This window comes from Amia ocellicauda, chromosome 1, assembly GCF_036373705.1.
Source record: "Amia ocellicauda isolate fAmiCal2 chromosome 1, fAmiCal2.hap1, whole genome shotgun sequence".
NCBI classification, from domain to species: domain Eukaryota; kingdom Metazoa; phylum Chordata; class Actinopteri; order Amiiformes; family Amiidae; genus Amia; species Amia ocellicauda.
Genome location: NC_089850.1, coordinates 43,218,567 through 43,506,924, shown reverse-complemented (window position 1 = coordinate 43,506,924; position 288,358 = coordinate 43,218,567). Strand labels below are relative to the sequence as shown.

The 288,358-nt window shown below is 36.3% G+C and overlaps 3 protein-coding genes across 9 annotated transcripts; 2 read left to right on the top strand and 1 right to left on the bottom strand.

Moving 5' to 3' along the window:
• Positions 1-49,518: 49,518 nt before the first annotated feature.
• plcb1 (phospholipase C beta 1) lies at positions 49,519-222,272 on the bottom strand. Of its 6 annotated transcripts, XM_066705856.1 has the most exons (34): positions 221,925-222,270; positions 217,672-217,749; positions 174,512-174,580; positions 115,527-115,667; positions 112,200-112,279; positions 110,933-110,986; positions 110,204-110,279; positions 107,404-107,504; positions 106,486-106,652; positions 101,171-101,317; positions 98,290-98,447; positions 95,929-96,011; positions 94,023-94,107; positions 92,765-92,942; positions 92,038-92,124; positions 90,657-90,727; positions 89,528-89,624; positions 88,964-89,048; positions 85,638-85,762; positions 85,278-85,435; positions 84,794-84,958; positions 83,531-83,630; positions 83,336-83,440; positions 82,954-83,063; positions 79,235-79,367; positions 78,417-78,485; positions 77,940-78,159; positions 75,030-75,210; positions 74,400-74,476; positions 73,839-73,928; positions 72,836-72,893; positions 72,144-72,230; positions 71,563-71,587; positions 52,485-52,629 (listed from the first exon to the last, which is right to left on the bottom strand). In XM_066705856.1, exons 1-34 carry the CDS (start codon positions 222,021-222,023, stop codon positions 52,613-52,615), a joined length of 3,576 nt encoding a protein of 1,191 aa, XP_066561953.1. In that variant the 5' UTR covers positions 222,024-222,270; the 3' UTR covers positions 52,485-52,612. The 6 variants fall into 6 exon arrangements, 5 of the variants coding, with proteins under 5 accessions (XP_066561921.1, XP_066561929.1, XP_066561937.1 ...); XM_066705824.1 differs by lacking the exon at positions 71,563-71,587 and having other exon boundaries at positions 49,519-52,629; positions 221,925-222,268; XM_066705832.1 differs by lacking the exon at positions 71,563-71,587 and having other exon boundaries at positions 49,519-52,629; positions 85,278-85,432; positions 221,925-222,268.
• A 4,602-nt stretch (positions 222,273-226,874) lies between these two features.
• Positions 226,875-241,898, top strand: tmx4 (thioredoxin-related transmembrane protein 4). Of its 2 annotated transcripts, XM_066705812.1 has the most exons (9): positions 226,875-227,083; positions 230,055-230,170; positions 235,159-235,204; positions 236,676-236,804; positions 237,390-237,435; positions 237,821-237,922; positions 238,496-238,559; positions 240,073-240,129; positions 241,031-241,898. In XM_066705812.1, the coding sequence occupies exons 1-9, from the start codon at positions 226,899-226,901 to the stop codon at positions 241,282-241,284; spliced, it is 999 nt and encodes a 332-aa protein (XP_066561909.1). In that variant the 5' UTR covers positions 226,875-226,898; the 3' UTR covers positions 241,285-241,898. The 2 variants fall into 2 exon arrangements, with proteins under 2 accessions (XP_066561909.1, XP_066561917.1); XM_066705820.1 differs by lacking the exon at positions 240,073-240,129.
• Positions 241,899-249,119: 7,221 nt separating this feature from the next.
• On the top strand, positions 249,120-258,949 carry hao1 (hydroxyacid oxidase (glycolate oxidase) 1). Its single transcript, XM_066705800.1, has 8 exons — positions 249,120-249,429; positions 250,438-250,589; positions 251,597-251,852; positions 254,349-254,524; positions 256,466-256,557; positions 256,911-257,069; positions 257,490-257,559; positions 258,781-258,949. The coding sequence occupies exons 1-8, from the start codon at positions 249,293-249,295 to the stop codon at positions 258,846-258,848; spliced, it is 1,110 nt and encodes a 369-aa protein (XP_066561897.1). The 5' UTR covers positions 249,120-249,292; the 3' UTR covers positions 258,849-258,949.
• The last annotated feature ends 29,409 nt before the right edge of the window (positions 258,950-288,358 follow it).

Sequence of the window (288,358 nt, the reverse complement as noted above, 5' to 3'; positions counted from 1 at the left end):
CAATTAATCTTTCCATTAATGAAATTGGAGGTTATAAGTCCTTCTGCTACACAGTACCTTTTGATAAAAATGTGTAATTAAAAAAACAGATATTCAGACATAAGACCACCTTCTTACATGTATCCAAATAAACTCTGTCCAAGTTCTATATTCAATTCCAAACTGTGTTTAAATGTAAAAACTTAGAACCTATGTAAGAATAAGATGTGAAACAGGCCTGTTCACAGAAATGCCCACTTTTTAATTTCAACATGGCAGGTTATTTATGATGATGTCAAACACAAAAAGCCAGTACAATATCTATGTTATCTATCCATATATTCAAAGTTTAAAAAATTGGTTGTGACTTGCCTAGGAATCAATTTACTTATGTTGCTATATATATATATATATATATATATATATATATATATATATAATCCTATAGATCTGCTACTGCATACATATTGTAGTCACACAAAAAAAGCTACTGTAGTTAGTAAAGCAAGATAACCAATAACCAAACAAAACTCTATTGAGGTATATTACGGTGAGAATAAATTTCACTTGGTGTCATAAATGTAGTGTGCTGTAGTTGGCAGGCAGAAGCACAATAAAACAATCATGTTATGAAATAAATACCATGTAAGCACATCCTCTGGGACACAGCTGGTAACACATGGGGATGTTTTCTTTACAAATGCGCAGGCATAATATTTTACTTTTGTATCACATCAGATTTTCAGAGAGTGGAGCACACACTTGCTGTTGATTGTTTTTTTGGGAAGAAATCCATCAAAAGAATTTCACCACACCAATCATAATGAAAGTCTCGAATCATCTATCCAAGACTAAAATTCAAAAATTGAATCGAAGTATTCGATTGTTAGAATAATCGTTGATATATATATATATATATATATATATATATATATATATATGGTTCAGTACCCTACAATCCAATAAATACTTTCTACCTACTGTTTTATTATTTTTTTATTTACCACACTCTTTTTATGAAGCAGAGAAATTAACATTTATAAGGCACATTCTCTGGGGGGGAAAATATCCGCTGTATCCCTGAAAGCCTCTTTGAAACCCTACCTCCAACCACAAGGTTTATTAGTGTATAACCTCTGGGGCTTCCCTCTGTACTGGGAATCACTGGCTATTTTTTCCCATTTTAAATTGATTTGAAACATGATTGCCTAGCAACCAGTTTGTTGCCTGCCTCCCCTGCCTGAATAAGTTAATGATTAGAGAATTAGTGAGCGACACAGTATAGTGGCATAAAGGTCTTAACACATGCACACTGAATAAAATAAAATATCTTTAGAAACATATTAGGAAACACATTAAACATAACAGAACAGACTTGGTTACCTTGAGTGAAAGCCTGCATTTCAGCAAGTTTCTATCATAGATAAAAACACAAAAAAGCAATGATCGAGTATTACATTAGATGGAAAGTATCTATAAATGCAAATCACATGACTCTGATTTTGATCTTTATGAAATGACAAAATCAATACAGTCAGTGACAATATTATTTGCCTATAAACTGTAAATTGTGATTGAAGATGATATTCTGTAAGTACATAAGAAAGTTTACAAACGAGAGAAGGTCATTCGACCCATCATGCTCATTTGGCGTCCATTAATAACTAAGTGATTCAAGGATCCTATCCAGTCTATTTTTGTTCCCAAATGTTCAGCTTCAAACACATCGTTGGGTAGTTTGTTCCAGATTGTGATGACTCTCTGTGTTATTACTATTATTATTTTATTGGCAGATGCCGTTATCCAGGGCAACTTACAAAAAAAAAAAAAAAAACTTGTTTTTATTTGTTATTAATGTTTTAATATGATGGTGTGTGAGGTAACTGGTAGTTTAACTTTGAACATTTCTCTGATTGGATCAATAACGCTGATGATTGAAACCCAAGGGCTCATGTGTATTTTAATCTGTCTGTGACAGCAACAACCAATACCATACATCCTTTCAATAAGAAAATAATGCAGTCCATAATGGTCATAATCAGAAATATCTGCATTTATCTTGGGAGACTCGTGTCCTTTCTTCATTACCAACTAAAGAGAAACTAAACAAGCCGTAGTAAACAAGGACATAAGAAGACCACAACATGACCTCCATTGTGCAGCTGTGCGGGAGAATGTATGGGGTGCTGAGAAGGTCACTGTTTCCCCTTCTAAAATGGAAGTTATCCAGATATTCCAGTATGATAAGAAGGGATGCTTTGAAAGAATTAAATGTGATGCCAAATACGGTTCAAAGCTTTCCACAGATATACGCACATCTGTGCCTTTAGTGAAACATGGAATGATTCTTCTTATCTGGGAAAATATAGGTTTACATTGATAGAAAAATTAAAATAATAAAAAGGTCCAATGCTTTGATTTGGAGTTATGCATTTCAAAATTACAATGTGCAGCTTGAGAAACGTACCCCCCAAATTCATTTCCACTGAGACGGAAACAAAAACAACAAGGCCACTACTAGCCAACTGTTAATAAAGTGAAGGTAACCAGGGTTTATTATTTTATAAAACACCAGTGAGTCATTCTCTTTTTTACATGTTTGATACTGAAAAGAGGAGATCCTTAATTCCAGCTGAATCAGGATAAGAGTAACCTCTCAAGCTGAACCTGCTTTACAGCAAACTACATCTGATAAGTGACGCAAAGACCTCCTGAATTTAAAGATCATAGATAAATTATTTCTGTCTCTACCGTAACCCTTTGGCCTCCACCAGTACTTTTCACAGTGGTTGTTTTCATGAAACAGAGTGACAGCACAGGAGGATGTCTTCAGCTTTATACTTTAATCACACAAGCTCTCTCTGTTCCAGTAGTGGACGTACAAAACTAGAGATCTTAGAGGCTTAGGTGATCAGGTTCCTGAATTACTTTGCTTCATGAAGCCTTCTCTTCACTAAGCACCAATGGCAGCCCAGAGGGAGCAGCCTAATTTTCTGACTCTGATCATACATTTCTGGAGTATTTTTACACATTATGCTGCCGAACTATCTGTAAGACGTTCAACACAGACAAGCCGTATAGATGCATTTGATTTATAAATATGTTGTTTGATGTTGCTGTAAAATAATTTTGCTGCAGTTTTTATTACAAATTATGAAATATTTAACTATTTATTTTATATAAAAGACATCCAGACATTTAAAAGACATTTAGATAAACATCCAAGTCCTAAAATTGAATGCAATGGAGTACTTTTATTTCACTTTTAAAACAAAAAAGTCAACAGACAAAATTAATCCACTGTTCAGAACTGTTCCACGAGTTACCACTGAACACGGTTTCTTAAATTCTTAACATGTATCTAATACCATTATTACTAGTCACTTTACTACTTAGTAGCCTACGTGTAGTTTAGTAGTGGTAAATTACATTTAAAAAGCTGCTCTGTGTTGTTAGTATTCGACAGAGTTTGGATTTGCTATGTGCGAAGTTCGATGTCAACGAATTCAGATTCGAAATTCATTTATATTAAGTAAACATGAATTTAAGAAAATATGTATGTAAAGTTATGTATCATTTCACATACTTTTCGTCCATCAGTGGTTTTTGACTCACTAAAGAAAGTGAGTTAGAGATGATAGGAGAACAGCTTCCAGAGGAGAATTTCCACTTTCCTTTCAGATTCGTCATATTGTTACTGCATGAATTATTTAAGTTAGCCTTTACAGAAGACATTTCTCCATATTTATAGAAGATATTTTACAGTTTTCTTATGTGAATAACAAGCTTGTCTAGAGTAAGCAGACAGCGTTTTAGCTTTTGAGTGGCAGTAAAACCTTCGTGAAGGCTGATGGCTGCTTCCCATGGTTACACTGCATAATGCAAGTTATTCCATTACTGATTACAAGACTGATTACAAGTGCAAAATTACTCAGCTGAGGAAAAAAAATATGACTCTTATTGCCCTTGAATATACACTCACCTAAAGGATTATTAGGAACACCTGTTCAATTTCTCATTAATGCAATTATCTATCCAACCAATCACATGGCAGTTGCTTCAATTCATTTAGGGGTGTGGTCCTGGTCAAGACAATCTCCTGAACTCCAAACTGAATGTCTGAATGGGAAAGAAAGGTGATTTAAGCAATTTTGAGCGTGGCATGGTTGTTGGTGCCAGACGGGCCGGTCTGAGTATTTCACAATCTGCTCAGTTACTGGGATTTTCACGCACAACCATTTCTAGGGTTTACAAAGAATGGTGTGAAAAGGGAAAAACATCCAGTATGCGGCAGTCCTGTGGGCGAAAATGCCTTGTTGATGCTAGAGGTCAGAGGAGAATGGGCCGACTGATTCAAGCTGATAGAAGAGCAACTTTGACTGAAATCGTTACAACCGAGGTATGCAGCAAAGCATTTGTGAAGCCACAACACGTACAACCTTGAGGTGGATGGGCTACAACAGCAGAAGACCCCACCGGGTACCACTCATCTCCACTACAAATAGGAAAAAGAGGCTACAATTTGCACAAGCTCACCAAAATTGGACAGTTGAAGACTGGAAAAATGTTGCCTGGTCTGATGAGTCTCGATTTCTGTTGAGACATTCAGATGGTAGAGTCAGAATTTGGCGTAAACAGAATGAGAACATGGATCCATCATGCCTTGTTACCACTGTGCAGGCTGGTGGTGGTGGTGTAATGGTGTGGGGGATGTTTTCTTGGCACACTTTAGGCCCCTTAGTGCCAATTGGGCATCGTTTAAATGCCACGGCCTACCTGAGCATTGTTTCTGACCATGTCCATCCCTTTATGACCACCATGTACCCATTCTCTGATGGCTACTTCCAGCAGGATAATGCACCATGTCACAAAGGTCGAATCATTTCAAATTGGTTTCTTGAACATGACAATTAGTTCACTGTACTAAAATGGCCCCCACAGTCACCAGATCTTAACCCAATAGAGCATCTTTGGGATGTGGTGGAACGGGAGCTTCATGCCCTGGATGTGCATCCCACAAATCTCCATCAACTGCAAGATGCTATCCTATCAATATGGACCAACATTTCTAAAGAATGCTTTCAGCACCTTGTTGAATCAATGCCACGTAGAATTAAGGCAGTTCTGAAGGCGAAAGGGGGTCAAACACAGTATTAGTATGGTGTTCCTAATAATCCTTTAGGTGAGTGTAAGTCACAAAGATGAGACCCCTTCCAGATGAACTTTTGACTCTAAACAAAACATTTTCAGATACAATACAAATACTATCCCTATCTGGCATTAAAATATATAGTAGAGCTGCTGAGGGATCATGCCATGCTTGAATGGTTGTGCAGATTGTACATTTCTGGGTAATTTAAGGTCCATTATCAATAAATGGCAGACTTCATTTGCAACAATGCTTTATCAAGGGAGCCCAGTGGGTCAAACATTCAGTAACTATTTTATTAGTAAAAAGGGCACAAGTAAAGATTCAATCTTCTTTTGACACAGTGTATCCCTGCACAGGGCTCACAAAATTTCAAAATCTCTGGTAGCCCTTCGGGCAGGCACTCTTCAGATTTTGGTAGCCCGAAATTAATTTTACTAGCCCAAATAAAAAACTTTTTTTTTTTAATGTAGAAAATTGGTTAGGAGTCCAAACATCAATCAAAAACTTTTTCAAAACACAAATATCAACAATCAGATTTAAAATAATCAAATTAGAATCATCAATACAAATGTGCATCTGGTTCTAACTGAACTGAAATTTCTATTAATCTATCATGTAAGTGTCTGCTTGGTGCTGAGTCATTTACCTTTTGAAAACATGAGGTAAAGGGAATGAATGTGATTTATTTGTATTTCTACTGAACCATTTATCTAGCACCAACACACCCATTTTGGTGAAACCCTCTACTTTCCTGCTGTGGTACCATGGGGTCTCTGTGACCCCACCCCAATGTCAATGTAACTTTCTTCATGGTACCAGTGCAGGGTTAAATTAAGTGGCAGTGTATGGGTCCAATTACAGTGGTTCACGGACACTTTTGCCTTAAAGAAGTGGAGCGACCAAAATATTCGGTGCCGCCTGGCGGAACAAATAGCTCCTGCAGTGCAACGCCAGACACATGAGCATCAGCACGGGCGTGTTTAAGTTACCGGTAGAAGGGGCATAAAAACAAGGGAGAACAAGATAATGTTTGACATGAGGTCTTAAGTAGAAGTATTTTTGCATACATTGGGGATATTGATGTTTGGTCATGTACGACTGATTTAATAGTGAGTTATAATCGTAAGAGACAGTGATATTAACGCTGCTCAGAATCGCGACATAAACCAGAGCGCGCAGCTCTGCTGTTTAATCCATTAAGCTCGAATAAAAGCCTGACAACGCTAAATGTGTTCATTGTCTGATGGAATAATTCACATATTAAAGTGTGGCAATAAATTCAAAATAATAATAATAATACCAGAGGTTTCTGAGGCAAGTAAATGGCTCTCTAATTATGTTATGCTATTTATATAGCAGAATATATGGTAGTGTGTGTGTCGCACATGGATTCAGACATTCTGACACGCAAAGTGACGCATTTACGTGAAAGTGGGGCTTCGTTTTTTATTCATTTATTTGTCTTAAAACAAGAGCTCCAGCGCGGAGATTCAGGACAAATTGCACCTCGTGTTCCTGGGCCCCCAATACGCGGCCCGCGAGTCGACCCGGTCTGTCCCCCTCCGCGCTCTTACCAGGGAAAACACCGTTAGCACCAAACCCCCCCCTTTTACCGGAGAAAACAACGTCCCCGCCCCCCACCCCCCCCCCCCGCACTTAACTCTTCGTGCCGACTTTTAGCAAAGACGGAAATCGGCCCGAGGACAGACTTCACTGCGCGCCGCTGCGCAGTCGATACACGGCTTGAAGCTCAACTTCACTGCGGACAAATCTGCATGATCAAAAGCTTCCGCACTCGTATTGTTCCTTAAAATAACAAGTCAAGAGAGTGAATAACGTGAATCAAGGGAGGAATTTGATTATACTATTTCAGAGAGCCCGTCGAACAGGCCAGTGATGCATTTTGGTAGCCCGACTGGAAAACACTATAGCCCCGGGACGTCGGGCTAGCGATTTTGCGAGCCCTGCTGCATTGTTTCACTATATGATTGCATATTGCACACTCCCGAAAGCACCACAAGCATATGCTACTGTCCATTGTAGGACCTTAGGCATCCTGGGCCCAGCCTAGTAAATTCTTTCACGTGAAAAGTTATGGATAAAATGTAATTAATATCCCTTTTTAAGAATAAATATCCTTTAAAATACATCAGTTCGTCCTTTCTACCACAGCTACAGACTACTTCCCACTTGCCATTTTGAGACACCATGTTGCACTCCCTTTGTAAATAATATGAAAATGAACTGGGGCAAATTAAACATACTTGCTTTCATGGTGCTTTGCTGACATGTGAAAGTCATCAGTGAAATTCCATTAAGAATTTTCCAGTTAGTTCAAGAAAAATAGTGTTCCAGGTGTTTCATCGAGTTGTTTAATCAAAGTTCCTGTTGGATGTTCCATAACAAATATTAATAATCAAATATACTGCATAAATGGCATATGTATGGTGACAACAACTAGGTTTTTATTTGAGTGCTCCTTATATGAGGTGTAACGAATTGGGGATGAGAAACTGTTCCATGGGAGCAATATTTTCTCTAGCTTTCGAATCTGCCTTAACATACTTTAATTGTGTAATGAGTTTAATGTGAATAGTACATTGTTTCATTTTCATTTTATAACAGTACATTCACTCATACACAGTCTGGCACATTTTGTTTGGAGGTATTAACATTTATTTTCTTACAACAGCCTACTTATGATACATCTGTTATACTTGATGTGGGTAATCCTTTTGTCAACTTGGTGCTGTTCAGAATCAATCTTCTCTCTTTCTGTCAGTTTTTTCTAGCCATCAACATTGACGTTGTCAACAACACATGTTGTATGCATTATTCTGCTGTTTATAAAACAGCTAAATGTGACATTTTCCTTTTAAATTACTGTATTCTATATTGAAGAAGTTAAACATGAGACAGATCATAATTTGAAATTAACTACATGTGGTATTTCTCATCTAGTCAGATGAATACATGACTTAAAGAGTCTTTTTAGTATTCTAATCAAATTATACTTTAAAATAAAGATGTCTAAGATCTTTTTGAAGCATTTTGTTTTCATGCATAATTTGTCACACACTAGGAAATGCCATAATGGTATTCTAATGCAGTACTTAACAGCAATACTGTTCAAGAATAACAAAATACAATAATTTAAAATAACATGTAAATCCAAAATATTATAAAACACTACAGTGACTGACAAACAGTAGATTATGTCTTAATACTTAGTATTGATCACTTTTGTTTCAAATGCCAGTTCCCATCCATGCCTATGAAACTCAGACTGCTTAAATTACATATGCCATATGATTAAAACAATGCACTCTATATGTAAAAGTGTAACCTTCAGGACCATTAAACCTTCTTCTGTTGGTCAACTTCCAACACTCTGGTTAGGTAGCTAAAATAAAACCCAAAGAAATATTCAAAGAAGCAGGGATATCATATGCAGTGCTGGATTATTTCGCTGCTGCCTTTCTGCTTTATGCCAATGCATGATAGGGGGGAAGTGACTCAACTAAGCCCACCAAAATCTAAGTTTGACATGTTTTCTTATAAATATGTGAATTTCTTCTCAATAAAGTGGGTATTAAATCAAAGATGAATCTCTCATCTAAACACTTGTGGTAGATTTTGTCATAAATTGACTAACTTATTTAATTGCAAAAGTGAAAAGTCCAGAGTGGGCTTATCAGGTACATATGTACCCTTTAAGCCCACATGTGTCCCAAATAAGACCACTAGAGATTTAACAGTAAATACTTCACATTGTATTGATTTAAGCACTTAATGTTTTATAGATGATTGAATTCAGACCTCAAATAACCAACCTAACCAATTAAAATTGTATTTTTATATTATCTGAGATTAATTTCCATCACATGGAATTGTTGCACTTGTAGAGGCAGTTTGCTCTGCTGGTGTGCTGGTTGTTGGGGTTGGGGTTGGGGTTGGGGCCGGGGCTGTTGGGGCTATGGAAATCTGCACAGTTGCTTCAGAAAAAGGAGCATGATTTGTGAACAATTGTCTGTCCACCCAGCTCTGGCTCACAGTGAATATTCCAGTGCTCTCAAAGTCACCGATTATGTTTTCTGGCTTGAGAGCTGTGGAAAGCACATCAAGTTTCGCGGGGATTTCCTCCTTTCAAATTTTGACCCCCTGCTAATACTGAATGGCAGTGCAGTTCTTTCCTCCATTCCCTTTTGACTAGGGATGCACCGATCGGTATCAGGCCGTTATGGAAAAAAATTACTATATCGGCTATTGTCCGATTTCTTTAAAATGGCTGATATTTCTGACTGATATTTCTGTCTGATGGTGCGGCTTTTATTGCATCTAACTAAGCATCCGATTTGTTCTATTCTACTCATGTACTTTTAACAAAATATGAATGACGCACACGAACTGTAATGCAGCCCCCCCAGACCTGCTCTCATTCAATAGGCCAATAAATAATAGGAAATATCGGTATCGGCCAATCTTGTTATATGAATATCGGATATTCAGAATTTTCATATTGGTGCATCCCTACTTTTGACTTCACCAAACACTGTCTTGTCCAGTGGCTGGAGGATGTGAGTGAGGTGAGATGGGAGCCGAAGAAGCACAACCCCATTTTCTCTGGCCTTGGTCGCAAGTGCCAGGGAAATATCTGAGGCATAACTGTCAAAAATTAAAACTCCTAGCAATCCCATGTCACAGATCTTCGTCAAACACAGCTTCTCAAAATATTGTCCATCCGTGATCTGCACAAAATTCACAGCAAGCTTCCATCATGTTATTGCAGTCCCTATAATTTTTTCTCTGCCTACCAATTTTGTCCCCATAATGAAAATAAGGTAAGTAGTTAAGTTCATGAATTAAAAGGATGTATTCTGAGTAATATTAATTCATTTAAGGCTTTTTTAATATGAGGTACTTGCTTCTGGGCTTAGTGGACTTATTAAGAACAACAGTGGTCCATAGGAAATTAACCTCAATATATTGTTATATAGAGTTAATGTATACATGTAATATCTTTATATTAAATAAAATACATTATTCTTTACAACTAGGACCATGTTTATTATTGTTGGTAGAACAAATTAAATCATTATTCTGCTTTCAAGCGAAGGGCACTGTTCCTTTTAAGCCCATATGACAAAAACAATTCAATTTTAATAATTATAATAATTGACAGAACATTAAGTATTGTCATCAACAGTTTTTCTCAATTTTAGTTTTCTACTGCATCTATCTGTGTGACCATCATTCTGACAGTGTCCCGCGGTAGCTCCGGAAACTCATGAAATCTATATTTTCAAATACAAAATACTGCTTTTAAATACCAAGCAAATTCCTCAAATAAGGTTTCATTTGATTTATTAATCTCTTAATTTTATAATATTCACCAAGTTTGGTCACCAAATTCCAGAAAAATTGCTTCTTGGGAGGGCCCCTCATAAAGCAATGTTTTGGGGTGACTTCTAAAAATGCTGTTGCACAGTGTACATAACTCAAGAACGAAAAATGTGATTGGCTCCAAATAAAAAATAACATGACAGTAATAACTTTTTGCATTTGCTCTGAAACATATCATCCTTCTAATATTTCCTGTCTTTGGTATTTCAAAATAAAAGTGCAAGTGGGCTTATATGGTATGTGGGCTTATTCTGTTATTTGAAACATGTGAGACGTGCAATATGATGGCTGAATATATCTAAATCTTCTTTCAATTCAAGTTGGGCATTCCACAGGAAACACAGATACTCCAGGAATTTTATTTATTTGCATCTTGTATTTGGAGGCCTGTTAATTGTAACATTACGTGCTGTCTACTAGTTTGACACAAAATGTAATTAATTTGTTTTCAGTTGATTGAATTTCATGTTTTCTCATTCAAAAATTAGATTAAATGACAGAAACCAAACATCTGGTTTAATTGTATGTACTTCTGCAGCCCAAGCTGTCTTATAACAAAAGCAAACAGGTTTCTGTAAATACATCAACATCAAACAATGTATTTAAAAAAATATATAATCCCATTTAAGAGAAGTATACATAAACCATAGTACTCTGTCCTTCCATCCATCTACCCATCCATCCATTCATCCACCGGTCCAAACAAAAACATAGAACTGAATAGTTATTTCACTCCAATTAACCTATTACTCCTTGTAAATGTACATACATTCCCCTAAAAGGGAACAGATTGAATACAGCACTAGAATTCACTGAGACGCCAACCTTAAAAACAGAATTTAATAATTTCTGGTTCCTTCAGTTCCTTTGCAGATCTCTGTATTTCCAGACACACTATTGGAAGCACACACTTGTGGTCATGGGTTATTCTGACAGAATACATTGCTCAAATAGAAAAAAAGGGACACTTGAGGAGGAAACATTATCTTCCTCATGGTAAGTGATGTGCTAGCATTCAACATGAATTTAAACTCTGTGATTTGAATACACTTTGTCTATGTTTACTTGATTGATTTTACAACTGTATATTTTAGTTTTAGGCAAATACTTCACCACTTTATATTACTATCCACAGCTATTTGTAGTAATTCACGCAAAATATAGAATCAAACTAATCATCCTACGAAGGTGAAAACATCCATTAGGGATGGGCAGGAGGTCTCTAGTGCCGAAGTACTCGAGAAGGAGGTTAGTATTTGTAAAGATATAGCTTTTTTTTTTTTTTACAATTTTACAATTTCATAAGCTTCATAAAATAAACCTAAAAAATCAATGTGGTGTAGTGAGACAGAAGCCACAAGCTGCAATGACACATCCATAGTAAGCTCCCACATCACAAGCGATGCTGCGCTCAACACACTCTTTGGGTATTGCCGATTCTGATGCTGATATTTCGCCAAGTCACACATCCCACCTGATCAAAACCCACTGCAGTGGTGGAAAATCAATTAAAGAAAGTCTCTGCATTTGCCTCTCCCCTGAGCATGTAGTAATGCTAATTTTAAATATATATATATATATATATATATATATATATATATTGATTGCTAGCACAATATTTAGGGTATGTTAACTTAAAAAACTTACTTTTTGCTCAGATTTCAGTTGAAATTACCTACGTTAACTTTTGACAGTTTCATTAAAAATAATTTCATTGTGCAATAGGCTAAATGTAGCCTGGTTACTTAGGAGGACACTAAGTGATGCTCCGTACTGATGTGTAATACATTGTTTTAAAATTGCACTTGTTTTCGTTGTTCACTGTATGAGATGGCAAACCTTAGCCATGACAATCTGTGATGGTTAATAAGACTTACATCCTGGCTGGTGTTTGGATAATTTGCATGAATATGTATGCATTAAATATTCTATCAAGTACTTGAGTACTCCGTAACTATTATGCAAGTATTCAAATTGTGAAATCATTCCAAACATCCAGCACTACTATCCACCGTATTGAATGCTACATTTGTATATTATAACATGTTAAAAGCTTATGAAAGAGTTCTGCACCAAAGTCAAAGCAAAAGTTTGGGAATCGGCACCCTGTTCAGAATGTACTAGGTTGAACAATGCATATTTCCTCAAACAAGGAGAATCTGCTTTTTCCCAGTGAGACCTATATCCTGCTGCCATTTAACGAGCAAGAAAGAAATGAGGTCTGGGGGTCTCTGTCTAATTTCGTACTGACAAGATCTACATATTGCACCATCTGCCTTAGAACTGCCTAATTAGTAAATTCCATTAGTAGAATGGGAATAGGGTCTAGGGCACTATTATAAAGACCTATACTGCAGCTTATCTGATTACTATCTTTGTATAAGTGACCAAAATACACTTTAACTACCCTGGAATAAGGTCTCAGTTCTCAAATCAACAAAGAAGTACTCCCCATAAAATATGGAGAGAGAAAAATTGGATAATGAAGTTACTCATTGTTTTTGTTGTGTTTTTTGTTGTTATTACAATTTTTAAAGTAGACAAAAATCTGATGACAAACGTGATAAAAGTATGTTTTAATAATTTAACTTTAGATATCCAACCATGCATATGTTCTATAGGGGTTAGACGGTATGTGCATCCTAATATAAATAATACCAGTGTGTCTGGGTCCGTGTGTGCAGGCCTGTAAGAAATTGCCATGTCAACTTTAAGAACACATTTCAAGTTTAAATGCATCTTAAAATTAAGTTAATACAGAGATGTAAGTTCCTTCTTGTCTATCGTATTATATTATAAATGCTCTATCTCATTATCTCACATGAAATGTATTGCTTTTTCTTTCGTATACCAACTCGTCTGGATAAAAATGAAAGTACAGCCTCCCGAAACAAGGATCAGCTGCTTTGTTCTTGTTTGTTGTCACAGATTAAATAAGCATCTTTCTTCAACTTTACAAGACAAATGAGGGGAATATCAAAAAGGTCTTTACATTCCTAATGTGTATTAAGTCATCTGATCTTTCAGAGCAGTCATGTGTTACAGTAATCAGAAGGAAACTTAACCCTGCCTGAGGGACTGGGTTTGTTGACTTTGCTTTGCTTGTTCTACAACGCTTCTTTTGCACCAGTGTACAGTCCTGGACGAGCAGCAAGCAGAACTGAATAATCAGCTGGAAATCGGTCATCTTCAGCTGAACACAGCTTTTCAAGTTACTAGGTTTGACCTCAATAAGACCACCAGAGTACTCACACATTAACCTTTACAAAAATACTGAAACCATTAGATTTAATTTAAATGTTTTTCCTGTATTGTGTCTTTTTGTGTTGTTTGTAAGGCTCTGGGAATTATATATATATATATATATATATATATATTCTGATTTATTATTTGAAAAGGTCAAACTGTTCATTATAGGGCAAACGTCAACAGTTTAATTAGAACCATATTTTTATTCACAAGCACATTTCTCATAATGGATTGTAAAATGTGAAAAAGGTGATCAGATTCCGGTGGGAAAGTCAGAATTAGAAAGAAGTTAATAATAAAAGTGCTTTGCAACGTCACATTTTTAGACCATGGGTTTAGTCTAAAAATAGTGATTAGATTTTCTCCTATTAACTGTATTACATTGCATCTATAATTAATAAGTCATTCTATCATACTTCAAAGCTCAGAAAAAGCATATTATCATAAACAGCACTGATGTGAAACCAGGTACCTTCAATTACAAATACGTCATTCAAGTTTAAAGACAGAATAATTATACAATCACCTATTTTCACTGGCTTCTATACAATACAATTTCAAAGGAGACTTAAGTTGAAATATCTGCTGCAGTTAGTAGCAGTCTGCTGATTATTTTCTTAACAAACATCAGCCCAGCTAAAGCAGCTGGCCAACACTTCACCTGTAGGTTGTTTGGGGGGCTGATTCAGACTCTGACCCTGTACTGATGTGAGCCATATTTACTCACCCTCAGCTACTCATATTTTAAGGTAGCACTCTATCAATAATAATATTTGTAAAATACTATAACTAATAACTTGTAATAACTATAATAATAATAATACAAATAATGATGATGATGGTAATAATAATTTAGTATACCCTTGTGACTGCATCACTGCACTGTTTTATAACCACTTGTCCTTGAAAACATATCTAAACTTGACTGATCCATCTTCTGCAGCTACAAGACTGAAGTTTAAGAGTTAATGTATGACTGTGTGATGAGTGTATAGTTTGCAGGCAGCTGCTGGTAATAGCCATACAAAGTATTTAAGTTTGCAAAATCTGAAACCAGAACATCCGGCAAATATCTATATATAACCTTAATTATAAAGCCGCAAAAAAATAATTCTGTGTGATAATTATACAACACACTGGTAAATTAAATTGAACTCTCATTGATAGGATGTATATTTAAGGATAATAACTGAAAACATTATTATTATTTTGAAGTTAAGCAGCTCTTTTTAAAATAACAATCCATCTCCTGAAATGTGGGGACTTTACTTTGGTATCTATTCAGCATACATGCCATGTGCATTTCTTATCTTAAACAACAGATTTCCATAAAAACAAGATAAGCATGCAGGTCTCATACTCATACTATTACATTGTCATCTTCACAATTCAACTACCAAAATAGTTTTATAATAGCCATACATTTTTGTTTACAGTTCACATTGTTCATTCGTTATATTTATTACTGCTATTCCAAGGCCTAAATATGACATCATCATCATGATGCAGTCGGGCACTTCGAAATTAGGACATTTCACTGATTGATACTTTGTGAGCCAAGACATTTTCAGATACAACAGAGGAAAGTGTTAACTTATAACCTCATTTTTATACAAATTTCTAACTGCTTTTCTTTTTTATTTGTTTACATCTTGAACCACAAAATAGCCATCATAAAATAATAATATGATGTGATGATGTGTGGGGGGGTTTGGGGTGTCTGGCACTAAAGCTCCTGAAGAAACAACTTGCCGTTTCTGCCCATGTGAGTGGTCATGATTGCATTTGTGTTTTCAGTGGATTTTACTGGTCTATTGGGACATGCTTCGATTGTGTTTACAGAATACTGCTGTAGCGCTGAAATTGCTCATTTGTTTATATATGTAAGCTGCAAAGAGGCACACAAATATGCATCTGATGTGATTTGTTGGTAGATTAAAGAGAGAATTGCTTTGGAAAAGAGGAGAGTGTTGGATGTGGAAATTATAGAATATTATTGATATTTTAAAGAAAACAAAATGTATCAGATTTGTGTTCTTTCTCCTCCACTAGCAATATCACTGTTCACTGGCAATGTTCACTATTAGATATCTTATAACAGACTGAGATAACCACTAAACTGTAATAATAATTAATGCATCATTTCAATGCATATTTAACAATTATCCTAGTCAGTTTTATTCCAGCTTGGTCAATTCTTCTATGGCTGGTGTCCTCTTCAAATTAGCATTTCTCAAAAGTTAATCTAAAGTGTTCTTCATTTTCCAGACATATTAACTGGTGCTAAAATGGAGATCCACTTGGCAGTTTCTATGACATTGACATAAAAGCATTTGCTGGCCTTTACGTGGTTCTGGAAGAAATTAGCAGATATCATATTGAATACTAAAAAGAAGCTTCAAAACCCTTTGTCAAAATAATTTTGAGGTAACAGCTTTTAAACTGCTAATTGAGTCTAGCTGTGCAATCAGAGCGATAATGTGAATTTGAATTGTTGATGTGTCCACGACTGTATGCAAATAATAGACAATGTTTTCTAAGGAAAGAATCTAATACATATAAAGTGTGTTCGCAAAATAAATATTAGTTTTGTTTTTTTAATTGAACAATGTATTTAATTATTAAATAATACAGATGTAAAATGAATGTTATCATTTCTCAAATTGCATATGTAAGACAGATAGACAGATAGATCTATATGGAATAAGAATAACTTTTCTGTTCATACTGTACTTGTAATTCAGCAGTTGATTCTCCTGAGCTCTTCAGCACTCCTGTAGTTTTGCACTTTATATAAGTATGCTTCATTATGGTCCTGCATACTTATGCATTGTTATTGCTTACTGTGATCTCTCATATGTCCCCTCCCATTAGCTCATACTTGTTATGACCTCACTGTATCATGTCCAAAGCTGTTAGCTCTTGACCTGTGATGTAGGCTTTGTATTTTATATTGTATATACTCTTGACTGTACAAAACATTAGGAACACCAGTTGCACCCCATTTTGACTTCAGAACAGCCTCAATTAATCCAGTCATGGACTCTACAAGGTGTAGAAAGCACTTTGCAGGGATGTTGGCCCATGTTGACTCCAATGCTTCAATACAGTTGTGTCAAGTTGGCTGGTAGTAGATCTCTACTATGAACTGCTCATCCCATCTCATCCCTTGTGTATTTCCCATTTACCCTCTGAAAGGCACACATACACAATCTAAATCGTGTCAAGGCTTAAAAATCCTTCTTTAACCTGTCCCCTCCCCTTCATCTACACTGATTGAAGTGGATTTAACAGGTTACATCAATAAGGGATCATCACTTTAACCTGGATTCACCTCTTCAGTCTATTTCATGCAAAGTGCAGGTGTTCCTAATGTTTTGTTTTTATGTTTAAATTGTACTTCTATTATGCTTAATTTTAGTTTTATATTGTATTACTACACTTTTATATTGCTCATGAAACCTGGACAAGGGCGTCTGACAATAAATACATTATAATTATAATAATGTAACACGCTGTCCATTCTGTGTATCACCATGGGACAAGGACAATGTGTTAGTTGGGACTAGGATTATAAATTAAGCAATATTATGCCATATAATAATTATATTTCTAGATGATTCTCAAAACTCAGTACAAACATGACATCTCCCTTATATGAAACATTATTTTTGTGCCAATCACAATAACATTTTCTGGCTTCAAGTAAATGCTGTGTTGTGTTAGAATAATAAACATAAATATTTTTATTGTGTACTTACCACACCAACATGGATTACTTTTTGGACATTTTCTCAACAGAACATAAACCTTTATTCCTAAAAAAGGAAGAGACAGAGAACAAGAAAGTGATTGATTATTAATTGTTTGTTTTGTTTTATATTCCCTGACGAGATGTTTGTTAAGGCAGGCAGTTTGTGATACAACTGAAATGTCTTTAGTGTGTGGTGGAGGCCACCGTGTCTCCTATTTGGTATTTAAAATGTACAGCAGGTCCTGCTTCAACCTTTAGCCTTATTCTTGCCAAGGAAAACATACATGAAATTCCATCATTTTCAGACACCAGCTAAAAAAAGGCTCCCATACATGACTTGCTCAACAAATACACCCTTACAAAAACATCTAAGGGTCTGAAGTCTAGTTTTTTTACTGTAATTTATAAAAATATTCTTTCAGAAGAAATATCATGCTCAAAAACACAGAATGTTTCATTAGGCTTCATTTTAAAGCAGATCATAAATTATGTTTTACAGAGAAACAGTTTTCTAGCTATAGAATACATCTGAAAACAAACATATCCATTTAAGAAACACAACTGTTGTGTTCTAAATCAAATGCAAAATTAAAATGAAAAGATAAAGTAATACTGTTGCATACTATAAGGTGATACATAAAAATAAAATAGAAGATAAGAATATTAATAAACGTTGAATCTAAAAAATACCTAAGACATATTAAGTGCCACAATAGCTATGTTCTATGATGAAAAATAATTAACATATTAGAGACTGCTTTAACCGACAGTACAATCTCATTATATGTGGCATTATTATTTGGGCTAAGCACTAAAGGACATAAAATTAGCACCATGTAATTAGCATTATAGCTCTTTCTCACATTTGTCTAAGGTCTCTGTTCCAAACACAGACAGACAGATCAGGCTTGAATCCTTCACCATTACGTTCTCATTCAACAGCTGAAGTGTTCACTACTGCTGCCTGCTGCTTGAACAAGGTGTCCTCAATTGAAGCTCACTCGACATCAGTGAGGTAAAGGGGAGAATGAGTTCCCTGACTTCACAGTTACTTCCTCTTCAATTCAAAAATGTCCCCACACACATTGTGTTGAAAAATACATTAATCCAGTGACTTGTGCAAGTGGAAAAGGATTAGTCCCAAATTTCCAGTCAGCCTTTTCAAAGTGTCTCATTGATTAGATTTGTGTTTTAATTTACAGTTCTTTACTTAATAAATAACTAAATAAACTAAATAAATAAAGGCACTGACTATCACATCTGAAATCTATATTTTCTTGTTAAAAAAGGAGAATTATCATTCAGCAATAAGTGGTGATGAAATGTGCAATGTTTTTTATTTAAGAATCATAATGGTCGTCACTAAAATATTCTAATGTCAAAACAGAATGAGCACAACATATTGAAAAACATCTGAATTTAATTTAATGAACAGTCTAACTGACACCAGTTGACGTGATATTAGGTTGACTCCTAAGTCTGTACACAGAGCACAAAGAACAGTGTGGGTACCAAATGCCATATTTTTTACCGAAACTTGTAGGCTATTAGTCAACATAGTGTAACCTTAAGACAAATGTTTTTAGATGTCAGGTGCCTTTTCATAATAAGAACCAACTGATCATATTGTCAACGCTATTAAAATTACTTTTTCATATCCACATGTAATTTCTCCCTTTCTGTTTGATGGAAGATAATAGATCTGTTGAATCTTATAAATGTGTCTTTGCAAATATATTTAAATATATCAAAAACATATTGGACACTTGCCTTCTATCTAGAAACAATGTCATTCTCGTTCTAAACATACAGGTGTTAAAGGCAAGCTGGAGAAAGAATACTCTACTGTTTCTATCCTTTTTCCTGTAAGGATTTTTGCCTTCACTTTTTGATCTGCATCCTCTTGAGTTGCATACCTATAACTATGTTTATTAACAGAAGATTCACAGCATTGGATCACATTAAGGAATGACAGTTTGGTGTCATCTCATTATTCTTATTTTTACTGTATTTTTTATAAACATTCAAAAGATTTGAGAGGGAGAACAAATCCATAGTAATCTGTTTCACATAAACAATATCAAATGAAGGTAACAACATTTCTAAAGCCATCTATCTGAAATATATTTCATTCTGTCATAACTTCCATTTAGACTTTTAAGTATGAGCTTCATAAATAAGTGGATAAGAATATGTAATGTTTCACTAAACCTTTTACAAATGCACCCAAATCAACTTTACAATTATTGAGAATAGGGGACATCTGAAATCAAGGCAACCAAGGACTTTTCAAAGAGTAGTGCATGTGCAGAATACAAATTTTCCATTGGATCAAATCCACCCTTGTGTCATAAATTGGCTTCAGCTAATCTTTTCTCGAATTCAGTCACAAAGTAGTCTTCTGGGCATGTGTGTAAATATATAAAATACAAATGCATGTCTTCCAAAGCAATTTAGCAAACTTAGTATAATCAGTGGCAGTGTGGAGGAGTAATCAGAGATGTGTCTAATGTTCTAGGGATTATGTATTCAACTCCATGATGTGGATACTGCAATTTTATCCTTGAGGTAAGTACTTTACATCAACTGCTCCAGTCAATGCATTGTTTAAAATACAGTGGGGAGCTAGTGTCCCATCCAGGGGATGTCTCTTATCTTAGTTTACTGAAACATGAGCCACTTATACTCACAAAGGACTTTAACCTTCAATGTAAAATTTTGTTTTGCCATCTACACACTACTCACCGCAAATTCCTAAGCAGTGGGTGTTCCGTTAAGAGCACATTTGAAAGGACACATATCAGCCCTTTCAGCAGGATGGGTGGAATTTTTAAGTCCTAATTACCCATGATCACCTGTGCTACAGAACATTCAAATGAATCGCATGTCTCTGAGAATAAGATGGACAACTAAGACTGTCTGACATGACAGCACAGCTGGCATTCCAGATGTGAACCACTTCAGAACATTCTAAAATAATAACTAGGGAAATAGATATGGTACACAAGGAAAGGAATACCAAGCAGACACTTAATCTGAGCTGAAATAACCAAAAGACTACATATGCCACAACAATGTTAAAATGTAAATTTTTCAATACAATTCTAAATTGGGAAAATATGGAATAATATATCTGGTATTGACATAGCTTTTAAAAGCTGTTTACCAACTGCACATATATCCCATTCTATTCGTGTTGCAAGAAAATCAGACTGTGGCCTCATAGTGTTTGTTCTTTTGATCTCATTAGGGTTAATAACCTGTGCTCTCCCTCCTCTAAATAAGACTCTTGAGATCACAGTTGAGTGATTCGTGCCTATTAAGCATCTTCTAGACATCTGTATTTTCTCTCCCATCTCCACATGCACTGTATACAGCCAAAATCATTCTGAAGTACACAACCCACAGTGAAAATGAGCATGCACGAACTTCTTAATGTATTTATGATATATGATATAACAGGAATAACCTAACCTGAGGAACTGCATTCCAACATTTGAAGTCAGACATTGGAACACATTGCAGTTGTTGCAAGTGTTTGCATCCACTTTATATCAAAACTTAATGGAAGAACATACCAAAGGCACATCAATTAGGCTATATCTTTGGAATTTCAAGACATAAATTCAATGTTTTCGTTTTTAATGACAAACTAAAAACAAGCTGAATACAACTAAAGGAGCATGTAATATTCCTGAGTTTCTGACAATTCCTGAGAATATTCCTGATATTCTGAGTTTTTTCAATGTTTTATGTTATTTCAAAACTTGCTAAATGGGTATGATGTGCAAATCATCGTACCACTTTTCTTAATATTCATAAAATGCCATAAATTAAATCCTTTAATTTATATTAAATGTATATTTCAGATTATAAAAGAGAAAACACAGGACCTATCTGAATATCATGTTACTGTATTTGATTCAGGGAAAAAAAGGTGTAGGAATAACTACTGGTAGGGTTATGCAGATTTAATCCATTCCAGAGAAAAAAAATTCTGTATGATGTTTCATCCAACAGGGATTCATGAAAAAAAAAAAAAAAAAATCTGACAATGTAACGGCTTCATCTAAAAGGCTCTGTATTCAGTTCAAAACAGCTATCATCAAAATCCAAAATTAAGATTACATTTTTTTATAATAGGTATTATACTTATTCATATTTGGAGCTCAGTTATACGTGTTATAAAGTCTATGCCCAACAGGTAATGTCTTTCCATTTTAAGGTCCAGATTCTTGCTTTAATACACACTAAAATATTGTTTCTTGTTCTATGCATGTGCTTCTGAAAAGACATTTCCACGATCACATTTCCTTTTACTTCAAAGACTAAAAAACATTAATGTACTACTTGAAGAGGAAACAACATTAGAATGTAAACGTGGAAGGCTTCTTTTTAAATATATAGGTATTATATTAACTTCTTGTTAATATAATCTTTCCTATTTCCACGCTGTATTTTACTAGTGTTGCTTAGTGTTCAAAACATTTCCAAGTATCCAGAGCTTTTTCGTTGTGTTTTATCCTTGTCCTCATTCAAACAATCTCAAACAGTCATTTGGATTTTTGACCATAATCATACACTTCAAGTCTGTGTATTTCCATTAGAATAAAATATGCAATTAGATTTATACATTTAACATATAACACAAAAATAGTACATAGTAATGTACAAATAGTGTACTCTTATTTGAATAACTGAGCTTCTTTGCTTATCCATTTAATATGGTCAGTTGCTTGATAGAATTCAGTTCTCGCTGCATACTGGTGTACAGAGAATGTAACATGGTAACTGTTCCTGTTCTATACTGATGTGGACAGGAGGAAGGCAGTAAACACTATAAAAACATAAACACATGTAATCCCATGGATATCTGTAATTTTAGGTTAAAGCATGAGATTTCTAGATTCTGATGATCTTAAAGATCAACAAGCTAAGCTGTTACCCTGTTATCCTCAAACATGAAACAACAACACAATTATTCAATTCAAATAAAAGTACCCGACCTGAGATTAGTTAATGGTATCAAGTTCAGTTTTTGAAATACCAAACTTGTTCTGCTTTATATTTTTCATTGTAGCTGCTGTTTTTTAACGGTTTTATGCAGTGAAACAAAAATGTATGACTCAAAAATACATGCAAACCTACATATGTCCTGAACGAGACCAGTGGTAAGAAATACTGTTCAATACTTATAAATATGTGTGTGTGTGTGTGTGTGTGTGTGTGTGTGTGTGTGTGTGTGTATAACTACAAACGGTAACAATGCTTTTTTAACAATATGTATTATTTATAGATCAAAATACAACACAACATGTACTCTGTAAATAAGTAAGAGTATATTATACTACAACATATAACATATAGGCTATTACAGCATGTTCATGTAACAGTATACTGCTGCTGTTATCTAATAAATATATGTACACTGTATACAAATTATTACAGCACACGTATGGACACTGGCAATCTTGAAATGCATTTTGTTTTCAACTAGGTAATTTAATGTTCATGCAATTTAAACTATATTTTCACAATTGTTCATATTTCTCCATACAAAATACTATGGTAATTAATATTCACAACCAGGACTGTTATATATATATAGTTTAATTTGATTTTGTTCAGCAATCATGTCTAATTGCTGGTTACATCAAACGTTACATTTCGTATAATAAACCATGCAAGTGATGGCAATGCAGCATTATGCAGACAGGTGAACTGTCTGAAACAATAAAGTAACACATTGCACCAGAACAGATCAGTAATCATATTTTTTTAAAAACAATGATTACAAGGTAAAGGTGAAGATAGAAATGACTAGAAAGTCACACGCAGTCATCTAATAGAATATTAATTAGTATGCATGCATGCAAGGGTTTAATATTTAATATCAAGTGTGTCTTTCTCTTGCAGTGTTGTACCGTCTCTTTCGCTACATTATGACAATATTGACAGCGCAATCGTTAATTGAGTGTTTAATTCCCCACAGCGACCCTACTGTAGGGCAATGGGTAACTGCTATGTTATGTGAGCTGGAGTTAGTTTATCATTAACAACAGGCCTGTGCTGAAAGACCATGCAAGTATTCATTCAAAAGCACCATATGAATCACAGTTACACAACTGCTATCAGACTTCGAAAATACAAGATATATATTCTTGCGGGCACGATAAGTTTAAGATAGCAATATATATATATATATATATATATATATATATATATATATATATAATTCGTCACAGTCCTGTACTGAACTAAGCAGAATATATAGCCTGTGCATACATAAATATATAGATATCGAACTACACAGAAGGTTGACCGACTACAACTTGTCCGGACACGACGAAGGAAAACCCAGATACAGTGCAAACTTGTAAACATGTTAGTGGAAAATAGTACCTTTATCAATGTAAACCCACTTCATATTTAAATTAAACATAGCTATATTTTAACAAAAACATAATCGTGGTCTTCTTATTACCATCTTCACAACCAAGGATCCTCCCAATTTAAAGCACCGGCTGTCCCGTTTGCTGTAATAAATACTTTGCATTAATATTATTAATAATAATATTGTCTTATTGCAGCGGTTTCAAATCGCCATGCCCTACAACCACAACACGTTTTCTACCTGCATTATTATATGTCCTGAAAAAGAGGTTTTATCCAGACCCCTACCTGTCACTTACAAAAAAAATCGCCTGCTGACTGGTTTCTGTGCAGATCTGAAGGTCCCTGAGCTTTTTCTTCTCTTTGCACTGGCCCTTTTTCAGCCCGAGTCACGCACCGACCGTCCGGGACTGCAGCAGGACCAGCTACTGAAAACAAGGGAATGAATTATTTTTCTTACATCAGCTGGGAGTCGTGGGCGGATTAAATCCGGTCTACAATAATAATGGTTGCTGTGGCAGCGCAGGGGATTTTCTCTCTCTCTCTCTCTCTCTCTCTTGATTCCAGTTGATCTGCTTGCTCTCTCTCTCTCTCTCTCTCTCTCTCTCTCTCTCTCTCTCTCTCTCTCTCTCCAGTGGCGGCCGGCTGGACGAGCGGATGAGAGCGAGGCGCCCGCGCGTGAGTGACAGGCTGTCAACACGCTCCCTCGCGCTGCTCTTCCTTCCCGCCGCCGAGGAAGAGGAGCGCCGCGCGCCGCTGCCAATGAAGGGCTGTAGCGCCCGGCACGTGCTGTGCCCCCAGTAGCTCCATACACTGGCACCGCGGTGCACCCAGTTCATGTGCATGCACACATCTATTGTATTGCCAGTCTGTGCGTTACTTTCCTTCTGTGCGTTACATAATCATCTAAACACGCAGCATGGCAAGATTGCCACACGCAGTATTTGTACCACATACACCTACATATATTTATTTCAGGTATTCTAGTAAATAAATACAAATTGTACAATTACCTTCAAATAACGCATTGCACGTATTGAATATTAAATAACTATTTTGTAAAATTCAGTAATCTGTTTTATTAGGGGTTATGTATAGATATGTGTGTGTGTGTATATATATATGTATATATATATATATGTATATATATATATGTATATGTATATATATGTATATATATGTATATGTATATATACATATATATATGTATATATATATATGTATATGTATGTATATGTATATATATATATGTATATATATGTATATATATATATATGTATATATATATATACATTGATCAGCCATAACATTATGACCACCTGCCTAATATTGTGTAGGTCCCAAAACAGCCCTGACCCGTCGAGGCATGGACTCCACTAGACCTCTGAAAGTGTGCTGTGGTATCTGGCACCAAGACGTTAGCAGCAGATCCTTTAAGTCCTGTAAGTTGCGAGGTGGGGCCTCCATGAATCGGACTTGTTTGTCCAGCACATCCCACAGATGCTCGATTGGACTGAGATCTGGGGAATTTGGAGGCCAAGTCAACACCTTGAACTTGTGATTCATCAGACCAGGCCACCTTCTTCCATTGCTCCGTGGTCCAGTTCTGATGCTCACGTGCCCATTGTAGGCGCTTTCAGCAGTGGACAGGGGTCAGCATGGTCATCCTGACTGGTCTGCGGCTACGCAGTCCCATACGCAACAAACTGCGATGCACTGTGTGTTCTGACACCTTTCTATCAGAACCAGCATTAACTTTTACAGCAATTTGAGCTACAGTAGCTCGTCTGTTGGATCGGACCACACGGGCCAGCCTTCGCTCCCCATGTGCATCAATGAGCCTTGGCCGCCCATGACCCTGTTACCGGTTCACTGCTTTTCCTTCCTTGGACCACTTTTGATAGGTACTGACCACTGCAGACCGGGAACACCCCACAAGAGCTGCAGTTTTGGAGATGCTCTGACCCAGTTGTCTAGCCATCACAATTTGGCCCTTGTCAAAGTCACTCAGATCCTTACGCTTGACCATTTTTCCTGCTTCTAACACATCAACTTTGAGGACAAAATGTTCACTTGCTGCCTAATATATCCCACCCACTGACAGGTGCCACGGTAATGAGATTATCAGTGTTATTCACTTCACCTGTCAGTGGTCATAATGTTATGGCTGATCGGTGTATATATATAATTTAAAGAAAACATGTTTGCTCAGTTTCAATGACAGATAACAGTGAAATAGTTTAACACTTAGACCATACTTTAGACCATACAGCAAATACAACTGTAGTCTCAATTTCAGTTGAGCTAAACTGATATTTAAAAGGCAAATCTTTGGCAGATCATTTCATTTCAGAAATTGTATTCTGTTGGTGCAATATGCCTATATGCAGACACAAAGGCTGCCAAATTAATGCTTTGGAACATCTTATGACAAACATCACACAGTACTGTCATTAAACAAAACAGCATGGGTGAAATCTACATTATGTTAAAAAAAAGCAATCTGTAAACATATTTCAAAGCCTCTGCAAATGAGTGGGAGATATTCTACAAGAATTGTATCCTTCTGTCCTAAATAGACCTGAATAGATTGTGGCAGCAGAATTCAAATCAGTGCCCAAGCACAATACTTTACTCCACACCTAGCACTTCAGTAAAAATAATAATTGTGTAAATACTATTCTAAATATTTACACCGCTATATAATCTACCCTGATTACCTCACTGCTCATCTGCTCTTACCATATGTAACAATGCTGAGAGGGTATATATTTATCTATTTATCTATTAACAAAATTTGTACATATTGAAACATAGCATAAATATATTGAAATAACATAACGCAGATCATTTATAGTATACAGCTCTGGAAAAAATTAAGAGACCACTGCAAAATGATCAGTTTCTCTGGTTTTACTATGTATAGGTATGTGTTTGGGTAAAATGAACATTTTTGTTTCATTCTATAAACTACTGACAACATTTCTCCCAAATTCCAGCAAAAAATATGAATGGAATGGAATGGCTGCCATACATGTAGAGATGCTGATTTAAGAAAATATTGCAGTGGTCTCTTAATTTTTTCCAGAGCTGTATGTCAGTGATACATTTATTTTGAAGTATGATTTTATTTTTATTTTTTGTATGAATATAGTTCGAAAAAATATATATTTAACCTGCTATAAAGCTTCACACTAAACTAATCACAAAATAATATTCATTCATGTCTGGCGAGATTCCTCGCAAAACTAGTTTTGGAAACCTGTGGTTAAACAATTACTACATTGGAACAAAGGGGCTTGGAAGTACATGAAAACTTGAATAATCCATTTAGACAGGAAAGGGTATAATAAGAAAACAAAAATCCATACAGGTAAGTTGGGATCTGATAACAATATACATTATTTTATATGTCCTGCTTCAAAAACCCTTGAACAAATATACTGCTTTTCAGAACCCAGAATGTGCACAGTCCTTTTGTATACATCATGTGAAGATTGTAATCTGATATTCCTATAACCAAGAAAGCCACGATATCCTTAAACCTGGGCTGCTCTATTCTGTTCTTGTGTCAGTTTCCCCAGGAAACTGTGTCTCATTGGAATGGGGACCAAACTGCAAGTACCTTCACGTTCAAGTCAAAAGGAACCAAGGTCACTGTTAATATCTTATACTTAGAATGTATTTGCATCTCTCATGACAGTGCTTCATTAAAGTGTTGCATATTTTGAATAAATGTGTGTCTGCAGTGTATCATTGTACGCAAAGGTTAAAGCCATTAATGTCAAGCACTTGTGCACACATGACACACCTGCAACTCTACAATAATCTTTCTTGTTTGCTTTCTTTTAATGGGGTTATGCCCAAAAACATCAGTACAAAGCTGACAAAGATGTATTACATGTATGATAAAATGTCTAGTTTTCATGTTGATACTACTTATGGGCTAGTGCTCAAGAGTGAAACAGAATATTGTTTTGTTTTTTGTTTTTTCTAGTGAGTGAGAAAAAAGATCAAGAGGCAACAATTAGTCTGTGGTGAGGTTGGGGATAGCCTGAGTGATACAGAAACTTTATAAATGGAAGATTATGAAACACAGTCAGCTGTGGTTCACTATGAATGTACCTTTAAGGTTCTACATATTAAATTATTTGTGTGAGCAGCTATCAGGAAGTAGCTACCTTGGAAAATAAAACCCACCTATTTGATATATTTAAGCAGTAGAACCTATTCCTAGGTTCATATGTATTACTTTTTTTATTGTGAGTATCTCCTTCCATTTATTTATCTCTCATCACGCCTTTTTTCTGAAACAGGATATCAGTGGGAGAACGAGGCCTACTGACAGAAAACAGTCCCCCAGGGGGTGAAAACACTAAGCCTTCATGGGTTTTAGCTAGATTGTTCCGTAAATCGATCTATACTGTTTATAGTGACTGTGTGCATATATATGTATGTATGCATGTATATATATATATATATATATATATATATATATATATATATATATATATATATGTATATACAGTACTGTGCAAAAGTTTCATGCAGGTGTGAAAGAATGCTGTAAAGTAAGAATGCTTTCAAAAATAGACATGTTAATAGATTATATTTATCAATGAACTAAATGCAAAGTGAGTGAATAGAAGAAAAATCTACATCAAATCTACCCCAACTCCATTTAAAGAAATGCAGCCCCAAACTTGCAAGGAACCTCCACTACGCTTCACTGTTGCCTGCAGACATTCATTCATGTACCACTCTCCAGCCCTTCGGCGAAAAACTGCCTTCTGCTACAGCCAAATATTTCAGATTTTGACTCAGTCCAGAGCACCTGCTGCCATTTTTCTGCACCCCAGTTCCTGCGTTTTCGTGCACAGTTGAGACGCTTGGCCTTGTTGCCACGTCGGAGGTATGGCTTTTTGTCCGCAAGTCTTCCATGAAGGCCACTTCTGACCAGACTTCTCTGGACAGTAGATAGGTGTACCAGGGTCCCACTGTTTTCTGCCATTTCTGAGCTGATGGCATTGCTGGACATCTTCCGATTGCGAAGGGAAGTAAGCATGATGTGTCTTTCATCTGCTGCAGTAAGTTTCCTTGGCCGACCACTGCGTCTACGGTCCTCAACGTTGCCCGTTTCTTTGTGCTTCTTCAAAAGAGCTTGGACAGCACATCTGGAAACCCCTGTCTGCCTTGAAATGTCTGCCTGGTAGAGACCTTGCTGATGCAGTAGAACTACCTTGTGTCTTGTTGCTGTGCTCAGTCTTGCCATGGTGTTTGACTTTTGACAGTAAACTGTCTTCAGCAACCTCACCCTGTTAGCTGAGTTTGGCTGTTCCTCACCCAGTTTTATTCCTCCTGCACAGCTGTTTCTGTTTCAGTTAATGATTGTGTTTCAACCTACTTATTGAATTGATGATCATTAGCACCTGTTTGGTATAATTGTTTAATCATACACCTGACTATATGCCTACACAATTCCTGACTTTGTGCAAGTGTACCTAGAAGAATTGATGCTGTTTTGAAGGCAAAAGGTGGTCACACCAAATATGGATTTGATTTAGATTTCTCTTCTGTTCACTTACTTTGCATTTAGTTAATTGATAAGTATGATCTATTTTTGAAAGCATTCTTACTTTACAGCATTTTTTCACACCTGCCTAAAACTTTTGCACAGTACAGTATATCAACAAAGGCTGATGTTGATAAAGAGGATAATTATATATATATATATATATACAGCTTAGATTGCTTCTTTTTCACTTTTCATCTGTTTTGATCCATTTGATGTAGATGTAGCTATAGATATAGATATGAAGTTAAAATGTTTGAAAATATCAGAATATTAAACTTGTCTGATTGAAATGTCTTAATTTGTGTAGTTGTTCTTGTTCTTGTTCTTGTTCTTCTTTTATAAGTATAATGATTATAAGTAATGATTAATTAGTACTTTATTATGAAGTAATACATGTCTTATTGCCCTGCTTAAATAGTTCATAAACAAAACAAAATCAAAACAAAAGCCCTTGGGAATCCTGAGTTCCAGTGAAACTGCAGGAGATGCTCACTAGCATACCATCAGTCGATTCTCTGGTCTCCTTGCATCACAACAGTGTCCATTTAGTTGATATGTGGAAATGTGAATTAGCATGAATGGTTTACTTATGATTCCTCTTGAATTGAACATTTACCATGTTCACAGTTGGCAGCTGAATGCTTAATGTCTTGGGGATTTTCCACTGAAGTCAGTGTCTCATATGCATAATTTCAAAGTTTGCACATTCTCATGAACTTGATTTTCACACTCTCTATAGTGATAATGTGATTTGACTGTCTTATTTTAGACCTTTACTCTTGTCTGTGTGTACTATCAACAGTAAACACATTCTTCTTTATTCTTCTTTATATATTTCACACTCACACTTTAAGTAATAATATTGTATTCTAGCTTTACAGTACATAGGTTAAGAGACATCAACATCAAATATTTACAAAATGTATTAGACTTTAACACACTAAACTACAAAAATTGTACCGTAAAGCATTCTCTTTTCAACAAATGGATAACGTCTCAAAAACTCCCTCCATTCAACATGAGACATTAATTCACGCTTAGAGGTTTAGGGTTTGTCACACTCTGTATTGGAAAGGATCCGTGCAATAGCCTCTAAGAACCACCTTTCTGTGCTGTGGCAAATAAGTGGAATTAGTACATAATCCAGAGATAGCAAGGAATGAAAGATGTTCCCAACAGTTTGGAGCAAAAGCCAAATTTCCCTAGCTTTCTACACATTATATAAAATGAATGCATGCAAAGGGTCTGTGCACATGTATGCATAAAGACCATTTACATATGTACTTCGTGTGCCCTGATGTACTATTCCCTGCAATTTTACTTTACATATTTTTGTTTAATTGTTATTGGTTACGAAACAATGTTATAAGATGTAGCTTGAATAGATCTGGTGCCATTATATTGCAGTTTATTTAAGACTCAGAGGAGATGAAGTGAGAAGTGCATGTAGAAATTTCCAGATTTAGTAATAACAGGTGTGTGTGTATGCGTGTGTGTGTGTGTGAGAGAGAGAGAGAGAGAGAGAGAGAGAGAGAGAGAGAGAGAGAGAGAGAGAGAAAGAGAAAGAGTGTTATAACACCAGAAAGACAATTAAGTTACAGGCATAGAAAGCAGGTATAACCTCAAGCAGAGGTAAGATTATAGACTATCAAACCCTGTCTAGATTAATTAGAAGTTCACCAAATCACTAACATAGTTTACTTTGCACCAGATATCATAGTTATTGTATATATATATATATATATATATATATATATATAGTGCTTATAATATTACTTTTACTCAAATAAAGGCAATTCTGTCCCTTTACAGCAACAAAATGGCACTTCACGGTCACTGCAGTCAACAAGTATTTTTTGTTGACATATCTATAGGACAGAAACAAATATTACAAAACATACAGGTATTTTAAATAAGGGAGAGCAACCGGTTTCTTTGTAAGAATGATGGATATTTGCTGTGGATGCCTGTAATTTGAAGCAGAATAAAAAGAGAACATATACATTTTAAAATACATACTCCTGGGGCTCAACTGGCAAAAAAGAGAGAGAGCCTAGTAGTAGTAGACACAGGTAATTGTCTATTACAAATCAGTATACAAAGCGGAAAAATAATTGCTTGTTGTATATGTATCCCAAAAATAGCAACACGATAATAATTTCATATTAATGGCAACTGTGACTATACTTAATGCCCAGTCTTTATAGCATCATATGTTGCATTTACTTCCGAGATTCATTTGATTTATTTATCTCACTTTTTTCTGAAGAATGAAAAAAATAAAAAAATAAAGTCAAGTAACTGCATGAAAACACACATATATAAAAGAATATACATATATATATATATATATATATATATATGAAACTAGGCTACAAGACAGTATTGCAGCCATCTCCCAGATAAATCCCAGATATACCATATGGAGATATACCAGATTTAGAAATGTTTTTACAACCAATAGGTAGAGAATAATAACACTTTACTAAGACTTGCAAGAAGAGTGACAGAGAAAGAAATGTAATATAAAAATGTATACACTTAATTTAAACAATAGTGTTTGTAGTAATAAAGTGTATGTTGAGAATAGAATACAGTATGTATACATATGCTTCCATTAATAAAGCAGAATGGTAAAACAAAAAACACTTTTGATGCAGCATTCTAGACTGCTGGAGAAATAAGAACTTTACAAAAAGTTAAGAAGAAAAAATCTAATATTTGAGTGAGTACAAAAATAGATAGATAGAATGCAATATAGACAGAAAGATGGATCAGATTCCATAGCACTAAATGTTTCATGATAACTTCTTTTTAGCAATGGATCCAAAATGCAAAGGAAGAAATACTGAAATGTTCTGGATTTTTCGACTGTAAAATGAGTACACTCCATGTGACAGCTCTGTCTCTGCGGTAAAAGCAATGCAAGTGTCAAATGAATGGTTTAGATAAAACTATATATAGATCACAGAGGTACCTGTATGCTTATATCTTTTTCTCCCCTCTGCTACGATCTAGGTCAATGCAATGATAATTTTAAAAGACTGTCATATCCATACACAGTTCTTTCTCCGAAAATAAATACATGACAAAACAAACATACAAAACCAAATATCAATAACAAATCATAAAAGGCAGGATGCATAATAGTATTTACAGACTCTGCATGATCATGTTTTCCTCTCAAATGTAATAGAACACATTGACTTTAGTTTTTGTGTGGGTAGAACAATCCGTGACTTAACTAACTGTTTAGGTATTACTAATAACAGAACTTCGCTTTACTGAAACCTGTATTCCAAAAAATCTGTCTACTATTCCTGTCCTACCTATTGTTTCTGTTGACTTTTACTTAGCGGTTTAGGGTTTGGCACACATGGCTTTAGACTGGGTGTTAGTAGCCGTCTGCAATGCAACATTTCTGTACTGTGGCTAGCACTTGGCATTCTGATCGCTTGTACTTCTAAGCACAGGACTTCTAGTCACTATAACCTAATTTGTTTGTGATTTTAATCTTTCTTGTTTCTGCTTCTATATTTTTTCTTTCTCCAAATACTTTATTACATTTATCCATTTCAGGGCAAATGTTTAATTAAACATATTTATTACATACATGTCATGATTCATATGGCACATATAGGGTGGCAACTGGGAAAAAAAAAACAGTAGTACAATCTTTCAAATTACACTGACTTGATGATCAAGCAGTGTGTGGTCTATGTGGATATCCAAAATATTGTACCAAGACTTGAGACATAAGTAAACAGTCAGCATGCAATTCCAGTCACATGATAAACACATGATTGTTAACTATCTTCAGAGGAGGTAAGGGCTGGAGGGAATCTTTATCTGCAGACAGACCACTGAGAGCAGGAGGCTGGTTTATAAGACATTTGAAAGGGGGCATCTATAGCCAGCCATTATATTCTAGGTAGGAGCCAAACCATATTCATATTCATTGATATTCATGAATTTCAGTTTAAAAACAGGTGATTTTCCATGCTGTGCCAGTCTGTTATTGTTGCAGCTCAGCTCTTAATTGTGTAATTCAACTAATGCTTGGCTGAATTATTCTGCAACAGATATCATAGGCTTACTATAGGCCTATTTACATACCTATAGTTATTGTTTTGCAAAACATAGTTAATACAAATTATAAGATTGGCTATACTCTTAAAAGGGCAATTCTCTCCCTTTAGAGTAGAAAATGGCGATTCACAGTCACTTCCTCTAACAAACATAAAAAAAAAAATGCTGACATATCTCTGGAAACAAATATTGCAATTCCAGGCAATTCCAGTCACATGATCAACACACATTGTTAACTACAAGAGTTGGCAGAGGCCAGAGGGAATCCTTATCTGCAGAGAGTCAACATAATTGAACCACTTTTCACTTTTTGTTGATTTTAAGAGACCCATGAACCCTGTTACATTGTAGCTCACCAAGGCCAGAGCTGGGCACCACTGGTCTGATATATTCAATAAGCTGTTATTGCTATAACTATATTCATTTATATTTAATTAATATACATATACCGTATATCTTATTAACAATATAAAAATGTGAAAGGTGTGTATTTTCACAATGAACTAAATGCAAGTCAATGTTTTTCAACGTCTCTCTAAAGAAGTCAAATATACAAATGATAAATTAATGTCCTGCTGAAACCACTCGACCTTGAGGACTTGATACGAAACTATTTGTAATAGTCTCTCTTCGACAGGTTGAGTTAAGTTTACATAGGTCTCTACTAAGGTTTGTAATCTGACAGCATTTTACATGTCAATTGATGGGCTATTAGTCAAATCTGGAACATCAAACGTTTAATTCCTTGATAAAGAATATTTAATGGATCCTTGTTTTCTCCACACATTATAATTTTTTATTATTGTATACTTAGATTTTTCTGAAAATAGTTTTTACAGCATTTGCTTGCAAAACTGATACGTTTTATAAATCCATGTGCTGTTTTTAAAACCGCAGATGTAGTGCTGTAGATAATAATATTGAGAAGTCTGAAAAATGCCAGTAATATAGTATAATATAAGCTACTGTGAACTTGTGTAGCTAGACACTAGTACAAACCTATATATGTGTATCTGGGATTTGGCATCCCAGAAAATAAAAAGGCATTTTTATACCCATAATCTTTTTTTATTGAATGCATAGAAAATGTATCAGTCCTTAAGTTAGTAATCATTATTATTATTATTATTATTATTATTATTATTATTATTATTATTATTATTATTATTATTTCACTTGTGATATAAATATCTAGAAGGAAATTTCCATTGGTCACAGAAGAAAAGCAATCTGACAGTTTATCTACTGTGATGGCAGCGTCGGGCTCTTCTAACTATATCTGTAGAATGATCCCCTGTGCAGACTGATACATGCACACATATCCTGGGTTTTCCTGGAGTGGAAATCAAGAGTAAATCCTTATGCCCTCAGAGGCATGTTTAATTGCAGCAAAACTAAACAATATGTCATAGACCCTGCGATTAGTCTTGTGATAAATTGCAGAGTAATACACTTTCATCTACAGTACTTTTCTGTAATAATGCTGGCACTTTCAAGCCCTCACTTATGGATGGAAAGTAGTTGAACTCACTGTGTTGATTTATGAGATGATAGCAGATGAGCATCACTAGCTTGGTATTAATTTGGTCTTACCTGGGAGGCTAAACCTTAGCTCTTTATGGAAACAATTGTATTTTTTATTTATTTTTTTCTATGATCAAGTGGCTGTTTTTCAATTAATATGCCACATACACTGTTATCCAGTGTGACACAGCAAGAGCTTACAAGAGGCCCCCCCAACTGAATGCTAGGCTGAGTGCTTATTGCAGTATGCAATTGAAAGAGAAGTGTGTGCTTGTAATAAAAGGTACTAAATGATCAAATTATAGTTTGAAATGGATGAGAACAGAGGTGCACAACCTTTTCACTGAAAATTGCAGCTAGCCTTTACTTTGTCATACGGGTCTTAGCCATATCAATTTTCTAATTCATCAGGAATAAAAGGTTGAGCCATAAAATGTGGAAAATGCATAGGCTGACTACTGGAGCTCGGAGCCTGCAGATTCGAATTCAGATTTGAATTGATGACCCTTGATGACACACATGTATTTGGGATATACAGTGAGGGAAAAAAGTTCTTTGATCCCCTGCTGATTTTGTACGTTTTCCCACTGACAAAGAAATGATCAGTCTATAATTTTAATGGTGGGTGTATTTTAACAGTGAGAGACAGAACAACAGCATAAAAATCCAGAAAAACGCATTTCAAAAAAGTTATAAATTGATTTGCATGTTAATGAGGGAAATAAGTATTTGATCCCCTATCAATCAGCAAGATTTCTGACTCCCAGGTGTCTTTTATACAGGTAACGAGCTGAGATTAGGAGCACTCTCTTAAAGGGAGTGCTCCTAATCTCAGCTCGTTACCTGTATAAAAGACACCTGTCCACAGAAGCAATCAATCAATCAGATTCCAAACTCTCCACCATGGCCAAGACCAAAGAGCTGTCCAAGGATGTCAGGGACAAGATTGTAGACCTACACAAGGCTGGAATGGGCTACAAGACCATCGCCAAGCAGCTTGTTGAGAAGGTGACAACAGTTGGTGCGATTATTCGCAAATTGAAGAAACACAAAATAACTGTCAGTCTCCCTCGGTCTGGGGCTCCATGCAAGATCTCACCTCGTGGAGTTTCAATGATCATGAGAACGGTGAGGAATCAGCCCAGAACTACACGGGAGGATCTTGTTAATGATCTCAAGGCAGCTAGGACCATTGTCACCAAGAAAACAATTGGTAACACACTACGCCGTGAAGGACTGAAATCCTGCAGCGCCCGCAAGGTCCTCCTGCTCAAAAAAGCACATGTACAGGTCCGTCTGAAGTTTGCCAATGAACATCTGAATGATTCAGAGGAGAACTGGGTGAAAGTGTTGTGGTCAGATGAGACCAAAATCGAGCTCTTTGGCATCAACTCAACTCACCGTGTTTGGAGGAGGAGGAATGACCCCAAGAACACCATCCCCACTGTCAAACATGGAGGTGGAAACATTATGCTTTGGGGGTGTTTTTCTGCTAAGGGGACAGGACAACTGCACCACATCAAAGGGAAGAACCTCCTTCCCTCAGCCAGGGCATTGAAAATGGGTCGTGGATGGGTATTCCAGCATGACAATGACCCAAAACACACAGCCAAGGCAACAAAGGAGTGGCTCAAGAAGAAGCACATTAAGGTCCTGGAGTGGCCTAGCCAGTCTCCAGACCTTAATCCCATAGAAAATCTGTGGAGGGAGCTGAAGGTTCGAGTTGCCAAACGTCGGCCTCGAAACCTTAATGACTTGGAGAGGATCTGCAAAGAGGAGTGGGACAAAATCCCTCCTGAGATGTGTTCAAACCTGGTGGCCAACTACAAGAAACGTCTGACCTCTGTGATTGCCAACAAGGGTTTTGCCACCAAGTACTAAGTCGAAGGGGTCAAATACTTATTTCCCTCATTAACATGCAAATCAATTTATAACTTTTTTGAAATGCGTTTTTCTGGATTTTTATGTTGTTATTCTGTCTCTCACTGTTAAAATACACCTACCATTAAAATTATAGACTGATCATTTCTTTGTCAGTGGGCAAACATAGAAAATCAGCAGGGGATCAAATACTTTTTTCCCCCACTGTATTGATGGATTCTGTCATAGCTATCAGCTTTGTCTAACCCCAGTCCACAGTTAAGGTGGTTGTGTATTCTACAGTTATAGCTTTCCTGTCTTCTGTGAACAATCACAATCTTTAAGTCTCATCATAGACATTTCTAGATTAGCAAGACTTTGTGTGGAAAGTAAACTCTAAGATCCAGTGCCCTATGGTCCCATTTCTATGGATGGTTTATCACATGAAGTGCTGCTGTGTCTGCACATTTGGGGTGTTGGTGGGCGGGGATTTAAAGGTTAGCTGTATAGCCAAAATAAACAACCCCTGTCACCTACCATTTAGAGCACTTTGTACTGGTGATTTTAATCAATCTATATCATATCTTAATATGGGGTCAGGGTAATACTATTCCTATTACTACTACTACTGATAACAATCATAATATCAATAAGAAGAAAACTAAATTATAGGACTGACTCAAGTTTTCTTAGTAATCAGCTTGGCTGTGAGAAGTTACATCCTTGCATTAGTTGTTCTTTACCTTACTTACAATCTGCATGTTCTTCTTGACAATGCCAAATCCATTATGCCACTGACTATTCTCATTGTTTCCCTTTTAAATCCCATTGGATGGCTTCACTTGGGTAATTACCTTATTCAACTCTACTGCTTTTCTAGCCATTCATTTCAAGTTTCATGTAGTTCCAAGGTTTTCCTTTTTTTCTGGTAGATTCAGGTCAAGGCTTACAAGGGCGTTCATTTATTCTTGAACAAAGCACCTCTCTGCCAGTGTGCTCTGGATTAATATCATTCTGAAGATATATGATCCCTGTAAAACTTAATAGCTCAGAGGTAAGGATAATCTCCATAGACAACATGATGATTGAACTAACTTCACATTGGCATCCCTCCACTATGTTTACAATTGCACTTTCTATGCATTTTGGTGTAGGAATGATATGTTAGTTATAACCATACAATACTGGTAAAACCATACATTATATCTTCAGAGTTAAAGTACTTAGATTACGTTGTAATGCAACATACAAATTGAAATACATTTTAATTTGCCAAATACAATCAGCAGCTTAAGGAGTTACTAAAAAATAAATAAACCATATATGCTTTTCTCTAAGTGGGCCATTTTCCCCACACATTCATACCATTTAAAAATATGTCCTGTTTAGTTTACCATAAATAAACACTTACGTGCCTTAAAATAACAACATAATGTGGCATAAATTACAATGTGTACTGTAATATATTTAAACAATGTTTGTGTTTGCAAGAAATACAGAAATACAGTTTCCAAAACCATAGCCCTGTTTCATCAGGTGTATGTTAACAAGCATCCCTAAGGAATCATCAGAGTACGGCTCATGCCCTACAGATTGACTTCTAGCCAGCCACTGGTGTGTGTGTCAGATCAAATGCTTTGTAAGAGACTCCATGGGGATTGTCTGAGGGTAAGACAACCTGCTGAAGGTCAGCATTTTGGCACACAACACTGCAGGGTCACACTGGACATTGCTTATGAAAAAGAAATTGGGCGGTTTGTCACTGGAAACCAGTATTGTTTGCAGGACATGAGAGAAGATTCCATTAATCTATGTGTGATGTGTCTAGGGTGTGGAGATACCTGTTATACTGACTTTAACATTATTCCATTCACATTTTTGAGTGGAGGCTTTATAACGACCATATGTTACTGCCACCAGGGACTATTTCATTGTAGTGCAGGAAAATGTTTTTCCTTCCTATTGGAATGGTCTGCAAGGTGACAACAATAGATGGGTCTACACTGCCATTTCAGTTCCGCATCAAATGCATCTGTAGCTTTTGATCCTGCTCAGAAATGGCAATGTAAACACTCAGTGATCAGATCAATTGTACCTCTCAGGGAGATGATACAGATCTGGATCAAATGCATCGGTAGCATTTGATCCTGGCAGTGAGGAGGATCAATAATTGTATTTTTATTTAAAATGCTTTGGTTGTGAAACAATATGAGAGTGCGCTGGTATTACTTGTAATAGTTTTTGATATAGCTCTGTTTTACTAATTTAATATATACATATAATGAAGTTTGGATATCCGTGCTAGTGCCCAAATGAAGCCCCCATGGATTTCTCAAAGTTGATCCTAATCAAATGGAAGTGTAGATGTGACACCTCTGATCTTGATCAAATGTACCGATGCAGTGAAAAAGTGCCTACTGAATCCCATAGAGCATATATGGGTTCTCTAAATGGGGTTCTCAATAGGCAACACCCTCCAATGATGATACCTGAGCTGACACAAACATTCATTTCAGAGTGGCAGACGATGCCATAGGACACCATTAGACAATGCTGAAATCGCCAGCAGTGTAAACAGTGTGTCAATGGCAGAGAAGGACAGAATAATATGACACATGTATGTATCAGTAAGTAAGGATGGATTCAGATTGGTAACAAACAAATTCCTCTAAACACATCTTGCATAGTATTAGAAATTGCTTATACACCTTGGAAATGTGACATTATTAATTTTTTCATATTAGCTCTAGGACATGTGCCAAGTGAATTAGTGGTGTGATCACTATTGGACTGCCTGCATAAGATTCTTGCTGTCACACACGACAAATGTGAGGCTTTGACTGAGGGCTGCCTTAAAGAGTGAGAGATCAAGAGCACAATGCCTGACACCAATTCCTTTCCAGCACACACACACAAAAAGATGACAATGACGAACTGTGAAACCGAGTCATGCAAAGTATAATACAGAAGCACTGCATTGATGGAAGTTTGATTTGAGCCTTTGTCATCTTTTAATTTAGGTGGTGAATAATAATAATAATAATAATAATAATAATAATAATAATAATAATAATAATAATAATAATAATAATAATAATAAAATGTTTCTGAGAGTGTCATGTATCAAATTAGATAGCCAATGTTTACTGAAGCAATTACAGAGAGTAAGAGAATGATTAACATTCAATGCAGGATAAAAATGGCATATGACATCACCCTCTAGTGGCAGATTTAAAACAGGCCCCAGGGGAAAGTAAAGTGTAAAATAAGAACCCAATCACACAATAAAACACAGGTTTTGAGATACTAATCTTCAGGGTATAACTCAGAGGAGCCATTTCAATATCTCTTAAATAGTGAGTTACATTGGTACCGGTATGAGCTTATGTCATTTCATTAATAGGGTGTAATAATTTGTTTTAGGTAGTGTTATATTTAATGGAAAAAATATATACTGTATTCTACCACATTCAACATAAATTTCAAACAACAATTTCTTACCATAAGAAACTAGGGATGCATGTAGTTTAGGTTGATATCTTATTGCTGCAATTCAATTGTCTTGTGCCTTACCAAAAGCGGCAACAGATGGAAAGTTAATGGTGTTTGACTACACCATAGTGACCAAACTGACTCCCCTCCTAATACACCAGCAGAGAGATGTGCTGAATCTGGGTCAAACGACACAGTAAAAAATGAATCACATCCCTATACTAATAGGTCAACTCTCCAAAGACCCTGACTCAAAGCTTATAAATATTGTAACGCGCACGGCCTTGGCGCCTGTCCACAGTGCACATCGCTCACCCTCACGGCCTCGTCAGCAGGGCTGGACCTTGTGCTGAAGTGGCTGGAGTGAGGGAGGTTGGGGTTCAATTACAGGTGCTGTCTACCAACCCCCCCACCAGCATCACAACTTAGATACAGGCACTTTATTAATAATTCAATGTAATACACAGAACACCAAATAATGTATTTGTCTTTGTTACACTACATTACAATATTATAACCCTTTTGTGTTTAATAACGGACTCTGCGTGTGTGTATATTAGCAGCAGTCTTTGTAAGTTCAAAGCTGGATAAAATCCTCTCCAATATGTTTCCATTTGTTTTCGCTCTCTCTCTCTATATGGACAGTTTAATTCTTCAGCCTCTTTAAATAAAGTCAATTCAGATTTTCCCTATGATGGATATTTGAAAGGCCCCAGATAAGTGTTGAATTGAATGGGCTCAGCTGAAGAGGTTCCACTGTGTGTCAATCTTCTCAATCACAGGGAGGTAATTACAGCACCAAATCTCTCACAGAGATAAAGTATTTATTGTTAAGGGAGGTGTTTTCCAATCCAGAGAGTGCAGATGTCATATTTCCCAGACATCTTGAAGCATTACTTTTTATTAAGCTCTAAAACTCTGTTTGTCATGGAATGGGTTGTAAAATCTCATTATGAGCTTTTGCAATGGTAAGTTTTTCCTTACTAAATTAGTTACATAAACTGACTGTATACTGCTGTACACTCTGAGTGTAAAGAATAACTTTATATACTTTTATTATTGGAAGTTAATTGGAGAATAAAATAAGCTTTCTTGCAGTACATGCTTATCCAGGTTGCATATCTAATACATGCTCTATAAATCCCTGGTTGATTACAGTTTATATGGATGGTGCTATATTGTAAATAACTACTGAAACACAAACTATTTGTAATTCATGGGGGAATTCGAATAATCAAACTACTTGGTTTACACTCATAAGCATGACATTTCAATAATTGCAATGGTCCATTTTCTGGATGTTTATGCTAAATTGCTTATATTTGCCATGCCCATGACCTGTACACTTTCAATGACTGATAATAACATTCAGGATTATCTAAATTGCATGAGTCCATATTGCAGTGGGGTAAGAATAATGGAAACGTCAAACATACAAGTTACCTTGATATATATTTGATATTAACTCACTAAGCAACTGTGTGTTACATCATTTATAATTATACTGGAATTATGGAAATTTATTTTTAGGGGATATTTCTATATTTTTAGTGCTTTGTCATTTTCAATTAAAGACAACGTATATATACAAGAGCTTCTATTTCCTGTCTACTTGCTAATATTACATATCCTTTCCCATTCAAATCCCCCTGCCACTGGTTATACTGCTTCCAGCTGCCCAGTTTCTTTCACATAATGTTAGCGTCATTCCTGTTTCTAGAGGCACTTACCTTTCCAATGCTGAAACATCTGAATTTGTTGGTCTATTAAATTTTCCTGTGGAGTCTTCTAGCATCTCCTGATGCACGTATATACAGAACTTATATTCCGATTAATAAGCACAATATGATTATTGCAATGACGAAAGCTACACAGATCTTCCAACACATTTAGTGCTCTTGAATGGTTGAAAAAAGGACATTTGTTACTAATGCACAGCTTTGAAAATAAAGCATGCCATTAAAATGTCTTCACGTGTCTCTTCAGCTTCAAGCTCTGTTTCAAATAAGTTTTAACTTAATTACAGCCAACATGCTTATTAATAAAGCCTTTCATTTTTATTTTTTTTTAAGATTGTATATTTCTCTGTGAAATAGTTTTTTAAACTACAGGTATCTTAGCTAATTCAGAAACAGACTGGTCCAGGCAGATTAGCAGTAAAGCAACTGAACTGATCTAACACTATCAGCAAAGTGTTTTATGTTCATACAGTATTCAAATTATGGACAGCTTTAAGATAACGTCTTAGTATCTGAAAGAAAGCATTACTTTTCTGTATTAAGATGTTATTGTACTTCACTATCGCAATATATTTTCAGCCCAGAAAAATCACTTTGATTAATCATCCATGTTTTATCTGTATTTCATATTATTTGTCAAATTAGCCAATATATGTGGTTAATTGCAGTATTAATCCTTCTTCATCAAACAACCTGCCAAACAGGTTCATTAGCAGCCAATGTTCAATTTAAGACAAGCAGAGAAACCAGTTTGCTATTGTCAGATAACACTGCATGGTTTCCAAAATATGTGCAATGAAATGTAAGAGGAAGCGCAAGTACTGTGTAGTGTTAAGAAGCAAAAATGACATATGCCAAAAATTCTACACCTGTTGTTTATGTAGCATATGTGCCAGAGATTGTGACTGATTTCTCCAAGTAAGTGAGGAAACTGCACTGTCAAAATTTGTTACATTTAGAGTCCAGGATGGGGATGTCATTATTGCTCATAGTACACAATGGCCCTGTTGCACTCTCCTCAATCTGTAGCCGGGTGTCAGACAGCAGTCCTGGGGGAGCGCAGTCCTGCTGGTTTTCTTTGCAACAGGAACTCTCTATAATTTGATTAATGTCATTATTTTCTTAGATAGGCTAATCTAAGACTTCCACATTTTAGTTTTACAGCTGATAACTGTAATATGTTGATTATTTAAAGTATTGTATTGAAGAACATTTCAGAGTCTGGAAAGAAGTATTCAATTAATCCAGTTAATCATTTAATTAGACCACTTAAGGAGCCAAGAGCTGGACTGTTGGCTAGCAGATACTAGTGGAATATCCCATTCTCAATACTCTGAATATACACTGAAAATTCAGGTCTGGAATTTTCCATTTCATATTCCGAATATGCTGTTTACACAGAGAAATATGCAGCATTATGAATCCTAGTGGGATATTAGTGGCCATGGAAACACAGTGATTGTTTTAAGATATGGGTCATAATGTAATCCCTTTTAATGATGTTGATGGTGTCCCTCACCTGTTTCAATGCTTTCCTCAAACCAATAAATATTTTTGCTTTGTCTCCTCCAAAAAAGAGTTTTCACTGCCTCAGATAAGCCCTTTGAGTTTTCCAGTCTTAATAAGAAACAAGAACTTTACACAGAACTTGGAAATGCATTATAGCTGTTTTCTTTTTTTTTTATCTTCAAAATCCATTGGTAAAATATGTATTTTTAGATGTGCTACTTTCTGAAATATAATTAGTGATCAGATCTCTAGAGTAGAAAACTATCTGATGACTAGTTTTCTTCTGAGTGGTAGTTTTAGTTACTACATTTACCACTGAGTTACACAGTAAGCTGCATGTTTAACAAACAAAAAGCGGACCATTGCTTTTTTGAAGGGGGGTTGTTGTTGGTGGTGGTGGTGGGGCATCTCTTATACACTCAAATTAAACTGTAAAATCTATTCCACTTTGAGTCAAAGAGGTATGTAATTAGATTTCATGCCTACATCCAGTTGATAAAATAATACACCCTACTCTAACTCCTACATACCTATTATATAACAAAAACACACATATACATGCTTACATACCTACCTACATACATCAACATCCCAATCTCATACACTGGACCAACAATCAAATAAAAAGACGACTATGGTAGGTGTTATTATAAATGTTGTTTGAAATTCAAAACTGAATCAGCAGTCTGAAACTTCAAGCTGTCAGTAGATTCACCTCTTAAATATTAGCTGGTATCATATTATAAAATAAGACAAATAATAACATAAACACATCCCAAGTCTTATGAGGTGCAGGGTAACAAAATATATATGTTCAGAAAAATACTGTGTCAATTTAATATGCAGCAAACATTTCAACATTTCAATCTGCAAAATTTACATTTATTTTGCAGAGTTTGTTGGATTAACAAATGGCTATATATTCAAATAATTAATTAGTACAATATAACTTATTTGTTATTCTGATTGGCTGTATGGTTTTTCATTCCTTACTCAGTGTCATTCCCATGAGCCCATGGATGCACTTTGTTTCCTGTCAGTCTAATGGTGAGACACAGAGATCCATGATCATTAGTGGAAAGAGAAAACTTCATTATTTTGAACATTGACATTGTATATTTCTTCTTGAATCTTAAATCCTTAATGTAAAGCTGCCTTTTTTCCATGTATGCATTACTACAGGGGTGTCTGACTCCAATACTGGGGGGCCAGGGTATCTTCAGGTTTATATTCCAGCCCAGCTTTTGGCTCCTTAAGTGGTCTAATTAAATGATTAACTGGATAAATGTAACACTTCTTTCCAGCCTCTGAAATGTTCTGCAGGTACATTATCAGCTGTAAAACTAAAATGTGTAAGTCTTAGATTAGCCAACCTGAGAAAATAATGACATTCATTGAATAACTGAGACCTCCCGCTGGAACAAAATCCAGCAGACACTGCAGCTCCCCAGGACTGGAGTCTGACACCCCCGTATTATGGTGTCTTTTCAATATGCATGAGAAGCATAGTTTTATACCATGTTAATGAGTTCCAACAACCTAAGTGCTTTATAGTTTTATAAATACATGGGGGGGAAATGAAAGCAAATAGGAAAAACATGAAAACAAAACAATGAATTTAAAGCAGGCTATTTAAGTAACAGAAAAGCAACACATACAGAAAAGTCATTGATGAAACAGAAGCTAAAATTACCTTCAAATGCATGGTTGGAACAGCAGTGCCAATTAGATACTATCTATATCAAGGCACAAGATAAAAACAGCACTCCAACCTCTTTCTACAATCATAAAATATTTTCCTCACATCACAGTATGGTAGTTGGGGAAAGCCATCTCCTGTAGAGAATGAAAATGTGAAGAATCATGCCTGATTTGTGAATATATAAAAAGGGGCTCATGATGCCTGGAATACATTAGACGCTGTAGGAACCAGAAAGAATTACTTAATTAGCGATACATTATGCTTCCTAGGGATGGAAGCAAAGCATACCATGTATCCGACCATGATCAAACCCTGTCTGCAAATTGTAATGGTGATTTATAAGTCACATCACAATGTTTTTTTGAAGCCACGTAACACCTTGAAACAAATCCCAATCTACAAGTCACAATCTATTTTGTCAATATGTTGGAGAAACATGTTGTGAAGCCTTGGAAGCCAAAGCCAAAATGAACTGTGATTGGAACCAACGTTAGCTGAACCAGAACTGATGGAATAAGTTATATTTTCCCTTTGCCTGTTAGAAGCCTTACAGCTTCATGTTGTTGTAATTGCAACAAGTCAGCTGTGCCTGAGGGAAAGCTGAATTATTCATAAACAGTATAACAGTACATCTATCAACGTTGGCTTATGGTGTGGTGTGAAACGTTACGTTCATTCAAGTAAAATGTGTTATATCCACTTTGCTGAAGTGCTTTAACTTGTCTTAGAGGTGGGAGTCTAAAAGTCTCCCAGCAAAGAGGAATCCTATCACAGAGCAGACCAAAAGTAGTCTAATTAAAACAATTTCAACTGCAGGAATAAGTGCAGATACAATAATGAACCAAGGCCGAGAGCAGCTTACTGCAAGTTAGAAAAAGCATTCAAGGTTGAGTGCCATATGTTCCAAATTCAGGTTTGCTGCAGTTTTGCAGACTTCGATTTGTTGTGAAAAACCACTAAAGATGAAGTCACATGCCTATTAGAATGGTGGTGCTATAGCAACATGTTTTTTAGTCTGACTGCAATTTTCCTCTATTGTGGATGCTTTCACCAAGACTGTGAATATAAGCAACTGTACAGACAGATCAAACTCTCTAGGACTGTAAATGTGACAGACATGCAGGAGATTACAGAGGAGAAGCTCCTCCAGCTCAAAAGACAGCATGTAAATTTTGTGAAAGGTGGCTGAAGGATGTCCCATGGCTGTCGGGTATATTTTACAAATCTAAAAAGTAAAGTCTGAAGTTATGCTTAATGTTAAAGACAACTACGAAGGCAGTAGACTGAGCTCATATAGAATACTGAATAGAGAACAGATACATGTATAGTAAAGTCATCATAAGCAAAAGCAAGTAAAGTCTGAGTATCGGAAACAAAACCCTTAATACAAACAAGGCAATAGGACTCAGGGCCCTTTCTGATGAGCTACCATTTTTTCCACCTTGAATTGTGCAGTATTTCCCCAAATGCTATATCCCAACTATTCTGACATTTCAATCAATCAATCAATTTATATTTAGACACTGATGGCATTATAGGTAATGATGACTAGAAAAACAGATACAAAAAACTAATCTTCAGACATGATTTAAAGGCTGAGACAGAGGAGGCATCTCTTACATAGGCTGGAAGATCATTACACAGTTTCGGGGCCCTATAACCAAATCCTCTGCCACTTGCGGTTTTCTTGTGTATTTTTGGGACCACCAGGTAACCTGAATTATTTGGATCTGAAATATAATTGATAAGAAGATCTTTTAAATAGGGAGGTGCCAGTCCCTTTAGTGATTTGAATGCTAATGAAACAAATTCCTGATTATTCACTTAGTTAAATGAATCCAAGGTGTACTGAGTAAGACTACACGTGTCAGCTATAATATATGGATACGTTTCCAGTGATTTTGCTGTTGATAGGTGATAGTTGGAGGGATGAACTGTGAATGCTCTACCTGCTTATTGGTTAGTGCAGCTATTGCCTTTGTGAAAGTGTGGGTTATTCTGATGCATCTCTATTATATTGTAATAGTAGGCACTTCTAGCAGATTATAAACTTGGTTTAGTAGATAGGCGCGGGTCTGTGCAGTAGATGGTGGCTAAGCCCATCTAAGCCCCCACCACGGCTTGATGTACGGGCCCTCTGGCAGTAAGAGAAGTCATCAGCGGAGGCTTCCACTAGTGTCATCTGGTCTTAGCCAGGTTTCAGTTAAGGGAAGTATATCTATGTGCATGTCAGTTACAGTGTCATTTATTCAGGCTGCTTTGCTAGATTGTGAGCGGATGTTTAAGACTGCAATCCTAATCATGGTGGGTGCAGTGTGAGCAGGTAATTGAGGTTGTTTAGTTTTAATTTTTATTAAGTTAATGAAGAAAGGTGCCCTAGAGGAAGGGATATGTCCAAGCCTAGGAAGAAGAATTGTTTGTGGTAATTATTATTTCAGATCTGTGTAATGTATTGGATGCCCCCAGGCAGGGATCTAGGATCAGGGTATGATTGTGCTGGAAGTCAGGCAGACTGCTGTGTAGGACTGCTACGCTACGGCCTGGCAAGTGCTCTGGAGAGTCAAGTTTGGTTAGCTGTGGATCCAGCTGGCCTGACATTAGAGCTGCACCTCATACAGACCAGTTTCTTAATCTTCTCAATTTTGATGATAACATTGTCTACATAAGCAGCTACATTGCCTTAGGTGTTTGGAGTATCTGGTCCATTATTTTCTGAGCAGTAGTATAGAGCAGTATACAAGAGTCCACAAGATGGTCTTATCTTTAACTTCTTTATACAGCTTTACACTGCAAGGTTGAACCTGAGCCATCTGAGGTCCAACCTCTGTGCATACCTCCTAATTACAACATGCAGTAAGAAATCTTTACAACCTCACCTGGGTGTCCAATGATATCTTGCTGAATAATGTTGTTCCCTGGCACACGAATAAACACGTCCCCATTTTGACAGATTAATTCATAGACTTATTTCTGGATTCCCAATAGGGAGTAACCTATCTGCACCACAGCCATTTCCCATAATACACTCTGAAAACCGTGTGCCAGGCTTTCAGTTAGGTTTACAGATGATGTACTCTTGTTCCAGGTTGGAATGGGTTTTTCGAGCTTCACCTGTAAGAAGCTTCCAGTCACTCAGTCCATTGGGCAGGAGGCCGGTCCTCTCATTCTCATCTCCCTCTGGATCTACTGGTTTCATCACAGATCTGGTGCTGCTACTGCTGCACTTGGGTGGCTTCCTGCTTTCATCAAATTGTCCATGCCTTCCATGTTTACAAGCAATTAATACCATATGATTTAAAAAGTAAGTAATGCCTGTTCTTTCCTTTGTTTATTTAGATCCCAAAGGTCTACACTTATTTCTCCAACTGAACACATGACTCCCTTATAGCTGGATAATTATGTCCTTTATATCCCCTGGGATCACTTTCAGATGCACCTAAACATGCAACAACAGTCACCTCAATTAACCCCTTGTTGAATCTCCCCCTGCATACGTACAAGAAAATGCAGTTGCTATTGTTTTCCTCAGAGGTCTTTGAATCATCTTACTTTACTGAACTAAAGTAATCTTTCTGATAGAGCAGTAGATCAGGTATAGACTTTGTAAAATAAGTTACCTAAAATATGAGTGAATTCTGCCAGACAGATTATGATAACTACGCAAATCAAGTGGTGGGTAACCCATTCACTACTGTTTTGTGGTTAAAAGCCATGTACAGTAAATGAGCACTTAAAATGATATCAATATAGAACTCTTCCTTTGTGTTTTGGAAATGCAGCTTCATTATTTTATTTTTCCTCATGCATTTTGAAGTGTCACTCAAAACAGGCAATGTTCTGTGTTCATTTCATTTTTATTATTACTTTCCTTTGGAGTAATGATGAAAGCACATAAAAGTACACTGGAAGAATCATCATGCCACAAAATTGCATAGAATCCTTTTTTTTTCCTTTTAGTCTTTTACAAAAAGGTTAATCAATACATTTTTGAACAATTCTATAATTAAAGACCAAATATGAATACAGTGTCCTTAGATCATATTATATAATGAGCATTGAATGTCAATCACAAAGTAAGACAACACTCAGACATCCCAATACAATTTACAGAGGAACATTTATTTTTAAGAAACACAAGCAAGGTCCCTTTAAACCTTTTTGTCTTCTTTTTTCTGTCATGTAATCATATATTGACAACTCAAAAACTTGATACATTTAATATAGTTAATGGAGATTGTGAAATATATTGACACCCCCAAAAAATTAAATAAAAATGTCCGGCATCTCATGAGATAAATCCTTCTAAAATACTGCTCATATCAAGCTGAACTCAGTAGTGTAAAGGTATTAAAAGTGCACTTACAATCTATTTAAATACAGATAGCTCAATATAATACAATGGCGATGTACACAGTAATGCAATTCACACATTCAACATCTAACAAGGCAAATACATTAAAGGCACAGGACTTTCACATCAGAGAGACCTTTCTAAGTTTCTAAATGTATTTTCATCAAATAAATTCTTTAAATGTAATTCAAGTAATATTAAAATGAATAAAAAGATATATTTTTTTCTTTTTCTTTACTGCAGTGGTTTAAATAAATTGGAAATGCAATAAAAAGCCAACGACTAGTTTAACTGCAGAGCCTGGCACTGTACAGATTTTTCTTTTTTAAAAAAGTGAAAAAAAGCAAACATTCCAACTTTTTAAATGGCTCCCATTTGATAATGCTGCAAAGATGCTACTGTGACTTTCACTGCAATTTAACTATATTTTACATGTGATCTGTTAACTGCAAAGCTGTAACTTTCTAAAAAATACTGTTTAAGATATATATTTTTAATTTTTTTAATATATATTTTTTTTACAAAATGCAGCATTGTACGTGTTTTGGATATCTGTTTAAGAAGTTAAACAAAACAAAAACAGCATTGTGCAAAACAAATAAGGAATTTTAGAAGATCAATTTAAGGCCTTTTTTCAAACAAGATGAATGGGTAATAAGTAAACTGAATTATCTTTTGAAAGAATAAGCATACATATTCAAATTTGCTTTTTATATGTTGTTTAAATCCAGAAATAATCAAATGGGGCCTATGAATTTTATGAATGTGGGCAATCTTTACTCAGAATATTAAACTAAGAATATTTTGGTTTATAGTGGTTTGTAGTAAATCTAAAAATTGAAATGATTTTGTTTGAATGAGGGATCTATAAAGTAAATCGAGTGACTATACAAACACAATCGTGGTGTTCTATTCAAAAGCTTGTTTTTCATATGCGTTATTTTGATATCTGGTTTTAGGGGGTCACTTCTATAATGTATGATCGTAAGTGCAAACACAATTGGTCGTATAACCAAAAATATAAGAAGTCTTCGACCAGGGTTTACTGGTTTTACATTTCCAGTTCCAGCATTGCTTTTCAATGGTCGGGATTCTCCCCTTCTCAAAATACACAATTATTAATGTAAAGTGCGTAGCTGTCAAGAAAACTTAAAACATTAGAACTTTTATAGACAAGACATGTTCTAAGCTGGTCTGAATGGGAATTATCCAGTATTTATCTATGTGCTATCCTCAATTTATTAGGTGCCACAATTTCTTGCCCAGCAGCAATATTCATCACACAATGGATTTCCTTGTGATTAACTGTTCTTTTTAGCTGTATGTAAAATACACAGAATTAATTTGATTTTCCATCTTTTCTAAAGTTTAGGAGTTTTCTGTCAGTTTAGGTACATATTAATATGTGAGGAGCTGTTGAAAGGGTTCCTAGAAATGCAATCATAAGCTTGGATATTGTGGTACTGAAATGCTCTGATTTCTGGACACGAGTCCCTGGTTACAGTTTTGCCACTTTTCTTTTGTCATTTATGTTGAAACTGCATTTTAACTGCTTCTAGAAAAGTTAAAAACGATCAGATACAATATGATTTAAATCAAATGGAGATTCTACATTAAAGTGATTTCAGTTTCACTTCCGTGTCACAATCCCTATTTCTTTTAAATGAAAAGACTAAAGACTTTTTTCCCAATCTACACCTACATCTATCAATGTAACTTCACATTGTTCACTATATAGCTAACATTTACAAGTGTACAACCACGTAAATATACTACTTTATAGACTCATGCATCCCTGAAACTTTTGTAATTAACCAAATTGTCCATAGCTGAACTGATTACTGGCATGGTTATGCAAACAAAAGTATTTCTTCCTAAAAATCATATTTGCCAGATATTAAAAAAGCAAGGAAAAAACATACATAAAACATGTCCATAAACCTCTTAACTATTATATAAAGCAAAAAACGAGAAATATAATCAGCAGCAACAAATATCTCTATCTGTCTTAGAACAAAATTAGAACAGCAAGCCACCAGTGCTTGGAGACATAAGCAAATTATCCCTGCTACTTCAGTGCAAATATACAGTGTATATGCCTCTTGTGAGTTGTGTTACAACTAGAAAAGGACTTGATATCTGTGATTATATCTGCAGTGTATTATCAGGAAGTTTAGTTTGCTTTGCCTTGCACTTTAAGAAATGTTCACGAACATTACACCTTGCTTCACCAGTAAAACACTATTTAACATTCAGACATTGTTTATGATTACTGATGTATTAAAATAATAATAATAATAATAATAATAATAATAATAATAATAAAAGTGTTAGCATGTGTCTAAAGCCAAAACACTGGCACCATGACCCATAATACAATAAGAATAATAAAAAGAAATGGACCACACTAATACACTTATAGAAGTAAATTGAAAGAAAAAAGTTCCTTCCCAAGAGGTGATTCAAGTTCAGTTTTGTTTCCTGCATTCAAAACGTAATCAATAGAAGCCCTAATTTTTTTTACAAGCAGGGCACGAGTGACTGACGCTTGAACAAAAAAATTCAATAAAACAACAAAACAAATAAAAATAAATAAAATAATAAAATAAATTAGGTAGCCTACAGCACAGCACAAATGCCTAGAGTGGTGTGTCAAAGACTTTTTCTGGGCTTTCCTCTTCTATATCCTCCTCAGATTGGTGGGTCTTGTGGTTGAGTTTTCCACTGTCAGAAGCCATGGAAAAAGAGACGGTACAGTGGTCTCCGTTCCCTTTGGTTGCCTCCTGCACGAACTCCTGGATCTCCACTGGAAGTCTTCTGAATTTGTCTTGGTACTCCTGGTCAAGCTCGCTTTGCAGCTGCAACCAAAACAAGCAATGTTGTTACGCCAGTATTGTTTCCACCAACAATTCTCGATTGGTTGGTTGACACAGTCCGTCAACACCATGGAACCTTATTACAAAGTATATTATGTCCAAAGTATATTATCACAACAAGAGGCAAGGACTTCACGTAAACCACCACCTGCAAACATCTATCATGCATTCATTCAAAGGCTTAACTCTAACTGTTATGGTTTATGATTATATTTCTAATATTCTGTGGGAACATACAAATAATAAGGTTTGAACAAGACAAAGGTGGGTGTCAGATTTCATACTCCATCAATAACTATAAAGGAAAAAGATACTGTCCACCACTGAACACAATGTCTGCTTTCAATCAAAGCAATGAACCCTGGCCTGGACCAAATGATAACATCAACCCATCCACCAGACTATTTTTAGGTAGTACTCTATGGCAGGTTTGCCTTAAATAGAAGAAGCAGATAAAGACCGCTTTTATTAAAGTCTGATGCTGAACTTCAGTGAAGCTTTGAACCAAATTAGTAGATTTTACTAACTGTCAGAGCTAAAGGACTGAGTAAACCTAAATGAAGGCCACTTAGCCTAACCAGGCATCCGCTAAATTGCAGTTTCTATAGTCCAATGAAGCAAATCAATTGTAATTGAATTTCTCTGCCTAACACCTATAAAGTGCAGGTCTCAGTATGAGCCACCAAGCAGGGATTCCTGCAGGTGATTGCTTTCATATATTTAGTAAAACTGACATTACATACATGCCTTCATATTTTCCTTCTGACAAACTGCCATTTAAATACACATACCTGCTGTTTTGAGTTAGCAGTAATTATTTTAACTGTCATTGTTGTTGGTTCCCAAGTACAAAACAATACTGTAACCACAAACAAAAGCTGGTTTGTATGGATGAGGAACATACTACCTTACTGCAAGTGCAGCCTGTAAGATACTTGCTGTTTTAGCATTTCTAAAACTCATGGAACCTGACAAATATTCCAAGCTTGAAATTGACTTGGTGAGTTGTAGAGCCAGACGCCTATAATTCATAAATGTTTGGATCACTCTAGTGGGACAGGACAATATTGTGTGAGACTGGCCCTATTGAGACTTTAAGCTTTGAGGGAAGCAAACTCTGAACTTAAAGTCCATATGGCAAGTTATGAACTTTTTAAAAGGAAACAGAATTCTGGAATACAGGGAAGAAGACACAAAGTCACTTTCTATTTCGAGAGTATAAGACATACAGAAGTATGTGACAGCAGACAGTAATCCTTGGTGGTAAGACAGAAATATGTAACCCCTTAGAACAGCATGTTCTGTAAATGTCTTGTATTTGTTGTCCCCGTTCACCACTGCTTTTTATAGACAAGTCAAAGAGATTTTTTTCAAGCACTGACTTCCTTCATGATTAAAAATTATGTAATTGTATTAATTCTGATCCAATAATTGCTTTAATGCTAATTTCACTGTTTAACTACAAGATTCTATCTCGGGGGAATACTGTAATTAAGGAAAAGCACAAAAAATGAATTATATCAGAGACAGAAGAGCTCAAAAGCGTGAATATTAGAGAGAAAAAAAAAACATGACCACATGTAATTTCATGTCTTACAATTGTTGTCATTATGTCATTTAAGGACACTACCTGCAAAGTGTACGCATAGGCGTAGGTTTAGGAATGTTGGAGAATGTTACATTGTCTCACTAATATTGTATCCCTGGCTCAACAGGCGTAGGGGACACGTTCCCCCAATTCTGAAACCAAACCTACGCCACTGAGTGTACATTACAAACTTAAACCTGTTTTTTTTTAATAAGTAGTATAAAATGGCTTCAACCAAGGTCATCCCTGATTCTCATGCAAATCACCTGGTAGCCACCTACTAATCACAAATTGAAAACTGTGTTTGAAAGAGCTGTCATGGGGTATTGGAATAGTACTTTGTGATATGTGGATGTATTCACGATCTGGAATCCACGTTTCATGTTTTTTGTCACAATAACATGAAACACTCCAGTCCTGTAGAAGTGACACAGGTAGCTTTCCAAAATGCTGCGGTGTTACTGAATTACTGTTACTGTTACTGAAGGCCAATCCCATGTGTTGTTGTAAATATAACATGCATTTGAATAAGCCGCAACGCATGCCTTGTCAAGGGCGAAATAGACCTATTAGTTTGTCCAGTAAGTGGAAAGAAATTGAAAAAAACAAACTTATTTTTTTCTTTATTTCAGTAAACAGAACTATACCGGCTTCTGTTAAAGAGCTTCTATGAGAAGAACATAACCATGAACGATAATGTACACAGGATGTTACAATGTAATGTACTACTAAGTGCCTAATCATTTATCTCTAATCTAGCCGAACACGATGGAATAGATGATTCAATAAGATGCATTATGTTGGATAAAATTCAATTATTATTACTTGGACAAATTGTTAATTTAGGAAGCTCGGCTAATCAAAAGGAATCTGAGACATATTGTACAAGAAAGTAGCCTGCATGGGACTAGACTCAGATTTTAAAGGTATTGTACATTTAAGCATTCTGTTATACTGGATTACATCAACAATGTATTCAATGTATGTACGGTGTCGTGGTTAAAAAAGGACTTTGTGAATACTTATTTCAATATATATATGTACACTCACCTAAAGGATTATTAGGAACACCATACTCATACTGTGTTTGACCCCCTTTCGCCTTCAGAACTGCCTTAATTCTACGTGGCATTGATTCAACAAGGTGCTGAAAGCATTCTTTAGAAATGTTGGCCCATATTGATAGGATAGCATCTTGCAGTTGATGGAGATTTGTGGGATGCACATCCAGGGCACGAAGCTCCCGTTCCACCACATCCCAAAGATGCTCTATTGGGTTGAGATCTGGTGACTGTGGGGGCCAGTTTATTACAGTGAACTCATTGTCATGTTCAAGAAACCAATTTGAAATGATTCAACCTTTGTGACATGGTGCATTATCCTGCTGGAAGTAGCCATCAGAGGATGGGTACATGGTGGTCATAAAGGGATGGACATGGTCAGAAACAATGCTCAGGTAGGCCGTGTCATTTAAACGATGCCCAATTGGCACTAAGGGGCCTAAAGTGTGCCAAGAAAACATCCCCCACACCATTACACCACCACCACCAGCCTGCACAGTGGTAACAAGGCATGATGGATCCATGTTCTCATTCTGTTTACGCCAAATTCTGACTCTACCATCTGAATGTCTCAACAGAAATCGAGACTCATCAGACCAGGCAACATTTTTCCAGTCTTCAACTGTCCAATTTTGGTGAGCTTGTGCAAATTGTAGCCTCTTTTTCCTATTTGTAGTGGAGATGAGTGGTACCCAGTGGGGTCTTCTGCTGTTGTAGCCCATCCGCCTCAAGGTTGTACGTGTTGTGGCTTCACAAATGCTTTGCTGCATACCTCGGTTGTAACGAGTGGTTATTTCAGTCAAAGTTGCTCTTCTATCAGCTTCAATCAGTCGGCCCATTCTCCTCTGACCTCTAGCATCAACAAGGCATTTTCGCCCACAGGACTGCCGCATACTGGATGTTTTTCCCTTTTCACACCATTCTTTGTAAACCCTAGAAATGGTTGTGCGTGAAAATCCCAGTAACTGAGCAGATTGTGAAATACTCAGACCGGCCCGTCTGGCACCAACAACCATGCCACGCTCAAAATTGCTTAAATCACCTTTCTTTCCCATTCAGACATTCAGTTTGGAGTTCAGGAGATTGTCTTGACCAGGACCACACCCCTAAATGCATTGAAGCAACTGCCATGTGATTGGTTGGTTAGATAATTGCATTAATGAGAAATTGAACAGGTGTTCCTAATAATCCTTTAGGTGAGTGTATATAGCACATATTGACTTTTTTCTAGTTTCCATTTTTGATTGTGTTGATCATAATAAAATGATTGTATCCTGTTTGTAAATGTTTACATGATTAAAAGAATACAACAATACTCCACCACAAACACCCCAAGCAGGAACTAAAGACAGCTGCAGTACAGGCCTGGCAGAGCATCACCAGGGAAGAATCCCAGCATCTGGTGATGTCTATGGGTTCCAGACTTCAGGTAGTCATTGACTGCAAAGGATTTGCCACCAAGTATTGAAACTCACAATTTAATTCATGATTATGTTAGTTTAAAATTGGGGAGACCACATATAAAAATGGGTGTAATTCCTACACTGTTCACCCAGTTTGGATGTAACTACCTTCAAATTAAAGATGAAAGTCTACACACATCTTGATTTTTACCTTTTAAATCCATTGTGGTGGTGTACAGAGCCAAAATGATGACAACTTTGTCGCTGTCCACATATTTATGGACCTAACTGTAATTTCAGATTCAGGGGTAAAGACGCAGAGTCCCTCTTAAGCAACAGAGACGTGGCCTGCCTTAATCCATACAGAAATTAGCTCTTAGCATCTATAAATGTTCTAATTTGGGGACATTAAGTGGTATTAATATATTCACAATTTCTGCCTAAAATACATAGCATAGGTTTTCAACGATCTGCAGGGACCACAGAAATATCTATCAGCCCTAGAGACTGAAGCTTACACAATCAAGGACTAAAATGGTTTTAGGAGTCTTAGGGTATAAACAATTGAAAGGAAAAATATTATAATAATAGTTTGCTTTTTACCACAAAGCCCTGAGAAGTTCTGCCTGAACTCTGTGCTATGGAGATCATAAAGAGCACGTCAGTCAGTGCTGAGTATTAAAACAACATTTCTTGGGGGAAAAAAAGCTACCCCAAGAACTCAAAGAGTATAGCAATGGCTACAGCACTCCAGCCATTCAATGAAATATTTCCAGGCAGTAGCAGTTTCTGTCGACTCACAGTGATGCTGCTATCCACGATGCGTCCCTGTATTCCAATTAGAATGCACTAATTGGATTACTGATACAACTTCAATGTTTTCCTCAGGCTATGATTTTTTTTTTGCCACATCAAAGGAGGGTGAGCCTCACGTAGGCCGCACATATTATTTAAAGGAAGCTGATAAGGGATAGACCGAAACCTCAGCCACAATGTTTTGAGTGTGAGATTCCAGGTTGATAGCTATAGAGACAAAAATAAGTATTCCGGTTCTCATATCCAGCTCTTTCACTGGCATCCACAGAGAATTTGGGCACCATCATAGATCTTCTTATGAGAAGGGTTCAAAGGTTTCCAGGCATGTGTTGTAAAAATAAATACATTATCCTTTATTCAAAATCTAGATTTTGTATGTCTCATTAAAGAGATGTTGGTGGCTAATGTCACACATAAATACAGCACTAAGTGATTGAGAACACTGATTCAATATTAAACGCTGTTCACTCTATAACTGAATGTGTTTTGTTGTGTATTAACCTTTTTCAGTTAATTATAATTATTTCTGTTCCATAATTAATGAACTTGTGAATTTAATTAACTTTGTGTTCTGCAAAATGTTCCTGAAGTTAAACTCTATTTTAACAAGTTTTAACTGGTATAGTATTAGAAGTACCTTCTGTCTAAAATGTTGACCTCCTGCAAAAATTGATTTGGCCTCTTATATATGTTACTGGATCTCCTAAATAATCTCTTAGAGGTCTATTCTCAGTAATAAGTTATTTATATCCCTGGCAAGCTCTAAAAGAGAGAGATTAATAAGCCAAAACCAACATTTTTATGTTTATTAAATTTGCACATATGCCATTACAAAGTTGGAATATTTGCAAGGACATCTTTGCCAGAATCAAAAAAGGTAACCCTGAAGAACTTCACACATCTGTAAAGTGTAATACTGTTTCCTTTACACATTTGAGATGGCTGTATTACTACAAGAGTGTACTTTAAAAGGGAAATGGATTGCCATTGTGTTACATCATTTCATCACTGAAAGGTCTACACATACATACATATTTAATCATTCATTCTACTTGTAATTTAGTCATTCATTCTCCTGTAAGATACAACTTATACAACGTTTTGTCATACACTGGCCTTTGCAGTACTTGCACGTGTATTGTTTATTTTGATATCCCTTAACACTTTGAATTAACATCTTGTCTGCACTTATCAGCTTCTTCATTCTAGTAAGACCTTATATATTGTTTACTGTATATCTCATATACACTTGTGTAAACTGTGAATTTGTTAAATGTATTATGCCTTGAATTGCACTGTGTTTTTGCACTTTGTATTGTGCTTATATTTTGTAAGTCGCCCTGGACAAGGGCGTCTGCTAAGAAATTATTAATAATAATAATATTGTAGTGACTCGCCAAACTGACAATTGGGGGGTGGGGCAGTTTGTGTGTTGTGTTTATGACTTTTAACAGATAGATAGTCCCGCACGGGATCACTGGGGGTGCTGTAATTGGAGGAGCCAGTGACTAAATAGGGGTGCCCAGGTCCCATGCGTGAGATTCAGGGACAAAGAGAAGGAGATTAAGTTCAGGCAGAGAGACTGAGTTCGGATAGTAAAGAGCAGAGCAGTCCTGAACTTGTTAATGAGAAGACTGTGTTGTGTAAGCGAATGCAGAGTGCTGACCAAGAGTAGTCGTTTCAGGAATAATAAACCATGTATTCGAAAGTGGTATACATGTCCCTGCTACCTTTCTTTCTTTTATTTTCTTGTCTGGATCATTAAAATACATAAGATATATAACGTAAATGCATTTCTTTCAAGAGAGCGACAATATGTACAATGGCCATGTTGGTACTGCTTAGAACTGGTTAAGATTTTACAATGAATGGTGCCTGGAAAATTTCCGGTTGGAAATCATAATTCTCAATGCTATTTACCAAGGAAAAAGCTTTTTGATTTGATTAGCACATCATAAGTGACAAGTACAAATAAATGCATTCCTCCTAAATTGATTACTGACTGAAAAAAATGTTTTTTAAAGGACTTTGTACTGGTTACAAATTATTTGTAGAACTTCCCTCTCGTTTCAATCTTGTTGAATACTAACTTACATAATTTAGGAATAAATGGATATTTGGCTACAGTGAACTACTAACTCCTTTTATTGCAGGAAGCTGCATTTGCATTGTCCTGATATTGAATGTTATGTTAATTATTTTGTGCAGGACCACTATCAGCATGTTTACTGTATGTACACAGTACATACATATATAACTATTTCACTTCAAGTAATTTCAGCAACTTTGCCAAAAAACAAAACAAAACAAAATATTTAATATGCATTAGGTAGCTTTAAATCAGAAATCTGTAGCGATTTTTGATAACACTAGTTTGCTGAAAACAAGATAGACCTGACAACATTTCTGACAGAAGTGTGATAGGAATGAGTCCTTGCAGTGCACTTCTGGGAGCAGACAAGTAGAAGGTGTTATCATGTGCAAATAAGCATGCCTCTCACACTATGTACACAGCCTATTTACTTAAAGGCAGTAAGCTGCTACACAGAGAGATCAGACTGCTGGAAAATGGAGCCAGCTGTTTATCAGATCAAAAGGGATCTGTTTTTCTTAATAAGGAATATTCTTTAATCCCCAACCTAACAGGGAAGTGCATGTTCTCAAACTCTAGTGTCTAGCATTACTTCTAATTTTACACTTTTAAAGTCCTCACATATGCAGGTAACCCTCACGTGGTCTCTGCTCAGTGGACCAATACTGTTACCAAGGGCACCTTGGTAGAGTTATATTTTCATCCAGCTGACATTGATTCATGTTGCCAGATGGCTAAGGACAAAATGCGATTGCTCAACACAATGTGTGACCTACTTACAAGGCTAACAATCTGCTGCCTAGCTCCAAGTACAGCATAAAGCCTTTGATTAAAATTTTAATTTTGCCTCTTCAATGGAGTGCTCGTGGCGTGTGGAGGATGCCTGCTGAACACAACTGTTCTGGGGGGCTGAAGCGCTGTGAGCCCTGACACCTCCACAAGGAGGGACTGCCATGGAGGTATGACAAGCGTGACACCTCTTTATCACCTGATGGGACTGAACATCTGAAGTAATTAAAAGTTACTCTGACATCGGAGGCTAAGCAGCCAAAGACACCGACATTCGGCCTTGAGACAACCACCCATCAAGTCTAAACACCGGCGAGAATGTCAAAGTTTTTCTGTCACTTTGCAGGTTTGTTAACCTTGTACATCCAAGCCTAAAAAATCTCCTTGTCAATTTTGAAATGGAAATGCATTATGTTTTCTGAAAAGTAAATGCACTATTTTAAATGTTTAAAACAATTAATGTTGTTAACTTAAAAAAAAAATAGAAGCATGATAATCCCTATGGACACGAAGTGCCAATAATGAATGATTAACAGGATTGAACACAAATACTTTCATTTCAGCATGACACCATATCCTAGTGCTTTTAATTAGTAATTTTTATTTTACCATTGATAAGATAAATGCATGAAGTAATGTTTACCATCTAGAACATTTATGACTTTGATGAAACAAAAACCTATTCATATAAATTGTCCTAGATAATCCTTTGATAGCTGAACTTTGAAAAAGCTTCTAAGGAATGATTATTTTGTTCACTGTTGTGTTTGTTCTATTACACTGCTATTTCGCTTTTTCTTTTCCAGATACATTTTTCATTTGTAGATCTGATTTTAGTTTTTCATTGTCATTCATTATGTCAGTAATGAGTGTTTAGAGCTATTATTTCACAGTTAAATGTTGGTGTGTGTAAAAACTACTGTGTCAATTCAGACCTGACAGTGTTACACTGTTCTACATATTGGCATTGATAAGTGTATCGAATGGCATATTCAATGTTCTAGAAGCACTTCTTTTAGACATTTGAAAATCAGGACGAGCTGCTTTTTAAAATATATCTTGCATGTTTAGCATCTGTCAAGTGACTGGATAAAATATTCAGTGTACCTTAAAGCATCAGAAAAATAAACTGATTATCTTATTCAACATCTGTCCTAATTTGAACTGCTAGCAAGGGAAGTACAACTTCTGGGAATCATATGATATTTACAGACACTTCATCCTTATCAAACTAGGTAAGTCCACAGTTTAACAATTCATTTTAAAGGACTTTCTTCTAGATCAGTCTTTTCTCACCATTTTCTTCATGTAACAGTAAAGTGAAGTTTAAAGGTCCGACACTGCTAAGTGCTAACCCTGGTTAGAACAAATCCAGGACTGTCTGCAGAGAAAGTGCTCAGATGAAGCACGATTCCATCACACCGTGCCCCCTTTCCCCCCTTCCCCTTCCCACTTCCTTTCTGACAGCCTTACTTTCACCCACCTGCCAATCTAACAAGTAAATCACAGTACTTGAGCAGAAGGAGGAATCACAAACAATTAGTAACTGGGCATTGTTTATATAAGTACATTTTTCTGATGCATTAACTTTGTATTTAAATATTTCTTTATTGGCCTATAATAGACTACAGTGCACATGTAAAGGGCTGCTGAAAGCTCGCACAGGTCTGTAGGAGTATAGCTTTTCTCCGAATCAAAATGTATTAATTTAAATTGTACAGTAGCACACAATGACAGGCAGGGATCCAGCAGCAAATTTAAAGAGATGAGACAGTTATCTAATAATGGTGACAAGTATAGTTCTCTGCTTGATTGCCTGTGATTATAGGGTGCAAACCCATACCCTTTTTTTACTTAAAAGAAGCTTATGCTAATTTTAAAACCATTAATATTTTTTTAGCAAAAGGATGTTAACAAAAATGTTAAATGGCCCAGGTTTTGAAAATATCCTAAAGTGAAAAAAAAAACATTTCATTTTTGTTAATTGTATTTTTTTTTTCTCCTACAGAATCTCCTGAAAGCAATGTGATAAAACTAATAACAGGTTGAATTATTAAGAAAATGCACCACTGTGTCTTACTCCTGGGGCGCACAGCTTTTCAAATGCATGAGTCACCAGTGCGGTGCTGATAAACAGCATCAGCAAACGAAAAAAAACAACAGTTTTAAAACACAAAACATCACTACAGATAATGGACCTGTTTCAAAATTGCTAAGTGTATTAGAAAAGCAGTTTAGTTGTGGTTGAAGTGCTTTTGGTGATGTACTGAACCTGAAACAAGTCATAATAATAATAATACTAATACTAATAAAGGTTATGAAGCCGCACATTTGAATGACCCTGTCAAACACTTATCTACACCAGTGTGTCAGAGGCAGTGCTAGGGTACATGAAAAGACCACACTGAAGACAATTTGATTAAACTCTAATAGTGTACTCTTTGCTGCCTATGGACTTTTGGCTAGCCTGCAGAGCAGTTCATTTAAAGTGTCTCCCTGTACTGGGACTGGGACCAAAAACAATAAGCAGCATGGTGATTTCCATCCATTTATACAAATAACAAGCCCACTTTAATATTCATCTTGTGCACAGGCGTGCGGTGGTGTCTCTAAATGAACATTCTCAGATTGCGAAGAGAGATTCTCGTTGCCATGGCTACTGCATACCATTCCTATTGGCTGTGGCACTTGATTACAGCCATTATCTTATGCAGTTGTTACCCAGCTCAGAGATGCAACCATTTTCTGCTGCTGAGCAGAGCACAGTAGGTTATCTTTCCCTCGTGCACTTTCATTCTCTGCTCTTGGTGAATGAAGAATGAAAACTGACCTTTTGAGCTAGGCTAGACCACATTACCAACTCTGCAGTGATATCATGTTTCACATTGAAAGAAAGAGAGAGAGAAAACAAGCCATATGACTTATTTGTAAATGCGAGGGCAGACTTGTTGAATGAATAAGCAGACAGAGCGACTCCATGTCTCATACATACTGGGCAGGCAGGGAACAGTCCACAGACAGGAGGTGGACTCGCAGACTTTGATTCGTCGTTAGGAATGGAAAAAGTCCAATGTATGACTAACAATGGGAATTAATAGCTAGTAAAACTCCTTAACACCCGATTCAATTCCTTTCACTGTGCTACTACTGCTACTACTATGACTTCTACTGATCCTTTAAAATATGAATACAAAAATGAATCATTGGAAAATGACATTTCAGATCTGGGAACCGGAATCTCATGTATAATTTTGTTTTAATTATATTCCTTTGTGAGTTCATCATTTATTTATCAGGTAATAAGTAATCTAATTTTAAAATTAATAAGAAAGGGAAACATCATTTCTGTTTTCAGATGAAACCTTTATATGCATCTGTTAATTTCTGGCAATACATTTTTTGATAAGGCCACGATTTATGGTTTTTCAGTCAGTGTAGTTACAAGGTTAAGAAAGTCTAAGAAGCATCAAAGCAATGTATGAACATTTCAGTTCCAAAATAAATGTAAAAAAACAATAAAAAGAAAATGATGGACTGTGTCATTGTATAAATGAACCCTGTACTTAATGAGATGCTTCTTAATGGATTCATAGAGAATTAAAAAGTCACTTAGAAAGACAGAAGCAAGTGTCAACTATCTTGATTGACCTGTTATAGCACTCAAGAACACAAAAACGCCTATAAGGTGACTTTGAAAGGCATTCAATAATGCCACTATAGACCTAAATGGTCCTCAATTAATGGTGCATTTTATATATAGTAAAACCCAAGTTATTCCCCCCTCTCTCTACTGGTCTAATTTAAGCAAGGTATCTGTGAAGATTCAGGACTATAGCTGAGGGAATCTCACAGATTTTATGGAAATGTTATGCCCAGCAACCAGATTTTAGGAAACTTAAAAACGTTGTTCTTACAAAATGTCAGGATGCCCAAAGTAAAATGCAAACAAACAAACTAAATACATTAACTGGTACAACCCAGGAATTTTCCATCCATCCATTATCAATATCCGTCCCAGTACAGGGTCACAGTGTGCCGAAGCCCAACCTGCAGGCATAAGGCAGGGCACACCTGGGATGGCACGCCAGACCATAGCACCACAGGACTAACATACACCTGCCACCACACTCACACAGCTACATGGAAATTTAGAGCAGCCAGCCAGCCTAAGCAGCAAGTCGTTTGGATGTGAAAGAAAACCGGAGTAAATTCACTTTGCAATTCCATATTTGGAAATGATTAATTGGTTTCTGCACAAAAATCCTGATTTAAGAGGGGATGTTGTGTTGTTGTTTTTTCACACCAGCCTGGGTGAGTTACTAAACCATGTTCAAATCAAAGTGGACATTGGATGTGCCTGTTAGCACTGTTCTGTCACTTCTGTTGCAACACACTGAGGTGTGGCGTTGTGAGATGGGGTGTTTCTGGTTCTCACCTCACTGGATGTCATCCTGACACTTTTCGTTTGCATGGTACTGTAGTAAGAAGGTGCCATTTAGCCAGGGGACAAAATAATGGGTGCACGCCACTTATCACAGACTCCAGCAGAGGATGTTAATGACTGTATCCTGATCCAAAGCTCCTACAAAAGCTATAGAGAACATCTTCAAAACACACAAATAATAATAATACAGTGTTCTGAGCAATCAAGATCTCTTTTCAAAGCTTGTGTACCATAATTATAGTGTTCAGTGTTATAGCAGGGCGATTTGATGTATATTTATGTCTTTCAGCGGTGAAGGATTCTGAACTTGCTCAGCTATACAGTATGTCAATTAGTAGTGAGCATTAGTACAAATCAAAAAGTCATCGTAGGGTAGCACAATATGGAATACTATCGAAATAGTCTTATCAAGGATTATACAGCATGGATGCGGAGCTTCCCATCACCTGAGTGGCTGTGATCAGGCCCATGTGGTTTGAAGTTCAAAGCTAGTGTAGCAAGAGAAGCTTGGAAAAATTTATCTTTTTCAATTTCTGCAATTTAATTCTGCGTTTCAAGACATGTTCTAGCATTTTAATGTGTCCTAAAAGCTTCATAGCAATCCTTATATTAAAACACATAGTGACTGAAACAAATTACTGGTTAAGAAGTCTTCACATCACATAAGAGGTTAACAGGTGATGTTTATGTGCAGCATGCATAGGATCTGAGCGGACTTGCAATACCCCAATGCTAGCCACAGTAGATTTCATATTAAAATGATGAATATCTTTAACATTGAGAAAATAATTAAACATTAACAATAACTATTTATACGTATTGTTTTAAGGTGAAGTGTGTTTGAAAACAATGACATTTAAAAATGAATTTGCACGTTCTCTCTGAAATTCAAGAGTGCTTAAGTATTTTGCAAAAAGTGATCTAACATGATACTTACACTTATGTTGTAAGTCGCCCTGGATAAGGGCGTCTGCCAAGAAATAAAAATAAAAATAATAATAATAATAATAATAATAATAATAATAATACTCCCTGAATACAACTACTAATAGAAAAATACATCAAAAGTACTTCTGACCATGAGTATCAGCACCTTTAAAGACAATTCTAAATGGATAGACAAAGTTACTAATACTAAATAAAGATTAATACGTGTAACGCTTGCAATTTAAACATGTTTTAAATAGATGTTTTCATTATTTATGTTATATAAGCCTTCAGATATTTTGTGAACTTTTTTGTGAACTTATAAATGAATGAGAGTGTGATCAAGATCGCCCAGTTGCACTATTAATCAGTAAATGTTGGCCCAGCCACTGTGCCCTAGAGAAGTAAGTTTAACTGAATCACTCTTAATATATACAGTATAAATACTGTGGCACGTCAAGTATATTTATGTATCTCTGTGGAAACAGTGATTTGATAAAAGCGACCAGCTGTTTTTCATACACACTCTCGGGCACTGCCAAGACTCATTTGATGAACAGCGTATGCAGACAGACAGACACAAAGAGGGGCTGGATAAAATAAACAATGCTTTCCCTGTGAACCGTTCAAAGAAACATTAGTGTTGTTCAATCAAATAATTTGTGCACCGTCAATCGTTCATGGTAGTAAAACAAAATGATCTTCTTGCAGCTCTTGTTTCTCACGACAATGTCAAGAATGGTCACATTCTCACTGGATTCAATAAAAAAAATAACCCACAAGAAACAACCTACTAATGCTCTCCCAGGTCCTATTTTTTAAAGACAACTTCGAAGATGTCTAAAACCCTCTTAATGTTTTGTTGCAAGGTTTACTAAGCACTGCTGCAGTAGGATACATACAAACATCTAAATAAATTAAACTGGCTGTAGGTATACATCCACACAGCTGTGATTTGTAATATATGTAACACTAGAGGGACTGTAAATGCAAATTCTTGAGAAAAGATTGAGTGTGAAGAGAAGCGCTGCAAAATTCAGAGCTATGATATTCTAGCGGGTTCTCCCGTCAGTGGACATTTTTAAAATTTAATCCAGTCCAAAGTCTCAAATAAATATTCATCACATCTTCAGCTGCAACTTTAATTACATGATTTATCCAATTCACTTGGTAACCTAGTAAGATAGCAGTTTCTGTGGAAACTATATTACATGCCATGGAATCCTATTAAACACCAAGTTTCATATCGTGAAAAAGACTGTTGGGTTGTTGACTTCAACTGGGATCTTATTTTCATTGCTTTGTAATTTATATTCAATCAATAGGCTCTCAATGAAAGTGTAATGTGTATATATATATATATATATATATATATATATTACTGTACATACTGTACTTCTGGATACTACACATTCATTTTGTTCATATGAGTCAAAAGAAAAAAAGTACATTTTTTAGTTGTAGTTGCACGCGACAGATCCTCCAGCTGAAATAAGCTGCCCTCCACAGTGAATAGTATATTTTAGTATGTGGGAGGCCCTTTTTATTTTTCACAGCCTACATGGTTGTGTGCATACACAAGAGACAATAATTTAATACATTACTCACTAAGAGGGCATGCCTTATGACATAGTATTGGCTTTGTTTCTCACTGTAGTATTTTGAAGTATGTTCTCATCAAAACACATTTGCAGAACACTGCCAATAAACAGCTGTGGAGGATGCACGACCTGATGAACTCAATTACACCAGTTAAGTTTCCAATGTCCAGTCTTTAAGTGACGTGCTAAAGATGATCACTTCCTGCTCAAATGTTTTTTCACATTATCTCGTAAGACTGACAAAACTAAAGACGTCCACCTGCTGCTCTGAGAAGATGCCGTTTTTTTCAGGCTTTTATGCATGTATCGCTGATCTAAACTTGGTGTTTTGTTAGAGTTTTCCCGATTATTGAACTCATCATTACTACTTCTAATTACACCTGTCTATCTATCTATCTTATCCACAGCATTCTTTCCAGGCAGTGCTAAATTTGTTATATTATTATATATTGAATGTGAATGTTGTAAAGAAAAAGCTACTTCTTTCTACCTAGTATCTATTCAGGTCACTATTAAGAAAAACAAAACAAAATCAAACACTATATACTTTCAGTTTTAAACCATTTAGGTAAAAAACACAAATTGTGTACTTGGAAATACAGTATTTTTGGAATATGGACTTTTTCATTAAAAGGTCCATATTTTCAGATTCTCTCTACATCCCTGCTGTCCTGTGACCTTCTGCTATCTCACCTGAAGCTGCTTCCCTCCCCCAAACATCCCTGCTGCTTCCACTGTGTCACAGAGTGGAAGACACCATTATATATATATATATATATATATATACACTCACCTAAAGGATTATTAGGAACACCATACTAAATACTGTGTTTGACCCCCTTTCGCCTTCAGAACTGCCTTAATTCTACGTGGCATTGATTCAACAAGGTGCTGAAAGCATTCTTTAGAAATGTTGGCCCATATTGATAGGATAGCATCTTGCAGTTGATGGAGATTTGTGGGATGCACATCCAGGGCACGAAGCTCCCGTTCCACCACATCCCAAAGATGCTCTATTGGGTTGAGATCTGGTGACTGTGGGGGCCAGTTTAGTACAGTGAACTCATTGTCATGTTCAAGAAACCAATTTGAAATGATTCGACCTTTGTGACATGGTGCATTATCCTGCTGGAAGTAGCCATCAGAGGATGGGTACATGGTGGTCATAAAGGGATGGACATGGTCAGAAACAATGCTCAGGTAGGCCGTGGCATTTAAACGATGCCCAATTGGCACTAAGGGGCCTAAAGTGTGCCAAGAAAACATCCCCCACACCATTACACCACCACCACCAGCCTGCACAGTGGTAACAAGGCATGATGGATCCATGTTCTCATTCTGTTTACGCCAAATTCTGACTCTACCATCTGAATGTCTCAACAGAAATCAAGACTCATCAGACCAGGCAACATTTTTCCAGTCTTCAACTGTCCAATTTTGGTGAGCTTGTGCAAATTGTAGCCTCTTTTTCCTATTTGTAGTGGAGATGAGTGGTACCCGGTGGGGTCTTCTGCTGTTGTAGCCCATCCGCCTCAAGGTTGTATGTGTTGTGGCTTCACAAATGCTTTGCTGCATACCTCGGTTGTAACGAGTGGTTATTTCAGTCAAAGTTGCTCTTCTATCAGCTTGAATCAGTCGGCCCATTCTCCTCTGACCTCTAGCATCAACAAGGCATTTTCGCCCACAGGACTGCCGCATACTGGATGTTTTTCCCTTTTCACACCATTCTTTGTAAACCCTAGAAATGGTTGTGCGTGAAAATCCCAGTAACTGAGCAGATTGTGAAATACTCAGACCGGCCCGTCTGGCACCAACAACCATGCCACGCTCAAAATTGCTTAAATCACCTTTCTTTCCCATTCAGACATTCAGTTTGGAGTTCAGGAGATTGTCTTGACCAGGACCACACCCCTAAATGCATTGAAGCAACTGCCATGTGATTGGTTGATTAGATAATTGCATTAATGAGAAATTGAACAGGTGTTCCTAATAATCCTTTAGGTGAGTGTATATATATATATATATAACACAATGTATAATATTAAACACAAACTTTATTTTACTTTATTATCATTTTCAAAACACCACTCGCAACATTAAATTGTGTTTCATGAGGGACCTCTAGTGGTTGAATTTGACACTACAGTAATCTGTTAAAAATCATGCTAATGCTAATTTGTAACTTCTTATTTAGTATATTTATTTTTTATGCATTCATTGTCTTTATTTTTAATTTGTAATCGGGCACAGAATGAACATGTCCTTGACATTTGCATGTTTCTAAAGCACTCTGTTTCAAAATTCCTGAACAAAATTACAGTGGTGGGCCATGAAACACAATAAAAAACATTCTCAAAGACTAATGTTATGTTTAACAAAATGCCACAGTCATCCTGAAAGCCACTATTCGCTTGTATTTAATGGCATGAACTGTCAACAAAATATATATATATATATATATATATATATATATTGTACATTAAGCTAAGCCCCTATGACCTAGATAAGGAAAAACTCATTACTGAGTCCACTGTGCAATAAACAAAGACCTATAATGTGTTTCTGTGAGAGGAAAGTGATCTACTTGCTTCTGTAGGCTTCAGTGACAGAAGAAACAGGCAGCTGGAGGGGACAGATGGAAGGACACATTTCTGACTGAGTATCTCTTTATGAAGATTATTTAATTTAAAAAAAGGATACTTTCCCAGGAATTCCCTGCTGAGATACAGTTCCATTGCTGCGATCTGATGAGGACCTGCTGATTTTAGGCCTGGGAACTGATAGGAAACTGAGCACGGCCAAAACATAAATCATGACTGCACTGGGCCATGACTTGACTCATCTCAGCGGACATGTTTTTAATATAAAGTAGGCGTATCATCTGTGGCTTGTATCTCTCTCAAAACACTTCCCCTTTACTTGTGATTAACTGTGTCAACCTTGATTATACAGATCAATAAAAAAATGAAAAAGTCACTTATAGTACAAGTAAAGTAAAAGTGGTTCAAATGTGGTTTCTTTCTACGTATGTACATCTATAGGAAACATTGCAGACCCTTTGGAGTGGATCAGAAGACTTGTTCTTCTTGAAAAAGCAGGACTGTGTGATGTTACTTTGGATCAGATCAAATAACAAATCTGACCCCCCCTTAGCAATTGCAAATTTTAAATCAATACTTAATGGCAGGTTTGCATTAGTGAGAATGGACACTGCCACAAAAATGTTTCCTTATAATAGTGTATATATGTTTCATTACAAAATTACAACCACAAAAATAGCAGGTATGGGAGCAGAATAGCAGCGGAAGGGGGGACCTGCACCAATTTCTTTGTAGTTGTTTGAAGGAAAACAAGTGATGAAAGCATTCTGCATTTTCAAATGTAAGTTAGCATACATTCAAATTGAATGCTATTATACAAGCAGCTCTGTTAACCTCTCGCCATTTTTCCATTTCAATATATTCGATCACATGCATTTTTACAATATTGCTCACTCTAAATAACTACAATTTCTAAAATACCTTCTCGAAAATCAAAAGTTCAAAACAATACAGTGTTCTAGAGAGGGGCAGAAAGTTACGCTTTGCATTTATGCAGCATTCTCCATGCTAAACACTTCAAACAGTCAGGGTGATACCCTAGAAGAATAGATGCTTAAGTGCGTGTTTCCCACCGGTTTCCCCATTGCTTTAGACATGTTTATTTCCTGTTTGGTCTGTTGTTTTAATTAGGTAGTGCAAAAAAGAGACATTGACTTTTGTCTCAGGTTTAACAAGATATATTGTTTAACTTCATAGGCCGAGACGCTTTTAGGTACTGCAATTGGAGGAAACTGGGGTAAACATATGGAAGCCATGAGATCAGTCACAACACATCTTTGCTGATGGCTGTGGAGAGGTCATTTCAAATTGCAAGGGGATACAAACATGGTATTTCAAGCAGACATATCCACCAACAAAAACAGACTGCACACAAAGAGAAAAGGAAGTTCCTTTCTACAAAGCGGTTTCACTAGAAACAAAAAAATGAATGGTGTTGAACTTTTGTGTTAAGCCAATTAGGGTTATGTTTGAACAGTGATCAGCACTGGGCGGCACATCCACTTGATGTATTTTTGAAGAAGCAGAGCTGACTTGTTTCAGCTCTTAATATTAATAAAAGGGTCAGTTAAAGCTCAGATGCATTATAGCTTACCTTCTTCATCTGAGGAACTCCCATCCTATAATAATAATAACAATCACACAATGTCCTCATGATCATGACGCTCCTGTGGCACATGCAGTGCAAACATTTTAGTGTGGAGAGAAACACAGTACATATGCAAAGACAGCACTCATGTACAACTCTCTCTTAGCCTCACAAAATGAACATACACATCTCAAAACGTATTCTACTTTCACTGAAACAAAGGGATTTGTGTATTTGGTGCTATGACCCATCTAATTTCATGAATCATTAATTGGTTATCCATTGGATGTCACCAAAGATGCCTAAGGGACAGGCACCTTATTGTATCATCCAGCCACTTGGATAATAATTCCCAAATTGTGAATTTGTCTGATACTCAGAATGCAGATCCATCACTTGTGAATCATAATAGCTCAGCCAACATTGTAGTTCGAGTTCTTGTTCAAATACCTAATCAAATAAATTATTACCTAAGTCCAACAAAAATCGAAATAGATTAAATCTGTTACATTTCTTTTAAAATGGGGGGTTTAGCGGGGAGACACAAAGACAAAACCAAACCATAACAAGAACAGCGATAACAATACCTTAGGTTTCTCATCCAAGATCTGCTGGCGAATATCCTTGTGTTTCTCTATGAGTTTTTCTTGTCTTTTACTTTGAGCATCTTCTAACTAAAGGAAGAAGAAGAGAAAATACACTGACCTACTAGAGAATTTAAAAATGACAAGTTATGGACTGGAAACTGATTGGGAAAAGGCATGCTTTAATCTGGTTAAGGACAATCTGTTTCTCAGTCTGAGTATGTTTTGTTTTTCCCGTCATAAAGAAATGTAGATTATGGGACTAATTGGGATGGAATTGATTACAACAGATAGCAGCCTACAACCAAATCACATCATTATTATCATCATTAAAATAATCAGGCCATTGTGGATTTTTAAAATTAAGATACATATGTCACATTATGTATTCATGCATTTATTTATTTCTAGGTGGTTGAACACACCTCATCTCAAAAGAGTTCAGTTACAACTGAAAACTTCACAGTTTACACTAGGCTGATTCAGTGTTCATCAAAAACTGAAAATATATCAGTGATAAGTAGAGTATGAGGAACAATATAAATGAATAGCTGAATAACACTGATGCAAATAAAGGGTGTGAATTATTTCGACTGTATAAATCTTTAGGCAGCATTTATTTAATCTATGGGCCTGAGCTAGTGTTAACATGCATCAAGATAACATCTGCCAAAGCATTCATCTCAAGCACTCACACGTTTGATGTACTGCACCACTTCATTGACGTAGGATCTGTTGATTTCTAATTTTTCTCTGAAAGAAACAGTTTTCAGAACAATTTGAGTGCTTTGATTAGCATTGGACTGGGATTAAATGAAGACTTTGACCCACTCGTGAATACAAAAATACTAATCTAGTAATAATATTAGCTGCGGCTTCATTTTGAGGAAGATGCTACTTTCCTTTAGTCATGAATGTGAATGCTATGATAAAGTTTTGATTTAATCAAAAGGGTGTGAAAGGCACTATAATAAATTAAAGTGTTATCACTTTTGTGTCGGTTTGTGTCTATAAAGCCTCGCTTAACTGTTATTGTAGGCTTATTATACATCGCCACCTAGTGGAGATAACTCCAATTGCTGAAAATAACAGAAAAGGTGCATCAACTGGAGGTCGTCAATGGTTTGTGAATACTACTTGATCTGTATTGCTGTTCATGCCATAGCAAGTCTGTTTACTTTTCTTTCAAATGTTACAATTTTACTTTACTTCCAAAAATACATCAATATTTTTGGAGGAACCTCTATTCATTATTAAGTAATTGCCTTTTTGATGTTCTAAGCTGTTGTATCTTGTAAGGCAAGGTGCTTTCTATTAGTTTTAGAATACAAATACATATGCCCATTCTACTGTGATCCTACCCAATATCAGCAAGAGAGTAAATATAGAAATATTTGTAGATTCCAATCAATGATGTTTGTCAAAGCCCTGTGTAAATATTGACAACAGGGCCTGCATACTCAAGCATTCATTAGACTTTAACTCACACCTGTCATTTCAGGATGCACTTGACTGAACTTCAGTTTCCATACATATACTGTAAGGATGGTTTACAGTGTCTGGCTACTCTGAGAAGTGGCTGACTGTGGAAAAATAAGTTAACTGAGTAATTAATAAAATATGCTTTTTCTTGTTTTTTACCAAGGAAACTTTTAAGAGAATATTTTATTTGGAATACATTAAAAATGCTCAACTTACTCTTCTGTTAGATTTTTCTCTCTCGATTTGGCCTCATTGATCTTCTCCTGTCTTTTTTTGTCCATTTTCTTCTTCAAGTCTTTCTTTTCTCTGAAAAAAAGAAAATGAGCAACATAAAAACCCAGCCCCAACCAAACAATAATGAAAATGTATCAGATAATAAATGAACAAAACACATTTTAAACCTACTTTACATACGTATATTTGACTGTTGTTTAATTTTGCTACCCTAAGCTGGACAAAATATTATTTTCTACCCATCAACAACAACAAAAAATGTCTAGATGGTGGGTTTGCCACAAGCAGAAGACAAGGATCCTCTGTCAAACAAGAAAACTAAAAGCTGACATCACGTATTGTAATTTGTGATTGGGTCAAAATGTTGGGAGCCGAATGGATTTATTCACTCTATTCACTCCCAGCACAAAATGATCCAGGCACTTTGTGAAGTACCACAGTGATTGATATATGATTTTGTAAAAAGAAAAGTACCAATTAAAAAGGTGACCATACACTGTACATCGATCTATATGTATGTAATTTCAAAGATTTATTACATACTTTTCACAAATCTCTTTTAATTTCTTCATTTGGTTGTTCTGGCATTCCTCAGCTACCACTGTCAGTTTCTCCACTAGCTGTAAAACAAGGAAAAACAAAGCTGATGAGAGAAACCTGATGTAGCCAACGTGTAATAAAAATTTAAAGTTTTTTTCCCCTGTCAATACTCCCTTCCATTAAATACATTTTTCAGCTGACTTGTTTATTTCAATACTCATGAGAACGCTGATAAGTGCAAGGCATGTTTAATTATTTGTGCTCTCTTACTTGACTGAGCCTGTATTGCACTAAATGAATGGTTAATGCACAAAAACAAGGCACTGAGCTGACAATCTGATTGTTGATCTCTGACTACATTAAAAAGTGTTGCTTACACAGTTGTGAAAGGTGAAATAATGTTTTTGCTTGAACCAGGTATTGATAGTAGGAATGCAAACACTATAAAACAATGTCACTATTATCTGACATTTTCTTCTGCAACAGTTACTTAAATAAATCATATAATACTCACACGACCTGGAGCAAAGTATTTTTGATTATCTAATGGGACGAAATACATACTTTGTGTTTTTAACTTAACCCCTTAGCTAGTGTGTGAACAGTGTAAAGGTTCTGTGGAGTGAAACTCACCTGTTTAATGTGCTCCCGTTTCTGGTATTTCTCACTGTAATATTGCTCCTGTCTGAGGTTGAGGAGCTGCTGTTGCTGCTGCTCCTTCAGCTCTGCTAATTTCTGGCTGCTCTCCAGATCCAAAGCAGACAATTCTTGTTCGATTGACGACGGATTGTGATCTGGACTGGATGATGTGCCCCTGAAATGGAGATATTACATTACTTGAGGTGTGGTTCTGTGATCCCTGCTAAAACAAACACACACACACACACACACACACACACACACACACACGTCCCCAACTCTTATTGATATTCCGTAGCAATGTATTCTGTGCATGTATCTTTCGTTGATTTATTTCCTTCTAATTAGTTTGACTATATAGTGGTAATTTCACTACCCCCCTGTGCAAAGAATAGTTTGTATATTGAGAGTGTTGGACCGCCAGGGATGATAAAATTAAGTGAATATGAGACAAAACACGCAACATAAGTCAGATGGCCCTGTGCGCATCCCCAAAGCATCAAGCAGTCTATGATCATTGACACTAATCTCTTCATTTATATTCCCTGCCACAGTCAGGCTACTGCAGTACACTCTGTGCTTGGGAAATGTGTATTATTTTTGTACACAACAAGTCCTTCCTTCTATTGTTGTAGCAGATATAAATTAAACCAGAAATAAATAAGCTGACCAGGAATTTTCAACTGTATCCAAGACAAAGTAGATAACATAAAAAAGATAAAATTACATGAAATTAATATTTGTTCATTTACATTACATTCAAATCTGAAATGAAGAGAATGCAAAGTACAGTCCATGCAGAGATATAAATTAGTTAAATTTACCTTCGGGTCAATAGTGTAACAATCTCATCCTTAAATATGAGTCAGTGAATTGTGCCATCACACATTTTGTAACCCCAAAGATGACCTCATTGAATTTATTTAAATTTGATATTACCCATTCTCACTTTTATAGGCCTTTCATAACTAAAATTATGTCATAACCAATAATATTGTCTATATTAGTTCAGTATCTCACCTGCTTTGAGTTTGATTCCTGAGTTAATCAAGTTTCGTATCATTTTGCAGAGGAGGGACAATAGAGTTTTATTAATCACTCATAAAGAGCAGTCACAGATGTGTGCATGCAGAGACATATCACAATTAGATACTAGGTCAGTAATGGAAACCTAAACAACAGATCCCATTACATTAGATTTCAATCTCTTGATCACAAATGGTTGTGACCTGAACTGTTTCTTCTCTTCAAGATGGTTACTTGATGTTTCTTATCTTGGTTCTGCTTTGATCAATTGTCCTTTAGCACAGCAGATAACAAAATGGCATCGTTGTTGTGTTAATGTGTACTAATATATGTTCAAATTCTACTCTGTTTCAGTTGTATTCCTTATGTTAGTTGGTACAGACTATAACGGCTGCACTTTTCTTAAAAGAAGAACTAATGTTTTCCATGCAAAAATGAAATAACTTCACTACAATATAAAAAGGTATTCTAGCAGTATCAGACAGCTGTACCAGAAAAAAAAAATCTTTAGTGTATTGAGCTCATTAGGCAAGTACTTTTAGATGTTTCAGTAAAGATTTGTCTTCAGGGTGTTTCTGGTTCAAGCTCAAATCAGGTTAAATTGATAGTACCGTCTGGGGTTCAGTGAGTGAATCAGTGATGTGACTAATCGCACCACATAGAAATTTATTGAAAGAGCAGACAGAGAAGACCCAGCCTAAACTCAAATATATAAGATCTTCTCTGTTAGAAATTCACTTTGCACCAGATATTTATTGTCACTGTTCAAAAGATTAATATTGCAAAATAGTCAAATCTAATAGCTGTATGGTTTTAACTTCTATATTAATAATTATGGGGCCAAAGAGATCACACACTATGGAAGGTGTGTGCCTGCGCTCTCTTCACAGCAGAGAGTGTTATGACCAGAAAACTGGTCATCTGAGATAGGGTGTTTTAGATTAGATTACATTTCGCCATGACTTGATGTGTCCTTATTAATGACTTCCCGAGGCAGATCAATGACAATAAGATATTTTTGGAGAGCAGCTAACACTTTAAGATGGGCAACATCAATTCACCTCCAGATCTACACAGATCTAAATAATGAATTACTCACTCAGCTTATGTTAGATGGAAGAAGTAACTGGTCTCCACCCTCCTCCAATGGCAGAGCAAAGCTACCATATTCCAAAACATCTTTTCCCCAATCCCCCTCCTCTACAACATCCAATTTCCTATCTTTTCTATGGTCAGATGTCTAAGATCACTGACTAGCTTAGCATTGAAACACCAATATATTTTTTTTCAGTGAGCTGTGTAAACACTGTTTTCCCTTTATACTTACCTTGGCATTGTATAGAGCACACAATACTTGAAAACCTGATGCTAGAATCTGAATGTGTAATATTGTATTACTGCCCTTTAAATGTCATTCATGATGTCATATAATATGATCAACCTTAAAGTTCTCAGTATACAGACACACGTATAATACATGGATGCCAACTCTGCATAGTGTTGCACTTATATCTCATTCACTCAAAAACCCCAGTCATACATGTGATGTGAAAGAGAGTTTAAAAGGCGTAAAACAGATGCTAAGGCCTGGACCAGATCAAAATTTGCATCTTCCAATCCCAATATCCTAAACCAGAAAACAATTATAGTTTTTTGGTTTGAAAGAGGATCTGTCCTTCTAACCCTGGATAAGGACGTCTGCCAATAAATAAATAATAATAGCTAATGCAATCCATGAAGTAGTGTTCTTTAATTGGATTTGGTCCAGTCCTCAGTTTAGATATTTTGTAGACATGGCTCAAAAAGACATTCAATAAGGGAGAACAGTTTGTAAACACAAGCACATGAAGAGAAGTAATTCACTGTCATGGAACCTACCTTTTCTTACCATCTCTCTTTGCAGATTTTTGTAGCACGGCCCTTCTCCGTAAGTACTCATTCTGAAACTCATTATATTTGGCCGTGTGCTCTTTTATCATGTCCGTCGTTTTCTTGTGATGTTTCTTTACGAGCTCCTTCATTTCTTTGTAATGCTTTCTCTGTTCCCTTACAAATGCTTTTTGTTGTTTCAGCTCCTCAATGGTCTGTGCTTCCATCTCTGCAATTACACAGAACAGGGTTACTGTGTATGAAGGCCGTTACTGCTTTACAAAAACCTGGCACAGTCACAGTCCAGGGCTGTTGTTGTTTGATATTTATTGCCGGCTTGCTTTGAAGGTATGGAGAAGAAAAGTTTTTTGACTATGAGGCCCGGAATACTTCACAACTATTTTCTCCTATTATAGCAAGGTTGGATCAAGCATTTGATTTAACATGGATGTCAAAAACCTGTACACCTGGAAAACATCTACTTACCACTGAGGACACTCTGGATGACATCTTCGGTCTTTACTGCTGGTTTCACCGAACCTAAAATAGACATCCCTTTTTTATAGTCAGGGCAGAAAAATTGCTTTATTTAAATTATTGACATGCATTAACTCTATGTTTTTTGATTATACTCAAATGCATACTGGATAAAAATGACAATAATGATAATAATAATACATGTTTATATTCACCTACCAATAGATGCCAATCAAATGAATAAACTATTAATAACATGTTTACAAATTGTCTTGATTTCAGTACAAATCAAATACAATTATCTGCAGCAAATATTTTGTTATGAAGGACTAAAAACAACTATGTGGGTCATATCAAGCTGATATGTAAGGGGTCAATGTCATATAAAGTTAAGCTTGAGGACAATGAACGCTGTTCTTATATGAACTGTCCCTCTCAAAACAGTGTGCAACTACAGAGAACATCAAGGTTAAAGTGTTACAATATGATAATCACATTCAGGGTCACAACTTTTTTGCTGCTTAAAATTTGAAAAAAAATAAAAATAAACCATAATTCAAGATGAGATGACATACATTATTTTTTATAAAGTTATTTAACTTGTCTTAATATTTGTTTAAACTTCTTCTGTTAAATCAGTCTTGTTGTGCATTGTGATCAATCCACTATGCCACACAATGCTTCTACTGCTATTACTGCCACCAATAACAATCACTCAACAAACTTTATGAGTTCTCATGAATGCCACTCCACAATGTTTTCACCTGATTAAGGCAGTGAAACAAAGAAAACAAACATTGGTACTTGTTGAAGTGTTCAAGACCTACCAGTCTGTGGCGGAGGATGCACAATCTGAGATGGTTGTTTGGGGGCGATGCACGTTGCGTGATTTACACCATTCTCTGCTGGTGCCGGCTTGGGCTCAGCGCTGGGCTCTGAAGGGGCATCGCCAGGTTCAACCTGAAAAAAGACATCATACTCAACGACGAACAAGAGCTTAGTTTCTTATATTATTACCATTGTTTTTCCTCTCCTGCATGTTTTTTTAACAATTAAAATTTGAATAAATAAATACAAATTATAAAAAGCAACACAAGGGCAATATAATACATACTACATGATAAGATTATTTAGAAGCCATGTCTTCCAACAGAAAGATAGATTTAGAAACCCAGTTTTAATGTTTATTAAAAGCAACGTAAGTTATGTGGAAGTGGTTGGTGTACTATCCCAATAGCACACTGAAAGGAAAATGCACAAAATATATTCCTAGTGAAGTTATTAAAATCAAATAAATTATACATTTTGGAAGAATGAGTTGATACAGTCTATTCTCATGACTGTGTTCATAAGTTCTGAAATACCGTAGTTTAGGAGTATTCTTACATACACTTGAACACTTTAAATGGAAGAATACATATAAACTTAACTTAACATCTAGTCAAGACACACCCAGTACATTATACAGCCAAAAATCCGTTGACAAAAACCATACATTTAACTTTTTCGTATTGTACAATATGCAAGTACCGCATGTAAACAATAGGAAGAAAAAAAAAGACAAAATAGCACAGAAAGGAAAGGCAAACTCTCAGTACCTCCAGCCTGCTGCGGACTGTGTAAACGTAACTGTGGTATCCAATTCTCCTAAGCATTGTTCAGCATGCTCAAGCTCTGCCTGCTGTCTGCTGTCTCTCAAGTTTAAGTATGCGGTGCCTTTCTGTCCATGTGAGTTTCCTCCCTCCCACCCTCAGAGTCTGAGGACAGAACCACCAGCTCCTAAAGTGTTCAGCATCAGTTTCACTCTCAACAGGTTTCCCAGGCAGCTCCGCTCCCCAGACAGCCAAAAATGCTCCAACGGCAGTTGCCATGACGTCTGATTTGAGTGGTTCTTGATTTGCTCCCCTGCTTGCATCTTGCTTCACTCTTTGATGATAATTACATCCACACAGTGCAGCTGTGAAGCTCTTTTTTTCCCCATACTGCTCCACCCTTGAAACGTATGACATATCACTTCAACTGTGTGGCTATTAATGGTTGGGGCAGCATTACTGTGTTTCCCAGATTATGCTGTTACATTATGGATTATCATGGAAGGTTGTTGTGCTTTTTGTCCTGTGCAATCATTCCAGATCAATGCAGTGAACTGGTGCAGTTCACCTGTTGGATTTAAGACTACAACTTATCAAAACCGAAAAACAAGCTAAACTGTATCCAGTACTCAATAATACCAAAAACAAAACATGCTGTTACTTGTGGTATGTAAATCAAGCACTCCAGGGTAACACTACTCTCACCGGTTCACATTTGCTGGAGGAAGAAGTAGTGATTCTCAATTGCTGTACCACAATTTCGAGCCACAGAACCCCTGCCAAATCTGTTGAAAATCCAATTTTTATAGACAACTTTAAATGCTGTCAATAACAAGTTGATACGAAACAGGTGTCCAATACAAGGAGGTGTCTGGAGTTTGTTAGGGAAATTATTGTGGGTTTCACGATGGTCATCCATATGACTTTTGTTAATGTTTCTCAATGCAGAATAAAAAGCAATAGATGTTTTGACAAATACAATGTTGGGTATAAAAATTGGTCCTGAAGCAGATTTGGTAGGCCTTTTATAACTAGTAACCAGTGAGAGTGCTTTTTGTAGAGTGCCACCTGATTTAAAGACCAACTGAATAGTATTTCTATATAAAAACATACTATAAACCAAACACAGTCTATTTCCTGGTTGGTGTTTAGATTGTGCAGTGTGCTTTTCCGTAATCGTTATCTACTTCAGTGCTGAGAAATATCTGAGAAGATTTTCCTTTCTCACTGCTTGAACTCTGTTCGCATTATGTTACTTGCAGGGAGCAGAGCACAGTCACAACACCACCCCATCTCAGCTCCATCTCCCTCTCTATCCATACACAGAAGTGCGTGATCTGCTTCTCAAATGCAGAAAATCAATCTGTCTGTCTATTCGTCTAGGAGCAGAGGGAGAGAGAGCTTCACGTAGGGGCAGAGTGATGTTGTGTCAAGCCATCCCAGGCACTTATAAGTGCTGATGTTTTTTTATTTAATAACCATTTAAAGCAGGGTTCCCTAATCTTTCAGCTGTCAGGGCCACATCACTCAGTGCTGCTCTTATGATTGGCTGGAGCAGGTCAATTATTAAAAATAATACATACATTTTGGTACAGAACTAAGAATTTTCACAATAGGAGAAAAATAGTTTAAGGTGTGTCATTCATTGAAATTATAGTAGCAATTGTATTATATCTGACGGCTGTGTATTCCAGCGGAGCGCCGCCGATCTGTGTTTTCCCTCTCCGCAATGCACTTGCCAGCTGAAAGCCATCAGTGCCTGTGGTATCTGTATGTCAGGTGAAAGGTGTCTGCTTTCATGTCTCATGACTCTTTGATAATTTTTCAGACACACTCTACTCTACTAATAAATGTCCTATTTTCTCCCAAAAGTACAAAATGAAATGGACTGAGTGAATTACAGCGCAGCCAGCTCACAGGGCTGAGGTACGTTACGTATTCTTATACAGCAGCATTGGAACTGGAAAAAGTGCTTCTGATTCAGATCTGCTCTGTCAGGGTAAATGGGCTCACAGGATGGAAACTAAAAATTATGCAAGCAACACCCAAAAAAACAAGTATGCAACTGATTTTCTGAAAAATGGAGAATGAAACTGACTGAGTGAATTATTGCACAGTGGACCAGATCTGAATCAGATCAAGTCACCTGAAACTGGCTGCAGTCCCTGCAGTCCCAGTGTAGTTTCTTAATCCAAAGCTAAGGTCCAGTGCAGCTCAGTGCATTGTAACAAGCACAGCATCTGTATGATTTAAAGTAGAGCTCCTGAACACACTAATAAGAAAATGCTTATAATAATTCAAAGGCACAATTAATTGACCTTTAATATCAAGATAACTAGTATACTTGATTTCTATTATTATTATTATTATTATTATTATTATTAGGTACCACATACACTTTGGAAGTATGTCCATATTTTGGGCCTCGTTTATTTTGCTTAAGTTTGGTATTTACCTGAACTCTCTCTTGAGAGTTGTTTGTCATGCACTAACTACAGACCCCGCCTAAGGAGGCCAGTCAGCCAGTTAAGTTGTCAAAGTGTTTAATTAATGTTTTGGGAAATGCATTAAGACTGCTGCATAAAAAAATGCTTTCTAATCATAAGCACTAAAAGTATTATCAGTTACTAACAACTGAACAATATATGCAAGCAGAATATCCAATATACTGTTTATGTATTTTGATTGTATTTGTTCAGTATTCATTCAATTATACATTTGCCTGGAAATCTGTGTAGGAAAGAAGAAACACTTCTTAAACTGCTCAATATAATAGCAGATATGATTTGCATTCCCAAGATATGATTGTATCTAATAGAAACAAAAACAATTATTGAAATATGAAATACATAAATGAAAAATGCATTTGTCTGACCTAATCAGAATGTTGCTGTAGCATCAGACTTGGTGAAATTATAATCTAATTAAGAAATCAACACCCAAGAATGTCTTACCTCTTTGTTAATTTCCTCTTCTTCTTCAAGTGTCAGAGCCACTAGCTGCCTGGCTCTCTGCTCCATTAGGTTGACATATCTGATAGGGTTGGACAGGGCCTCGATCACATCTGTAAAATAACACTCAATTAGAAACATGACTGTAAAGGATTAGTAAGTGGATTAATTTCTATAGTATACTAAAAATCTATTTGCAAATTGGAGGCAGTTGTACTATACATTAAGAATAGACAGCATGGTTAACTATACCAATTATGATCATTGTGCAATTTTAACAAAATTATATTTCAGAAAAGCTTAAGCTGGAAGGAAAACCGATCCGTCAAATTGTTATTCAGTTAGTAGTTTGATGTTTTGGAGTTTTGAAAGAAGAACAATTTACCAGCAAAGGTATCAGGCACATAATCCTTCACTTCGATGTACACAAAAACAGCAGGCAGAGTAAGAGGCTGGTTCTTTTCATTTCTCAGGCCAATGTAGTGGTACCCTGAAAAGAGAAAGGTTGGCATTTTATGATCCAGCAGTTCCTGTGACAGGAATGTTTTAAGTCACACAGGACACATGCTGGGACTCTTACCTGGTCGGATAGCAGAGACAGGGATAATTCTGTGGCCTATAAATTTACCACCTTCTTCAAACACTGCTATTCTCAGGGATGCCAACGAGGGCAGAACTACCTACAAAATACAGGGGTGTCTGAGTCAGATACAGATTAAATATATCACTATATATACACTTTGCATTACCAAGGAGCTGCCTATGATGTTGAATGTGCAGGCAGAGAGGAAAGCATGGTGGGAGTGACCCCTGTAGGACAGCAGTGGAAGTGCACCTACATGATGCATGAAGACAAAAGCACAGATACCAGCCTCATAGGAGAGAACCTTTGAAAACCATTTTCTCTTATTATATATATATTTACTTTATACATAGTATAGGGACAAGTTACACAAATGCATGTTTTGTCTTAGACTAACATTTAGCCACCAACAATGGATGCTACTAAGCTGTACTTGTCCTCAGAGCAGGAAGCTGGCTTCAGTGAAATGGAAGAGGTGAACTTTGACAGTTACAAGCATGTACATAAATTATGTTTATAGTTGCCATGGTTTCAAAAAAAGGCACACAGCAGGGTAAACAATCTCAAAAGATGAAACCAATCAAATACAGTTATTATAACTGAGAAAGACTGGCATTTGAAAGAGTAGCTTTAACATGTCTGATCTATTGCCATTTCAGAGCTTTTGACAACAGAGCTCCTTGCTACTGATATTAATTTTAATACAATGACATTCTTGACTGGTGTGGAGTGTGAACACTAGATGGACTCAGCTAATTCGATGTAGGGTTGTTGACCTTAGTATGAGAACAATAAAAAAAATGGATGCCACTCCTTTTTTCGTATTTTGCTACTACTTGCTCATATACAGCAAAGAATAACTGTGTTTCAATCTCTTTCCAAAAAAAGATAAATACAAAAGCCAGAATATGGGGGGAGGGGTTAATAATTAATCTTACATAAAAGCACATATGGTAAAGGATATGAAGAATACTTGAAATCAGTGTTGTTCATTTATGCAGCTCAGATACTCAGATGTAAAAGCCCTTCATAGCCATAGTGAAGCTATCACTGTTTGGGTTTTGTACTGGGGACTACTCCACTTAAGCTCAATAACACAATACAACTGCTATTTTAAGTGTAGAGACATACAGTCTGTTAAGATAAAAGCAATTTGTTCAACTTGATTAAAAATAAGGGCAATCTCATAAGATTCTGGAAAAATTGGTCATTTAGAAAATCATGATTTAGACACTTTCAAAATTAAACTGCTTTATTTACCTTTTTAAACACTATAGGGTCCTCCTCCCAAATAGGATTGACAGCATTTCCTTGTGAGGTCTTTGTCTTGAAAGCTTTCCTTCTTGTATCGACAGGAAGTCCAAACATGTCGATTTCTGCGTAAGTCCCAACTTTCTTATCTGATAGAAACTGGCCCGATATTATCTAAAAAAAACAAAAAAGAAAAAAAGTCAGAACTATATAGGCTATATCTATGTGTTTAAGTATAAGGAAACAGATAGATATTTAAAACATATTAGCAAATTGTATTTTATAACATTATAAATAACAATAATAATTAAAAAAATATATATGACACATGGGAGATTATCCACTGTAAATCTTCAGAATTTCAGAATAGTATTTTTTACTGCGAACATTTGGATGGATTCGTTTTTCTGTGTCTCCAAATGTCAGTGTTGACCTCAAACACCTGGAATCTGGTACAACTGGCAGTCAGGAGGTCAGAGGCTGGGAGACTCACCTTGACTGACAAGGTGTTTGCTACGATTCCATCCACAGTGCTCTCTGTGAAAGGGTCAAAGTGCTTGTCTGGACGCCTCATGAATTCAGGTTTGAGCCGATAGCCACTCTTGCCGTTATATTCATACATCCCAAGGTTTAACTGCATTGAGAGGTCTGCTCCAATATGAAAGACACAATAAAAACTATTCAAAACAACGTCAAAGTCAGCTTAAAAAGTGAAACCAGAAAGCCACCAGGGGGTGAAACAAAGAGACAGATTGCTTGACTTCAAAGCTTTATCCCAATGGTACTGTGCCAGGGGTGTAGTGTTTCCATTACTTTGATTTCTGATAGCTAAACAACATATGTATCATCTTACCTATAGTTTGGAAGTTTAATGCTACCAGTTGACATCCTGCATTCCAGAAGACTTGAGGCATGTAGTTAGAAGAGTCGACTCTGGTGCCCTTGGGATAGATGCGGCTGAGCTGTAACTTGTTGTACCTGGAGGGAAGTTGTTAAGAAAAGGAACCAACCAAATATATGTTGTTGTTGTTTTTTAGTTTCTTGTTTACAAAATTTACTGAAAATTTGAATGCCTTTGTGGAAGATCTATTGTCTACTTTTGTTTTCAGAGCAAACGATCAATATTGGAGACAACAGTATCAGAAGCCTTCAAACAGGGTTATTTAATATTCTACAGTACTGTGCAAAAGTTTTAGGCAGGTGTGAAAAAATGCTGTAAAGTAAGAATGCTGTCAAAAATAGACGTTAATAGATTATATTTATCAATTAACTAAATGCAAAGTGGGTGAACAGAAGAAAAATCTAAATCAAATCCATATTTGGTGTGACCACCCTTTGCCTTCAAAACAGCATCAATTCTTCTAGGTACACTTGCACAAAGTCAGAGTCAGAATAAACAATTATACCAAATAGGTGCTAATGATCATCAATTCAATATGTAGGTTGAAACACAATCATTAACTGAAACAGAAACAGCTGTGTAGGAGGAATAAAACTGGGTGAGGAACAGCCAAACTCAGCTAACAAGGTGAGGCTGCTGAAGACAGTTTACTGTCAAAAGTCAAACACCATGGCACGACTGAGCACAGCAACAAGATAGTTATACTGCATCAGTAAGGTCTCTGACAGCCAGAAATTTATTTTGAGACGGCCGAAAGGTGACCTAAATGTGAATATGAACGCGCCGGGCCCTGGGCCAGGTGGAAAGCGTCAGTGTGTGATGCAACTCAAGCCACGCCCTCAGAGACTCGAGTGTTTGATTCAAAGGAGACGCCACTTCTCGCCAATGGAGATGTAAATACAGGCACCAAAAAAGCCAAACAAGACAAACAGTATTTTCTCTGTATTGTTTGAATGTTATATCGATCTATAGCCCTAAATGTACTGATACATTTCACTAGCTCACATCTTTATATATATATATATATATATACAACCCCAATTCCGAAAAAGTTGGGACAGTATGGAAAACGCTAATAAAAACAAAGACGAGTGATTTGTAAATGTACTTTGTACTTTTAAACAAAAAACGTATAAAGACAAGGTATTTGATGTTTTACCTAATCAACTGCATAGTATTTTGAAGGTAAACGTTTATTTTGAAATTGATGCATGCAACACGTTCAAAAAAGTTGGGACTGGGGCAATTTAGTACTAATAGTGATGTGACAAGTTGAAATAAGAAGGTGATGTGAAACAGGTGAGGTAATCGTGTAATCATAGTATATAAGCAGCCTCCAAAAATGCCCAAGAGCAAGGATGGGTCGAGGCTCGCCAATCTGCCAACAGATGCATCTGCGAATAATCCAAAACTTTGAGAACAACATTCCCCAAAGACAAATCGGTAGGATTTTGAGCATTTCACCTTCTGCAGTGCAATACAATTAAAAGATTAAAGAAATCCGGTCAAATCTCGGTGCGTAAAGGGCAAGGCCGAAAACCACTTCTGAATGCGCGTGATCTCCGATCCCTTAGACGTCACTGTCTTAAAAACCATCATGAGTCTGTAATGGATATCCTGACATGGGCTCGGGAATACTTTGGTAAACCTTTGTCAGTCAGCACCATTCGCCGCTGCATCCACAGATGCAATTTAAGGCTTTACTATGCAAAACAGAAGCCAGACATCAACACTGTCCAGAAGCGCCGCCGACTTCTTTGGGCTCAGTCTCATCTGACATGGACAGTAGTACAGTGGAATCTTGTTTTGTGGTCCGACGAGTCAACATTTCAAATAGTTTTTGGACAAAACAGCCGTCGTGTTCTCCGGGCCAAAGAGGAAAAGGACCATCCAAGCTGTTATCAGCGTCAGGTCCAAAAGCCAGCGTCTGTCATTGGGGTGTGTCAGTGCCCATGGCATGGGTAACTTGCACATTTGTGAGGGCACCATTAATGCAGAAAGATATGTACACATTTTGGAGCAACATATGCTGCCATTCAGACGTCGTCTTTTCCAGGGACGTCCCTGCATTTTCCAGCAGGACAACGCCAAACCACATTCTGCCCGGATTACAAGTGCATGGTTGCATAGGCAGAGAGTGCGGGTGCTAGCATGGCCTGCCTGCAGTCCTGACCTGTCTCCTAATGAGAATGTGTGGCGCATTATGAAGTGCAAAATAAGGCAACGAAAGCCCTGTACAGTTGTGCAGCTGAAGAAATGCATAATGGATGAATGGGGGAAAATTCTGCTTGCTAAACTTAACCAACTGGTGTCTTCAGTGCCCAAACGCTTAATAAGTGTTATTAAAGGAAAAGGTGATGTAACACAGTGGTAAACAGTAGACTGTCCCAACTGTCCCAGTGTGTTGTTGTCATCAGATTTGAAATGAGTGTATATTTTCAGAAATAAATTAAATTCACAAAGTAAAACATCAAATAATGTGTTAATAATGTGCTTTTAATATAGTACAGGGTGAATTGAATTTTCAAATGATATATATATTTTTTTTTGCATTTTTCATATTGTCCCAACTTTTTGGTAATTGGGGTTGTATATATAAAACAGTATAGGCTAAGTAATGCGTTATAATGTAAACAGTTCAACTGCTCAGTCAATTAAAATAAAAGTGTGTGTAGCTGGTAAACTTGCTATTGTTTTTTTCGTCTACTAATTATGATTGAAGTCAAATTTAACAGTATGCAATTTTCAGGTGTAAATTGCATTGTGAAATTGTGAACGGGACCATGTAACTTTATTCACTTATCCCAATTTTGAATTAAAAGATATACATTTAACCGAAGCAGGTTTCCATTCAAATCAATGCATTTTAAAACGAGACCAGCTGTTTACTATGCAATCCAAAATGCAATTATATTGACTTTAAAAATGACAACAAACGCAGTGGATTCCAGAGAAAAAGTTGCATGTTTTTCCGAGGAAATACTGAGCAGAAGCTTGGATTGCATGGGACAGATTGACCTGCAATCAAAGAGACAGACACTTTTGAAGTACTACTACTGTAATATATTATATGTATGTGTGTGTGTGTATGTAATACACATTTTTAGATTATAAATCTCAATAGGCTCTTTATAACTAATGCATACATTAAATCTATCATTAGTGTTTTATTTTTGTCATCAGTGTATTTTCTGATTAAATGCTGAGAGTTTCACTGCAGAAGAAATATGGGGCTACATTTCCCTGCACTCAACTCCATCTTCATTACAAAAGGATACTCCACAAACTCAACAGGTGACTTGGTCAGCTGCTCTAGGGCTTTTGTCTCCACAAATGATGACATTTCAAAACTTCTGTTAATTTCTGAAAAAACAGTATATGTATTTAAACTTGGTGATACACAAAAACACAATTAAAAATAATGTATAAATACATTAATGTTTTCTCTTTTAAAGATTTATCTTTTAATTTAAATGATCTAAATACGGAGGAACAGTACGCCATAAGTTTAATCAATCACTAAATTAAGGTTCTCAAAATGCATTGAACCACCTTCTGTCACAATATTTGTTGTAAAATATTACAGAAAATCATTCAGTTAAGAATAATTAGTGTGAATCAATATGTTGTGGTGGAGAAGACATTTTTATGCAGCAAGTTATCCGGCATTAAATGAATATATATAACAAAAACAAATATTTTCTAAAAGAACTAAAGGTACGTTTGGGATAATAAATGTGTGAATTTTACAGTTGTGTGACAAATAAAGACACAAATAAATTGGTAAAAGTATGAGGCCAAAAAGCTAAATGTGGCATTTCCGATTGTGTGAAAGTCCTTACTTTTGGAACCTTCGAAACTGTCAAACTTCACGGGCTGTATGTAGTTTACGAGGTTTGACATTTCTTCAGTGGCAAAAGCCTCACTTCCCGCAGTCCCCTGCAGATATCAAGCAAAACAGATCAACATCTAGTGCATTCATCAGCATTGTATTGGAACTCTGGCTTCCCCTTAACGCCCACGTAACAGCAAGATGTCATTCTAAAACAATTCACTAGGGGGCACACTTGCTCTTTACAATAACAAGAATGTGTGGGAGAAAACATATATATATATATATATATATATATATATATATATATTTTTTATATATGTCGATTTTCTGTCTCTCCCCCTGACTCCTTACCTTTTCTAATATATCTGCTTTTAAGGTATTGACTAATTTGGCATACAACACCTTCATATCTGGACAATCATTTTACGAGGTTATACAGACCATACACATTCATAAAAACTGTCCAGTCCTGAATAGGTAAGCATTTGGTATAATGCATTTTGTACACTACCATATAAAGCAGGTCTTTTTCCTATCCAATGATCTAAGGAAACCTGACATTTTCAAATTCAGTAAATCGAAGAAGCCAGATTGAAAATTTCTGTGTACTGTATGAAATGAGGCATTCATTTAAATAGGTTCTGACAGTTGGTGCCAGGTACAATAAGACTGCAAATTGAAATCAGATTTAGCATTCAACAGGCAGAATCTCTAAACAGCTATTTAACATTTCACCTCACATTAATGTAAACCATTGATTACTTTTTTCTCAGAAATTAATACAATTTTAGCCAAACAACTGTCAATTAATATATTAAATATTCTGAAATTACTTTCAAATTAAATAATTTAAATCAGACTGAAAAAAAACAATCAAACACAAAGCATAAATCTGTTGCAGTGTGCTTTTGTAAGGAAACGTAACAAAGCCGTCAAACCCCAGAAGACTATAGTTGTGAAGTTTATGCAGCATAAGAATGATAGATTACAACAGTCTATGAAAAAAAAATATATATGTTGCCAATAGTAAAGGATTGAAAAAACTGTAATGGTTTCACAGCTAAAACTAAAAAGTGCATCATTACTGTAGCTAAGCAAAGTCTTTATATCCAGACCTCCATTCACTACCGACTGACCTCATCCATGGAGGACTTTTTACAGTCATCGTCATCATCGTCATCATCTTCGCTCTCAGCCTCCACCTCTCCTGGAAATCAAACACACACGTTCAACACAGCTCTGCGCAGGAGACGCCCAGTTAGCAGCTTTCACATTGACTATGACATAGTAAATTAACAATACTATTATCAACAAACTAAATACTAAATACTATTGGACTAAAGTAAAGACTGGATTTCTCTATTTTCACATCGTATTACAGGACTCTGCTCTACCACACACGTGTATATATAGTTTTTCTCTATTACTGTGAGATAATCTATACAATTCCATCTGTTCTGTTAGGATATCAATGAACACTTACAATGGGCATCCTAGAGGAAACTATATAACTAAAACAGTTGCTGTACTACAGCGTGTTCTCTCTGCTCGCTTCTACAGTGTCCATATTAGGACAGTTCTCAGGGGTCAGTTGTCAGCTTTCCCTTGGTTTTTTGGTCGGTTTGCCATAGGTCAATACTGTTACTATCAGTCAGCAGTTCTATCAGATTTCTATCAAGTATCATTCATATTTGTAGTTAGTCATAATGTATTTATATTATTGTTTATGTTTTCTTGGTATTTTGTCAAAATATTCCATATAATTTGCTGTGAGTAGGAAAAAGTGTTGATTTTTATTAATTTAAATATTTTAATTTTTTATATAGCTACATTTCCTGTTAAGTGCCTGTAGTACTGTTTCTAATAGCTTATGTCTGGCACAATATCCTCACAGGGCTCCAGTTTAATGAGGGTGTATTGAAATCATTCCCTTCACATAATAGTGGATTCACTGTACGGTGATATATATCGCTAATGGCTTTCAATCTGCTGAAAACATCGTGCCGTGTAGTGGTTGGTATTCATGGCAACAAAAATACAAATATAAAATGACCGACCCTTTGAAGTATTTCATAGAAACATTTTTATGCAAAGGTCCTTTACCTTTGCTGACAAAACACATTATTTTACTTAGTTTAGACTAATGTTGCGTCACCTACATGGATAAAAATAATATCGTTTTATTTTCTGTTTAATTGGGTAGACATTCAATAAACACTGATTACAGATGAACACCTGCAATATGTCAATATGTTATTTTTTCAATATATATTTTTCTCATCAGCCAGGGTCCAGACAGGGTTTGGTTGACATTGGTGTGCAGAGGCAAATGTCCTATCATGAAGATGCTGGAGTGAAACTAAGATCTGAACTGCCAGCCAAAATACAAATGTTTTGATTCATAAACAGAGTTGATAAATCTTTAGAGTACAAAAAGCACTGTAATTGAAAAACAAACCTTATATAACCTTATATTATATATATTATTGAAAAGTACAAATAAGAATTGTTTCTTACCTATTGATTTTCTTCCATGTGGTTTCAGATCATTTCCATCTTGAGTTGACTGCTGTGCTACTTCTGGGATTTCAGGGTTGTTGGATCCTGCAATTCAAAAGAAATAATGAGACTCTGTTCACTTTTTAATGTATTAAACACTTTCCTATCGAAAAATCATTCAAGTTGACGAGACTGGCGTGGTTTATTTTGTGTTGCTTGTATGTTTTTTTGTCTTACAACAAGTATTACAATGAATAAACAAGCAGCTTCTGCAAAACTTCTTGATAAAAGGTCTTTTCAGGTCAGAAGGTTTAAAGGTTATTTCAATGGAAATATCACAACATATTTCTTCTTTTTCTCAATTGTTTTCAGATCACGTGTCGTTTGTTTACCTTGTCACATTCTGGAGCTCACATGAATTATATGCAAATACCTCCATCTGTAGTGGCACTTTGCCTGTAGTCTAGGGTGCAATGCGTGTCAATCAGATAAGGATATCTCTTCTGCTAATACACACATCAAGTAAAATACCACCAACAACTTAATGCTAATACGCTCTGTTTGGAGTTTATATTCTAAAACCAACCACGTGGAATTCTTCATTCAGATCGACATACTAGCCTGAATTGTTCCTTCTACACAAACCTAGATAACAAGTGCTTTCTTTGTTGTTCATTATTAACCTAGCGTGATATTTAAGTGAAATTGCAATTTTAGGTGTAAATCTCTGACTGACAATTCTTACCTGCGCTTGGAGATGAGGGTTCAAATACACTAGAGGTGTCACTGTATGTGTTCGAGGCTTGCTCAGAAAGTTTCTTTTTAGCACTTCCATCGGAGGACTTGTGGGATTTCTTTTTGTTTTTGATGAGAATTTTGCCCATTAGCTCCAGCGGACTTGGCAGAGGAACACCTGCTTCAAGCTGTTCCAGAAAAACAAGGGGGTGGGGGACAAGCAACTTAATTTAACAGAGGCAAGATCTGGTGTGAGGCTGAATTTCACAAACAGGCATCCCTTTGCGTCATTCTCTTTAGCTAAATAATGTTGGTTATATCAGAACTTCTTTGTAATTCTGTATTGTCACCGTCACATTGAAACATTGCCCAGTGCACTTTGTTTTACAACATTAGGAAGAAAACGAGAACAGTATTTCAGAGTGAAGAAAAAGCAAACAAAGATAAAAACTGATACAAATTTATTTACTAATCTGAGCTTACACTTTACAATTGTGTCCAGGAAGCACAAATTGGTAAACAGTACACACAAATGAATTAATGTGCATTCATGTGCCAGATTGGAACGATAACCTAACTCGTTATTTTTTGCAAATGGTTTTAAAAATATGATTATAGCTACCTTGTGCAACTAAATTGAATTAATGTATTTTGTAATTGTGTTTTATAAACCACATGAAATTCAGTTGGTGCTGTGTTTAGACTCTGGGTGTACCTAGTACGTAAGAACACACATAACAACTTTGGTATCATGCAATGACCATGTTCCCTGAAGTATAACAACAGAACCTTTACAAAGCAGTTGGTGAAGTAATCTGAAAAAAAGGCAGAGTAGCTATCTTCCAAAGCAAACAATGAAGGTTTTTCAGTATGGAAACTCTAGCAAGGAAGATAAATGCTTGCCAAGAAACAGCATTTAGATGAGTGGGAATTTCAACTTGCGAACAAACGTTTATTTCATTTAGGCACTGAAGCGTACACTTTCATGATCTGCATTGATGAATGCAATATTTAAATATTGCAATGGCTTTTCCCATGCAATATAATGTATGACTTTAACAACTGTAGTTTAAAGGTCAAGTCACTAATGGCCTAAAATAGAATGCTAATAGAATGTCAGCACTTTACTAAAAGCCTCAGAAACAGCTGCCTTTATAGGTTGGTTAATAAACAAAAAAGCATTGATGACTGAAAAATCCGCTGTTTTATTTTAAGTTTTTTTGCAGGACGGGCATGGTTTTTACATCACTGTAGCTCTGTTCACTTACAGGATACTTCTCTAGTGGTTCCGTTAGCAAGGCGTCACCGAATATTGCTTTACAATATTCTGCCATCTTCGCTTGTTGCTTTGGACTGTAATGAGAGAAGATTATAAATTGAACAATCATGTTCTGGAATATAAGAAGCCATATACACCGATCAGCCATAACATTATGACCACCTGCTTAATATTGTGTAGGTCCCCCTTTGCCACCAAAACAGCCCTGAACTGTCGAGGCATGGACTCCACTAGACCTCTGAAGGTGTGCTGTGGTATCTGGCACCAAGACGTTAGTAGCAGATCCTTTAAGTCCTGTAAGTTGTGAGGTGGGGCCTCCATGGATCGGACTTGTTTGTCCAGCACATCCCACAGATGCTCGACTGGATTGAGATCTGGGGAATTTGGAGGCCAAGTCAACACCTTGAACTCATGATTCATCAGACCAGGCCACCTTCTTCCATTGCTCCGTGGTCCAGTTCTGATTCTCACGTTCCCATTGTAGGCACTTTCGGCAGTGGACAGGGGTCAGCATGGGCACCGTGACTGGTCTGCGGCTACGCAGCCCCATACGCAACAAAATGCGATGCACTGTGTGTTCTGACACCTTTCTATCAGAACCAGCATTCACTTCTTCAGCAATTTGAGCTACAGTAGCTCGTCTGTTGGATCGGACCACACAGGCCAGCCTTCACTCTCCACGTGCATCAATGAGCCTTGGCCGCCTGTGACCCTGTCGCTGGTTCACCGCTTTTCCTTCTTTGGACCACTTTTGATAGGTACTGACCACTGCAGACTGGGAACACCCCACAAGAGCTGCAGTTTTGGAGATGCTCTGACCCAGTCATCTAGCCATCACAATTTGGCCCTTGTCAAAGTCACTCAGATCCTTACGCTTGCCCATTTTTCCTGCTTCTAACACATCAACTTTGAGGATAAAATGTTCACTTGCTGCCTAATATATCCCACCCACTGACAGGTGCCATGATAACGATATTATCAGTATATATATAATATAATATAATATAATATAATATATAATATATATTTAATGGTTGACCAAGATATTCTGCCAACAGATTGTGATCATCAGTCTTGTCATGAGACACAGAAACACTTTGATCATGTTTATGCACTCTACTAATCAGTCACTGCATGTCAATTTTCTCTTGTAGGTGCTGGGCCAGTCATGAATAGAAGCTTTATTAAGGTAATGAATTCCATGACATGACAGGTCCTCTACCATCTCTACCACGTTCTAGATGATGATGTGACTTGAAACATTCTGCACATTCAACCCTCTCTGTCAGTATAATCAAGTTTCGTCAGTGAAGAGGACTAATGGCCAATCAGTATTAGTCCATCTTACATGATCCTTCTCATCAGGAAGTTGTTGGGATGTCGGGAGTACACAAATGATGAGAAAAAAACTACCTCTAAGCCCTGTTACACCTCTAAGTTATCAGTTGGGTAGTTCTCACACAACATGACTCAACTTAAAAATACCAATGTTCCTGAGCAAGTGTAATGCATTTATTTATTTTACCAGATAACAAATACTTTTTTGAAGCCATTCTAGGCCATACTAAAGTAATTATACCTCTGAATGGAATTATTGTTTTGCAATGAATACTGAAATTATATATTTTTCCAGTGCAGATGCTATGTAACTAGAGTGTAGATCTATCTGTATTTGAACCTGTATTTTACCTTAACTGGCTGCATCTGTATGCTACTTTTGTTACTGGAACACGATTAATACTGCAAACAAATGATGCATTATATAATCCAGTATAATCTTTCCACTTGTCGTTGCCATAGTTACACCAGTTTATACCCTGGAGTGTCTTGCTACTACAAAGCAACAGGTTAAGAGTGCTTTAACAGAGAAAGCACAGAACACTGCATTTACTTACGAATCCACATGGTTTTCAAAAGACAAAATAACCGGAAAGGGTGAAGTCTTGAACGCACACTCAGCAATCGCCTCAATGACTTCCTATGAAATAAAGAAAAACTAAATGTTATTAGCTCCTTCAAACTTGTTTTGTGGTTAATTTCTCAATTACAAATGTGCTCATATAAATCACATACATTTGCTGAGATGAATGTTAGTGCTTAAATATTCAGAACAGCAAACAGTTAATACTCAGTTCAGTAATACACAGATCAGAACCACAGATGAACGGTATTAATTTAATTAGATCAGAATGTGCACATAACATTTTTAATATAATCATTAATTTAATGTATTTCTAACAGCAAACCAAATGATTCATTATACAAACAAAGTAATACAAATATGGTATCAAAATGTATTATGGATATGGTCACCCTCACGAAAATTAACGACTTCACTAACAAAAGAACAAACAAAAGAAACATAAAACCTGAAAACTAAAACTGAACACAAAATAAAAAAACGAAGGTAAAAAGGCAATACAATAAGTACATTTTCAATAATAATTTGTGAAAACCTGTATTGTATTTTTGTTGCTGTTATGGAAGGTTAGGCCTAAAAAGGTAAAGACTCTCTTGGATATATCCAAATTCGTCCCTTATTTTGAAAAATATGACTGATTTGTTTATGAATCGATTTTTAAAAAGTAACAGTGCACTTGATGGCATGGTGTGTATTAACATTTATCCAGTCTCAAGAAATCTCTGCTTGGGTTTGGAATTTTATTATTGATGGTTTTCACAAAATACCTATTTTTAGCAAAGGCTGACCACTTCCAAATTTGCTAGAACATTTCAGGCCATAAAACCATGGCCATTGAACACTATGTGACAGCTAAAAGCCTGTCAGTTTAATGGATGATGGTCACATGGGTTTAATCACAGAGAATCACTGAAAACATTAAATAAAAGATGGTCCCCTTTATACAGTTATGGGAAAAAAGAGAAATTAAAATGTTCTACTAATACAGTTGCTGTGAACTGACACTTGTACATTGTAAGTTGGTTGTTTGAGATCCAATTGGAACTGTAAATGTACTATTTGATACTGAAGATTGCAGGGAATTAATGAATGAATAATAATAAATAGCAGTTATGTATTAGTGTTTTTTAGAAAAAGCACAGCTACGACCTCTATTCACTGTGCAAAATAGAGTAGTGTCAATTCAGGACAACTAACAATCCAATTAACATGGATAATAATGCAACATGTATATTAGCCTTTTGAGGTGAGTAATCTGATCTAATGTTGCTTCATGAAATGGGTAAAGGCAGCTCGGCTAGGCTATCCAAGGCAAATAACTTCCAATTTGCTCTGCCACTTAATGATACACAACAGGCCCGAGTCAACCCACGCACCAACCTCTTAATGAGGCTTCTAACAGACTGCATTTAATATTGTTCTCCATTGCAGACAACTGGTTACAAATAGGATATTGCTACCTACAGGTATTTTACCTAGTTCGATATTCAATACATTTTTGCTCCAGTTTTCTGAGAGCTGATTTTCATTGCAGGGAAAGAGGAAGCTGTGGATATCTGAACACATATTTGAATACAACTGAATGGTTTCCTGTTCAATAATTGTTTTGTTTTTGTTTCTCTTGTTGTAGCCCTGCTAGGCAGATATGAGTAAAGGAGACTGGAGGTAAATGAATGTCCCTCATTCCCTCTCCAGAGCCAGCTACTCTTCTTCCTTTGAACCTAACTGGCATTTGCTCGTAATCTATTGAGCTCTTGGGGACTGAGTTCAGCTGAATTGATTTCTACCCTCGTGTCAGAAGATGTAAGTTCTACATCGGTGTTATTACATGGACGCTTCAGGCTCTATTGGGATTGGAGTGAGAATTTCTAGAACTTCTTGATATTAAAAACTATCAAAATACAATCACACATGATACGGTATCTATCAGCTTGTGCGTTCAGTGAACCCCAGACAGTCTAACCCTTGGCCCGCTGAACAACAAGCATTATAAATCCACTGTGCCTTCCAATACTGACACATTAGCTGACAGACGCGGAATAAATAGACTCTCACTGAGGTCTCAGAATAATGGGATTTCAAAATAAAGAGAAATGTTTTGAGAGCTGATTGAAACGCAAATGGCTGGCTGATTGGAAATTGCGATGTCACTTATCTTCAGTCAATGATTGAGGGAAAGGTTGTGCCAATCTACAATGGTGTTTGTCATCAAGTTATAAAAGGTTATGGGTTTAATATTTTTCAGCTTTGCTTCTTTCTAATTCTTCCAGGTGCTCTACTTGCCTATTATAATCCCATGCCCTGCCAGCACTTTAGATAGTGCTTTTGCATTTACCTTGAAGGATATCTCTGTTGTCATGGTGAATCCATGTGTAATAACAGGCTCCTCTTCTGCTGTCCGTCCCTTCCAGCAGTCCAGCTCCACACAGCGGCAGCCTGACAGGAGCACTTGTCTGTACATCTCAACAGAGGAGTTACCAGCCAGCTGCCCAGCTGGGAGACAACAATGTGAGCAATGAGGACAGGGCACTTAGAAGGAAAAATCACATGCAGAACAGAAACAGTGGGCTTAGGCTTTATAGTTTTAAAATACATAGCTGATCGTCTGCTGGTTAGAAATAGAACGTAGGATCTGAAAGCAAAGAACCACACATACGTAAAAAGCAGAAAATGTAATTAGAGACAGCCATAATTATATCAGTTTCTTCAAACTACAGGTATAATGGGTATTTCTATGCTCAGACAAACAAAAATGAAAAAGTTAAGTCTTTTCAGAGCTCTATTTGTATGGGGTTCTGAGACAGCAGTAATTAAAAAAATACTTTTGAAAAGCTTTGGTTATCAAAAATGTCCAAATTACACTATGGAAGGAATAGAACTAGATTAAGTAACACATGAGAAAGACCTAGGAGTCTATGTGGACTCCTCACTTTCTCCATCCAAACAATGTGGGGAAGCAATAAAAAAAGGCAAACAGGATGTTAGGGTATATTGTCAAAAGTGTAGAATTGAGAACAAGGGCAGTGATGTTCAGACTGTACAATGCACTAGTTAGAGCTCATCTGGATACTGTGGACAGTTCTGGGCTCCACACTTCAAGAAAGATATCGCTGCTCTAGAGGCAGTTCAGAGGAGAGCAACCAGACTTATTCCAGGACTGAAGGGAAAGTCCTACTGAGAGACTGAGGAACTGAACCTTTTCACCCTAGAACAGAGGAGACTAGGTGGGGACTTGATTCAAGTCTTCAAAATCATGATAGGCCTCGACCACATCAAACCAGAGGAGCTTTTCCAGATCAGCAGGGACACACGCACCCGGGGACACAAATGGAAATTGGATTCAAGGCATTCAAAACAGGAGACACTTCTTCACACAGAGAGTTGTCACAATCTGGAACAAACTCCCCAGCGATGTGGTTGAAGCTGAAAATTTGGGAACATTTAAAAATAGACTGGATAGGATCCTTGGATCACTCAGTTATCAATGGACACCAAACGAGAATGATGGGTCAAATGGCCTCCTCTCGTTTGTTAACTTTCTTATGTTCTTATCACTGCTTTAAGCCTTTAGTTTATTTTCAGTAGCTAGTGACAAAGTGAATTTTATTTAGAGGATGGTTAGAGTTCCTTTTATTCCATTAAATATATTTCCATTAAATTATTCATGCATTCCTGAAGTTGTCTCTTGAACATAATTGAAAAGTCATTTTATGATTCAAAAGTTTTATCAGCTAAGGTTTTGTGATCAACTTTTTCATAACTATTTAAATGCAAGGAGCACTCAACATTATATGAAGACTTGATCTTTTTTTCTCTTCTCTTAATTGCAATTGAGTTAATCAACCAACAAATTAATTTTATTTACCACAGCTGCACACTTTAGTGTATACATTGAAGCACTGTACCTATTTTGTGGTTTTACATTCGACAATTAATTCAGAAGCATATATATATTATTAAACATTGTTATGAAAGTATATTAAATTACTACAACGTTTTCAAGGTGTATACTCATTTTACTGGTCACAATTTTTTTGCCATGGGTATCAGTATTGGAATTGTATAATTCACCAGCAGCTTTCAGTGTTGTCCTCATAGTGAATAATGTCCAACACATCTTCAAGAAGTTAATACTCTGCCATAGGTACAATATCAAACCATTTGTACATTTCCTTAAAAAAAAAAGACTCCAGTTAATTTCAGCATACCCAGCAGCCACATACACATCTTCTTTAACAGTTCCATCAATCTTTACCTCAAGGTACAGCCATTGATTTTGCACAAACGACGACAGTAGAACAACACAGAAAGAGGTTTAATTTGCTAGCATTTCTCACACCAACCAAGAAGACATGATTATGTTATGATTGTTATGTAAACTAGCCAACCAGACACAGGTGGACCAGACAATGATGTAAAACAACACAACTCAATGTATCTCATCTGAAGGAATGATATCAAATGAATACCACTACTATGGCTAGATGTAAAATTTTAGCCACATGATAAAATAATAATAATAATAATAATAATAATAATAATAATAATAATAATAATAAATGAGTAATAATAGTTTTGCTCGCACTTTGACTATATACTGACAATCCTCCCAGTTACCTCAAGGGGAAGGCTTATTTTTCAGTGAAAATGAAAGTATTTAAAGGCAGGTGTCAAAAACTGAAAATGAAATGTCATCCATGACTGGCCTTCTTCCCAGAAATGAGAGATTTTTGACATATTCAATTTCTCCACAAACCACTGCAATAGAGCCTCCATGTGCTGAAACACCTGTGTTTGTTAGCCTCCATTCTCTCCTACATTGTTTTATTGGGCACAGTGGGGCTCACTCACAATATCGGCAAAGCAGGTCAGTGCAGACACATTATACGATCATACTTAATGAAAGAAAATTGAAGCTTTTATGCTGTTTTCCCGTCCTCATTTATTTTCAACAAGAAAGGGGAATTATGATTAATTTTTCACAACGACAGTGTTATTCTTGTTTAAGCTAACAGTTAATTTGAACAGCATGATATATAAAGTATTGCAAGCCCAACGTACTTTACTCAATTTTCTTGGTCTAATCATTTTATTTTGATGTTTTTCCACAAGAACATCTTTGTTTAGGTAATCTGTAAATCTTAATCAACAACACAACACTACTCTGGTTAAACTCCACTGACAAAAATCAACATAGAGGTTCGACGGACTCTCACCTGAGAGGTAAGTGTTGTGCGAGGAGTTGATGAAGTAGTGTGATAAAGGCAGGGTCATGTCTTCGCTCTGGTCCAGTTTTTCAGGAGGAATAACTCCATTTTCTTCACTGCTTAAATACCGTGTAAAACCTTCTACTGATATCTGCCCTGAAATGACAGAAAACAAGCAGGATTTGATGTGGAATAAAGAAAAACAGGATTCCTGTCGGCTGTCAAACATTTAACCCCAACCTTAACCCCCCGTCTCACCTCGGCTCAATCAACTGGAAACTTTATCGTTTTCTCTAGGGTGAATCAATGTTTAAAAAGGGCTGAAAATAATGAATTGACCAATAAATGTGGTATAATTAACAATATGTTCTTAACTGAACTAACCACATTGTTTAAATTAAAGGGTGTGAACACTTTTAAATATATATAAATATAAATATATATATATATATATATATATATATATATTTGAGACACACATAATTATTATTATTTATTTATTAGAAGACATCCTTACCAAGAGCCACACTTATCTAAATAAAATATTCCAGAGTCAGATATTGTAAACTCTATATCTATAATACTGAAGTATAATTTCCTGGTTTAACACACAGTTTATTTTTCACTAAACTACATTTATATTTGTATATTCCACCAAATAAACATCAAACATCAAGAATAACTGGTTGAGAGTACTTATTTTTGCCTCATTCTAAAGAAAGTAACAATGGCATTACACTCTGTTCAGCCGTCAAATGGTAACTGCTAGATCATTACATTTTTAACAGGCGTTGCAGTCACCGTGACAGAAGAGATTCCTCTACTGACAAATTCCCATTCCCATTTGATTAATGGACTACTATTCTCTAAAGACTTTCAAACTTAATTAACTATAGACGTGGTTGCTTCTTCTTTGTAATCCATGAGATGTAACAATATAGGATGTAACAAGAATATTTCTATTCACCTCTGTCACATTTACTTCCAGGTACATCAGGTCACAAAAGACATAATAGTACTGCTGTTACAGACTAAGGTTACAACTAGCTGATCAGTCAACTCAGTTCTGGTAAATCAAGTGCAGAGATCGATAAACAAGTTGTCAAAGAGTTATCGATGTAGAATATAAGATTGAGACAGCAGAGGGAGCTTAATGAAACCAGAGTGTAAGTACACACTACATCATATGCTCTTTTTTTCTATCTACGCCTTTCAAAGTAGCACTTGGAGCAAATACTGAACGGATTTAAACGCTATATCGTTTGCTGGCATTCCAGTGCCTGAGCACTTGGCAGCGGACTCCACTCGTGGCGCTGCTTCATCCTGGGCCATTTTTCAAGGTGCCCCCTGACTGACATCTGCATGGCCACGAGCTGGGCTTCTCCACACACATTCACTCAGTTCTACAGACTGGATGTGATGGGGTCGGCTTCCCCTATTGTGAATCCGGTATTGGCTTCAGTTGAGCCTCAGTAGCCTGTTGGCACTTGCTCCTGGACCCTTTTCTGTTTGTTGATGGTTAAGTTGTGGGTTCCCCTTCAGTCCTTGGCCTTCTTCAACCTGTCTGCCAGCCTCTGTCTGCACATCCTGGTAGGCCTTGGATATTGCTGTTGTAAACCGCCTCCCTCCACATTACTGTTTCGCTGGCAGTTGAGCATGGCCCTCTGGCACTGGGATGGCTCTCGGTACAGTGTGATCTTGTCTCTGTTCCAATGTTGCTTTTCTTTTCCAGTAGAGCTTGGTCCATTGGCCCTTGCTCCTGGTCTATTATGTAGGGTGGTCAGGTAAGTTTACTGACTTTCATAACTAGCTTATCATTAGTTAAGTTGAGGCTTTTCCCCTTCACAGGCTATGGACTTAGGACAGACTTCCTTTCTGGTCAGCTGCTGGCCTCCCTCACAATAGCATGGGTATACAGTAACCCCTCCCCTTTCGGTAGTGTCTTGACTCGAAAGATAACATTAGGTTATGAGTCCCTTTCGGTTGCGGCAATAAAGAGACTGAGTCATTGCCTACATCACTATTTATAACAAACAGCAGAGGGCTGCGTGAGTGACAGAGTACAGTGGCCTATAGGCAGCTTTCTTAGACAACGTCCATTCTCAGATCCCATGGTAGCAACATAACCTTTGGATAGTTTTCCCTATCTCAGAAAACCAGGGTTGGATTCACAACCTAATGATTTCCTGTCAATAGTATGCAGTTTCTTTAAAATGTACTTCATCCCATTCTCTTTTTTTTCCCCTCCATAAGATCCCCAAGGTAGACATAGCTACTGTTATTTTCATCTACTTAAATTGTATTTTCTTATATATGTGTGTGTGTGTGAAAGCTAATGGAATAGCTGGTTATACATTCAGAGAGGATTAGAAACAGCAACTAAAACATTCCGAGTAGGTGAGAGTCTCTTACAAGTATAGCTGGCAATCTCTTTTGCAGCAAATACACATTTTTAGAAGAAGTAATTATCATGCTTCCTTTATAGAATGCCCCTTCTATAGGGATAATGGGTGTTTAGAATTGCGGAACTCCACATTCCTCAACACATTCTTACTCTTTACTTTTGATAGTGCCAATTCCCAAATAACCAGCTATTGCATAAGTGAGAAAGTTAGCAGTTTCTCTAACAAGAGATTCTTAGATTGTAACAAAGCTGGGCATTACTGTGTGTCAAAGGAAGAAACCAAAAAAAAAAAAAAAAAAAAAGAAGACTACGTGGGGACTTGATTCAAGTCTTCAAAATCATGAAAGGCATCGACCGAATAATAATGGACACCAAACGAGCACGATGGGTCGAATGGCTTCCTCTTGTTTGTAAACTTTCTTATTTTCTTACGTTCTTATGTAATCTAACCAGAAGTACGTTTCAGTCTCAAATTGCTGATTTCTATGAGGTAGATGAAGGCGTTAATGTACTTGCTGGTTTTTATTGTAGGAATGTGATTTTCTTTTTGCACATATTAGTAAAGTTGTTTGCAAACTCCCCCCACAAGATGTAGGATGTAGTAGGCAGTACTCTACCTTTATCTGCGCACCCTGAGAAAGAAGATTGTGGTGACCGTGAATTGCTCTACTGGATGTGTATGCCCTGACTCATTACGCAAACTGGTAACTACTGCAAAGCACTAATGAAATCACCCAGCACTTCACTGGCAGTACCTAATTAAATACTTTCATAGTTTGTAATTATTCACAAATGATTAGACTTCATTATTGTACAATCTTGAATCATCCACCTGGGGATTTTTTTTTTTTATTATTATTGGCTAAACACCAGGGGGGTTATAAGCAAAGGCTAGGCTTATTAGAAACCAGGATATTTAGTGATATGTCACTGTTTATTAGAAGATATATAGAGTCATATTTGCAGTGAAACTGTATTCAAAAATACCAAGGGAAAAACTGTAGACATTTCCTTACAAAGGAAAGATCACAATTAGGTAGAAAATCAAGTCAAGCGTAGTGGAACTTTTTGATTTTTCTTCACACAGATCTCAGCTAAATGTCATAGTAAAAATAATTACACTTTAAAAGTAACAATTTGTGTCATTAAATTCTGGAAGAGGGTAGGTAGGCAAATTAAGATAAATGCAGACAGTTTGCCAATATCTATGCACCTAAGACATGAAATCAGAACAAAATGAAAGTGGGACAAAACAATATTACGCAGAAAATTCCGATAATTTCAGATTTCAGAGTTCCCAAACTCCACTGGCTTGGAATAACGAGTTGTGAAAAGCTGCTTAAACTGTACAAAGAATAAAAGAACCAATTACACCATTACCAACTGCTTCAATAAATGAGGTATATATTTGGAAAAGCCTTCATTTCTAATTATGAAATATATAACATTATCATTAATTAAATTGAACAAACTTCAACAAAAAGGGATGTGCATAATCTTAAAAGCAGAAGCAATTAGCATGTTTGAACAGTTTCAAAGCAGTGTCGTAGTTCATTACATTTTAAATAAAAGTAAACAATTGCCACCCCAATAATATGAAGAGTTCCGTAATTGTGAGGGACTTTACAGCCTGAATACAAAATGGGTTTGAGTCCATTCAATTGCAAAGTCACATTTCTGAAAGACATTGACTTTGAAAAGCTGTCTAGTCTATCCCTGGAATTTCATTCTCTGTACATTATCATTTGACTCCTCACACTGCTTTAAAGTTTCACAGCATGTCTCCGGCCTCCCGTGTCCTCGCTTGTGTTGTAGCAGACCTGTTGCCACGGTAATGACCCCGAAGAGTCATCAAAGCTTGCTAAGGTGCTTCAGCTTTTTACTGAGTACCAGTTTGGAAAACACCATATTGATCTTGGGATCTCCTGACGAGCTTGCATTTCTTCAAGGTCCAGTATACTGTATATAGAGGAAGGTCCATGGCATAGACACACTCTTGGTCATTAGGATAAAAGTAAGCAGGGTGCATCCCTCTGTCTCAAAGAGTGACATGGGAAATGTTGGAAATACAAAATAGGGACTGTAGAGAAGTGAAGAGATGGGGATAGGTAGTGTTAGATTTGTATTAGCTCTCCAGCAGGGATATAAGTAATAAGTTCAATTATGGGAAAAGATCTCAGGGGAGGATTGGAACATCTTTATATCCACCGAGGATTGTTTGGTCTCTGTTAAATCGCTGCAGGAGTGGCCAAGGATGGAATTAAATAGGTTACAATAGCTTTCTATGTGAGAGAATACTGAGAAAGATTGCCATGCTTTGTCTGAAAAAAATCTGTCAAATACTGTGAAAGTTAAGATATAGGAATGACAGCCAAATAAGGACCAGAGAATGTATAACAGCTTTTAGAGAAACCCCCACAGGTATTCACAGGAGGCTTTTCATTTCTACGCTCTGCCTTTCTTGCGTGTCATCATTTGAAAGTAAATACCTAAAATCAAAGGGCAACTTTGAAATAAACAAAACCAACACACACACACACAAAAACCTGTTTGGACAAGTCTTAAAAAATGTACTTCCATTGCTGTAGTGTAGAAATGCATTTGTGCACAGCAGCTGGCCAACAGATTACCTATTCAAGTAAAGCAGCTGCCAGCACTAATTTTACTCAATTTACGTTTCCTAGAAATTGGCAACACCTGGTGCACAGGGACAAATCAATTTTTCAAACGAATCTACCAAAAAAACACCAATTTCCTCAGCCATTTCAACACACAAATACAAAATAATAATAATTACAATAATAACACACAAACCTTCACAGACCATCCATTTATTAGAAACCTACACAAAACAGTATTTGCATGTGTGCTTTGCGTGTATGTTGATTATGTGTGCTTGAGAAAATCCAAACAGACTGACCTTTTTTTGCCAAGTTCATATTCGGTTCGTATTTCTCTATGAGCTGCTGCACTTGTTCCAGCTTCAGTGGTGGGTAGAGTATTTCATTCAGACGAGGGTCCCGCTGCTTCGTGTTTATGAATTCTGTCATCTGATCGACAGTCAGGTAAGGCCGGCTTTTGGCACCACTGAAATAAGTGGGAAATTAGTGATTAGAAAGTTTCACAAAGAGGGCAAGCAGTAATGAGAAGCGAGGGCTCTGCTGGAGGTAGCACTGTACACAAGAGATTAAAAAGTGCTTAGGAAGATTTAAAGACAGCTACGAGATTTTTTTAATTAGACATCCTTGAGAGAACACATTTTTCAGAAACCTACAATGGTCTGCGATTTAAGCTGAACATTATGTCATCGTTTAATTTGTTTTATTATTATTTGTTGTGCATACAAAATAAGATGCCACTTTTGCAATCCATTTACAATAGTAAGAGAGAGATTTTTAAATGTTACAATGCACACAATTTTTAGCACCTTAGAACTGGTAATGTTACCAGAAAAGTCCATCATCCGATTCTATCTGGGAAGCTGAATTGACTGCACTTCATACACCAAGAAGATAATGACCCCAGGTACACATTTTATACATATTGAATACAGTTTTACATGTTTGAATTTGTTTCATTTAAGATGAGGTAGTAAAAATGAATAATTATGTACAATTCGTGACATGTCTTGACTAGAAGTAATAAGTATTATAATAATAATACCTCATTTTTTTGTATTACTTTCCATCAATGGTTTACATTAAAATTAAGTTTAATACTTATTCATATTCAGATTAATGAAAATTGTGTTATAAATGCTACCAGGGATCCCATTAAACATGACATTTCAAAGTCATTTCAAAATCTTTCTCAAAGAAGGCAAAGAACAATTTCCTACTATTCTGAAAAAATGTGGTCAATTTCTGGTCGTGGGCATAGGTTGTTCAGGAAAACCCGGTATACATCGTGTGTGAAGTCCTCTTGGGGAATGGAGTCATTCTGTCAAAAAGAGAGGAGCAATATGTGATTAATAAAACTCTTCCCATGCTCAGGAGCTTTCAGAGTTTTGCTTTAAACTGCAGCAAGTGATTTGAATTAAGCTCCATTGATGAAAACTAATATTATAATATACAAGCAATCAAATAATTGTATACATTATGTTGAAACATAATAGTATTACACTGCAACATTTCTGGATAGGTCTTAAGTTCGGATCATTTCAGTTGGTACCATTAATACTACATTAAAGAAAGTAGTTCAGCAATTATGCAATCCACATCGATTTCTCCCTGATTCCTTTAGGAATAGTAGATACAGGGGATTAGCTGCATGACAATTTCTTTTTTAATTAATTGTACAACATGTTCCCAGAGACCTCAAAAAAACTATTTCCTTTCTAATTACTTAATCTGTGGGTTTCTGAATGCAAGTTCTTGGTCTAGAAATCATACTAATTGGTAACAACTCCTAATAGGATTGTTCAAACATATTGTATTGGAAAACTGTTATTAATGTTGAATTTCTTTCAGCAGTTACCATTAGTTACACACACACACACACACACACACACACACACACACACATATATATATATATATATATATGCATACACACGCACATATATACCGTAAAACCTCAATTAAACACCTCCGGCGTTTATTCCAAATAGCTGTAAGAAGCCCCGGTGTCAATTGGAGCTCTGCGATTGTAGGAGACTGGTGTTTGTATTAAACATTCATAAATAAAATGACATTGCGGACTCATGCAGGGTAAGAAGTGCCTGGAAACATTGCTTCATTGTAGAAATAAGCAAATAGGCCAGGCTTCTATTTTTTATTTTTGTTTTGTATTATTATTTGTTATTAATGTGCTTTCCAAAGATATTAACAAATCACATTCAATGTATGGTGAACTATACACTGGATTGAAAACAAGATACCAGTAATTCTGTTCGTAGTCTAAGAGTCGATATACTGTGAACTCTCGCTAAATAAACAAAAAGCACTTCAACAAAACTGTGGAAATACACTTTAAACCAAACCATCAACTTTATACTTCATTAATACCATTGACAGTAAGTTCAATCACTACAATTAAAAGCAATACAAATATACAGCAATATATATATATATATATATATATATAGTTAACATGATAAATAAAATAATAAAAACACACGTGATGGTGTTTATTTTATTAATATACGGTAAATATATTTACTGAAAACAAAGATGCAATAAATAATAATAAAAGTTTATGTAAATATGTTGTGAAAGGTTCTTTCAAACGTATTAATGTACCTTTAGAAACTGTATCGATTTCCCTTTTCTTTATTTATAAAACATGGTCAAGTCTGTTTTGTAACCCGGCGTTTATTAGAAACCAGCTTTTGTTTACATGATTATGCAAATCAACCCTGCAACTATTGGAGACCGGCTGCTATTTGAGACCCTGTGAGTATTGGAAGTTTTATGGTATATATTTTCTGTCTTCAGTTGATGTTAGAAAATTACACTGAGCTCCTTTGTTATCTTGTGGGTCTTTATATTTCTCACTGCACATGTGAGTCACACATTTCTGTCAGAAACACTTATATTTATTTTATTAAGTTAAGGCTGTATGAATAAAAAAGTTTTTCAGACAATTCTCACTTGCTGTCTTTCGATTCTTGTCAAAATAGTACATGGATGTGGACTGCTTGTGAAGCCCTCTTGGAAAAGTGACAAAACACTCCTACACAATACATTACAGAGAAATGTAGAATTAACAATTTTATTTTCATTTAAATTGGAAATATATGATTTCCAAAGTTCAGTGCTGATTGGTATAAATGCACAGGGCTGGATTTTGAAAATACTTGAGTTTACAACAATCCACTAAACACATGGTAGCGGAATCTAAAGTAATTTCATTTGTCAGTGCTTAAAACAGACTTGTAGAAAAACAGCTGTGCTCCTTTATTGCATATGTATCCTTCTCTAGATAAATATGCTGCAATGGTGGCCTGCTAATTAAGATTATGTTCATTAACATAGGGAATTTTGAACACAGCATTGTACACTGCAATCTAAAAATCAACCGTGTAAACTGGGTAAATTAGAGCACACACAAAAATATTGAGTATTGCTTATAACATGTTTATATATAAATACTTATCATCAAATTATATATATATATATAAATATATAGTTTTAGTAATATGCTAAAGAAAGTACATATGATGTTGAACTACCCGAATGTGGAAAACGGACTGTGAAAGATAAGAGAAAAAGTAAATTCTTTATCTATTTAAAATGTACTGTTTATGTTGTAGTGAATTAATAAGTCATTCAAATACATAATTATGTAATTATGTAAAGAATAGACAGTCATGTAAACAAGATGTACATCTCCTGAATTCATTACTGAGAAAAGCAGTTGTGCTGTCTGTCTTGATTTTCTGTCCTATAATTGACCATTTCTTTACAATCTTTGCTGTGGGATTTCATGAAGGCAATGAGCTTTGAACAAATGGAAGACGTTATTTACATTTCTGTAGCTCTATATACTTTGATCCAGATAATAAAGTCACTTGAAATGGAATTAGATCTGACATCACAATGAAGGTCACTGGAGTTTTCTTGAACAACCAGGATGTTTTCAAATTTAGCGACAAAAGGCAAAGTGACAGTACAACTAAGTAAATAATGTATCCTTACCCTGCCTGAAGGAAGGTTGCAGGATTCCAGGGCAGTTTCAACACGCTTTCTGTCTGCAGAAAACAGCCGAAAGATGCTATAAGAAAGGGGAAAAGTCCTGTAAATACCGCTATCAATTAAAAATTGAAACATATTTGCAAATACTTAAATCATTAAGTGGACTACATTTGATTTAAGAGATTTCTTCACCAAGTACGATACTGATTAATGCCTTATTTTGCATTATGCTTTCCTAATTGAATTACACCCCTTAAGATGGTTTCCATAACTATACAAAGGCTTTTGATTTTTAAATTACTGGAGCTTAAGCCAAGCTAAAGATTTCTGAACTTCTATTTTTATTCCAAGTAAACTACAGATGTATATGTTTATTTCAGTGGGCACAGAAACTTTTAATCATTTGATTTCAGATATACCTATTATGCCTCATCTCAGTTCCATTAATATTTAACATTTTTTGTTTGTCTCGCTCTGCCATCAAAACAGCCTCAAGTTAAACACATAACAATATTCATTGCTTCTTGACTGTAATGCAATGTTTTTTAGAGTAAGGGGTTTAATATTCTGGTTGGCATCATTTGTCATTTCTTTCCTCAGCTACTAACATCAAACCACACTGTGAGATAGTAACAGATATGTGAAATTTAAACATAGGGAAAAAAATCCTAAATCAGGTTTATTATATGAATTCACAACCTCAGCTTAAAAAGCTGGTAATACAAAACGTACTTCTTAACAGGAATACGGCCCTCTGGGGTTAGCTGAAGCTTAAGCCTTGTATATCTGTTTGGGAAAAAAAAAAAAAGGCAAATTTTACAGCCATACATTGTTGTAATTCCTTTATTCTTGAATATGACACAGGATTTCAAGAAAACGCCTACACAAACTGACGAAAAATTTGTAATTTCTGTGTAATGTGTAAATATATGTTTTTTAACTTCTGCACTGGGTCAAATTTTACATGTGTTCACCTGTCAAATCCTTACAAGTATACTTAAAGTTATTCCCTACATATTGACTTTATACATGATACATGGTATATGGAGTGTGCAAACTGGTGAATAAATCAATCATTATTAACTTATCCTCTTCACTTTCTTGTTTGCCTGAAGAAACGGCACAAGAGTAAAATTTAATTGACCTACTATGGTTCCTTTATCTACTGATCCTGGTAGGGATAAATGTAATAAACTTGATTCAAGGACCATCCTGTTGATGATCATAAACTCTCTATGGGATATGGAATGAGATAAAACCTACATTTTATTTCATTTTCAGATTATGTACTTGTTTAATATACTGCCTTAAAGGTCTTTGTGTCAACTGGACACAACATTTTTAACATGCTGACCACTGATCTCTAGAACAGACTTGCACGTATTCCATCTACTGAGATTTTATTGCACATTGGAACATAAAGCTAAGGCTGTTCAGGGAGATAAGATGTACTATTGCCAAGGCACACCTGGAAAGCAACTATTACAGTACTCAAACAAAAGCAAGCATATATTTCTCTCTATTGGTTTCAGATTAACATTGTTCTTGAGATACTGTTAAGAAATCTGAGTTACGTAACTACAAGTATTCCCAAGAGACAGAAGCGTCGGTACAAGGTTTATTCAACCATATGCCAGTAGAAACTATTTTGTCATTTTATTTTTTAATACGTAGTTTCAAGTTTAATTTCTTTCATGGTTTTTTCCATGCTTACTTACAATTCAGGACGATGCCTCTCCTGCTTGCTGTAACTTCCTATCAAAAATGTTATTTGAACGTATATATTTATTCATATATTTTTGACAGGGTTGCATTTGTAGTACTGTACTGATCAGTATTTACTGGAGCATGTGAACTGCCATTCGGATGATGGAAGCAATGATCACCTGTCAGGCTTAATATACCTAAAGAATCTCTCGTAACCTTTGCTCCTGCAGGTAGTGCTGTTACAGTACGAGAGCGACTGATGTGTTTGGGTCCTACTATTTACAATACTCACGCTTTTTCCAGGCAGGACTCCCTGGACATGTTCTGTGCCAGCAAGTTTGATGCCAGAGCAAATAGCTCATCAGCCCATTCCTGAATTAAGAAAAAAAGAAAAGAAAAAAAGGTTTGTTTAATCTAAAATCCAACAACAGTGAAGCTTTTAAGGTGTTGAACAGCTGCCAGGGAAGTACAGCTATGGACAAAAGCCAAGGGTGTCTGGATAACATTGTTATATTCGGCAAAGCACACCCTTTTTTCACATGCTATCATTATTTGTCCTAATATTACACACAATATTTTCAGAAATATAATTAGGCGGAGGTCTAAGGGGAAATGTATAACATCCAACGTCATATAGGTGATTTGACACGATAAAATATAAGAGTGAATAGGTATATTATTTAATATGAACTGGCTTATATATTTACTTATGTAAAATAACAATTATTATTATTTTGTTGGTTACTTTGGTTAATTAGTCAGGATTTTCTTGCAGCATTTGGCATGTAGATATATCATTATTACTCAGCAATAACTGGGACCTTACTCTTTGAGCGTTATACAGAAGAAGAAAACAAATATTCACGAATGTGTTTCTCAAAGTTGTCTCCTTTTTGCGTCTACTTCCCTGTGGAAAATTGCGATTGAAAGCATAATAGCCATCCATCACCAGCCTTGACACATAAGTACAGCTTGGGTTTATGGGTATAATGTCTGTCTGTAATGCTGTTTACATTTACTTTACTTTACCTTTACTTCATCCCAATCAACTGGAAAGGTCACCTGACTGTAATTTTCCAGAAAAGGTATCTAGCATATCAGATATCAATTAGAGTATTTAACACAACAGGATACAACAACAAAGAGAATACAGAAAAGAGAACTGCCATTTCCTTTAAGGATGGCATTGATTGAAAGTCATAAAATATACATTTATATATAAATATTCAACAATATGTCATGTCTTCTTTACCCAGCTTCTTTTTCAAGAAGACTTTCAAGCACACGGGCCCAGTTCCCTCAGGGCTGCTGCCCACAGATACGTGTCATCATAATTTCACTGTTGACTGCAAATTGTTTTATTGTCAGACGTCAGCCTTCTAGACATCACCAAAAACTCAGGAACTGTCTCCACAGAAAAGTCAGGTAAAAGTAGAATTACTCTGTGAGCCGCAGTTCTTTCAAAGATGAACACAAGCATATGTTCAAGCAAGTGGGTTGAAACTACCCATAATGTGGCACTAACCATGTTTGATATGTACCTTGAAAACTGTAAGAAAAAAATGAACAAAACTTTGACAACAACAATATTCTGATTGCAGATTCAATTGGTTTCCTCAAGACACAGTTTGAAAGGCAGGAGCGATAATGGGCATGGTGGGCTAAATGGCCTTTTATCATTTGTTTTCATTATGTTATGTAATGTTCTTTTATGTAATTTTTGAAGAGCAGACTTAATTTGTTAAAATGATATGCTTGAAAGGGAAAGCTTTCTGTTTATTTATCTCAGATTAGAGAAAAGGGCACAACAGTAAACAGTTTATTGGAAGAACTAGCTGCAGTTGTTAGTGTGTGGCCAGTTGGCACACACCCTCATGAGCAAAACATTACAAAATCAGGAGGAAACAAAGTTATTGGGAGAGATTTGTTTTTTATTTCATCACCGAGGCCTAAAAGAACATTAAATCTAAGAAGTAAAGTTTGATTAAAGTGATCTTTTAAGGGAAAATCCTCCTCACAGAAGGCAAAACCCTCAGCTGAGTGGTAAGCCCTGTAGCTATACCATTTGTTGACTGGCCAGGGGCACTCAGTAGAGTAACACAATTGGCATAGTTCTTCATTGGCTTTGTGATTCCTCTGTCATTGGTTTGGGGCCTGTGCAAGTGGGCTTTAACTGATTAAATCTCTGATTGTTTCTAAAGCTAAACTTTGGTCTCAGGAAAAAACATTTAATCTATACCTATTCAAGGCCAGTTGATAGAATGATATACCAAGTTCAAGTTTATAAAATGATACAAACAATATTGGTGATTTCATTTTTGGACAAATGTTACTCTAGGTCCAGTATACTGTACATTCAAGGTTGGGGGGGGGATAAGGGAAATGATGTTTATTCATTCCATTTATTTATTTATTTAAAATCTGAGAATCTAGTTAAAATGGATTGGTATTTGAGATTGCAGCACTTCTTCAAACATTTCAGTTCACATACTGCTGTTTGCCAAAAAGACAATGGTTTTCTTACAACAGGTCTTTGGTGATAACATCTTGAACTCTGTGAAGCTCAAACTAAGTTGTATACTTCAGCTCTGACATGTTTCCTTTTATATTTCCACAACACATTCAACATGACATTAACAGGTCAAAGGGAGAAGTCACGAATCCATTATGATGAATAAGCTAATTGGGTCTGTTGTTGGATTATGTCCAAGTGCTTGATTTAACTAAATGGAGCTGTGTGAACTTGTAGAGCCAAAGCCCTACAATATTAATAGGGTGCTTGAGTCACGGTGACACATAACTTTGTTACATTTAATCCTATTTTTAGTTTATGAAAATACATTTAAGAGTATATCAAAGAAGAAAAATGTGTTTCCAATAGGTTTCATGAGTTTCAAAATGTGTGTTTGTATATAGAAATGAATGTTTGGTTCTAGAACCCATTCCATTAAAATTTTACTATAAATACAAAATACACAAACTAAACCAATTTCCAGTCTCCTCATTTCCTCCCACATAATTAACTGCAACCCAGTGGATCTCCTACTAATATCTAACAAGACATACCATCTCATGTCTCAAGCCAAGTGAATCAAATATTTTTCTGCAATTTAAGGGCATTAAAGGGAATGATTTTCATTTCACTTCTTTACACTGAAGATGCCAACATAACAGTTCTAGTTTACATGAATTATAAGTTACTTGTGTAAAATGTGTTATAGTAAAATACTGCATGCAGTGGTGCTCAGCTTTTGAACATCAGTTTTGTGATATTACATCTTCAGCTTTATCTTTTAGAGCACCCACTGGATAAAGGCCAGAGCAGTTTGGGGGCATTTTATAATTAGTCATTAGTAAATGTATTGATCACTTCATTAATCCGTAGATTTGTTTCCCTGCTGTGGCAAGATCTGCATCTGGAGGTTGAATTGATCTGAAGGTTAGTGTATTTATTCGAATTCACTGGCGTGAAATGTGATGCTGAAAACGTTTTCTTGTCCCATTTATTTAAATGTAATTGTTAAAAGTAATTATGAGTCATCGAACTTTGACAGTGTGTTTCAAAAATATGTAATGAGTTTGAATATCCCAATACCATGGGTGAACTGAATGACAGTACCTTTGCAACTTCCTCCTGAAAAGCCATGAAGTTCATGTAGGTGATGTTAACCATATCAGGGCCACACACCACGGTGAGCATTTTGTTCTCAATCCTCCCTCCCATGTTCCCAACATCCAGTAGCTCTCGTAGCTTTGCATCCTGGAAACAAAGACCAGACATATAAATAGAGCAATCTGAGAAAACACACTAATAAAGGCAGACTATATTACAATTGTTTACCTAAAAGGATAGGCCATGTTAAATAATTCCATAAAAAAAATCTACAGCAATCATTGTGTCATATCATAAGCAAAACAAACTATGCACACAGAAGTGAAAATGTAAAACTAACAATAAAGTTTAAAACTTTGCAGCTGATGTTGATTCCCTTGTAAACCATATTGAGGAATTACATATTTGTTTCATTTTTATGTTTTGGAATATATTGGATCATTAAATGTATTCAGGGAGTTTTAACTACACAACTGTAAAACACTTGTGACATTGTCCTATATATTAATAAAGCTTGTATTCAGCAAAAAACAAAATGGCTCCATTAGGAGAGCATCTAAAGCAATAATTAAAATTGACAAAGGGCTTTCTATTATTTTGTATTCTGTGGGGGTTATGCTCTGTCCTAGCCAAATATGACACAGATGTTATTTCTGCAGTTAAGTAACCCATGCCCAGCAATTAGAAAGCATGATGATTCAAATTAAAGTTAAAAAACACCATATGCATGAATACATATACACAAATTAGTAAACTGGGGTCAATATTGAATCACGCTGATTTTTGTGTGCATGCATTTTGGTACAATTTGGTAGGCTATGTGTATACATTTTTAATACCTATGCTTTTAAATTTATACACACTGTTTATTAATTGGTTGTTCCCTATGTGTGACCAAACACAACACAGTCCATTTATGCGAAATACAAGTTTTCAGTGGCAATTCTGCAGACATTTCATTATTTATTCACAATTAAAAGTAGAGCTTCAGATTCCAATAAGGCAAACAAACAATATTTAATAAATACTAACACAGAAATACCGCATTCCTAGTTAATAATTGTGTTTTCATGATATACTGTTCACCTGGCCTTTAAGTTGCTGTGTTGTACATCAGATTGAAGGCTTTAATTTACAATACAATTAAGGCATCTTTCTTGGTGAAACGTATCACAGATCCAATCTCTTTCTGGGCTGGTGGACTATCCTTGGGGCTTTAAATCAAATACAGCCAATGCTTATCTTCTGCTAAAGCTTTTCCTAAAGATTACAGAATCACAAACTCAATTCAAGGGCATGCGTAATATCGATACAGTGCAGGTTAAGAAGGAATGTAACAAGTGAATCCACATTCTCTACCATATACTATGATATGTATGTATGTATGCATTTGGAACAAATCTTCATTATAATTTCCAAACATTTATAACCCACTGGCGGATGAAAGTCACCCCTTCATTAAGGGAAGTGGTCATGACTCATCACACTCTGCTGGCAGTGCCAACAAGTCCCTCTGTCACAGAACCAAATAGGTGCAACTCAAGTTTGTATGACGTGTCCTAACTTTCATGATGTAAGTTCTTCAGACAACATCCCTAAGGCCCATTGAATTCTGTATCTGTGCATGAGAGAACAGTGTTTTATTTAATTCACAAAATAGAACAGAGGACACTATAAAAACTTGAAGGGTATGTGTTTCTAATCAACATAATGATACCTATTAATACAGTCATCGATGACTGGAGCAACAGGGGGGGAAGTACTTGGATGAAGGATACAACGGTGTGCATATTGTGGACTTGACTTGATTCCTCAACTCTCTGGTAATGGGCCAATACACTATTTAAACAATAAGACCGTTCCTCATCCATAATAACAATTATGTCTTATGTCATTATAAATATTCTGTTGAAGAAGGTAAATGCTACATGTAGGGAGTGTATCCAAAATAGTCTATACATACACACACACACAAATAATACATACCAGAAGGCTTAAATCAACCAATTAGGATTTAGCCAACAGAGTACTTTAATGGTGTAATATCCTAAATGAAGGCAGAAAGCCAGTGTTCATATAAAGCTTTGTGACAAGACCCTTCGTGGTTTCCACTTTTAAACTGCTAGAGAACACTTATCTTGTTGATAAATACCTTCTGAAAGAGAGTCTTTGAAAAAGTGAACAAAATAAATTATGTATTAATGTTTCATCTCCTTTCAGAAAGACACTATAAATAATGGCATCCCACCATCCCTCGAGGTATGGCACATGCATTTTTAATACAACTGATACTATTGCTTGGTTAGCAATAATGAAGTAAAGTACATTTAACTATAAAATATAAGTTGCTGTACTCGTCATGTTAGTATAGTTGTAGGAGTGGGAGTTGGTTTCATGAAACATAACATATTTTCAGACAGTGTGCATAAGCTTGATAAAATTTGAGTTATTTATTTTTACCAAATTTCTGTTATCCTCAGGGCATATGATATCCAAATACCCAAAAGAAGTGCTCACTATTGGTTCATACAAACAAGTATGTTTTAATGCAATCTTCTGTTATCTGCAGAATGCCCCTTTATTTATCATTTATTTGGTAAGGTAATTACAGCCTAAAGGTCTTAAATGTAGCACCCTGCATCCAAACACAAATATTATCATTATTAGTTATTCAATTTTAGTTATTAATTTGGAAAAGCATTTTTTGTTATATTTGAATAAGTAATACTATTTAAAATCAATAACTTTGACATGCATTAAAAAAACAGAACAAACAAAAGTCTGATCAGCACTACAATACTTTCAAGAGTTCTTCTAAAAGAGCAACACTATTGACACCCATTGTTCATAGAATCCTCCTGGATCTATGATTTCATGATGATCATAAGTATTTAATTCGAATGATCTGCAATCAAAACATGAAGCTGCTTTATCTCTCACCAAATACATTTCCAAATATTCTACAATAATACTCACATTCATCCAATAATAAGACAAATCAGTAGGCACCTTAAACTAAAACAATATCGCCAGTCCAGTATCTATCATACCACACAATATGCTGACCATGAATAAACAATACAAAAAGCAGACTAAACAACTGTAAGCAATATTTAGTTCAGCTATGTGTGAACATTTTATACCTATGATACAATTATCATAATTAACATTTTCTATTTAGAAATTCCCTCTCCAAGCAGGCATGCTATTGAGCAGAAAGTGATATATTGTTCAGTCTACTTTGCTGCAGGGGTGACCTTAGCTGACAGAAAAAGCACCACATTTGGAATAAATGGATGGTAATTACATGTGACTGTGTCAAGCAATCCACTGTAAAAATTTCAACTGTAGCAAGGAAAGGCTATCACCTAGAGGAGTTTGGAGGTGTCATTAATAATAAATGCTTGTACGATCTAACAGAAGTATATAGGCTGCATTGACAGCTGTTAGCATTTTTCATTTTGTTAGTACATGATCAATGTCTTCGATCTGTTTTGTGAACTTCAGAGGTTGGTTATTCCTGGTTATATAAACTCCAGTGAATTTAAAATGCTTAGGATCCGGTGCATTGATTTGTCATCATCAGGCAAAAAATAAAAAATAAAGCTGTATAATTAATTTGATAAATTGAAGAGTTCTATAAATATAAAGCTAACCTCCAGTAAACTGATCCATATTGTATCATTAATCACAATTCCTTTATGTAATCCTAAATCCTGACAATTATTCCATTAGATCACATTAGAAAAAGTGGGAATAGTGACAAGCTTTGAAATATTATGAAAGTCTAATTGATTTTCTCTGGAGATCACTTTATTTAAATTGTTCTCTCTTTTTCATTTTTTTTTTTTTGGGGGGGGGGTGTTTTTGTGTTTTTATGGGGTTTCTTTCACTAAAACAACTTTCTTTTAAACAAAACCTCCACTATGAATTTCCTAGCTCCTGTGAGACATTCCAAAAATACCATCAATACCTCTTCTCTGAGCCAGCACAGCTGTTGTAAAAAGTAAATAAATTCCACCTACACTTTTTATAATGATTTCTTTCAGTCAAACTATAGATTAACATATTCTTGCACAGCTGAAACTTTAATAAATACTTTTAACATTCAATGAATATTCAAAATAATCACATAACCAAAACATCCTATGAATAAGCCCCTCTTGACCCAAAACTGCATGCGAGCTATTTCACTCAATAGCCAATATACTAAACAAATACTGCTGTTGTATCAAGAAGATCCAACATTAGTAGGTAACCCACGATTACTGAGAGCTGACTACAAATGCTGTCCTGGGGATAACACAATGCCAAAGAAGCATCTATGAATTCTGCAAAAATGTGCATCACTTACCAAGTCAGAAAAAGATGTGTACGTTATAGAGGAAATTGCCCAAAAAATAAAAAATAAATAAGAAACAAAAATGTATTTACTTGGTGATGTCAAAAACGATTGCTTTTGTAACTTGCATTTAATGGATTGTGCCTTTCAGGATTTTAATGTTGCATCCTTATTTCCTGTGAGTTTTGTCATTTTAATAATTCTTGAGCAAAAAGTAACAACCAGAGTTAAAGCAAGTACACTACAGTTAAAGGTCAACTGTGGTCTGAATTCTCCATACTCTTCTCCTTTAAGATTTTTACATTTCATTTTGGTGCTTACAACAATTATTCTGTGAATGGAGCCTTCGTCACATGGATGGTTGCCATAAGTTTATATTTATAAATAAATACTGCAAACCTAACATATGAATTGCATTTTACATATAGTGCAAATATAAAAAAAAGAAGGCCAGTTGCCCAAAAGCACCACATGCCAGAATATTCTGATGTTATATACTATACTGTGTATGTGTCAGGACTCCAGCCCTTTCCTTCAATTCCCTCAAATGATGCACTTCAATAAAGCAGACGGAGGCCCTGTCTGACCCTGCTCTCCCACCACCTCCGATTCAGTATGACATATTAGTCATTCCCCGCATTTAAAAGGACGTGGGTTGGCAATCCCTGCAGTCAGCTAAAATACATTTTCCAAATGCAAGCCAGCAATATAGTTGAGGTTTATTATACATCTGTATTACTTTCCTTAATGGGCTTTAACTTATCCTCAGCATTTACCCAAACAATATAGAAAAAATATATATTTTTAATGTGTTCTTTCTTATTTCATTATTCTATATTACACTGCAATTTGTCAACTAAATATTAATATAATATTGATATTAAATTAAAAAAGAAAGAAAAAAAATCTATTAAGTTACTTTTTATATTATTTATAATTGCCAATTATTTCCTTTAATATTCTCACATTTGGTAAAAGATTGAGTGATTAATCAACTTAGAGCACTACAGCAACCTTCATGTAAGCACGAGAGAGACAAGGGAAAATGTATGCAGCCTCAAAAATGTGTTTCCACCTGACAAAAGAGCTAAGGAGCCAAACAGAGGACCAAAGTCTGTCTCATTAATAACACTGTAAGATCACAGGACCTGACAAGCTACAGACATCCCTTTTGCAAACCAAGCCAAGCAACCCCTGGCCCACACTAAACCCAAGTCACCATGGGCCTACCTGGCCAAATCCTCTCTCTTTTATATTATTCTGTATATTCTTTATGTCAGGTGTTAATGATCTATTTATCTTTGAACCTTTTTGCAAACCTCTCATACATATTAAACTATTCTTTGTCAATTTGGTAGGTGAATAAGTGATGCAGGTAAAGTAACTGAAATAAAGCATTGCCTTTAGACACAATGGCATGGAAGAATAACAAATTAAACATAAGATTAATATGCGCACAGTGTATTAATTAGTGTGCTTGGTTTAGAAAAATGTGCACACCCTATTTTAAATCTTGTGCATGCAATTTAAAATCTGTGCCAACAATTTTGTAAATCTGGAGCACGAATTAAAAACAATCATTAATGCGCATCGGTATCTCAACTGATTTATCATGGACATGCTCGTTTAGTGCATACAATAGCACATCGTGATGCAGTTAAATACCTTCTTTTACAGCTCCACATAGAACATAAAGCACTTTGCTGACAGCAGACGGCAATCAAGATTGCTTTTCTAATAAAATAACCACCCCCTATAGATACTTTTAATATCCTCATAAAAATGCTTCTTATTATACTGAAATGGTGAATGCATTACATAAGAATTCTGTGGGTGGTATTTGCTGAAATAGCAACAGAAGCTACAGAATCAATCCAGGAATCTATTCTTACAAGACAACGTACAGCGAGCCAGCATTTGCACTGTGCTGCTCCACTGCCAGTATCTCTTGAGGTCAAAGAAGGTGTGCTGGTGATCAGACACTATTCCATTATGAACCATCTCTGTTGATTCAAAATGCTCATAAGCTGTAAACATGTTTTATTATTACACTGATTATTGTTATGGTTCTTACTTCAACTGCTGGGTATAATATACAAATGCAGAGGGAATTTCAAAATATTAATATTACTATTTTTAGGCACTAATGCATTCAATCTGAAGCTACGGTATTTCTGAAATTGCGATGAATCCAGACATGCAATGTTAATCTCATTAAGTCAAGTCTAATTTCTTATGTCCTTGGCGGTGCACAAAGAAGTTGTTAAATTGCTGTCTTTTCCATTGAAACACCTGTGAGTACAGAAATTAAGTTAGACAGGCAACCTACATCTCCTAAACATGCTGTGTCAGTTCCACACGATAGCTTCACTGCATTAGAGAGTTGAGACATGAAGTCTGCTTCCATAGCAACTCAAGACATCCCAGATTGCTGCACCAAAACAGAGACTTTATGACCTATTACATCCTCTACAGCAGGAAAGTGTATATTCCATTATGGTTTTCAAGATAAGGTTAGACATAGATTAAAAAAAAAAATTCAATGCATCGATTTGTAGCTTATATTCATGGCAAATGCAAATACTGTTGAATCATTGTGAATTAATGTATCCCAGACACTAGCAGATATGTAATAAAGGTGACGTTATAACTTCAAACCTGCAGCTCGTTCTCTCTCCTCTTTCATCACTGAATATAAACAGCAGAGTGAAATCTGTTTCCAGACATAATGTCAGTTTTGCCACATACATCCCAATACACCAACTTAGATTCAAGTGTACAGAGTTTGTTTTTGCTTCTTCTGGCTGCCGTCCTTCTCCTAGGTCATGACAACGCCAAATGCTCTGACCCTTTTGAAGCTCCCGACAGTAAATCTAACAATAACAGAGTTTGCCTGTGGCCTTTTTAACATAGAGGAAGAAACACTTTATTATACCAGATCGTGCTTTATTCTCTACACCACTTGGGCCTTCGCCAAACAAAGCCTCGGGAGTAAGATTTAATTAGAGGGGTTGATGTGTCTAGAGATGTGCCTGAGAGCCCTGTTGCTGGGCGCTGTGAGGAGAGCACCGTGTGATCAGTGCTCTGGTTCTACTGCAGGCTACAAACGCACTGCCGGCCTTGGCGCTCCCATATGGTGCAAAACGGATTGGCATTAGGTCAGAAAGCCCTGATGTGATAAATTAACAGCGGCTACTGCTGATGATCACCTTGTTTTAGGTCACTGGGTTCAGGTGTAAGGGTGTCTCTAGGTGAGTCTCTGGTAATCTAAACATCTACCTGTGTCTCAGCACAGGGAACGGACATTAAGCTGAAATGTTCCTTAGTTTAGTTATGCAGGGCTGACCTAAAGTCTTTTCAAAACCACTGAATCAAATGATTTCTCATGAACCATTGAATAAGACTGAATCATCTCTAACACCTGGCAGTGGCTGGTTCGAATATGGATGTGCAACTTGTCAACAGTAGCCAAGAATCTCATTGAAAGGGATTCATTAGTGAAAGCACCGCTGGGGAAACAGTCGGGCAAAGACAGCAAAATGAACCATGTCTCGCTGTAGATTAATCAAACCTTTTGAAAGGCAGGGCAGTTGCACAGCTCTGGCTGTCATTCAGTTAGCACTCAGGTGCTCTTTTCACTGTATGATTCACAGCATAAAAAGACAGAGCAAGGGCGGTGAAGGAATATCAGAGGCTGCCATATTTCTGCTTTTGTTTTTCAGGGCAGAACAAGGGTGTGGCAGAAAGACCACTTCAACAGCAATTGGTTGCTCCAAAAGTGGAAAACAACTGCAAAAGAAGTGCTGATTAGTATATAAAAAGCTCCCTGCAATGCAATCGAAAACAATTGTTTATGTGCACCTGTTGCGGCGTTGACACCCTGACAGGTTTGTTGCTCATTTGAGTTGTGTGGGCTAAGCACATGTTACATAATGACTTATCTTTGAAATTATCAGATGTAATCAAATAAGAAAAGGAAAAATAAATGGCTTTATGATGTGAATTGACTGAAAATGATATGGCGTATTACAGAGCAGCTTGAGAATGTATCACTGCCAGAGGACATTTTGAAAAGTGAAGTTGACAGATTTTCCACATTATAATTGTTAGTCTTCAGGGTAGATTTGAGGCAATCAAGGTGACTATATTATACAATTGCACTCTACATAGAGAGAAGAGTGGAGGTTGATTATTGCAGAGAGTTGTCAGCTATTTGGTGTTTTATGTCCTGCAGTAAATAAGACATAAGTAATTATCACAAAATCCAATACTGAACACTTAGATTAAATGTTTGTAATGCTCTGAACTAACATTTATAGACATTTCGTAGATATAATTCATTTATTTGTAATACATAATGTTGTGCTGCATATTTACTAACATATAGAAGTCATTATTCACTGCCTGGTTCCCCTAGAGAAGCCTATCAACTTCACTCTAGTATACTGCATGGTAATTTGCTGTAATACACTGCATTCTCAGAGAATGTGGGTGTGTCTTTGTTTGTGTCATTACTATCTACTTCCTGTGGTGGGGGGTTTCTGCTTTTCCTTTCCAAAAAGATACCATCAGACCTCAACCTCACCAGAATTTTGCAGGCAAGATCAGGGTTCAAGTCCATATAATTGTCGTTTTCCAGTCACGATTGTAGTTCTGCAATTGTGTCATAGCAGGAGGTGTAGTGGAGGATAAGCATTAGCCTAATATATAGGGAAGCACTACTTTATATACAGAGGTACTGTATATCACCATTATATAACTATAGTTAAACATACATAAAAGCATTTACCATCGTAATTCCTGTAAGTAATAGGACCACAGGTCTTTTTGATGAGCAGAGTGAAATTATTAATTTTAAGCATTTTCTTTTTAAAACACACACAGTGCTTCTCATGATATACAGCTCTGGAAAACATTAAGAGATCACTGCAATTTTTTCTTAAATCAGCATCTCTGCATGTATGGCAGCCATTTCATTCCATTCATATTTGTCTTTGGAATTTGGGAGAAATGTTGTCAGTAGTTTATAGAATAAAACAAACATGTTCATTTTACCCAAACACATACCTATACATAGTAAAACCAGAGAAACTGATCATTTTGCAGTGGTCTCTTAATTTTTCCAAGAATGGTTTATATTTTTTATTTATTTTTTATTTTATTTTTTTGATAAAATACAATGAGTTCAAAGAGAATAAATAGTGAATAAACATTGTCTCACAGACCTTGATTAGCAATCCAGGACTACCCTACCTAAAATAACACTGTGTGGTCCAGGACTAGTGCTAATCTGTGTCGGTGAAACTAGACCTTTGAGTGTTAATGTAAAGGTATATTTTTATCAGGGCAAAATGCTGAACATCTATTCTTCCACAAAGCATCATTCACCTTTGAAGTGGTGGAAGGAAAAAATACTGTATATTCACATGTTGATTTTTTTTTTTTTTATTAACAATTAAAAAACAATGTACAATCAATGCTCTTCAATGGCTGTCCATTTAAAAATATTATACCATGAGAAGGGAAGCTCTGTAAATTGACAAAACAATAGACAGTTTGCATTAGATTGTGAATCTAAATTTAGTGGACGACTGACAGTGATTAAAAAGGCATATTGAGCCATGGGCTCTTGGAAGATTAAGGGAAATCATTTCCAATGATTTGAAACAAGATGGGAAAGATATTAGCATCTGGCATCCCAGGACCAGATAAATTCAATCAGGGAAAGCTTACTTAGTGCTAAAGAATAATACAGGGCTTTTGGAAGGCAGAGCATACAAGTTAAGTACATAGACATTTAAGGTATCAGATTTTAAATGGGAATGTAAAACATGAACATGATTAAGTATATAAACTTTGCTGTGTCCAGGAAGTGACTACCCACAACATACAGGTTGTTGTTTTATTCCCAGATCTATTAGAAAGAAAATAGTTATAATTCTGACAGGAAATAATGCTTCTCAAAAACATAAAATATTCTTATTTTCAGCAAAGTTATCAGTATTGATTGACAATAAACTCTCACTAAAAGAACCAGCACCTTTTCCATACAAGACTCTTCTATCTCTTCTATCCTTCTCTCATTTTTATGTTTTGACACTTGTAGTTTGCCTAAAGCAGTCTCTGCAGATTACTCTGTTTATCCAAAGACCCCATTAAGTCAGTAGATTGTTCTGCATGCACTCAGATGAATATATATGCACCAATTGGCTTAGATCTTTATAAATTGTACATTACATGTCATAGTGTTATAAGTAACTCAAATATCATATTTTTAAAAACAAATCCTGGAATAAAGTGTAACTTATTGCTATGGCTTATTGAGATCTCATTCAAAAATAATAATCAAGTTTGAATCTTCTCAGTGATAGAATACTACAAAATTGAATTTGATGAGTACAATGATTATGTGACTGGGTGGTTTCTGTTGAGTAATTATGTTCTATAAGGGTCTGTCAATACAAAGTTCTATCATTTGTCATTTACTATCATTTCATCATTTGTTCAGCCATTCACAACATCCTGATGTCATATACAATGCAAGGATGTATCTATAAAAATTCTCATATCAAATACAAATAACGACATTTCAATTGGAGAACTATTTTTACAGGCAATTAAAAAATAAATATAACACAAATTACAAAAATTCTATGCAAAAAACCTTAAACCATAGCCACAGAATACCATTAAGTATTTCACATGGTTCTAAAGAAGTAAACATTATTGAATTAAGTAAGACAAATGTATTGATCTACAAATATTTATTTCTTTAAATTGTTGATCAAAAGATGATTGTTGATTGTTTACCAATTAAACCCTAAAAAAATTCATAATTCTCTACTTCAAAATAAAATGTTCAAAGTAATACATCTCTAGAAAGAGTGCTTGCTTTTCCAGGATATTAGTAGTTTTTCTATATTAAAAAAAAATAATAATATATATATATACCAGCGTATAGCGTAGTCTACAGTAATCAAGGACTATCTTATCTAATTAGTGCGTCTAGGATTAGTGCTGATCATGGTGTGAAAACTTTCTTTCTTTCTCATTAGGTAGACAATCAAATGCTCATTGCATCTGATTTTATCGCAAGGAGAACATTAAGGACAAACACAGATCTTTAATTGGGAAAGTAATTATAATTGAGACCTCTTCAACTGTTACAAGGTCATGGGCTCTATCCACTAAGTTAATTAAAAACAACATTTCTATTTCTTACACATGATTTATACATTTCACACTGACTAGGTGTTGTGGATTTTTGGTAATCTTTTTCACATCTTAGGATACCAACAGTATAGTATAGTATAGTATAGTAGAGAGTGAGAGAACAAGTAGTAGTAGTAGTAGTAGTAGTAGTAGTAGTAGTAGTAGTAGTAGTAGTAGTAGTAGTAGAAGAGTACAATATTCCAGAGTCTAATTTATACATCATGATTTCTGTTGTAATTTGTTTAAACACATGAAATGTTGACTGACCTGGAATATCAGAGATATCTTTTTGTTTTATATGAAAAAAACTTGTATTTTCTTTTGCTGCCTAACAGTCGGCAATGAACAGGCTTGCTACTTTTACAATAGCATTATTTATGGCATCTTCTTTATGTAAGGATACACCACATAGATGACAGCAGAAGGCAGTTCTCAAATACCTACAAACTAAAGAGATACATCTATGTTGTAGGACATGGATTTAACAAGTTTTGCATGTCAATTCAAACTACATTTATTTAATGTAGAACCATTAAACTAAAATGAAAAGAAGCCTGTGTGTATTTATTGTGCTACAAATACAATGAGTCTTTTAACATCATAAAACAAATAAAATAGCTTAATAGATTAGAGAGAATGCTGTGCAAACATTTAGTTTAATTTCCCTTGGTATGAACCAGTAGACATATTAATGCTTTTCTAAATTGTCTTGTAAAAAGCTGATACATAAGCAATTTCAATTTACAGTTTACTTAACTCCTTTTTTAAGGAACCATGCATGAAATAAGGATAATGTTAATTTGCACCACGAGAAATATCTCCTCATGAAGAGTAATTGTATAGTTCAGTATTTTATTAAGAGATAGGATAAAAAATTGTGAAAAGCAGACATATTAATTATGCAGATATATTTTGCTACTTTGTTTGAATACATTTGAACACACATTAGGAGAAATATACCACTTCTAATTTACCTTTACACATATGTATTCACTCACATCTACCACTAAAATGTTTGGTAGCTGAAACCCAAATTTCTGCATTATGGGCAAAATATTCCAGTTATTACTAATATGTATTGTTTAGTTGTAATTATAAGGTTGGAATCTGACTATTATATTGTTGGTTAATTAGGAGCAGGTGCTTTAAGTTGATACAGTTTACTCAGCTTTCTTATTATAAATCAATGCAGCAGTTCCAGCTCCATTCAATGGAAAATACAATCAGTCACACACTGGCCACTTATAAGGCAACTTCGAAAGGTCAGGGACTTTATTGATCATCTGCCAAATAATACATCATAGACTTAGGGGGAGAAGCAAAATGCTGGTGTTACAAACCAAAGGCATGTTTAATGAGTCTTAATTTGAAATTTTCAAGTATTTAGATTCATTAAACTTCAGCACAATGAAAGAGGTGATGTACGTGAGACTCCTTCGTATGAAGTTTGAAAAATGTAGCCAAGGAATATCATTAAATTATGTATTTCTTTCAGCCTGTCTATTGATCAATCACTCCATCCAGATATACAATATATGACAGGAGTTCAGCTAATTTTAGACACCTGATTGATGACAAAAGTAGATTGAAAACAAATAATAAAATGCATGGCACACCACTGCATTTGTGGCCTGCATGTGGTATAAGCATCACTTTATGACCTTTAAAAGAAGCAACAGCAAACAGCTTTATTGTGCTCGGAAGCTGTGCTCTGTTTCGTGTTGTCAATTCAATTGCCCTTCTTCCATGGTGAGTAGTGATGTCTGAAGGCTATCCTGAATGTAAGGAAAGCACAATGATTTCATGTGCAACAGGCTTACTAAATAAAAATGCTCATATTTTATTAAATGCTGTTAAAAAAAGGCACAATCCACAATGAAAACATATATGGATGTTGACAGTCTTTGACCAAAATCTTTGCCATTGCCGATATCATCTCGCACAGTTGTCAAAGCTGTCACAACGCATCTTCCACAAACTATCACTGTCCCTTTATTAAATCAAATGATTTTTTGTGAGATGTCTGCAGGGTGTATGACTAAGCTATATATCGCCAATCGCACAACCTAATGAGCTCTCTGAGACTGCATGTCCCTTATAAATTCTGGAGCCGTGGCAGCAGATAAAGTTGGATAGAAGCCCTGGAGTTTTTTTTCGGCATTTTATAGAGCAGATGGGAGCTCATCTAAAATACCATTTTTATCCACAGCCTCTTAATAGATCAGGTGGATGGAAACCTCGCCAATGATTCCTGTTCAACATGTTTTTACCCAATTCTGTAATGCTCAGATTAGCATTTAACCCACCACTGTAGATAACCAAAAAATGAGAAAAACAACCTGAACTAATAGTCTAGAACCTTATGGTCGTGTTCTATTGTACCTGCTGAAAGAAATTTTAACAGGTTATTGTTAGTTAAACAATGTTTCTTCCAGGTATACATTTGGAGGTTTTGACACAGAAGTCATCACTATAAGGCCATGGGCAAGACTGAGAATTAAAGAAAGGCAGGAGCCTATGGAAAATGTATTTGGTTGTGTAATGGCTGTGGTAGGCTGAGCAGAAGGAGCATAGCAGGTTCAATATTTGACATCTGTAAAAGGTAGAAGAATTGTTTTACCTATTTAACTAGCAAGTGTCAGTTCATTGTTTTCTGTGAGGTTGAACCATAGTAAATGAGTGTTATCATTCCAACGTTATCTTAATGGAACAGCGTGATTTAACGAGGTCGTGGATATAGAACTTTAATCAGAGATCATAACCCAACACCTTCCCAGTGAGTGAAGCATAGGTTACTTATTAAGGTCATTTGCAAAGTGTTTAACACCACTGTTGACTTGTTTAATTGCACCAAAATTTGTAATGGGCCTCCATACTAGCTCTCCATTTTGCTTCCATCATCTTAAGTATACTTTCTTTAGGTTAGGCATGCATTTATAAGCTTTGTTTGAAAACAGCCTTTCAATTACAGCACCAACAGTGTCAACATTTTAATGTGGCTTAAATATTTAATGCAGACCTTAATAATTGATTATCATTTTAAATAAATAATATAACTTTCAAAGGGCTGTTATGTAATGTGTCTTGGATCGCCTGAGCTCACTTTGGAGGACCGCTTTACAACAAGTAAAGAAAAGTAGAACGCAACATTTTTAACAGAACGAATGTTGAGAATGTTGAGCAATATCTTTGCTTGGTGATGGCAGGTCACTCAATTCGGATAGAGAGAGTTAGTTATATCTGATCACTGTGCTCATGTATGGATAAACAAACATTTTAGGTATTAGGTTTTTTTTTTTTTCTTGTATTTTAATGGAAGTAAATGGCAGTGAACTGAGGATATTAAGCATCAGTCCCAAAAAATAAATGACTGGGATGAGTTGAAGATCAGCTGAAGACAATTAGAGGAAATCCAAATCTGGTGAATTGAACTGGCTAAACTTACACTGCCTGATTTCATGTTGCTCGAAACATGTCATCTCCTTGGATTTTGATCTGCTGCAAATCTGACACAAAGCAAGTGTTTTGTACTGTATGATGTGACAACATACACTTATCGGTCTGGCTTACTTTCATAATACAGAAGCAGACACATTTATTTCAGCTTTCGCAAGCAATGAGTTGGAGTGCCCAATATGGTTTATCTTTCTTTTTGAAACTGTTATCACCAGTACAATACTACTTCACATTGCCAGCTGCCAAAGATAAGATCACATGAACCTTTTGTTTAATTCTAATTAATACTCCTTATTCAGGTCTACTGCACTGTAACCATTTACCTAATTTGCTCTGGTTGTTCTTTCCTGTACAGTGTAACTTTCTGAATTACGGTGTACTCTATTTATAAAACTACTTTAAACTGAGTAACTTTTTCTCTTTGAAGTACTGTATAATACTACTAGCTTTGTGGCATGGTGCATTATCTTGTTAGTTTAAGTACAAATAAATTAAAAATCTGCCCAAAAGCAATGACATGGTGATACTGTGATCTGCTACCCACACACATTTTTTGCCTTACGTCTTAGCACTGTAAACCCTGTGCATAAATAAATAAGATATAAAATATTAAACAAAACAATCTTATTAGATATGCAGATGTTTTTGCATCTCAGCTCTAAAAAATTCAGAGAATCACCAATCCATATGATCTGAGAAACTACATAGACATGATACATCCTGCAGCTAAGAAAAGAAACTGCAGCTGATTCACCAACAGGCTTAAAGGGAAGACAGCTTGTCACACAGAACTATCTTTGCATAAGCTTCGGGCAAATATTCTTGGCATGGCTTAAAAGCCTATCATTTTTTTAATGACACAAAAAAACCATGAATTTATTATGATGGACATGTTACCCACACATACTGTATTTCCACACTTGGTTGAGCTGATAGACAACAGCAAAAAAAAGTAAATCAGGTACTTATTTTAATACCTTAATCGCAGACCCAATTTTCCCTGTGAGCAAACTTTGGGCATATTGCCCAGTTCATTACTTCCGGAATGGGTCCTATATTCACAGTTTGCTCACAAGGATAATAGTCATCACTTAAAGAAAAGAAGAGTATCATAACTTACTTACATTGTATGATAATAAGTACTGAACAGATGCCACTTAAATTGCTGAAATTCAGAGATAGCATAAACTATTTACTGCGGAATGAATTGGTAAGGTAATGTTTTGCTGCGTACATAACTCCCTAAATCACAGTTAGAAGGTACACTAACTGTCACATAATTCGATGTGTAAACCATGCCATTTCCATTAAAATGCTGTTGCCATTTGTAATTTGATAGTAGTCAGATGGCATAAACATAAAAGTGGGTCATGTGTTCATCCTCTAAGACCTGGATGAAGTTGAATTGGAATGATCTGTGTTGAATAATTCTAGTCCCATGATGCATTGGTTTGAGAAAAGTCTACTACTGGATAATATATTCAGTTTTTAAATGCTGATGTGTGTTATGAAAATAGAGTGTGACTATTAATTCAGTTTTTCTTTTGCAAACTGTTGATTGTGTATCATTTTTAGGCATAATTCTGAATCTTCAAAACTACTGATAGTTTTCTTAGCTTATGTTAATTACATGTCCCAATATTTACTACTGTATGTCCTGTATGTCACATTTAAAACTGCACATCATTTCCACAGGAATAAAGTAATACCTCATTGAAGCTATACAGGCCACAAACATTTAAAGCAAAGACATGATATGTTTGCAAGTAACTGTTGGGAAGACATCTCAGACCACATTACCATGATGGATGCACACCTTGAATAAAGGAAACAGGATTACTGTCGGTTATAATCTGAAATCAGTTTCATGAGCCAATCTTGAATAAAATATATTTGATTCCATTATCAAATGTGTTCTTCATTATACTCAAATTAAAATCAAATTTCAGCTGTCAACTTTGGATCATTGAAAGAGTTGAATTAAATTAAACAATCTGCATTCATCTTTGAACACACATTAATCTATTGCTCAAATAATTCCTGTTTGGCAATGGCAAAACAACCCTAATCCAGCATGTACCACTTCCATGTTTTACTCTGGGCACTTATTTTTTAGGTGTCAAATAATTGTTTTCTGCTATAACCTTTCCTGTTCCCTCCCTGTGAGTTTGTCTCTATGTATGTGACACATATGTAGTATGAAAGTTAACCTGTTCACTGTTTTCCACAAATTACTACAGTGTACTTTTATTCTTGGAGGAATGTTGGTGTTAAACAACCATGAGGTAACAAAAATGGCCACTTTGGAGACCCTTATGCATGGCTGAGTGACAAACAACATACCTTCTGACCTTTCACTTGAGGGGTCAAGCATGAAGGTTTGTATAAAGGAAGTTTTTTTATTATTATTAAACTGATTAAGAATATAAATGTTTAATATGATTAATTTATTGTTTTATTTATTTAGTTTTTTCTTCCTTTGAATGTGAGATGCAAAGGATTAATTGATGGGAAGGAGGCAAAGACGTAGTAGAAGCAGAAGAAGAAGAAGGAGATTGATGTGAGACTTCTAAATGTGTTTATTCAAGTCCTTTATCAAGACTCGAGCTACATGAAATAATGAGCACCTAGAAAAGTGTCGAATAAATTGGATTTTGAATTATCCTACACACCTGCACACACTACAGTGTCATAGTATGCTGGAGGCAATTATCATTATTAGAGGGTTTAATCATTGCAAAAGAAAGCAGAATGGCTCTGCCGCCTTTGAGGATGGCAATGTCTTCCTCTCCCAGTTCTTAATATATTCAGCAAAACCTCAAGAAACATCAAAGAACCTCACTGGTGATATTGTGTAACCCGTGACAACATGTTTCAATCATTTACTTTAGCTGTATTTTGCTTTCAAAGTATACAAATTCACATAGTCAAAGTGGTTGTCGGATATTTGTCCTAGGTAGAGAAATAACAGTACTTTGTATTATGTTTTACAAAACAGAATAGTGCCATATGAATCACCTCAGACAAGGAAGAAGCACCACATTGTGCTGCATTGTTGTTCTTGTAGATTAATCTAGAATTCACTATTTAGCCTTAGCTAAAGTACAGTACATTTTGTAGAAATATTTCTGAAAGGTTCCATGAATAATACCATTTAAATGACATAATTTTGCATTTCCAAGTCTCATTTAACACAGGAATAAAATCTAACCCTGTTTCAAAACACTGAGCAAGAAGTAAAACATAACTGCTTGAACACAGGGGGAGTGATTCGACAGCTGAAATGTTAATTTCATGGTGTGGCATCTTCTGTACTTCTTAACACCACACTCAAAAATAACACATATACTTTTCCTGTTTAATTCCACCTTTTCTTGAATTATCAAGTCATTTACATCCCATTGTTTATAATTAAGTGAACAGGTTTTATCCGGTCCTTATTAAATAGGTAGCCTGCTTTCACTCTTTATTTGCTATTATAAGCTAGTCTACATTAGGGCACATGCTTTGTCAGTAGAAATGAAGTTGGGCTGAACAAACACAGTAACATTATTTGAGAAGAAAGATAGTTGGACATGTAAATATTTTACAGTTAGTTAAATGCAATGTAAATATTTGTTTGTTTGGATGTTTGTTTAAAATATACCATTCTTACAATTGTTAAAATACAAAACACTTTTTCATACAGCTCCTCCCATGAAAACTTTTCCAGCACAAACTTAGTCAGACAATATGACGAAGTGACTGCAATAAAAACCATGACACTATAAGTACAATTTTCAAATAAATCCCTGTAGCTAAGTAAAAGCTTAAAAACCCATTAATCTATGCACAAAGAAAATGGAAAAATACAGGACAAATCTTGTATGTCACTTTGAATAGGTATAAGCCAAAAAACGAAGTTAAACACACACACACACACACACACTCACATATAATAAATATGATTGAAAGTCTCGTTCCTTTTTCAAAAATTGTATAAGGGATTTAAAATATTATGGAATGTATCATAAATGGCATAGTTAGTTTAGTGTATATTGGATGCACTGTGTAAAGAATCCTGGAGAATTCAATAACCAAATGAGTATCAGTACAAATCTGACCAGGATTTCACAACAAACCATGGACTCTGCATTTTCATTTTCCATAGACCATGTTTTATCATAACAACAGTGTACAGCTATCTCTGCTCTACTCTGCTCTGTCATTGACTGAATATGCAAAGCATTATATGAAGGACTAAAACATTACAAACAATTCAAACATCATTAGTTTTGTCTCAGAGTCCTCATTCATTGTGTGATTGTGTATGAGGTCATGGTGCTGTGGTGACACTTTGTTTTTTAAATGCCAAATACACCACAACATTAAAATAAAATGCAATGAACAAATTAGACCCTAAAGAGAGACCAGCTTGGGAGTGTACACAAAAATTGAAAACCCAGAGGAGCGGATCTTTTTATTCTTAATAAAAAAAATAAAAAAAACATGAATCCAGATAACATGAAATATTTGACAATCGTCTGTTACTTGATATTCCACAAATACAAGCAAGCAGAGTATCCAGATAAACTACTGCAACATTATAGAATATAACTGTCTGTCGCAGAATAATAATAATAATAATAATAATAATAATAATAATAATATCTTTAGTAACAACAACAACAGTTTTGAAAAGACTGTCCTTGGGGTCAGTTTTCAAGTGAATCAAAAAGTTGTTTTTGTTTTGTTTTGTTTCCAGAAAATGTGAGTTACTTCTGAGCTGGGGCATGCATTTCAATGAGCCAACACTAGAGACACAGAATAAGCTATGGTCACAGAGAGCGTGTGAATTTGGCAGAGGAAAGTTTATGGGTGGAAAAAAAAAAGTTTGCAGTACTACCTGCATCCCAATGAACAGGTTATTTTTTTACAACACATTTGGAAACTTGTATTATAATACTGGGGTTTCTTATTATTATTATCATGTTGTTACATTTAAAGAAATGCTAGTTGCAAAGATAAAATCTATTGCTTTGCAGGGTTGTAGGTAAATGCACACTGCAGGACTTACACGCTTACAAGCCAGTCTGGGCCAAGTGGCTGCCTAGCAACCAACATTATACATGATCTGTTTTTAAATAGCATCTGCAGAGGCAGAGGCAGGAGCAAACCATACAAGCATGCTGGTATTGCTTAAGTAAGCTTTTTATGGACTGGTGGTTGGTTAGACAAGCTTTATTTCGCTAAGGGATTTATATTAAATCATTTACTAAACTGTTGATCATGTAATCAATTGTCTATTGTCTGCATTTTGTAAAAAAGAATTGATTGATGATCCTTTTAAATGGATATCCTTAATTCTATTGGCATATTCTTTAAAATATTCATATAGGTTCTAGTCCACAATGCACTAAATGCCCATGTACATCTGTGGTGTAAAAAAAGATAATTGTATAATTTATATAGTGTATACAATATATAATGTTTAGCATGGTAGCTATAATACTAGTTATTATATACACAGATGTGGTAATGTAGGAAAGGCTTGACAGTTTTTCACATTTATTTCACCCGGAAAACATATTAATTAATATCAATTATCAAGCTCACACAATTGGAGAAGAAAAGTACATACCACAGCAAAAGCAGAATAAAATTGTATGATTGTCACAGCCATTCCCATACATTTGCATTTATATCAGGATAGCATAACAACATATCATAGTTTTTTTCATTTTCCTACGAAATATTGTACTTGTCATAACAGCACCTGGAGATTACAAAGAACACATAAGAAATATTTGAAGCCCTTGTATGCTTTGAGAGTTGTGGCCAGATGGTTAAACACAATCTTAAATCATGTATCCACTGTAGGTGGGATAATATATTGTTCCCAGACCATGAGTTTCACTGTGCCCAGGGACAGTGTATAGGCACAGCTCTAGTGGAGGAGAAAGGAATGTCCAAACTCCAGACTTGGCATGTGCTGCTATATTAGCTTTTCTATTGGATCCTGTGGATGTCATGTACCAAGATATTTATGTCCCTGGAAAATGTTCTGCAAAAGAAGACTGAGAGCTGCTTGGAAATACTCAGTCTGAGAGGGTCATGGATTCCTCAAGGACGGCTGTACAAAGTCATCTGTCCCACAGGAGTGATTCACATCTAAGGGGCAAAGTAACTTTAAATCTCATGGTGGTTTCACTTCTAAGTGAAAGTCATAACAAGGTGCTGCTGTACGTGCAAACCTTATCTAGACCAAAATATCAATAATTCAAAAGGTAAAAGCATGTGAAGTAAAAAGTGTTTCTGTTGCTTGTTTATTCATTTCACAAGACATTTTCACATGTGAGTATACATGTAAAGAATAGTTTGTCTAACGAAAACAAATATTGGCCCCTTAAGATAACCAAGGTAAACAATATAAGTTGGTTTAAATAGGTAAACAAAAGAAAACACGACAGCTCATTTTAGCAGGGGACTCCAACCCAAGCTGCACTGCAGACAAAAGCCAAAGGCTTTGACCTGGTTATTAATAAAGCTGGAGGTGTCTTAGAGGGGGCTAACTCGCTAAATGACCAACCAATGAGCGCGCAGCCTGCAACAGCATCATCTATTAATCAGCCAATCAGACTTCCCCTTGGAGACAGCAGTTTCCAGTGCTGTAGCTAATTAAGGGCAGGGTTGCCTACCATCCCTGCAGTAACATTATAATGAATGTGATGGCAGAGGCACAAGATGACTACCTGCTGTGCAAGCCAAGTTTGACCTGGGTATTTCTTCTACTTATACACATAGCACAGTAGTTTCTTCTCTTTTTCTTTTTTGTTTCATTAACACATTAGTTAAAATACCTATTGCTCTCATGATGCCATCTTGTCTTTCCTCATATCTTGGATGAACATTTTGTCCATTTACTTTTTTACAGAAGTGGGAATTTAGTGGTCTACAGAGGTCAATGTGTAACTCTACTGCACCTATTGTAAAATGACTCTATTACAACAGGTAAGGAGGAACAATCATACATTTGCTAGGATATGATTAATTATTATTATTATAATCTTGATTTCTTAACAGACACCCTTATCCAGGGTGACTTACAATTGTTACAACATATCACATTATTTTTGCATTTGTACCCATTTATACAGCTGGGCATTTACTGGAGTAAAGTAATAAAGTAATACTAAAGTACCTTGCTCAAGGGTACAACAGCAGTATCCCCACCTGGGATTGAACCCACCCTCTACTCCACAGTCCAGAGCCCTAACCACTACTCCAAACTGCCACCATCAAGAGTTTAACAGTATTATATTTGGAATGGGGTCAGTCCTCTGTATGAGACTCAATTCTCCCCTCCCCTTTCTCAGGGTAATTTAATCACTTTAAAGAGTAACGTCCTGTAATTGATATTCAATCTCACCATACAGATTCTTTGTTCTGTTTTTCTTCTTTAGTATTCCACAGTTATAGTGTGAAATATCTTCCGCTGTAAACATTCAGTCTTTCAGAAATACTTGCTGATTAATTTGCCATGCATATTGTCTTGCTAACAAATGGGTTGAAGCTTTTCTTTAATTTAAATATGCCTTCTGAGTATTTCTTTGGTTTACTGACTAATGTGTAAGCATGCATTAAACTTCCTATCAGTTATCTCCTGGCAGTTTGTATGTCCTTTGAGACTAACATGGCTGAATACATTTAAACAAAGCTGTCTGAGGGACCTCAACGAAACCTATTTTATCTCAAAGAAAACTAAAAAGCTGAACTACTTTCTTTTGTTTATACATTTCCAAAGAATTTATCTTCTATGTAGCATGTAGATTTCAATATGATTACATCAAATAAAGTATTGCAATGTTATTATATTGCTTGCAGGTTATGATGTTATTTTAACATTTCTGCCATTCTCTTTAGTTTTTGCTGACATTTACTGTAACTTATGTTACCCTTAAAAGTTTGATCATTCAAGTTCTGAATATATAGCTAAAAAACAATTAAGTTAAACTGCTTGATTCCAGTTTTCAATTATAATTCCATACATCCATTACATGTTTTTGCCCCCGAGTTTTGTTTTTATCTTTTTGGCTACTGTGTTAAAAATAAAAGATAGCAAGACGTTGTAATCGAATCTTCAGTGATTTAGTGTTGTGATGCAGTGTCCTCAAAACAGGGGACTTTCACTGGCTGATGAAGTCTGGAAGAAATTCTCTTTTCATCCTTTAATGGACACAATCCAAATAAAAACAGTGGCATTAAAATTCACACAGATTTATTGACTGCTCTCTTGCACTTGTCCACATACTCAATACATTTACCTAAGCATCAGGAAAGAAATACACTGTATGTAAATATAACTTCATGGTTTGAACGTGGCGAACAATTACAGGAATACACTTACTGTAGATTACATCACAGCTGTGCCATAACTAAAGCCTAGATGTGGCTACATGTCCCACTATGAAGACCATAAGCCAGACGTGATGACAGCTTTGTTGTTTCGTTTCCATTTCTGCAAGGCTGCCCATTGCCTTCACTGGAGCAAAGCCAAAATCTCAGTGCTAGTGTACTACTGCAAACCCTTTGTTGAACACTGCATACAGTCACTTGACACCCCCGACTTGCATTTAGAACAGCAACCTGTGGTCTACTGTGGGCATTTATTCACCTGCCAATATCCTGAGGCCATACAGAGTTGCCCTGAGGCTACCTAGTGACAACGAAGATGAAACAGGGTGGTATAAATCATTAAGGATGGGTGAGCAGGGGGGGTGGAAGCTGTTTGCTGTACGTTACCTTCAACACATACACTATTGATGATAGCCCACAACTTAATTACATACACAAAACAAAATACATCTATGTATATAAACAAAACACATTCAAGTTAACAGTCCAAATACTCCACTCCAGGTGACCTTTTTAATCTTTCTAAATGGAACAAACTGATTATATTAACAAAAGAGTATTCCATAGGACACAAAATGCAATAGAGTCAATGGCAATAAATAATGCTGTTGGAGTTCAACCCCCATAAATGAAACATTACTCAAACAGAGGGGTTTTGCTTTTCATCAGGGTTAAGGTGAGTCCATTAGCAAAAGACGAGTTACCATTGAGATCATGACTTTTAAAATACATTAACAAATAAGATGCTTTCGCCTATCTGAGCAATAATGTCCTAGGTATCTCTTTTAATGCCAGATTGAGTGCGATAAATGTTTGGACCTGTTGTTCATGTACAGAGGAACTGTTCTCTTGCAACAGAGGATGCTGCACTTGAAAATCTGACTTGTCCATCTGTCACCAGGGGCACAGTCGACATATCTGCTGATATATGTTTTAAACAGCTTGTCAAAGTAACGATATTGAATAAAAGTACACCTGCTAAGCTGACACACACTGAATTCCAGATAGACCCTTTCTCCAAACCCTTGTCCTGCACCCATTATATGTTTATTATATTAATACAAATTCCTCTGCATTTGATACACAGAACAGTCAAGCAAATTTGTTTAGACAGACAGGCATGCAGTGATCCCAAGAATGTAGGCAAGCATCAAGATCAAGCCTTCTGAGATTGATTAATTTATAGGACAGCATTTACATTTACATTTACAAATGAATCAGCAACAAACCCCTTTCTAAAAACAAAGCCTTATAATATGCAACAATGTTTGTGTGTCTGATAATTAGTGACATGGAAGTAATATATTAAAATGTCTGTCTACTGGGCCTATAAGGAATTAAACAAGTACCAATAATTATGATTAGAATGCAAAACTGTGGTGTTAATGATTTGTTCGTTAAAAAATTGTTTTTCATTTAGCGGAAAATGATTTCAAGGATTTATATGCTAAAGAAATGTCCATACTTTATTGGAACATGAATGATGACAAAGGGAGTCACTTGTTTGGACTTTTCTGCGTTATTAATCAATACATATAAATCAGTAGCTAAAAGTGGTTATGGTGTTAACGTCTCATTCACAGGTTGAAATCGATGAGTGAGAATTCAATACTAAAGGCTAAAGTAAACTCTACACAGATTGTGTAACTTTTGTTTTCTCTTGATCATGTTGTATGGAAAACCTGTAAGATGTGTATTCCAGATGGAACTGCAGTATCGCTTCTCTGCGCCGCCTCTCCAGAGCGACAATAGTAGCATATCTGTCTATAGGTGCTACACTCAAAGCTATCTTCTTAACAGATTGTATAACACATGTAAATTGCAATGAAATGTGTCATGAAAGACAAACAGGCTGATTTAAATTATTATTTTTGTACTTCTGGTATAGCGCCAATACATCTACTATATCGTTGTATACCATATTTAAAAGCACTAATATTTCTCAAGATGTAGAGATGTTAACATGTTGACACTTTAAAAACATTATTATTTCCAAATTTCACTCCACTGATCCTATTCAAGGAAATTGTAACAAAGTGTAGTAAATAAAAACTATTACAAGTATTAGAATAAGTATTAGGATTTTGGTTGTGCGGCTTTAAATCAACCTTAGTTTGAGTTAAAGTAGGTTGGACACAGCGCCGCCACAATTGGACATTAGCCTGCACCAATAAGATCCAGACACAGCTTTGCAGGAACAGGCAGTCTTCCTTGGATGATCGAGTCACAGAGGGGGCGCAAGCTATGACTGAAACGCAATGGCAGTGCTAACAGAGGAAGCCCTTATGGCAACAGCTGGCATTGTGCCTGACAGCAGTAAGTCCAATTGTCGCATACGTCACTATAGATATACACTATGGATAAAAAAGCCTTACAATTAGTTAAAACAGGCATCCAAAAAATACCCATCCTATTTATTTGTCACAATGCTGTATCACAAAAATTACAAAATGTAATTATTTCAACTCTGATGTCTAAAAAATGTAGAAAACTACTGGAGTCACTTACTTACTTGAATATACTTAAGGGAATAGTTCATATAATCAGCATTGCACAGTAAGGTCTGAGCTGTGCTTTCACAATCTATTTGTGTTGAAACCATAAACATGGCAAGTACTCTACGGAGAAACACCAACAGAGAGACTGGGCAATCACATGTAAGAGCATGCAATGGTGATCACATAAAAATTAACTTTACACTGCCTGACCTAGTTTTTAAATGTTGACAATAATTAATTGGACTCGGTGACAACCTTCATTTACTTGTATCTTGGATGAAAACAAGCAAACAAAAGGGTTATACCATATTCTGCTTTTGTATGTGTTAAGCACAAGGTACATAGTTTAAAATGAGTAATACACTTATTTGTAAAATAGAGGGTTATGCCTAATAAATGTTGGTGAAGGACAATAAAATATTAATTATAATTGAAATAGTCATGTATTTTACAATCTATGAATAGAACTATTACAGCATAAAAAAAAACAAAAATGGCAAGAAAACTTGAAACATGCCTTTAAGGGCAGAGACATATTTGAGCTCTTGGCAGTTGCCCGAGCAATGCATCATGGGATAGCTCTCCATTCCTTGTGTACTGCTGAGTAGTTTGGTTTTTATGAGCCTGTTCAAAGTCTTTGGCACTTGACACTGCTAATATCTTAATGTAAACAGCATTCTCCTATGGTTATAGCAGTGTTTTACAAACTGCACATACAAACACATACGTGTATTTATTTGCAATGTGAAAACTCAGTTTCCAAACACAGATGTATTGGTTACTTTAAGATGTACAATTTTTTTGTTTTGTTTTGGGGGGGGGGTCTGGATTATCTCTTTGTACAATTATTATTTTCTATACCAGTGCATTTGATCTATATTTCATGAATATGCAAACTTTTGTCCAAGACTGTTAATGCTACATAAAAGTACACTGTTCTGTATTACATGAAGAACATTTTTTATTTTCTTTTGAATGAGGAGATTTCCATAAACAAAATAAATGAAAGATGACTGGGTTAAACACTTGCAGGGAACTTCTCAGTATACTGGCTTTATGAGTTAAGGGATATCTCCATATATTTTGAGGAAAATATTCAATATACTAGAATCAATGTTTAAATACATACATACATACAAACATAAAGAAAAGGTAATCATTCCTACAGCTTTGTTTTGAATGTAACCTTCAGTCTGTGCCAGCATAACGTGTTTCCCTTTTTAACCACAACAGACAGGGTATCAAAACATGTGTCAGTGTTATAAATACACATTGGTGACAGGAGATTTTTTTCCTCTGTAGGTGGTCAGTCTCCGAGGTCAAATCCCACCAGAGAAACGATCAAGTGGTTAGCACAGTGTAAATAAACTAAGGAAGTTGTCAAGGAAATGCAGCATAAAGTATATATGAGGCATGGAATTTATTGGCACTGCATTTCATTGTGCATCTGAGCTGTGATTACTTCAACTGCCCATGCCGGGTCTGTAGAGCATGGATAAGCCCTGAGCTGCTGTTTCTTTCTTCCATAATGTATGCATCCTGATTACTTTCGTATGAACCACATTTGTTGACAGTCACAGAATAAGACAGATTCTCCTTAGCAGTGAGGAGGGGGAAAATTGAAAACTGTCCATGCATATTTAAGCAGAAATGTCAAGCGCTTTAACTCTTTTCACATCTACTGAACTGTATCTACTCCATTTCATCATCCATTCATAACAACTGCATTGCTATTTGCTACCCCAACTTCACTGTTTTCTTTGAACAGACACAGTACACTGAATCCATTCGCAGAAACAATCCAAGTCACTGCATATCTAACACGGGTTCGCAGAAAATGTTTGCATTTAAATGTCTTTTGATACTTGCTTATGGCTAACTATAAATAACGTCAATTGAAGCTGCTAAAACTCTATTCAGAATTGTCTATATCTTGCCCTGGAGAGTATTTTAAATCAAATCCCTATCAAACATGGTTTATTTATTTTTTGCATAAGAAAACTTGTTTTATTTTCAAATAAGTATACTGTTTTACTGACAGGACATGAACTCTGCTGTCGTATGTTTGGTTTTGCTTTCCAGGCATTTATTTTTAACCAGTCTGTCTTTCTGTTCTGAGAGACTCATGCAAAACATGTTAGCTTGAGCTCCCAGGCGCTTCATCCATTAGAATCCTCTCATAAAACCACAGGACATGTCATTCAGTCGGTTCAAACGCTGTCTCATCACACACTGACTGTGACCGAGAATTCCCAGTGGCCTTGCAAAACTGAAGGCGTGCCGCTGGGATTCAAGGAGGGGGGTGCTGGATGGGGAGTCCAACCGATGATACTGGCTTATTACCTTGGAGACCCAGCATTACTACTGGAAGGCTTATCTGCCCCTCATCTGGCACAGCAGCCAAATTGCCTGCATTGGTAGAGGTCAGAAAGAAATAAACATATCTCTAAAGGAATTTAACATGTGTGTGGTCTTTGGTTTCTCTGGGGAAGTGCTGGGTACCAAATCAGGTTTAAGCAAAAACTAGGAATTCCAAAAGTAGGAAGCATGAAAGGAGAAAAATCTGTGTTTAAAATATGACATCTCTGAATCAACATACCAAGAGAGTTCTTCTAAAGAACAGTACCACCCTATTGTATAACTGCTGTTTGATTATTTCTGATGTATTTTTTCTTCTGAACATGAATTAATTGCAGAGAGAAGTATGTGCCACTAGTAAAAATGACAAATTCCCACTCACACACACACCAGGACATGAATAGGGATGAAAAAGTCAAAATAAATAAACAAACAAACAACAACAACAACAACAACAAAAAAAAAAATATATATATATATATATATATATATATATATATATATAATATAAGTCACTACTGAATGGTCAAGAGGCATTTCAGATCATCTATTCACAGCATAATACAGCAAAAGTGCTAACATGTTTAACATGATTGTTTGGGGTATTATATTAAGTGCTGACATCATAATCGAGAAACACATTTAACATTCATATTTCAGAAAACAGAAATGCCTTGTTTTGTTGTACTTTTGAGCTGATGGTACACTATGGGCAGACCAGATCAAAATCACAGGTCTGTGGGGTTGCAGCCCAATCCTGGAAGACTCCGCACCAAGACGCTCCACAACCGTGTTTCTCATGGCAGACACCACAGAGCAATGACCTCAATCTGTTTGCTCATATGAATGTGTGTGTGTGTGTGTGTGTGTGTGTGTGTGTGTGTGTGTGTGTGTGATGTAAAACACATATACAAAATGTATGAATGTCATGTATTTTCATTTTTCAAATTGTTCTACAGTACTAGATCTCCTGGCCTCACGGCTGGTCAGTGGAGAGCCTTCTCCCCACCCTGCAGAATAAAGAGAGAAAGCAGTCTCCTTCCACACTTTGCCACTGTGCATCAAAGGGATGAAGTGGCATCTGCTCATGATGTGTGAACTACAATCAATAGCTACCACTCTGTCTAATGTAATGCTGTTATTCTGGCAGTAATGAAAACTAAGCACATTTAACACAAGGCAGGCCTGCATCCACACAGAGGGGTACAGCGGCTATGTAAATAGTCGGATGTCTTTCACTCTCTCTTCAACCATGAGTTCCACTGAGCACTCACATAGAAAATGAGTAATCATTTCATCTGGTTAGGGCAATTCATTCAGTTGACATACATGCAGCTTATGTTTACATATTACATATTTACATATTGTTGTTGTTATTGTTATTGTTATTGTTATTATTATTATTATTAGAAGTAATAGTAGTATTATTTGAAATACTATTATTTGAAAAGGTCAGGATAACGTATTACTACTGCAATATTTACAATTAGTGAGACATGAGGTAAGATATCAAGCTGTATTAATGGGATATTGTTTACTTTCTGTTTTGCTTTGGAGTCCCCAGCAGTTAGAGATTAACCTTCAGTACACCAGTAAGATTAGCCCACTAGGAGGATCATTTGGTGATTTAGTTTCATTTTGAAATTAGCATCTGATTCACACGTTTGCATAGATTGACTCAGACCACCTTATTTGTATTATTTAGTGTTCATTCTTCAGGTCAGGCTAAGATTACATTTACCAGGAAATTGCAACTCTGAATATCACTGGTCCTTTCTGTACTAAATCAAAAAATATCTCGAGCTGCAGACAGGGAGGAGACAGTGACCTAGTGTGGTTTACAGAAAGTGCAGCCACTGTGAGCCAATCACAGAGGATGTTATTCAAGCTAAAATGAAGAGTGGATGCCAATTTGTTTTTATTTTATTTCATTAGGGTTAGGGTTCCGTTTCAACTGGGAAAACTAAGATGTATTGAATTGGAGATTTGGCATAGCTTCAAATCTACATGTTGGCAGGTTCTGGCTATTGTTAGGGCTAATAATGGGGTCGGTTGATAATAATATTGCAGAAATCTTTTCAGAGTATCCTAGTGGGTCCCTAAAGCCATAATAGTTTTAATTCCACTATGGAAGGAATATAACTAGATGAAGTAACACATGAGAAAGACCTAGGAGTCTACGTGGACTCCTCACTTTCTCCATCCAAACAATGTGGGGAAGCAATAAAAAAGGCAAACAAAATGTTAGGGTATATTGTCAAAAGTGTAGAATTGAGAACAAGGGCAGTAATGTTCAGACTGTACAATGCACTAGTTAGAGCTCATCTGGATACTGTGTACAGTTCTGGGCTCCACACTTCAAGAAAGATATCACTGCTCTAGAGGCAGTTCAGAGGAGAGCAACCAGACTTATTCCAGGCCTGAAGAGAAAGTCCTACTGAGAGACTGAGGGAACTGAACCTTTTCACCCTGGAACAGAGGAGACTACGTGGGGACTTGATCCAAGTCTTCAAAATCATGAAAGGCATCGACCACATCAAACCAGAGGAGCTTTTCCAGATCAGCAGGGACACACGGACCCGGGGACACAAATGGAAATTGGGCTTCAAGGCATTCAAGACAGAAAACAGGAGACACTTCTTCACACAGAGAGTTGTCACAATCTGGAACAAACTCCCCAGCGATGTGGTTGAAGCTGAAAATTTGGGAACATTTAAAAATAGACTGGATAGGATCCTTGGAACACTTAGTTATTAATGGACACCAAACGAGCACGATGGGTCGAATGGCCTCCTCTCGTTTGTAAGCTTACTTATGTTCTTATGTTCTTATGTCATATAAAAAAAACTTTGAGGCCACATCCTACCAGAATAAAATATCAAACAACAGACACAAACAAATAAAAAAGAAATAACTTTTAAGTACTGTGCACTGCATATCATCATTGATATTCACTTGCATACATTCAGTTCCTGGGAGAAGTTCAGATACAGATACGAGCAGATTAAATTGTACCAATTACACCCATAAATGGATTTGAATGTAGCTGACGCACACACACCATTAAAGCAACTACCCACCAGCCGCTGTGCAGTATGTGCCAATGTTTTCAACAAAATATGACAGTCTTCAGCTTCCTTACTGAGCTCCTGTTTACTGTCCCAATTGAAGATGTGAAGAATTCTCAAGATTAATGACTGTCTTTCTCAAGCTGGACAGAAAATGAGTAATTGGTAATGATGAAGTTTATTGTAATTTTTTTTCCTGGCACCTAAGGGAGGTCTGATGGAAAGTAAAATAAAGTAATGATAGCAATCTCCTAGAAACCGTCATGCTAATTACTATGCCACTTTTCACATATTAATTATGTATAAATAAAATCTTACAATTAAATGTAGTGCTGACTCATTAACATTAAAATAGCATGAGAAAAAAAGAGGTGTTGTAAATGTTCTTGCACAGTAGATAAAAAACATGTTATAGAGGGTTAGAGAGAAACCCTAGTTTATTTTAATAGGTCTAAACACATTTCTGTAATAATAATGTAAACAAACAAATTAAAGGATATATATCATGAGTTGTATTGTTTCAGCATTTCTCTTTATGAAGTATTCCCCAAATTGCATAGTGTACATTTCATTTTAGATTGCACTGATATTAATACATGTAAGTATAAATAATAAAATATATACATTTAAAAAGTAAAACACGTATTGCGTATTGTCAAGCCAGGCTGTCAGAATCACTGTTTCTGTGTGTAACTTCCGTGTTCCTGCTGCACCACGACACCAATCCCATCTGCCTACAAAGACCATGCCAGATAATACTCCTTCATCACAAACCCGCTGGTCAGTTCACTGACAAGTTTCAAACTGTGAGTATCCATACATGATTTCAATTTATGAAAGTCACAATCAGAATGTCCTCTAGTTTCAATGCCTAGATAGAAATGTTAGGATGCTGTCCAAATTAATAACCACAAATAGTAAACGGTTTGCAATTACTTTGCTGGATGCCACCTGCTTAAAGACTTCAATTTTAAAGCAATATCAGGGATCAACAATTTACATATTCTTCTTTCCTTAATCTCATAATCATGGGTAGTAATTGTCCTTCTCGTAGCATAGATCTGTATGCATTACTCCCTTTCAGGGAGTATGAGTCATTATCTTGATTTTTCTACTATTCCACATCAAAATGCTTCCCGTCAAAAACACAGGACCTTTAATCACTACATCAAGGATTGATATGGGGGTCCCTTGAACACGTAAATAGCAAGTTCAAGAGTCTCAATATCCTTTACAATAAAGCTGCAGCTGAACCAACAACTATTCAGTGATGTGCAGCCACTTCTGATGTGAAAAGCAGCAGCTGTCTTGTACCACCACACCACACAACTGCTGCATCATAGGAACAGCTTGAAAGAGTGCTAGTTGGGTCAGGAAACAGACTTGAATCCAAAATAAAGGCAAAGAGGATCTCAGGAGGCCAGATTATATAACTATATTAGATACATATGGAATTATATTACATTTTGTGGGTGGGAACGGCATGAATAATGCAATCATTTATGGAAATGAAAATATGTTTTCATTTTTTCTTTCCCCTTACACACAAAATTGCTTTTGGGATGTCACAGTAATATCAGGACCTGATGCGAGAACATTTTCTGAGTACATCCAAGAATAGATCCTGGCATTCTGATTTGGAATGTTGGCATTGTGGCATTAACATGATTATTTGTAGCATTCTATTAATAGATAATGATGAAATACAATCAGAGCAGCACAGTAGCACTGTTTTATTGTGTTTTCATTTTTTTTATGAAGATCATTTATCTGTATTATTGCTCTTACACTGTTCATTGAATAAGCATATTAGCATCAACCACGTTCCAATCAATTGTAATGAAAAAGTGAATTCAAAAAACACACACACATACACAAGTAGTAGTGATTTCTGAGTTCAAACCTCTTATACTCCAAAGACTGAGTAAATTCCCTTTTTGAGTAGTTCACAACTCTAATGTAGCATTTAACGTGAGCGATGGCTATATGAAGCTTGGGGCTTTACTTGCTTGACTGAGGGGAATGACAAACCCCCCCTGCATAGAGGAATGAGTCAAGATGCTGCGGCAGAGGCGGTGACTGGGGAGGAGGTGGGATGTGAAATGACGAACTCTAGGGTGTGCATTAAAAGCAGGTATTTATAGATTGTCAGTGTGGAAAGGTGGATTTGGGGTTGTTTATCAATAATTGTAAATTAAATTATAAATTCCACTAGGCAAAATGCTGCCCCAAACCACACTAGTCTCAACCAGTAAAGATCACTACAATCTTGTGGCACTGACACTAACAAACACACTCGAACACTTTTGGACAAAGCTAATCAACTTCTCTCCCATTCTATTCCATGAAGCATTTTATTTTACTTTCAAGTCTTTATATGCTCTTCACCTGAAAAAAGAATATCACCACGCATTATTTTTCAGTTCAATGATTTGAAAGAGAATGCATAATGTTCTTGATATTAGAGGCTGAAGTGCTTATCCTTAATGCTTTTAGTTGTGGGAAGCTACACTTCTCCCATAAGCAAAACTGTGGTATGCACATATTGAAAAGGTTAATCCACTGAAAAATGACAGCCAGTTTATCGTGCAGTATATGCATTAGGAGGATTCAATTTAAACATAATTTCACCAGAATGAGAAACCAAAGGGAAATGCAATTGCCTTCCCTTAAATGTCAAAACAGACATTTTAAAATGCTTTCCGGACCAAAGGTGTAAAGAAATTTCTTATCTCTTTAAATATTGCTATTTTATAGAGGAGAAGGCCCTGGCATTTGTAAGACATCTTCCTTTCAATTGCGGTGAAGTCATCTGAGAAATAATTATGTTGTATTAAATATCAAAAACGTTCACAGGGTTCTAAAAAAATGTCACAGCTCTGTTGGTGTAATTATTTTACACTTTGGTACTAACCTTTGAGAGTGAATTACAAATTATTAAAAGAAGAATGAGAGTTGGGGTTCCCTCCTTTAATGCACTATATATAGCATTCATACATATGCCTTATTTGTCAGCACTGGGGAGATGCTGGGGGAGTCAAATCAAGAGTTGCTGTAATAGTTTATCAGCAGTAATATTCTACCACTGTTTTATTCCTAAATTAGCTATTGACTCTGATAACAACTGATCTATGGTTTGTAACACACACACTTTAGCTCCCTTGGTGTGACATGATTATAGATTATCTTTGATCTAAAATAAACATTCTACTTGCCAACCATGTAAATAATTGTACAAAATTGTACTGGGGATATATTCAAAGTTAAACAAAGATTATATGATGTTATTTATTTTCAGGGCAGCCTTGCTTTAACATTGAGAATCAAGGCAAAGGTATCCTAATCAAATACTACTCGCTCCTGCAGAGTCAGGCTGGCAAGAAACCATTCTTGCCTTGGAACCCTAATTGGCAGATTAACTATAAGACTACAGGAGTAGCTATCCCAGCTATCTCTCATGATACCTAAAACAAAGAAGGTGCCTAATGATAAAGGGTGAAAGATCTTTGGTAACAGCTGAAGTTTAGTTATGAGGCTGTCAGCACTAACCATGACCTAGACAAAAGAGCAGTGGCTGTTGAAAATAGAGTGCTTTTGGTACTTATGTATATAAGGAAATAAATTGGGTATGTTTTGGCAAGAAAAGTCAAACAATGTATGTGAACTCCTTTTAGTTTGGCAGTAATCTGTTTCAGTTCTAAATTCACTGCAAATAACCCAGCTGGGAATACCCCACCATTTAAAATATTCATATTTTTATGTATAGCATTGAGGCTAAAAGCAGTAGCGTCTAGATAATACCACAAATCTGTAATAAAATGCAAGTAATCATAAACAGGAATGTACCTATTTTGGAAAGATTATGTTTTTTATGTTCTTTAATAATGTACATAGTACAATTTTAGTACACTTTTACATTTATTTTTGATTTGTCTATCCATCTCATAAGAAAAGCTGGTAGATTTGTGATTCAATCCCCAAATACACGTGTGATCATTTATTCCACTGTCTATGAACACCTAATTGGTTCCCAGTGATCTCCGTGGACATCCTCACTAAATGTTTTTCTTTTGTTGCCATGGCTTTTAGTCCTGTTTAAATAGTAGTATCTCCCATGTTTCATGAAAGCATTCATAAGGAACCACTGACTAGCAGCTGTCGAGTCTTTTAAATCCTAGATCTGTGCTACAAGGACAGTGTCTTATGAGACCATCTTAGACATGCAGGTAATGACCAGAAGTTCAGCTGCTCAAGCTTTAACAATTAACCATTAAATATCAAGTCAAAGGAAATGTATATATACACACATTTCACAAAATAATTACATTGGCTGAGTAGATATCGTTTTCCACTTGTGTTCTGTGTTTGTGCAATAGTTTTAGAGTAGTCAATTAAAAGTGTGCAGCCATTTCTCCTTAATTTACATGGGAATACACTACCCTTTTTTTCACTTCATATATTATTACCTTTCCGAGACAATAAAATGGGCCAGATGTTGGTATATCTGTTGCATGATATTATTTTATGTTTTACATGTTTCACACTGACAATTTATGGCTTTGGAATTGTTCCTTTCCAAATGCCATTTGTGTGAATAGCAAACTAACAGAATAGCAGGAAAAAGGGGACATAATTCAGGAAATGAAAAAAGGGGGAAAATGGAGTGGAAGACAATACCAGCTCTGCGTCTTTGCAGTCTTTTATGTTGCTAGATTACTTCCCTGAGCTCGACGGTTTCCAGGCAGCAGTTGTGGGTGCTGTTTCTCATTCTTTTTTCTCTTTCTCTCTCTTTTTTTTTTCCTCGCTTCTCTAGAGATTTACTGTCAGAAACCAATTAAAGTTCACAATGTGCCTGCATGTTCAATTGAGCTTGATGGCACTGATAACGTTCAGACTGCTACCTTCATGATTCCTTAATGATTCACAATTTGCATCAAAAGGCAGCAAAGTCGATCTGATTTAACAAAATCAAAACCCGGTTAAAATCTGGTGAAAACACCCCCAGTTTAGAAAAACTAATTATTTTTGGGGGGGTGGATTAAAAGTAGATTGATCATCGCATGGGTGAAATTCAATATATGAATGGATGTATTATCTTTGTGGGGAAATAAAACTAATTACATAACTCCATTATATTTCCCTTGCTTGCTGAGCTGAAATGTCAGGTATGCAAACAGCCTTTTTACTCATGGACTATAAATCTGAGCAGGCTTGAATGTATTTCAGATGTGGCTCTGAACAGCTGTGGGGTGAATGTGACGGGCAGCTGACTGCGAGGAATGCATGCCCTTAACAGGTGACATACTCAGGCATGCTTTTGTTTTGTTTTTTCTATTTTGTTTTGCTTTTAAGATCTTTTTATATCTTTTATTGGAAGTCATTTGTCCTCAACTGCACCAATAGTTCTCAACATTTGACAGGAGACAAGGAAAAATATATGTTCTTTTTAGATTAATAAAACATGCCAAACTACTAGCTTGGAGGTAGGTGGGCAATGATTTATATGATCTATAAGCTTTAACTGTCACATCACTGTTTGTTCCCTGGAATAAAAGATAAATTATTCAAGCAATGTGTAATACAATGTTGATATCTTAAAAAAAACACTAAAACAACAAAACACATTGTTTGATAATAAAATATGTCCTTCTATGTCTGATCAGCTATGCTGTATCTGCATTGTCAGCTACCACTTTGTTAATAAGCCCTTACTTGGTTTCATCTATAACTTAAAAGACAATCTCCTAAATTCATGAAACGCTGAAAGAATCGTACCCTGCTAAATGCATTACCATGACAAAATACTGTATGTTTCATATTTATTTTGCTTTAAGCCATAGAGCCATCTCGTGTGATATCAACTTGTTAAGGAGTTGCAGTGTCCGCAGTGAGTGTGCATGTTGTAAACATAATAGCCAATTTAAAATCAGAGATCTGCGTTAGCTCTGACACTTGTGTGTTGCTGTTGTCACCTCCCCAATGGGGCTCAGTCCAAGGGTTCGTCTTCTTCCCTTCTTTATTAGCTTCCTGTTTAAACTAGGTGCACACTAAACTCTTCTCATCATGGTTTCTATGGCAACAACCCACCAAGCTCTGTGCAGCTGACTGCATAATCCTACCAAAGATTTCCCCATTTAACCTCTAATTACTCTTCATATCTGTCATGTTTTATCCACGGTCCTCTGTGCCTCCTCCACCTATAAGTCACCATATTGAAAGTGTCGTCAGGCTAAGATGTCCTTTTTGAGAATGCTATTCAGTCTAGAATTACATTTCTCAAAATTAGTTTACTCTCAAATGGAAAAAGAAATCACTTTCCCTACAATTTTACTCTATAAGGGTTGCTGATTTTCTAGTTTTTCTTATTCTACATTCAGAAAATTCAACAATAAGGTTGAAATGCAACAGATTGCACTCATTTCTGAAGCATCTCAGTGAGATTATATTTTAACTACTTGAACTAATCTACACTAATCTTACATAAATTCTACATATTACTGCTATTTCAGAAATACACACATATCCTGTAATTTGTCATTGTTAGCCTGGTGATTATGAATTTGCAGGTATTTACATATACTCTTTGGCAGTGGATCTTATTTAGATACTGAAAGGTCAGCTGAATTTCATTAACGACTATCAAGTGACTCAGAAATGTGGTTATGTTTTATGACGAAATGAAGAATACAAGCCTTCAAAATTGACACTTAAAGTAAATACATTAAAAACATAGGAGAACAGTTGGAGAGCAATTTGTTGATATTCCGTGTAAGTTTATAAAGTACTCAATCACCCAGACTGTCAGACTGTCTGAACAGCTGAATTTTGTATTGATTTGTAATACGGCACTTTTGTAATGCTTGTGTAAATTGTAAGTTGCCCTGGATAAGGGTGTCTGCCAAGAAATAAATAATAACAAAATGTCAAGCCAAAGGAAGTTCCTCAATATAACGGTAATATGTCTGTGAAAGACAGGCATTGGCATTTGAAATTCCAAAGAAAACAATGCATTTTTATATAACTATTTTTGAAGGATATTTACAAAGAAAGCTTCACACAGACTGGACATTATTAGTTTAAAACTGACAGTCACGTCTATGCAAGCACAAGACATCTATTGATGCCTACACACACACACATATACATACTGTAACACTATAATAACAACATACATGGGAAACCAGAAAAAAAAAGTACTTATGTCTGCATGTCTTTAAAATGTATTTAATAAGGTGTACCGAGCCTCGGTCTTCATGACTGCATTCCTATTCCAATCCTAGAAAGGACACCACCTTTTGAAACATGGCTGCAGGAAGACTGTGCCATTCATAGATGAGAAATTGCCATTCCTGAATTAATGGAGACTAAAAAGGTCAGAGGGAAATGTGAAATACAAAATACATGAGGGTAGAATATAAAGGAGTAGAATATATAGTATAATATAATATGGTAGAAATAACCACCCCTCTTATTTTGCCTCCCACCACTAGGGACATAGGATGAAACTATGCATGGAAGCTCAAATCTGGAGACATGTGTTTTGACAGCATTGCTATCTTTTGAAACCTGTACAAACCTATGGTGCATGAAACACCAGCTTGAAGAGACCTTTGCTGTGTGATGTGGGGACATATAATCAGGGATTTGAAGCAGCAACACTTTCAAACTGCTCCGCTCCAGCTCCACCGAGGCTAGTTAGTGGCTGCTCTCAATCTGCTCCCCAGCTCCAATTAAAGAATTAACCATAAAATAATTATTTCAGCGTTTTTTTTTTTTTTTGTTCATCATCTTAGATCTTCTTGCTCTGTGATTGGTTTTCTTTTTCATTGTTTCCTTTATATTATGTTATACGTCTTTTAATGATGCTGTCTTTTACTTGAGGAAGGTAATTCACCTAGACAATAAGACATTCATACAGTCGCATGGACAGTTTAATGACCGAGGCTGATTAAAAGTGTAAATATTTATACACTGCAAACATGGATCTCAGTTATTGCTTAATTAGACCCGAATCCCCATGTTGACATTTATCATCTTTGCAAGGAACAGATTAAGGGAAAAGTCTGCTTCATAACACGGTGTCTGCTCACAGGCCTTGCTGAGACTCCTGACTCTCGAGTATCTGAAGAACTAGGCTAAAGGCTAGACTTTGCACCAACCTGGTACAGAGTAGACTAGTCTGATTGCACAAGGTCCCTGCGAGACCAGGAAGGTACTTTGAAAATATTCTCTTTTGGACCCAGTGTTGCCATTTGTGGTGTTATATTAAAGAGCCTTTAATTTATTTCACTCAGTTTGAATAATTTATCAAAACTATGAAGTTTATACTCAGCGAGTATATCTATTGCTTTTCTGTGAGACAATAAAAAGGCAGTTCATTTTTTTAAAATCTCTGTTCAATTTGTATAACTGCAAAGTGTTTGCTTCTTCTTATTATTATTGTTGTAGTTGTTGTTATTATTGTGTGCAGCCAGAGAGAGTGGCAAAGAAGTGGATCAGACAAATTATTCACAAGTTTTGTTGTAAAAGAAACGAAGCACAAAGGCCAGAATAAAGATAAGTAGGTCAGGTCAGACAGAGGCAGGAGCAATAAGAAGTGCTCTTTGATACAGAATTCAGTGTCCCCAAAGAAATGATACTTCTATGCAAATCAAACAGCTAATCAGTTACTTAGAACAGTAGATGCCCATCATATCTTTGTGTCATAATTAATGCGGCAAACATCTTCCAATCGTAGGAGAGGTCTCTGTTAACGAGGTCAGCTCCGGGTCAAGCTGGATAATTGACTATTGACTCAGCCAGCCCAAGCTCCAACAGAGAAGGGATGACCCACTGTATTACATTATTATTATTATTATTATTATTATTATTATTATTATTATTATTATTATTTTATACAATGTAATGTAATATGCACAATAATAATAAACTCCACATTTACGAGTTCTATTCTTCATAACCAGTTAACCATTCTAATTAAACAATTACCCATCATGTATTTAATTAGTTTACTGAAATGTACTCATTTATTTATGCTTGTATATTTGCACAAATAACAAACCTAGGAACAAATCTATTATTAATTGTTATAATCTCAATCTTAATTTAATAATGTCCTTGACATATCTAAATATCTAAATTGTGTTTTAATATTTTCAAAGCTTTATGCAATGTGTTCTGGCATTAAGATTTAAGAATTTGTTTGTCATGGTCTGCATACATGGATCAAATCAAGTTTGATATCTATTTAGCTTTTCTAGAGCACTGTTGAGGGAGCAGACAGTACTTAGAAATGGCTTAATCTCTATTTGTATTTGACTGGGGAAAACAATGAAAATAACACGGGAGTCATAAATAATTTAAACCTAAAACAACAGTGTGATTATAACAGCAAATATAAAGCTATAAACGCATTATAAACACATCCACAGAATATAAATAACAGCAAACAATCTCTCAGAATATTCCCTTGCAAAGAATGTGAGGTCCCCTACATTTGTCCGCAGTGAAGCAGTGTCAGGATATCTGTTCTGAGCCTTTTTGCCTGGTTCTTCCAACACAGGCTTACTGGGTTTTGAATAGAAAGGTTATTGATTTTCCACCATTCACCCCACACTCATGCCACCATTTTTCTAAAATAATTCAACCTGCTTCTCCCTGTTCTGAAATCAGTTCCCAACAAACAACAACAATGCATTTTTCAAATCTTACACATGTATCTGTCATTAGTTCTCTAAAAACAGTAATGAAACCCAGCAAATTAGTAACTAAATCCTGGTAACAAGAAACTTCTTGTTTTTATTAAAGTAGAAATTGATTTATGAAAATCAGCATGTAACCCTTAAGCGGTTCCAAGATGTAATAAAACATAAACTTGCTCACATTAGTCAATGTGATGTGATAGAACACACACACCCACACACAGTGCCTACAGAAAGGCTACACCCCTTTGAGCTTTTTGTTTTTGCATTAGTCTGTTGGGATAGGTCTCTACCAACTTTGTACACCTAGATTCGGGAATATTTGACTTTTCTTCTTTACAAAACTTAAATCTCAGTCAAGTTCCTTGGGGAGCGTTGGTGGACAGCAATCTTGAAGTCCACAAATCTTTGATTAGATTTAGGTTGAGGCTATGACTGGGCCATTAAAGGACATTTACATTTTTGTTCCTTACCCATACCAGTGTAGTTTTGGCTGTTCCTCATCCACCCCCCAACCTCTCCTCACAGGCGTTCCCCAAGGCTCCGTCCTGGGCCTGGTCCTGTTCTCTCTCTACACTTGCTCCCTGGGCCCCCTCATCACTTCCCATGGTTTCTCCTACCACTTCTATGCTGATGATGCCCAGATCTTCCTGTCTTTTCCCTCTTCTGACCCTCTCATCCCCTCTCGCATCTCTTCCTGCTTGTCTGCTATCTCCGCCTAGATGCACTCACACCACCTCAAGCTCAACCTCTCCAAATCGGATCTCCTCTTTTCCTCCCACTCTCCATCTCAATCACCTTGGAATCCACCACACTCTCTCCCTCTTCTTCCGCTAAGAACCTAACAGTCACCCTCGATCCTGCGCTCTCCTACTCCCAGCGCATCACCACGCTGACACGCACCTGTAGATTCTTCCTGAGCAACATACGCCGGATCCATCCCTTCCTCACCGACTACTCGACTCAGCTGCTCGTCCAGTCACTGGTCCTCTCCCGCCTGGACAACTGCAACTCCCTCCTGGCCGGCCTGCCTGCAACTACTACCCGCCGCTCCAGCTCATCCAGAACTCTGCGGCTCGTCTGGTATTCTTTCTGCCCCGTTTCGCACACGCTACTCCACTGCTCCGCTCCCTCCACTGGCTCCCGTTACCGGCACGCATTCAGTTCAAGACACTGACCCTCACCTACCACTGTGTCGACCACACTGCACCAAGCTACCTTCAGACGCTCGTCTCTCCATACATCCCCTCCAGACCACTGTGCTCCTCCAGTGCCAGAAGACTAACTCTGCCTCCTCTCCACTCTCCTTCCTCCAGAGCCGCTCCTTCTCATCCCTGGCCCCTAAATGGTGGAACGACCTGCCCACCGAAATCTAAACAGCAGAGTCCTTGACCTCATTCCGGCACTTACTCAAGACGCATCTTTTCAGACAGTACTTATAATATTAGTCCTTTTAATCCCCGTTAGATAGCACTAGGTTTGTTATTTGTGCAAATATATAGTTTTATTTGCTTCTTGCGTTTTTTATTGTTTTCCTTCTTGCTCCCTTTCCCGTAGCCATTGACTGTGACCCTACATCTTGACAGCACTTAGCTTTTACTGTCCAGGATGTAGGACTTCACTTACTGTACTTGCCTGTGTAAATTGGAAGTTGTAAAATGTATTATATTTTGAATTGCTATGTTTTATGTAAATTGAATTTGTAATGATTGATGCCTTTACCTAACTATATTTTTGCACTTTGTTTTGCACATATGTTGTAAGTCGCCCTGGATAAGGGCATCTGCCAAGAAATAATAATAATAATAATAATAATAATAATAACATGATACTGCCACCAGCATGCTTCACAGTAGGAATGGTGTTCTTTGTGTGAACACTATTTTGAGTTTGTCCCAAAAAGTTTTGATATTGTTGTCACATACATACGGTGCTGGCCATCAAAGCCTTTAGCTCTTCCAAAGTTGTCATTGGTGTCTTGTTGTCCTCTCAGATCATTTTCCTTCTTGCTTGATCATCCAGTTTGTAGGAGTTAGTTGATCTTGGAAGGGTTTTGGTGGTGCCATACACCTTTACACTTCTAAATCATCCTCACCGTGCTCCAAGGGATCTTTACCTTTCAACAACTTTGTTCAGGAGATCATTTGAAAGCTCTTCGGTGCTCACGGTTAAGACTTTGCTTTGAAATGCACTTGAAATGGGTGTAAACAGCCCTTTGTTATTCTTTATTTAATCTTGTTTAGTTTTATTGATTAATTCAATTATATGTCAATCCCACAACTACTTCAGATAAACCAATATATTCTCTGTGTTTCTTATAATGCGCAAATTACCTTTTAATGCATGAGAGTGCAAAGTGTAGATGTTTCAGACAAATATAAATTTTCTTATCATGGGTACAACTGTCATTGTGAAATATTTTCAATCATGTCAGCTGTGTAAGAACTGTAATTGACTGTCTGTGCCACACCACACAAGAGAAGCTTTGTGCAAATGTCTTAACATATGACTTTTATTTATATTTTAGGTGGAAATAATACATTTCCTAAATGCATGTTCAGTCCTTCAGTGAGACTACATCGCCTCATATGCTTTCTACCTAATGATCAGTATATAAAGACAATGGTGAGTTGCAGTTATTGCAATGTGCCCCCTCTCAGCTGATTGGTCACCTGTAACATGTGTTGGTGTGGTACAATGAGGCGACTACCCGAGCTGTTTCTCCATGCCTTTGTACTAGGGCTGTGTAGTATGATGATACATATCGTGTGACAATAGAAAAACGTCTATCGTTTCATATTATATCGTTTATTTCGTTGTGTCACAAATCCCACGCTTTACGGCAATATTTTTCATCATTTGGACCACGCTTTGCATTCATCACGGTTCTTCCACAAGTGTCGGATGCAGGCAAGAAATGTGCATCCAGAAACACAAACAAACATGGAGGAGAATGAACTTGACACAGAATAACCAAAATAACCAAAAGACACTTTAACGCACAATCGCACACGTTCCGCCCCGCTCTCGTCGCCGGATTAAACTCGATCTGCAAGCACCCCCCACCCCCGCTAATTTAGATGTATATAATTTGTATAAAATTATAGAATAATAAAGTTTGTTTGCATTTTAATAAATTGGAAAGCAATGCAAACAGATGCAGAAAGTTTCATTTTCTTTTTATTAAGATGGTGAAGTGGTACAACAGTTTTTATTATTATTATTATTATTATTATTATTACTATAACTATTTTGTATTAACACGTGCTGTACTGTTAAATAGAATCGAAACGTGACAGTCAGAGAAGAAATGTCCCTGTCTAGCAGATGTTAAATGCGTCACTATAAACCCAGATGTGGGAAATCTACCTGAATCTATACAATTTTACAGCGCATGTGTTGTGTGATTACTATTACTTGTGTTATTGTTGTTATGTGTCAGTAAATCATATTGTGTATATATATATATATATATATATATATATATATATATATATATATATATATATATATCCCATAACAACATAATACACGTAATAGTAATCACACAACACTGTAATGTGTTGCATTCTGCATATATTTATCATGACAGCCTGCATGTAGTGTTTGTTAGTTTTGCATATTTAATGATTAACGAAATACTTTGAATGTCTTTGGTCTTATTTTGTAAATTGATAGGATAAAAACAAGAAATATCGAGATATATATCGTGTATCGCCCAAACTTCTAAGAATATCGAGATATTATTTTTAAGTCATATCGCCCAGCCTTACTTTCTACTGAACCCATTTTTGTTTGTTTTTTATAGAAAACAATCAAACAAACAAATAAATAAATCCAAAGAGGTACAGAGGTATAGCAATTGTGACTTTGTAACACATATGTCTTCCGTTTTAATCATTAATAAGTGCTGATTTCAACATATTAATCAACACATGTGACTGACTAATTCAATTAAACATATTAAATAAAGTGCGGTCACACACTGCACCATAAAATAATGAGACAAACAACAGCAGCTGTTTCAGTAATTAACATCATCCATTTCCCACCACTTAAATTCTTATTTTTTTTCTTATACTTTACTTTTAAATTCAATTATATTAAAATGTACTCAGCCAGATCAGATGTATTGACTTCCAACTGTTTCAATCAATTATAGACAATGTATGTTGTAATTCTCTTTACAGCTGGTCGCTTTATATCAGCACACTTTGCATTTTTATATTCATAATCAATGACTTATAAGAAAATCTATTTAATTCTCTGATGTGCGGTTTCCCGATCAGCCTAAATGACATCTTCCCTTAATGGAAATCCAGAAATGAGCAAAGGATGACACAACAACATTACAACAACAAATGGAAATGTTAAAAGATGTTATACTGGCACAGTGATAGAGCTTTCTCTAAAACTGACATAAACTGTTTTACCTTCCAGGTCCTACTTATATCCAAACCTAGATTTCAATATGCTCAATATGTTACTTGTGTTTGAATTCTACATTATAATTCCTAACATATTTCATTTGAACCAAGTTTGCACAATTACATTGTGGGGATTTAACAGAATGAAAAAAACAAACAAACAAAAAAAAAACAGTGCTGATAAATTGTCCAATTAATCTTTACTCAGAATAGACTCGGAACATTTCATAGTAATACTCCTATCTGAAATTCTCTCAACATATTCTGTAAAACAAATGGATTTCAATGAAGTATGTTGGGAAAGAAGCATACCCTTGTTGTTTTTGTTATTGGATGTCAGTGAAATGGATTGCACAGCAGATTAAGGAACTTTCTCCATGCATATTTTCAGCGATCTAATCAAATCTGTCCGGGACAGCACACACAGAACCACCTCCCACCCGAGAAGACAGTAACATCTACAGCTTAGGGAACTGTGGTCATCATACAGCCAGTGATCATTAAAAATGAAATTGAGGGAGAAACAAACTTTCCTTTTTCACGGACATTGCACAGGGAGCAATATGCAGACAAGAACAACAATAAAAACGAACATCAAACAACATCATTAACAATACCAGATTAGAAAGAAATTGGGGAGAAAATAAATACTTTTTTTTTCCTATGACAAATGGTTTCATATAGAAAAGGGCAATTACACTGGTATATGTTTCACTGAATAATGCCTTTGATAATATTTTTTGGAACAGACAATAGACAGCTGGAAATCTTAATGGGGTCTCCCGGGCTCTAAATTGAAAAAAGAGACTCTGTGAAGCAGGTCTGTCTTCATTCCTGTGACCGAAGCTTCTCATCCATATCACCCCATTGAAAGAGGGAAAAAAATTCATAGGGGCCTCATCAAGGGACGATAGGCTTGACAGAACAGGATAACTACTGTATTCTCTGGGATTTCTGTGGAGCTGCTCACTTTCCTATATAAAATTGATAAGCATCAGTAATCAGCACTGAGATGTCAAGGTATCCCTCGAAGGATGGCACATCTCATCTTTTTCAAAAAAGGAACGTTCTCTTTTTTCTGTCTAGTTTTACTATTCCAATATTTCTGAAAATCAAGTAACAATTTCTATATGTTCAGAATGTGTTTTTCCCCTGAATTCCCTTCGTTTTTAGATTTCAATTCCAGGTATAATCTTTGGCTGATATTAGAAACTGCAGCACACTTTGAATGAAAAGACCGGCTGCAGTGACACAAGCCACGATGTGACATTTTTCAAAATGACCAGGGATTGAAGGATTACATTGGAACGACTACCCTTTTCAGAGCCTAAGATCATGCATTTGTATTCAATTTAATTCTATTAGCTAAGCTGAGCAGTTATATTCTGATGAGAAATTAGGTTCATCGGAGATCAGATTGAGTTCACCAACCTCATTTCAATTGTTGTGACCTGAGCAGCACTTGAAAGGGGTCCTTTGGAAAGGCTGCTGAGTAAATTGACAGTGCCTTTATAGATTTAATTTTATCTTATTATGTGGAATCACAAACACAGAAAAAATTAAGCTTTGTGAGCAACACTTAAAAACCCTCCGGCAAAGAGACTGTGTAGCTTTAAACTTGAGAATATTTCGGTTTTGTCTCTGATAGCATCATAGGGCAGCAATTAATCTGCCAAATTCTTGCCTGCTCTTTGCCATCCGCACACAAAGCGCCTACAGACTTGCTCATGAATACAGCCACTTAGCTACACAAAAAACAGCTTTCAGAAAAAAGAAAAAAAAAGTCACAATTGACTGAGTGCCACAGGAGGAGGGTATAATTAAAACCCTTTAATGGTATGCAAAATGCTTAAAAGCTCATTCCCTGATAGCTGAGGAGACTAACTTTGTAATAAAATATTTTTGAAATGGGCAGTCTATATAAAGTTTCAAAGAAAGAAAAAAACTTGGGATTTTAATTTATTTCCCCAAGAAACGGAGATCGTGTTACTCCTTTAAAAATATAATTGAGGTTTTCGTAAATAAAATGGTTCTGCAAAGTTTAAAAAAAGCAACCACCAAGAACCAAGACTTTACAATATGCTGCCGTATGAGAATGAACGGCTTACTTGAAAGAGAGATTGCAGACAAACCTTTATGCCATGTGTGCAAATATCTGATACAACTGATTCAGACTTTGGCGAACTTCTCCCAAATTTCAAAATGTACTTACATGGGCTTTTGGCAGAGCATCAGAGGAAAAGGAAAGATAGTCAAGTTTGCACCGAATGTTGTGTAATGTGTATAATTACTGTACATGCCGCATATTGTTGCAAAGCTTTAAGTCATGCACATCATTTCATTTTCTGGGTTTACATCCTGTTAGGTTTAAAGTTATACAATTTAGTGTACTGACTTCCAGGTTGTCAGTTTCTATTTAGTACAGCCAGGGTGACTGTTCAAGGCTGCAGTCTGTTGTCACCTGCCACTTGCCAACCACTCCACAGTCAGAGGAGATGTTGGCCAGTCTCTTAAGTCTCTCAAGTCACAGTCTCTTAAGGTGTGTGTGAATCAGGAATGAAATTACAATAATTCAAATTTACAGAAAATTATAGTATCTGCTTTAAACAAGTGTAGTTACTTAAAACTACTTTACAATCTTTATCAATGTTCCCTGTATGGAATAGGTGTTTGAATAAATAGACCAGTGCAATAGACCCAACTATCTGAAAATGTATATTTGAAAAGTTCACTATGGTAAAGTAATACTATTTAAAATTCTGAAATGCATGAAGCTTGATATTATTGAAAATAAATCATCATTACTAAAATATTGTTTATATATTATATTTCCTATTTGGGTTTACCTTTCTCCCTACCATTTGTTTTTATGGAAATTTACCTTTTTTCTAAATAATGTCTTTCTCTGTAAGAAAGAGCAAATGTTCAGAAAAATGTCTGTACAGCTGTCAAACGCCAAAGGCACTAGAGGTTTATTAATTGTGCTAAGCATATTGGATAACATTTGCTGTACAAAACCACAGCAGGAATTGTGCCTTAAGTAGATTTATTTTAATTTGTAGTAGGCACTATCCACACTACACTTGACACTATCCACAGAACAGTTTTATATATTTATTTATTTTTACATATTTTTCTAAACCTCTATCGGTAATATAATAAAAGAGAGCAGTTATGATAATAATAATAATAATGGAAGCAACAATATATATTGAAGCTATACTGTAGCAGGCTATGAGCAAAACTGGAAAAGTAAATAATTTAATCAATTGCAATAATAATCTCAGAAATATTAATTTAGATTATAATGCTGATGCATTCATCTGTGCTTACACAATACAGCAACAAGTGAAATCAAATAATATTGTATTTAGAAAGGCTATACTAATTTTTAAAACAGTTTAGACTGCACTTGTCATTGTTGTATCTCCACTACTAAAAGAACACATGAATCACATACCTTATTTTTTAAAGAACATTAGTAGCAGCTAATAGATTTACTGTGCTATGTAGAAATTGATCTTCAGGGAATATTTCTGAAGAATTGTTATACAACAGAACATTCTGGCAGAAGCCTAAATAGAACCCACAGGGACATTCAGACTAGCTGTAGTTTTGTCCACAAACGTGTTGTGTTGACAAAAATAATTTCATAAATATAGTCTCTATTATTTAGCAACTCAGAGGAAACAAGATTGAGTGTTATTAAGAGAGAGATTAGTGAGAGAAACTCTTACTGGTTATCTGAACACTATATAGTCCCATTATTATCCGATATTATGCATCTCAATATAGCATTTATGTATGTGTACAAAGAGAGTACATGACATAATGAAATATAGTTTTAACCATTGACAACTGGTGACATGGGTTCTATTCTTTTTAGCTATAATCTAACTTTACCCAAGGTAACATTAGGCACGCTAAAATTAGTACTGATTAGTACCAGTTGGGTCCTGTAACACAAAGCAGATGCCCTACTCCCTCTAAGTAATCTGTGAGAGATAGCTCAAATAACTGTCTTTATTATAAAGCTTAAGTTCAACTCACCGAAAACCCCAGTCAATTTGGAAATTACCAGTGACTAACGGTCAAATGTGGAAAGTTCCCAGGTATTCATTTACCCTAGTTTTAAATATTTATTCTATCAGACGTCATGCCCTAAATTCTAAATTGTGAATAACAGAAAACATCAGTTTCACAAAAAGTGCTGAGGCTAAATTGAAGCTGGTGTCATATGTCTTGCTCGCATTATTTATCAGCTCTCGTTATATATTTTATTTTAATTCAGATTTTCTCCCTCGCCTTGGTTTGGTTGTCTGCAGGAATAACAAGATGTTAACATGAATGCATTTCCTGTCTGAAGCTGTGTGCCATTTTCTAACCTAATTACAAAATACTTTTTGGGATGATTAACACTACATTTTACTCACTTTTTATGATTAATGAAGTGAGCCTCTTCCATTCTTCAGAATTCATATATATTTTGGATTGAAATGAGCTGCTCTCAAGAATCCTTTAAATTTGTCTCATTCTATTCTAAGGACTTTACTGAAACTGGTCATAAGTATTTAGTTATTTCATTACACTTGCATGGATGACATATAGATAATGAGAAAAATGCTAATAAAAAAGTCTTGTTACCTTAAAAAAATTCCACCACATGCAGAAAATACAAAGAAAGAAATCGCAATAATTCAGAATTGTTTTCCTTTCTAAAGTGTGTTTCACACTTTATAATTAATTTTGCCTGAAGCTTGATGTCGTTTTCCTTGTGTCTCATTAATTTCACACATCTTACTGGGCTATTTTCTCTGTGTATTTACAAAAGTCCTGCTACATTTAAAGGAGCAGCCATCATATTGTGTTACAACTGTTGACACAAAACTGCAAAATAAATCATTGATCCAGGTTATCTTGGAATTGTACACTGCACACGGACTGATGCAGTAGGTCAAGAAGAAGTCTTGATCCAGAGGTTTGTAGATCTTAGTTCATGAGGCGAAATGTCTATAGGTGAGGGTTTCGCAAAAATAGATAATAACTAGATGTACCTAATTTATGACCTTATAAAGGGTCACAGAGAGAGGCAATCAATCATTCTGCCATTAATTTACAACAGATTACCCAAGAGTAATTTGTCTTCATGATCTTTAAACACTTGAAAAACATAATGTTTTTTGCCTCGGAAAGATGACCTATATATAGACTAAGCAACCAACCTGTTTTCAAGGGTCTAGAATACATTACAAGGATGTCATTCCCCAATCCACCTGGACATTGAGCTTGGAGCTATAATTTCGGTTAACATGGGACAGAAACTCAATATCATGATGGAGAGAACAGTCTGTTTTTGGCCTCTACCTAAAGAGGTAGATAATTGCAGATATACAGCAACAGGGCTACTTTTATTTATAAGAAATGTTGCATTATACTTTATCAACACTATTAATGTATTTCAAGGAAACTATTTAGATAGATATACATTCAGAATTGGAAAATATTGTGGAAGTTATAATCTATAGAGCATCTGGTAATGGTTCTCTGAAATGAATGTAACTGCCTTGATGCCTATTTTAATTATCAGGCAACTGTTATTCCTCAGCATGGGCTAGAAGAATCTATTCCACACATTGGATAATGACTGCTATTATCATCTCCTTTTCAACACATAATTTGTTTGACTGGAGATTGTGGGAAGTTTATGAAACATAAGAGGATTTTGAATTGGTGAAAATTGATTTTGAAAATGAAAAAAAAGTGTCCAATGAAAAATAGTACTAAAATACTAGAAATAAAATAAAGTATAAGGCATATAAAAAAGCAACAAAATGAATAAAAATAAAACTGAGAAGACAGAGTAAGTTGTTCAGAAAAATAATAGCATTAATCATAAAAGATTCCACTATCAATCTCATCCACATGTCAGTTATTCATGTGGCTTAATTATTTGTATAGATAACAGAAGCCAATATTTGGGTTGTGAATTTATGGCCTAGACTTGAGGCTAGAGAGAAAAAATATAAGAAGCTAAAGTAGCAATGCCAGCTGTCTCTGCATTCTCATACTAATGCAAACACTACTAATGAGGAAATAAACTGATGCTGTAGTTAATTATTATTCAATTACATAATTACCAAAGTACTCATCAGTTAATCTTTTCACGTTTTCTTATTACATTTTAATACATTCAGCAATAATGTACATTAACATTAAGGGTGTATATTAGGGTTGAATTGGCAACAATCGCTCTTAGGGAGAATTTGTACACATATCAAGTATTATCCCACTTGTGAATATGAAAAAGCCACAAAGACCACTATACCATATATACTGTCAAACACCAAAGTCAATCAAACAAATAAACCCTGATTACTTGGTCCACAAAGGATTAGAAAATTCCTCACTGCAGTAATTAACATTCAATGAGGAATAATTTATATCAGATTATTCCATTATCATAATAAGAGTTTGTATCAATCTTTATTATATCAGCTTGATAGCTTGCATAGTTATAGAGTCAGTTGCCTTTGATTTGTGATATCAAGTTGTATATTGTTGGCTTTATACTTGAATGGGAGTTTCTAAACATCTCTAATTTAAAAGAAATTAAATATTTCTATGCCTGTGATTTATTTTTCTTTTAAGAATGTCTTTATACAGACAATCACAGGGTTTCCAAAACAACAGGGTTTTGTCTAACAATACTTATTTAATGATAAGTGTTGATTAGTGTTGAAAATGTCCTTATGCTGAATACTGTTATAACATAACTAACTGGCAAAACTTACTGGCAATGTAATATTGTCTGGCCTAAACGTTGATGGCTTTAATCTCAGTCCTAAAACATCAGTAGGTAATACGCATATTAAAAATGTGCCCAGAGTCTGTGTCCTTCAGCTCCAAAATACCTCTAAATTAAGATGTTTTCTTTATTTTTAGGATACAGAGAAATTAATCGATCACTGTAACTCAATAGTAAAACGACTGTGTCTAATTGATATGGCCAAATAAAGCTGATTAGCTCTGTTGCAAATTGAAACTTACTCATTTTAATCTTTTCAAGCAAAAAGGTCTCGAGCAGATATGCCAAAATCCAGTAACTACACTGAGTTAAGTTTCCTTTGTCAACATCTTAATCAACTGTGATCTGGCAAAATCCAATTTCCAATGCTGTATGTCCTTTGTAATTCACTCACTGGAGTCCTACCTTTCCTCCTCTCAATTACAAGATTTATTTCAGCATAAAGGGTGCTGTTCAACTAATACATTATCATGGAATGGCTTTAAGGAAAAGATATCTGTGTTTCATAAAGGTCTTCAGCAATGTATGCTTAAATATATATATATATATATATATATATATATATATATTAAAAAGCCCTGTAGAAATAAAATATCAATATGAGTAATTCTGAAAACAAACAAAGATAGCACTATAATTATTCAAATGGAAAAATGTTCTATTGTGTTTTTAGATGCTTGATAAATATAGACATTAAAGACACCTACAAAAACTGACACTGCTGAGAGACAAGTACATCAAACATTAACAAATAATTAGGGAAATAATAATATTACATTAAAGAAAGAAACAGATAAATAAATAAACGTAATGGTACCAACAATAGCGACACAGTATTTGGATTTTTTAAAGATATTAAAACAATTCAGAAAGTTAATGGTGCACGTAGGTAAATGGTCTCAGTTGCTGCTCGGATCCAGTTCACTACAATGTTGCCTTTTTTAATTTACGTTTTACTGAACATTTTTCAATACAGAGGGATTTCAATTTTCCTGTTACAATGACACACATTTCAGGTTTCAGTACCAATAATAATAATGATAGTATTGTTGCCATGTATAATTTAAATTTTTCTGCTTTTAATCTGTTCCTTGCCATGCAAATGTCATCTTCAACTTGGCTTGCCTGTGGTTTCAGTTCAGTACTCCACCAAGGCAATCACATAGCTGACAATACATGCCTTATCTCTCAGTATTTGGTGGAAACAGTTCTGTCTCATAAAGTACAGATGGTTACTGTGAGTTTCCACAGCTGAGCCTATTCCTACAGAGTGTGGGACTTTATCTGTCCTGACCAGCTTAAGGGTAATTTAATTATTTTTCATTTTTTGGTAAAGCACCTATAATCTGGAGGATCTTGCTGGAAGTTCAGCTGACTGCAGCTTCTCTGTAGTTAGTTTCTTTGGGAGAGAAGTTGTGCTATCCACAGAGGCCTGGCTTAATTGTAATTCCTTTTTTTTTGTACACTTTCATCTACTTATATTTCCCTCTCTTTCTTTTAACTAGCTACACATTTCTTCAGTTCTCGACTTCTAATGGTCAAAGACTTTTAAATGCCTTTGAGTTAATTAATTCTTATGAAAAGTAAATTATTATTAATAATAATAATAATAATAATAATAATAATAATATGGTTACTGAACAAGCTGAACAAAACTATTACTCAGCTTACATTGTATTTGAGTAATATATCATGCACTGTTAGGGTCTGCCTTGCGCCCTTAGCCAGCCAAGTTATACTCCAGCTCACCGTGACCTTATACTGGATATAGCATTTTATGAACATGGATGGATGTATGGATGTTAGGAGACATTTCCATAAGTATACTTGTTTAACATTAAAAAAACTATCCAGAGATTCTGAAAATGAAATTATACTCTTCAGCTTATCACTGCTTAGATTAATGGACTTGCTCTTAAGAGTCTAAAGAGCCAGGAAATACTCTGTGAGGAACAACTTAACATCAATGATCTCCGGTGCCCTTATTCCAGAAGACACATGAGAAAGTGTACCTTCTTAATGTCTGTTAAAACAAAACAACAGATGCAACTTCAAAAGATGTATATATTAACCAAAAAAAAGAGGATTAATTTCCTTTTATTGCCATACCTCTGCCAATTTCGCACACCGCTGACTTCTGGAAATAGCTACTGACAGCCAATTTGGCTTCTGCTTGCTCCTGTCACAAGCAATGCACACTACCTTTCCCTTTTTTCTTTCTTTGTGTGCGTCATACTTAGGTTTGTTAAAGCTGACCCTACTTACCAACATAAGAACGGATTCAATATTCTCCTGATGGCTTTAAGAGGTTATTAGAATATTAGAACTTATCCAGCACAAATATTTGAAAAATAGTATCTTGGAACCTTTGGTCAACAAAGCTGATGGTATAGTCCAGTTTTATAGTATTCATATTCTTCAAATGTCATACGGTTATCTTACTAAACTTAAAAATGTATATAATATATAGACACACATATACTGTATATTGTCCATCTTTAGGAAACCGCATCTTTAAAAATTAGTGTACATAATATATTCCATAACCTAATTTGGGTATTGATTTTCATTATATTAGCTTAAGCCAGTATTCTCTAACTACTTCATTTTATAGGTCACCCACCAATTTTTAAATACTGGAAACACGTGTGAGTTATTAATCAATTAAGCAACTCAAGTAAGGAAATTCTTGCCTTGAGAGACTGAAGGTATTCAGAAGATTGCTCCCAATTGTTTCTAAATGACTGAATTTATCAAACCATCTGCTTACTGGATCAGAATTAAATCCTGCCCGGTGTTTATAAACTGGTGATAGAAGAGGACTCTCTAAAACCTGCTGGATAGGGGTTCTGCATGACTGGGGTTGGAGACAGCGGGTTTAAGCACTTATTTACATATTGAAACAAAGTGCTATGATCCTGAAATAATACCCATAATATCCACTTTCACTTGAAAGATTTAAAGGCAATGTTAAAATATTACATAACATTGTGCCCTGTTGATTTAACTGATTTCCACTGTGAGAGATTGGTAGCTACTGTCTATTCTAGCCAACCCATGCTCCATTCACATCACATTTACCTTCGAATACATGAGTGGGATGTACTGGCTTTACATGAAGTTGTCATGTGACTGGCAGGTCTCTTAGCTTAGGGAATAATTTTGCAGGAGCAGCAATTATATGCTGTCTTTTCTATGCTTTAATTAAAAGTGAAATAAGAGGTGACCAGATAAGGTCTTCAGTTCCCACTGGGGCACAGTGCAATGTTTTAAATAGAACTGCATATCTAACGGAGACTAACTGAAAATCAAGCAATGACAGTGGCAATGACATATGTATGCATGTGTATATTGTTAGTTAATATATATTGTAGTAAATTACTACAGAGAAAATAAGTGCATTATTTATATATACAGTGAGGGAAAAAAGTATTTGATCCCCTGCTGATTTTGTATGTTTGCCCACTGACAAAGAAATGATCAATCTATAATTTTTATGGTAGGTGTATTTTAACAGTGAGAGACAGAATAACAGCAAAAAAATCCAGAAAAACGCATTTCAAAAAAGTTATAAATTGATTTGCATGTTAATGAGGGAAATAACTATTTGACCCCTTCGACTTAGTACTTGGTGACAAAACCCTTGTTGGCAATCACAGAGGTCAGACGTTTCTTGTAGTTGGCCACCAGGTTTGCACACATCTCAGGAGGGATTTTGTCCCACTCCTCTTTGCAGATCCTCTCCAAGTCATTAAGGTTTCGAGGCTGACGTTTGGCAACTTGAACCTTCAGCTCCCTCCACAGATTTTCTATGGGATTAAGGTCTGGAGACTGGCTAGGCCACTCCAGGACCTTAATGTGCTTCTTCTTGAGCCACTCCTTTGTTGCTTTGGCTGTGTGTTTTGGGTCACTGTCATGCTGGAATACCCATCCACGACCCATTTTCAATGCCCTGGCTGAGGGAAGGAGGTTCTCACCCAAGATTTGATGGTACATGGCCCCGTCCATCGTCCCTTTGATGCGGTGCAGTTGTCCTGTCCCCTTAGCAGAAAAACACCCCCAAAGAATAATGTTTCCACCTCCATGTCAAAAGAGTTCGATTTTGGTCTCATCTGACCACAACACTTTCACCCAGTTCTCCTCTGAATCATTCAGATGTTCATTGGCAAACTTCAGACGGGCCTGTACATGTGCTTTCTTGAGCAGGGGACCTTGCGGGCGCTGCAGAATTTCAGTCCTTCACGGCGTAGTGTGTTACCAGTTGTTTTCTTGGTGACTATGGTCCCAGCTGCCTTGAGATCATTAACAAGATCCTCCCGTGTAGTTCTGGGCTGATTCCTCACCGTTCTCATGATCATTGAAACTCCACGAGGTGAGATCTTACATGGAGCCCCAGACCGAGGGAGACTGACAGTTATTTTGTGTTTCTTCCATTTGCGAATAATCGCACCAACTGTTGTCACCTTCTCAACAAGCTGCTTGGCGATGGTCTTGTAGCCTATTCCAGCCTTGTGTAGGTCTACAATCTTGTCCCTGACATCCTTGGACAGCTCTTTGGTCTTGGCCATGGTGGAGAATTTGGAATCTGATTGATTGATTGCTTCTGTGGACAGGTGTCTTTTATACAGGTAACGAGCTGAGATTAGGAGCACTCCCTTTAAGAGAGTGCTCCTAATCTCAGCTCGTTACCTGTATAAAAGACGCCTGGGAGACAGAAATCTTGCTGATTGATAGGGGTTCAAATACTTATTTCCCTCATTAACATGCAAATCAATTTATAACTTTTTTGAAATGCGTTTTTCAGGATTTTTTTGTTGTTATTCTATCTCTCACTGTTAAAATACACCTACCATTAAAATTATAGACTGATCATTTCTTTGTCAGTGGGCAAACATACAAAATCAGCAGGGGATCAAATACTTTTTTCCCTCACTGTATATATACAGCTCTGGAAAAAATTAAGAGACCACTGCAAGTTTTTCTTAAATCAGCATCTCTATATGTAAAATGTTTGGGTAAATGTCCATTTTACCCAAACACATAGCTATAAATAGTAAAACCAGAGAAACTGATAATTTTGTGGTCTCTTAATTTTTTCCAGAGCTGCATATACACAGATGGGTAACAAATTAAAGGAAAAACCTGAATAAATGAGTGGAAGAACATAATGAATGCAGATGCCTCCAAAGAGGTGTACTGCATGATACAATTAAGCAATTAACATCCAGTCCTGCTCTGTGGCATTTATAACAATCCTGAGCAGGCCCAGTTGACCTCAATTTTGGATCAAGATGGCAGGAGCTTCAGCGGGTGAGTGCATATGTGGCGAAACTAAGAGAACGGTACAGGCCTGACTGCTTGACCCCTACAGTGAGGTGGTCCGGAGGCTCTGTTATGCTGTGAGGGGCATTTTCCTGCAAATCATTACAGATTCATTCTGAGTGATCACCTTTATCCTATGGTGAAACATTTCTATCCTGATGGGAGTGGTCTCTTCCAAGACGACAATGCCCCCATCCACAGGGCACGAGGGTCACTGAATGGTTTGATGAGTATGAAAATTATGTGAATCATATGCTACGGCCTTCACAGTCACCAGATCTCAACCTCTCAATCTCCTATGGGAGATTTTGGACCGACGTGTAAGACAGCACTCTCCACCACCATCATCAAAACACCAAATGAGGGAATATCTTTTGGAAGAATGGTGTTCATCCCATCAGTAGAGTCCAGAGACTCGTACAATCTGTGCCAAGAGCATTGAGGCTGTTCTGGTGGCTCGTGGTGCCCAACACCTTACTGAGACACTTGGTTTTGGTTTTTCCTTTAATTTGTTTTCATTTAGATAAACTGGGTAACAGTAAATTATAGCAAACATTTTCAATACAAGTAATTCATTGAATCCAGAATGTGTTTTATTTATACTGTTTATTTATTCCCAGAGCTTTTTGTAAAACCAGGCCGTTGTCGGAAGTCTATCCCCTGTTGTGGGAGGAGCAGAGCGATTGTGGGTTTGGTTTGTGTTTCGTGACGGATGCTTATGGCCACGTCTGGCACCAGATAGTTAACCCTCCACAAAACCTGGACGCGTACACCAATGGAAAGAGGGCATAAATTAATCTAGCATATTTTTCCTAGTAAATGGTTCCATTGATAAAGCTATTCAAATTCACAAAATGCCTAATACCTATTTGTGAATTTGAATAGATTTATCTATGAAAACATTTACTAGGAAGACTATGCTAGATTAATTTTACTAAAGCTTGAAATATAATACATTCTGGATTAGAATGTAAAAGCAATTAAATATGTATTCATGTTTACTATAATTTGGACATGACAGGTCCTCCTAATTTGCAACTGCCTGATGAAATATGGCTTTTTTACCATATAACTAGTACAGTAAAATAAACAGCAACTTCAAAGAAACTGCTCCATATATACATACATATTTTCCTAAATAATATAATGCCATTCTAATTGTCTTATTTACATCCCAAACTCTGCCTAGTGAAATGTAAAAAAAACAAAAGATATAATTCTGCTTAGTTCATGCAATATAGTACAGTGCAGTAAATGCTAAGTGCTAAGAAAGTACATAACACATACCATACACAGATTCCTCTAAAGCTTTTACACATGTAATTTTCCACATAATAAATCAAGAAAAGGACAATCACTTCAGGCTTAGATCCTTAAGTTGGTAAAATGTCAAAAGTAGATTACCTACCTTTGGTGTTTTGGTGCACTTTCCATTTCTTGCATCTTTGATATTGACAAGATCTAAAAGGTCCGTTTCCTGCAATAACAAGATTATATTAGAGCAAGTCAGTAGAAATTATGTAGATGAAACTTAGTGTTTCAGTTTTTTACTGACCATATGTTTCAAAGAATACAATTTCTTCAACAGTGTAAACCTGTCATGTCCTTATGACATGATATAAATATAAGAGCTCAAATATGAATAGAATATTTTCCTTTCAAAATTAAACATCAATAAAACATGATTTTACTAACGATATGTCATCATGGCTGATTTGTTTACATGGCAAATGGATATGCAACCTACAAAGTATTCATTTCCGATGGCCATATTTGGCACTCGGCAGTCCTCTGCAAGTTTCCGAATTAACTACCGGTCCATTCGTAGCCAATCAAAAGATGTCAAGCATGAGATACATGAGATACATGAGATACGGAGATATCGACACGCATGGCTAAAAAGTTGTTTGTATTTGGCTTTTCCAAAGATCAAGAGAAAAGATCAAAGCCGACTTCAGAAATCTTTGTTTGTGTATTGTGTGTGTATATATATATAGGCACCTGCCCTGCTGGGCAACCAGAATTTAAAAATGATGTCAGACCCTGCACCTATATAGCTATGTGTGTGTACAGAGCTCTGCCATACTAAATTAATCAACACATTGTTGAGCTGTCCACTTTTCCATTAATAGATCCTTGAAATTAATATCAGCCTCCTGCAAGAGCCTCTACAATTCTCTCTTCATGAGCCACGAGGCAAGGTTAACAGGCACTGATGTTTGTACCTGCAGCGTTCCGGTAAGCGTTATCTCTCACATACATACTCTGCGTCAAGGCTGCTCATGGGATATGTCGCCCTGTCCTTATATTTATATAAATTCACATTAACACCATGTCTAACTGTAAGCAAGTATGAAAGTAGGACACTATATAATTTCTCTAAGAGACCATTTTGTATTTCAGTTGCATAAAGCTTTAAATATCACATCTTGCATTTACATGTCTTTTGAGGATGGAAATTTGGAGCATAAGTGCCCTGAAGAATTCATTATTGATAGAAGCAAGAGTGGGACTGAGATGGAGACATCTCCCGGCTATAAAGATACTTTTAAGAAGTTGGCCAGATATCTGTTGGAGAACATGTGCAGTGAAAAGTGAGTCTGCACCATGAAAAGAACATTGTTGCTGCACGTGGTCCTTAAAAACCAGTGTCAAATAGCATTAGGTTATGAACACAACCTGGTTCCCCTGGAAAGAGATGTTCAGCTGTGCAGTATAGGGGAATGGCTCCGTTTCACCTGGGGGCTAATTGTGTATGGCACTGTATGCTGAGATATTTCGCAACTGAAAGGGAACTTTAACGTTACAGACACTATAAGAGTAAATATAGCATGCATGCATACAGACATTTATAAATCCCACAATTATTACTTTATCTAACACAGATCATAGAATACCAAAGTCCGTAGACATGTGTCAGATATGAGTGTGGCACCATCCCACATAAACACCGCAACCAAGTCACTTGTAACTGTCTGCAACGCTCTGCATCACACTGGCCTCTCAGTGGCATCTTCCTTTTATTTGAACAGGCAGGAAATGGAGAAATAATTTAGTGCTAATTAGGAAAGGTTTATTTTTGGACTTTGAAACACTTTATATATTTTCATCTATCTCCAACTGTTGATTGTGGTCTTTAAACTTTCACTGATTGTAAAATATGGTTTTCTCTTGTAACCCCCACACCCCCAAACACACGCACGCACGCATTAAGCATTCAGCATTAAGGATAATTACTCATACATTATCATCTACTTTGCCTCTTTCCTTGGAGCCATGACAGGTCACTAACTGTATAACCACAATTCTCTCTTTTAGGGTCCCTGTTTAAAATAATCAACATCTGGCTGTCAGCCACTGACTGCAGCCAGATTTTGAAAAGTGTTCTGAATACGCTGAAATATTTACACTGTATTACAAATTATTAATTTACAGTTACATTTTCTTCTCATGTAGGGCCTGCCCCTGCTTTCTGGCCCATCAAAAAAATATTGACTGCTCAAATGGCATCAGCAAAGGTCAAAGCACAAGTAATTCATAATTATTTTGAGAAACTGAAATTAAAAAACAAAACTCTTACTTGTACCTGCCATCTGGCTACGTAAGTACAGTACTCACATACATACCACTTTACATCTTTGTATACATTAAGTAACATGGTGTTGCTCAGATGTGACAGAAAGGTCAGCAACAAGGTCTCTAGAAAGTAAATTTGACAGGAGGCGAGTTAAACAGTAATTGGTCAAAGCAAGCAGGAAGTGCTCTGAATATATCAAATTTTATGACTCATGCTTCTGGGTGTTTGGCAGTCACAAAAATGTTATGAAGCAGGAAACAGAACAATCTGTAATTGTATCTTGTTCTCTCTCATGGAACAGAAACGGCTGCCTGCAACCACTGATCAAGTCAGTAGACTAGGAGGTGTGAGAGTGACTCTGTTTGGGTTTTCTAAGGCCTTTATTACTGTCTTCTTAAAATGGAGTACAAATTGTATGCTATTACATGGATCCTTGCTTAAAATAATCTTAATTTCTCCTTGTATTAATGCACAACACTACCTCTGTGTGTTCTTGTGTCCTTTAAATCAGAAAATAGTGGTGCTATTTATATGCAATTTGCGTGTGTGTATGTATGTATGTAAGTTCTTATTTTAAAAGAATCAACATTTTGTTTTGGGAAAATCATGTTGCATGAATCTATAAAAAATGTTGTTGTTTTTTTTTCTGCTGGTCTTTGGTACCTCACATAAAACCATCCAAATAACCATGGAAATTAAATAATTTATTGAATTAGTCTATTCAAATCTCAAAAACCTAAACATGTCAGTAGTTCTAGGCTATAATTATTATTAAAATGTTTTCCCATAACCTTTTGCATAACATGCACCAAGTAAGTTAAATGTGAATGACAAAGTAGGATCTGTAAGACACTGCAGCACTTTTGTCATGACTAAAAACTGCAACACAAAAGTACAGAGCTCAGAAAAGGGAGGGAGGATGAAAACGTGTCTCTTTGATTTCTGTCTGGTATGAGTACAAGACAGCTAAACCATCATCTAAAATATAGTTGTTTTGTTAAGACGGTATGATGATATAATGGAAATAAAAAAGGTAAAAGTTGTTTTTTTTTCTCTTGATTTCTACTACATACAATTGGTCATACAAAGCCAATGATGATGGTACTGTACGTCTGCTACTCCTACACAAAAACTATTTAGATTGCACTTTGCTCAAATAATTATATCTGGTTAATAATAATAATAATAATAATAATAATAATAATAATAATACATACACAATTAATTATACAGAATCAATAGTTATTTTAACTACTGCGTACATGTTATTTAGAAACCAGAAACCAAATATTTAAAATTTACAACATTGTGTTTTAGTAGGCATCTAGGAGGTTCATGTTTCATGGCTAGCAGGTCATATGTTGAGAAACTCCAATAAACAGACACACTAATGTCTTAGGAGCAGTGAGAATGAGACTGATCTTGAACAGAAAGCAGGCTATGCTTGTCAACATCAATTCTTAATCCCAAATTCCATGTTAAAGAGGCTTTCATTACATTCCCAATGTCTTATTAGAAACTACAGGCTTCTGATTGTGTTAGTTTAAATTCAAAATAAACAATTATTCAATAATGTAAAAATTGTGTGGTTAACTGTGGATACACAAATAAATGATGACAGCCTTATATACATAGTCTAGTCCAGACCTAATGTTCTCATCTTCTACATTACTGACTACATAATGCTTAAATGCAGCCATACGTTTAAACTTGAAAAATCAACACATATGTCACCATTAATTACATTTCAAGTGTGTTAAACATATTTATTTTGACATTCTTGTTTCTTATTATAAGAAACATCTCAGAAGACTTAATCTGAATGCTAAGCATCTTCGGAGTTTTATTCCCTACATGCAAAATAATGACACTGGGATAAATGCTTAATTGCAAAATGTTGTACTTCCTATAAAGCCAAAGGTGTAAACGGACAGTCAGAACAAAACTATTTGATTGTCAAATAAATCATCTACTTTTACAAAACAACATACAGAGCAGCAACAACAACACAAATCAATAAAACATCCTAATTGTCTAATTGTCTTTCAAGTGTCTAGATTCTTGGATTATGTTTTGAATTGTCACTCTTAAACTGTGGGGGAGGGTAATCATTCTAGTATGGATGTGTTTTAGCTTTAATATTTATGTACTTTTCTATGTATCTACCTGCAACATGAAATGCTTGTCAGGAAAAACAAAGACACACAAAAGAAAAATATTCTGAAGGAACAGGGCTGTCAAAACACAAGGAACACAGAACTGAGGAAATTGTTAAAACTGAATATCATGGGGACAAGTTTGAGTAACACAGCAGTAGATGTTTTCTTTTTTGCATCATGAGGTAAAATAATTTACATTATTATCAGCTAATCTATTTTTAGTGCATAGTGCTTTTATTTTAATGCAAATGTATTATGTTATCTTCCCTGTCCTTAAGAAAGACTTCATGTAGGCTGGGCAGACTGGTGTCTGCATTCTAAACTGTCCTTTGTCTATCAAGAACGTGTAACGTTTGTATCTGTCGAGCTGCGTCAGTTAACTGGACATAAAGGCAAAAAAACGAAAGCAGTCAGTAGGTCAAATAAGTCCTAAACAGGGCCTATCCAAGTGGAAACAGGTACTAGTCCTAAAGCTACAATGTTGCCGTAGTTCCCTACTTTTCTAGGCCAACAATTTTTATTTTCTCAGCTAATAGGATTTGCTGAACCAAAACGGGAAAAAAAAATCCAACTAAACTTCATAGTTATGAAAACAAACACTCTCTTCAAAGTGAAACAGGTGTCTTGAGGCTCTCATTCCCTGCGCAATTAAAGTCACTTTACAACCAAACACTGCTCACTTGTGTCAATACTTCTATTTGGTCTGGACCTATGCCTAATTTCTGTTCTACAGATACTGGAACATTTACACAGTAAATTCCTTTTCTTTTCTACTCCCCAAGCTTTTCCAGCTTTCTCTTATCCCTGCCCACTTCTCATTCCTCCCCATCGTTTTTGATGTATGGATCTACTGCCCTCCTGAGATGAATTAGGGCGGAACCCAGTTCACGATCGAGAGAACAGGGGCCGCTGCATATCCTACGGGGGTGTTAAGTATATAAAGGTCACACAGTTATTGCACAACTGTGCTATTTAGGAACATCATCAAACATTTTTATATTTTTGCAGTTTTTTCTAATTTTAACACAATAAAAATAGAAACATTCCTACTGCAAGTTTTCAATGGTCTGCTTGTGAGCACTGCAAATTTGGGGATATAGAATGAATGTGCACCTGCAGTCATCATCTTTTAGTTCTCATCTAATTGGATACATTTGTGATTTAGGGCCCGCTTTTAAAATTGAAAGAGCCAGTTTGGTCGTGATTAGCTAATAAAGCAGGTAATGCTTTCAAGAGACTTTTAAAGCCTAAGCCTGATGGATATATCATGATGGCCCCTTCAAATGTTACTTCAAATGTTTACATGAAAATGCACTTTAAAATCAACATCAGTATGTCAATATATGAAACTCAACCCCACCCTCTGCAAAAGCAACAACAAGTAAAATGTGAAATAAAGGGCTGAGCTCTGTCTGATGAATCGGTAATTGAGTGCAAGATGTGGAAAATTAACCTGATGATGATATTGACTGTAAGCCATTATTCAAGAGATTAAGAAACAAAATAGCAGGCTGTTATCAAATAACCACACTCTCTAGCTCATTAGTAATGAACCACTGTCCCTCAGCGGCTGGGAGACAGAAATGGCTTCAGTATGAAATGGTTGGTATTTATTAACATAGTATACTGTAATGAGTCCTAATTCTCCCTGTTGCTTCATATTTTAATCCTGGTCATGAAGATAATGTAGAATAGGTAATGTATCAGTGGTTACCAGACAGCAAATGCCAATTGCAGCAAAACTAACAGAATGCATTTTTTTAAATGTAAATAATTTATCAAAGAAACAAATTAAACATATATATATATATTTTGCCCTACATCAAGTAAAAAGGCTTTTGTCCAATGGAGACAAACTGTGTTTAAACTTCATTAATGATTTCTTCTAAGGAGTGCTACAGGCAGAGGAAGGAGGATCCTCGTTTACTGCTACATTAATGACAGCTCCCATATGTTCTGAAGTGATAGGTTTAATTAAACATTAAAATATGACTTGTACTTTTCCAGAATCTCTTTTCATTACCATCTAAATCACAAATATGCTATATGTTTTTCTATTACATTTCTCCACTTTGTGTACATTGTTGTCCAGGGTTCAAAATATGACATATACATGAACCTCTTCAGCGCTATTGTTTATTATAATAACAGTAATTATTATTCATTTATTATAATTAAATGTTAAAAATAATCAATAATCATAATCAATGCTGATGCTCAAAAAGGCCTGTGTAGATAGTGAACACTCAACATGTTGGGTTAATATGTTTCAGGCTTGTGCAGAGCTCATATATCCTGCAGTATGAGTTGCATCACCAAGGCAAAATACCGTTTAATATAATATCACAGCACAGTCATTTGGCCTGGGAGTTCCAGACCAACTGGAAAAGTGCTGAGTCCCTGGAAGCTGATCACAGATGAGAGCAATCTGGGCCAGAGCTTGTTGCTTCATGGCCTTGTTAATTAGAGGTAGGGGCTGGTAAGTAAATTACAGAAATACAAACCTATGTCAGAAAAACAGTTGCAAAGGAAGATAACAAACATAAAGCATCTTACTTTGTATCTGTGTACTCCAAAATAAGCACTGATACACAAACTATCATGTACTGCTTTCTGGGCAGTAATCCAAATGAGAGAGTCTGTGTAAGGAAACTCCTCCTTTTCATGCCTGCCATAAACTTTTAAAATAGACCTGAAATTGGAAACCTTTTGTCAGAGAAATCTCCACAGTATTTTGAATGAAAATAGGATGAACATTATCATTGTTCTATCATAGTAACTTGAAACAATGTATACTGTTAGGGTCTTGCTTTCTTGTTTGTTCCTTGTGAATGTGTACCTTTCTCAATAGCTGATGGCTAAAACTTGTGTAGCCTTCTATACAAATCTTGTTATCTTATTATCTTTTATTTTCATGTTTTTGTGACTAGCAGGTACCTTTTAAGAAGTGGAAAATTATCTTTTGCAGGATGACAGACAAATTATTTATATAATGTTAATTACTTATTGTTTCTTATATATAAAAAAGAACATATACAATGAAATGAAATAAGGGTTAAGGTGTCCTCTTAAAATCCAAAGCATATCTAACTGACATTGTTTTTATGTAATAGGGTTCATTTCAGCCTTGGTAAAAATTGTGAGAGCTAAAAAGATTCTGTGAGGGTTACATATTGCAGAGCAGTCATCAAAGCAAATAGTTCAGCTGGACATTGCAAGGAGCAGTGTGGATAATGGCTAATCATTCACTAGTAATCTAGTAATTGTACTAAATATAGTCCAATTGTTATCAGTTGTATGGACTTTCAGGTAGGCATTCCAGCAAGTTTAATTTTCCTCAGCCTTAATCCATCATGATGTCGTCGCTTTTAATCCAGGCGATGTAAGACACCTGCTTTTAGATTCTGGAATGTTAGCATGATAGAATGAAAACATTTAACATGACATTTAGATTAATTTCGGTAGTGCAAAAAGCCCCGTGCAATGATTACTGATTCAATGTTTTTTTTTTCTTTTATTGTAATTGTTATCTTTGAAATGATGCATTTAAATTGCTCATGAACGGTATCCGATCTGTAGTGTAGAAAGGTTTAGTGGAGAAATAGATTTTCTTATACATTTTCTCTCATACATTTTGAAAAGATTTGTTTACCAATAGTGTACTTACTAGCTGGCATGAGGGCTTTGTGGTGCCTTCAAAATAGAATAGACAGCTCAGCATTGTCCAAAATGCCATAACAGATGTACAAAAAAAAGCCCCAGGGGCATCATATCAACAAAATCACACAAAAAAAAAAGAAAAAAAATCAGGGGACATCAAAATGGTTCTATTGGTATGGTTTGGGTTTATATACCGAGTATGTATATTTATGAAGGATGTCAAATGAGACTGAGACAGCTCCTGTCAAAATGTTCTAGGCGTATATGTTTAATAATGGATTTTGACAGGCACTGAAGTTGAAACACATTAGGATACAAGTCTGATTCCAGCATGTCACTTCCTTGACATCACTTGGCCAAAATGCTGACTGAGACCTTGTAGCAGTCTGCCTAGAGAAACTTCAGAAGAAAGCAACACATCTGCTACCCCGAAGGCCACCGAAAAGCCTGTTTTTGTGATGTTTATTCACAAATACAAAACACTTTAGGGCCACCCAGAAACAAGGTTCTACAGAACTTCTCAACAGGAAGTCTCTCTGAAGCCCTACTGGAATTCTACCTTAACTGTGCTAAATGAATTATGCATGCACAATAGACTTTGCTGCACAGAGGGAAAGCTCACAAAAATAGTACTAGTCATATCTTATAGAAAATATTTTGTTCATATTTCTGTCACAGCTCACTGTATGGATAATCGTCAAAATCATTACTTTTATGAATTTGAAAGCAGCTGAAAATCATATATTAATTTAATAACATTCTAGAAAGGTAAATAAAGGGTCCTGTAATGAAAAGCCTAAATACATTTTTTTTAAGAATTACTGAAGTATGAATTTACCATAATTGAAATAAACCATGAAAAGAGAACAAAATATTATCATAACAAAACGTTATTATTTTAAATACCTTTCAAAGCTATTCAGTTTCTCTCTCATATCTTCGACGGTAAATCATTTTCTCTCTTGCTTTCTCAAAGGAAAGGTGGCATTTTAGGAGCCCTTTTCTAGTTAGGGAGCCATGAGCAGAACAAAGCTGAGAACAAAGTGAAAAGTTTCGAAATCTCATACTATTAACACAAATACACTGAACTGGGAAGAAAAGGAAACTCGACCCATATCTCTGACACCTTGAACAGAAAACTAAGAACAGAAACTTCAGAGAGAAATTCCAAGTCACACAATGTTAAAGCTAAAATAATAAAAATAATAATAAATAATATAAATTATATAAATATAAAATAATAATTTATAGCATCATCATCACTATCAGCCGATACTGATCCACTGCTGAATGAAGGCCTGCCCAAGATGTTTCCACTTATGTTTAAGTGAATAGGTAGGCTCGAGAGGAGCTAGGGTTTAATTTGCTGTTTTTGTATGTCTGTTTATTTTGAGCTCCCGTGCACTGTAAATATAAAAAAAGCACATCTTTTGCACCATAGACCTAGCACCATAGCACTTTTCTTCAGATTTCATGTAATGGACATACACAAAATAGTCCAAATTGGTGAAGTTAAATGAAAAAAAAACCTTGTTTTTAAAAAATTCTAAAAAAATTAGTTAAAAGTCCACCTGTGTGCAATCTAAGTGTCACATGATCTGTCACATGATCTCAATATATATACACCTGTTCTGAAAGGCCCCAGAGTCTGAAACACTGAGAAAGCAGCACCACCAAGCGAGCGAGCAAGCAAGCAAGCAAGCAAGCAAGCAAGCAAGCAAGCGGAACCACCAAGCGGAACCACCAAGCAAGCGGCACCATGAAGACCAAGGAGCTCTCCATACAGGTGAGGGACAAAGTTGTGGAGAAGTACAGATCAGGGTTGGGTTATAAAAAACATATCTGAAACTTTGAACATCCCACGGAGCACCATTACATACATTATTAAAAAATGGAAAGGATATGGCACCACAACAAAACTGCCAAGAGAGGGCTGCCCACCAAAACTCATGGAGCAGGCAAGGAGGCCATTAATCAGAGAGGCAAGAAACAGACCAAAGATAACCCTGAAGGAGCTGCAAAGCTCCATAGCAGAGATTGGAGTATCTCCTCAGAGCTGGGCTTTACGGAAGAGTGGCCAGAAAAAACCCATTGCTTAAAGAAAAAAATAAGCAAACACGTTTGCTGTTCACCAAAAGGCATGTGGGAGACTCCCCAAACATATGGAAGAAGGTACTCTGGTCAGATGAGACTAAAATTGAGCTTCTTGGCCATCAAGGAAAACGCTATGTCATCACCCCGAGAACACCATCCCAGTGAAAAATGGTGGTGGCAGCATCATGCTGTTGTGATGTTTTTCATCGGCAGGGACTGGGAAACTGGTCAGAATTGAAGGAACAATGGATGGCGCTAAATACAGGGAAATTCTTGAGGGAAACCTGTTTCAGTCTTCCAGAGATTTGACACTGGGACGACGGGTCACCTTCCAGCAGGACAATGACCCTAAGCATACTGCTGAAGCAACACTCGAGTGGTTTAAGGGGAAACATTTAAATGTCTTGGAATGGCCTAGTCAAAGCCCAGACCTCAATCCAATTGAGAATCTGTAGTTTGACTTAAAGATTGCTGTACACCAGCGGAACCCATCCAATTTGAAGGGGCTGGAGCAGTTTTGCCTTGAATAATGGGCAAAAATCCCAGTGGCTAGATGTACTAAGCTTATAGAGACGTACCCCAAGAGACTTGCAGCTGTAATTGCTGCAAAAGGTGGCTCTGCAAAGTATTGACTTTGGGGGGGTGAATAGTTATGCATGCTCAAGTTTTTAGTTTTTTGTCAAAATATTTTGCGTCTTCAAAGTGGTAGGCATGTTGTGTAAATCAAATGATACAAACCCCCAAAAAATCTATTCTTATTCCAGGTTGTAAGGCAACAAAATAGGAAAAATGTCAAAGGGGGTGAATACTTTCGTAAGGCACTGTATATATATACCTTCCCAAAAGGTTTATTTTTTGACCAATGGAAGGTCCAAAGTTTTAGATAGACAGATCTAGACACAGATAAATAGATCATAGAACTAGCCATTTTCTAACCCAGCAGAACATTCATTGCTCTTTCCATCCCATTACACTTGTACACCTCCCAGTGTATATACTGTGGCCATTCACATGATTGAGGTCAGAGCACAGTAAGAGGAAGCAGTACTTTAAAGTTCAAAGGAAGCATCTGAGTCTGGGCAAATTGACTTTTTATATGTATCTGTTTAAAATAGCCTGGCTGCTCACTTCAGTCATGTACCTTTTCTTATCTCTCTGTTCAGTCTCATCGGATCAATGTCAATCCTGCGGAGGTTTAATGTGCAAGACACGTGAAATGCCTTCTTTCATAGTAATGAAACAAATTAAACATGTAGAAGCAAACTAATTCAAGTCACGTGTCTCAATAAATGTGTTTTCAAAACAAGCTCAAGTAAGCAGTGTACTATGTGAAACTAGGAATTGCTCAGTCCTAATGAGGTTTTAGGTTTTTAAATTAACTATTTATTTAGCAAATCCAAAAACCATTTGGATTAAGTGTTTATCTATGGCAACTCATAACCATATACATGCATTATAAACTTACAATGATTTATAAAATAAGTTATGTAGTGCCAAAGATATGTTGAAAACAGCGGATCATCTACAGGTTTAATATGCTGGTGGTGCTGACAGAAAACTCTCCAAACAGTTTTGACATTGCTCTGTTTTTAGTCCTTGTTGTTTTCTTGACCATTTTTTTAAATAAACAATTTCAAAAATGTATCACAGTTTTCACATTAGTGTTTAGAAGACATAACAGAAAAATACATGTTATATATATATATATATGTACATGTTTCAAAAACAGCTTAAAAAAAACAGATACACAAGTGGCACTGATTGCAATAATTATTATTTTAAGTGTGGTTCTACAAATGTGCAAGTTACGTAATTTGCATTGCTCTTAAGCTTTCATGGATACCAGCACCAAATAACTGCCACACCACAAGGCAGTCTGTTTTTTTCTTTCACTAGTTGTTTGCACTGCGTCTGGCCTTACGTCATCCTGATATCAATCCGGAGAAAATCACTTGGACTGTAGAAATCACAATACGATTAAGAACTTAATTGCCATGTGCATGACTAAAGCTGAGGGTCAGCTGAAACCAGACCGTGTTTCTGCTGATTTTTGTTTTTGCACTCAGTACTAAAATAGTAACATTGAAGACGATCTTAAGATAGTACAGAGCTATCTAATGACCCAAAGACTACTGTGTTTGTTTTGCCCTCCAGCAGCCTTTTTACATTGGACAGCTTAAGGTGAACAGTCTTCGGCAGCAGATCTGAGATGCTCTTCCGAAGTTACAGTTACTGTGAGTGTCTACTTTTTTAATAGCCATAACATCATCAAAATCATCAACAACCACAACAAGAATAACAACCATAATGACAACAAAATCCTAGACAATGATGTATATTCTTCACAGCCAAGCATTTAAAAGTGAGTCATAGAGAAACATGTTCATACAATGATTTGTTTTTTAGTTTTTGTGTGTAGCAGAGCATGTCAATCTAAAAATTGTCCACTGCACTGATACATGTGTAAACCTTCCTTTTCTCATTTACTCAGGACAATTTGTGTTGAAAAAAAAGAAAAACTCCTATGCAAAATGGATAAACAGAATGGCAATAAATAAAAGATAGGTAGCACAAGCATAGAAAAGCAATCCAAATTTCAATGTTTCTTCAGGTAGCTGATTCCCTGTTTAACCACGCGTTTATATGAGACAAGATGTAATAAACGAAGCCCAGGCTGCTGCAGTAACTGGTTTGTTTTCAGATGCAATCAACCTGTCTATTCGTTATCACTACTATTATGAGGTGAAGTGTTTCATTAGAATATTAAACAAGCTTGTATCCCATGACAACGGCATAAACACTTCCAAATCAGCAGTCCGGGGAATGTTTCCTTATAAAAGATACTGAGTAAAAAACAAAAGAAAATAAGAGGCTTCCTTCGTGTACTATTCATGCAAGATCTGCTCTGCAATATATTCTCCCCAATGTCGATGTTTATTTTGCATTTTGGATAAACAACAATTTCAGTAGAATGCATTGTAAAATTGAATTGACAGACTCACATCAATCTCAATGACAGTGTGGTGAAAACTTAAATCAAATAAACAGCATTCCTACATGTGCTCAGAAATACAAAGCATGGATGAAGGGCAGAGCTGAAATACTGATACAGATGCGCAGCTTTCATAAAGATTAATTATTGTATTTTGTGCTTAATTTCAATAATAATACCTAATAAGACAGCTTGCTATTCATTTGGTTCTTAGTTGCAAATGGACTTTGCATCAGGATTACAATCCAAAGCACACATCTAACTCTTTAACCAAATAGTTAAGGAAGCATAAAATCAACATCCTTGATTGGCTATCACAATCTCCAGACCTCCAACTGACCTCAGATGGTGTAAACTGAAGGAAAAAAGTTCATAAGCAGGCAATGTACAGCTTGGAGGACCTGGAGATGTTTTGCTCACTGAAGTGATCAGAAATCCCTCCTCAGAAGTGCCTGAAGCCATTAAAAGATCATCAGACTTAAGATGTAACTGCAAATAGGTCTATGCATATTGTAGATGCATACTGAAATAAACAGTATCAGTCATGTTAGTCTTTTTCTGAAAGCATTTTGAGTGTGTAAATCTCAGCATAGATTTCAAATGAAACAAATGTCCCCAGCTGTGCACAAAACAAGGACACTGTACATATATGTTTTCTAACTTTCCCTGTTTCAGAGCTAGTGTATTTAAACCGCCAGTGTAAATCACCATGTCACATGTGTCAACAACAGGTGAGAGCTTGGCAGGTTTGCTTGAACTGCTGTTAAAATTAACTTTTTATTGTTTTTACATTGATGTGTGTTGCATATTGTTGTCTTAGGGGGATTATAAAAACTCAAGCTGTGAGATTAATACAGACAGAAATACCAGAAACAATTGGCATAGCCACTTAAAGACTACACCGAGTAGACACAAAGAGTAACAACAATATTAATGCTTTGCTCATTATTCAGTCTTTAACAAGTTAACAAATTTAACAAATATTTGAAACTGAAAGCACATTTGTATTCACATCATATCTAAAAGTAAAAACAATAAAAAGAAATAAAGATTTGAAGGCAATGCATAGCAAATGTAGGTAAATCTCAGAATGAATTCAGAATTGTCAAATATTAGTCATAATAATCATGCTTTATTTCAGGAATGAAAGCAGACCCTGGGTTTCCATTTTTTAATCCTCTGTTGGAAACTCATTTACTTCCATTAAATCCTTGCGAGGAAAACAAATTAAGACCAGTAAATGTAAAGTGGCAAGCAATCTTTTCCAAAGTCAATATCTATACCTTGGCAAATTACTGTGGTATTTTTAATTTATAGTGCATTATTTGCAAACTATCATATTATTGGGCAGACGCACAGCAGAAATGAAACACAGGCTCTTTGTTAACCCAAGCCGCAGGTGCCCGACTGTAGAGAACAAAGGTAAAGCACTGAGGATAAGTATAAAGAAATATCATATCACCTATAAATATAGTACTACTACTACTACTACTACTACTACTACTAATAATAATAATAATAATAATAATAACAATAACAATAACAATAACAGGTATAGCATAACATGCCATTTTTAAATTCCGCTATTGAATGTGTCCTTTCTGTATAAACCCTGTGCTATTTTTACCACATAGCCTGCGTAATGCTGCTATGCTAGCTACTGGAATCACAATGCTGCAACTCAATGTGCTGAATGCAATTTGGTCATTCTCACAGGCTACAATTTCACATGTTAACGCTCTTGACATCTTAAAGATTTGCCAAGGCACTGTTTGTTCGGCTGCCTTCCTACAGATCAGTTACAAGGTCATTTGTTTTGGCTGCAAAGATTATTCCTGAGACAAAAGCTAAAAAGTTATGTGAAATACTGCCAATGGAGATAATGTTTGTGTACAAGAACAAATGAAAACATAAATGAGCTGCACTTCCATAATAATCCCTCACATCAGCCATGATCGGTGAATAATCATTTTTATTTAAACAACAATTTCTGCACACTGAGGAACAAATACAGATAGGAAGGAATCTGGATTAGGAGGAACATCTAAAAGCATTCTGATTCACAAATTACACGATCGGAAACTAAACGTCACTCATGAAGGGGCAACAGGAGGTTTAGAGTTAAACCTCAGTCATATGTCTGACAGGGCACTACCCATGTGCACTACAAGGCTCAGCTAAGTTTAAGTGAATACACAGTAATAAAATCATATAATTATACATATAAACTGTAATTACGATTCTCATATTAATTATTGAACTGTGCATAATTAATGTATATTATTTGCTGCAAAAAGAGCTACTGGTGTCAATTTTGTAGCTTCACCTTTTACCAACTTTGAAATATGATGCTCAATAGTTAATGGGCATGCAAAGTACATTTAGAAATGTAGGGCAGGAAAAAGTAATTCAAAATACATACGTCAATATCACTTAACTTCCACATGTGTAAGCTAGTATACTTAGGGACTAATGCAATGCAATATTACAGCATGTGTATAACTGTTAGAGGCATTATGGTGTTCATGCAAGTAGCAACCAAAGAATTGTGTGTTTGCAAATAATCATATCTGACTCATAGAAAAGAAGACAGGGGTTCCTTTGCTCTGCACTATTGACGGAGTGTCATAGCACAATAGACACTTATAGAGTTCAAAATGAAAACTTACGGATATAATTACTGTAACACATCAGTAATATACAATAATAATAATAATCCTGAGGGTCCAGATGAGTGTGTACAAGTTAATTATATGTATTGATTTTCAAAAAGCAATACATGCATATTGTCAGGCTGTGACATGTCTTAAGTATCTTTAATGTCATAAATACATTTCGACAAATAAGACAATTTCAGACACATTACTGGCAATTGTCATGCAACAAAAAAGGCAATTAGTTGGTGAAACCATTCAAGAAAATGTCTAATCCTATCATGGGATTGGGAAATGTGCCACATGAATTGTTTTGATTAAATTCTCCACAAAATAAAACTGTTGCTGAAAGATATCCGTGTTAGGGATATTCTGAACTACATATTTTTATGTTTGTGTCTTCTCCATTTTAGGTGCTCAAAGATAAACTGTTTCTTGAATGTTAAAAATAGCTGGTTTCCCTCTAACAGGTTAATCTTTTCCAGGGAAAATACATGAAAGTACATTGTTTTTTTTAACTTTAGCCATGGAGGTCTGATCCTAAAGATCAGATAATAAGTAAAACAGTTCAACACTATTTACACAGTGAGCAGTAAATGATTAATTTTGAAATAATCTAGCATTACCACTTAAAGGGTTAAAGGAGCAAGCACTTCTGTTGTTTGGTTGTAATTTGACACGAGCATTGCAAGAGCCTGTAACTACTAAACAAAACTACAGAGAAAACACACATTCACTATGAATAAAATCTCCCATACCAGAGTAATACTCAACAGAAAACATTATGCTTACGTTTATGGGTATGAATGATTAATAACGTTTGATATCATTAGTGAAATTATCGTTTCTGATCTATACTAACTGTATCAGTCTTTCAGTTAAATCACCTTTGACCACTAATGTGCTTTTCTGCCCCTCTGCATGAGCACCTAGTGCCATTTACAGGGCAAACATTAAAAGTCACAGCGACTGCAGTGCTGTATGCTTCAGCGGTGCCATGGTAACACAGAAGAAGGTGAGTCGGGTTTAAGGCAGGCAGCAGATGAAATGTGAATCCGGCTGTAGAGAAGCCAGTCAATGTCAACAGGTTCTAGTGTCTAAATTTGCAGCATCAGCTGTGTATAAATGCACATTGTTACATTGCAACACTTGACATGAAGCAATCAGACCTTGGCTATCAAACAGCATAGCTATTATCAATAGGATACTGATCTGTGAAGTACTTTACCTCACCCTGCTGAAAACTGATTATTTGAAGACTACAGCAAACAGAAATAAACAGAGAGGAAGAACTCCAAAGCACTGTGCTATAAATACAAACATGTTAGTGAATGTTAAATGAAGGGTAGAGATTGTTATTCTTTTTCTGATGATAAAACTTCCTTGAAATGCAATCAAAATAGAAACTAGAACAAAATTGATTGGCTACATTCAGATCTGCAAGGTTGGTATGTGGACTACTCTCATGCAGCTACAATACAATGCTGTGATTTTAAAAGTTGAAAAAACACAGCTTGAGTTTTAGTATAAACTGTTGTGCTCCCGATACTACTTGAATCAAATGATTGTAATGTTTTGTTTTGCCATGAATGCATTGTACCTGTATGATCAAAACAAGTTAGACAGTAAGCAAATGCAGTATCTACAGGGATATGATGTTCCATAGCTGAGTGAGGTCATGATTACAGGTATGTGAACTTTCATTCAAATATATAATATGCAAAACAGTACAATACATCATAGTATTACTATTTCTATATTTCATTATAATCTCACTTCTCAACATTATGGGTCTTTCAGTGGTAAGGAAATGTTGAGAGGAGAATAGGATAATAGGATTCCTCCATTTAAACAAAATTATACAATAAATATGTTTCAGTTTGGTTTTAATTAGCATGTTAAGACATGACTACTTTAATATCAACTCCCTCAGCCTCCGAAGGAAATATACTATATTCTATATACTACATTCTTCTGCATAATCTCTTTCTAATAAAATAGTTTTTAGACATCAATGTAATGATCGTAATAATAAAAGACGGCCTTCTGGAAAATAATTTCCGCCTCTGACTGTGTGAAGGACAAAACTGCCAATTCCGACAGAGGTAAGCCATTCCTTTTGCCCTGCTGTACTCAATATATTAAGCTGTTCTGCAGTTGCCATGTAAACAAGAAAAACACAAGATCAGCGCTCAAACACCTTTGACACCCGAATGGAAATAAGTCTTTTTGGAGGCTTACAGAAAACGCAGGGGGTGAAGAAAGGCCCTTTGGCTTCATCCTTCTCCCCAGTCAAGTATGATCAATTCAAATGTCCTGCCACCGCTGCTACAGGCACAGGACTGGGAAGAATCACTGAACACCCAGTCAATTGTTCAAATAATTAATACTGACAGATCAAAATGAGTTTGATACTAACACTAATTTCAGCATGTATTGTGCACAATGGTAATTAAACTAAGATTGTTGGGATTACCAAAAAACCTACATATTTCTTCATAGTAATTTTGAAGTGTGCTTTCCCTCTTCCTTGGCATATCATACTCATAACATACTCAGACTAATAAGGAAGTGTCAAAAGGTGTTTTCCAGAATTCTCAGATCTCATTGTTTTTCATTCAGATCAAATATAGCCATTGTAGTTCCTGCTGTTCCCCAGGTAACAAATCACATACAACCATAATAATCAATACTATTTACTGTATAAATTGAGTCAAGCTGACCAGATTTGATCATATATGTATGTGGCAGATTATGTGCTTTCTTACGTATCTTGCCTTGACAGAATTGGAGAATGCCAAACTGACTTTCAGGCATGCTGATACAGGATTTATTTATGCATTTATTTCATACACACACTGTGCCAACAACACACAACAGTATATATTACATTGACAGACAAAGATTATGTCCCTTGCAAATTAGGTGGCTCGTTTGGGATGTTAACAAGAAACTGCAGCCAGAAAGCAATGTACTGGAAACATCACTTGCTGGGCAGCATCAGCAAAGTAGAAGTACTGTTTATAAGAAAGACAAGTGCAAAATAACTCATAGCAAAAGCAGTTCTATAGATTGCTTTAGAGAAAAATAGGAAGTATTTATTCCACAGTCTATGTCCAGAGGATATTGGCCAATAATAATGCCATTGAGCACTGCATGTAATTGACCAGCAGCAAAAGGTAAATTGTACAGTTAGTACATTTCAGCACATGTAAATTGTTCCCATGAAGCATGTATAAATGTATGCACATATCTAGAGAATGTCACAGGTATACAAAGCTATATCATTAATTTTGGAATATGTACTTTATTTCAATGTTTCTGGCGGGCGGTGTTTGGTAAGAACACCGCCCACACTCCCAAGGTTGTCTGGAACGTTTTTAATTTCTCTGTGAACACATAGCTTTGTATCCAATGATTGGGCATAGCCTACTCTACCGTAACTGACCTGCTCTCTTTAAACTGTAATAGTGCTGTAAGGAAACAGGACATACTGTTTAACATATTTACAGGAAATATAATTTTTCCAAGGAAAAGAGTTATATACATGGAAAAAAAAACAAGGGAACATAAAAGAAATAAGCACTTTTTTCATAAATCTCGGATAATGAAACATTGCATGTAGTCTCAAACTTCATTGCTCTGATTCCCTCCATTAGATTATAATGATCTACTTTTAGAATCACAGCAGTGCTCTTCTTTATCCAAAGAACAGTTCCAGCAAGGAGAGCATGCAATTACACACTCCCTTCACAACCCGCCCCCCAGATAGATATCACCCTGACAGTGCTGTCGCTGTGTCACGTCTGATTCGGACAATGCATTAAAAGTCAAAGACTTGCAATTGATGAGATATCGAAACAAAAACAAACCAAAGCAAATTGACTTGCCAAAGATCAATTGGATTTACGCCACATAAAACAGACAGGCTAAGTAAAGATGTAAGATTAAAACACATTTTAAATAAATTGCCTAGACAGAAAAAAAATTGTGTGTGCGTGTGCATGTTACAAATACCAATCTAGCAATGAAACTAAATACATTTACCTGCATAAATGGCAGCTGTTTTGTAAAAAAAAAAAGCACACCTAGAAGGGATGAGTAATATAAATGTCAAGTATTAACAATGGTTAATTGTTTCCCTTTTAATTGTGTTCTTTCCTATATGGTACAATTTAGGTCACATTGCAAATGGATTCTAATTGTTCAGTAACAATCTGCTTTCAAATTTATGCACAGCAATTTTTAACAATGGTACATTACCCATTTTCAAGAGGTCTGAATAGATCATTACTGCCACTACAGCTCCCTAAATGGTTGGATGATATTTCTTATATTCTCTGACAAGACTTTTTTAAACTGAGGGATACATTACATTTACACCTTAGTCGTTATTTTTCTCATTGTAGAGTACATTTTCAAGTTTTGTATTCCATTCTAAACAATATTACTTATTAAGCATTAGTTTTTCAACACAGAAGGCTCTCTTGTGTTATAATTGAACATGCTGCAAATAAAGTATCCCAGGCTGAAAGTAATAATATTAAAGGGTATACCCCTCCTGCCATCTCAGCACACAGACACGCAGCCAGTCTAAATCGTACAAAAGTGTGTGGCCCAGCTCAGCTCAGGGATACAAAGCAACCCAGCCATCAACTCCATTTCCATTCACATGGAAGGGGGAGATCACCTTTGGCATGAAAGGAGCATTTGGTTGTAATGATACCCGGGAGCCATTGCCAGCAAAACGGGCACAAAAAGATGCACAGACAAAGCATGCAGCTCACTCACACATCTTGGGGACACAATGGCCAGCAGAAACGCCATCAAAGGGGGCCTTGGAAAGGGCTTCCAGCACTGGTGCTACACTAAAAGGGACACAGAGCTTGGATGGCAAAGCCTTCTTACTCTATTTGAGAACTGGGAAGACAGGTGGGCTCCAGGCAATTCATCATTAATATGGATATGACAAGCAAGAATGGCCACCAAATAGGGTTCATAAGCTTCTCAAGAACATCAAAATCCTAAATGATAGAACATCTATGAACAAGACATATGTGCTCCAAAGAATCTTGCGACCTGTTGGTTCTAGCTCTTTTGGACACGATTGTTTTATTGTTTATATGACATGACAATTTAAAAGAAGTACTGTTAATTCCATAGCTTCACTTCTAGGCTAATTTATATACAGCACTTTATTTAATATAACATCATCACTGCTTGGCCTATCGACAAATGGGTTTTCCAGAGCCCAAAACATTTTTTTTAAGTTTGAGCTGGGATGTCATCCTCAAACAAGGTGACATGCTTAGTGGTCCATACATTTTACCATTAGACAAACAACATTTGTTTTCATTAATGATTTACTGAAAGCTAACTTTTGACAAGAGAGACACATTTTAGTTTTGTCTTATAATACATATTTATTTTAAAACCAGCAAACTTTAAATTGCCACTTCATTTGTTTTTCTGTAGTTCACACAAAGCATTTTCTCATTGCTCTAGGAATACAAGAAACACCCTGTTCTAAGCTATAAAGAACTCTGTTTGCATGTTTCAGGGGACAGGGATACAAAGCAACACACATCCTGTAGGGCTTTCCTCATTTGTTGTGGGTCATAAAATTCAAGGTTTTCCAGCTTTGCAAAGGAAACGATTATACCTTCTTTCCAAAAGAGGTGAAAAATAAATGTGAAAATTCTAAATAATCAGGCTAAATAAACATGATTAATAATCCAAAGCAAAGTGGTAAAAATCTAATCTTATGTAACTGTTTAAACTACATCAAAATTGTAACACTGTAAACATATTGATGTTTTTTTTAAGCATATCACCCACTGCTGATGTATATAATCATGTTTGGAAATTTGAGTTTGACATCTTGTTCCTTATAGGAGCTATAATTTTAATGGTAGGTGTATTTTAACAGAATTACAACAAAAAAATCCAGAAAAACGCATTTCAAAAAGGTTATAAATTGATTTGCATGTTAATGAGGGAAATAAGTATTTGATCCCCTATCAATCAGCAAGATTTCTGGCTCCCAGGTGTCTTTTATACAGGTAACGAGCTGAGATTAGGAGCACTCTAGTGCTCCTAATCTCAGCTCATTACCTGTATAAAAGACACCTGTCCACAGAAGCAATCAGATTCCAAACTCTCCACCATGGCCATGACCAAAGAGCTGTCCAAGGATGTCAGGGACAAGATTGTAGACCTACACAAGGCTGGAATGGGCTACAAGACCATCGCCAAGCAGCTTGGTGAGAAGGTGACAACAGTTGGTGCGATTATTCGCAAATGGAAGAAACACAAAGTAACTGTCAGTCTCCCTCGGTCTGGGGCTCCATGCAAGATCTCACCTCGTGGAGTTTCAATGATCATGAGAACGGTGAGGAATCAGCCCAGAACTACACGGGAGGATCTTGTTAATGATCTCAAGGCAGCTGGGACCATAGTCACCAAGAAAACAATTGGTAACACACTACGCCGTGAAGGACTGAAATCCTGCAGTGCCCGCAAGGTCCCCCTGTTCAAGAAAGCACATGTACAGGCCCGTCTGAAGTTTGCCAATGAACATCTGAATGATTCAGAGGAGAACTGGTTGAAAGTTGTGGTCAGATGAGACCAAAATCGAGCTCTTTGGCATCAACTTAACTCGCCGTGTTTGGAGGAGGAGGAATGACCCCAAGAACACCATCCCCACCGTCAAACATGGAGGTGGAAACATTATGCTTTGGGGGTGTTTTTCTGCTAAGGGGACAGGACAACTGCACCGCATCAAAGGGACAATGGATGGGGCCATGTACCATCAAATCTTGGGTGAGAACCTCCTTCCCTCAGCCAGGGCATTGAAAATGGGTCATGGATGGGTATCCAGCATGACAATGACCCAAAACACACAGCCAAGGCAACAAAGGAGTGGCTCAAGAAGAATCACATTAAGGTCCTGGAGTGGCCTAGCCAGTCTCCAGACCTTAATCCCATAGAAAATCTGTGGAGGGAGCTGAAGGTTCGAGTTGCCAAACGTCGGCCTCGAAACCTTAATGACTTGGAGAGGATCTGCAAAGAGGAGTGGGACAAAATCCCTCCTGAGATGTGTGCAAACCTGGTGGCCAACTACAAGAAACGTCTGACCTCTGTAATTGCCAACAAGGGTTTTGCCACCAAGTACTAAGTCGAAGGGGTCAAATACTTATTTCCCTCATTAACATGCAAATCAATCAACTTTTTTGAAATGCGTTTTTCTGGATTTTTGTGTTGTTATTCTGTCTCTCACTGTCTCTCACACCTACCATTAAAATTATCAGCAGGGGGTCAAATACTTTTTTCCCTCACTGTATGTATGTATGTATGTACAGTGAGGGAAAAAAGTATTTGATCCCCTGCTGATTTTGTACGTTTGCCCACTGACAAAGAAGTGATCAGTCTATAATTTTAATGGTGGGTGTATTTTAACAGTGAGAGACAGAATAACAACAAAAAAATCCAGAAAAACGCATTTCAAAAAAGTTATACATTGATTTGCATGTTAATGAGGGAAATAAGTATTTGACCCCTTCGACTTAGTACTTGGTGACAAAACCCTTGTTGGCAATCAGAGGTCAGACATTTCTTGTAGTTGGCCACCAGGTTTGCACACATCTCAGGAGGGATTTTGTCCCACTCCTCTGTGCAGATCCTCTCCAAGTCATTAAGGTTTCGAGGCTGACGTTTGGCAACTCGAACCTTCAGCTCCCTCCACAGATTTTCTATGGGATTAAGGTCTGGAGACTGGCTAGGCCACGCCAGGACCTTAATGTGCTTCTTCTTGAGCCACTCCTTTGTTGCCTTGGCTGTGTGTTTTGGGTCATTGTCATGCTGGAATACCCATCCACGACCCATTTTCAATGCCCTGGCTGAGGGAAGGAGGTTCTCACCCAAGATTTGACGGTACATGGCCCCGTTCATCGTCCCTTTGATGCAGTGCAGTTGTCCTGTCCCCTTAGCAGAAAAACACCCCCAAAGCATAATGTTTCCACCTCCATGTTTGACGGTGGGGATGGTGTTCTTGGAGTCATTCCTCCTCCTCCAAACACAGCAAGTTGAGTTGATGCCAAAGAGCTCCTCTGAATCATTCAGATGTTCACTGGCAAACTTCAGACGGGCCTGTACATGTGCTTTCTTGAGCAGGGGAACCTTGCGGGCGCTGCAGGATTTCAGTCCTTCACGGCGTATTGTGTTACCAATTGTTTTCTTGGTGACTATGGTCCCAGCTGCCTTGAGATCATTAACAAGATCCTCCCGTGTAGTTCTGGGCTGATTCCTCACCGTTCTCATGATCATTGAAACTCCACGAGGTGAGATCTTGCATGGAGCCCCAGACCGAGGGAGACTGACAGTTATTTTGTGTTTCTTCCATTTGCGAATAATCGCACCAGCTGTTGTCACCTTCTCACCAAGCTGCTTGGCGATGGTCTTGTAGCCCATTCCAGCCTTGTGTAGGTCTACAATCTTGTCCCTGACATCCTTGGACAGCTCTTTGGTCATGGCCATGGTGGAGAGTTTGGAATCTGATTGATTGATTGCTTCTGTGGACAGGTGTCTTTTATACAGGTAACGAGCTGAGATTAGGAGCACTCCCTTTAAGAGAGTGCTCCTAATCTCAGCTCATTACCTGTATAAAAGACACCTGGGAGCCAGAAATCTTGCTGATTGATAGGGGAACAAATACTTATTTCACTTATTAACATGCAAATCAATTTATAACTTTTTTGAAATGCGTTTTTCTGGATTTTTTTGCTGTTATTCTGTCTCTCACTGTTAAAATACACCTACCATTAAAATTATAGACTGATCATTTCTTTGTTAGTGGGCAAACGTACAAAATCAGCAGGGGATCAAATACTTTTTTCCCTCACTGTATGTATGTATTTAATGTAATGAGAAAGTAGTCAAGATCCTCACCCATAGAAGTCACCAAAAGATAACTGGCAAAATAAGTAATTAAATGGTCAATAAGACACACAGCATGAAACTAGAAAGACAGAGCTAAACAACAAATGGTGAGCAACATGAATTACAACATTGCCTTAAAGGTCAACCCACCAGAAATGACAGAAATAACTTAAAAGTGTGCTTCTCTTTTAGCTTTGTTCCTTGTCTCTGGTGTCTCTTCATAGGGACAAACAACTGCTTTGGATAAGTCTTCCTGTTTAGCTTTTAATTTAAAATGGCTGTCAGTCATCTGAGCTTAACATGTTTAATTTATTTAGCATTTGTATTTGTGAATGGACAATCACAAATTTTACTTCAACAGTTTTCAGTCTGGAGAATTTGTGGGATCTCATTTATGATTTAGTGCATGATGTCAACCTTAGTGGTGCCCCTGCCATAAAAGGCACTCGCCCATACTGAGCATACCTTACCATCAGTAACCCCTGGCAACAGGTGTAGCATAACTGTCACTCCCACCGAGAGGAGAAGCCAAAAAGCAGGAGGAGGCTGGGGTGACAGACGCAAAGTTTAAATATCGCTTTGCTGACATTCATTAGATGTTATTTTAAATTAATTATCAAATGGAATCTCAAGTTGGCTATGTGGTGATGCCTCTAGTTAGCTAATCTAATATGTTGTGATTGTGTTTGACAGTCCCTGATAATATTGTTATAACTTGGCTCCATTTGTGTAATATTATTTTGAGAAGGAAAATGCCATTCCTTTGTATACCATACTCGTAGGTAATATAGTCATTTATATTGTCTTATTTTCTTATAAGGTAATTCATTTGCTCAACTTGTGACTGGCACTGACAATAATTGATTGAATTGTTTAACGTTGGACATTTGAGTGCCTACATACATATACCTTGCATACTGTGTCCTGTTGCATGACAAGTCACTTTTTTGACTAGGTGTGTTAAATATGCTTATTCATGTGGCATAAGACGAAATGTGGCTTCCACCATTTCTTAGAACAGCCAAACAAAGAACTATAGGTCACATTTCTAACAGGAAAAAAACAACCACCAAACAATCCAATTGTTGCACAAAGGAACATTAGTGACCTCTTTCTAAAAATATATGTATTTATTTATTTGTTTGTTTCTTTGTTTCTTTGTTTATCATCACCATCATCAGCCCAAATCAATCTACTGCTGGATGAAGGCCTCCCCACGATGTTTTCAACTGATTCAACCTATAGCTTCCCTTTTCCATGTCACACCTGCAAAGTTTATTACTTGCTCTTCCCATTTTTTATGTTGTCATCTTCTAGGTCTATATCCATCTATTGGGATCCATTGAAAATGCTTCCTTTGTTCATCTTGACCTGTTTTTGCAATATGGCTGGCCCATCACTCTTTCAATGATGTCTCAAATTTTGGTTTGTTCTCGGATCCATTTATTTATCTCCACTTGTTATTCCAAGCATACATCTTTCCATGTTTGTCTGTAATTAATTTCTAAATAATTTGATAGCTATAAATAGCCACATATACACTACCGTTCAAAAGTTTGGGGTCACTTTGAAATATATATATATATATATACACATTCTCAAACACTGTGTTGCTATTCAGAGCAACAATATACAGGCAAGGTATTCACAAGATCGCAAGATAAAATGTCACATATAGGTAGCAGTCTGTTTCATAGAGATAAAAAGTGACTGCCAGTTTTAGCAAAAATGATCAGAATGTTGTACATCAAAATCTTATTAAGCTTGGGTTTAGGCTTCAGGAAAATATATTCATACATTTTTTAGACTTTTCAGTATGCGACTTGAACGCATCCCTCTTCCATTTGCACAGAATAGGAGGCCTGTTGTGAAGATGCTTTTTAAAATGTATTTTATGCAGATCATGTTTGGAAATGTGACTAAACTCTTAGGAGCAATATTAATTAAATGGTAACTTTCATGTTATTTTACATCATTTGGCACTATGCCATTCTATTTCTAATGAACACTGGAATACATTTCTCAGGCATGTCCTTCATCAATACCTGTCCTTCATGCCACATCTGCAATACACCAATCAAACAAAGCAGAACTGTCCTAGGGAATAGGGAAAGGATAATCCCACTCCCTACTGTTTCAACTTTAACAGTTTATTAGTTAGTTCTTTGAAATCTACTTCGATACCTTTAATTGAATAGACACAGAGTATCTACATTACAGTACTGAAAAACTGGGACTGAACTTCATGGATGTAACTGAGGGTTGAGTGGCAATGGATAAAGTACACAACACAACACATCCCCCCTCCCCTCTTCTAGAAGTACAGTTTTGAATTGGCTCACTAAACATCCTCTGAAAGTAATGTCTACGCCAATGGTTTGCTATCAAAATATAAAGTAATTAGCTATGTCACATGATTCTACTCCAGGCAAAACAGCATTTCATTTGGTTTGTTAATAGATAAGTGTACAGCCTTCAGATTCAGCAAGGCCATGGAAGTGTATACAGAGACGGAGTTTATAAGCTTTGCTGTAGTGTACGACACCCATTACAGAGAAGCATGCCTAAACACTTGATTTCCTTTTATGATAGTGTCAGTTCAATTCAGTAGTGATTTTATCTTCCCACCGATGTGACAAAATAATATTGTAATGCTCATTACTTCATTTAATCAGGTAATTATTTATGTACATGTTTCCTTATTTGTGTGGTGAGAGTCTTGCTAGCAAGCAGGGACACACAGAAGAAACCTACACACAGTATGTTACATTATGCACAGACACAGAGAAAATGTAGTGGCCAAATGAATGCTCTACAAATACATTAATGCACAGGAAAAGGAATGCAAAAAAATACAGTGGTCTCCAGTCCTGGTCCCAGAAAGCCCAAATCCATCAGGATTAATAGGTATTCGGTGAAGGATGATGTTGATCTCTTCAATTATGTAATTGAGAAGTGGGCTGGAATGAAGAATCTATAGCTATCTATAATTCCAGGGTTGGAAACCCTTGTAATAACTCCACACATAAAAGAGGTTCTTTACTATAATCCTTTAAAGCAAGAGTGTCAAATTGCCCCCATCTAACATTTCCACAAATACAATCTCAGCTGACTGATATGGATACATAATGTGAGAAACAAAGCTTACTGCATTGTTCCATTAGATACATTTGTTCAAGCCATTGTTCACAGTCTAACATATCCCATTATGGCATTGAGAGCGACATATCTTTTGGGTTGCATAACAAATTATTTTGGCACAGGCAACTAATTATCTCTGCCACATTATTTATTTAACTTACCCTCCTGCATTGTCAGATGAAATAGTTTTTCTTTTTCTTAAACAGAAAGAGACAAAGACCAAACCTTGTTCTGAATTCTGGAGTATGAATGCCATTTAAAAGTTAACGGCGTTACGTCCTACGGTTCAGAATGAAATCCCTCTGTGTTAAGCAATATTGGTGGTATTTAAGACTTCAATTGAAGGAATGCCCTTGACATTGTAAAGTCCTGATAATTGCTACCAAATATGTGTTAGTAATGTTATGGATGTTTCCTGTAATGCTGTTAATTTCCCTAAGGCTCCATTTTGCATATGACTGCAGCTGAGTGAGGCTCACATTGTTCTTCCTATATGATCCAGCAATAGTTTTGATAGTTGCTACAACTGAGTAACATACAGTTCAGACAAAGGTGTCTCATTATGTTGCTAATCAGACATTACATGAATATTTTACAGTACTGTGACAGATACAGCCATTCTGGGACATCCGATTTCTGGGAAACTGATTGCTGAATACTGGAAGAGTGAAAAAACAATGATATCCTTTTAATGATACTTTGGTAGACATGTATTTAATTACCCTTCCCAGCCTTCCTCCTGCCTTCGCCTACACTTTGCTCCCTGTTTTATGGTCACCTGAACAGTATTTCAGTAAACTCACACAATGTGCATTGTTTATTAGCCAAACTGATTATCTGAGCTTCGTTCTCATAGATGAATTGAAAGTTTAGTTCAATGCTAAATTCAACTCAACATTCTCATCTAATCTGTGGCATTTGCTAAAACTAAATCATGTATACCTGTAATAAGTGCAGTCTCCAGAACAAAAAAACAGCTATGAATGCAAACAAGGCTGACATTTACACTGAGTCTGACCCTGGAGAGGTTAAAAAAAGCAGTCAGCTGGTTATGATTTTATACCCAAAATGTATTCCTTTTCCAGGGAAACATACAAATTGTAAGTGCCCTGGGAAACAGGCAAACTGGAATAAGTTCAGCAAAAGAAATTTTGACTATAAAACATACCTGGGTAATTTTGATTTAAAAAAAAAAGTTTTAAAATATGTAAATAACGTGAACTGTAAGGACTCTTATTCCCTTTTTTGTTCATTTTCTTTGTTGCACAGAACAAACTGGCTTAATTTTCCTTATTATTATTATTATTAATAGTAGTATACTATTACTGCCCATCCACCTCTTCTTAAACTAGTCAGATCTCTATTTACATAACTTTGCAAAAGTTGAAGAAGTTGAATGCTCTCTAGGGAGGTGTGCATTGAGAGCAGTGTAGTTCACGTGTATGCTGTGAAGGAGATGATGTCCTTGTCCTCCCTGCCCCATCTCTTAAATTGTATTGCTTTCATTTGTTTTCGTTTCACTGGTTGTATACATCATTTTAAATATGCTTCTGCGGACTTATTACGATCTTGAAGTGAAGGTTGGCAGATGATATGCAGCCATGCGAACTTCAAGTGTTGCTCGACTGAGCTTGGAGAAACGCCGACTGTTTATATCGATCTTTGCAGAGGTATGGGGAGAAGTCTGTTTAAAAGAAAGTGCTTCAATTCAACTCTTGCCCTTTTCTGTTCTGTTCTACATGCACTGCAAAATTATAAGAACCCGGTAAGTAGCAGTATGTGGATTTTACACTGGGGTTGAGCTAGTTGGACTACTTGCAGGAATTATGATGGTAACTCTACGTCTGATTGTAAGCCTCTCAATGGTCAGAACAGTCAGAGACATATACTTCTATCATGGGCACTAACATACATGATTGTATACTACTGCTACAAACCTCTATCATGTGTGCACAATAATCCTAAAGTCAATTTGAATGCTTAACTTAATCTACACACTACAACTGATACTAAGCTACATACTACCAAATATATGAATACAGACCCAATAATAATTTAAGCAAAAACTACTGCAAATACAGATATCTTCAGATATTTAATTTCTAGTTTAGATTTTTTCAACATTGTATGTAAAAACAACAACAACACTGGTTTAAACTCTTGTACAACGGGTAAATAATTAACTCTTACTGCTGTGCAAATTAATTCTTTGAATAGCACCCTGTGGTTCATTGAATGGTCAATTAATTATGCAGTCCATAGTGAAAAGGGAAATACACAGCAAAGTTCTTAAAAGGGGTCAGGTTAGACCAAACCAAAACATTGCTGTGGAAGTTATAGGCAAGTATTTGTGATCCACTGCTTTCCTTTTTAATCACAAATGGTCCTTTAAGCAGCAAGTTGAGCTGAAAACAATAGTACACAGCATGCTCAGAAACAACTCAAGCTGAATCAAAGGTGGTGAGAACTAATCCATAAGCATCTACATTTCACTTCACTCCCAGTTAAATCCTTCTAACGCATGTAGCATACAAACAGGCTAATGCTTTCAAGAGCTCAGTTTAATTGTTGAGAGGCAGTAGGAATGCTAGGCTCTTGTCAGGTCATAAATTCAGTTTCAGATTAATTATAGGTGCATGAAATCTTACTTTAGGAAGGTCAAAGGCATATAGACTGAAATTGAGGTTGTGTGAGAGCATTCTAATTTGAATATAATTAGGGGTAGGTTTTATGCACAGTATTTAAAAGAAAGCAATTTACACCGTAATTAATAACACCACAGTTTTCAATGGCACATTCTGTGATTGAGAAACCTGACTTTATGGACTTAATTTATATATTTTACATGCAATAGCATTATTAACATATAACTCTTCTCCACCTTCTCCTCCCTCTTCGCCCCACCTCCCTCTCTTGTCTCTCACTGTAGATGATTTTGCCTCCTTCTTCTCCTCCAATAGTCCCCCCTCCTCTCCCATCCAGCCCAAGTCTCCCTCCGATCAAGCTTCCTTTTCTTCATTCTCACCTCTCTCAGACTTTCCTCTCTCCTCCTAGGTCACAAACCCACAATGTGTGCCCTGGACCCTCTCCCCACTTGCCTCCTCCAAGCAACTGCTCCTGATCTACTCCCCTTCATCTCCTCCTCCTCCCCTCTCTGACTGTTTCCCCTCTGCATTTAAACAAGCCAATGTCATCCCACTTCTCAAGAAACCTACCCTTGACCCCACTTCTCCTCAGAACTACCACCCTGTCTCCCTACTCCCCTTCCTCTCAAAGACCCTCGAGCGTGCTGTCCACCGTCAGCTCTCTGCATTTCTTTCCCATCACTCACTTCCTGATCCTCTGCAATCCGGCTTCCGCATAGCTCACTCCACTGAGACGGCTCTCCTGGCAGTCACTGACTCCCTCTGCTGTGCTCAGGCGGCCTCCCTCTCCTCAGTCCTCATCCTCCTTGATCTCTCCACAGCATTTGACACTGTTGATCACTCCATCCTCCTCTCCTGCCTCGCTGACCTCTGGAACTGCTCTCACCTGGTTCTCCTCCTACCTCAGCGACGGGACCCACCAAGTGACATAGTGAGGTTCCTCATCCACCCCCCAACCTCTCCTCACAGGTGTACCACAAGGCTTCATCCTGGGCCACCTCCTGTTCTCTCCCCCTCATCAAATCCCATGGTTTCTCTTACAATTTCTACATAGATGATGCCCAGATCTTCCTGTCTTTCCCCTCCTCTGACCCTCTCATCCCCTCTCGCATCTCTTACTATTTGTCTGCTATCTCCGGCTGGATGCACTCGCATCACCTCAAGCTCAACCTCTCCAAATCAGATCTCCTCTTTTTTCCCCACTCTTCCTCACCTTCTGCTGATCTCTCCATCTCGATCACCTTGGAATCTACGACACTCTCTCCCTCTTCTTCCGCTAAGAACCTAGGAGTCACCCTCGATCCTTCGCTCTCCTACACTCAGCACATCACCACGCTGACACACACCTGTAGATTCTTCCTGAGAAATATACGCCAAATCTGATCCTTCCTCACCTACTACTCGACTCAGCTGCTCGTCCAGTCACTGGTCCTCTCCGGCCTGGACTACTGCAACTCCCTCCTTGCCGGCCTGCCTGCAACTACTACCCGCCGCTCCAGCTCATCCAGAACTCTGCGGCTCGTCTGGTATTCTCTCTGCCCTGATTCACACACGCTACTCCACTGCTCCGCTCCCTCCACTGGCTCCTGATACCGGCACGCATTCAGTTCAAGACTTTGACCCTCACCTACCGCTGTCTTGACCACACTGCACCAAGTTACCTTCAGACACTTGTCTCTCCATACATCCCCTCCAGACCACTGTGGTCTTCTGGTGCCAAAAGACTAACTCTGCCTCCTCTCCACTCCCGTTCCTCCAGAGCCGCTGCTTCTCATCCCTGGCCCCTAAGTGGTGGAACGACCTGCCCACTGAAGTCAAAACAGCAGAGTCTCTGACCTCATTCCGGTGCTTACTCAAGACAGTACTTGTAATTTAGTCATTGACTCTCCTGTAAGATAGCACTTATACAACATTTTGTCATGCTACTTGCCTTGCCTTACTTGCCCCTGGCCTTTGACTGTGACCTAACATCTTGTCTACACTTATCAGTTTTTACAATCTAGGATGTAAGACCTCATATATTGTTTACTGTATATCTGTATTGGAATTTGTAAAATGTATTATGCCTTTAATTGCACTGTATTAATGCACTGTTTTATTGCACTTTGTATTGCTCTTATATTTTGTAAGTCACCCTGGACAAGGGTGTCTGGTAAAAAATAAATAATAATAATAATAATAATAATAATAATAATAATAATAAATTTGGAAGAAAAGAGGGCAAGTTTTCACCTTCTTAAGAAAATGCCTTTTATAATATCATTCTCATTACATTAATGTGGTCATGATGAAAAACAGAAAAGCCTTGAAGAAATACACAAAAAGAATATAAAAGCAGTGACGTTAAAACTTGTAGATTTCTACTAAACATATAGTAATGATATATCTACCTGATTGGCCTAGCAAGTGTAACACAGTATTCGGGGAGCACTGAATGCTTGAGCTGTAGGTTTGAATCCCAAGTGGGGAGCTCCGTCCACATTTGTTTAAGAGCAGAAGTATGGAGTAGTGGTTAGGGCTCTGGACCCTGGAGCACAGGGTTGTGGGTTTAATCCCTGGTGGATGGACTGATGTTGTATTCTTGAGCAAGGTACTATACCTAGATTGTTCCAGTAACTGTCCAGCTGTGTAAATGTAAAAAATAATGTGATATCCTTGATATCTGCTAAGAAATTGAGTAAAATAATAATATCTTGAAAAACCATAAGAGCATTTTGAGGACTATGATCCTATGACCATAAATCCTTGGTCCTGGTACTTTACTCAGAATTTAAATTTCTTCTGATTGCTATTTTCAGAAAACTACAGATGTTTTCGCCCCTTAAGGTCATAATGGACAATAAAGCCTGGGCTTTATAAATCCTGTTAACCTATTGACATTATTTTAATTATGTTAGAGAAATCGCTCTCTTTCTCTCTCTCTCTGCATTGTGTACTTGCTACCTTGAAACAATGCCTCACACTAGTTCAATTATCAGTAGCAAATATCACTTTAGACATTGTACAGAGGGACCTGTGGTGTTTATTATTAAACCCCCTTCAGCAGTAAAATCAGTCAATTGTACAAATGGAAGACCAATATTATTTTATCATCAATACCGGTATTTGCGCTAGTGAGGCCACTGACAGCCCTGCCATTACATGTAGTTTCTAATTGAAATGGGGAGCATTGTGAGCAGGACTGACACTCCCCCAGGCGAACGCATCCTCTTGACAGACAAACTGCAGTGTGATTGTTGGCTCTCAAAAAAGTATTTGAATAGCCTGCCCACAAAACAAATATTATCTTGCACAGATACAAATGTTAGAAGCATGTGCCCGTTGTCTTTGTTCAAAACAGTGACAGTCAGTTAGTTACTCTCTCCCATTTCTAATATATGTGCATCGTTTCGTGTCACCTTTCATCTTAGCTAACACCCACCGTATTTTAATATCATGCAAATCTGACTGCAAGGTCTGATGAGTTTGGTTTATTTAGACCAGCTGTTAGAGACGAACAGGTTTACACAGTGCTCTTTCATCTTAGCAAATTACTGTCTCATTCTACTTTGCTTAATTGGCTATGTTAATTATTGTTAAAATTAATATTTATAACTTAATAGTATGTATATGTATACTGACATCAAATATGATGACAAGATAAGACAGCTATGTTGCTTAATAGTATGTCCATTCCAACACAATAGCCCAGTTAAGTTGCATCTTTTCTGTTACAGTGTTTCATAACATGCACTCAGTAAATGCAAAAATGGTGAAAGAAGGGTTAATCCAAAAATGATTTTAAAATGCAGTGTATTTAGTCTCCCTTCCCGACTACTCCTGTACACAAAGAAACCTTATTGGCAGAACAGAAACTGCCACCCCAAGAGAGCTTTGCTCTGAACTGAGACAGGCTGTGGTCAGCTTCAGGTTAATGTTAAGTGCTCCTGAACAGGGCAACTTAATTACTCCAGATTCTTCCATTCAAATCACTGTACTTGTTTGAACCTTGTGTCAGCTTTAGGTAATATGAAATGTAAGTACTGTACCTTTAAAAAGAGAGCATATATTAAGACCCAGTCTGTCTAATGTTGAGTCAGACTAAAGCTATGACCAGCTAAAACATACATAAAAATGGTATTTGAATAGGTAAGGTAATAGGTAATAGTTATTGGTTGTTTTTCCAAGAGTAAATCTTTAGCGCACTCTTATAAATCATAATGGTAAAGACTGATCCTATCTATAAAGTGTTTCCACTGCCAGCAATATTGAACACCATTGGCTGAATGTATTCTCTACTCTCTCCACATGTATCGAATGGTGAGTCATCGCAAACCTAACCTTTTACAAAAAGATGGCTCAGCACAAATACATTTCAGAACCCCTGTTCAAGATCAATATCAATTAAGTATTAGAGGTACAGAAAAGCATCACGACCCAATGTATCCTTTCGTTTTTAAATATGAATGCCTAAGAAGGCCTAATTAAGTTTGGTCATAACCTTAAGATGGATCCCTCATATACTTCAACTATTTACTAAAAGTCAAAGCAGTCTGTTACAGAACATTAAAGTCATTAAATATTTAACCTCTACTTATTGAACCAACTGTATCTAGTATGCCTATATATATATATATATATATATATATATATATATATATATATATATATATATGTAAGAGAGAGACAATAATACTAATGATACATAACATAAAATGATGTATATATTTATTTTATGTTGCACAGGTTCTCCACAGAGCAAAATAACGGTAATGAATAATGTAATTATGAATATAAAGTTCCTTCATCAAAGTTCCAGTTTTTCAGATAGTGTGTTTAAACCCACTGGGAGCACTCCTAATGCATCTGGCATCAGTTTTGACATAGACCATTTTGGCATTTTCCATATACTTAATAATATGTTGATAGGTAGTCCAAATTATTAAAAATAAAAGGGTGATGTAGAATGTATTTTGGCACATGCATCTCTGCAGTTATCAGAGATCTTTCTTGAAGAAGGACTTTTTGCACACTTCATTTGAGCTGACAGCAGCATAAGCCCATTGCATTAATCAGAGAGGACATAGCAAACATAACTGCCCACTCCTGAGGGAAGAGAGGTGAACATTTATTATATAAGCCATTTAATATGTGGCAATAGAAACATGTATAAATACATTGCAATTCATTTGCTCATCATTTTAGATTGTTTTAAATAAGAGTTGAATACAAAGCCAAAATAGAATGATTAGTTGCATCATACATCACATGCGACTATGTATGTTTTTGGACATAGACCAATATCATACATTTGTATTATATTTTTCTATTATTGAGATTAGTTATGCTATCTTTTTTTACCTTTTTCAGTGTTGAAATGATGGATGTATATATGAAAAGCTAATTATAAATTCAGAACCTTTTAATTAATATTTAATTTGTATTAACTAGTGTAAAAAAATTAGTGCAACACAAATATTAAAATAGCAACTAAATACACAGCAAAATGTTGCTCTTTGGTCTTTACAAGGCTAGCAATTATGTTACTCAATGAAAAGCTGCCGAAAAACATATTAATAGTTATGTGAGCCCCTAACTCATGTAAAAAAAAACAATATGAAAATATACATTGGTTGACACTTGACAAGAATAAACTGTTCTGCTAGTTATGACTATGACCCCAAAAAAAGATGATTGATAAGTATAGACTATATAATATCATTATACATAAAATATATTATAATTTTCTCATTTAAGACTAGAAATGGAAGAGTTAGGAGTGTCATAAAAAAGATTGAGAGCTATTAAAAACATGACACATTTTGATCTGCACACCATATTCACGGAGGTACTGATTTGCAATTTAAACAAATCACAAAATTAGTCAGTAATGTAGATTACTGAAAGACTACCTTGCATTTTTGCTGTCTGAAGTATGCAGTGTGTTGCAATATTGTTAGCTTACCCTTTACTACAAAAACACAAAACTTTTCAGTTGCTTCACTTTCAATTTATTTTAATTATACAGTCCTATTTTCATGTGCTCAGACATTAAACTGAATTTCTCTCTCCGATAAGTTATTTTACTATGCAGATTCATGGCCTTGGCAACAATTCAGTGTGGTTGTCACATGGCCAGATACAAATTGAGTATAGCAGCACAAACACAGTTAAAACACACAGTAGTATCCAAGAAATAATAAATTGGAGCAAGAATAGTGATTGGTGAATAGATGGACCAGAAGAAACTTTTATAGCGTACAAAACGTTTTTAGAAGTTACGCATGTAAGGCTCAGTTTACTCAGGCTTTTCAATAGGATGTGTAGGCTTTTTCTGCAAAGGTGTAACACATTTAAAACAGACAGTTTGGGAAATGATTCCTTTAAGCTGTTTATCGCATTACGACAGCACGCCTTTGAACAAGAAGATGGGTCTCAAAGGGCTATGGTATAAAGGATGTCCATGAAGCATTTTAAGTCAAAACAAATTGCCTACTAATTAAAAAGCACAAAATGTGTAGACCAATCACACCTGAACTCATATTTGTCAGCACTGTCAAGCTTCGCGTTTTTTTCCCGCAGTGGTTATTATACAGTTCGTCGGCCTTGGAAAGGTCTTGATTACTGACATGCTTGATCATGGGTAAATGTTTTGACTTATTCTTCACCATTACAACCAAGGATTGCCCTTAGTGCTCTGCTAATTTTAACAACATAGCACAGATGATAACAGAAAAGTGTTGCAGAAAACAATTGGGAAAAAGGGTGGGTTTCACTTCTAGTTTTAAGCAGAGTTGCCATTTGTTGACATGTACTAAGTGATGCATTTCTTGAATCATTCAAAACATTCTAGGGAAAATGGGAAAATATGTGTCACCTTAAAAAAATAGATATTCTGGTTTACACCTGACTTCTGCAAAAGCTGCACTGAATCCATTTAACGTGCTGCTCAAGTAACAACCAAACAAAATTATAAGAACTCATTGTAGCCAGACAGGAGCCGCTACATAAATCATTTAACTCATAAAAAAACCCTGTATATTGGAGTGTGACTGATTTCCTAAATAGAACCTGGAACACACACTATAAAATTCTACACTACAAAGTAAATGTATGCCTGGTCCGGATGTACATAAGAGTGTCTGATACAGTGAGGGAAAAAAGTATTTGATCCCCTGCTGATTTTGTACGTTTGCCCACTGACAAAGAAATCATCAGTCTATAATTTTAATGGTAGGTGTATTTTAACAGTGAGAGACAGAATAAAAACTAAAAAATCCAGAAAAACGTATTTCAAAAAAGTTATAAATTGATTTGCATGTTAATGAGGGAAATAAGTATTTGATCCCCTATCAATCAGCAAGATTTCTGGATCCCAGGTGTCTTTTATACAGGTAACAAGCCGAGATTAGGAGCACTCTCTTAAAGGGAGTGCTCCTAATCTCAGCTCGTTACCTGTATAAAAGACACCTGTCCACAGAAGCAATCAATCAATCAGATTCCAAAATCTCCACCATGGCCAAGACCAAAGAGCTGTCCAAGGATGTCAGGGACAAGATTGTAGACCTACACAAGGCTGGAATGGGCTACAAGACCATCGCCAAGCAGCTTGGTGAGAAGGTGACAACTGTTGGTGCGATTATTCGCAAATGGAAGAAACACAAAATAACTGTCAGTTTCCCTCGGTCTGGGGCTCCATGCAAGATCTCACCTCGTGGAGTTTCAATGATCATGAGAACGGTGAGGAATCAGCCCAGAACTACACGGGAGGATCTTGTTAATGATCTCAAGGCAGCTGGGACCATAGTCACCAAGAAAACAATTGGTAACACACTACGCCGTGAAGGACTGAAATCCTGCAGCGCCCGCAAGGTCCCCCTGCTCAAGAAAGCACATGTACAGGCCCGTCTGAAGTTTGCCAGTGAACATCTGAATGATTCAGAGGAGAACTGCGTGAAAGTGTTGTGGTCAGATGAGACCAAAATCGAGCTCTTTGGCATCAACTCAACTCGCCGTGTTTGGAGGAGGAGGAATGACCCCAAGAACACCATCCCCACCGTCAAACATGGAGGTGGAAACATTATGCTTTGGGGGTGTTTTTCTGCTAAGGGGACAGGACAACTGCACCGCATCAAAGGGACAATGGACGGGGCCATGTACCGTCAAATCTTGGGTGAGAACCTCCTTCCATCAGCCAGGGCATTGAAAATGGGTCGTGGATGGGTATTCCAGCATGACAATGACCCAAAACACACAGCCAAGGCAACAAAGGAGTGGCTCAAGAAGAAGCACATTAAGGTCCTGGAGTGGCCTAGCCAGTCTCCAGACCTTAATCCCATAGAAAATCTGTGGAAAGAGCTTATGGTTCGAGTTGCCAAACGTCGGCCTCGAAACCTTAATGACTTGGAGAGGATCTGCAAAGAGGAGTGGGACAAAATCCCTCCTGAGATGTGTGCAAACCTGGTGGCCAACTACAAGAAACGTCTGACCTCTGTGATTGCCAACAACGGTTTTTCCAACAAGTACTAAGTCGAAGGGGTCAAATACTTATTTCCCTCATTAACATGCAAATCAATGTATAACTTTTTTGAAATGCGTTTTTCAGGATTTTTTTGTTGTTATTCTGTCTCTCACTGTTAAAATACACCTACCATTAAAATTATAGACTGATCATTTCTTTGTCAGTGGGCAAACTTACAAAATCAGCAGGGGATCAAATACTTTTTTCCCTCACTGTATCTAGTACTTTCGGAAGTTTATTGAGTGCTATAGAAATGTGTAGGTTTTTTAAAAATATTGATGATCTCTTTAAATGAGAATAACCTGCTTGTAAACATTTATTTCTATTTTTATATTTATCCACAGTACCATCCTACAGCCAGCAAGGTTTTTCTAGAGATAATTTAATACATGTCCAAAGCAGTATGCACAGTTTCAATTGTATTTAAGAAGTCTTATGGAAGTCTTGCTTCATAAATGAACTACATCCATTTATATTATATTATGTTATATTGTACCTTCAAGGCTAATGGAAATAATCAACAGAAAGGATTCAAACTCAGTAAAGGAACTGATCCAGATTTCACTTCATCCAAGAGTACTAAAATATCGAAATAAAGCGAATAATAATGTTATTTTGCCCTTGTATAGCTCCATTTTAGAATCACAAATGGTAATTCAATTAGAACTTTCAGGATATATATATTTTTTTAGTTTTTTAGTACATTGAATTCAGAAATAAGAGTATCTGAAGTGACAGGTTAGACAGCTCCTACTGATGCTGCACAAACAAGATAGAGCATTTTCTAGCTGAATGCACTCCACCCCATCCTGGAGACACTACACTGTCAGTAGGGAGCCAATCTCAGTCAAGCAGTTAGCACACCCAGCTTGACTGAAAACAGCCATCTCCAGGATGTTGGCCTCATCCTTCACTTTGGATACAGACTTTAAACAGCTGGGCCACATAATAACTCTTCTTGTGCTTCCATGAACTTGCACTGCTCTTTTCTACTTGCAGTGGGGAGGCTGAGCGGCACTGGCAAGATCCAGGATCACAGGAGCGTCGCCAATTTTCCACCACAACACCAATACAGAACTGAAGCCCAAAGCGTGAGCTGCTGCACAATCAATGGCACAATGACAGATGCGGTTCATTAGTACCACTTTAATTTGCTGTGCTCACATAGCATATTTATCTACATTCATATGTTAGGTTTAGACGATTGGTTGATGTTTCGGCTAATAAACAGGGATTTAAAGTCACAGTTGAAAAAAGTCACAATTGTCTGTTCTGATAATAGAGATCATACATTAATAAATGAGCTGCTATGTCCTTTGATCTTTTCAAATACTGAAAATGAGGGCCTACATATCACATGGTCTGAAGTGTTAGAAATCTCAAGGAAGCAAAAGGAAATAGGAAGGAAATAATGAATAACTGCAGGAATACTGTATAATGGAAATATCAGCAATACAAACAAGCCTAAAGTATATACTCCCTTCCTTTTCATTACTTCTTCCTGAATAATATTTATATGAGTAATGTTTTTTCTTTCTGAAATTGTATGATAAATAGCTACCATTCCTTCTTTTGTCAAGCAAAAGAAAGCCAGTCCATTAACCTCAATAGACACTTATTCTCTATTCTATTTCACTACTACATCTACTTCTACTACTACTACTACTACTACTACTACTACTACTACTACTACTACTAATAATAATAATAATAATAATAATAATAATGTGATGCTACAACTCACTGTAAATCTGTATTGGATGTAATATTTATTGAAAATGAATGAATTGACGGATAATTTATTATTTAAAATAAGTTTGCCCAAATCCTTTTTTTTTTGTTTCCTGTGTTGGTTAAAAAACAACATCAGCAACATCAACAAAAATAACACTATCATTTAAAATCCGCATAACTGTACGTTCATAAAGCATCCTGATGGCTGTCTTACTTCCCAAGACAATTGTACATTTGATCCCTATTCTATTCAAAATAATAGTTACTTAGACATCCATAAAAAGCCAGGAAAATTATGCCAGTGAACCTGTCAAGATTCCATTAGTCTTCTATGTACTTAACTTCATTATGAAAAATTTAGCTTTTAACGTATAGGCATAAGTATGTACCTCTTTAAATTTAGCAATACAGTGACCTGCATTTATAATAAGGTTCATCCCGCATTTGAGCCTAGCATGGAAATGCCACTTCTCCCCCCAAATTGAGAGCCTCCTTTTACCTTAGCGAATTTGGCAATCATCTGGATAATGTAGCCTGAGCACTCACATTTATAAATGCATCTTGTCATATCCCAATATATCTTTGATTTGACCATGTAAGGATTCCAATAGAAGACAGAAGAGATCCGCCTGTTACACAATCTGAAATACATGTTTTTATTAAAACTAAAATGTTTAAAGAAACGAACAAATCATGAATAACAAAATAGTTTTTAATCAAGGTTACAGTTCAGTAACAAATACTTCACACACCGTAGTTTTATCTTTCTATCCAGTCATCTGTACTTTGAAGTAGGATTTAATACTGGGATTATCCACATTCCTAATCACTATTGATAGAGTTTTCAGAAGATTGCCCTTTTTTTAATAAAGCACTGCTATGTGATTACATTTTATTTGTCTATGTATTACATGGCATGACTGAGATTTTTTCAGGGCTTCCTTTGAGACAAAAAATACAGAATGATGTCATAATGTAATTTAAAGTGTTTAATATATAACTTTTTAATCAGTATTTATTCCTGTCAATTCTGGATTACTGGAATGGTCACAGAAATGACACCTCACATCATTCTTACTGGTCTAAATGATGGAGACCCCCATTTGTCCATTCCACTTTCCTTCATCGTTAGGAGGCAATGGTTAAATATTACTACTACTACTACTACTACCACTACTACTACTACTACTAATAATAATAATAATAATAATAATGTGATGCTCCGACTCACTGTAAATCTGTATTGGATGTAATATTTATTGAAAATGAATGAATTGACTGATAATTTATTATTAAAAATAAGTTTGTCCAAATCCTTTTTTCTTGTTTCCTGTGTTTGTTAAAAAACAACATCAGCAACATCAACAAAAATAACACCAAAAAATAGTCAACTGTATACATGTTTTCTTTAATAATAGGATTATGGTAAGATTTGGGATATTATATGACCCTTATTGGACTTTGAGTAAGCAAAACATTATTTCACACATATGTGTGATATTACATCTGTCTTGTCATCTGCGGCAAATGCACACTGTAGTTTTCTTTCTGATCGCTAAATTTACTTCTCTTCTGTTTACTCTTTAAGAAGTGTGTGAATCAGGTTGTGTTATTCCAATTGGGCTACTGGGTCTTACATAATACCTACAAGGTCTTCAATCTGATAAAAACACAAGCGATGTAAGACTTTAAAGCCAAATACGACGAGTTTTAGAAATGTTTTCATATTGTTCATGTGCATGATTAATTTCTGCTTTACATAATCTTTTTCACTGCCTTTAATTTCTAACAGATTGTTTCAGCAAATGGTCTGAGGGTAATTTCAACTACTGAGACACAAGTCTTCTTTCCCCTTGAATTTCCCTTGCCAATATGTCACACTGGGAGCCAAACAAGCATCCCCCGCTAACTGCTGAGTACAGGAGTAGGAGGCTAATACTGTAATCTCATTTACAGGTTTCTGCAGCATTTCGGCAAAGAACGTAACTAAATAAATAAATAATAAATAAACATAGAATTTCTATTGTAATTGTTTTGCTGAGCTCGATCTAATGGTTCTGACTTTACATAGCAAAGCTGTATCTTGATAAGATCTCCTGCAAACATGTACAAAAGGAAAATATATATCTATCGGGTAGGTTAGTAGTATAATACATGGATGTTACTAACAGAAATTATTGTATAAGGTGCAAGAACTGAAAATGAATGATGCTGCAGGTTAAAGAGCCGCTCTTCAGCCAGTATCAATAAAATAAAACTGAAATTAACAAAGATGTTGCCATGATGTAAAGCATTATAGTTCCAATAATTACAAGGTTATATGCATTTTTTATACTGAGAAGCTGTCTTTTTCCTATTTTGTAAGTACTAAGATCTGTCACTACTTTGCAATGCATAATTTAGGGTGTCTATGCATGCAACGATGTTTAAAAACTAAGACAGAAAGACTGAATGTCAGAAGTCTGTAAGTCTTACCTTATTCTGATCAGTCCAATACAGGAAGTATCCTTGTGGATCCACTCTTAGGGTCACTGGGGTCACGGTGGTTGAGTCCTAGCAACACAAAAAAAAGTTAATACAAAATCCTCTCAAAACTGTCTTTAGCCCTGTAGGTTTATTAATGAGTAGAACTGGTGGGGGGGGGGGGGGTTACACATGGTAAAGCACTAGAAGGTAGACTCAAATCAATGCCAAAACATTTATGGAGCCTTTTTCCCAGCAGCTTTCCGTGGTACCGCACCCTCCAGAGAGGAGTGTTCCTGTTAAAATAACAATATCCTCACGCCTTGCCAACTATCACTGAAAGCCACCAGCTTATCCTTCTCAGCTTGTTGCTCTATTGAAGATCCAGAAGGAGGTGATATCATAAATCTGGGTAATAACCATCAATTTCAAAGCCTATACTTCAGATGTAATACTCACAGATTTTTTTCAAGACAAACTTCTCAAATTCCCAGAGATCTATAATTTATATAATCTGTTCATATCTATTAGATGTGGTTTAGATCAATGTTATGATATATTACTATAGGTTCAATACATATTGTCCTTTGTCAAGACAGGGTCTGACTCTAGAGCTCTATGTAAAGACAGCTAAATTCTTCAAACCTTCAAAATAGGTACAACGTATGATTTTGAATGTGGTTTAGCTTTTTGAATGCTGCATGCAACTGTACAGACGGCTTATACTGATAGAAAAGAGAGAACATTTATTTACACATAACAGCAGGATGTAAGATAAAATGCATATTAACTTTTTATTGTAATTTATAAAGAATGTGTTTTTGGTGGTTGTGCAAGTATGATTCATGGTTGACTGAATCATTTGTATTTATGTGTGAGGATGCACAATATAGTCTCAATGAAGTGGACCTTTGCCATAATGCATCAGATATAGACTGTTTCCTATTTTTAGCTGAAGGAAGACACGTGAAATTAGCCCACCACTATTCTGTGTTTTAATGGTTTGAGAAAAATATAATAAAAAAGTATCAGCTAATATTGAGAAAGGAAAGAAGAATTAAAGCATTGCAGTTTCCATGGCAACCAATAAGTGCGATAATTCATGGCAAAGCTTCTGACTGTCAACATTATAAGCACAGATTATTATGAAATCAGAAGGACTTGCTTCACTTGATTGAAATGCTGAGAGAGAGGGAGTGGAGACACAATAACTGTTAATTAGCCATTTGTGTTTTTTAATGCCATACGGGAGAACGGTTTATCACAGCACACCCTGCAGCAAGGTGTCATACAGTATTTCATCAGGAGTGCTATAAGAATAAAATAAAATATTTGACGCATATCTCCAAAGCAATATATAGATGTAGATATAGATATACATTTGTTTGTGTGTGTGTGCATTTAAACAGATGAAGATTTTGGCAAACCTTGTAATGTTACAATTAGAACAAACTAAGGATTTCTATACTTAAGTGACATTTTTCACAAAATGTATGTTTATAGGAATGTATTAAGGAAGCTGTTGGAATGAACATGTACTTGGAAAACTGACTTAAATCTAAATGTACTGTAAGATGAAAATGTAATTGTAACAGTGAAAAGGCAAAATCAGCACTATGGACACTGAACATATGTACCAGAAATCCCTTTTATGTGTCCAAGGTAGCCTTTGAAGCTTACCAAGACATATCAGGATAAAAGTTGAATATAGTCAAAGAACGAGAAAAAAAAGCATGGAAGAAAGCTATGTTGGCAGACAAAAAGCAAAGGAAATATAAAGTAAACCAGGCATTTATTAAAAAATGTAAATGAGAATTTACTTTAGGAAGTAAAGACCCTGGTTAACCTTAATTAGAAAGCTTGTTTAGTTTAATTTCTCCAGGCAAGAGTTGGTGGAGCATGAAAGGTTGACCAACAGTTATATGCACTTTTAATACAAAAAACAAGTTCCGTTTCAGGTCAGACAGACTACTGATTGTAACGTTTATAGCAAACTCTGAAACCACTTTGCACAGATCCCTTGCAATGCTTGTTTACTTTAGATATGATTGCATCTTTCTGTTTTCCAGGAATCCCAGAAGGATACAAAATAACTAAATTCTCACATTCTTACTCCATATGTGTAAATTACTGACTCTAATAGGATGTGACCATGAAAATGTTTTTTTTTTAATGTTTATAAAATGTGTTCTGTTCTGTTCTGTTTTTCTTCACTTGTAGATGAAATTAAGAAAATGTAACATGTTGCAATGATTGTATTTCCTTTTCTTGACATCTTTAGATTATTCATAATGTAAAAAGAATGTTACAATCCCCTTCAAAGTACAGGTTGCAAAACCAGGTTTAAACAGTTAATTATAGATGTTCCCTGATTGATTTTTTTTCTTTTCAAATATCTCTATACTACACTCTTTCTGACAAATTGTAATTTTATACAAATATACAGATATTGGAGGACACAGTTTCTAATGTAAGTATGTCAAAAGTGGTATCAAGATTAACATTTTGTTGGTTTTATCCCACCTGCACTTGCCCAATGTATCAATTTCAACACAACATCAAAGAACAAAACTGAGTACACATAAGTATGGATATGGGAATGTCTGTGTAACACTAGATTGGGTTCTGAATACAGTCAGCTACAGTGCATCTCACCAAAATGCAGATATAGGCAAGGATATCATTGCAAAAAAAACAATTTGCTAACATCAAATAAACCACAATCGTTCAACAGCAAACTTTGCTTTTTTCCTCTCTCGATTTTTATTTCTTTTCAAGGTTTGTTAAATCAAGCTGGAGTTGATGCCTTGGGAAGTAAACCCTATTTTCTCAAATCTTGGCGGTCCTTGGATCAGTTGAAAGCCCAGAGCGGGTGCTTTGCCACTGAACATCACACACTTGCTTGACAGAGTGATTCGCTAAACTGTGGACTACAGCATCCTAGAAAATAATCCCCAGGCTCTATAGCTGCTGGTAACACACTGTCACTAAATCCTCCAGGTAACAATAAGTGCTTTGTTCTGCGCTAATGTTAAAAATGAAGCCCCCCTACCCCAAATTAATGATGTCTTTTTGCAGACATGACACAATAACATGTCTTAGCAGCTACAACGTTCCAGTCTTATACAGCACACTCAATGTTTTGCCAGACAGAATTGCCAAACCAATGTAAACATTTGCATCTACGGTTATGGTAGATATGGGTATGGTTTTCTGAAAAGGTGTTTAGATCACCACATGATCATTTTCCAAGCAAATATTGACAGCAGAGGGGTGTTACTTGTTGATATCCATAGTCTGATTTAAATGAGATTTAAAAGCTTTATGGAGGCCAAAACAGCATATATGACTATCAATTTAGAAAGCAGTGGTCTACTCACATTGGAATAAAAGGCGAAGACATAAGTTTACAGTACACGCCATCAGTTTAATGTTACTTGTCAATCCTTTATACCTTAAAAGGGGGCATCGTTTCACAAAAAGAAAATGTATCATTAGTAGTAGTATTAGTATTTAGCCCAAGAGATATTAATATAATAGCATAATACAAATAATAATAATAATAATAATAATAATAATAATAATAATAATAATAATAATAATGGCAGTAAATGGCTGTTCCTTTCTAAACAATTACAATTTTCCAGAAAAAGCAATGAGATTAATGGGTTACTGCAGTCATTGTATCTACAGCAGTAAAAAAAAAAAGTAAAAAGTTTAGATGATCATGTAACAACACTAAGCTTTTTAAATATATATTACACCACAATATGATTATGATAAATGTATGCTATATATTTCCAGTACTATCATTTATTTCCTTATCCGATATTCTGTTGCATGTTTTCGTGACACTCAGAATAAATACAATTTTTAGTTTCTTAAATAATTAAGTAATTAAACTCGTGTCGCATAACTATAAACAGATTACATTGCACACACATTATTAGTCAAGAGCGTGCCAATTAGGAGGATGTCTTTATTCTAGTCTGTTTTTTCTTCTGTTTTCTTTTGATTTTTGTCGAACCATTTGCAGCCCAGACACACGACATGAATCATAAATCAGGCATGCAAACCCATATACAGCCTCATCCCTCCACATGGTCACTAGTAACGGAGAAATGTATCTGGATCTCTATATGACTACCATTCTGGCTACCACACTTGTTCCCACAACTTCCAGTGATTTCTCGTCCGATATGGAGAAGACAGGCAAACACCAACAGTCATACAACAAGACACGTTTTGAAGCCGGGCATACTTACATCATCCCATTTCATAAATTTGCTGCCCTTCTTCAGGCTGTCGGGGACGGAGACCGGTTTGAGCTGCAGAGCATGAACTCCAGGCTGTGCCCCAGCCATTTACACATTTACACGTCCCGGCCGAGAGGAAAACGGAGAAATTATAGGTTGATGTTTTTTTATTATTTCAATTGTCAAGAAGCCTAAATCAGGCTTTGGGTGAAAGCAGCAGCCGCACAATACGAGAGCGTGTCTACTGCGCTGACGCGCTGGTCTTCATAGTGGCCGCCGCTGCTCAAGACTGAGGCAAGACGGAGGCGGAGGCGGGCAGCGATGCGGTCCCTATGGACGAGAGAGAGGAGCTGCACCCGGAGCCCCGGAGCCCGTCTCCGCTCTGAGCCCCGCCGCGCCGCGCCGCTCCCCGGCTCATGGACCCGAGCGCCTCCTAGTGCGGGACCAAGTCCTCTGCATACATGTATGAGGGGCTGTTCAATCCCATACGAACAAATGCCATGTATATGCATATTTCTTATAGCAGAGAAGAACATAAAGTGGATACATCATGACTAAATCATTGTGTGCTATATGATATATCCACTTTGGTGTATGATTTCTTTTTTTCTGCTATATTGGTATATGATTGATATTGATGCCATATTTTGGTATATGATTGGTATTGTCTGATATATGATATATCCACTTTGGTATATTATCTATTTTGTCTGCTATGTCATATGTCCACTTTGGTACATAATACGCTTCATCTGTTATTTTTTTCATCATCACACAGTCACTGTATGTGTACACTCACAGTGTTTTTGTGTTTTGAAATGTGTGGTCTTATTATATGGTAAAGAGCTGCATTATGTGTGCACTATTGGGATTGATATATATGTATTCAATTATATATTAAAGCCTGCAATATCTTCCTGCACTATTGTTAAACAACTGTCCTAGTCACAGTACCAAGGCTGTATTGAAAGGTCGGTAACTTTGTTGATTGCCTGCATGAAGCTGATCGCCCACTGATTTAACTGATACTGCAGTGGCCCTAGGCTGCCTTGGGTTGGCAAACTGTGGTGGCCAATATGGCAAGGCATCTGTTTTGGGTACAAACCTTAACCGACACTTGATCTACAGTCTTGCTGTACATTTATACTATATTTGTTCGTATAGAGGAAACTAAGATATTGCCCAAAACATAGTTATGTTAATTGAATATGACTGAGCATGTTATTGCATACAGGGTCCCAGCACAGTCCCTGTGACTGGTCACTGAGTTTTCACCAGTGGTGATTGTTTTGCACAATATGAGTGGCATTTGCTATTGCTGTATTTCAGAAAATGTGCTTTATTGCCATGTGTTGATGGAAATCAGTGGATTTCCCATTGAGATGGGATTTATCACAAACAGATTTTACTACCTGTACACAATATAAAGGGACATGTTTTAGATTGGTACTTTATGTTTCCTGGCGACCAAATCATTTGAACACTATGGTCAAATGAGCATTCATATTAAAATTAATAAATCAGTGTATCTACTGTAAGTACTCAGATGGAAGCAAGTCATTAAACTTAAAACCCTGAGTACTAAATGGAAGTAAATCTCTAGGGTCTTGTTTATTATAAGCTGTCAAATGGCTTCAGATAGTCTTCCTGTGTGTTCATTTGAAGATCTCTTTAGACTGTTATATGAAAGATATAAATGAGCTTTACCTATATGAAAATAGCCACCTCCTATTGTAGTTTACTTCCTTTTCCATATTAGTGGATATAACAACATAAATATTCAGATTAGTGTATGTTGGCGGTTTGAGGAACAGTTGATTTATGATGAATAGGAAGACAAATGCAATGAAAACAGAAACAGAACATAAATAGCTTCAGTAAAAGAGAGGATGCAGGTAATTAAGGATAAAGTTAATATGTAAATTACTGGACACTAAGTTCCAGAAAGAAATATAAAATGTGTTATGTCAAAAAAAAAGTAAAAGAAGAAAGGCAATATATTAATTCATTCATTCATTATCAATAACTGATTAATCCGGTACAGCGTCACAGTGAACCAGACTTTAAACTGAGCTTAACCTCGCAAGGCAAAATATTTGTTAAGTATATTTTGAGATGGCTGACCAAAAGGGTGGCAGATTCAATGACAAAATGACAGGTGAATCAGTGGAGTTCACCAGATTATGACATGTTCCCATTACCTATGAAGGCTATAACAATGGAGGATGTGAAGTGAGGGAACACCCAACCCAGCTGTCTGACAACCACACCAAATTAAATCTCCTCTTTAGTTATCTTTACACTTATTTAGGACAGTCATGGATTCAAAACTACTTCCAGATATTCAAAATTTTGAATGCCTTTGATGTTATGATGAAGATGTTTTATATCTCCTAAACTGTGACTCAGCCATCAGATGATTACTAGCAGAAGGTCTCCTTATGAGCATGAAATGAATGCTGTGATTGTTAATACAATCACAGCATTCGTCTCATTCATACCACACCACATAGTAAAAATCTATATAAGGCAACAATGACAATACATATTAGCAACAAGTCTTCAAGATAGAAGTGGTAAAACAAACAAATACAAACTTACATGCATGCATACATACATACTATATTTTATATCTATCAGTTACATTGTCTGAATGCTCAGATATTTTGAGATTTAGATTTCAGCGTAATCCTATTTTAATGCATGATATACATGATTGTTCAAATTCCCTGTAAATTACATTAATGCAACAACCACACATACCATAAATGTATAGTACTTATTGTATGATTTTGTAATTTGAGTTTTTCAAATGACAAGTCTCCTGGGAATTGACAATGTAATACTGACTTCTTAAAGGTAAGCCAGAAATAATATGGAGTATCAGAAAAGACTGAAATAGATGCTGTTTGATGTTAGCTTGTTGTTGATATTTTAAGATGTGATTACTTTTACACATCTCCGTGACCTTTACCTAAAGCTCCCAATACACAAGTACAGGTGGTGAGAAAGATAATGCCATTGAGAAACAAATAACAGCAATCCTATGTGCTTTAAGAAAGTAAAAATCAATGGGGAGAAATACCTGTCCCAAACACTTGCAGGTAATTAAAGAAAACATGTTTTCAAAACCAAAGAAGCTTGTCAAAATGTATCAGCATCATCATCATTATCATTATTATCTCTGCAGCATATTATATTGGTGAGTAACATAGAAACAAGATACAGTATATATGTTATTTTGTTTCTTCACTATTGTCCTTAGAATAGAATGTTAGGTGTAAATAAAGAACGTAGGAGACTCAAATTGTTCTTATTTGTAATTGTTCAACTGCTGCTCAAAAAAATACTGAAGTATGCAGGACTGTAGTAAATCCATATATTATTAGAAAAGGCGGTAAAAGGAAATGAACTCTGCAGTCTGCAACTGTAAGATAAGGGTATTTAAGGTGGACTTTAAGTGGTTGAAAAATCTCTTTATTGTATGGACAATTAGTACATCCCCTACACATTAATTAGGATTTTATCATCTTACCTCAATTTACAAAAAATATATATTTAATAGGACGTTTAAAACAATTTTTTCAAAATTTAAGATATTTTTGAAATACATTTTTTTTTTTGGTTTAAAAGTGTTAACTGTCTTCAGGTCCTTGTGGGGAAGTCACAAGGTCCAAAAGAATACTGTAGATAATACACACAATTTTAGGAAACACTTTGCTTTGGCTTTGAAAATCAGGATTTTTAAATGTGTTTATTTATTTATGATTTTTTTATCATACACCCTCTTTCATTGTCCTTGATTAAAATACCTATAGTTGACTGTAATCACCTGACTTAGCGATCACCTGACAGATCTTAGATTTTCAAATGGTTCTTGAGGAAGTATCTATGTCTCTTTTTTAATGTTTTTAAATCAAGCTGATACTTATGTATAGATATCCATTCATAGCTGCTTATATGGTAAGATGTACATATAGGATATAGGATCATGAATGTGTGATGTTTTGTAGTAGGCCTACCAATACTATAGTGTAGTGATTATGATTATTGAATTTTACTTGGGGCTTTACCATTAAAACAGAGAGGCTATATTTGCTTCTCACCACTATAATCAGTTAAGCTGATAGTGTGAAACAGTCAATCAAAACTTTCTCTATACTCCTTTACATCAAACTTACACCCACCAGGGACTTACGTGTGTGTGTGCGTATGTGTGTGTGTGTGTGTGTGTGTGTGTGTGTGTGTGTGTGTGTGTGTGTGTGTGCACAATTTATGGGGAAAAAAACAGCCAATCTGCTTTAAGACATTTTATTAAATATGATCCAACCGTTTCTTCACCGTCTGTCAATATCTGGCCAAGATGAAGCCTGACATCGCTCCTCGTTTCAGTGCTTCTGTCTTTGTATAATCTCCAGCAGGCTCCTGCCTCTTCTTTTATCTTCCAGATGTAAGACTTAAGCAACCTAGAGGCAACATTTGAATAGTCAGAGTACAACCCCCCTTTGTGATACACAAGAGAACCTGCTTTCATTTTCTGGCACATTCCCTGTATTGTGTATACTGTTTTGAATGTATTTACTTTATGTAATACATCATACCCAAATTGGTTGTTGTTATTTTGACTGGCCATTTGTATAATTCTCTTTGGCATAGCTATATCATGAGTAGAGATCATCATTCTTAAATTAACTTAAATCAATTAGTTTAGTAATATATTACAATTGTGAAACCAGTTCTCAAAACTGATTACATGAAGCATAAAGGAAAGCTGTTTGAGATTGTGCTTTATAATGATTCTTCCCTTCGTTATAATAATAATAATAATAATAATAATAATAATAATAATAATAATAATAATATGTATTATGTTATTTCGTGAGACACATGGAAGTTTTTAAACAAACCAACACAGAGAAAACATGGTCCACCTTAAGAGGCTGGCAGCTTTAGTTCCTGGTTTGCTGGCCGTGCAGTGTCAACATGGCGGGGATAACACAGTTAGACGAATTAAACATGTGTACAAAAATAATAAACCATTATACGCTCTTAACACTTTTAGTCATAAACTGCGTCCTGTCTGTAAACCCGGGGGACGAAGGCCAGGTATTGCCAATTGCCGATTCAAACTGGACGCTTATCCTTCAGGGAGAGTGGATGTTAAAATTGTGAGTATGACATGTATGATAAGAGAGGCGGGGTGCATGAACCAGTATCCTTTGCAGGCCTTGCTTAAAATGTAATATATTTGTAAAACAGGTTGGTTTTCATGTGCATTAAAGTAAACACTTTCTAGAACCGGTGTATCTCGATGAATGTAAAAGCACACTAAGGTTTCTGCGTCTGAATAATGTCAATCCAGTTATTTTATTAAAATAATGTCTAAATGCGGAACTATACAGTATCATCATCGCTGATAAGCCAATCATTGACCCTCTTTGTTTTTTTTAAACGGATTGGGTAATTGTCGAATATAAATATTATATAACCAAAACGTAATAATCTATGACTCAGATAGATATTTACGTAGCGTCACATTATTGATAAAGTGATCATATGGACTGAGTTAGTAGCGCAGTGTGTTACAGTAACTTGTGCTTTTGTGTCATTGATTGTTATGTTGATGCTTCGGATGTCGTAGATGCGACATGACGTCATGAACAGTGTTACTCTACCCAGCACATCACATTGCTTGTCGCTTTATCTTCTTCCAAGGTGGCATGGGGGATATACAATACAATAATGCACAATTTAGCGTCTGCATATTCCTACATAAAACAACACAACCCAGGGAAAGTTTGTTTTGCATTTTTATGCCATATTTTATCAAGTGCTATGTAGTAGTAGCAAATCTCTCAGAAGACCTCCATATTTAACATGTATCTTTACTAATTACTGTGGCCCAGACACAAAAAATATTTTTATTTGTATTATTATTATTATGATTATGTTTGCATATATACAATATACAACATATTCAACATATTTCTAGTCCAAGGAGGCACAAATGATATAGACTTGTATGTGTGTGTATGATTTTTTAATAACAAGGCAGCTGTGTCCAGGTACCTCTGTATAGGGTGTTTAGAGCTTATTGAAGGTTAACCTTTGTAAAGAATCCTGTTTTTAAGCACAACACGTACTTTTAAGTGTCTAGACAGTAGCTCAGATCAAGTCCCTAATGAGTATAAAGGCATTTAAGTGTAAGAGCAACTTTGATGATATACGAATTTAGGTTCATTCACAGTTCTGTTTTAGTAGAATAAATGACTTTATATATGTGGATATAATGTTTACAGTGATACACATTCCTACACTGTTCAAGTTAAGATTTCTACAGGGCTATGATGAAGAAACGGATTTCAGATTTCAATTTAGGAGCACAGGTGTCACCGTTGTGAAAGGAAGTATGCATCTTTGCTGTGAAGGGCATGCAGATAGAAGTGATGAGGCCTGTGGTTTATAAAGCTGCTTATGCTTATTGTACAGCTTAGTGCTGTGAGATATTGCAGAGGTGCCCGTGAGTCATCCTGACAGTGGTATAAAACAATGTAGCCTTCTCACACCACCATAAGCCGGTACTGTTACATTTGATAAATACTGGCAAATGTACAGTTTTCGTAAATATTTACAATATTCTGCTGTACATTCCTTGTGCTGTATTTTATTATATATATATATATATATACACTCACCTAAAGGATTATTAGGAACACCTGTTCAATTTCTCATTAATGCAATTATCTAATCAACCAATCACATGGCAGTTGCTTCAATGCATTTAGGGGTGTGGTCCTGGTCAAGACAATCTCCTGAACTCCAAACTGAATGTCTGAATGGGAAAGAAAGGTGATTTAAGCAATTTTGAGCGTGGCATGGTTGTTGGTGCCAGACGGGCCGGTCTGAGTATTTCACAATCTGCTCAGTTACTGGGATTTTCACGCACAACCATTTCTAGGGTTTACAAAGAATGGTGTGAAAAGGGAAAAACATCCAGTATGCGGCAGTCCTGTGGGCGAAAATGCCTTGTTGATGCTAGAGGTCAGAGGAGAATGGGCCGACTGATTCAAGCTGATAGAAGAGCAACTTTGACTGAAATAACCACTCGTTACAACCGAGGTATGCAGCAAAGCATTTGTGAAGCCACAACACGTACAACCTTGAGGCGGATGGGCTACAACAGCAGAAGACCCCACCGGGTACCACTCATCTCCACTACAAATAGGAAAAAGAGGCTACAATTTGCACAAGCTCACCAAAATTGGACAGTTGAAGACTGGAAAAATGTTGCCTGGTCTGATGAGTCTCGATTTCTGTTGAGACATTCAGATGGTAGAGTCCGAATTTGGCGTAAACAGAATGAGAACATGGATCCATCATGCCTTGTTACCACTGTGCAGGCTGGTGGTGGTGGTGTAATGGTGTGGGGGATGTTTTCTTGGCACACTTTAGGCCCCTTAGTGCCAATTGGGCATCGTTTAAATGCCACGGCCTACCTGAGCATTGTTTCTGACCATGTCCATCCCTTTATGACCACCATGTACCCATCCTCTGATGGCTACTTCCAGCAGGATAATGCACCATGTCACAAAGGTCCAATCATTTCAAATTGGTTTCTTGAACATGACAATGAGTTCACTGTACTAAACTGGCCCCCAGTCACCAGATCTCAACCCAATAACGGGAACGGGAGCTTCGTGCCCTGGATGTGCATCCCACAAATATCCATCAACTGCAAGATGCTATCCTATCAATATGGGCCAACATTTCTAAAGAATGCTTTCAGCACCTTGTTGAATCAATGCCACGTAGAATTAAGGCAGTTCTGAAGGCGAAAGGGGGTCAAACACAGTATTAGTATGGTGTTCCTAATAATCCTTCAGGTGAGTGTATATATATATATTGCATCATGAACCAGGACAATGTCACAGAATTTGTGTTTATTGATATTATTTTAATGAAAAGTGTTTTTTCATCCTTTAAATATTTTCAAATATTCTAACATATTTAATTTGCGAGAATGTGTTTTTAATTTGCAGCGTGACATTTGCATGTGTTTATATTTATGTATGCATGTATGTATGTATGTGATTCTAATTTGTCTTTGCTCATCTGTCTTCTTGTGTGTCCTTTATAAAGTTACGCTCCGTGGTGTCCAGCTTGTCAGCAGATCCAGCCTGACTGGGAAAACTTTGCAAAGCACAGCAAGGGATTAGGCATCACTGTGGGGAAGGTAGATGTCACACAGCAACCAGGTACAGTGGAAATATTTTGGTTTATAAAGATCTAAAATATCTCAGCCTATTATCAATGGTCCATTGTTATTTAATGCACCATTTTTAACACCTAAATGTACTTAATGCTTATGCACACACACAGGTATCTTGGCATGGGCTGCATTTGGTGTTCTGTGCATTGTAGCAATCGGTAATAGGTGCAATATATACCATATCTGAGGAAAAAGTGATAATAATTTCCATGTAGAAAGAAATTAAAGGTTTGTATAAGTATATTTTTGTAATTGATAATCAGCAGCTGGTAAATTAGATGGAGAAAACATTTTCTGTAATGCATTAAGGAAGAAAACCTCTGTACCCAGGAGGAAAGCGTTTCTGGGTATCATTAAACCATTAAAGGCTGCACTTTGGTGTAGTTAGTGACACTGTTTTACATACTCTGTGTATGTAAATGGAACAACTAATTTTCTAAATGGAAGCAATCCCTCGGGAGAGGGGCTGGGGATCTTTCAATTTGATTAAGGGCACATATACATAAGATGATCCTTTATTTGAGTATACCTAATTCTGTTAATTGCTGGTTGTTGTGTGACTAATACATGTCACCTTTGTTGCATCTTCTTGACTTATAAGCAAATTGAATTAGCTGAGAAACAAATACATACAAAATGCCAAATTCAAAAGCATTTTATTTTGCTCAGCTGAAATAGTAAAGTATAGCTGATGATGGGATCACAGCTGATTTGAGCCTCACTAAGGCCCTGTCCACACTATGAATAAAACTGTATTAGTTGTCTTTTAATCAACTTAAATGTTTTAATACCGTCTACACTACAGAGAATTTAGTATGATACCTGAGATGCAGACTCCAGACTACCTCAGGGAATAGTCTACAGTCTGGTTCTAAATTAGATCGTATCAGGTAGTGCGGTTAACATGAAGTGTGGATGTTGTAATACCAATCGAATTTTGGTGCGTGTCCTCCACAATCCCAAAGCGCTCAGTTAAGTTTGGCTCCTAGGCACTGCAAATACTGTGAAGTATTGAATTTGCCACTGTCTTCTCCGTTGCTGCAAAAATGCCATGATTTCATGGTCACCCTGTCACTACTGTCTACTTTTTCCATCAGAACTTTAACTAGTTTGTCATGTAAAGAGACTAAAGTGTCCTTTTGAGATAACACATTTTCAGAATGCATTGTTTTTGAAGAACTTAATAATGGTCATGTACATGTACTGGATTTTAGAAGTTGCTTTAATGTGTTTCCCATTGTGTGTGTCAGTTCATAATTCATAATGTGTTTGAAGTCAGTTCCTATTTCAGAATTATTTCTGGAAGAAGGAAGTAAAGTATCTTAAGAATTCATTTCAACAAATGAAGAAATGCATTAATTGATTAACTCTGTGTTCTGAACTACAGCAGGCAATCTTTGAAAAAACACTTTTTAATGATAATTCATAGGTAAAATAATTATGCTTATGATAGCAATTTTACTCTGAGCTGCTGTTTAATGCAGTACCTTTTGTCTGATTTACTTCAATTATGCATTCCACTAAAAGACATTTCAGCCCCCAAAATGTAGCAGTCATGTATAATTGAAATGGCAAGTTCATTACATGCAACAGCTGTATCGGGAAAGATAATGGAACTCAGACAAATCTGAATTTAAAACATGTATTTCTTGTATGAAACAATACAAGAACAGTGTTAGGTGATTACTTAAAATAAATGGGGAATAAGTCCTAATTCAATATTTCAATGGTTTAACTGGTGAAATGTCAGTACAATTCTCAAACTTAAGCCTCAGTTCAGTTGCATTCAGCAATTTGGAAATGGTTTCCATAGGTGTGTCAACGTCTATTTTGATTCATGTTTTTGAAATGTAGAATTCCATTACTGGGAGTGATGAACATATGAAATATTTTATTCTCCAGGCAGGATTTAAAAAATAAACCTTCACCAAAGGTTCTGAAATACAATTCTATCACTTACTAATGAGAACTGTTATGTATTAAAGTGAAGGATCCAACACAACTGCAAGTTTACCACTTGTTGGCAGAGGCAAGCATGGGGCATCTAATACAATCGGCTTTTCCACAATGATTGGTACAGATCTCTTTATTATGTTTCTTTTTCAATAAAACCAAAGGCGGTATTGCTTCTTCTGCAAGGCACTAAGGTGTTATATTTTGACATGAGCAAAAACCTAATATCCCATACGATAATTAATTAATTAATTTACTTAGCCTGTTTTTTATATATCTATATATAAATGTACTTGAAATATCAGCTGAAGTTACCTTCTAAGCATAACGACATTCATATAATTATTTTATCAAGTCTACTACCAATTCCCTTATAATGAACAAGAATACAACAATGAAAACTTAATTAATTAAGCTGTATCTTACAGCAGTCCCAAATTACAATCAGTTACAAATACTGAGTGTTACTACCTGCTGAAGACCACAGCGTCACATAATATCACACTATTTGGCAACCAAGCTCTTTAATTGGCCAGCCCACCTGCAGATCTCACTTCATATCCCTGGCAGACTTGTTAACCACTTACCCATTGGTGTTTATCTCCTGCCCATGGAGAAAACAAATCCCATATAGAGTACTTGACAGATGACATTGCCAGTCTGTTACATGTCAGTCTACTACCTTGGCTAGAAGGGATTGCATACCAAATGCCAGAGAGTCAAAACTTCCATTAAGGGCTTCGAGATAGAATCTCAAAACACTACATAACTCTGAACACATATAGAAACGTGATGCTTTACAGATACAAAAATATTTATTCAACCCTAGTGCTACTGTTACTAAGATGAGCTTCAAAACTGAAAGGTATCATTTCAAGCAGTTTATTGACACACACACATGTTTTTGTTTTGGAAAACTATAATTGAGTCACCTCTTTGCAACTCCTCAGTGTTATGTTGTACCTATTGGATGTTTTCATTTTGACATTAAAAAATGTTCTCTACATATAATCCTGTGAAAATATGTGATGTTAGTCCACACTGTAGTAATAATTACACTTTAAATGGCATTATTCCATGATGCCTTACAATCATAATTAAATATTCAATTATTACTTTCTTAATGTTTAGTCCAGGGAACTGTATGACAGAAACAGATATGTTTTGCACAATGCCGATTAGCTGCTGCAACATTGATATTGTTTTCTATGTCAGTTACACTCAATTAGTAAAGAGTACAAGAATATCAGCATTAAAACAAAATAAACAGAATATGAAACATATTTATTAGAGGAATATTGTAGAGAAGACCAACAAATCCCTTGTGATTTTAGATGTTTGCTCCTCTACTTAGTACAGCAGGTTCATGTAAGTGAGTGGGAGCAACAGTGGCCTCTTGTCCTATATTCTGATATATTTTTTGTTCTTTTCCTTTTATTTTTGTTTTGTTGTCAAGCTTGTTCTTACTGTACATTCCCACAATATAAAGTTGTGCTGTAGAGTTAGACCAATCCAAATCTTAATTAAAAGGATAAACTGGCTTTTGGAACTATAATACTTCTACAGAAAATGCATATTATGGATAACAACGATGTGTTTTAATGCTCATTAATAGACCTTATAAAGAAAATAAAGTGACAAACTATGTGCTTGAGGTCAAGATTTGCAGTGAGTTTTTAAAACATTTTCTCTGTGAAGTTGGACCTCCTATATTAGACAGTTCAAGAGATCTGGTATAAATTTTTTGATTGTGATCTCCGCTCTTTACAAAGCACAGGTCACTGGCATTGACGTCATGTGCTGGGCCCTGCAGCCCTATTTTTATTTTTATGTTTTCTGATGAGAAGTTTGTTCTCTTAAATAAAATATAATTTTCTATAAAACCCATCTCATGTAATAATATTTACAAATACTTGCTCTTATACACATTTTTTATTGAAGAGAAAAAATAATGTATTGTTAGTTTTCAAGACAGCTGATTTGATTGGTAGTGCAACATGTTTGTCCTTCCTCTTTAAGAAAAGTGGCCACTCTGCACAGCTGCAACCATGAAAGGAGTGAGATTGATACTTTGCAGCACATTTTCTTTTATGGAATTGGTTTGTGTGGTTTTCTTTAAAAGGCTTAATGGTAGGCTGTTGATGAAGTCATTACCCTTCATCTGCATTCATGATCCATTTTCATGTAGTCCTTAATGTATCCCTTGACATAGCTAATGTCAAAGAACTCAAATACTTCTGTGGTGGAAGTCATACTTTTTATGAAGCAGAATGTTGTCAAGTTAACAAAATAGCATGACCATAAGCAAATTGCCTGACATTGACTTGACTAATATAAAATACAGGAAAATAATCTAGTCAGTACCAATCATCCTCATCATGTTTTTTCTCAGAATTCTTTCATGGTACCATCTATAAGGAAGGTCAATCTTCTTAACTGGACAGCAAACCAGAGTAAATGTGCAAGGCATGTATAAAGAACTGTAGTATTTATGTTCTTGGTTGGCCATTGCAAACTCCACACCTCAATCCAATGGCTTGAATATCAGAAAGCAGCTCAGAAGTGCAAATGTGGAATAGCTGGGAGAGAGTTAGAAAATCTCTGCAGTATTCTACTTCATGGGTCAAATTAAGCTATTTAGATGTACGTGTTCAGTGTCTCCCATGGAAATGTACTGTAAGTATAAAAGTATCTGTTATGATTACATAAATAGCAATTTTCCACCAACAGAAGCGCTTGAACCCAACCTCCTCAGCAAGTTGGCACACAAAGACATAATATGACAAATGCCTTATTGATAGTCTTTTTCTGTGGATAATATCTACTTCTGAAGTGACCTCTTAACTGCAGTCTGCCTGTATATGCATAAGAACCATAATCATATTACAGCTGAGCCATGGAGAGGGCGGTGTACTCCCACGCTGATTAAATCTGAACCTTTGCAGCGCCAACATTGGTATATCCAAAATAAGTTTCATTCTCCACTTTTTAATTAATTTGACTGTATTCTCTTTTTCTTAGGTCTGAGCGGAAGATTTCTAGTTACAACACTGCCAACAATTTTTCAGTAAGTCCTTTCATACATTCTTGCCACGGAGAGCTTCTGAGAGCAGGAATAATGGGCATTTCTGTTCTGCATATTCTGTATGAAGAAGTCTGTCCAGGTGTGTCTTTGAATTTTGAATCTCATTTCCAAGATTGGGATGCTGAAATAAATACCTTGTGAACAATAGACTACGTAATTACAATTGAAGTGAAATATAATAGCAGTTTGTCAATGGAACCAAGTGAAAAAAAAAAACAAAGCATTGTATTGATAGTGGGTATACAGTTTTTACTGGAAAGTGACCCCAGTAAGTATTGTTTAATACATTGCATTACATTCTCTGAAAAGGGCAGCTTCGGTGTTTGCCTTTAATTCATCACAGATTGTCATAAAACTGTAATGCAGTGCTTTAAGGAGAATAGCGTGGGAAATATTTCATTGGATGAGACCTGCTGTAGAGGCAGCAGAGAATAACTCCTGTTGCTACACTAGAAAGTGTGTTATGTAACGAATGACACAGTACTCCTCCAGTCACACTTCAAAAGGGCTGCAGTAGTCATTAAGTCCATGGGTGGGCTTAGACCATCAGATTCTTTGCTGAGTTGTTAATTCTTACAAAGCACTGATATAACTGATATGAAGTTTACAGCTGCAGAAGATAATGCTAAGGTGGCTACTGTCACTTGGCAAGTGAACAGGCCTTTGATAGTTTATACTGTGTACATTTTTAAACCTGGGAAGACTAGATTCCCTCATGATGTGTTTAAAATGATGACATGCAGTAACATTGGTATATAAATGAGACATTACCTCCTGTGATGCTCACATATGTGGAATTTAAATATTTTTCTCTTTTCATACATTTTAATACATTTTAAATATATATTTCAGTTTAAGCAGGTGCGCAATCATGTCAGCTTCATGTGGACATTACTGGTTAGCTTAAGTTGCTGTTCTTTTTTAGATTGTATTTCCTTAATCTGCCGTATAATGTATAGACTGCCACAAACACCCAGTGATTTCAGGCTGAAGCATCGGGTATATTTACAAGACAAAGAAGAAAACATGTTTTGTCTGCTGGTTAATACATAGAGAAACTATATTTAATTACAATATCTGTTAAATATATAGATAACTGAATAAAATATTGTCATTTGAGAATGGTTTATTCGCTGCATGTATGGTAAAATGGTAAATTGTTCTGTTACATGTGCAGCTCTGTCTTCTGATAAGCATTTGAGCTCATAACTAAGCCCCACATTCATTCCATCAGGTTGATTTAGGGTATTTTACACATAAAAAATATCCCTGTAAGGAAAAATAACACCATTGTTCAATCTGCCTGATACAATCCAGCGAATGTCCATGGCTACTTTTTTGTCTTAATCACCACGTAAAAGAGTTCATGGTATGTCTCTGTTGGCAAAAGTACCACCTCTTTGTGACTTGAACAATGCTCCTTTCTCCAGTCACTTTCTTTCTATTGTTGCAGTGCCAAGGACGGAAGTTTTCGGCGATATCTGTCTTCCAGGGCTGTGGAGGATCTCCAGAGTTACATCATAGAAAAGAAGTGGGAATCTGTTGAACCCGTGCCAGGATGGAAGTCTCCTTCTTCCATTGCGTAATGAATACATTTTATGCCCTTATTGAACATAGTGTGTCTATATAGGGGATAATTAGTCAGTCAGTTCTACAATTAGAAAATCAGTTCCTGTATTTTGTTTCTTATGTGTCCAAAACCATAACATTTCAGTGAAATTAAATATACAGATACACAAGGTCATGCAGAATACTACAACAGCTAGCAGCCGGGGGTTGGTTAACATTTAAAACCAAAAAGCCATATACAATAGCATGAAAGGTTCCCCCTGGTGGCAAAACCTAAATGTGTTAATTATTACCATTTTATTTGGTAATAAAATTGTAATTTTCCAAAGCAACTTATATAGGTGCCCATGTATATGGTTGGGAGCAATCTGGGTACCTTACTCAAAGTTGCAACCTTTAAATTATGCCTGAAATACTATTAGTAAATCAAACAAAAAACAACACATTCAGTTAAATAATAATATATAAAACAGAACGGCTCATTTCCATTTTGTTATTCATTTGGTTTTCAACACTTTTGTATACTTTTTAGGTTTTGCAAATAAATAATGTAAAAACAATATTGTTCACTTGATTCTTGATATTTGTTTTAATACAGAATGAGAGGGATGGCATCGCTCTTCCAACTCTCTGTTTGGATCCGAGTACGTGAGCAATCACTGCTTTTGTATTTCATTTGAATAGCGTATATTATAATGATTAATGAGATTAAGGTGGGTAAAACTATAGTTAAGATTATGTTTTATATTGAAGTATTTATCATACAAATGAACTATTCAAGAACAAAACTTTGTACTGTGCTTTGCCTTTCTCTATCTTTCGGCCTACTGGTAAACTACTATGCATGCATCATTGATATTCTCCGCACTTCTACTTCTCCTCCCTCTCAGCTTTGAAAAGCCTTCCCACAGCTATTTAAAACAAATTAGTTCATTTTCACAGGAAGTAGCAATTTAAGATGAAACCGTAAAAGTCCAGTCTGCACAGAGAAACAGAAGGTTGTGATGGTTGGATGTTTTCCTTTAACAGCAAATCCACAGCTACTTGACAGAAACCCTTGGCATTCCAGTGTGGGGCTCGTATGCCATCTTTGCTCTGGCAACACTGTTGACTGGACTGCTCCTGGGCCTGGTATGAAAATCAGTAACCTACTGTATATTAATGTATTCCTTTATGATTGTGGAATTAAAGTAGTATCATATATTATGCTCTTCCTTTTTCTGTAGCAAATTATGTATGTAAAATGTGGTAGATTTAATTTATTTGTCAAGACGTTGAACAGGAGATGTAAATTGTATACTTTTCCAAAACACTCCCTCTATTTCATACTTTACAGAAGCTGTTATTACATAGAAAGATATTACATAGATTACAATCTCAGTTATAAAGTAAATTTATGAAGTCAGCACATTTAGTTTTATTTATGTAGTTAGATATATGTAAATTGTGTTAACCTGACAAATATTTTGTGATAAATTACTTACGTAGAAATGTGTTTTTTAGTGTTAAAGTGTCCATTAGGGTACAACATTTTTATGTTGCATAAAATGTTGAGTTCTAAAAATCCTGCTTGATTTGGTGACCTTTTACTATTGGAAAAGGGTAGGTGGAGTGAAAGTGCTGAGATCACACAAGTGTTTTGTAAAAACAAAAAAGAAAAAAAAATGGAACAAGTACAAAATCAACCTTATGTTGTTTTTACAGATGCTGGTTTTGTTGGCAGACTGCTTATGTCCATCAAAACCAAAGAACAAAGATGTAAAAAGAGGTAAGTGATGAATCGATGTATATAGATATGTACTGTATGTATTTATGTATGAATGGCCTAAAGTTGTTTTTCAAATCCCCCGACACTAAAACAACAACATAAGCTGAAGTTGTTTAAATGCTTGTCTTCCTTTGTGGATACCTTGTGATCATCAAAATAGTAACCCACATGTTTCATGCTATGTAATTTATTGAAAAAAGAATAACTGTTTCCTGACACACAGGCATGCAAAAGTGGCTTGATTTAGATCTGTCCTATCTCACCCACCTGTCGAGCTGATTCTTCAATTTTTTATGAAACCTGCAGTGAGACGTTCGATAGCATTTATTTTGTTATATAACACAATTTTAAGTGTTATCGATTTTAAGATTTGAATGATATTCTTACCTTCTTGCTTGCAAATACACAGTAAAACATAGAAGTATACAGATGTGGTTTTTACAAAGGCTGCTATTGTTCTGTTCTCAAACGTCTGCTGAAACACTTAATAGCAGGTTGTTTGAAAAGTGAATTACAGGATAAGAGAACATGTAAACATCTGCGCATATGTTGCTATGGGAACTCAGTGGGGAGCTGCAGTGGGAGAGGGTGAAGGCACTGCTACCACTATGTTCTTTTTCAGCATTGTGTTTTGCCAAAAAAAATATCAGGCATCTCTATAGTCAATTAGAGGAAATGAAAGTCAAGTAGGGTCTAATATTATTCTGGCCATACCAAATTAATTCACAGTTTGAGTAAATTAGCTAATGTCTGGTGGGCAGACAAATCCCTAAGAATTATTAATCACCATGAGTTGAGGAAAGAAGAAATATCAAAAAATAATCTTAAATAAAAAAAATAAAACAGTACATAACAGATGGGATGTATTTTCCTATAAAAAATGTTGAAAAACTAAAAACTAATGCTCTATCTATATACACTCACCTAAAGGATTATTAGGAACACCATACTAATACTGTGTTTGACCCCCTTTCGCCTTCAGAACTGCCTTAATTCTACGTGGCACTGATTCAACAAGGTGCGGAAAGCATTCTTTAGAAATGTTGGCCCATATTGATAGGATAGCATCTTGCAGTTGATGGAGATTTGTGGGATGCACATCCAGGGCACGAAGCTCCCGTTCCACCACATCCCAAAGATGCTCTATTGGGTTGAGATCTGGTGACTGTGGGGGCCAGTTTAGTACAGTGAACTCATTGTCATGTTCAAGAAACCAATTTGAAATGATTCGACCTTTGTGACATGGTGCATTATCCTGCTGGAAGTAGCCATCAGAGGATGGGTACATGGTGGTCATAAAGGGATGGACATGGTCAGAAACAATGCTCAGGTAGGCCGTGGCATTTAAACGATGCCCAATTGGCACTAAGGGGCCTAAAGTGTGCCAAGAAAACATCCCCCACACCATTACACCACCACCACCAGCCTGCACAGTGGTAACAAGGCATGATGGATCCATGTTCTCATTCTGTTTACGCCAAATTCTGACTCTACCATCTGAATGTCTCAACAGAAATCGAGACTCATCAGACCAGGCAACATTTTTCCAGTCTTCGACTGTCCAATTTTGGTGAGCTTGTGCAAATTGTAGCCTCTTTTTCCTATTTGTAGTGGAGATGAGTGGTACCCGGTGGGGTCTTCTGCTGTTGTAGCCCATCCGCCTCAAGGTTGTACGTGTTGTGGCTTCACAAATGCTTTGCTGCATACCTCGGTTGTAACGAGTGGTTATTTCAGTCAAAGTTGCTCTTCTATCAGCTTGAATCAGTCGGCCCATTCTCCTCTGACCTCTAGCATCAACAAGGCATTTTCGCCCACAGGACTGCCGCATACTGGATGTTTTTCCCTTTTCACACCATTCTTTGTAAACCCTAGAAATGGTTGTGCGTGAAAATCCCAGTAACTGAGCAGATTGTGAAATACTCAGACCGGCCCGTCTGGCACCAACAACCATGCCACGCTCAAAATTGCTTAAATCATCTTTCTTTCCCATTCAGACATTCAGTTTGGAGTTCAGGAGATTGTCTTGACCAGGACCACACCCCTAAATGCATTGAAGCAACTGCCATGTGATTGGTTGGTTAGATAATTGCATTAATGAGAAATTGAACAGGTGTTCCTAGTAATCCTTTAGGTGATTGTAAATCATTCAAGGATTATCAGCGTCACTGAGTTCTCTATGGGAAAAAATAGGATTGATGTAATAAAATGTCTACTTGCAGGACATGAACTGATAACAGCCTTAAATAAGAATATCATATGTATAAAACCCTGTAGAGTCATAAAACCAGTCATAAAAATAGAACAAATGATCATACAATTATTGTATTTTGGCAGTATGTTCTTAAAGTCTGACAACCATTGATAACATTTCCAGGTGGGGCTTCTTGTCGGCAGATTACTGAGAGAAGTTTATGTTTTGAGTTTACCTGGCAAAATGTATTTGATTTTAGGTTGTTGTTTTTATTCCACAGATGAATACATAAAAGATGATGTATCTGAGGAAGAGGAGGACTTTCCATCAGAGGAAAAGCATTTGTCTGATGGTGAAAATGAGATTAGCAACCTCAGTGACAAGGTCTCTGGTGACGAGTCTGCAGGAGAGGAAGGATCCGTTCCTGATGATATCGGGGCCGACACAACTGATGGGCAGCTGTCTGAGAAAGTGACTGACAGCACCGTTAGGAAACGGAAGCCTCAGACGCTGGAGACACAGGAAGAGACATAACCACACAGGCTTTAAAGATACACCGCTTGGGCATATAAATTAGAGGATGTGAAAGCCTGGCCTTAGGGTTGTAGTTTGTTGTGTGCTGTTCTAGCAGAACAGGGGCTTTAATTAAAAAAGGGCCACTGTATCTGTTGCTTTTCCAGGTAAGAATCACGCCTGCTGCTATCGCACAACCACTGTCCTGTGCTTGATTATTAAGGGAGCAACCAGTTGTCATAGACTTTGTTGAAGACAAAAAAAAATCTGTTTCCTGGTTATTGTTGCTTACATTTTTTTCCACCGCTGCCTGCTTTTTAAGTCAAAGAACCGTATGCGTTTGCCTACTTTACATTCTCTAGTTTTGTGCCCAGTAAGGTTAGGACCAAAGAGAAAAAATCTCCATGAACATTTTGTGAAGAAATAGAAATCCTAGAATCAAGTATACTTTATATCAGCAACTACCTGTGTGAGTATTCATATGCTACATTAAGTGCTGGCATTACATCAAACCTTATATAAGATTCTTTAGCGCATGATGTTATGGCACATAAAGTTGTCATTCTCTCTCAGTAAGTAACACCCCCAATTTTATGTGAGCATTATATATATATATATATATATATATATATATATATATATATATATATATATATATATATATATATATATATATAAATTCCCTTGGAGAAAGGGAGGCGTGCAGTTATTCGTTTTTTCAGTACATTTTACACAAGATACAGATGATATGAATTGAAACCTGAATGCCAATCACAAAGCAAGAACTTAAGCATTGTCATGTTTCTCAGTTTTTAAGGAAGATAGAAAGAATTGCAAATAGGAACCACAATTTTTTTTTTTACCAACTATGAAACTCAAGACAGATATTTATAAAATACTGAGGTGTCTCCTCTAATGTCGTATTACAGAACATTTCAGCTTGTGTGCTGCGTGCAAATGAAACGAAGCTCATGCATTGAAAACAGTGATGGTGCTATTCCTATATTCCTGTAGAAAAACGTAGGGCCGGATTAAATCAAATCTTTGACCCACCCGCTAATAGAAAACTACAGAACTGTACTCAGTTGTGGTTTCATTTTCAGTAAGATGACACTTTCTTCTAATCATAACTGTAACCGCTTTGATGTACAGGTTTGTAGTTTGCTATTAGCGGGTGGGTCAAAGTTTTGACTTAATCCGGCCCTTAGTCTTTCTCATGCAAAATGTAGCTGTACTGTTTGAATACTGTCTACTATCATTGCATATAGTCATTTTTGAGGAACATTACCACCTGTTATTTTATGATTATTGGCGGACCAATTCAGCCCAATTGGCATGTCGCTGTTGCTTGTGAAAGTGGCCTGTTGTCAAGTATGCCATTTGATATACACCTCTACCCTGATATAACCCAATCAGATATAATGCAAATTCTGGTTTAACGTGGTAAAGCAAAAATTGTTTGGAAAGTCAGAACACAAAGCCGAGCTCATTTACAGCATTTTTAAACTTTCACTCTGATCTTCATTGCATGAAAACAGTCCTGTCTGCAAGTCTTGATTAAAGTTATAACATTGACAGTTTACACACATTGATTAATTTACACTTTTTAGCTTCATTTGAACCTTTTCTATAAGTAAAAACTCTACAAAAGTTCAAATTTTTGTTTTGTTTTACTTAACAATCTACATATAACATAGTTGGCTAAAAGACAAAGCGGTCCATGCTCCTATTTGTTAAAATGCCCAAATCCTTTTTACAACAATTTGTAAGGATGTGTAATTAAAAGCGTTTTCTGATATTTTATATGAATTTCTAATTTTCCGCAGACCAAACTATTAATTTATGATGAAACCGAGCCCACATGGTGACATTTATTAGTGTTTATTACCGGTGTTGTTAATACACTGTATGTTTTAAGTAAACTTATAAAATAACTGTTGTAATTAAAGAAAGGACATACAATTGAACCATTGTAGCACAGATTTATTTACTGCATACATGTGTTAGCGCTAACAAACATTTTTTGCAAGACAATAAATACTGGGAATGCTCGAGGCCAAAGCAATTTCGTGTAACGCAGTCCCCCGAGGACCACGTTATATTGGGGTACACGTGTACATTAGATGCAAAGTAATCATTTACCTTTAACAGTGTACTTTCACCAATTGTAGTTAAGTCTTAAGATGTCTATCATGGCTATAGGTATGATCTAAATTTGCACTTTATTGCCTCTTTTCCCCTTTAAATCACAGAAAAGGGCACATCATTGTTCATGTTATGCTTATTTTATAATATTTCAAAATGTTCCCAAGAATTCTGAGATATATCGAAGAAAAGTGGCTTCAGTTTAAATTGGGAAGTGTAATGCATCCATTTAAATTCCCTTCAGATAAATATGTATTTGCCATGTTTCCTTTGTATTTTCTTTCCAGTCTTCTTAGAATGTCACTTTGTGCCAGAGATCCTTGATGTCAATAGACCACTTTTTGTCTGCTTAATAAGAAAACAATATAACTCAACATTTTTAAATTAATGTTACATACTTCTGTTAAAAAACAAATATCTGCATTAAAGTAAAAGAGTGTCAATATATATATGACTATTGATTGACACTCAAAGCCCAGTTACAAAATGCCAGCTTGTATTAATTTAATATTGTTTAATCTTTGCTTTCTTTATTCAAACAGGGTTTCCTTGGTTAGAGGGTAATTGACTGTGGGTGTTAAAAGCATCTGTAATTTCAAGAGCATGAATTGTATTTATTTTTTTAAATGCCAATAGTGTTACATATTTTATTTTGAAAGATTGTATGAAAAATGCATATGAATTTGTTAATCAATTATTTTTTAAACAATGGTTGACAGTAAATCAGCCATCTTGATTAGCATTGTTAGCCCCCGTATTTTCTAGTGTCTGTTATTAACAATACAGTATAAAATCAACATTTACAGAATTGCCTGAATATTCAGTGAACAAGATCTACATTAAGTCAAAACAAATAAGCCAAAATAGTGTCTTTCATCAGGTTTCCAAGGGTACAGAGGAAAGTTTTTTTTATGAGGTGTAATTTTACATATTTTTACTAAATATATGTCAAGAAGGCTAATCTTGAATTTGAATATACATTCATGTGATTTCTATCCCTTGGGCTTATTTTTAATCAGATTTAGTTGAAGGTCATCTTATTTATAACTAGAAATGGAAAAGCACCACTCCGATCAGCTTTAGCTGGGGTGTTTAATGAAGCTTTTCTCTTAAATTTAAATGTTTCTGTTGCAGTAAACATAAAAATGATACACTTGCAGTTAGATTTTTATGCTAACCTACTAAAACCCTCTCATCCCAGCAGTGTTTCTTGCTAGTAAGATACTTGCATCTTCAAGTAAATCAGTATTTGTACATGAATGTCAAAAATACAAAACTGATGTGACAGTTATTTTCTTATCTGCATTTTACAAATAAATATTTTTTATTTTTAAAGCATTCTTTCCACTATATTTGTATTTTGTGCTTCCCCCACTCTTTATCAGTCTTGTTCATTTCTTTGTTGATTGCATTTTAAGAGCCTGTTTGAATTTTACTGAATTAAAAAATGTTTAACAAAATGTTTTTATACATATTTATACATGTAAATGTTGAATGCCATGTCCCGACGCTATTAAAGTTTTTTTTTTTTAAGATGAACAAATTGTTGGAATTCTTAATAACAAGAACATTATTCTTCTGCATTGTTCACTTGCTAGATCTTTAACATAAGTTAATATGTTGTGTGAAGGTCATGAAGCATAGCTTAGCTGACTCCCTTTTTTGCACTTCCAGGTTTTTTGCGTAATGCTTTTCAATCCTGAATGACATTTTTTGGTTGCATGTGACACTTTTAAAGTGGCTTGTACCACACTTGGCAATTTCCTTATTGGGCTAATATTGACATACATGGGTTATGATGTAAAAATAGCTTAATTACTCTTGGAGCTATTTCCATTGTATGATCAATACAAATAATAATATTTACATATACTTATGCTAATGTACATACTATCATGAACATGAACATGAACACACCTGCTATTATACCACAGCTAACAACCTACTACTGCGATCACTGATATTAACTGGCATATTACCATACAAATAATACATATACAATAATATATAGTGGAGAAAATAGTCAAATGTAAAGTACTTTCAATTCTAGTTATTATAATTGCATAGTATAGGATCTTTAAAAATTCTTGCTGGAAGAATGATGAGTGCAGGTATAGGGGTTGATTGTATTTGTACTTCCTTTCAGCAAAGCATAAAACTCTGTAGTGCTAAACACAGGCTATATTCCTGTACCAAGCCCTTGACAGACCTGATTGCAAAATTCATCTGTGATGCAGTCTATCAAATGTGAACTGCTCGATAACAAGTTTGCTATTAAGAATAAGGAGAAGACTGCTAAGTCAATATGTTACTCAATATATATTTTATTTTTACAATGTTCGCTTAGAATCTCATACAAGGATCATAAGAAGAGTACCTTGCATTTACATTATGCTTTGTTCTCAAGGGATGCTAAGGCTCTTTACAGGTGCGATGGCACTTACCTATTCCAAGCTCTCATATCAATCTCAATCACCTGCAGATTCACACTGTGCCAGGCTAATAGAGCATTTAAAATATGTTCAAGACTGAGAGGCACTGAAGTCTTAATGCAGTCTCTGTGCTGCAATGGAGTCGAGATGAAAAGCCCATATTTCAAGTTCGTGGTGCAATCTTACGTGAGATAGGAGAGGAACTGTGTGTTAAATGGAAAACAAACGGGCTTTTAGGGTTTTGCAGAGATAATGTTATTGAGGAGATATGGTAGACAGGCAGAAGACAGATCATGAAACGTCCCCTTGGACAGTTTAAAACTGCGAGAGTCACAGAAATAAGAGGAATCCTGATACAATCAGCCTACGCTACGATACTTGTCCTTATATTCTATTTTACTAGATCCTTTCACTCTTAATGTTATGTAAAATATACTGCAGGCATTTAACTGAGTAAAGTCCATTAGCAACAAAATATATTGATGAGAGGATTTTAGCTGCTGTTGAATGGTTTTTTGTAATGGATGTGGTCACTTTTTTAGATGCAATAAAATACTATGTGGGTTACAGAGACACATAGTCCGTGATTGATTATATAAACCCTATAACCAAAAGGATGAGTGGTGAAAAGTCATAAATATTAAAAATAACTGTCCTGCATACAAAAGAGCAGCCAAGTGTTCAGCGAGTAGTGTCAGATATTGCAACATGGCAAGATATTTGAGCTAGTGAAGAATATTGGTTAAATAATAACTAGCTTACACAAACTTGTCCAAGGGTTAAACTGTAGTGTCACCCAACAATCTGAGGGGAGAAAAAAAAGTTCAGAACTAAAGTCAGAAGTATACAATGCGTCTCATCAAACATGAATACTTAAGCTGTTTCATACTAGGCCTTTAGAGAATATGGTCAAGAAGTATTATAATTCAGTCAATCCAGAAAAATCCTCTTGGTGATTTCTAAGCAAATATGTACATTGGTACACTTTTTATCTTCCTATATTTGAAATACCCATCAAGTATCCTTCTTCCTCATTGTTTCCACAGATATGAAAAGAAGATACATAGGCCACTGCTATATCCCTCTGGGTCAAAGTTGACTAATACCATGATTCCAGCAGCTTTCAAGGTATTGAGTTCGACTCCATTTGGAAGGCATCAGTCATCTGGATGCCTAAAGCAAAATGTTTATTGACTCAATATGATCAATTCATTTTCATTATCTAATTCTTTCAGAAGAAACTGGATATATGGTAGAGGTTGAAAAATTGGGGTTTTCCCATGGCTGACAGTGGGCTGATGGATGGCCTTGGAAGGCAGTTGGAAATCACGCTTGCCAGGAGGTACGCAGATGTTAAATCTCAATGTCTTGATTATGCTGTTCTGGAAACACACTACTTGGAATAAATCCAGTCTCAATAAATTTGAGGCATAGACAGCTACAGAAAAAAAAAAAAAATCAATACAAAACCCTTCTTTAGATATGCTAACAGATATCTTTGTGACGACTTAAAGAAGCGACCTGCTGATTCATTCTTCTGCACTCTGAGACAATTAACAAATGTAAATTAATACAACAAGAAAGTATTTATTGCAGGTGCCGGGGGGTGTTTGTTAAACGCTCCTCTGATATTCACACTGTCTGTTGGGAAAGACAAGCAAGCTCTAGTTGAATTCACTCCAATTATCAATAATACATTACGAAACTGTCATTATTATAATTTAGGATAATATCCATGCAAGATCGTTTATCATTTAAGAAACCCTTTGTAATTCAAACAAAACTTCAAGAAATAAAAGAAAATGATTTTGAAAATACATGTGTATTGGTGAATCACTACTGGGAAATGACCCAGAAAATGTTGTTTGTGTTGCAGTATAAAGCAGCATTGCCTAGGGAACATATAAAATACACTAATTAGGTCTGGAACAAGTCACACATGTTTAGAGGATATTTTTAAATGTAATCTCGTGAGAATTATTTGTTTATAACTTCAGACAAAGCAAGAATACAATGTAAATATTTATTTTTTGTCAAAGCATCTGGGAAATTCTTTAATCACTGTGTGGCAGTTATGAATAAATTGCTTAACTAGCCCTCAACTTTTTAATTCACTTGCAGGATGCATTTATTCTGAAGGATGGGTGTTATTACCCTGTATCACAATGCCCATAGATATGTGAACTTCAAAATCACAGTCTGCACTGTAGCAACTAAAACCTAATTATTTTTGACAACTTGTTGCTTGCACAGACATGCCATGTGAAAGTTGTTTATTGCCAGACTCATCACAAGTTCACCCAAAGGCCTGAGGGTCTATGTCGGAAATTCTCGCATGAAGAAAAAGGCTTTGTCAACGGGGGCCATGATGTTTTCTGTTTAATCAGAGAATTCTTACTATTTCAGTCCCAAAGCAACACAGTGGCGTTACCTCTTGTAATACGTTTTAAATAAATTATCAAATAACTTCTTCTCAAAGGCTCACCTGTGTGTTCAATGTTGACTAAAGTGTTACAACAGCTCCACTTAAAACAGCTCCTATATCAACAGTACAACAATATAACCACTTTTGTCCAGCAACAAGAAAGGATTTTCTCTGGAACAGATGTTAATAAGCAAAAAAAATAGCAGATAACTATACACCTAAAATACACTATTTTACAAAAAAAGGGAATATATCCAATTAATTTGTTAACACTTGAAGGACTTACATCAAATATCTATGTACTATTCCATAAGAATAAGCTACAGTCTCAGTGCCAACCAGACTGAGTGCATGATTTATAGTGCCAAAGTAGCTGATGCCAATGAGTTTCATAATTCTTGAAACTATTGTATATATCAGCAGTTGTGTATAGTCTATTCCAGAATAGCTGAAGGTCACTCAGTCATGGCTTAGCTCCTAGAAAAGCATGTGAACATTGAACTCACTGGTGTTTGTTAACATTTCATTATTAGTTACCTATAAACTCACAGAGGGAACGAAAAAACAAACTAAAAAAGTAGAACACAGTATAACATTAAATATTGGAGACAGTTTAAAAAAGGTGTGTCATGAAATTTTGTTTCTGTTATTTCATCTGAGGTTAAGTGTTTTAACTTCTGGGGACATTTAAAGGTGTTTGATTATTCTCCTTTGCTGCATACAGCCTCAGATTTCATGCCTGAATCTGTAAACCGAACCGACAGCATTGATTTGCTCCTGAAAAAGAATATGAGTAGGCTGTCTTCTATGCTGTAAGTTATATTGACAGCATAGGGGGAGAAAACCCTTCAGCAATCTGCGGTTGGAAGAAGGTGGTTCTCTGGCGATTGTAAAATAAACAGCAGTTCAAGAAAGTTCTCAAAGGAAACTTAAATGCTAATAATTTACAGACCTCCTGTCAACTTTCTGAAACAAAGTTATTGAACTGCTTCAGTTTGTCTCCGTTACCTAACAGACTACCGAAACAATGTCAGAGAAGCCAGTGTGCATCAATGATTATGAGCAGCAAGCGAAGAGAATTCTCCCTAAAGCCGTGTTTGATTATTTTTGCTCTGGCGCTGATGAGCAAGAGACCTTAGCAGACAATGTAGCAGCATTTTCCAGGTAATTTACTAATATTGCAGCCTAAATGATCCTATTAAATAACAGAGATCAAGAACCTTCTGCTTTTGTGCATAACAAGATACTTCTCATGTGTCACACAGCATGACTGTTCCTCCTTATATTTTGAAAGGAGAGGAATTGATCATATCTATTATTATTATTATTATTATTATTATTATTATTATTATTATTATTATTATTATTATTTATTTCTTAGCAGATGCCCTTGTCCAGGATGAACTGGTAGTTAATTGTCACATCAAACGTTGTACATCATTATTTTACAATGCAATATCCAGAATACTGTACTGTCTGCATCAGTAGATTGGTGTGTATATTTTTCTAAAATGTAAGTAAATCTATGCAACATTTTGGTGCAGTTTGTCATAGGTAATAGTTGTGATTGGAAAGCATTACCAAATGTTTACTAAAAATAATTAATAACTGTAATTCCAATTATACTGGTTGATAATCTTCTAGTAGCTCAGTAGTAGCAGATAAACATGATTAGTTGAACAGTACATACATTCAAAAAATTCAGCCCAACTTCCAAAACTCAATGTTTTATGGTGGGATTTCAAAGCCTAGGCAAGCAAAGTATTTGGTTTATACTTGGAGTTTAGTGTGTGGGTCAAAGGTTTACTTTAATCGGAGTTACTGTTTCATTTGTTTATGTTCTGTTTGGCCATCTTCATTACAAAAACATGACCATGTTGAGAATTGGGATTTCTAACTGATGAATATACCAACTACTAGTTCTAAGGACATTTACAGGCTCAAGAAATCAGCCTGTGAACAGCACCTTCTTGTGGAGGTTTGTTCTCAATATCTAGAGGTGCCTAACCCTGGTAAACTGTATTGAATCGTGAGATATTATGAGGCTTGATTATCCTCCATTGTATTTTATTTTTGTCAGACCTTTTATCTTTAATTTAAAGGCTATTACCACTGTGAACCATTCACATTTTTTTACTATCTTATGATGATCTATTAATTTGTTTGATCAAGATGGAGGCTGTATCCGCGTGTGCTCCGAGATGTGTCCTGTATGGACCTTTCTGTATCCATCCTGGGACAGCGGGTCAGTATGCCTATCTGTGTGGCTGCCACTGCCATGCAACGAATGGCACATCCTGATGGAGAAACAGCCACTGTGAAAGGTACGAGAGTAAGAGCACTGGGCCTATGTGACCCATTACAGTTTATACTTTGCTCTGAAATATAATGCTTCCCTCCTACCTTTTTAATGTTAATAATATGTATTCCACTAGTTGAATATAAGGACTTCTAGATAATATATTTTATTGAAGATTAGGTTTGACTAAATACATAACTTTTCAATGCTGCAGTTGCTGAAATGTAGGGAGTTTACAGATCAATGTGATGTTTGGGTTTATTACTGAAATTGTATCATTGTCAGCGACAAATTATTATTAAGAGTTGCAGTCTTTTCAATAACCTACCAATAACTACCACAAGGTGGTGCTCCAGTACTAAGGGAGCAATACTGCAAACATTTACTTAATTTTTTCAATTACAGTAATGCAAATAACTACACTAACACTAACAAGTTGTAAAGCTAAAGGTAATTATAGTGCATTATAGTGAAAAATGTGTAAGTCTATGTTGTCTGCTAAATGAAGGGAAACAAATATTTTGATAATTTACACTGAACAATTGGTGACATATGATATTAATTAATTAATGTATCATTAATTTTAGGAAAATATAACTTTAGAGCTGAAACATCCAAAGGGCATGCCACTGTAATCATGAACATTTCTGTGAAAGATATTCAGATTTTGTTGTTTCCCCAAATCGTTATCTGTTTGATATGCAGGGGTATCAGTTTGTCTTCACTGGAGATCCTTGACAAGGGCAGACTCTATACATAGTCTATATAAGTCTATTACTGACCTAAGTGTTTCAGGGCACAATGGCTCGGCACCATTATACTTAGTGAAAACACTATGTAGTAGAGTGGGGGGCCTTTACCTGCCTAGGATATCATCCAATCATAAGTTTAATGATGTGATCATTCAAAATTTGAACTGATTTTCAGAATGTGAGAGGAACAAAACATTGTGAAAAACAAAACCAAAAGTCTCGATTCACAGGATGGTGGTCAACTAGTGTATTTAGGATTGAATTGTGTTGCTTAATGCAGCCTGCAGCTCTGCTGGCACTGGAATGATGCTCAGCTCCTGGTCCACCTCCAGTATCGAAGAAGTGGCCGAGGCAGCCCCTGATGCTGTTCGCTGGCTGCAGCTTTACATCTATCAAGACAGACAGCTGACCACAACTCTAGTAAAGAAAGCCGAGGCAGCAGGATATAAGGGGATCTTCGTCACTGTGGACACACCATACTTGGGGAGGCGACGGAATGACGTGCGGAACCGATTTCAGCTCCCCTCTCATCTGAGGTATGAGGACAGCAGAAAAACAAGTACAAAGTGCTTTTCCAGTGTAAAGTACTGGTTAATTGAAAAAAAGACTAAATATTTTGTCAAGCGCAACATATCTGTTGAATTTCATTACCTATTTCTATTTATGTACTATACCAAAGACAATAAGGAATTTGAAATGAAAAGAAAAAATGCATGAACATCTGGAAAGTTTGAGGAGATGAACATAATTAAAAAAAACGTTAATATTAAATATAATATGTTTAGTATATAGTATATCAGCAAATAGCATCACTTGGAATAAATTAACGAACACCATCTTATATATGATCATATGGAAGTTGTTTTCAAAGTAATTACAGGCACAAATCTTGTCTGAAATGTTTAGGCTGAATATCTGCAGAAGTTTTCTTGTTTTCTAAGCTTGATTGTTCAATTTCCCTCTCCTGCCCAATTTACATGATTGGGCCAGTCAAGTGACTGGGACAATGGTATACACAGGCTTATCAGAGTCTATGCACCCAAGAACCCTATAGCATGTTCCTTACCACACATCTTGGATCTTGTTCCGCACTCTCACATTTCGGTTCTGCCTATACACTGGCCATCCCATAATACACTGCCTTTGAAGGCTCTGGCTGGTGTTTTCTCCTCTGAACTGATGTTTCAGCCGCCATCTTGCCACCCCATACACTATTTGAAGTGTATTTTGATGTTTCTCTACCCAGTCATTAAGGGGGTCTTCTGAACACTGCATTTCTCTCTCTCTCGTAATAAAAGATCTATGAGGAGGGTAGGCGCTCACCCAAACAATAGAAAATAAGGTGCTTAACTTGAGGTCTCATTTTCCTTGGTGTTAAGTGCAAAAATACCTCTCTCAGACACCCAGTCCCTCTTCTCTTCTCTTTCTGGTGGCAGTGTTCATAAAAGACCATATACTCTGTGATTGAATCATTCACATTACTCATCCCCTTGAGGGTGGTATGGGGTTGTTCTGCTCTTTTGGATGCCATAAAGTTTACACAGATTAGTTCAGCTTCAAAACACTGACTTTGGTTCAAATGAATACCTCCAGGAACTCAATACTTAAACATCCATTCTTGAATCAATGCCTGGGCCACTATCATTGCCTTCCTGTCTTTTGTTGGGACAGCCACTGTAAATCTTCTTCCCAGTAAACAAGCACAAGACCTTTCTACCACAGTAAGTTTACACACATTTGTTCATATTTCTCTTAAAATACATTTTGTCTGTGGTCAAAAACATTCTTTTGCAACCTAGCAAATGGCTGTTTGCCACCAAAACCCTCCTGTAAAATGTTCAATATGCCCTTAGGGTTTTTCTCTCTGGTGAAGGACGATAACTAATTTCATCCTTTGCCTCCCTTTCCAAGTGTTCATAGATAAAGTCTGGCTCTTCTGCAAGGGACAGACATCATAAAACACATTTTACATCATCAACCCACTCAAACACAGAGATGTTACCACCAGATTGACCATTACATGTTTTACATTTATTTTCCCTCAGGACATAAATAATAATATCCCCATAACTTGTGTGTGAGTGGTCTGAAAGACTGGGGTTGAGTTGAAGCCAAATCCATCAACCTATCACTCTCATTCCTTAGGGCATCACTGTCAGCTTTTTCCTTAACTAGCCTCTCTTTCAAGGCTAGTTTTAATTCAACCTGCAGGTTCTTCATCAACATTTAAAAATAAGGGTCTATAACTCCCCATTGAGAGAAAAACATATAATCTTTATAATAGTATAAACTTTAGAAATCATGTCCTCCAGGCCTTCCTCAAACTGTGGTCCAGTAGGTTGAGTGGTCTGGCTTCCAATTCGTGTCACAGTGTTAATTTACCATCATAAACACCTATAACCTCCAGCTGCAACCAAACAAATAACAGCTTCAGGTGTTCAAAATTATCCCATCTTCGCCACCAAAATTTCTGTTGCATAGGTACAGTAAAGCTTTCGATAAAAGACGACACCAGAGTACAGTAGAAAAAAAAAGAGGATATTTAGAGGATAAAAGAAACCCTCCTCATACTCACCACAAATAACACAATCCATCCCATGACCGTGAACCACAAGCTTCCATTAACGGGTTTCAATCCCCTTTTATAGAAAGATTTCAGGGTCTTAGTTGTTAACCCTTTATTTTGCTTACATTATTATTTCAGAACTGCTATAAGCTGTATTTCACATTATGATTAATTCAGAACAACTGCATTACAAGTCACCAAGACTTACATAATGCTTTATTTCTGGTAATGCCACCCCTTTACTCCTGCCCTGGCCCTTAAGGGCTTATGAACTTCTCAACCTTATGGATATCTTTTTCTTGGCTTCTCAGATCAAGATTATGAAGTGGCAACAAGGTGCTATTGAGTAGAGAGGGTGTGTATTTTGGAAAAGGTATTCCTAGATTTCCCTCCAAGAACAACAATAACAGATTCGGACTAATTTAATTTTGTAATTATGCTGTGTTGATTTTGTTGTTTTTTCCAGGATGGCCAATTTTGAGACCTCCGATTTGGCGTTTTCTTCAAAGGAATGCTATGGCGAAGATAGTGGGCTGGCTGTTTATGTAGCACGGGCAATTGATCCCTCTCTGAAATGGGAAGATATTGCGTGGCTGAAAAAAATTACTACGTTACCAGTAGTAGTGAAAGGAATTTTGAGAGGTGAGTGCTTTTCTGAAATGAAAGCATTCTGGTCGACAATGGTCGCACTACACTTGCTATGCCTATTGGAAGAAACTTAATTCTTGATATCACGTGCTTGTCACAGGATTGCCAGCTCACAGAGTAACACAGCTCATTGTACAGAGCTCTGTACAATAATATTAATATTTACACATTTATTTTTTTACCTTCTATGGTGCTATGCCAAATACAAATTTGGCAGCTTCTGAATCTTTGGCTTGAAGCTGATCACAACTGCTGGGGATCCATGCTGGCATTGCACAAAAAAATGATCAACAGATATATATAGTCCCCCAAAGATTCAACCTTGAAGAATATTTACTATACTAAACAATCATCTCAGCCAAAACAGCAGTGAAATCAGACTCTCAGCAGGATACGTAACATGCACAAAACAGAAAAACAGAAAAAACAGATGACATAAACTGCCTCTTGGAATTATTTGGGATTCAGAATACATATTGGAAGCTATTAATGGCAATTTTATTTGTTTTGAACGTATAACTGGAAAAACATATATCCAGGCATAGGAGTGTCAATAAACTGTGACCACTTATTGGACAGTGAAAGAGTGTGTACCCTTAGAAACACTATGAGAAGACTAAGTCTCTGTATCTCATTAAATGTCTTGTCTGAGCTGGGTATTTCCATTAATGACCAGAAAATAAAGTGACCATTCTGAAGTTTGTTTAGTTAAAAATAGTTAAGAAAATAAAGAATAAAAGTAGCATGCACTTTCAATTATCTCCGTACTTGCTTGTAGATCCTGACTTTCCATTATGACCTGCCAAATGTTTTTTTTTCTTCTTCTTCTTCTTCTTCATGGAAAAAGCAGATATGAATAAAACGTTTCATCAAGTTCCCTCCATCAGGTAGCCTTTGCAGCCCCAGTCAAACACTCTCAGGCCAAGAGGAGGCTTTTCCTATTCACCAATTTCCATCTGTCAGACATAATAGCATTTGGAAATGGATATTACATCTTTAAATATTGCAAGTTTTCAAAAGCCCCATGGACAAAACGGCTACTGTAATACGACTTCAATTACACAGAGATGCCGACTGCCAAGAGCAGTATTTTACCTCTTAGGCTTCTCAACACACTTTCAAAGTCAAATAGACATGTGATACGTGATGCAAATATATCACATTTCAGTGCTTTTTTAACATTATGTGAAAAAAGGAAAATGCCAAGACATTTTCAGGAGTAGTAACTTTTTCCTGTTAGTCATACAGATACTGTGCTTGCTGAGAGAGAAGGTGCAAGTGGTTTACCACAGACATTTTTAAAACAGGGGCTTCTATTTAAGTCCTGTTAGACAAAGGTACACTTTTCCATGGTCAATGACTGATTTTAACTACACAGTGAAGAAATGCTACACGGAAATCTTTACAAGCACAACGTATGAAAGACAAGTATATCAACTTATGTGGAATTTATTTTGTCCTCACTATATGAACAGCATTACAATCATACTTACAGCAATATGTGTGAGTAACTGGGGTTTAGTAAAGAGAGACCCTCACTGAACACAAATGAACTCTAATTATTTCAAGTTTACTGTTTACTGCAGTCACTGATAATGAAAATAGCAATCTTCCATATTAACCAAAGTCAAGTAAACCTATTTATTTATTTGATATTGCTTATCTCATATCATTTTGGTTAATGAGATTTACACCATCCAACCAATGCTTTTTGCTACTAAAAGGTCTGCTGTTTGTATTTATAGATACATGAGATAACATCCAATTAGATTAGAAGCAAGCACTAGCCTGACAGAAGAGTTTCCACTGCATTTTTCATTTTCAGCCCTTTTGGAAGCTCATGAAAACAAGCCTTCTTCTCAGATGCTATAATTTTCACGATAGTTGCCATAATTAAATGTAATTTCTGAAATGCGGAATCTTTGACTCTTTTAGCCGATGATGCGCGAGAGGCTCTTAAATATGGTGTTGATGGAATACTTGTTTCAAACCATGGAGCACGGCAGCTGGACGGTGTGCCGGCAACTGTAAGTAGCAGCAAAACCACATCAAAAGTAAATGGGAACGACTCTGTAATATGCTTAATTGTCACTTGGAGTGTGGGATTTTATATTAAATGCTTCTCGAATTAGAGGTGAGGGCCGTAAAAGCGGTTTGTAAGTTTGTGCATTTCCATAATTATCAAGTAAACTGGTGATTTATCATATTGCTATTTTCTGCTTTTCCCCCATGGGTCTCTGCATTGAAGAGCACTTTTTTTGTTCTGATGCTGCTGAAGTCTCTGAAATATCAATACAGTTGTAATGCTCTGCACTGCACACAAAGAATGAAAGGGTATCGCAGCTCATCCTGGTGAAGTTAATATTATTTGTCTGAGCAGATTGACATCCTCCCAGAGATTGTTGAAGCTGTTGGAGGGAAAGCAGAGGTTTTCCTTGATGGAGGGGTACGCAAAGGCACAGATATCCTGAAGGCCTTGGCATTGGGTGCCAAGGCTGTATTTGTTGGACGCCCTGTCCTCTGGGGACTAGCATGTCAGGTAGGGTTTTTTCCAAAGCATGTTAAAAAATGTTATTGAGAATATTAAGTACAAAAGATAATCACTTGAAAGTCATCCTCTTCATTCAAGGCCAAAATCTGTAAAAACAACATCCCACATGTATAGGCTGAAACTGGTCACACTTTGAAATAATGGGCACTATTGACTAATGAATATGAATACGAATACCATAGGATTAACACATTAATTTGTAATACTCTTCAGCTGATGTTAATCACATGTATAATAAGGTTAGGGTTCATACGATCAACATCAGAAGTTAGATGACATTCATGAGTTATTTATGTGTTAATCCTCATTTTAGGGAATACATTTTTGGCTTATGCACAATTCTCAAGTCAATTACAAGTCAACATTTTTATAGTGCAGAAAATAACAGTTTTTTTCATCTGTTAACAGGGTGATAAGGGAGTGAGTGAAGTTCTTCAGTTGCTCAGAGAAGAACTTAGTTTAGCCATGGCCCTGGCAGGTGAGCTTGATTTGTGATTTGTTTATTTCAAATACTGACATTCCCAGCTTTATCTCTTTAAGCATTTATATATGTTTATTACACGTAAAGGTTAATGCATGTTATTGGTTGCCAAGATGAACTCAGTTTGAAGTAGTTTATTAGTATGCAAGCCTCATGTCTAAACATGGTTATGTAACACAGGTCGCGTGTTGCATTAATATGCAGTTATGTTCCCATGCCATGTAAAAAACACAGTCTATGTATGTATGTATCTTCCAGCAATGTACTAGGTTTAACCAATAGTTCTAGGTCTCAGCAATAAGTTCATGCAGTTCTTCAGCACTTTTTTATTGATGATAATGAGCTTTTACAATCTAGAATGTAAGACCTTATATAGTGCTTACTGTATCTCCTATACACTTGTGTAGATTCTAAATTTGTAAAATGTATTATGCTGAACTTCACGTATTATTGCTCTGATATTTTCTAAGTCGCCCTGGACAAGGGTGTCTGCTAATAAATAAATAACAATAATAATAAATAATAATAATGACACACATGAAACATGAAGTCCTTTACAGAGTTTGTCAATTACAGGTGGAACTGAATTTTTTTTTCTTATGATGTTTCAATGTAGCAGTTTTGTTTGTGGGATTGCTCTACAATACTTCTACAAAACTGCTTGGTTATACATCAGACAAAATATGAGACCACCATGTAATTCTTCTGAGTGTAGTCGTCACTGATTTATTTAAACCACGGTACTTATGATGTTATACCCTTCATGTCTGAGTTACTTAACATTCATAAACCTTGCTAAATCCCAGATATGGAATTTAACATTATTGAGGGCCTACACCAATACTGTTGACACTCTGTAAGAAACCCAGATGGCCTTAGCTCTGTTCATAGTTATAGTGCACTGGAATTTGGCACACTTCACTATAACCATAAGAGACCGAAAAGTGAAGTGCGGATTATGTTCTCGTTCTTGTAACATGGCTTCTTCTTCCAAATCTCAGGTTGGGCTCATCAAACAAGCCATGTAGAGCAATGTTGCATATATGAATTCAAGTGACTTGCCATGAGCTTAAGTCCTGCCATCTGATTTGATGTTGACCATGCCATGCTTCTTATAATTGCTGCTTTCATTCATGTCGATATGTCAGGAAGGTTTATTTTATGGTGCATCAAGCAGTGGTTTCTAAATTATTTTTATGTTATTTTTTATTTCTGTAGGATGTCGTACAGTGAAGGAAGTTGACAGGTCCATTGTGAGAAAATCTGTACTTCCTTCACGGATTTAAGAAGAACAAGTTCACTGCACAGTAAAATGATTCTATGGAAATTATCATATCATTTTTGTCTTTGTTGAAACGTTCCTGTATAATAAAATATAGCAAAGTCACCATTTGCATTGTTTATTCTGATACATGTTTGGAAGGTAAATCTTTTCTCAAGATGGGAAAATGGGCACAACCACTTCCTAAAGACCTTCAACAACATCAGTTTCTCTGTAAGGGAATTACCTTGTATAGTAATTATTTAATGTAATCTTAACTGACTGAATAATCTTCTGAAGACTTACGTGGAAATAACCAAATGTGTTGATAAAAAACAGCTTTCTAAGTCTTACAAAACAAGACATGGGTTATAACTTGCTCCAGATTCACTGAAGTTTTTTTTTTTTTTTTTTAAGCAATGGGACCTTATACCCACAGACTATTTTTTCTATTAAGGAGTAAATCCTGAAGCTTACAAGGATTGCTATCTGTAATTTAATGAGTAACTAGTTCCCTGTTCCCTATTCAGTAAATGCAAAAGATAGCCATACTGATCTATTTGGATGACTTATCAGTGTTGACGGAAGCTTTAAGAGTACAAGGTCCGCAACTCTTTGCAAATAGGGATAACATTGCAGTCATACAGCTCACATTAATCAATGACGTTTGCCTGAACTGGAGGCAACAATTTAGGGTAATCCTGACAGATTTACTTTAGGCATTTTGGAAACCGCATTTCCCATAGCTTGCAACACTTGGTATGAAAGTGGCGAAGAGCAGAATATGACATTATACAGAAACTATTTGATTAGTTTCCTTGATACTTCATAGGGTTATGATTCAATACATATTATAAGACATTCAGTGAGTTCCTCATTTTTATAGTGTCCATGTTTTTTTAAAAACTGCTATTTTAAATGAATTTGCTATTACAAAATTCATTCAACTTCCAGGGTAGAATTCTCAAATTTCTGTATAGGCAGGAAAAAGCACTTTTAAGTATCATAAAATTATAGTGAATCTCTGAATTTACTCCAATTCCTTCTGTATTGACTGTTTGCAACAAAGCAAATGCAAAATATGCAGGACCTGTCGATCATATTCTCCTATACTCTTTAGAAATATGCCATTAAAACCCTCTGCAATTTCAATCAATGAGGGTCTCACAACCACGTCCTCCAACGCAAACCAACCCTCTTCTGAACATGCCAGCCTTCCGTCTGCTGCGTCAAGGCCACAGAAAAGTTTAAGGTACCATAAAAATATTTTCTCAGTAATCCCAGGGTAAATATCACCGAGACAGCATCTCTGCTTTATGCATTAAATCTATGTTTAAAACTTGACTTAAAAAGGTTATATTTAGAAGACAGGTAGTGTGTGTGAGCTGCAGGCGGGTGATGAGGGTGGCCCCAAACTGTGTTTTGGACACTGCATTTTTGTCTTCCTGCTCTTTTGCACACGGGCTTGAAGGAAAGCCATTTGGCTTCATTGAGAACATTGTAGCTACTGCTAGTATCAGCTGATGAATATTTATATTATCCCTGGCAGGACCCGAAAGGCAAACAGGAAAAAAAAAAAAAGAGGTTCGGAAAGGTCATATGAACTCTATGGGATTTCTTTACCAACACTTTCCATGGCTGAACAGTGACTTCTGAATGAATCCATTATATGCGTGGTCTCGGCACAGGAAAACAAACTTTGTCAAGACCCTGTTCATTAGCACCTAGTACTTTGTTTGAACCTTGTCTCTTAGCTGGGGCCTAAAAGGGAAACCCTTTTCCAAAATCAAATGTACAGTATATGGAGCCGCCACAGGGGTTTTCCATTGCAAATTGCTCAGGACCAAATTAAAATCTCCATGGTGCAATAAAAGACTAGCATAAGCAAAGGGAGGCTGGGAAGTGTTTGAAGAGCATTAAGAAAAATAAAGTAATTGCCTGCAAATCTGGCAAGGCCAAAATTACAGGTAGCGCTCAACTTTGAAACTGTCCGTCAATTTTTTATATATTTCAATGGCTATTTATATTATGGCAAACAGGCCATTAAATTTAAATATTCTGATATTCAATACTTTACATAACCATAAGCATATAAATTACTACCACATAGAACACATCTTAACCCAAGACATTGTTTGAGTGTTTGAGTGGGTTTTGCACTTCTATTAAATAGATTAACATGAAAGATGTATTGAAGTAAAGTCATTTACCAGTGGATCAAGAACAAAAGTGTCTTTGTCTTTCTCTAAATTCCAGTTAGATCTATTTTATTTTTCATTTAAGATGTGAAATAACACAATGCACACAATCTGCTGGTAATAAGGAACATCCTGATGCAAAGGGATACCTGTGATCGTGTTGCTGTGTTTTTCTTGGCTCAGCATGACTTTAGATCTTTGTAAATATCTCTCCCTTAACAGCACCCTGCACTTTATCAAAATAGTGTTTGTGTTCGGATTTAAAACAGTCTCCCTTCAGAGCCTCTCACATCTTTAAATACTTCTTCACACACCATTATTTTTCCAGACATAACCCTCGTAAGATCTGACCAGGAGCAAGTTTGTGTTTCTTCAGGCTTTTGAAATTGTTTGAATAAACAGCTGTGTTGGAACACATTTTTTGTTTTGTTTTGTTTTTGGAGGCCATCTGCCATCACAATCTTTTACTACAGAAAATCCTGAATGTTTTTATTATTATTATGATTATTGGATAATAACACATGGACTTAAAAACTCCTAATATGAAATGTACTTATTTTTCTGATAATATTAAAAAATAATTATTTAAATGTAACGTATTTATTTCAAGGATGTTCATTTGAATCAGTTTATTTTTCCTTTACTCAAATCATAGTATATAAATAAGAAGTAATGTGTGCCTCCCAAAGAACCTAAAACTTTCTGCTCCAAGCCGTTTACTTTGGATTATAGAGTAAGGAAATGAAATTAAACATTTTTAAATAAGCAGTATTGGGTTGCAGATTGTAATATGCTCCATTAACCTGCAGCAGGTGGTGCTGTTGTATATAAATTAATTTTGTTTTGGTCCACTACAAGGGAAAACAAATGCTGATAATTTTGCAAGTATTATGCATTTATTCAGTTATACTACTTATTGTGTAATTTATCATTATAAGGCCATAATAATTGTTTAAATCATTATACTTGGCAATTTTAAATGTAATAAGCATTTTTAAAGTATACACTTACATTTAATGTTCATATGGTTGCCTTTATCTAAAACAAACCAGGTTTTCAGTCTACACACTATATATTTTCTCATAAAGCTTACTTTTATAGCATTCCATCATTTTGACATCCTTAATTTGTATGCTCAGATGAAAAATATGTTCAGTTTGTTAGACTTAAATATAAGTTGATGGTACAAAATTAATATTTCATTTTCAAGGCATGTTGTGCTTTTGATCACAGTCATTTTATTACACTCAGCCTAATACTTATTTTTATTTATTTCTGTGTGTATCTGCGTGGGTGTGTATGTCAAAACTGCTCCCAGTATTACACCACAGCATTTTTTCAGTTTCCTTATAGAAAACCATAACATGTAAACCATAACAGCAACAGTGGTAATGAATTGTATGCTTGCATTTGGATGTTCCCATCCTATTAGTGTTATTTAAGGTTCAGACTATGGTAAGATATTGGGTTTGGCCAGGGATAGATTTCCCAGGAAATGTAGACTTCCATTTGGATTAGGGTTTCATTTCTAAGTTAACTAAAAAGGACTGAACATCCCTTTTCTTTTCTATTTTAGGACAATAATGTAGCAGGTATTTTAACCCTACTCCCAAATCAACCCTCACACCAGAGCCACCTACTCATGTTATTCTATCACCTTAATCTCTAAATCTAAACCTTCCTAATACTAACTCTAACCTAATCCGTCACCTATCCCAACCTGACAAAAACATTCACTGATACAATGAACATAACCCAAAACCCTAACTGACAACAAAACTACTAAATTAAACAAATAAACAAAATAACATTAAAACGTCCCTTCTACTAATGGGAGTCTGTATGAAACTGTGTATATATATATATATATATATATATAGAGAGAGAGAGAGAGAGAGAGAGTTTTTGACTGTCATACGATTCTGATTGTATTTCTATACATTTTTATAAATGTATTTGCACTTTCCCTGCTGTTTAATTCAAAGATCATGAAAATGTATGGCAAAGCTGGTGTCCACTAAGGAGAAGTGTAAATTTGTAAATATGATAAAGACCCTAAACACACAGCCAAATTAAACCTGCAAAACATTGAAGGTCTTCTGAACAAAGGCAGCAGGTTCTGGCATTGACACTGGCCTCTCTAGATGTCTGGGGACTGCATGATTATAGAATGGCCTTTGAGAGTCCAGTAAATATAATTGTATTATTTTGTTGTCTTGTTTAAAAGCTTGCATGCAGAAATTTGTCTTCCAGATGACCCTTTGTTTGCCGAAAGCTGTCCACCTGAAAGATGAAGTTTCAGTTCAAATATTTTCACTACTGTTATGTTGTTGTGATTGACCTGTATTTGATGTTGCAATATGACACATTTTTTGCTGTTTGGGTGATTAAACTCTTGGTAAAAGGTGTGGTTGACTTTCCCGGAATGTTGTACATTTCTTGGTTATCTGCTGCCCGTCAAATCTGATCTTAAATCTTAATTATTTGAAAGCAGGCACACATTGTCCTTTGTTATATATAATTTTATGTCTGCTTAGGGCTTCAATCTGTTATTGGGAGGGGGTGTGTTTTATTCAATGGGTTTTCTGTCAGGGTGGCTTTGATTGTCTCTCAGATTTCCTTTTTTGCATTAGCAGGAGGTTTGTATTAATAATATGTCCTGTTGCTACAACATGTTTGTCAAGTTGTGAGGATGGATTTCCAGTTTTATGTCTGCCATGTGTTGTTTGACTCTTTATTACAATCACTGATGTAAGATGCATCATAGTTATTGTGTGGAATAATGTACACACAGCTGTTAGTGAGTTAAAGAAACAGATTTTCCTTATGGTTAGTGTGGCCATCACATAGGTTTTTGCCTTTCTTTAAGAATAGCTTGATATTGTGCTGAGACAGCAATCTTTTGCAAAGTTCACTGACTCCTCAACGTTTGGTAGGAATACAGCTCTTGTAGTCTGTGTTTCTTTTGATGGCTCTCTTCTAAAGATTTAAAGCATTATTTCATGCTAATATGAAGAATCTGGATATCCATTAAAATTGCAAACAGTGTTAAATTGTTTTCAGTTAATCTTTATACAGTGTGAACAGCCTGAACCCCAACCATAGCTAACACCTAAATGTCAAGCGAGGCCTGTACACAATTATACAACCCATTGAGTTAAGTCAGTAGAAAAATAACCTTAAACTTAATGAAAACCTAAGTTTACTGGGGAATCTAACCCTAGCCCAGGCCACAACGTAACCATAATTTTGTCACTGAAATTAATTTGAATGCATAATTAAGCTAAATGACTCAAGACAATGCACTTTATACAACCAAAATGCAACTATTGGACAATTCCTACAATTAGCTGTATCTCAAAATAAAGCCTATTGTCTAATTATCTAATTTTGTATTTTGTATGCCACCAACGTGGAAATACACTATAAATGAAAGCTCCTTATCATGACAGGATCACAGCACATCAGAATTAGCATTCCCATTGAAAATTCAAGATATCAATTTGGGCTACATCATTACAATTCTACAAGGCATATGTGTCAACAACATTCTCCTTAGGGAAATAAAATAAATGTTGCAGTGCACAAACAAACAACTAATCTCTGATATTCGTTGACAGCTTAAACCTGCTTATTGTGAAGAAGAAATGTGTATTGAAGAAACAAGTTATTAAAATAACACTAGGGATAACAAATAAACTAGTTTGAAGCCTGAAAATGTTTTGACACAATAGGAGACAAAACACCAAAACCCATTGTCTGATTGCTATGATGTGTAATTATGTAGTGATTAATTATCCTTTATTAATGTATATTGCTGCTTTTGAGCAAAGGATTATGTGTTAACCACTGCAACACCTTTGACTGGTATTCTGTTTCACATGTCTTTGCTTCACTTAGGGAGTGGTACCATTAAGTTAACCACACCGTTCACTTCAGGGAGGTCTGGCTAGACGTGTCCCAGATAGGATGCAGCAAATGGCAAATTCACCACATAAATTCCAAATTCATAAGTAATATTATTGCAGATTATTTATCTAATTAGTGAAGTAAACCATGGCAGCATTACAACCTAATAATGTTATTGTAAGGACCACTAGAACTTCCCAGTGACTGCCTCGAGGAAACAATATTTGAATTGATATTGGCCACAAACTATGATATATCCCAATTTACCTGTTAGTACAACCACACAATATTTATGCTGAGGGGCCCTGTTTCCCATGCCAGAGTCTCAAACATACCCTCAGTGTCTGTGCTCAGGATGACTGATTGGTAATAAAATCAGTTATTTCATTAATTTCTTTTTAAAGTAGGATTGATATTGATTATTTAATAAAAGGGTTTAATCAAAATCAATTTGAAAATATCATCCAAACATAACCACCAAGCAATCCACTGCTGTTCATACCGTAACCCTAATCTATCCAAGTTCAAATGAGAAGCCAGACTGAGGAAATCATACCTGCATATTCAGTGATAATATATGGGTTTGCCTTTTACTTGAGATTGGTGACATGGTAGGGCAAAACTGTATCAGATGGCAAGAACATGAGTATGAGGAATATCTTTCACAGTTCAGGCTGAAGCATTAACCTCTCAAAAGCCCACAATACAAATATTTGTTCATCATCAACATACTAATCTCTAGTACTATAGTGGTGACTGAAGAGGTGGGTTAACTCTGAAGAGGAGCATTCTGACGATATGTCGACCGTGGGGAGTTCTGGTGATGTGTCGCCCGTCTTCTATCCCCTGTGCAAGTGCCTGGAGATTGGCAAATTTTTGTCTGCACAATTAACTATTTTGTTTTATGTAATACATTATAGTAGGGAATACACAAAATCTCCTCAAATTAGGTGGGCAATTGCAAAGTTCCATTCAAATTAGGTACTACACCACTGCTGCTCTCTGAGATATATAGATCAAGAGAAAGAGTTAAGCAATGTGATGTACAATTTGCTCATGTTTCTGGATGATTTTATCTTTTTTTAAGTCTTTATTTTAAGTCATTTTGGAATTTGAGCCTTCTGTGTTGCTTCTGCGCATCATTGTTTCTGTCAAATGGACTGCATTATATATATAAAAGAAAATTATGAAAAGTATAGTTTCACACATTTTAGTCATCTGTGCTTCTCTTTGGAAGTGTGACGAGGTTCAGTAGTCTTTACAAGAGTAGTTCCTGTGAAGTTCATTAGTTGTAAAAGACAGTGCAAAAGCAGTGTTCAATGAAAGGAACAGCTCTCAACTTCCCTTTAGGTTCCTTCTTGAGTGTTTTTTCACCTCATAAATTGGCTTGAGACCTTGTAAAACACATTGAAAGAAAGGAAAGCCCCTCAGCTGAGATGCTGATAGGCAGTTCAGAGTTCAGGATATGTTTGTTAAGGACTTGCGCTATGTAATCAACTCAGTTCTGTCTGACTCTTTCAATGAGCACATTATAGTTGGAAATTTTCATAACAAATACAAACTTAATACCTCTGGTTTGGGGCAGCATATGAACAATATATTTAGGTGCAGTGAGCAGGAAGATGATACATGTAATTGCCAAAAGGTAGATGAATAGTAAAGATATAAATTAATGCTTTGTGTTGTTGCTGTTGTTGTTGTTTTAGAGTGTAAGCAAGTATGTTTTCCAAGTTCAAACATCTATACCAAACTCTTTAGTTCATTAACCATGAAATGAGTTACTCCTTCAAATTGTAGACACCTGTAGCAACAAGGCAAATTCTCATAACAAGGCAAGTATTTTTAAGAATGTAAACTTTTTTCTCACCCTTTTCCAAACCAAGAACAAATGTAAATACCTTCAGCTGTGTTAAAAATAAACAAATGCAAGCATGTGGCTTCATACTGACTGTGGGACAAGTTGGCCTTAACGTTAACAAATTAACGTTTACAACTTTGCTGAGATTAATACAGGTACTCAATGTTTAACCTATTGGATCTTACTCCTGAGCAACTCACGGATTGGTTCACACTTTTGGACTCTTAAACTTAACAATAATAACAGTTGCTTAAAGTATTTATAATGAGTGCTGTCATTTACACCAACAACTTTGATGGTGTCAATTTACTAATTGAAAGTACATGTAAATCGACCTAGCAAGTTTGATTTATTTATGTTAATTAAATACTAAAACTAGGGATTTATGTATGTTGATTTATATGCATTTATTTACTTATTTATATGTTTCACTTGCAACAGTGAGAGTAGAATTAGCACGAGCAGTAATCATAAGAAGGGAAACAATTTATTATTTTAATGTAACCTTTAATGTACCTTTTAATGTCTGAATACATTTGTTTCTTATCACATATATTTAGTTTAACTTATGTAGGCTGTATGGAGAGTTTAATTAGAGTTTATCAATAGTGTTTACCTAAAAAGTACTTTTAAAGTATGTTTACGTGCAACCTGTAAAAATAAGTATATTGTTTTTTAAAGGTATTCATTATGACTTTTGCAGCAGTATAAAGCATCCGTTTTGTTTTGTCTCTTTCTGTTGCGTGAAAAAGTTAATCCTAAAATGTTATGTTCCTATGTACACAGCAATTTACTGTAAAGCATTTTTTTTAGCAAGAAGGTTGACATATTCTTTTAGAAATATAATGGCTGTTTTGGTTTGGATAACAGGATACAGCTAGTGATTTGTAGACAAGTGTCACAAATCTCCAAGAAAACAGTCAGTTCAATTTAATTACTTATAAATACTACATAATTTAACAATCTATTTCCTATAAATAAGGTAAATATGGGTACACTCTGCTTCTCCAGTGAAAATCAAACTATTAAAGGTATGATGATTTGTTGCAGATTTCCTGCTAAATCAAAGGGTTTTAAAGGAAACATATTGCAGAATGGTCAGCAAGATGAAAAAAAAAAGTACTATTTTAAAACAATCATGTTGGAAAATGTCTTGGTCTTGGGAATAAAGCAAGGTTGTCATTCAACCATGGATAACAAAATCCCACTGAGACTGAACAGAACCTGTATTGTAGCAATCAAGACTTCCAAAACAAAACCAGAAACCAGCAACTGGCTATTTACAAAAGACGACAAAATATAGGTTGGGGGAGCACTGAATTGTGGATTTACTATGCTAGCTGTTTACTCAATTGCAAACAAGAAAGTATTGGTACTATCTTGAGGATGGTCCCCAGCTGTGTATTAATTCAGTACCAAATCAGCTGATCTGCAGTTTTATTGTAGCAGCAGAGGATTAGGAGTGCTTTTCCAAACAGGAAGTGCAGGATGGGTTCACATTCTGATTGATTCCAGCTATTTTTACATCAAAGAGGTCATGTGCTCCAGCATGAGAATCTCTTCACAGATACTTAACATTCTAATAAAAAAACATGTGTTGAAAAACACTTCCATATTCAATACATATGACAGCCAGTTTGCATACAAATTCCTTGTTGTTTAAGTAAACCACAATACAATTCAGAACTAAAAGTTGTGCTCTACTGTGCAATATTGTATTCAGCCAGTAGCCATGAATACTATGAATATAATGCGTTATACACGTGGAGCACTCAGCTGGCTTATGTGATTAATGTATGTGTCATTTCTGGGGAGTGCTGGCTTCATTGCAATTGGTGCAAAATAACATAGCCACTTTCCAAGCTGTCAGTAGGCTAAAAGCCCATTTCAAATTAATGTATAGGTTAAACAGAACAATAACATTGTAGAAAACACCTCACTGAAATACAGTTTTGAAGAGAATGTGACTGAAATATGCATTATGTTTCAGTTAATTATATATAAATATTTTTTAATAAAACAATAAACAATATTGTGTTAAAAAGGTTACTATACTCTACTGCAACAGAGTACTGTATGTATATCTTAGGAGAACTTTAAACTCATTGTCCAGTGTTACCTGCTCTTTATGATTTGTCACCTGCAACTGTACATGCTTCCCAGCTGCTTTCAAAGCCCTGAGTCTGGCATATTTGTTTCTTACACATGCTGAAGCCATGGTATGTGATTATCAGTGGGTATAAATGTACAGGATGTCTATTGCATCTGCAGTTATAATAATATATACATGCTGTGTGTTTTGATGCTATGACTTATACAGGGAGTCCGCAATGGTTGCCAATGGTGAATATTTTTAGGTGTATAAAAGAATCTTCAAAGTATGGCGGTACTTTTTCTTCCTACGGTTTGTTTATTTTTATTGGAGGTTGCACAACTCTTTTTGTGAAGTAGGTGAAAAAATAAGTGGCAGCAGACAATGATGTCATTAGAATAAAGACCAAAGGTTTTTAAGTCATTTACAACATGAAAAGACAAACAAACAAAATATATAGTAACATTTCCTCAAAAAATATAAATTTAAACATTTTGAGCTGTATAGGGATCTTATCAGGTTTTGTTTAAAAAAAATATATGATACTATTTCTTGCAAAGCCAACCATTTCTGCTTTTTTTCAAATTAACTATATATGCTTTGAAATACAGATTCAAATATTTTCTATCCCACAGACACCTGAACAATAAAATGCTATAGAGTAATATGACACAAATGGTAAATGTCTGTGAACAAATTTCCAACAGGTGCCATCAGAAAAAATAATAAAATAAATCACGGAAAAAAGGTCTGTTTTCCAACAATTTCTTCTGACATGGAAAATCTTCTTATGTATTACACAAGTGCAGCAGAAAATGTCAGAACTTAAACAAATGAACACACATTTAGCAGGAAAGCAACCAAAATAGAAGCTACTTAAACATATAATGTGTCTTCAATTGAAGAATAAATTAAGAAACAGTTTAGACAACTTTAATTTGAAATAAAGTTATTTGGTGATTGAACAGTTTTATGTAATATGGTTAACTAAAGCAGACAATTCATAATTAAAAACTCTTTTCAGAAGTTCGTCGAAACTGTCATTTGTAGTCGAGACATTTGGTGTCTGCATTGGCTTCCCATTGCAATTATTTTCTTATGTATAGCATTATACTGGAGCCAATAGCAGCATGTCTGCTAATAGTAATACATACTCCAGTATTGATCCCTTGGAAAGCAGGGACATTTAAAAAATAATAATAATGTGGTTAAATATGAAGAGAATACTGCAGGAATGTATCTGACCTGGGGACATTTTCCAAATATAAATCATATTTTAATGTCTCATCATATCAATGATTATATACTGAGGCTGCTATTAGCAGAGAGCTAAAAGTCTTCATATCCTTAGGATATGAATAATGTTGTCACTACAAAACATTTGAATATTTTGATATGCCTGCCGACACCTTATTTGGACCAACAAGGTTTCTATTTTCTATTTTCTTACAACATGCTTCATGCCAAGTAAATTGATCTGCTAGTTTTAACAAGTTTGTGTCAAAAATACACATGATGTACGATGCATAACATACTGTAATTAAACTGTCTGTTGCTTTGGCATCACCAAAACACTGAAGAACCCCAAAATATACAGATAGCTTTAAATCATGTGAACTTAGGAAGCCAGCACATATTTTAATGTAGAAAAGATAAACTTCATCAAAGCCATAACTTAGAAATTATTGAACTGAATTGAATGTATACTTTAACCCTTAAGCATCCTATACTGCAGGAAAGGACAACTACAGCTGACTGTGTTTATTAAAACATGTCCCATGTCTCTTCGTACGGTTTACAAAATCTGAATTGTAGCAATGAAAATCCTAATTACATACTTTAGTACAGGGGTCTCAAACCCAACCGGGCCCTGGAGAGTCACACTGTCTTCTGGTAATTTCTTTGAAATACTGTATCAATCCAGTTAGTTATCAGCAGGTAGATATACCTAACATTACAAATGTCTTGATCATGAATTCAATGTACTTTACCTGTAATGTAACATCTGCAGAGTTAATCAGAAATCAAACCAATTAAGATACCGGAAATCGGCTGGAACAGGAGTCTAAAGACAGCGTAGGCCCCATTTGAGAGCCCTGCTTTAGTTCATCTGCCCATACATTTTTAAATACAGCAATTATGTGGATTTAGGAATTCCTGGCACAGTGTTGTAAAACACCAAAGACTACTGAATGTGTTGGAAGAATGAATTTCAATGCACAATAAATAAACCTTTTTGGAGAATGATTTTCCCTTTGTAGTAATGGCCGCAGAAAAGAGCTTGGACTGAATCTCCTGGACTCATTGAAAATATAAAAGCAAAAGGGTGAGTTGTTGCTAACATAATCACTTGTAACTTATATAAATAAATGGTCTCATTTAGAGTATGATCTTGCTACTCTGATTTGTGACTGAAGTAGTGTCATGTAATAGCAACCACAGGGCTCCAACAAGGCACACCCTGTGTCCCACATTTGGCTTACTTTTCATGCATGCTGGAAAACCAAACCCAAAGGCATATATAATGGAAATATTCCAAAGGGTGTATTTTAAATACACAACCGAGCAGCCCTGTTGAATTGGTTTCCCTTTGGAGTTTTAAGATTTTCATTTTTTAATTAAAATGTTCATGATTAATTAGCTTTGACTGTGGTTTCCACAGGAGGACGTGAAAGAACGCAGAAGTAAAATTACATTATACTGACCATTGTGAAGTGAAGAGTGTGGTAATGATGCCACCAGCCTTTTAATTCAGCCATATATATTGTAATCAGTGACGATGATCACAAGCAAAGTGATGAGCAATAAACCATCAAGCAAGTGTAAGCTGCCAATTCTATACATTTGAAATGTGTATTTTGTAGCAACAGATTCAAACAAATCACTTTATTGCTGTAAAGCAGAGCCAATGGGATATTGGCCAATTATATGGGACAAATGTGTGCATGCGCTCTAGCATTTATGACTCTCTGGCAGCCTCTTGATAACCTCATGCATACAAGCAAGCAACACCTGCACTTCTTTTTGGGTTTTATGTAGTATTTGACTTCCAGAGATGACAGATTTTAGATAATTTGGAGTAATTTGAATGGGATTTTCCTATCTCTTAAACACCTTCACACACTTAAACAGCAGATCTGACTTTAATTTAAAAAGTATGGTAAGATAAAAGATGGGAAACTGACTACTTTTCCTGTTAGCAAAGATTTAGTTATTGTGTTATAGATTACACATATTCTCAGTCTACAGTACAAGAATACTTTACTTTTCACAGCAAATACAGAGATACACAATACACAATGTGTGCCTTTTTTTCTTTTCTTTTTTGATGTGTTTGTTTCTTGGAATTGGTTCCTTTCCTTCTGGTCAGACAAAAGTGCCTTGTTAAGCAAAACTACTTTCACTTTTTTGGCTTATGTGGTCACAGTCCTATTTACACATGCTTAAACAAATTAGAACAACATCTGTGTGATGCTGGTCATTTTGAATTTGGATTTTGTCTAGAAAAGGGTTTGGAAGGAAGGTTTATGATATCTGAAATGCATTATTTGTATAGGTACAATTGACTGATGATTACATCCGTGTCATTAATTCATGGCTTTGCTTTTGGCAGAACATTTAAGAAGTATGGAGGTATATCATAGAAGATTGGCTTGTATGAGTCTTTTCTTAAAATGTGAATTTATTTTATTTCAAAATTCAATTTTGTTCTGTTATTGTCCCCATGATGACAATTTGGGGAAGCAAAAAATATGGTCCATTAACTAATGGCGAAATTATTAATTATTTTTTTTGTAAAACATATGGTTGTCTCTTGTGTTTAAAGTTAACCAAGAGATACTTGTGCAGTATTAGTACTAGTACTGAAATCCTATATTTTAGGCCTAATAAAGTGTTAAATATGATTACCACAATGCATCATTACCATCACACATTAGACTATGATGGTAATGACACCACCATGCTGGTAATGACAATAATACAATTAATCAGTGTTATTATTGTGAATTAAGTTTTTTGTGGAGAAATAACAGATATATTGTTAGTTAGTAACTTCCACCACAAACACCCATTAACATTATGGTGTGAAAATAATACAACTAACTTGTACAAAGTATAAAAGTTGTGTCATTACCAGAACATTCCTGCCATTACCAAAACGATTATCATTACTCTGACAATCACATTTTTAAAATAGTTAACTTATTCCTGCTTCTAAAGTACCTTATATATCATATCCATGATAAAAAAAACACCAGGTAAATATTAAGGTAATATTAAAAAATATATATTTAAAAAAAACCTATGTAAATGGCTATTAATTATTAAAAAATAAATAAAACTAATTCATAGAAAACAAATATAAAAATGTTTTAATGGATATATTCTATTTTGAAGCACTTTGAATTGTAATCATTATGTGTCGGTCATAATGCTTGTAGTTGAATAATCACCCAAATATGGATTCTCAAAGAAGAGGCTGTAGATGGCAAATAAAACAAGTTGACTGTATTTGGCAGTGAAATGTGAAGCAGAGAGCATGTATGGGGCTGAGCTGGAGGGCAATAAACACTGTTAAAAAGTTAAGCCTCTTTATAGGCACAGATAAGCAGGATGGGAAAGTAACAAACCTCAAAAATTAAACCAGATGCAGAATCAAACGTTGTCTAACAGGAGTGGTCAAATATCAAAAATGGAACAAGATATGAAATGTAATCTGAAGTAGAAAATCTAAATAAATAAATGAAGTGACACCAAATTAGATTAAAATTTAAACCTCAGAACAGAAAGCCTCAGGACTGATGCACACAGTGGAACTAGGAGGGCAACAAAAGGAAGCTGTCGGAAACTACAGGAGGTGACAAGATGGAGGGGTCAGCTGAGTTTAAGTAGTCTTTGATTGACTGATTTGTTGGATGTTGAGCCTTGTAGTTGCCTTCTAGAAATACCATGATCATTTTCATTGCTGGCCTAGAATGAGTTCAAAGAGGAGTGACCAGAATAATTCATGCTCTTGAGAGAATAAGAAACCTCTTAACTCTCGAACAGAGGTGACTTGATTCAAGTATTCACAACTTGAACAATTTTTTGTCTAAGTCAACCCGAGAGACGGCTTTCAAGCTCAATAATGAAATGAGGGCTCGGGGTCACAAGAGCAGATTAAGAGTACTAGGGCTGAAAATGGGAAATGTTTTTTTAACACAGAGTTGTGAGAGAATTGTGAAAAATGACCCGGCCATGATATCAAAGTCAACTCAAATGTTTGGATGAGATTGATGAGCTACTAGAAACTAATTGTGTCAGATAGGTCAACTGGTATCTGCTATTTTGTAATATTTCTGATGCTATACACTCACCTAAAGGATTATTAGGAACACCATACTAATACTGTGTTTGACCCCCTTTCGCCTTCAGAACTGCCTTAATTCTACGTGGCATTGATTCAACAAGGTGCTGAAAGCATTCTTTAGAAATGTTGGCCCATATTGATAGGATAGCATCTTGCAGTTGATGGAGATTTGTGGGATGCACATCCAGGGCACGAAGCTCCCGTTCCACCACATCCCAAAGATGCTCTATTGGGTTGAGATCTGGTGACTGTGGGGGCCAGTTTAGTACAGTGAACTCATTGTCATGTTCAAGAAACCAATTTGAAATGATTCGACCTTTGTGACATGGTGCATTATCCTGCTGGAAGTAGCCATCAGAGGATGGGTACATGGTGGTCATAAAGGGATGGACATGGTCAGAAACAATGCTCAGGTAGGCCGTGGCATTTAAACGATGCCCAATTGGCACTAAGGGGCCTAAAGTGTGCCAAGAAAACATCCCCCACACCATTACACCACCACCACCAGCCTGCACAGTGGTAACAAGGCATGATGGATCCATGTTCTCATTCTGTTTACGCCAAATTCTGACTGTACCATCTGAATGTCTCAACAGAAATCGAGACTCATCAGAGCAGGCAACATTTTTCCAGTCTTCAACTGTCCAATTTTGGTGAGCTTGTGCAAATTGTAGCCTCTTTTTCCTATTTGTAGTGGAGATGAGTGGTACCCGGTGGGGTCTTCTGCTGTTGTAGCCCATCCGCCTCAAGGTTGTACGTGTTGTGGCTTCACAAATGCTTTGCTGCATACCTCGGTTGTAACGAGTGGTTATTTCAGTCAAAGTTGCTCTTCTATCAGCTTCAATCAGTCGGCCCATTCTCCTCTGACCTCTAGCATCAACAAGGCATTTTCGCCCACAGGACTGCCGCATACTGGATGTTTTTCTCTTTTCACACCATTCTTTGTAAACCCTAGAAATGGTTGTGCGTGAAAATCCCAGTAACTGAGCAGATTGTGAAATACTCAGACCGGCCCGTCTGGCACCAACAAACATGCCACGCTCAAAATTGCTTAAATCACCTTTCTTTCCCATTCAGACATTCAGTTTGGAGTTCAGGAGATTGTCTTGACCAGGACCACACCCCTAAATGCATTGAAGCAACTGCCATGTGATTGGTTGGTTAGATAATTGCATTAATGAAAAATTGAACAGGTGTTCCTAATAATCCTTTAGGTGAGTGTAATTCAATGTGATTTATTTATTGGTTTACTTGCTGTTGAATTTTTATTTTTAGAAACTTTTTCCTTAATGTAAATGGTTTATTTCGAGTTGTCACTATGGTTTTAATTTGAAAACATATGTGGGGAATTCTCTCAACCAAATTCTGTTTTCTAATTGTAATTGAATGTCTTATTAATTTATTATTGTACAGCTGCAAGGGGCATATTCAGAATTATGAAGATTATTTAAAAAAAGTACACATACTTGTTAAAATGTATACTTAGGTTTTCACACATTTTTGTTTAAAATTTGCAAAGTGTTTATATGTTAGCCTAGTATATAAAGCAACTGGTTTCCCTTTAGTTTGTCTGAAGAATCTCTGCTCTACCCAGTGGGAACCTGGCATCAAGCTCTGTGATTGTAAATCATTATTGGCTGTGAGTCAGAGTTTTGATGTAATCTAGATTTGCTACACAACATATAATGAGTAATAAGTTTAATGTATGCTGGTAATACAGTTTCAATAAAACCATAACCTGAAGTGTGCCCAATAAACAATTAAAATGTGGCATTATTTACTGAGCTCTAGAGTGCTGGCACATGCATTGTGACATGTTTCAATTTTAATTATGCAGAAACTACAACAATACATCACCCTAACCCTTCAATGATTCAGATAGTCCTATCAGCTGTAGCTGAGTTTTAAACTGTCTCAATATTTGGTCATAATCAAAAGAGAGATAAGGTAAATTAGAGTTTAAAGTTCATTCTTGCAGCTGCTGGGGGCATCAATACTAGGAATGTTGTGTTCAGATAGTAGAGTGTGCTTTATCAAATCTTTTGGCAGAACTATTTAAAGCATATCAATTTGTGGGACAATTAAGATTGAAGATTTTATATTTTAAGAGAATATTAATCAAAACATAATAAAAGAATTACCTGGAAACTAGAGAATATTAACATTCCTTGCCTAAATAAAAAGGCATATTGTTCTGAAAGCTGAAAGAAAGTTAGCATGACATGCATGTCACAAGCAGAGGCCAGATAAACTGGGAACATACATTTTTGTCACCTAATTTAAATGTTAGTGACATACACAAAGTTCTTTAAGGTTAAGGTAGTTTGATGCTGTCTTGTCATAACAATATATAATTTTTGACATAATCAAGATATAATTTCCCCTCAGCTACAAATGTATGTTTGTTGTTTGGTCATTGTGAACTTAAGGTTATTATCACTCATCATAAGGGCAACCTCCTAATGCTCTGGCACAAAATGTATACTGCGATTATTGATTTCCTGAATTCCTATACATGATTTATCTGATACATATATATACAAGCAATAAGGAAAAACAAGTTCAGAGTGATCTGTCTGCACATTGTCAAGACACACACAGGACTCACAGCTGTCAGCACAGAATTGAAACCATGTATATCTCTGTCTCCAACTCAGCTACTTTTGCTAAAATATTTAAAAAACAGATACAATCATATTGCAATTACATGTATATTACTTATTTATTTAATTCGGCACTGGAAGAGAGGTAACTGCATATATTGAAAAGGTTAGGTTTCTAGACCTCGATGGTCTCCTTTTGATCCATGCATCGCTTTGTGGTTCTGAAGGCCAATCCAGTGCTTTGGGATGTTTTTCTCTTTAGATATGCTATCATTAAGCTGGCTTGTCATGCTAAATTCTACATCTGCATCCAATGAGCCTATTACCAGCATATACTCCAGTTTAATGACGTACAGTAGAGTTTTAACAGCTAATACCACCCTTCAGATTGCACACCATAATTTAATTACATAAAAACCTTGGCAATGCTCTGCGCTTACACTTCAGATGGCTTGCCACTGCAGACATCTCCAAGTGATTTTGTTTGCCACTCATTGACGTTATTAACGTCACCACAGCAGTGATAACATCGTTACTGGGTGGTGTAAATCCCATAGATTCCAATTTCAGTAAGAAGTGTTGTGCCAGCAATGAGCAGGCTATGGTTATATTTTCAATTTGCCTCCTGTAATCTACAGTGATTATATAATACAATGTCATTAACTTTTTTATTATAGGCATCTCCTTTTTCACTGAATGCGAACTTTGTTCCCTGTTTTTGGAAACAAATTAATTTTTCACTCAACAGTTGGTGTTTGTGATAAGTCAGATGGATCTTAAAGTCAACTCACCCCTTAGGCTGGGGTGAGTTGTTTGTACACCTGAACATTTATGAGTGATGATGGAATCTGCTCAGCTTCCTCTAAAATAACAAGGATATATAACTAAATTCCCTGCTGGCTAGAGAGCCCTATGGCATGTGTACAGACCCTCTTCCATTTGCTTGACCTGTCCAAGATAAATACCATAATTTGACATTTGTAATTTATATTACTATTGTCTGCATAACAATTTACTATTTCCATGTTGAAGTTAATTCACTGTGTCTCTATCCAGCTTTTTACCCACACTAATTTGGAGATGTTATATTCTGCAGAATATATATCAGACTTTGTGTTGGTCATGTATGAAGAACAGTGCTAATACAGTCTCATATACTCATATATCCTCGTAGCACTCCTGTAAATATCTCATCACAATCTGGTCAACTGTCATACTTTTGAGTATTCTACCCCATTCATGTGCACTCATTGTTTGTTAACTGTAAATAAAGCAGCAAATCCTTACAAAAAATATTCCAAACCTTCTACAAAGCCTTTTGCCAAGATCCTTCAAGACTCTTTAACATGTTTACATATCTCAAGTGTTTGTATATCCCTTAAAGTAAAGCCTTTCACACTCTTAGAGTTTCAAATATGTTACATATGAATTACAGTGGATGCTGGAAATGGTTATGATAAGGCAGTATGTAGGATGTTCTTGGCTGATAATATTCACTGCAAGCTACTGTAGTACAAGGCTGTAGAACAGTTGTTTTTTTATGGTTGCTGATAAGATATTTGTACACAGGACAGTTTGACATAATCTGTACTAGGTAGAAAACTGCATTGTTTCCAGGCAACCTACAATTAGTCTCTCCTAAAGCAAAGGTAGCTAGTTGATTTTTACCAACAGTATACGTTATGATTAATATTCTCTCCCAGGGTTGGTTACTGACAATGGGCATGGATAAATGGCATGCCGTTGGGACGAAAAGAAAGCGCTCATCAATTCATAATTCATTTTTCTTACTTTTTATAAATACAGGAAAACATTACCTATTCAAAATCTTCAGTGGTCAGTCACAGAATCCTCTGATGCGTGTTAACAAGATGATTCCCATGTTCAGTTCAGCATTACTGCAGACAGCAGCAGTCAAGTTTCTCCATGTTATAAAAGGCATCCTGCACTACACTGGAAGGCCTTTACCAGCCAGATTGCAACATAGCTCTAGGGAAGTGGGCATAATTACTAATATTAACACAATTTGAAGGTTTATACTTCAGCAGGGAAATAAATGCTTCTGAAGCAAAACTAAACAACAACAAAAACCAAAACTTCAACACCCAGGAGAGCACTTCATGTAAAATGTAGCATACCCCTGTATGAATTATTTCCTTCTGAATCTTCCAAATATATTATTTTATTCAATTATATTTTAAATGTTGCTCAGATACACTGTTAAACTCATTTTTAAGTACATTTAGAGATGGTTTACAAGTTCTAATTGTGTTTCAATATAGACATGTCCGAGTCTGATGATGATTAGACACACATGCCAAGTCCTGTTATGTATAAGTGGTAAACTTTGTTTTTGCTTGTAGCTACAACAGAAGAGGTTCACAGCCACTGTTGCCACAACAGAAAAGGTGAGCATAGCTAATGATAAATTTATTGCATTTATTACTGTCACTGTAGAAAAATTAACAACTCCTCTGGGAATGAGGTCATAACGGGAAACCAATCTAAATTAGCAGTTCACTGTTGTGCCTGAAATACTAACCAGAAGTCTGGATTACTTTAAATTCTTCCTGTTAAATAATTGTTATAGTTATTTACTTAATTGTAAATGATGCAATATCTAGAAAAAGACAGAGTGTCTAACATACAGAAAATCAAATCAAAAGAACTGTACAGGTATTACTAGTTTCCAAGAAAACTACATAGTCAAATTTAGATTCTCAAGGATGATTTTAGAAGCTGTCTGTGCATCATAGGATTGGTATAATCTGAGTCCATTACTGGACTGTGAGAAACAGCCCTGCATGCAACTCCTATCAAGGAGTAAGACTGTGAAATACTAACACTCTTACAATTGGTTAATTGATGATAATGACTCAAGTTGCTGTGGGGAAGACAAATCCATTCCTTTTTTAGTTTTTCCGCTATCCTGGAAGTGAACAAAACATCCCTAAATACTGAATGAGCATACATGCTGGACCTACAGAATGCTTGTGTGTAACACTTAATTGGCTCAATATTCAAACTTGTGCCAAAAAAAGAGAGATATTCTAACATGGCACAAAGTCTTGCGTGACATTGGATTATAACACTTTTTCCCTGTGCCTCGCAAAACCCGCCTGCACCACTCCACAGTGGACTGTTATTACTACTGTTTGAGCCAGCTTTGCACAGTTATTGGATGAATGCACCCTCCAAATATTGGTCAAAAATCTGTATTTTCAGTTGAATTAGGGCTTTCACGCAATTCAAATTTAATTCTGCTATACACGTTTAATACATTTGCATCTCATGTTTGCAATTACCGAGTCATTACCATATGTTAATAGAGCCACAGCATTAAAGGAATAGGACTGTGCAGGTGGATGAATGAAGGCTGTGTGCCGGACAGGCGAGTACCTGTTATTTGTCCAGATTCATATATATGAGAGATCGGCTTTGGTAATTACATGTGCGCTTCCCAACACACACACACACACACACACACACACACACACACACACACACACACACACAAATATAAATACTGGGGAGGGGAGGGTGGGGGGAGGGGTGCTCACATGATGTATACATCAGGCAAGACTGCACTGCATTCAAGTCTGAATGCAGACCTCCTCAGTAATACAGTATACCTCTATGCCATTGTCCTAACAGGGCATACACCATGGTTCATATGTGTAGTAGTGCATTATGGATGTAGTATTAATAAATATTACTTCTTAGTATTAATAAATATATGTCATCTGACTAAAGGATAATACACATACACAGAATCAAAACAATACGGTAACACTTTACAATAATGGGCATTCATTCCTCATGAATTCTGATAGTACAACACAGGAAAAACACATTAATACATGAGTTAACTCTTGTGAACTTCATTTGTAATTCAAGTATGTGAATTCATAATGATTTATGAATTCCTCTCATTCATATGGAATTAATTTTTAATAAATGAAGTTGATCATATATATATATATATATATATATATATATATATATATATATATATGCGAGCAAGTAAGAGGGTATGAATTAATTATGATTAATGGTTATTAAGGGTCTTCTTTTCTCCAGTATGTTCCTCATGAATTCATGCCTAATTCCTTTGCAACAAATGAATTATGCTTATTTACAAGCTAATCACATGCACTTCATGTTTACAGCCAATTATTCGCTGAATAAATCATGACTTATTCATGTTATTTCCTAATGAACACTGCATGATCAAACAACTATAGTAAACTGAAATATGTGGGTATAGCTGCTTCATGCTATGCTGTAAGGGCATACCATTTTTTTTTTTTAATGTTTGCGCATATATATATATATATATATACATGTAAATATTGTAGTGATATCTGCTGTATGCTATATGTGTGTTCGCCACCAAAACAACAAATACTCGGACAGTCGTGTTTCCTGCAACAGGCTTTATTTTTCAGAGCAACAGCTTCTTAATGCAGCAACAGCCGCCTGTATCACTTCTGTCCTGTGCTGCTGTGCGGCGGCCCCAGGCCCTTATATATGCCCTCCACCGGGCCCGGCTCCCCAATCCCTTGTTCCCACGCTGCGCTGACCCATGAACCCGGAAATCAGTATTTCCCGCTTTCTAACAGTAATAATCACAGTAACATTAACTAACCCCCCCACCCACCCCGACACACACACACCCACAGCCCCAGGCATCCACAGTCCCAGATATATTAAATGGTATATTTTACTAATATTTCACCATGAAGATCTTGCACCGCCTGCTTGCATAAACTCCATGTAACGCCTAGCGCGTTGTCTCTAACGCTTTATTTCATTTATTTTCTCTCTCTCTCACTCTCTCTCTCTCTCTCTCTCTCTCTCTCTCCTGCTTTCCCTGCTGTTTTGCCTTGAGTTCCCATTGGCCGGGTCTGGACCAATGGTATCACACTCCGGAGAGAGGCCATGATTGGTCCGTACGAATTTCCCTCCAACTTGCACTGAGGCTATAAAAGCCATTGCCAGGACTATTGTGTGTGTGTTCATGAGTTAGCTTCAATAAAGTTCCGTTGTACCAGTCTCTCGTTGTCGTCCTTTCGCCGCCACTAGTAACTCAAAACTGTTACTATTTGTGTCAGAAGCGGGATGGAGAACAAGAACCCTGCGGCTTCGTCTAGAGGAAGACATTGACAAGCTCACAAGGGAGATTTAAGAGCTGAGATGAGAGCTGGAGACACCGCCCTGCAACCGCAGACCTGGCTGAGGCCACAGCCGGGACCCAAACCGGGGTGAAAGCACGGAGCTGGCTGGGACAGCCCAGCCGCTGTTTGGGAAAGCACTCCAGGCACTCCGAGACGTAGCACCACAGAGAAGGCTTGACTTCAAGGAGCTGTCGGCGGCCCTGGACGTTTCGGGGAGGGGGAGACAGCCGAGAAATGCCGTGACCAGCTGACAGCGCGATGGCGACACCCCAATGAGAGCCTGGGAGCCTGCGCTGCTGACATTGGTTTCCTGTTGAGGGGGGGCTACCCTGATTTCACCACGGCAGTGCAGGAGGAACTGGTGCTGCAAGCTTTCACCAGGGGGCTGACACCTGATGCTCTGTGGCACCAGGTCCTGATTGCCAGACCACGCACCATAGACACAGCGCTAGCTTCTGCCTGGCACATGGACACGGTGTTCGGGCTAAGCCACCAGAGCTGGTCATCCACTAGTAGTGCACCCACCGGCTCCCACCTCAATGGAGACGGCGGAGGCGGTGCAGGCGCTACTGGGACGGAGTACTCAGGGTCCCTCCCCCTGTCAGAAGGGGCAGCTCCGCGCACTGCTAGCAGAGTTCCCGGACCTGTTTGCAACCAGGGACGAAGACTGCGGCTGCACCCGGCTGGTACAGCAAAAGATCGACACTGGCTCAGCGGCCCCCATCCACCAACGCCCCCGACACTTGGCTTTTGCCAGGCGAGAGGCTGCGGAGCAAAAGGTCAAGGAGATTGCTGCTGCGGGGGTCATTGAGCCATTGGACAGTCCGTGGGCAGCGCCAACGGTGTTGGTCAGAAAGGAAGACGGATCCTGGTGGTTTTGCATTGATTACCGGGGTCTCAATGCTGTCACTCATAAGGACTCTTACCCCCTGCCCCGGATCGACGACGCTCTTGACCACATCGCTGGCTCCTGCTGGTTCAGCTCCCTTGACCTCTGTAGTGGCTACTGGCAAATGGAGTTGGACCCAGAAGCCAGGCCCAAAACCACATTCACTATAGGTCAAGGTTTGTGGCAGATCGTGGTCATGCCATTTGGACTGTGTAATGCCCCCACCACGTTCAAGCGCCTGATGGAGAGGGTGCTCGCCTCTGTGCCCCAGTCCAAGTGCCTAGTTTACCTGGACGACCTGCTAGTGCATGCCCTAGACTTCGCTGGCACTGTAGACAATCTGTGCCTGGTGCTGCAGTGCATACGTGGGGCTGGACTGAGACTGAACCCCAAGAAATGCACACTGTTGGCACGGGAAGCACACTTTCTGGGGCATGTGGTGGGGGCAGACAGCATGGCTTCGGACCCTGCAAAAGTGGACATGGTTGAGAACTGGCCCACCCCAACGACTGTCGGTGAACTACAGAGCTTCCTGGTAAGTGAGACACTGCAGCGTCTCCGGCAGCGTTTCTACTGGGCTGGCTGTCTCACTGACATGGAGCTGCATGTGTGTTGCTGCGATCTGTGCACTGCAACGAAAGAACCACTGGACCGCTCGCACACCCCCTTGCAACAGTATCAGGTAGGGGCGCTGATGGAGCAGGAGGGGGTGGACATTCTGGGCCCATTCCCCGTCACTGACGCTGGCAAATGCTACGTCCTCGTGGCCAAGGACTACTTCACTAAGTGGCCAGAGGCGTACGTGGTGCCAGACCAGTGCATCACCACTGTAGCTGACTGCCTGGTGGAGAGAATGTTCTGCCGTTTCGGGGCCCCAGAAGATCTCCACAGCGACCAGGGGCACAACTTCGAGGCCAGGGTGTTTCAGGAGGTCTGCCAGTGGCTCGAGGTGCACAAGACACGTACAACCCCCCTGCATCCTCAGAGCGACAGGCTGGTAGAGTGCTTTAACCGCACCCTGGCCACCCAGCTCGCTATCCTCACTGCTGCGCACCAGTGAGACTGGGACCGCCATCTGCCCCTGGTCCTGTGGGCGTACCGGTCTGCGGTCCAGGAGTCCACGGGGTGCACTCCCGCAGCCCTAATGTTTGGGAGAGAACTGCACACCCCGGTGGAACTGGTCTATGGCCGGCCCCCTGATCCAGAAATCCTTGGGGCGGTAGGACCAGAGTACCTCTACCAGCTCCGCCAGCGTCTGGAGTCTGCACACAACTTTGCCCAGGAGCAGCAGTCAGCAGTAGGGTCCAGGCAGAAACGGGTATATGACGCCCGTTACCGGGGCCCTCCTTTCGAGAGGGGTTGCTGGTGTGGGTCTACAGCCCTTGGCGGAAGAGGGGACTGAGCCCCAAGCTGGTTAGCGCCTGGGAAGGACCGTGCACTGTGCTTGGACAGCTCTCTGATGTTGTCTAATGGGTAAGGTTGCAGACGCGTAATCGGGTGGTGGTGTTCCACTGGGATTGTCTGGCCCCATACCGGAAGTGCCCTGCAGCCAGCCCTCCAGCCAGCCCTCCAGCCAGCCCAATGGTCAGCTCTCCATTAGCCCTACCCACCACTGTGCCAGTAACACCACCAGCTTCCCTGAGACTTAGGCGGGTGAACCGTCGGCCTCCAACATGGTACAGAGACTAGCGACTGGACTTTGCCGCTCAGCATGTACGGCTCTTGGGAGGGGGCAGTGTAACGCCTAGCGCCGTGTCTCTAACGCTTGTGTTTATTTTGTGTTGAGCTCTCTCTCTCTCTCTCTCTCTCTCTCTCTCTCTCTCTCTCTCTCTCTCTCTCTCATTTAATGTTTTGAGATATCTCGATAAATATATGCACAAACATTTTTTTAAATCCTTGTATTATTGCTCGGTATTGTATTGTGATCTTAATAACAGTTACATTTGTCATAGTTTTCTTGTTTTACTCTGTTTATAATGTCTGTAAAGCTCTTTGAGCACCATCAAAAAAGCGCTGAATAAATAAAGTTATTATTATTATTGTTATTATTATTATTGAATGCCATGGGACGTGTTGATGACCCAGCGGACTCGTGTGTGACTCGATTCACAGTCAAATCGTAGCACCGTTTGTAGTAGTACATCCCAAACAGCATGAAACCCCTATATCCACATATTTCAGTATACATTCTTGCCCCTAGACTAAGGACTTTACTATAGTTGTTTGATCATGTAGTCTTTATTAGGAAATACCATGCATAGTGTATGACTTTACTATAATGGTCTGCTCATGCAGTGTTCATTAGGAAATAACATGAATAAGTAATGACTTTAAAATAATTGGCTGTAAACATGAAGTGCATGTGATTAGCTTGTAAATAAGCATGATTCTGTACAAGTAAACGTAACTTGGCATAACACTGATTATTGTTTGTTTGCTTTTATACATATGGTCTTGATTTGTACCCGTGATTAACACCATTGTTTCAAAGGAATTACGCATGAATTCATGAGGAACATACTGGAGAAAAGAAGACCCTTAATAATACTCTCTTACTCGCTCGCCAGGGGGTTGTGAAAAACATTAACTAATGTGTGAAGACATGATATATATATATATATATATATATATATTACACCGATCAGCCATAACATTATGACCACCTGCCTAATATTGTGTAGGTCCCCCTTTTGCCGCCAAAACAGCCCTGACCCATCGAGGCATGGACTCCACTAGACCTCTGAAGGTGTGCTGTGGTATCTGGCACCAAGACGTTAGCAGCAGATCCTTTAAGTCCCGTAAGTTGCGAGGTGGGGCCTCCATGGATCGGACTTGTTTGTCAAGCACATCCCACAGACGCTCGATTGGATTGAGATCTGGGGAATTTGGAGGCCAAGTCAACACCTTGAACTTGTGATTTATCAGACCAGGCCACCTTCTTCCATTGCTCCGTGGTCCAGTTCTGATGCTCACGTGCCCATTGTAGGCGCTTTCGGCAGTGGACAGGGGTCAGCATGGGCACCCTGACTGGTCTGTGCCTACGCAGCCCCATACGCAACAAACTGCGATGCACTGTGTGTTCTGACACCTTTCTATCAGAACCAGCATTCACTTTTTCAGCAATTTGAGCTACAGTAGCTCGTCTGTTGGATCGGACCGCACGGGCCAGCCGTCGCTCCCCACGTGCTTTTAAGTTACTTACTCAAAAAGTTAGTTTATTTATATCTTTTGAAATCCTTCTGAAAAAACGAATGGATGGTTTATTAATTTATTTTACTTAAGTGTTGTTATTTATTTCAGTGCATATTTGGATGTCCTATTATTATTATTATTATTATTACAAAATAGTAATTTATTGTTATTGATTTAGTTTGGCTGAATATGATTAATGATTAACACTATCTGGATATCAATGAGTTAATTGCCTTGCTTTGTCTTATATTTGCTACTAGTTCACATACCCAGAACAGTGCTGTTAAAACGCAATTCTAATTAAGACAAGCTGTGCAAAGTCTTATTAAAAGCCTTAAAAGACTTATAATTGTTTGTTCTACTCTGATACCGTTTCACTTTAGGAATATATATATTCATATATATATATATATATATATATATAAATAATTATAAAAGAACATAAATCAAACCCACAACACCAGGCTGGGAGAACAGTTCCTTAACCACTGTAACAACAAAGATACAATGTTTGGTGTGAAACCTGTTTTAAGTAGCCTAAAGCCACCACAGCCAACTGTCCTGATTAGTTGTATATATCAATTACTGTAGTTAGTCTCAAATACATTTATAAATAATAAGAAATAAGGAAAAAATATGCATGTGTGTGTATATAAGAACATAACGACATAAGAAAGTTTACAAACAAAATATATACATATCTTCAATGCAAAATGGGGTTTTGAATATGGCAAATAAGGCGCATTTTTGCATGATAGCCATTTGCGATGCGCAAACCCCTCTGCATGCTGTGCAAACACTATGGATATCTGTCCCAAATTTGTATTTTGTATTTATTCTGTGTTTAAATTCAAAAGTTTTCATGATTTAATATTTTTGTAATTAAATGCTGATGAACTTAAATATAAAATGCTTGAGAATTAATTGCTGCATTTTTCATCTCCTTTATTCTGAAATGTCTCAAATTCTAATTGAAAATTAATGCTAGGTTATTCTTTAAAGCTGTAAATCTGTTTCATGTCGTTCACTAAATAAAAAATATGCTTTGAACAATTTCCACATAGACCGTCTGACAGCAGTTGGGGAACCAAAAAAATTTTCAAAGTTGGTGTGGGTGAAGCGACAAACAGAATAACTCACTTCCTTCCTGCGGTACAATTTTTAATGTTCTGGAAAACCATATCAATGTGCAAGTAATTATGCAGAGTTACTTCCGACAATAGTCATCGACTGGCATTCTTAGGATTGGTGTTTATTTACTCATTCTGCTTTTTAACAGGTTATAATGGACATCAATAAATAAATAATATAGAATAAGCAATATATTTTGTATTGAGTTGGTTGGATATAAAAACAGCAGCAGTCTATAGTTTTGTATTGTTCAAATCTTTGGCCAGTCTCAGAATGTAGGTTTCAGGAGAGAACATTGAGAGGAGGTGAGAGGACCATAAAAATGAGAGCCTATCATTGGTATAAGTTTACTGATACAAGAACCTTTGAAGAAAGTATTTCTGTTTTTAAGAAGTAATGTTATTGGAACGATGCTAAATGCAAGACAGCCTCACAGGCAAATCAAAATAAATTGTGCTTAATATTTAATGTTTTACACATTTCTCCCAAAACTTGTCCCAAATGATCATCCTTCTTTATTTTTAATATGTATTGCTAGATTGCTATCCTATACCTCTTACTATGATACTTAATAATTGTGCACAAATCTAAATAAGCAATATAAGTCCTCCCTCATGGAGGAATCTGAACAAAAACCCACCAATTTACATTTGATGAACTGGTATTTTTAACGCTCAAGTACAATTTCACTCAATTACCCCTTTACGTTTATTCTGAGATGGTGACAGTACAGGTTTTAAAATACAGACTTCACAGCTGTAGTCAATTAATAACAGCTCCCTAGTGCAATTCTGAAGCAGAAAAGGAAAATGTTTCAAGCAAACTGGGTTTCAAAAACAGGAGAACAGAGCAAAGAAGGAGCACATCTGTCGGCGTTAGAAATCATGGAACCTTGAGTTTTTTCATTGTGGTATTTTACTACCACATGCCTAAAATCCCACATCTGGACCTGTTGTTTTATGAAATATTTCCCACAGATGATGTCAATTACATTTTTTGTTCTGTTTGTCAATTTACAGACATTTAGAGCAAGGCAAAAATGAATCAACGAGAGAAGGGGAAAAAGAACATCTTATGTGGTCTGCAATTTGACAAAGTTAGGACTGTCGGATACACATCTAAAATCAATATCTGTA

Excerpts from the sequence above, each read along its gene's own strand:
- plcb1 (XM_066705824.1), bottom strand. The coding sequence starts at position 222,023 with ATGGCTGGGGCACAGCCTGGAGTTCATGCTCTGCAGCTCAAACCGGTC. Across the intron at positions 107,505-110,203 it reads GCAACCTTCCTTCAGGCAGG|AATGACTCCATTCCCCAAGA; the intron begins GTAAGGATACAT and ends TCTTTTTGACAG. Across the intron at positions 101,318-106,485 it reads TATGAACTTGGCAAAAAAAG|GGCAGATATCAGTAGAAGGT; the intron begins GTCAGTCTGTTT and ends CTGTCATTTCAG.
- tmx4 (XM_066705812.1), top strand. The coding sequence starts at position 226,899 with ATGGCGGGGATAACACAGTTAGACGAATTAAACATGTGTACAAAAATA. Across the intron at positions 238,560-240,072 it reads GAACAAAGATGTAAAAAGAG|AAATCGAGACTCATCAGACC; the intron begins GTAAGTGATGAA and ends ATGTCTCAACAG. Across the intron at positions 240,130-241,030 it reads TCTTCGACTGTCCAATTTTG|ATGAATACATAAAAGATGAT; the intron begins GTGAGCTTGTGC and ends TTTATTCCACAG.
- hao1 (XM_066705800.1), top strand. The coding sequence starts at position 249,293 with ATGTCAGAGAAGCCAGTGTGCATCAATGATTATGAGCAGCAAGCGAAG. Across the intron at positions 249,430-250,437 it reads AATGTAGCAGCATTTTCCAG|ATGGAGGCTGTATCCGCGTG; the intron begins GTAATTTACTAA and ends TGTTTGATCAAG. Across the intron at positions 257,070-257,489 it reads TCTGGGGACTAGCATGTCAG|GGTGATAAGGGAGTGAGTGA; the intron begins GTAGGGTTTTTT and ends ATCTGTTAACAG.